The sequence below is a fragment of the Sminthopsis crassicaudata genome, chromosome 1 (genome assembly GCF_048593235.1).
Source record: "Sminthopsis crassicaudata isolate SCR6 chromosome 1, ASM4859323v1, whole genome shotgun sequence".
In the NCBI taxonomy this organism is placed as follows: Eukaryota; Metazoa; Chordata; class Mammalia; order Dasyuromorphia; family Dasyuridae; genus Sminthopsis; species Sminthopsis crassicaudata.
This window is the reverse complement of record NC_133617.1, coordinates 85038454-85304343: the sequence shown is the minus strand read 5'-3', so window position 1 is coordinate 85304343 and position 265890 is coordinate 85038454. Positions and strand designations below refer to the sequence as shown.

The 265890-nt window shown below is 35.3% G+C and overlaps 2 protein-coding genes across 3 annotated transcripts; one reads left to right on the top strand and one right to left on the bottom strand.

Moving 5' to 3' along the window:
- The first annotated feature begins 85605 nt into the window (after positions 1–85605).
- On the top strand, positions 85606–89907 carry CHRAC1 (chromatin accessibility complex subunit 1). Its single transcript, XM_074264735.1, has 3 exons — positions 85606–85850; positions 88498–88624; positions 89143–89907. The coding sequence occupies exons 1-3, from the start codon at positions 85704–85706 to the stop codon at positions 89289–89291; spliced, it is 423 nt and encodes a 140-aa protein (XP_074120836.1). The 5' UTR covers positions 85606–85703; the 3' UTR covers positions 89292–89907.
- Positions 89908–106038: 16131 nt separating this feature from the next.
- AGO2 (argonaute RISC catalytic component 2) lies at positions 106039–241002 on the bottom strand. 2 transcript variants are annotated; one of them, XM_074264727.1, is made up of 19 exons: positions 240703–241002; positions 179908–180106; positions 165004–165124; positions 148260–148441; positions 142163–142299; positions 140850–140984; positions 139337–139424; positions 137367–137514; positions 136088–136207; positions 135806–135928; positions 134887–135020; positions 130610–130794; positions 128406–128565; positions 120869–120959; positions 117064–117258; positions 114733–114867; positions 111987–112088; positions 108756–108955; positions 106039–107088 (listed from the first exon to the last, which is right to left on the bottom strand). In XM_074264727.1, the coding sequence occupies exons 1-19, from the start codon at positions 240722–240724 to the stop codon at positions 106980–106982; spliced, it is 2586 nt and encodes an 861-aa protein (XP_074120828.1). In that variant the 5' UTR covers positions 240725–241002; the 3' UTR covers positions 106039–106979. The 2 variants fall into 2 exon arrangements, with proteins under 2 accessions (XP_074120828.1, XP_074120823.1); XM_074264722.1 differs by having other exon boundaries at positions 148260–148444; positions 240703–240858.
- Positions 241003–265890: the final 24888 nt, after the last annotated feature.

Sequence of the window (265890 nt, the reverse complement as noted above, 5' to 3'; positions counted from 1 at the left end):
TATATCATCTGATTGCTCACATAAGAAACACACAGCTCAATTTGGTCATGGCAGTGCCAAGAGGGCCCAGTAGGCCCAGAACAAGAAGACACTGCAGAAGATGATGGCATCAGGATTGAAATAGAGGGTTGTTATAAGACACATTCACATATTGAGTAAAGGTCAGACATAGAAGTCATTTTTATATAAGCAAGGGCAGAGAAATATTGATAGCATGTCAGGTAAGTAACCTCTGACTTCAAGTTCCTACCAATGTAAAAAATGTAGGAAAAATTAAAAATGGAAGAAAGCCATTCCAGAGCTATAAAAGAACTTGGGGCTGATTCAAAGTCTATTATTGACCCAAGAAGACCAGTGCAAGACAAAATTGTTGGGTTTTTTTTTTTTTTCTATGTTTAAATACCAGGGGAACTGGGGAAGAAGGGCAAGAACATAAATATAAGGAGTGGTGTTGACATGACTGATCATTTTACACTCAAATGGAGGCCATTTTAAAAATGGAATCACTAATATTGGGAAAGAAAAGATATAGAGTCTCTTTCTTCTTGTCTCTGTACTACTCATGCTATATGCTACGTGCATAGTTATGATCATGAGAGAATAGATTTAGAGCTGGAATAGATCTCAAAGACCATTTAGTACAACACTGCCACCAATTACTTAGCTAACAAACTTTTAAAAGTGATTACTATATTCTGGGCATTATAATAAGTATTGATGGCATAAAGAAAGGAAAAAACTCTGTCATTCTTTCAAGGATTCCACATGTAAGAAAGGCAACATGTAAATGAATATTTATATATAATACAAATGTGTGTATATTCCTACATAAAATAATCTCAAAGAGAAAGTGCTAGTAATGGTGAGGATTAGTATAGTTTTACTGTAGAAGGTACAATTTCAGTTAAGTTTTCAAGGAAGGCAGGGAAACTAAAAAGCAGACAAGGTAGGAAGGTGTTCCAGGCATGGTGGATTGACTGTATAAGGTTATAGAGCAGGGGTTCTCAAACTATGGCCCACGGGCCAGATGCCCCCGCTGAGGACATTTATGCGGCCCACCAGGTTATGGCAAATGGACTGCAGGGCGGAGACAGAGTGTGAGTTTTTTGTTTTTACTATAGTCTGGCCCACAGTCTGAGGGAAAGTGAACTGGCCCCCTATTTAAAAAGTTTGAGGACCACTGGTATAGAGGAATCAGTAAATAGAATGCTATGTTCAAGAAACAATCAAAAGGCCAGTATAGATGGAGGAGAGTGAAGTATAATAATAGAAAAGTAGGAAATGCGAGTTTCACATGCCAGAGGGAAGACTTTATATTTAATCCTGGGGATAAGAGTAAGTCATTGGAATTTACTGAGGTGAGGAGGTGAGTGGGTACTGTGGTCAAACCTGTATTCTAAGAAAATCACCTTGACAACTTAGTGAAGGATGGGCTGAAGTAGGAAGAGAATTGAAGCTGATCAATGAAAAGGTTATAAGAGTCCAGGAGGAAGGTGATGGAGGCCTGTACAAGGTTCATGGCTATGTGAATTGAGAGAGGATCTATACAAAACATTTGTGAAGGTAGAAACAATAAGATTTGACAAATTGGTATGAATGAGAATGAAAAATCAAAAGTGACACTAAGGATAACAAGCCTAGGTGGATAGGAAGATGGTGGTACTCTTGGCAATGAAAGGAAAGTTAAGAAGGGAAAAGCTTTGGCAGAAAAGATTGTTATTCAGTCATTTCAGACTCTTTGTGACCTGACTTGAGATTTGCCTGGCAAAGATTCTGGAGTGATTTGCCATTCCCTTCCCTAGCTCATTTTACAATTGGAGAACCAAGGCAAACTTGGTTAAGTGACTTGCCCCTAGTCACATAGCTAATAAGTGTCTGAGATGAGTGTTTTTCATTCCAGGCCTGACACTTTATCCACTGCACTACCTAGCTGTCCCAGAGAATAGAGTTCTCTATTAGACATATTGCATTTTAGTTAAGTAGGGCATGTTTGGTTTGTGATGGCTATGTAAAACTGAAACTCAGGAGACAAACTAAACAAATCTGAGAATCACCTGTATAGATGTGATAACTGAATCCATGGAAACTGATGAAATAATCCATTGAAAGAATATAGATAGAAATAAAGGTCCAACATAGAACCTTGAAGAATACCTAAAATTGGTGGGTATAGCATGAATGAATGTCCAAAAAAAGAGACTTGAAAGGAGTAGTAAGACACTTAAGGAGAAGGAGAAGAAAAAAAAGTGTCACAAAAATTTAGGAGTGAGTATCTCGTAGGAAAATGTGATCAACAATATAAAAGGTGACAGGGGAAACAGACTCAAGATGCTGATGTTGTCCAAAGTCACAGGGCTAGTAACTGCTTAAAGGTGGGATCTAAATCCAGAAAGAAAACATGATATAATGGATAGATGTAATGTTCTTTTCTCTAAATTATAAAATCATTCTCTGGGGCAGATTTCTTTTTTTTTTTTTTCATCTTTAATTTTTATTTTATTTTATAATTATAACATTTTTTTGACAGTACATATGCATGGGTAATTTTTTACAACATTATCCCTTGCACTTACTTCTATTCAGATTTTTTCCCTTCCTCCCCCAACCCCCTCCCCCAGATGGCAAGCAGTCTTATATATGTTAAATATATTACAGTATATTCTAGATACAATATATGTATGTAGAACCGAATTTTTTGTTGCACAGGAAGAATTGGATTCAGAAGGTAAAAATAACAGTTTACATTCATTTCCCAGTGTTCCTTTTCTGGATGTAGCTGGTTCTGTCCATCATTAATCAATTGGAATTGGATTAGCTCTTCTCTATGTTGAAGAAATCCACTTCCATCAGCATACATCCTCGTACAGTATCATTGTTGAAGTGTATAATGATTTTCTGGTTCTGCTCATTTCACTCAGCATCAGCTGATGCAAGTCTCTCCAAGCCTCTCTGCATTTCTCCTGTTGGTCATTTCTTATAGAACAATAATATTCCATAACATTCATATACCATAGTTTACCCAAACATTCTCCAATTGATGGACATCTATTCATCTTCCAGCTTCTAGCCACTATGAAAAGGGCTGCCACAAACATTTTGGCACATACAGGACCCTTTCCCTTCTCCCGTAGTTCCTTGGGGTATAAGCCCAGTAGTAGTATGGCTGGGTCAAAGGGTATGCACATTTTGATAACTTTTTGGGCATAATTCCAGATTGCTCTCCAGAATGGTTGGATTCTTTCACAACTCCACCAACAATGCACCAGTGTCCCAGTTTTCCCACAGCCCCTCCAACATTCATCGTTATTTGTTCCTGTCATCTTAGCCAATCTGACAGGTGTGTAATGATACCTCAGAGTTGTCTTAATTTGCATTTCTCTGATCAATAGTGATTTGGAACACTCTTTCATATGAGTGGAAATAGTTTTAATTTCATCATCTGAAAATTGTCTGTTCATATCCTTTGACCATTTATCAATTGGAGAATGGCTTGATTTCTTATAAATTAGAGTCAATTCTCTGTATATTTTGGAGATGAGGCCTTTATCAGAACCTTTAACTGTAAAAATTTTTTCCCAATTCGTTATTTCCCTTCTAATCTTGTTTGCATTAGTTTTGTTTGTGCAGAAACTTTTTAATTTGGTGTAATCAAAATGTTCTATTTTGTGATCAATACTGGTCTCTAGTTCTCCCTTGGACACAAACTCCTTCCTCCTCCACAAGTCTGAGAGGTAAACCATTCTGGGGCAGATTTCTTGGGGAGCTTCTGGAGGCAGCTTTGGCTTCAGTTCAGTTCAATAATCCCAAATCCAGCCAGGAGTTAAAGTCCTTTAGTGTCTCTTTCCAAATCTTATCTCCTTCACTTGGGGCTCAGCTGGTTTTCTGGAGGCCTTCTGGATCTTGCTTCTAGTCCTTTATCTCTTCCAGCTTCAGCCTCTAGCTCCTTCTGAATCCAAAGCCTCCAGCCAGCACAAAGGTTGAAAATGGAATGAATATGACTCTGCCTCCAAGACTGTGGGATTGTGGGTTTTTGTGGGCTTTTGGGAGCTCCTTGCTTATATGCTATACACTGAGCATACACCAATCATTTCATCACTAGGAAACCATTATTTGTTGTAGGATTAAATCAATGCTAAATTAGATTTAAGCATTGTCTCCTCAATTCCACTCAGTACCTTGTTTCACGTTTTGGCCCATAAAATCTCCTTGTAGGATCAGATCAATCATACTGAATTAGATAATTATTGTCTCTCTTTATTCCAGTGATTTAGCACCTTGTAAGAATCCTAACAGATAGAGAACTAGTTTCAAAGCCAGGAGGACCTGACTTCAAGTCTTGATGAATAATAATTGGTTGTGAAATTGAAATAATGAGAATAGAATGCAGTGACCATGCTATATTGAATTTCATGATAGACTGTCGTAGAATATTTTTTTCACTTTAAAAATTTTTTAAATTATAGCTTTTTTAATTTACAAAACATATGCATGGGTGATTTTTCAACAGTGATCCTTGCAAAACCTTCTTTTCCAACTTTTCCCCTCCTTCCCCCAATCCCCTCCCTTAGATGGCAGGTAGTCCAATACATGTTAAATATGTTAAAGTATATGTTAAATCCAATATATATGTACATATTTATAAAGTTATCTTGATATACAAGAAAAACTGGATCTAGAAAGAAAGAAAAAAATCGGAGAAGGAAAACAAAAATGTAAGCAAACAACAAAAAGAATGGAAATGCTATGTTATGGTTCACACTCATTTCCCATAGTTCTCTCTCTGGGGGTAGCTGATTCTCTTTATTACTGAACAATTGGAACTGGTTTGAATCATCTCATTTTTGAAGAGAGCCACATCCATCAGAATTGATCATCATACAATCTTCTTGTTGCCTTGTATAATGATTTCCTGGTTCTGCTCATTTCACTTAACATCAATTCATGTAAGTCTCTCCAGGCCTCTCTGAAATCATCCTTCTGGTCATTTCTTACAGAACAATAATATTCTATAACATTCATATATCACAATTTATTCAGCCATTCTCCAATTGATGAACATCCACTCAATTTCCAGTTTCTAGCCACTACAAAAAGGGCTGCCACAAACATATTTGCAACGTGGGTCCCTTTCCCTTCTTTTAAGATCTCTTTGGAATATAATCTTTGAGAATAATTTCAGAAAAAATAGAGTCATTAGTTACAGAATTTCAGAATTGGAAGATATCTCATAAAAGTGATTTAGTTTAAGCCAGACATGAACATGTATCTATTTAATAAACAAATGGGATAAGTAGTTATTAAGTCTTTTCTGGAAAATTGCAGTGTGGTACAATAGTAAGAAAGCAAAGAAGAAAGAAAGGAGGAAAAGAGAGGAGGGAAGGAAGGACAGAGGGAAAAAGGAAGGAAGAAAGAAAGAAAGGAAGAGGGAGGGAAGAAGGGAGAAATAAAGAGGGAGGAAGGGAGAAAGGGACAGAAGGAAGGAAAGAGGCAGAAAAGATAGAAAAAAAAAGGAGAAGAGAGACAGAAGGAAGGTATAGGGCCTACCATGTAGTACCAGTAGTAACATTGCTGGATCAAAGAGTATGCACAGTTTGATAACTTTTTGAGCATAGTTCCAAATTGCTCTTCAGAATGGTTGGATTTGTTCACAACTCCACTAACAATGTGTTCCAGCCTTCCCACATCTCCTTCAACATTTGTCATTATCTTTTCCTGTCCTCTTAGCTAATCTGACAGGTATGTAGTGGTATCTCAGAGTTGTCTTAATTTGCATTTTTCTGATCAATAGTGATTTAGAGCACCTTTTCATGTGGCTATAAATAGTTTCAATTTCTTCACCTGAAAATTGTTTTCAACAGCTCTTTTTGTAGTGGCAAGGAATTTGAAATTGAGTGGATGCCCATAAGTTGGGGAATAGCTGAACAAGTTGTAGTATATTAATGTAATAGAATACTATTGCTCTATAAGAAATGATGAACAGGTTGATTTCAGAAAAGCCTGGAAAGTCTTACATGAGTTGATGCTGAGTGAATTGAGCAAAACCAGGAAAACATTATGTGCAATAATACCAAGATTATGTAATGATCAACCATGATAGATTTAGCTCTTCTTAGCAATACAGTGATGACAAGACAGTTCCAATAAACCTGGGATGGAAATTGCCATCTATATCTAGAGAGAAAATTATGGAGACTCAATGAAGATCAAAGCACACTATTTTCATCACTATTTTCAGAGGCAGATTGTCCTGCCTTTGACGTGAGCTCTTTATTCTTTACATAAGGCTATTCCTCTCATACCAGTTTAGTAACACTGTTAAAAAGGAAATGAGTCTCATCAGGAGGCATAGTATGAACTTTACCCTAGGTTTTAGGAGAATGGATTTTAGAGTTCAGAGGAACAATGTTAATGAATTTTCCTTGCAACAACCCTGTCTGGGAGGAAGTACAAGAATTATAATCCCATTTTGTAGATGAAAATATTGAACCATAGAGGACATAGTAAAATCGATAAGAGTTTTAGGTCTCAAACTTCGATTTCTAAAATTAAGACCTGTATTCTTTCTGATAAACCTGAGACTCTAATAGCCTGAGACTCTGTGAAAGGAAGTCATTGGAGCCATATGAGACTCTCAAAAATAAAATTCTGTTGACATAGTCACAAAAGATTTGGATGAGAAAGAAAGGAAAAAAGAGATGTACTTATAGAAACCACTGCATATTCTGGAAGACAGAAAGTATACAGAGGTAAGTTTGGGTGATATAAAACAAAATATAGCATCAAATTTTTTTCAAAAACACAAAATTATCTTATTGCCTAATTCAGATTTTACAAGGACATGCAAAAATGGAGCTTTATACAAAATAGTAGCAGTGTCCCATGAGGAGAATTTCAGAAAAAATAGAGTTCTTAGTTACAGAATTTCAGAATTGGAAGATATCTCATAAGTGATTTAATTTAAGCCAGACATGAACATGTATCTATTTAATAAACAAATGGGATAAGTAGTTATTAAGTCTTTTCTGGAAAATTGCAGTGTGATATACATCTGTCAGATTGGCTAAGATGACAGGAACAAATAATGATGAATGTTGGAGGGGATGTGGGAAAACTGGGACACTGATACATTGTTGGTGGAGTTGTGAAAGAATCCAGCCATTCTGGAGAGCAATTTGGAACTATGCTCAAAAAGTTATCAAACTGTGCATACCCTTTGACCCAGCATTGCTGCTATTGGGCTTATATCCCAAAGAAATACTAAAGAGCCAAAAGGGACCTGTATGTGCCAAAATGTTTGTGGCAGCTCTTTTTGCAGTAGCTAGAAACTGGAAGTTGAATGGATGCCCATCAATTGGAGAATGGTTGGGTAAATTATGGTATATGAAGGTTATGGAATATTATTACTCTGTAAGAAATGACCAGCAGGAGGAATACAGAGAGGCTTGGAGAGACTTACATCAACTGATGCTGAGTGAAACGAGCAGAACCAGAAGATCATTATACACTTCAATGCTGTATGAAGATATATTCTGATGGAAGTGGATATCTTCAACATAAAGAAGATCCAACTCACTTCCAGTTGATCAATGATGGACAGAAATAACTACACCCAGAGAAGGAACTGGGAAGTGAATGTAAACTGTTAGCACTACTGTCTATCTACCCAGGCTACTTATACCTTCGGAATCTAATACTTAATGTGCAACAAGAAAATGGTATTTACACACATATGTTGTATCTAGGTTTTATTGTAACACATGAAAAATGTATGGGATTACCTGTCATCGGGGGGAGGGAGTGGAGGGAAGGGGGGATAATTTGGAAAAATGAATACAAGGGATAATATTATAAAAAATTACTCATGCATATATACTGTGAAAAAAAATTCTAAATAAAAAAAATTGCAGTGTGGTACAATAGTAAGAAAGCAAAGAAGAAAGAAAGGAGGAAAAGAGAGGAGGGAAGGAAGGACAGAGGGAAGAAGGAAGGAAGAAAGAAAGAAAGGAAGAGGGAGGGAGGAAGGGAGAAAGGGACAGAAGGAAGGTATAGGGCCTACCATGTTCAAGGTACTGTGCTAAGCACTTTACAAATATTATCCTATTTGATCCTCACAATAATTCTGGGAAGTGAATTATAATAATCCCCAATTTACAATTGAGGAAATCAAAGCAGCAATTAAGAGACTAGCTCAAGGTCTCATAGTTTTTTGGAGGAAGAGGAGGGGGGTTGTAGTACCTGGGAAACTTTTAGCAAGTCAATTAATTAACTTCATGAGTTTCTTCATCTATGAAAATATGGGGGTTACAGATTTATTATAAAGCATGCTGAAATTACTGAGCCACCAAATGATCTCCCTTGTTCACATATGATTGAGGATACCCAGGAGTAGAAGAGCAAGAAACATGAAGTTGCCTTGAAATCTACAAAGCCACATAACCAAATGTTCAAAGATTTAAGTCAGTTGCTCTATACACATACCAGTGTGGTCTATAATCCAAGAAAGCCTTTTGTCCAGCATCCAGATGCTTGCCTGGAGGGCATAGGAGGTATTCTAAGGGACTGATGAGGGTCAGAAATAAAGTGCAATTGCCAGAAGTTTGACTGACAGATATTTTGTGCCCCACCCACATGTTGGAGTTATTGGCTTTGAAATAGGCTGTCCCTGAAAAGTTCAAAGCCTACCTGTGAGGAGAAAAATTCTGAGCATGGATAACAACAATCCATTGAAATATTGCTAAGCTAAGTATACCTTGCATATAATCTCACAATTATTGATGCACAGGTTACTTCTATGATTGTTATGCTTCCATGTTATTATTTTGTAGGCATGTTTATTTAGTTATGTACTTACATTATGCTTATAATATAAAATCTATTGCTAGCTAGACACTGTTTTCCTTGTTCATTTGCATATAAACAGACGATTATACTTTCATTTGTTCTTTACAGGCCTGTTGATAGTATTATACTTAGCAAACTTTGTTTTACCAATTATAATTACTTGCTTGTGGGCTATGAATAGGAATACACTCTTGAGGACATTTACAATGTATATATAATGTAATATAAATATTTAGACATTAGAGCACCCTGTCAAGTGATACTTTTGTAATACCATGTCTGTTGCAACTATTCTTAAGATACATTTCTTTTTAACAGTAATGTGAGATAATTACCTGAGACATAAGAATAGGCAACCTTGTTATTACAATGTCTTGATACTTATTTTTATACTTGTGCTGTGTAATTACATATTTTAAGTATACCCTGGTCAATTTTGTAAAGGACTGCAAAATTTCTGGCCCCAGGGAGGACTGTTAACACCTGCATTATGAATGCTGCTATGGAGAAAAGAGATTCAAACATATGCTATCCCAATGTTCACCAGGTGGTGCTATCTTTGAATTTAGACTTTTGGGACTATAGTTTGCATGGCTTTTGAGAGAAGAAAAAAAAAATGTTGGAAAGTGGAAAGAACAGCCATTTTTCCAATTACCCATTATAAAGAGGGGCACTCAACTTTTGAGTGTCAGCTTCCTCCCTGTCCCTTTCCTGCAAGAATCATGAAGCAAGCAATTAAGAAACAAAGGCCACTCTTTCCCTTTGTCCAGGAGCTGATCAGTATTATGAATGTAGAGCAAATGATAGAACTTTACATTGTTGGCCATTTGCCTATTAAAAAAGGACTACCTCAAAGTTCATATTCTATTAAGCTAATAGATGATATCCCCTTCCTTTGTGAGAGGGTAAACCGGAGGGGAGAAATTGATTCTACCTCAGTTGTTGTGGCTTCTTCTTATACAAATGAAGTGTCCCTTATTTTTTCATTATATGTCTTTTGGTTGCTATTTTTTTTTTTACTGTCTTCTTTATTTATTTATTTATTTATTTTCTGAGGCTGGGATTAAGTGACTTGCTCAGGGTCACACAGCCAGGAAGTGTTAAGTGTCTGAGACCAGATTTGAACTCCAGTCTTCCTGGTGCTCTATCCACTGCGCCACCTAGCTGCCCCCTACTGTCTTCTTTATATAAAAGAAAATCTGGTGACCACTTATTCTTATTTGTGTGGTTAATTTCAGAGCAATTAAAAATGTTAGGATTTGTATGGAGGAAGACACATCTCCAATTCAGTGTAGCTGAGGAATAGGTAAGGACAGGTTAGACACTGATACCTGTAGTGTTCAGGCTAGCTTTCTGGAGGTCCTTGGGATCAGTCTGAGTCCTTGGCTCTAGTAGAGAACTGATAAAGGTAGAACAGCCACCACAAGGCTGGTCAAAGATGGAATATCTCATTTCCAGTCCTTCTGAGCCCTTATATACTTTAGTATAATTACATCATTATGGCATACTGAATATGTGTGAACTAGAGAACCATTACATCACCATACTAAGTACTAAGTATATATGTGAACTAGAGAACCATCATCTCATCAGTTCCACTGAGTTAACACCTTGTTTCAAGTATACTTCTCCAGAGTTCTGGCCCTCTATAGACATCACTGAGAAATCATAAAAGCAATGGAGGATCACTGAACTAATACTTTAAAACAAAAACATATTTTCATAAACAGAAGAATCTATGAGCAGATTATATATACACATATATACACAAAGATTAATATAATAAATGTTAAGTCAATCATTCAACAATCACATATTAAATATTTACAATGGGCTTAGCACTATACTAAGTGCTAGGTATGCAAATATAAAATAGGCCTCTTTCCTTAAGGTACTAAAATCTTCTTGAGTGAAGGGACTGTCTTTTACCTTTTTTTTTTTTTTTTTTTTTTTTTTGTATATCTAGCACTTAGCACTTAGCCTGGCATATAATGGGTACTTAATAAAAACTTATGATTGACAACACACATATATCAATATATAGATACATAGATGCGAGATACAGAGTTGATAAACATTGATTTTAGAGGGAAAGGTTTTTACATCTAGGGATGGAGATAAGCCCTTTGGGTAAAGTGAGTCAAGATCAAAAAAGGAGATCTGTTTCCTATGGGATACATTCAGTGCTTATCCTTATAGACAAACCTGCCCCCAAATCTATTGTATGAGGGAGAAAAAACCTAACTGTAAAACCTATCTCCCCTTCAAAGATTACATGATGAAAGAATCATCATCCGGAAGAGGCCCATAATGGCTCCCTCTTTTTCTCTTCTCTGAACCATTGTAGACCATTGACATTATTTTTTTCTTTTTCTCTTAGGTCATGCATTTTCTCATGATTTTTTTTTTTTTTATTCATCATATATATATATATAATTCTTAGAAAGGCAGCTGGATGGAGTAATGAAGAAGCACAAGACTTGGATTCAAGAAGTCCTGAGTTCAAATATTGCTGCACTAACCTCAAAGCTTTGTTGTGAGTGTGTGTAAATATAGTAAAGCATTTTGCAAACATTAAGGCATTATAGAGGTGGTAGCTATTATTATTAGATAGCATTTTCTATAATTTTGACTGAAAAAAGGAGGGGAGAAAAGAATAAAAGCCTAAGGAGATAGATATTGGAATCTAGTAAAGGTTTTTGTTTTGTTTTTTAAGGAGGGAGCAAACTTAGAAGTTTTTAGGTAGTGATAAAAGATAGAAAAGATGCCTCAGAAAGGTTAAAGATTATTATTATTTATTTTTTGCTTTTTCCTGAGGCAATTGGGATTAAGTGATTTGCCCAAGGTCACACAGCTAGGAAGTGTAAAGTGTCTGAGACCAAAACTTGGGTCCTCCTGACTTCAGGGCTAGTGCTCTGTCCACTGCACTACCTAGTTGCCCCAAGGTTAAAGATTAAATGGAGATCTAGAGATGATTGAAGGGATAATGTGCTGAAAGAAAGGATCAAAGATATAAAGAGAGGGATTGGCCTTGGTGAAGAGGTCACTTCTTCATCAGAGACTGGGTTAAGAAGGAGGGAATGAGGAAGAGATAATGTGAAAGGTCTGTGATAACATGTATTCTGTCTCCTTCTGTCTCTTTTTTCTCTCATTCTGTGTCTTTCTCTGTCTCTCTCTATCTCTGTCTCTGTTTCTCTTCCCCTCACTTCCCCCCATCTTCTGTCTTTTTGTCTCTGTTTCTCAATTTTCATGATCAACACATTGCCTTAAACACATGGCACCTGTTTTTGCCTCTTCCTCTTTGTTCTTTCCTGCTCTTAAGTGAATGAATATAGAGAAGAAATGGACCAGTCTGGGACCAGCTTCAAAAGTGCAGAAAAGGCAGGAGAGGTCCAATGTTATCCTTAGAAAGGAGGCCAATCTGAGGTGCAACCTGGTTAACCCTCTTAGTCAGAAATTGACTCAGCAATTAAGATATTTCCCACAAGCATCCATGAGTGAACCCCGGGGGATTAGAAGACATTTTGAATTAGGCTCTTTAAATATGAGACTATTCTCCCTTAGGAACAATATTGATAGTTGTTAGGAAAGCAATTAGGTGAACACTACAATTGCCTTTGTGACATTTTACCCTTTGGTTCCAGACCAAACTCAATTTCCAAAGATACAATTCATACCTACAATTTAATCCAAATGGCTTTAAAAATGTTATTCTAAAGGAAGAAATGAAGGTGCAAAATGGGGAAGTGTCAACTAAACTAGGTGAAAAGGATGAATCAGATAACAATGAAGTTAAATACAATTCTGAGCAACAGGAGCACCTCCCATCTCCTCCCTCAATTAACCCTTCAGGGGTGGTGCAAGAAGGAGGAGGGGAAGAGGCAGAAACACAAACAGAAGCAGCCTAAGCCTATGACAAGATTAGAAAAAGCATTGGTTAAAGCTAAGAGAGAAGGACAGGATTTAAGTGATTTTATACATGCATATCCAGTGATTGAAGAGATTAACTCTGTAGGTCAAAAAAGGAGAAAATATGCATCTTTAGATTTGAATAAAATTAAAGATTTGAAAAAAGGTTGTACCCTTTATGAAGCTACATCAGCTTATGTTAAAATGTTACTAGATGGTTTGTCTTATGAAGTCCTAACCCTGAATGATTGGAAATCCATAGCAAGGACATGCCTGGAACCTGGAGAAAATTTATTATGGCTTACGGAGTTTCATGAATTATGTAAAATCCAAGTCAGATGCAATTTGGACATAAGAGTTAACACAAAATTCACTTTTGAGCACTTAGCTGGTGAAGGTCAGTATGGAGAGAATTTAGAACAGATTAATTATACCATGACAATATATGAGCAAATTGCTAAGGCTGCAATAAAAGCTTGGGGTGTCCTCCCTGGACAGAAAGATCAGGGAGAGGTTTTCATTAAAATAGAGCAAGGTCCCAATGAACCTTTTGCAGATTTTGTGGGACGTTTGCAAACTGCTGTCAAAAGAACTATTGGAGAAAATGCAGCTACAGAAATAATGACCAAACATCTGGCTAAGGAAAATGCCAATGAGATTTGCAAAAGAATTATATGGGGATTAAACAAAGATGCTCCTTTAGAGGAGATCATAAGACGCTGTGCTACAGTGGGAACAAATGCTTTTTTACCCAGACAATGATGAACATGGAAAGACAGGGTCCCTCCTGGCAAGGGACTTCTAAAGAAACTCGGCGATGTTTGCAATGTGGAAAAATTGGTCATCTAAGAGCTCAGTGTAGATATGGAGATACAGTGAGAAGACAGGGTGAAAGAAGACCTAAAACCCCATGTCCAAAATGCAACAGAGGACTCCATTGGGCATCAGAGTGTAGACTAATTCAGGGAAATGGGATGAGGGGCCCAGGTCCAGGGCCCCAGGCAAAAAAGACTTGGGGCATGATGGCAGCTGATGTTACACCCAAAGAACCTTTAGAAGGTCAGGACTCTGATTTGATCAACCAGCAGAAAAGCAATCACATGGCAGAAAGGGATTACCTGATAAATCAGCCAAAAGGGATTCAGATTGCAAAAATGGATTACACTTGGGGAGAATACAGGCCTTTTAAACCAACAGGGCTGTGTCCAGTGCAAACAACTCCAATGTAATTGCCAGATGATGAGAAGAGATTTAGAAAGTGGTAAATAGAAGGAAATTAGATAGGTTAACTGCCTGGGAGAGAGGGTTTCCTTGTATTTTAATAGACAGAAGAAAACAGATGAAGAAGAAAATAGATGGGTGGCAACAAGCACCTGGAGAGAGACAGAAAAAGAGAAAAACTTCAAAACAAAGGAGAAGATCTAAGAAACATCTCACACCAAAAGAGCATGGCTAATAAAAAGACTGTTAAAGAACTTTAAAACCAGCAGGAATCATTGGATTTCCTAACACAAGATGAGACTAATGGACAATGGACTTATGGACATTTATAAATTCTCAATTTATGATTATTTGATCATGTTATTTGTTACATACTTCTAGCATGTATTATGGTACTATGTTACTATGTGCTTATGTAATTTATGTAATTATGTGTAATACCTCCCATATTGATGGATTTATGTTTCAAGGTCATGACTACCCTATTTTCTAAATCAAAAGAAAGGGGAAGATGTTAGGATTACCAGGTGAGAACTCAGGTTGTCTGGACAGTGACATGGTGAGAATTCAGGTTGTCTGGACAATTACAAGGTGAGAACTCAGGTTGACTTGACAGTTCTCTGGCTCAGACATTTGGTTCAGGCCTTTAAAGGGAGTTTACACCTTAGGAATTCTAAGAGGAACAACTTCATTGGTTGTAAGTAATTCCCACAAGCCCCTGGGAGTACCCACAAGTCCATTCTCTGGGAGGATAAAAAGAGGCAACATTGAGCCTGGAGAGCAGTCTGGATTGGGAAAGGACAAGAGCTGGAGGAGATTCAGAGCCAGGATTCAGGAAGAAGAAGAGGCTGGCTGGAGGCTCCAGAAGCCTCCCAAGAAACCTGCTCATAGAGGAAAAGATTATACAGAAAAGAAATCTCCTCCCAGAGAAGGATTACAACTGAGAGACGACCAGACCCTCACAATTCAAGAACATTACAAATAGTGGGGAGAAATGTGCCCTTCATTCAGGATGAGAGGAAATGTTTGTTCTTCTGTTCAATAAATATCCCTTTATGAAAGTCAACTGATATTAATTGGATATCACTGATATTGAGGAAATATCAACTAGTTAAATTCATAGTATAGAACACTACTCTCATATCAATGATACTGAGTAGCATAGAGTGAAATGATATTTAAAAAAAAAAAAACTTGGATAGATGTTCAAACTGATATCACTAGAAGAACCCTAATGCCTCTCAAGCAAGTCTCTCAAGATAAGACATTTCCTATGATGTAATTTTTATATGTACTTCTTCTTAAGAAAGTTCAATACATGACTATCTAATCTCAGAACACATCCAAAGCAAGGATGTTTCCATAGTACCAAAAATTATTTCTAAAAAATTCACCATAAACTACGCATAAAGGACTATAAAAGTGTGCATACCCTTAGATTTAATATACAATTACTAGGTTTGTATCCCAAAGAGACTTAAAATAAGGATACAAATATGATGATTTAAAATTAGAAACCATAGGGCAGCTGGGTGGTGCAATGGATTGAGCATCAGCCCTGAATTCAGGAGGACCTGAGTTCAAGTTAATACTTCCTACTTGTGTGACTCTGGGCAAGTCACTTAACCCCAATTGCCTCAGCAAAAAAAAAACCAAAACCCCCCCCAAAAATTAGAAACCATGGGGATGACCATCAATTGGGGGAATGGCTAAAAAGTTGTGGCATATGATTGTGATGGAATATTATTGTTCTATAAGAAATTACAAACAAGATTATTAGAAAAAAACTAGAAATCTTATATGAACTGATGCAAAGTGAAGTGCGCAAAACCAGGACAACACTGTATACAGTAATAACAATATGTACAATGAAGGATTGTGAATAATTTAGCTAGTCTCAGCAATACAATGATGTAAGAAAATCTCAAAGGATTCATGATGAAACATGCAGAGAAAGGATGGTATTGTTTCAATATTATTTTTCAGTTTTCTCTCCTTTCCTATCTGCCTCTCTCCCTTTATCCATCTTTTTTCTTTCTTGCACAAAAAAACCTAATAAGATTGCACATATTTAACCTATATTAAATTGCTTACCATCTCAGGGAAGAGAGGAGAAGAGGGAGGGATAGAATCTGGAACTCAAAACTTTTTTTTTAAAAAAAAGTTAACAATTGTTTTAACATGTAATTGTGGAAAATCTTAAAAATTTTTTTGGAAAAATTTTGCCACAAAATTACCATAATTGTGAAGCTTTTTGAGATTTGCTTTTGAAGAATTTTATTTATATATAATTTTTCAGAGGATTATCTTACATGAGGCATTAGTTGTACCAATATATCTTATTTGGTACCTATAAGATCTGCCTATATGTAGGGTAGGCAGATGGTCCACCTAACCAAAATTCCCATTATTATGGAATTTAAATTTCTATCACAATAGCTTATATATATATATTCATATATATATATATATGTTTTAAGGTTTGAAAAAAATTTTCTTTCATTATTTAATTTAGGCTTCACAACAACTCTGAAATAAATTCTAAACATATTATTATCTCCAGTTTATAAAAAAGGAAACTGAGGCCTAGAGAAGTAAAGTGACCTGCTTTTGGTCAGAAAGGGAGTGTCAGGGAGAAAATTGAATTTAAGTCTTCTTGCTCCAGATTCAGCATTCTTTCCACTATGCCTTGCTATTTTTTAAAAGTCATTCTTTCCATACCTCCTGGAATATAGATATATGTTAGTCATTGCCAAAGCCAACCCTAATTCATTACCTTCTACTTGGACTACTATAATAGTCCATAACTGCTCTCCCTGGGCCTAGAGTTAGAAAAACCTGAATGTATTTCATTTGCATTCATATGAAGTTTCTATCTCATTTACTAGTGGACAAGTCATTTAACCTCTGTTAGTCTCAATTTTCTTAGCTATAAAATGGAGATAGTAATAACACCTACCTCCCAGAGTTATTGTGAAGATCAAATAAGATAACATTTTAAAATTGCTTAGCATAGGGCCTTTCACATAATAGGTTCTATGTATGTACTTGTCCCTCCTTTCTCTAAGCAATCTTTCACATACCTTCCTAAGTTATCTCCCTTCTGCACAAGTATGATCATGTTATTCCCTCTATGCAAAAACCTTTGATGGCTCTATATTTCCTGTATGATTAAACAAAAACTCAAATGGTATTTAAGGTCTTTCCTGATCTGGATTTAATGATTTTTTTAGCCTTATTTTATTCTATCCCCATTTATTCTACATTCTACTTATTCATTGTCTATTTATCTCTTCATCCTATTTTACCCTCTTATGCACTAATCATTTCTGTGCTCTGCATTATCTTCATAGTTGAAATGCTTGGCTTCCATATATCTGATTGTTGAAATCTTTTTTTTTTTCTTTCAATATCTGTCTCAGAATGAAAGGAGCATTATATTTCATGTTAGAGGTCCTAGGTTCAAATCTCTCCGCTATCTTCCACTTAAAAAAAGGGAATTAGATTGGATAACTTCTAAATTCTTTTTCAGCTCTAAATTTATGATCCTATCATCAAGTGCTATCTCCTCTATGGAGTCTTTATTTCCCTTCTCAAATTTTTTATAATATTTTGGACCTCTTCTTTGCCCTTGTCATATTTTACCTTGAAGCATCTTCACTCGTGTTCATACCCTTTCAGCTGCTGCCTTTCCTCAGTTTTTCACATTCATTCTATTCAATCCTATAACTGCCTGATTGCTTATCCCAGTCTATCCTTTTCAATGGTGCCCTCTGAAACATGGGTTCTATTGTGTAGTCCAATTAGGCTTTAGAGTTACCTGCTGTTTTATGTAATCCACATAAGTTGTGTACATCTACTTACCCTATTATCCTATTAATTACCCTATTAATTCTCACCTGCCCAAATTCCAAGGTAATCCAGGCATATGTTTGAATATATCCATATTAATTATGAAAATTTCTAATTAATCATTTATATTTGAGTGCACCCCTATCTATAAAACAATATTCCTTTAGATAAACTAGGGAGCATCCTCTCCTATAAGTAGTTGCTCATCTCTCTCATATCAAAACTTCTGATCTTCTTGACTTAGATAAACATCAAAATTATTGACCAGACAATTGATTAATGGAGTATCATAACAAAATAACATAAGTAATTATTTATAATGTTTTAAATGTGACAAAGATCATGGCTGGATTCACTTCTACCTATCAGTTGATTCTAGACTCCTCCATTTTGGAACATAGTCATATCAATTAGTTTTCAGGATATTAGTCAAAGTCTCTTTAAAATTCTCAAATATTTATAATATGAGGGTTATATTCAACTTTCTCAGAGGATAACTTCTTTCTTTTTATCTGCTCAGTCTTTTCTAGCTATGATAAGTAATTCTCCAGAACTACAGTTAAACAGTCTCTTTTCACAGATTTGACAAAGAATGACAATTAGACTCTTCACATATGACCATTAAAACTCACTCTTTTTATGAATGACAGATAAAACTCTCCATCTCCTTAAAGAAGAATAACCATCAAACTATTACTCTTCAAGATTCCACTGCCTTTTAAAAATATAATAGCAGTGTCTATAGTTTCTGTGGAAGAGGCTATTAAAGGTTGTATTATGATTGTTAATGAACTGTCCTTTCTATTAGAATTCTTCCTCTCATGCTCCTAGTCTTGTAGTCATGGAAACCAGCCTTCCTCAGAAGGCACTGAATCCATGGATACTCTCTCCAGTCAATTCCTACATACACTGGACCAGAAGGAGGAGTAAGCATACTGCTTGCTCTTCACTGACACTTCCAGACCCTCCCCCATTGCCATCACTTAGCAACCTTTTCTTCTGAGGTGCACTTTAATCTAAGATCTTTCTATCAAGATCTTTATGGTAATTTTGTTGGCCCCCAGGTTGTTCATTCTCCTTTTTCAAGGAGCTCAGTATCTGGCTCATAGTCCTCTTCTCCTTAATCCCTAATTTCATATATGGACACTCAATAAATATATTTATGTCCTTTCAACCAGCCTTATTTCTTAATTCACAAACCTCTTCAGTTTCGAAGACCTGTAGCTTCACTTCACCATAACTTCACAAAGAAATGGTTGATATGAAGTTGCAGGATACAAAATAAATCCACATAAATCATCAGCATTTTTATACATCACTAACAAAATCCAACAGCAAGAGATACAAAGAGAAATTCCATTTAAAATAACTGTTGAAAGTATAAAATATTTGGGAATCTGCCAAGGGAAAGTCAGGAACCATATAAGCAAAACTAAAAAACACTTTCCACACAAATAAAGTCAGATCTAAGCAATTAGGAAAATATCAAGTGCTCTTGGATAGGTCGAGCAAATAAAATAAAGATGACAATACTACCTAAATTAATCTATTTATTTGATGCTATGCCAATCAAATTCCCAAGAAACTATTTTACTGACCTAGAAAAAATAACAACAAAATTCATCTGGAAGAACAAAAGGTAAAAAATTTCAAAGAAATTAATAAAAACAAACAAACAAACAAAAAGCAAATGAAGGTGACCCAGCTGTACCAGATCTAAAACTATATTATAAAGCAGCAGTCATCAAAACCATTTGATACTGGCTAAGAAACAGAGTAGCTGATCAGTAGAATAGGTTAGGGTCACAGGACATTAGTCAATGACTATAATAATCTAGTGTTTAACAAACCCAAAGACCCCAGCTTTTGGAATAAGAATTCACTATTTGACAAAAACTGCTGGTAAATTGGAAACTAGTCTGGCAGAAATTAGTCATTGACCCACACTTAACACTATATATCAAGAAAAGATCAAAATGGGTTTATGATCTAGACATAAAGAATGATATTATAAATAAATTAGAAGAACATAGAATAGTTTATCTCTCAGACCTGTGGAGAAGGAATGAGTTTGTGACCAAAGAAGAACTAGAGATCATTAATAATCCCAAAATAGATAATTTTGATTATATTAAGTTAAACAATTTTTGTACAAACAAAACTAATGCAGACAAAATTAGAAGGGAAGAAATAAACAGGGAAAACATTTTTACATTCAAAGGTTCTGCTAAAGGCCTCATTTCCAAAATATGTAGAGAATTGACTCAAATTTTTTTTAAAAAATCAAGCCATTCTCCAATTGATAAATGGTCAAAGAATATGAACAGACATTTTCAGATGAAGAAATTGAAACTATTTGTAACCACATGAAAAGGTGCTCCAAATTGATCAGAGAAATGCAAATTAAGACAACTCTGAGATACCATTATGCATCTGTCAGATTGGCTAAGATGACAGGAAAAGATAATGACTAATGTTGGAGGGGATGTGGGAAAACTGAGACACTCATATATTGTTAGTGAAACTGTGAATGGATCCAAGCATTCTGGAGAGCAATTTGGAAGTATGCTCAAAAAGTTATCAAACTGTGCGTACCCTTTGATCCAGCAGTGTTTCTACTGGGATTATATCCCAAAGAGATCTTAACAGGGGGAAAGAGACCCACATGTGCAAAAATGTTTGTGGCAGTCCTTTTTGCAGTGCCTAGAAACTGGAAACTGAGTGGATGCCAATCATTGGAGAATGGCTGAATATTATGAATGTTATGGAATAATATTGTTCTGTAAGAAAAGACCAACAGGATGATTTCAGATAGACCTGGAGAGACTTACATGAAATGATGCTACGTGAAATGAGCAAAACCAGGAGATCATTATATATGACGACAAGACTATAAGATGATCAATTCTGATGGATGAGGCTCTCTTCAACAATTCCAATTGTTCAGTGATGAAGAAAACCATATACACCCAGCCTGTGGGAACTGAGTGTGGACTATAATATAGCATTTTCATGCTTTCTGTTGATGTTTACTTGCATTTTGTTTTCCTTCTCAGGTTTTTTATTTTTTCTAGATCTGATTTTTCTTGTGCAAGATAAGTATACAAATATGTATACATATGTTGCATTTAACATATATTTTAATATATTTAACATGTTTTGGACCACCTGCCATCTAGGGGAGGGGGTGAGGGAAAGGAGGGAAAAATTTGAAAGGGTCAATGTTGAAAAATTACCCATGCATAGTTTTGTAAATAAAAAGTTTTAAACACACACACACACACACACACACACACACACACACACACACACACACACACAAAAGAAAAGAAAAGAAATTGTTGCCATGACCTATAAGAGATTCATTGCTCTGAAATTGATGAGCTCTGAAATTCTCAAACTGCTCCAAATCTCCTAATCATCTATCTTTCCCTATTTCTCAACCCTCTAAACCCATTCTTCTGTCTCCCTAAAACCTATAATCTTATTCCACCTCTCCCAACTTTCCTAATCCAGTTCCCTTCTCTGGCCTTATCTTTCTCCTTTTAAAAGCTTGGAACAATAACTAATCTATTGATCAATAAACACTTATTGAGTACATTCTATATGCCAGGCACTGTGCTAAGTATTGGAGACACAAAAAGAGTCAAAAGACAGTTTCTGTCTTCAAGGAGGTCACGAACTAATGGGGGAGAAAACAAGTAAATAAGTATGTACAAACAAGCTACGTACAGGACAAATTGTTGTTTGTCCTTCATTTCATAGAAGATCAATGACATCACAGATTCATATTTTTACTTGTGCATGAATTGAATTTAAGTGAGGCAGATTTGCTTGCACAAAGTCATCAGCTTAAAGGAAAAACTTAGCTATCTTAAATGATTCATTACAATTCCAAAAAACTCATGATAGAAAGTGCTATTCAACTCCAGAGAGGACTGAGGGAGTCTGGGTATAGAAGGAAGTATATTTTTTCACTTTATTTTTCTTGTCTTTTTTTTTTTTTTCACAACTTGGTTAACATGGAAATGATTTTACATGTGTCATATTGCTTGCCTTCTCAGTGGATTAAGGAGGACTAGAGATGGGAGATAATATGGAACTGAAAAAAAAAAATCATCAGCCTCACTCTGTTTTCTAAAGTTATCAAAGTTCAATGGCAAGACAAAAGTCAAGATGAGTGACAATGGCCCAGGATGTAGTAGATGACCATCTTTTATGTCTCACCAAGATCTAAGTGCTCTATAGCATTTGCTTTATGACCAAATTGTTCAAATTATTCTTATATGCCCATTCTGCTGAGGAAGTCTTCACACTGACTGGTTTGAGACCCATTAGTTACCCTTAACATAGTTTAGCCCATCTGGGACAGTTTTACTAGGCTGTGGCTGAGGGTGCTGGACATAGTTATGGCTTCTTGGAGTCACAAGTGAGAGTTGGGTGAAGGTGTACACCAGAAGTGTTATTCCTCTATACCCCAGAGAGTTAAGAAGTTTCTTCTATATTGTTTCTCAGATTTCAGTTTTTGCTATTGGCTTGAATACATTTTTGAGTTAAATCCTCCTGGGGTACCCCTCCCAATATTTGAGATTCAAAGCATTGGATCTTTATGCATGAGATATGCTTTGATATCTCAGAACAATATTAAAGGACCTCAAAGCTTCTAGACCTGGGCCCTCTCTGTTTGGGACCTATACCACCTCAATGATCATTATTACACTGATCACTGCCTGTTGTTACTCCCTAGAACTTTCAAGATATTTACCCTGGATTTTCCAAGTACTTTAAAGATTTCTTAGGAGAATGCCCTGTTCTGGAAGTCTATATCCCAAAGAGTTCATAAAAGAGAGAAAAGGACCCACATCTGCAAAAATGTTTGTAGCAGCCTTTTTTTGAAATGGTAAGGAACTGGAAACAGAGTGGATGCCCATCAGATGAAGAATGGCTGAATAAGTTATGGCATATGAATGTCATGAATGTTCTATAAGAAACGATGAGCAGGCTGATTTCAGAAAAGCCCAGAAAGACTTACATAAATTGACGCTGAATGAAGGGAGGAGAACCAGGAAAACATTATACAAAGAAAGTAACAGCAAGATTATTTATCATCAACTATGATATGGTGCTTCAAGATAATTCCAATATACTTAGGATGGAATATGCCATCTGCATCCAAAGAGAAAACTATGGAGACTAAATGTGGGTCAAAGAATGTGATTTTCACCTTTTGTTGGTTTATTTCCTTTTCCTTTCTCATGGATTTTTTTTCCTTTTGTTTTTATTTTTCTTTCATAATATGACAAATGTGGAAATATTTTTAAAATGATAATATGTATATAAACCATATCAGATTGCTTGCTGTCTTAGGAAGGGGGTGGTAAGGGAGGAAAGGAGAAAAATCTGGAAAACAAAGTCTTACAAAATTAATGTTGAAAACTATCTTTACATGTAGGTAAAAAAAATACTATCAAGAAAAAGATGTCTTTATTTCCTTACAAATCACTGACTTTTCAGCTCCTTACTGACTGACTTCCCACTCAACTAAAACTCTTTTCTCCAAAGTTATCAACAATTTCTTAATTGCTAATCCATGACCTTTACACAGTCTTCATCCTTCTCAACATCTATGGATCTTTTAATACTATTGACACCTTACTTCATTTTGTTACTCTTTCCTACCTTGTTCTCCTTGTTCTCTACATACTTATTGAATTGCTCTCTCAGCTTTCTTTGCTGTATTATATATATATATATATATATGTGCATGTATGCAATACATATATATCACATTATATCATATATTATCTCTCTCTCCTTAGCCATTTTCCTAGACATCTTCACATGGTGATCCATTGATATCTCCAAATCAACATGTTTAAAAAGTAACTCATTATCTTTCCTCCCAAACTGATTCCTATTCCTTAAGTTCTTTATTTTGGTCAAAAATACCATCATTCTTCTATTCATCTAGATTTGTAACCTGATGACCTTTAATCTTCCTTTCCTCCTCACTTTCCAATCAATTACATTTCTTTTGACTCTACAACCCCAATAATTCATTTTTCTATAACACCTTACATTCAAGAAAATTGTCTTACTGGCTCTTTCTTATATAATATTTCATCCCTTACCTCAACCCAGTTACAAAAGATGTTCTGGAATGCTCTTTCTCCTCACTTCTGCCTCTTGGAATCCATGACTATTTTCTTTTTTTCAAAGCTTAGTCCATATTCTGCTACTCGAGGTTGTTCCTGATGTTCCTGGTTGTCTATATTATTTCTTATCTCAATATTACTTCTAATTTATTTTCTATATATTTTGTCATGACTTATTTTGGTACATATTGTTTCCCCCTAGTAAAATGTCAACAACTAGAAGATACTATTACTTTTGCATTTGTGTCCTAGCATCTACCCAGTATATCTGGAATATCTGGAACATAAGAAAGCACTTAACAGATATGGTTGTACTGACCTCAATGAAATGGAGCATAATCATAATTACAGGACCTGGGAGTTGTTCTGGTATGTTGTAATGCCCTTAAAAGAAAAATTGAAAGAAAAGGGAGAGGAATATAGTATCTGGGAAAAAAGGATAAGAAAAATTATCTCATATTTGAGATGTGTGTACATATACACACATACACACACACTCACAAACATACATATATGTCTATACAAATAACTAGGAAGGGATGGGGGTAATAGATGGCCTCACTCTCATTTGAACTGGTCATATGAAGGAATAATAAACATACATAATTATATACAAAATACATTTCACTAAAGAGGTAGACAGTATGGAAAGGGAAGAGGGAAAGAGGAAATGCAGGGAGGGCAGATTAAAGGAGAGATTAGTTTTATGCATTATAAACATTAGCTAAGGAATATGGATTTCAAAGGATAAGTTAAAAGAAAGAAAGAAAGGATAAGACTCTATTATTAAACTTTACATGAGAGAAGATGTAGAAGAGGAAAGCAGAAGTAAATTAAATAAAATTTAGAATATTGATGCTGAGCTCACTCCTTTCTTAAAACTCTTTTTTATAAAGAGTGACAAGAAAGCAAAAAGAAGGAAAAATAGAATAGGATGTAAGGAAATACACAATTATCAATCATAATTGAATGTGAATGGTATGAACTCATCTATAAAACAGAAGAGAAAAAGTAGAATATATTACCAAGAAGAATTAAACATAAGAAATATGTTTGACAGGATGATTTCAGAAAGGCCTGGAGAGACTTACATGAACTGATGCTTAGTGAAATGAGCAGGACCAGGAAATTGTTGTGTACTTCAACAATAATACTATATGATGACTAATTCTGATGAATGTGGCCATTTTCAACAATGAGATGAACCAAATCAGTTCCAATAGAGCAGTAATGAACTGAAACAGCTACACCCCACAAAAGAATTCTAGGAGATGATTATGAACCACTACATAGAATTCCCAATACCTCTAATTTTGTCCACCTGCATTTTGGATTTCCTTCACAGGCTATTTGTACACTATTCAAAGTCTGATTCTTTTTATACAGCAAAACAACTATTTGGACATGTATACATATATTGTATTTAATTTATACTCTAAAATATTTAACATGTATTGATTAATCTGCCATCTGGGGTGGGGGGAAGGTGGGGAAAAATGAGAACAAAAGGTTTGGCAATTGTCAAAGTTGTAAAATTACCCATGCATGTATCTGGTAAATAAACGCTATTAAAAAAAAAATATGTTTGATATTTAACATGTATTGGTCTACCTACCATCTTGGAGAGGGGTTGGGGGGAAGAAGGGGAAAAGTTGGAACAGAAGGTTTTGCAAGGGTCAATGCTGAAAATTATCCATGCATATATCTTGTAAATAAAAAGCCATAATAATGAAAAAAGAAATATGTTTGAAAAGGAAAGATACCTCCAGAGTTACAAAGGACTGGAGCAAAATCTATAATGCTTTAGCTGAAATAAACAAATAAAAAAAAGGCAGTGATAGCAATCATGATGTCAGATGAAGCTATAATAAAATTTACTTAATTAAAAGAGATAAACAGGGAAACTATATTTTGCTGAAAGGAAAAGCTAAATGAGAAAAAGAGATAGAGAAATAAGCATTAAAACTATATACCAGAGAAGCTGCATTTATCTCTCTCAGACTAGATAAATTTAACCAAAAAATAAACAAAAAAGAAGTAAAGATCTCTAGGCCTCTAGAAAAGATCTTCATCTCTAAGTGAATGGGTATAGAAGGAAGTACATATATTTCTCAATGTTTTAATACCTTTACAAAAATTGACCATGCATTATGTCAACCCCCCATATAAATGCATAAATATGAAATACACTTTTTTACAAATGATAAGGCACTAAAATTATATTTAACAAAGGACTATTGAAAAAATAATTAAAATTGATTAGAAATGAAAAACTTATTCTTAAATAATGGGTGGATTAAAGAATAAATAATGAAAACAACCTAATTTCAATAAAGATCATGACAACAAAAAGAAAACATATCAAAATATTTGAAATATAGTCAAAATAGTTCTTAGGGGAAATTTTATATCTCTAAACCCTTTTATAATAAAAGAGGGAAAAAAAGCAAATAAACAAATTGAATACGCAACTAAAAAAAAGAAAGAAAAATTAAAAATTAATCCCCCCAATTAAACACTAAAATATAAATCCTGAAAATAAAAGAAGAGATTAACAAAACTGAAATGAACTTCCCCAGTTGAATTAATAAATGAAATAAGAGAATAGCTATTGATATAAGGAGATAGATCACTGGGTCTAGAACACCTGAGTTCAAATTTGGATTTAGCCACTCACTATGTGGAAGATGTAACTTTATCTGTTTTTATAAATTTGCATAAATTAGAAAAAGAAGGGAACCTACCAAATTTTTTCTATGATATAAATCTGATATCTAAACCAGGGAGAGTCAAAACAGAGAAAGGAAACGATAGGCCAATATTCCTAATGAATAATGAAGCAAAAATGCCAAATAAAGTATTTGCAAGCAGACTATGTCAATATATCACAAAGATTATGTACTATAACTAGGATGAATTTATGTCAGGAATGGAGGACTGGCTCAATATTAGAAAAATTATCAACATAATTTACCACATTAATAACAATAATAAATATCATGTGATTATATAACAATAGTTATAGAAAACTTTTTGACAAAATAGAACCCATTACTGTTTAAAAAATAGAAATCATAAGAATAAATGATCTTTCCTTGATGTGATCATAAATATCTATCTAAAACCAAGTGCCAGTATTATCTATGATAAGGATAATAAACTAGAAACTTTTTCAGTAAGATCAGGAATAAAATAAAGATGTCCAATATCACTGTTACTATTCAATATGGTGCTATTAGTGCTAACTTTAAAGCAATGAGACAAGAAAAAGAAATTGGCAGAATAAACATAGGCAAAAAAAAAAAAAAAAGAAACAAAATTATCACTTTTAGCAGATGCTATGATGGTTTATTAGAGAACCTTATGTTATTGTTCAGTTGTGTCCAACTTTTCTCAACCCTATTTGGAGTTTTCTTGGCAGAGATACTAGAGTGGTTGCCATTTCCTTCTCCAATTCATTTTTACAGATGAGAAAGGTGAGACAAGGAGGGTTAAGTAACTTGTCTAGGGCAGTAAATTATCTAAATCCAGATTTGAACTCAGGAAAATGAGTCTTCCTAAATCTAATCATGGAGTTCCAATCTACTGTACCACCTAGCTGCCCCAGAGAACCTGATAGAATTGACTTAAAACTCATTTAAATAATTATTAATTTTAGGGTAGTTGCAAGATACAAAACAATCACTCATAACTCGTCAGTTTTTTTTTTTTTTTGTATATTAACAACAAAATCCAGCAGGAAGAGATAGGGAAATTCCATTTAAAAAGAATGTAGAAAGCATGGAACATTTAGCAATCTACCAATTCCGACACACTGAGGAACTTTATGACCATGTTTACATTCTTAACGCAAATAAAAGAAGATCTAAATAACTGAAGAAATGTTAATTGCTCTTGAGTAGGCTGAGCCATTATAATAAAAATGACAATTTAATGCTATACCAATCACACTACAAAGATGTCTATTATTACTGTTAATATTCAATATGGTACCAAATAATTATTTTAATAGAACTAAAAAGTAGTAATTATAAAATTAATCTGAAGCAAAGAGTTAAAAATCTCAAGGTAATTAATGCAAAAAAGTGTGGAAAAGGATACTAGATCTCAAACTATAATATAAAACAGCAAACATAAAAATAATATGCTGCTTAAGAAATAAAGAAGTTAAACAGTGAAACAGGTTAGTTTCACACCATAAAGAAGCAAAGGAACGCAATAGTCTAGTGTTTAATAATTCCAAAATCCCAGTTATTAGGGTTAAAACTTATTATTTGATTTTTAAAACTTTGGGAAAAGTAGAAATCTGATAAAATCCAGGTATAAATCAATATTTTATAATACAAAACAAGATAAGCTCTAAATGGGTATATGACTTAGCTATAAAGGGTGACATAATCAAATTAAAGAAGCCAGGAAGAAATTAACTTGTTGGATCTATAGATAAGGAGAGAGTTAGTGACAAAACAAGGGATCACAGAAAGTAGATAGACAAATTTAATTACATAAAATTTAAATGTTTTTGCACAAATTAAACCCAAATAGCTAAAATTAGAAGAAAAACAGGAAAGGGAGAGAAGGAGATATTCACAGCCAATTTCTCTGATGAAAGTCATATTTCTAAAATATAAAAGAAATTGGTTCAAATTCATAATAATAAAAGCCATTTCTCAATTCATAAATGGTCAATGTACATGAACAGGCAGTTTTCAAAGGAAGAAAATCCAAGTTATCAATAGCCATATTAAAAAATGCTCAAAATCATTAACAATTAGAAATATGCAAATTAAAAGAATTCTGAGGTTTGCCTCTCACACATTAGATTGCAAAATCTGATAATAAAAAAAAAACCTTTTTTAAAAGAAATGAGAAATGCAGGGGCAGCTAGATAGAACACAGGACCTGAAGCCAGGAGGACTTGAGTTCAAATTCGACCTCAGACACTTAGTACTTCCTAGCTGTGGGACCCTGGGCAAGTCACTAAACCCTAATTGCCAGAAAGAAAGAGAGAGAGAGAGAGAGAGAGAGAGAGAGAGAGAGAGAGAGAGAGAGAGAGAAGAGAGAGAGAGAGAGAGAGAGAGAGAGAGAGAGAAAGAGAGAAAGAAGGAAAGAAAGAAAGAAAGAAAGAGAAAGAGAAAAAGAAAAAGAAAAGAAAGAAAGGAAGGAAGAAAGGAAGAAAGGAAGAGAAAGAAAGAAATGAGAAAAGCTGGAGGAGCTGTGGGAAAACAGGTATATTAATGCACTATTGGTAGAATTGTGACCTGGTACAGTCATTCTGGAAATAGTTTGGAGCTATGCCTAAAAAGCTATTAAACTGTCCATACCCTTTGACTTAGCTATACCTCCATTAAATCTATACCCCAAAAAAGATCAGAGAAAGAGGAAAATGATCTATATGCACAGAAATATTTATAGTAATTCTTTTTTGTATGGGCAATGAATTGAAAAATAAGAAGGGCATCTATCAGTTGAACAAATTATATAAGAATATGATGGAATAGCATAGTTTCAGAGAAAATTTGGAGGACTTATATGAACTGATGTAGAGTGAGGTGATCAGAACCAAAAGAACTAATCATATAGTAACAACATTATAAGGAAAAATAACTTTGAAAGACTTAAGAATATTGATCAATATAATGCTCAGTTACAATTCCAGAGGATTTCATGATAAGAAATTGCTATGCATCTCTTAGATGCAGACTAAGATGTTTTTAAAAAATATGGACAGTTCAGGAATTTATTTTGCTTGAATATGCATATTTCAAACAGATATTTTGTTTTTCTTGTTTTTTCCACGATGCAGTAGGGTAAGTAGAAGGGAGAGCAGGAAGGTTTTTTCTTGAAAAAAAAATTTTTGTTAAATAAAGTAATTGATAATAAAATACAACTTGCATATAAATTATTGACAATGGTAATATAATTATAAGTAAAGATTATGTTAATGAGATGATGTGTGGGAATTAATAAAATCTTTTTTCTTTTTTGTTTATATTTATCACAGCAAACCAAATGTAATACATTTTCTACCTATAGATGGCAACACTTATACAACTTTGTGTTTTCTGTTTTAATCCTTGATTCTACTTGGGAATAAACATGTTGCTACAAAAGGAAGAAGAGATGGAATTTAGAAATAGAATCCTTTAATTTCAGAACTGAAAGAGACCTTTAATCATGTATTACTAGATTCACAGAATGAAAAAAGTTAGCAGTTAAAGGGATTTTAGGGATGATCTAGTCCAACTGGCATATTTATGGATATGAAATAAAAGAAACTTCAGAAATATTTTCACACAAATAAAACATGAAAGTGTTCACTTAAACTAGCTCCACCTCTTAAAAAATACCTTAGGAAGCTGACAAATCATTTCGTGTTAAATGTTATGTAAATAAGAACCTAGAAACATCAGAAGACTTGGGTCGAAGACAAGGGAAATACTGTATGGTTCTGTCATGTAACTTGCTTGGATTTGGGAATTATGGTTAATGCCATCCCACATCAGAAAAACATTCCAGAACCACAGATCATGATCCCATTCCTGCCTTTCTCCCTAGGCTGTTTTGAGCATGCACCCAGCACAAGCAAGAATATTTCAGACACTGACCACAGGTGGTAAGACGCTGAAGTCCTCTGTACTGAATTCATAGTAGATTAACAAGACTTTAGAGGTGGGGCCCGGGGAGGCTTGAGGAACATGAAAACATATCCCTGGGTATTTGGTTGCTGTGAAGTAATCACACTCCTTACTGAGGGTTGGCCTCTGGCTCTCACAGTTCATTACATGCCAGGGTTATGTGGTTATCTTTTTAAACTATGCCATATGGTATTCCTTTCTTGGCCTGCCAGGATTTATACAAAAAAGATGGAGAGTTGGGGGCAAGGCAGTTGTGATTTATTTACCCTTTGTTGATGATTATTGAGCTGTTCATATTTTGGGGAAATTTTAGCCTCTAAAACTCTAACTTCTTATATTTATTATACATGAGTTTTTGTGTGGGTTATTGGGTTAGAATTGTGTTTTTTTTTTTTTTTTTAATTTCAAATTTTTTTTTCTAACTCCTTTTAGATCACTTAAAATGAAATACAAACATCAGACCGTTAGATCCCTGGAACTTTGGTTCCTTTTGTTAAAAATTTCTGCTTCCAATTGAATTGGATGATGTCAGTTCTCAGAACAGTCTGTACTTGAAACAACTGTACCTCTAAAGGCTTCAGAGTCAAGTAATGTGAGTAATAAATTTCATGTACCACATCACTTCATTTAAAAAAAGTGCTCATTTAGAAAGGCTTTAGGCAAAAGAACAAAGCGAAGAAAACTTGTCATTCACTGCTTAAGCTTCTTGTACAAATTCAGGCAAAAGACATGATGAAAAGCTGAGCTTTTCACATTAATTCTAGTACAACATCTTTGGAACTTCAAAAGGAAAGTGAATGCAAAAAACAGGTTGTAGCAGAGTAAAGACGCTTTCCTTTTGGGAGAAAGAGTCTTGGGAGAGAAGGGGTTAATGGTGTCTTACCAGCAAGAGGAACACTATTTAAATCAGAGTCAAACACCCAGCCGGCTAGTGGCTCACAGCCCTCCTGAGCCTGACCAGAACCAGATTAAAATGCAATTGGGAATTATTTAACAACAAGAAAAAAAATACAATAAACATAGAAAATGTAATTTGTGTTTTTCTAAGTCAATATGTAGCCCCCTAGGGATTCTACTGACCAGGCTTAGTAGCCTTCCCCCCATTGTTATTTGAATTTGACACCATTTAGGGCATAGACTTGTGTTTGAATCCTATCTGGTCTACTTAATAACTGTGTGACCTTAGACACACTACAATCCATTTGGGCAAAGTTGGCTTATCAGTGTGCAATTATAGCTCATGCTTCGACCCTAGGATTTCCCTTGGAGCATCAGGATTTGGCTCATTCCTAGGATTCCCCCAAAAGGAAACCCTCATTTCACATAAAAGCACTCAAGTTAATAAGGCATCAAATACATAATAGATTTTATGTAATCTAATGAAAATTTTCATTTAATGAAATTTAATCTAATGGAAAAACAAGACAACTCTTCTTGGAATCCTCTTCTAAGGGGGGAATTTATATAATTGTCCATTTAACTATAATAATGTAGCTTGCATTTTAGCATTTTTAAATATAGCACTTTGTACTTTACAAAACACTTTGCAAATATCATTCACTTTATCCTCACAACTACCCTGGAAGGTTTTGTTATCTTCATTTTTATAGATGAGGAAACTGAGTCAGACACAGATTAAGTGACTTGTCCATAGTCACATAGCTACCAAGGGTCTGAAGCCAAATTTGAACTTGGTTCTTCCTGATTCCAGGACTAGCATCCTATCTGCTGTGTCACCTGGTTGTACCAGAGGAAGAATAGGTTTAATTTAGTTATCTTTCTGATCTTGACTCTTTGTCTTCTAAGGAACCACACAGAGGCTGTGATTCTTTAGAAAAGCCAATCTATCCAAATTCTGTGTCTCTGTTGCTGATCTATAACTCTCCCCCAATGTGGGTCTATAATTATTATTCTACAACACCCCCTCTCTTGGGAAGTGGCGTCATTATAAAAAAATGCAGCTCTGTGGCCATGTGTTTATCATCAGTATAATAACAACTCATTGGTCCTTATTGCTGATGCATCTCTATAGCTATGCATTTTAACTTATAACTAAAAAATGGTTTATATCAACAGGGCAATCAAGATTCTACATCTTATCAAAAAGTTGGACTAATCTAAGGAACTTCATACTTGGCCCCTTGTTCAGGAAACAGTAGAAGAGAGAAGGGCTTGCCTAATTCCTCTGGATTTTCTGGGCATACTCTAAAGGGAGATTGCACTACATAATCACTAAAACTCCTTTCCCACACTAAATCTTATAATTCACTCAAGATACGGTCACTAGCTTGATGAAAGTCAAATCAACAAGCATTTATTAAGCAAATGTTATGTCCTAAGCACTGTACTAAGCACTTGAAACAAAGTAAAAATAAATAAAACCAGAGTCCTCAAGGAACTCACAATCTAATTATGAGACAACATGCAAGCAAACAGCTTTGTACAGGCAACAGAACAGGATAAACTTGAAATAAGTTTCAGAGAGAAGTGATTAAGATTAAAGAGGACCAGGATATTGATGCAAAATTTTATTTATTTATTTTTAATTCATGGAATAAAACAAGCATTTCCATGATATTATATAACAAAAAAAATGATTGCACATGAAACTGCAAATCTATTATGTACAACTTGCTAAATCCTTTTAAATATGTATGTTATCATGTATTTGGTTTTTTCCCCCCATTCCTCCCCCTGCCTACTGTTCTACCATTAGACAAACAAGTGTGTATGTATATGCATATATATATGTAAATTTATTCCATACATACTTCTATTTACCAGTTATTTCTCTGGATGTAGTGTCTTTCTTCATATGTCCTTTATAGTTAATCTGAACTTCTTGAAGAAGGTGGGAATCTAGTTGAGATATAAAGAAAGTCACAGAAATCACAAGGCAAAGTGGATGAAGCCCACATACCTACTCATGTCAGCTTATTGGAAATTGGTATCCCACATTTATTCTGATAATGGACCCACGTGACTTTTATTTTCTTGCCATGTGACACCTTGCCTCTTACTGCTTTGAGTGAAGAACTTGGATCTTCCTGATTCCAGGACTAGCATCCTATCTGCTGTGTCATCTGGTTGTACCGAAGGAAGGATAGGTTTAATTTAATTATCCTTCTTATCTTGACTCTTTATCTTCTAAGGAACCTCTAACTTTAAAATTCTTTTCAATTCTGAGATTTTATGGTTCTGTGTATCACTATGATTAAAAAGGCAGGGCAAGATGGGGCAGGAAAGCAGTAGCTGTTGCCAATTGCCCTAAGCAGAGCAGCAGTTTCTTTTGCCCTATCAGTGGTTGTTAAAGATCTGAACAGTCTAGATCATTGAACTAATGTTTAGACTATTCCAATATACAGGGTGTCCCAATAGTCAGAGCAGTTTTAAGCTTTTAGAGCTATTAAATTATTGTGATTGTAATTCTTTTTCTTTCTTTCTTTTTTTGAAAGGAAGGAAGGAAGGAAGGAAGGAAGGAAGGAAGGAAGGAAGGAAGGAAGGAAGGAAGGAAGGAAGGAAGGAAGGAAGGAAGGAAGGAAGGAAGGAAGGAAGGAAGGAAGGAAGGAAGGAAGGAAGGAAGGAAGGAAGGAAGGAAGGAAGGAAGGAAGGAAGGAAGAAAGGAAGGAAGGAAGGAAGGAAGAAAGGAAGGAAGGAAGGAAGGAAAGGAGGGAGGGAGGGAGGGAGGGAGGAAGGAAGGAAGGAAGGAAGGAAGGAAGGAAGAAAGGAAGGAAGGAAGGAAGGAAGGAAGGAAGGAAAGGAGGGAAGAAAGGAAGGAAGGAAGGAAGGAAGGAAGGAAGGAAGGAAGGAAGGAAAGGAAGGAGGGAGGGAGGAAGGAAAGAAGGAAGGAAGGAAGGAAGGAAGGAAAGGAGGGAGGGAGGAAGGAAAGAAGGAAGGAAGGAAGGAAAGGAGGGAGGGAGGAAGGAAAGAAGGAAGGAAGGAAGGAAGGAAAGGAGGGAGGGAGGGAGGAAGGGAGGGAGGGAGGGAAGGAGGGAGGAAGGGAAGGAGGGGAGGGAGGGAGGGAGGGAAGGGAAGGGAGGGAGGAAGATAAAATCTCATGTCTAAGCAGTATAACTGGAGTCTGGTTACATGGATAGCTTTCTCTGTTCCCATTTGCTTTATGTCCCTGATGATTGATCATTGGACTCTGCTATGAACTGAGTTCTTAGCTAGGAAATATAACAGACTGAGTAGTTAATGAGTGACTCGGTGGCACAGATCAATTATAGCTGCATCCTTGAGAGTTATAAGTCTTTCTCTATTCTTTTGGGTACACCTAGTTGGAAGTCATGTTGTTGAATTGTTTTTCAGTTGTGTCTGACTCTTGATGATGTCATTTGGGGTTTTCTTGGCAAAGATACTGGAGTGGTATGCCATTTTCTTCTCTATCTTATTTTATAGATGAGGTAACTGAGGGAAACAGTTAAGTGACCTGCCCAGGATCACACAGCTAATAAGTGTCCAAGACTGGATTTGAATTCAGGAAGATGAATTTATCTACTTCACCACCTAGTTGCTCGACAAGTTATGGGACATTGATAAAAAAAAATCATCCAAAAATTGTGGCACTATGTTATAAAAATCTAGTTTATGAATGATGAAAAAAATAATAAAAATGAACCTTTGATTAAAATATATCCCAGACTTTCTTGTATGTATTCAGATAAAATTATATTTCTCTATAGAGTTGTTTGGGACATTTATTTTATTTAATGATAATGTTAACTGAAACCTGGATCTGCCATTCTGATGCCTTTATTCAAGTCCTTCCTTCCCATTCTGGACTTCCTTTCCACCTGCTATAAAATAAGAGAGTTAGATTCAATGAACTGTACTCTTCTTTTTCTAAGATGCTAGGATTTAATGACAGTGTAATCTTAAAAGCATAATTAAAATTCATAATCTCTTAGTTTTTGCTATCTACATCTAGCACTTTTATTTCACCTTGCACCTATGATGTGCCAGATTCTGTGCTAATTATTGAAGTATAATTGGTAAGAAAATAGTTTTCATTATTTTGGATCAATGAATGAGCATTTTTCACTTTACATTAATTTTGGGGGGCTATCTTTTGTTTTTATGTCACCTTTACTTCTGTCATGCCTTGCCAAAAAAATAAAATTAAGTGAAAAAAAAAAAAAGCAATTCAGCAAAACTAACCAAGTTTGCTATAATAAGTAGCCTGTTTTAAGGTTAACAGCAACATATCAGCCCTTCAGCTCCACATATTTCCTTCCTCTGCTGCCTTCAGGAATTTATATTAAGCAAAAAATTAGGATTATAAATCACAATCACTCAGAATCCTGAGTTAGGAAAATTCCTAACATTTAGGCCGAGGTTTGGCTCTCTGTTCTAATTTAAATTTATATTTATCTCTAGCTGATCTTTTTGTGGTTGAAGCACTATTTAGGTTACCAGAAATATGGTGGTAAAGAAATGAGCTGAGTATGTTTCAGTGTCTGTTAATAGACAAACACTGAGAGGGAGCATTGGGGAAAAATAGAGATATTTTCTTGGAATTTCCTTCAGATTGTGAGGAGGTGGGTATAATTGAGGGTTTCTGCTTTGATAGACCCTCTGAGTCAGTCTCTTTTCTGCCTCAGCTCAGTCATATCTTTTCTTTTTCCTTTGCCTGTTGTCTCTGTGCCACTAATTTTTTCTAGCTTAGCTCTTCAGATTCCCCTTTCCTTTATATCTCTGAGTTTTCAATTGGTCTTCCATTTTATACAAAACCCACAGGAACATGGCTGTGTCTCCCCACATAATAATAACACATTTTCTGCATGATATCATCAGTCAAAAACCTTTTTATACTTCATATAAGTCCTTGGATTGATTCCATAGAGATGCTTAGATCTTGTTAATAATAGTAACAATAATAGTAATATTAATAACTTTATTGTCAATGCTTTATATTAAGTTAGATCCTCATTACAACTCTGTGGGACAGGTGTTATTATTACCCCCATTTTACAGAAAAAGAAGCTTGACACAGAGATGTTTATTGACTTGCCTAGGGCAACACAGCTGGTAAGTGTATTAGACTAGATTCAACATAGATCTTTCTGACTCCAAGCCTATTTCCAGCCTACCTCTATGCCTAATTTATACCTCTGAATGAGTTATTCAATCAAAAAGTCCAAACATTCCATAATTGCCAAGTAGGAGTATATGAGACCCTTCTTATAATACATGAAGCATTAGTCTACAGAATTTTTCATCCCATGCACCATGAAGCATTAGTCTACAGAATTTTTCATCCAATAACCTCCCAAGAATCTCTTCTCAGGTTTTCTCTTTGGGTGTCAAAATAGCTTGAAACACTCATCATCATTTTCCACAAGTTATCAGGAAAAATCTAGGGAAGAGAATGCATGACTGGGATCTACCCTGAAGGTCAACTGTAAATAAAGAGGAAAAGAGAAAGGCAATGAGGTGGTCCTCTCTTCTATTTTATTAGAAATTCCAGAAATGATGTCTCTCTCCTACCATCCTAAGCTAGTCCCATTAATCAGTTATACCTCTAGTCCTGAAGGTGGCCTGGTTTCCCTTCAACAGTATTGGACTGGGTCTAACTGTGTGAATCCTGGAAGTCAATTGCTAGCATGTCTTCCTCTGATAGGAATCAAGCTCTCCTTTCTCTTGAATGGTAAAGAAGGAAGAGTTTGAAGTTCAAGGGTAACAAATGGAAAAGAAAGCTTCCAAGAAAGCCTAAATATTGGTTTTGTCTGCCTTCATTTTCCTGTCATGAGTGAACTTCTTAAACTTCTATTATCCCAGGCCCTGGGGCAAATAATAATTAGGGGGATAGAGGAGGACATAGCTTAAGCAGTAGTTACAACATAGTGTAAATGATAAATAGATGAAAGAGCTAGGAGCAAGCTACAAGAAGGGGAGATGATATTTCTCTCTATTAAATGACTGGCTGAACCTAAGCATGACCCCCCCTCCCTATCCCCAAGAAAAAAAAAAAAAAAAGGAGGTAGCACAGAGTAGCAAAAAATAAACTGAATAAAGTGGTGGAGTTTGCAAGATTAAGGGGAACAAACAATTGGACATAGAATCTTTATGAATACAAAGGCATATAATGAATTGTGGGAAAGCTAATAAAAAGGGGAACTGGAAGAGCCGTTTAGATTTTGTAAGTGGAATTCTCCAAGAAGGGGAATACTACAAACTGCCACCTTAGAATTTCTCATCTTTTTCATTCTCTGCTAATTTCCAGCCTATAGCACCAGCCATAGCAAGGCTCTGCCGTGTCACAGTAAATTTAGAAGCATTTGTAGTCCCTTCATGGCTTGAACGACATTTGGTTATGAAGAATATTTGGTTGGTTGGTTATTATCCTTCTCTTCATCTCTCTGTTTCTCTGTCTCTCTTTTTGGCATCTAAATTTTTATATATTTATTAAAGCTTTTTAATTTTCAAAACTTATGCATGGATAATTCTTCAACATTAACCCTTGCAAAATCTTGTGTTTCAATTTTTCCCCTTCTTTTTCCCATTCCCTCCCCTAGATATCAACTAATTCAACATATGTTAAACATGATAAAATATATGTTAAATCCAACATATGCATACATATTTAAACAATTATCATGCTGCACAAGAAAAATCAAATCAAAAAGGAAAAAAAAATTGGTTATTGTTCATTCTCAGAGAGGACCAAAATGACGTCACTTATGTTATAGTTGAATTATAGTGTGTTCAGCTACGGCTGATCAGATCAATATGAGCTTGGAATGTTCTGCCACAAGTTGGACACAAATAGTTCTGGGAATGTTTGGGGTGGATTCCCTAACTTTATGCATCTCGCATTTCTTCCGAGCAATTCAATTCTACTTTGTCCATGGAGCACAGCATCTACTCTGATGAAGGCATGCTATGCTGGGTATTTCTGGGCTAGTGTCTCCTATGTCATACAACCAATTCTAAAGCTCTTAAGAGAGACCTTGGGAGTGTCCTTGTGTCACTTTTTCTGATCACCTTGTGCGCTTTTGCCATATGTGAGTTCCCCAAAATAATCTTTTTGGCAAGCATACATTTGGCATTAGAAAAATATGGCCAATCCAATGGAGTTTGTGATCTCTGCAGTAGAATTGTAATGCTTGGCAGTTAAAATGAAGAATACTTAGATAAAATAGGAAGCTATGGCTTTTAGCAGTGTGATTTTAGGCAAATCACTTAACTTGTCTGAATTTCAATTACTCCATCTGTAAAATGAGAAAAATAATGACTTCACAGAATTGTGGTAAGACTCAAAGGAGATAATGTTGGCAGAATGTTTTGTAAACTTTAAAATACTCTATTTTATTTGGTCATTTCAATTCTGTCTGACTCTTTGTGACCCCATTTTGGGTTTTCTTGGTAAAGATACTTGGAGTAGTTTGCCATTTCCTTCTTCAGTTCATTTTACTGATGAGGAAACTAAGTCAAATAGGGTTAAATGACTTGCCCAGAGTCATAGTAAATGTATGAAACAGAGTTGAATCTTCTTGACTCCAGATTCAGTACTTTATTCACTTTGCCATGTAGCTGTTCTAAACCACTATTTAGGATTATAGATTTGGACCTGAAAAGGTCTTTATCAATCTCCTAATCAACCACACCTTGTAGATGAGGAAACTGAAGCCTAAAGAGGCTTTGCCCAGGTTACATAGATAATGAGTTGAAGAGCTGAGATTTGAACCTAGGACTTCAACTCCAGTTCTATTCCTATTCTACCATACAGCCTTTCAGCAAGCTATTGTTACTGTTAAATTCATGTTTTCCTCTTTCTTCTTACACTTGACTCTTGCAACCTGAAATTTCTTAATCCACCTTCTGCCTCTAGCTCTTCCTTTCTACTCACTGTTTTGTACCAAAAGATTGCTCTGTTCATCCAAGTTTCACTTTTGTGGTTACTATCCCATAACTCTTCACTCCCTGCTCCTAAAACAGGATCAGGTTTGACCTGAATCTATAAGCCCTGCCCAAACACTTCTCATTCAACCACATACCTACCCCTAGCCAGATGGGGCTCCTTATAGCTAGAATTCACATTATATCCTTTACTTGTAATCAACACCTTCTTCAAAGTATAATTTCCCAAAGGAGCTCCAAACAGGTGTTATTATTCCTTTTTTATTCCAATTAACTATTATAACAAGAGACTCAAAAACCTATTTCCATAAAATTTTCCTCATTGGTAAAGATTGGTTTTCCAATGCTTGGTCTTATGCTAATGAGTTTGAGTCCCTAATTACACTGTTTTTCCCTTTCATCTCAGCCTGCTTTGACACTAGAGACAATTACAATGTTTTTCAGTAGCATCAAATCAACATTTGTGGCCCCATCATCCAGGGTAAAGCTTCTTAAACTGTAAGTCACAATCTCATCTAGAGTAATGCGGGAGGTCATAAAAAAATTGGCAACAGTAAAAGCTATCAAATATTCAGTCAAGATTTAATTCTTTATATAAAAATAAATAAGTATATGCATCTTATTAGTAGGAAAATTTGCTTTTGTTGTTAATAAATAGAAAAATTATATGTATATCAAAGAATCTTTTAAAAATAAATTCATGATTTATTTTCAATTAAACTTTGATTTGTGCATATATATATATATACCTGGAATTGTATTAAAATTTCTCAGGTGAAAAAAGGGCATGAAGGGAAAAAGTTTAAGAAGTTCTGATGTAGGGGAATGAAGGTGGCTTAGAATCCCTAGGACCTGGGTTCAAGTATAGGCCCTGTACTTGAGACTTATTGATGCTGATATAATTATTAATAACTGTGTGACCTTGTAAACCCTGTCACAAAATCCATTGGGATTCTCTCCTAATTAGGAGAGCTGGTGAAAGTGAGAGAGTTTCAGTTCAGTTTCCAGTTTTCTTCAAGATTCTTTAAGTCACTTCAGGTACTTCTGATTTCCAACTTAGAGAAGAGATGGAAGAGCCAAAATCCCCTTGAAGTTATTGAAGGAAAAGATGCTGGGAAGGTAGATAACATATTTCTATCCCAGCTAGCTATTGTAAAGACTGGGAAATTTTCCCTTGGGTGAGATCTGGGACTCTACCCTTGGTTGAACTGAGTTACCTCACTCCCTATGGGAGAGCTCCTTCACTCAATATTGCAAGTATTTATTCTCCCTGCTTTCTGTATTGCTACAATTTGATAAACAGGTTTCTTTTCTGCTCATATAATGAGCATATAATGAGCTCATATAATTGCAGAAAAAGGGAAAAGGGTCAAGCCTTGGATGTAAAGCTTGGGGTCTTTCTTTTCCCATATAATGAAATTTAGTGATCAAAAGCCAGATCAAACCTGATCATGTCCCTTAGGCTGATAATACTTTAGGGAACTGATCCAACTCCAACCTAACATCCCTTCTCTCTGAGGAGAAAAGAGTGTTGACTTCTGGCCCCAACTTCCTCCTTCCCCTCATGGCAGGAATTACAATCTCTCTTGATCTCTCTTGAAGAAGTGAGGAGGGAAAGAGAAGGGACCTCCCTTTGAGTCACACAATGGCACTCCCATGCTATGTATGGATAGGCAATAGCTTTCATCTGATATGGGCCCTGTTTATAGAGGGAGTTCTGTCCATAGAAATATGATTTCTGGTCACTTATTTTTTAATAGGAATTGTGTTTTTGAAGAATTTTTTTTACTTATCAAAGAAATCCATTTATCCAAATTGTAGAAAATCCAATCAGAGAACCTATTACAAAAAAGAATATATATGCAATAGAGGGAAAAGGAGCTCTCCCATTAAGCTTGAGATAACTCGGTTCAACCAAGATAATCCTGGATCTCACCCAAAGGGAAACTCCCCAAAGTCTCCACTGTAGCTAGCTAGGATAGGAACATAATAAAAGTTGCTATCTCCTCTCATGTCTTCCCAGAGACATTCTTTCAGCAATGTGAAATGGGGCTGGCCTTTTTCATCTTCCTTCTCTAAGCTAGAAGCCAGAATTGCTTGAAGTAACTTAAAGCTTGAAGAATCCTAAAGAAGGCTGAATAAGAACTGAAGCTTTCTTTCTTGTCAGCTCTACCTGCCTCTCATGCAGGGCAGGACATTCATCTTCACTAATAAAAAGACATCCCATACTTTGGATCAGGGTCATACTTGGGTAAATCATTAACCTGAGTCTTCAATTTTTTGTCTGAATTATAAAGATAATAATCCTTGTACTACTTAACTGTTGAGATGAAAATGATTTATAAATGGTTCATGTTAACTATATAAATGTGAGCTATTATTATAGTTTTTTTTTTCAAAATCAAGTTATAGGAAAGTGGTGGGTTGTAGGATGTATATTATAGGGTCTTAAAGGGTTAGTCTAAATATTAAGGGGCTAAGTATATAGTCCCATAAAATAATCTGCTCAATTTTTTTTTTAAGTTAAGAGAGGATAGGAACTCAATATTTATTAAGCATCTCCTATATACCAGGAATTCTGCTAACCTTTACAAGTATTGTGTCACTTGATGCTCAGTAGAGGAAGTAGGTACTATTATTATCTCTATTATTATGTATTATTACAGTTAAGAAAACTGAGCTTGAAGATTGAGTGAGTTGCTTGGGATTATTCAGGTAGTAAGTATCTGAGACCAGATTTAAACTATTTTCCTGACTCTAGATCCAATGTTCATCTACTATGCCATCTAGATGCTTTTAAAAGAAGGTAGACAACCAATAACATTCCATTGCCCAGCTGAAGAGGCTTCTGTGTCAGAATGAGTCAAAGTGATCCTTTGATCATTTACTTGATTATGGTTTGGATAGCCAATGAATAAATGTAATGAGTCAATGAAATAGGACTGAAATCCAGCAGTACTGAGCTTAGTAGCTTTTGATCTCAATGAAATAAGTGTATAATGTGGAAACATGGGATCATAAGATTTGGTTCTTGTCCTTTATGTTCAAAGAGAATCAAAATTATACCACTATGTTGGGGCACAGGTACAGTGTGTCTGTGACTGATCAGACCAATACAGACTCAAAAGGTTCTATTGCAGATCAGGCACAAATAGATGATATGAGTTTTCAGAATGGAGATGTCTCTAAATTTATAAATCTCATGTTTATTTTGAGCTACACAATTCTGATTTGTTTGTAAAACACCTTCTTTGATGTAGGTGTCTCTTGCTGGGCAGTCCTGTGCTACTGTATCTCATGTCTCACAATGAATTCCAAAGTTCTTCAACAAGACCTTGAATCCTCCAGAGAGTCCTTGTATCACTTCTTCTGACCACCATGTTGAAGGGGGTGTGAAACTGTTCCCTTTTGATCTGTAAAATTAACACTCTAAAATTCTATACCTTTGATTTGTAAAGAAGGCAGATTTGACTCTTAGGCCCTTCTGGGAATCATATCTCCCCAGACAAGTTAAGTAGTGTCATCTGACTGGGCCATTTCTAAGGCAAATCACCCTATCCCCCCATTGGTAGCTGGATCCTCATTCAGGAAGCCTTTCCATTCAATTGGAGATCTGGGCTGGGGACATTGGCTTTCTTTTCAATCTGAAACCTGAGCCTCTGATTTTCTATTAAGGATATTTCTAAACTCACTTCTTTGCAGAATGTCCAAAGTAGCATGTCTTGCCTCTTTGGCATAGCTGCCAGGACCCTGCCCACTGAGAAGACATTCTTTTCTCAGTGCCAGCCTCCATTTCCCTAATAGGTCTTTGCTACTGAAGAAGTCTGTTTTTCTAACAAAGCTGACTTCTTATGCAACAATAAAGTTCCATTTTTGTCACCTGAAACTCTTCGGGTTTGTTAATTCTTTCACAAAGGACCTGGACCTCCAATCAAAAGGGGATTCTGACAACTTTCTGACTGCCACTAGAACCCCATCATTGTGAACTTGCCTTGTGTGAGTTCTCCTTAAAATAGGCAAATGTATATTTGGCATTGAAACACTGTGGTCAGCCTGCTGTAGTTGTGCTCTCTGCAGTAGAATTTGAATACTTGGCAGTTCATCTCAAGAAAGAACTTCAGAGTCTGGGACCTTATTTTATTAGGTGATTTTCAGAATCTTCCTAAGACAATTCAAATGGAAGCAATTTAGTTTCTTAGCATGATACTGGGAGCCTGTTCAGATTCCACAAACATACACCAATGAGGTCAGCATAATCTGTTGATATTAAGTCTTCTGGTAGCTTTCTTACCTTGTGGCTACTGCTTTTGTTGAATGTTTAATGTTTAGCTAGGAGATGATAAGTCTGTGATTGGTCCAGCATCCTGCACCACATCTCACTTTCATCATTCTCACATTCTGTCAGGCTCTTTTGCTTACAATGACAATCTGCTAATTGTTAATATTAGCTGTGATGATGCATTAATGAAGTTTTATTACATTTAGGTAAACAGAAAACAGCATTGGTGATGAGAAGATCATGAGACACAAATCTTCAGTAGTGCATGGCCATTGTTGCTCTTTCTGTTGCTTCATTTCTCCTAAGGACTTTCTGCTATGTCTGATAGTCTGATAGTGAAAGTCAGATAATCTATTCTAGCATTAAAGTTACCTAGAATTACAAGATTGTTCTTTTTTTTAATCAGTTAATAAGTAATTAAGTTTCTACTTTGTGCCAGGTACTGTGTTAAATACTTTGAACAAATATCTCATTTTATTCTCACAGCAAACCTGCAAGGGAGTTGCTGTTATCTTTATTTTACATTTGAGGAAACAGGCAAATAATTAGGCAATAATTTTTTTTATAATAATAAGTTTGCCCTTTTTTGGTAGATTGACAATGAGGGTTTCCAAAGTTTCATTATTTTTCTTTGACTTCATCAGGGTTCACCATGGTCATCATGGTAGGAGCTTATTCACAGATGTGGCATTTTCCTGTAAGTGGCAATCACATTGTCATGAATATGTCATTTACTTCTTTTTGGAGAGAGATATAAGCTTGTTAAGCAGATTAGTTTTGATCGCAAAACCTACATAGTTTCATGGAGCTCCTCATCACTGTAGTCACTCCAGAAAAACATCTATTAGTGAGCCTTCATTTACCATCCTTGCTTCATTCAGAATTACTGTTTGCATGCAATGCCTGCTAAGTTCTCTTAACAAGAGCTGTTCATGTTTCAAGTCTACTGGATTTCACACTGTCCATAAGCATGCACCCATTCATGTATTGAGGGTAAATGGAATTATCTTTACAAAAGTTTTTATAAGGGCAGCTAGATGGTGCAGTGGATAGAGCACTGACCCTGGAGTCAGAAGGACCAGAGTTCAAATGTGACCTCAGACATCTAACAATTGCCAGCTGTGTGAGCCTGGGCAAGGTACTTAACCCAGTTGCTTTATAAACAAAAAAGTTTTTATGCTTTTTTAGTGTTTTGAGATAAGCAAGCCACGTTTAGATGAGGTGAAATAGACTATTCTGAAGGCACATAATTTCTCCATATCTTCATAGCCTTGAGGTAGACACCCCATTAATTGACCAATGGATTTGAGGCCCCTTGGATATACTCAATTTGTTTTAATCGACTTACAGAATTGATTTATCAGGATATGGCTACTGTGTATGCTACTGCTTCTTGGAGCCACAGGTGAATATTGAGTGAATTAAGTGGAAAGTAGCCCTTACACTGGGGTTACTAGTCTTTCCTGAACATCTGTACTCCTCAAAATGAGATTTAGAGCTGATGAATTACTGAGAGCCCATCTAATCCTATCTTCTTAATTTTAGAAAAATGAGAAAATAGAGGCCCAAAGATATTTAATGAGTTACCTAAAATCAAATAGGTAGAAAGAATTGGTAATAGAACCCAGATACTTTAATTCAAAAGCATCCAATGTTTTTGCCACTGTGCCAAGTTGCCTCACATATTGCATAAAGTTTGCTGTATCCAAGGGATAGGCCCAATTTTATGAAAGACAAGATTGAGTAGCTGCAGAAATATCTTTGTGTGAATGGTTGGTCCATTCTGCTTGATGGTATATTTTATGAATGTTATGCAGATGACACTTTGACATGGAAGGTCCTGAAAAAATATATCAAAATCAGGGAATTGTCTAACATTATCTTAAACAGCGGCTTCAGGTCATCAGGCTGAATGTAGAAGCCCAAGTAGTACCTACTCTCCATTTTGAAAAAGCAATAAATGCTGGAAAAAAAAAATTCAACAACCTTTGGGAGACCCATCAAATTAGTCAACATATTTGAATCTGCATTCTTCATATCTCATATTTATTATTATTTTTTGTAATGTCTGACTAGCTCTCTGGAGGACCTCTGGAGTCTGAGACTCCCTTAAATACCTTAGCACAATTATATAACTACAGCCCACTGAGCATTATACCACCATATCACATTAAGTATAAGTTTAGAGAACCATTATCTCACATTAAGTAAGCATCTTGCTGTCCTTTATTCAAGGACACCATTTCAGAGTTCTGGCCCTCTACATCTCCTGTTTTCTTCTGTTTTAGAACACAGGTGGTCACACCCTCCCTGACTTCTCAGTGAGGTGAGAACCCCAAAAAGGAGGTGATCATGCCCTCCCTGATTTCTCAAGAAGGGAGATGAAAACACCAAAGGGAAATGGGGAGTCAAATTAGATATTGTAAGCAGGTTATCTCTGGGCTGAAATTGAAACAGGTATACATAAATCTATTAGGATGGGAAGTATTACACAAGCACATAGTAATATAACACAGTCTAGTAGTGATGTAACAAACAACAAGAATTAATATAGTGATATAAAAAACAATATGAATATACATGTCCCTAAGTCCTAGAAAGAGGGTATATAAATAACAATCAAACATCTGCCTCCTTCAGCAACCAAGAGATAGTCCAAAACCAATCTATTGTCCATTAATTCATGTGTCAGGGAATCCAATGATTCCTGCAGGTTTTGAAATCCTACAATAGTCTCATCATGTCTCAGGGAATGCAATTATTTCTTTTTTTCTTTTTTTTTTTAATTTTAAATTTTTATTTTTCTAATTTTATAATTATAAATTTTTTGACAGTATATATGCATGAGTAATTCCTTTTTAACATTATCCCTTGTATTCATTTTTCCTAATTTTTCCCTCCCTCCCTTTACTCCCTCCCCTAGATGACAGGCAATCCCATATATTTTACATGTGTTACAATATAACCTTAGACACAATATATGTGTGCAAATCCAATTTTCTTGTTGCACGTTAAGTATTAGATTCTGAAGGTATAAGTAACTTGGGTAGATAGATAGTAGTGCTAACAATTTACATTCACTTCCCAGTGTTCCTTCTCTGGGTGTAGTTGTAGTTGTAGTTGATGGTGTAGTCCATCATTGATCAACTGGAAGTGAGTTGGATCTTCTTTGTGTTGAAGATATCCACTTCCATCAGAATACATCTTCATACAGCACTGTTGTTGAAGCGTACAGCGATCTTCTGGTTCTGTTCATTTCACTCAGCATCAGTTCATGTAAGTCTCTCCAAACCTTTCTGAATTCATCCTGCTGGTCATTTCTTATAGAGCAATAATGTTCCATAATCTTCATATACCATAATTTACCCAACCATTCTCCAATTGATGGACATCCATTCATCTTCCAGTTTCTAGCCCCTACGAAAAGGGCTGTCACAAACATTTTGGCACAAACAGGTCCCTTTCCCCTCTTTGGGGGAAGTATTTCTTTGGGATATAAGCCCAATAGCAGCACTGCTGGATCAAAGGGTATGCACAGTTTGATAACTTTTCGGGCATAGTTCCAAATTGCTCTCCAGAATGGCTGGGGAATCCAATTATTTCTGTGGATTTTGAAGTCCTGCAACAGTCTTATAAAAAAATGTTGATGTTCATGAGTCAATTGGCACAACTGCCATACTCTTTCAGTGGTGGACACAGTCAGCAATAGAATCATTAGATGTTTCTTGGGTCTTCTCCTTCATTTCAAGGGTCTACATGCCCACCTATCTTCCATTCAGCACTTTCTGGATCTTTCCACATCACCTGGTGATTATCTAAAGATAGTGGAGCTGCCCTTCTGATGGGTTATAAAAGCTGTCTATCAGATCCTATGCATCTCCACCAAAAATCAAAAAATTAATAGTATAAAAAGCTAAATTTAGAAGTTCTGTAGGGTTACCTGTAGCCCCCCTTTTCTTTTGTTTTTGGAGGAGCTTCTTGATGATTCTATTTCTCCTCTCTACTATTGCCTATCCTTGAGGATTAAAAGGTATGTCAGTGGTGTGTAAAATCTGATACTATGCACAAAAGTGTGCAAAATGTTTAGAAGTATATGCAGGTTCATTATCTGTTTTATTGCTTGTGGCACTCCCATAATTGCAAAAACTTGTATAAGGAATTCAGTGACTACTGGGGCTGTCTCTTTTGCTGCTGGCATTGCAAAAATAAATCCTAAAAAGGTATCTATTACAACATGGATAAAAGACAGATGACCAAAAGATTTATAATGGGTCACATCCATTTGCCAAATTTCCCTGGGTCTCAAACCATGATGATTTTTCCCTGGAGGGAACGTAGGAGTGTGGAAAGGAAGACAAGCTATATAGCCTTTTACTATGCTCCTAGCTTCCTCTTTTGTTATCCCAAATTGTAAAAGTAAAGCTCAAGCAGCCTAATGATATTTAGAATGAGATTCTTGGGCTGCTTGAAATAAAGGAGTATTGGTTAACATGGTTAGAAGGCGATCTGCTTTTGAATTTCCATAAAAAATAGGACCTGGAAGTCCACTATGAGAGTGGACATGCAAGATATAAAGGTTACCTGGATGCTTTCTCACTTGCTCTTGAAATTCCTTAAAGAGCTGATATATATTGGAAGCCACAAATTTTATTTGGGCTGTGGCAATTCTTTGTACCATACCTACTGAATAGGCCTAATCAGATATTATATTTATATCTCCTGGATAATAAGTAAGAGCTAGAATGATTGCATACAATTCATTCTGCTGAGTGGATTGAAAAGGAGTTCTGACTACTCTCTTTATAGTTAAGTCATGAGAGTATACAGCACAAATGTTATGTTTGGATGCATCTGTAAAGATAGTTGGGCCCTTTAAGAGTAATCTTAGAAAACTTTTCTTCAAAAATCCATTGCCAATTATGTACTACCCGGGTTATCTTTAATGGGGACCTGTGTGTAAATTTGGAGCTATGGCCAATAAAATTTGCCACTCTGTGATAGTTTCATAACATACATTAATTTGTACATTGTGATAAAAGGTGTATATCTTCTCAGGTCTTATCCCAGATAATTGTACTGTTAGCTTAATGGCCTTTAATAAAATTCTAGCTACAAATAACACTTTAAGGAGAAAAGCTCTGTTCTGGTTGTACTGGAAGGTTCTATCTTAGTGTCCTTGATGAAGGACTGCTGGGGGTGCCTTTTTTGTAGCAAAAACTGATATTTCCAAGGGTTTTTGAGTGACTCAACCACATTGGATAAAGCCAGTTCAACCTCTCTCACAGACTCTTGAGCTTCTTTTATAAGCTGGCATAGTGAGTTTAAAGCACTGTCTCCTCTTAAAATGTCATTTAATGGTTGTAATTGATAGGTAGTTAAGTGTAACACTGGACATATCCATTGAATATCTCCTATCAATTTCTGAAAGTCATTTAAAGTGTTCAACTTCTCTGTGCTGTAAGCACCTTAGGGTATATTTCATATTTTAAATATTGAAAAGGAGCATGCCTTTGAATTTTTTCTGGAGCTATATGCAATTTGTAGTTCCTTAGTGTTTCTATGGTCTTTTGTAGACATGCTTCTAACCATCCATGTAATGTAATAACATAACTTTTGGAAATGCTTTTCTTACTGGAGTAAGAGCAGCAGCCACATACATTTGACACATAGTAGGGCTATTTTTCATTCCTTGTGGCAAAACTGTCCATTCATATCTTTTGTAAGGCTCAGCTAAATTAACACTGGGCACTGAAAAAGCAAATATTTTCTTTTCTTTTTTTTTTTATAATTTAATTTAATTTTTTTTAATTTTTAAATTAATTTTTATAATTATAACATTTTCTTTGACAGTACATATTCATAGGTAATTTTTTTTTACAACATTATCCCTTGTACTCCCTTCTGTTCTGAATTTTTCCCCTCCTTTCCTCCACCCCCTCCCCTAGATGTCAGGCATTCCCATACATATTAAATATGTTATAGTATATCCTAGGTACAATATATATGTGCAGAACCGAATTTGTTGTTGTTGTTGTTGCAAAGGAAGAATTGTATTCAGAAGCTAAAAATAATCTGGGAAGAAAAACAAAACAAAACAGTGCTCATAGTTTATACTCATTTCCCAGTGTTCCTTTTCTGGATGTAGCTGATTCTGTCCATCATTGATCAATTGGAATTGGATTAGCTCTTCTCTATGTTGAAGATATCCACTTCCATCAGAATAAAAGCAAATATTTTCATATCCTCCTTATCCAGAGGGATAGAATAGAAACAATCCTTAATGTCTATAACACAAAGAGGCCATTCTCTAGGCAATTGAGTAGGAGATGGAAATCTAGGCTGGAGAGTTCCCATAGTTTCCATCTGTTCATTTATTTTTCTTAAATCAGTCAACATCGGGATTTATTTATTTATTTATTTATTTATTTATTTTACAACAAATACAGGGGAATTCCAAGGACTTAGAGAAGGTTGTAAGTGTCCATGATCAAGTTACTCTTGTACTATATTTAATAAGGCCTGCATTTTATCACTTGTTAAGGGCCACTGTTCTATCCACACTGGTGTATCAGTTTTCCATTAAATGGGAAAAGGTGAGAATGCAGGCAGTCCTTCAACAGCAGCCCTGCCTAAAAAGCCAAAGTATTCAATTGTACTCCTAACTGCTGTAAAATGTCTCTTCCCTATAGATTGATGGGGATTTTTCAACTATAAAAGGAGTAAAAGCTCCTGTTTCTTTTTTTTAAATTAATTTTATAATTATAACATTTTTTGACAGTACATATGCATAAGTAATTTTTAATAACATTATCCCTTGTACTCCCTTCTGTTCTGAATTTTCCCCTCCTTTCCTCCACCCCCTCCTCTAGATGGCAAGCATTCCCATACATATTAAATATGTTATAGTATATCCTAGGTATAATATATATGTGCAGAATCAAATTTTGTTGTTGTTGTTGTTGTTGTTGCAAAGGAAGAATTGGATTCAGAAGGTAAAAAATAACCTGGGGAGAAAAACAAAAAATGCAAACAGTTTACACTCATTTCCTAGTGTTCCTTTTCTGGGTGTAGCTGATTCTGTCCATCAATGATCAATTGGAACTGGATTAGCTCTTCTCTATGTTGAAGATATCCACTTCCATCAGAATACATCCTCATATAGTATCATTGTTGAAGTGTATAATGATCTCCTAGTTCTGCTCATTTCACTCAGCATCAGTTGATGTAAGTCTCTCCAAGCCTCTCTGTATTCATCCTGGTGGTCATTTCTTACAGAACAATAATATTCCATAACATTCATATGCCATAATTTACCCAACCATTCTCAAATTGATGGGCATCTGTTAGGTTCTTACTAAGTGCTAATGAGACAATGAGATGATATGTTCTTACTAAGTGCTAAGTTGGCAATTAACAATTCTCTAGTTCTGGCCTTTACAGGGAGATTTATCCCTTCAAACTTCTGGGGAGGAGCTTATATGTTTAAGAGGAGCAAGTTCATTGGTTGAAGTATTTTTTCCCAGAAGCCCCTGAGTTATCGCCCATTCTCTGGGAGGATAAAATAAGCAACATTGAGCAAGGGAGGGAAGTCTCTACTCTAGGTCAGAGTTGGTGGTTCGCTATATGAAGAAGAATCTGGCCAAGAGATTGAGTTGAGACAGTAGATCTCCTCCCAGAGAGTGATTGGCAGTTTCTGGAGACAACAGGACTTTATGGGCATCCATTCATTTTCCAGTTTCTAGCCACTACAAAAAGGGCTGCCACAAACATTTTGGCACATACAGGTCCCTTTTCTTTCTTTAGTATTTCCTTGGGATATAACCCCAGTAGTAGCACTGCTGGATCAAAGGGTATTCACAGTTTGATAACTTTTTGGGCATAATTCCAGATTGCTCTCCAGAATGGTTGGATTCTTTCACAACTCCACCAACAATGCATCAGTGTCCCAGTTTTCCCACATCCCCTCCGACATTCATCATTAGCCATCATTAGTTCCTGTCATCTTAGCCAATCTGACAGGTGTGTAGTGGTATCTCAGAGTTGTCTTAATTTTCATTTCTCTGATCAATAGTGATTTGGAACACTCTTTCATATGAGTGGAAATAAAACTCCTGTTTCACCTTCAAATATCCATCTCAAAGGGATAGCAATAATTTCAACTGCTATTCATCCTCCTATGCCAGACATATAGGTGTCTGCCTTCATATTTGGCCAATGACTGGGCCAATTGGCACCTCTAATGACTGTACAATCTGCACCCGTGTTTACCAAGCCTTCTAGTGATATGCCATTTACATAGATAGTGAGCATAAGTCGATTATCTGTAACAGCTGCAATCTAGAATATTCCTGGATTATGTTGTTGGGAGTCAAAATCTGGGCAACTATCACCAGATTGCCTATTAGGAGTATATATCAGTAAACTGATGCTAGTACTACTCCTGGATTATAAGTCACACATTATCTACCTTTATTAGTGACTGGGATATTAGCTACACATTCCCCAGTTTCCCAAATCAGTGTGTGGATGTACACTGTTTTAGAAGCACTCCCAGGAGGTGAAATGGTCAAGCCTACTAGTGCTTGGAGGCAAAGGATCTATAGGCTGGACAAGAACTGATTTCATCTCTCAGTATCTTAGTAGTGCATACAACTCTATTCTCCTCAGTTGTAATTCCTTTCTCCCATCAGATTGCTTCTTGGTTGATTGATCATGTTGGAATACAGAGCTTTTAAAGACTCTCTGGGTGTAACATCAGCTTCCATCATGCCCCCAGTGTTTTTTGCCTGGGGTCCTGGAGCCAAGTCCTGCTTCCCATTTCTGTGAGTCAATCTACATTCTGATGCCCAATGGAAGCCTTTCTTGCATTTTGGACATGGGGTTTTGGGTCTTGTTCTCCCACTCTGTTTTTTCACTCTATCTTTATGCCAACATTGAGCTTTCAAACGCCCTACTTAACCACATTGAAAGCATTGATAAGTCTCTCTGGAAGTCTCTTGCCAAAAGGCACTCTGTCTTCCCATGTACAGATCTTGAAAAATCTGCATCATCAGCTGGGTATAAAAGGTATTTATGTGGCACAGCGTCTTATGATCTCATCTAAAGGAGCATCCTTGTGTAGTCCTATTATAATTCTTCTACAAACCTCATTAGCATTTTCCTTAGCAAGATGTCTTTTCATAATTTCTGTTGCTGCATTTTCATTAATAGGTCATATGACAGCTGTCTGCAGACATCCCATGAAATCAACAAAGGGTTCATTTGGACCTTGTACTGAAGGCTTTCCCTCTATCTTGGCTTCCTGGGAGGGTGCCCATGCTTTTATAGCAGCCACAGTTTGTTCAAATGATGCTATAGGGTAATTAATCTGCACTAAAGTGTCTGCATAAGGACCTTCACTTGTTAGTTGGTCAAAGGTGACTGGTATATTCACTCCAGGTTGCCTATGTTGTTGGGCTTTTATTCTACAGAGTTCACTATACTCAGAAAGGCACAACAAGTTTTGTCCAGGTTCTAAACATGTCCTTGCTATAGATTTACAATCATTAGGGGTTAAAATTTCAAAAGCCAAATTCTCTAATAACATCTTAACATAAGATGATGTACACCTATAAAAAGTAGAAGCATTTTTCAGATCTTTGATAATTTGCAGATTAAAAAGTTCATCTTCTTTTTTCTTGATCTGAAGAAACAAATTCTTCAATAACAGGATATGTTTCTATTCTCAAATCAGATATATTCTGTTCTTGCTCTTTAGCTTTACTTAGTTCCTTTTGTAATCATGTGATAGGGTGTGGACAAAGCTGCTGCATGGATAATGCTGATGGTGTTACTGCCATTCCCTCTCCTCCTCCCTCCACCCATGAAAGTGAAATTGAGTGAGGAAGGTCAGGAGATAGGAAATGTCCTAAGGGCCCCTGCTTGGATGTAACTGAGCTGTGAAAGTAAGAAGTAGCACTCTTTTTAAGCTTTATCTGCATAGTACTTAAGATATTTAACTTGGACTAACTGGCTATGTCCTCCAGCTGTGTAGTCAGTACCATCCCCCTCCTCCTGTTCTTTCTTCTCACACTTCCTTGTCTAGCTGTCCATTTTAAAACTTTTCCTCTTTTTTTTTTTAGAACTTGTGGGATTCTTCAAAGCCAATTGTATAATATTGTACATAAGGAATGTTTCCTTAGTAATTGAATAAGGACTATAGCTTTGTAATATTCAATTAGTTGCTCTCCCACTATTTCCCACATATCTGGCTCTAATTTTTCTTCCTTAGACAGCCAAGTTGACATGCACTTTAATATATTTAAGAGCCCAGTGATCTGCCTTTGAGTTAAGAACAAATCTTGCTTCTTTATTAATCTAACTATTCATTCTACATATTTCCCTTGGGGTAGGGAGGCTCTTTTCTTAGTATTTGCCTCATTTCAGCTGGAAAATGACAGTGATTAGTTTAGCCCTTACCAGCATTTCCTACTTGTCTATTTTAATACTCAATCTATTTCTGGGTCAAAGGGACTTCTCCATTGAGCTTACAATAGCAACAGTGGAACTACTGAGTGTAGGTCCTTATATCCAAAGCCTCAAAATATAATGTGCTTTTTTCAGTATCTCACATTTAGCTGCCAAAATGTAATGTCTGGACTAGCTTTCTGGAAGACCTCAGGATCAGCTCGAATCTTTGGTCTTAGTGGAGGAGTGAAGAAGACAGGAGACTCATGAGGATGGATGGTCAAAAATGAGTTGTCTTTGCATCTGTGGCTGTGAGAGTCCTTCTGTGTCTGTGGCTGAGAGTCTTTCTGTGTCTAAGACTCCCTTAAATACCTCAGTATGATTACATCACTACAGTACACTGAGCATATCACATTAAGTATATGTTTAGAGAACCATTATCTCACACTGAGTAGGTGCTTAACTATAAGCACTCTGTAGTCCTTGATTCAAGTACACCTTTTCAGAGTTCTGATCCTCTATAATTTTTCTTAGTCATTTATTATGAATTTTAGATTTATAGCTATTTGCATTTGGTAAATGCATTTGAATACATGACATGTCCATAATTGTTTGAGTATTAGTATCCATCAGTTTTTGAGGTTTGCCTGTTCAATTCTGCTCATTTGTCTTTTTTAGGTGATCTAACTTCACATGTTCTTCTGGCCCTACTTTTTTCCCCTTATATAATTTGATAATGGACATTCCAAATTTCTTTATATTTCTTCTCCTTGCCAATTTTAATAGCATCATAGTATGTAACCTAAGTGTGCCACAATTTATTTAACCATTCCTCACTGCTGGACATTTGAGTTTTCAGGGTTTCTTGCAATGACAAACAATGGTGCTATAAATACCTCTGAAAAATGTAGGGCTTTCTCTTTTTTTTCTTTTTCCATTTTGATCCATTTTCTTGGATTATACTTCCAACAATGGTCAAAAGCTATTATTTATTTTTAATCTTTTCTTTTTTTATGCCAATTTGCTTTCTCAAGTAGATCATACTACTCTAATTTATAAGAAATCAAGCCATTCTCCAATTGATAAATGATCAAAGGATATGAACAGTCAATTTTCAGATGATGAAATTGAAACTATTTCCACTCATATGAAAGTGTTCCAAATCACTATTGATCAGAGAAATGCAAATTAAGACAACTCTGAGATACCACTACACACCTGTCAGATTGGCTAAGATGACAGGAACTAATGATGGCTAATGATGAATGTTGGAGGGGATGTGGGAAAATTGGGACACTGATGCATTGTTGGTGGAGTTGTGAAAGTATACAATCATTCTGGAGAGCAATCTGGAATTATGTCCCAAAAGTTATCAAACTGTGTATACCTTTTGATCCAGCAGTGCTGCTATTGGGCTTATATCCCAAGGAAATACTAAAGAAGGTAAAGGGACCTGTATATGCCAAAATGTTTGTGGCAGCCCTTTTTGTAGTGGCTAGAAACTGGAAAATGAATGGATGCCCATCAATTGGAGAATGATTGGGTAAATTATGGTATATGAATGTTATGGAATATTATTGTTCTGTAAGAAATGACCACCAGGATGAATACAGAAAGGCTTGGAGAGACTTACATCTACTGATGCTGAGTGAAATGAGCAGAACTAGGAGATCATTATACACTTCAACAATGATACTATATGAGGATGTATTCTGATGGAAGTGGATATCTTCAACATAGAGAAGAGCTAATCCAGTTCCAATTGATCAATGATGGACAGAATCAGCTACACTCAGAAAAGGATCACTGGGAAATGAGTTAGCATTTTTAGCACTGGGAAACTGTTAGCATTTTTTGTTTTTCTCCCCAGGTTATTTTTTACCTTCTGAATCCAATTCTTCCTTTGCAACAACAACAACAACAACAACAACAAAATTCTGCACATATATATTGTACCTAGGACATACTATAACATATTTAATATGTATGGGAATGCCTGCCATCTAGAGGAGGGGGTGGAGGGAAGGAGGGGAAAAATTCGGAACAGAAGGGCGTATAAGGGATAATGTAAAAAATTACCTATGCATATGTACTGTCAAAAAAATGTTATAATTATAAAATTAATTTTAAAAAGTAGGTCATACTAGTATATGAGGGCCTGTTTTTCTATATATTACCAATATCATTATATTGCTTTTCCCTGTTTTTAAAATTATAAATAAAATTATATGATATATTCATTATATTAATTTTATGATTTGCAACTATTTTCACTTAAATAAATGAAACATTTTTGTTACTCCCTGGAGGTCTCCATCAGGATTCTTTATCCGTTCACTCCTAATAATTATTAATAATCAAATATTTGGAGAGATCCATAATTCTCCCCCTTTTTCTAAAATCTTTCTTTCAAAGCTCAGCCTCTGAAGAGCAGGACTGATGATAAAAAATAGGATTAATATTCTCCTCATTTTACCCTACCCAACCCTATAAGGAATATAATCTAAGTGAAATTCCTGGACCATTGTGTTCTGTTCAGGTTTGATTAGGGGATATAGATGCTTTATCTAGATTTCCCTGAACCTAATGGTGATTTGAAAGTAAATGGCATGATCAAAGTTGTATCTCCCCAGGCCCTCATTAAAATAGCTCCACCACTTATAATATTCATTCTCTCATTAATTGTTGACCAATCAGAGTTGATTGCCATTCTCAGGAAAATCCATTCTTCTAAGGGTATTTAATTATCAACCCACTGCTATGATTTGTCCTTGACATTCAAGAGTGTCACTAACCCATTTTTGTTGGTAATATGCTAGCATTATTAATAAAATGATTAATTACCCAGAAATTATTTTTCTCAAACTTTCACACTACTCACTTTTGGTCTTATATGGATACAGTCTATGTTCTGTTCTAGTTCTATTTTTTTTTCACTCCACATTATTTTATAAGAGACAGTTGAATGGGGCAATGGATAAAGTTCTGGGCTTGGAGTTAGGAAGATATGATTTCAACTTTAGCTTAAAAACTTGGTAGCTTGCTGTTCCTGGGTAAATTAGTTAGCCTTTGTCTGCCTCAGTTTCCTCTGCTATAAAATGGAGATAATAAGAGTACTTACCTACCAAGATTGTTGTAAGAGTCAAATCAGAACATTTGTAATGCTCCTGGCACATATCAGTTGCTTAATATATGTTTTTTTCCTTCCTTTACATATTTTTATATTCCTGGTACTAATTGATTTTAATTGCTTTCCAAATCAATTCATGGCTGTACCAATGATGGAGGTTGCTGTAATTGTCTATCCATGTTCTTTCCAACATTTAATTTTTTGTTGTGTCAATTTTAGTAATATACGTCTTTTATAGATATGTTTTCTTTAAGTTTTTCTATTTTTTAGAGTACAATTTTGTTAATTACTCCTTAATAATGATTTAAAGTTCCTTTCTGTTTATTTTTATCTTTTTTTATTTGTAATTTTGTGTTTGTGTTTTTTTCTCTTTTTAAAGTTTATTAAACATGCTGATTACTTCCATCCATAGCCCACTGACAATTTCTCTAAGAAAAAACCAATGTTTCCAGCCAGGCCTTTGAAGGCTGTATTTTGGCACTTCTCCTATAACAAAGAATGATGATCATCTTTAACTTCCCATAAACTCTTCATAAACAATCAGTGGGATGATTTCAGAGAGGCCTGAGAGACTTACATGAACAGATGCTAAGTGAAATGAGCAGAACCAGAAATGAGCATATTGTACATGACAACAGCAAGATTATATGATGATCAGTTCTGATCCACATGGCTCTTCTCAACATTGTGATGATTTAGGCCAGTTCCAATGATATGATGATGAGAGCCATCTATACCCAGAGAGAGGACTGTGGGAACTGAGTGTGGATCACAATATAGCATTTTCAATTATTTTGTTGTTTGCTTGAATTTAATTTTCTTTCTTATTTTTTCTTTTTTGATCTGATTTTTCTTGTGCAGCAAGATAATTGTATAAATATGTATGCTTATATTGAAGTTACATATATTTTTTCCATGTTTAACATATATTGGATTACTTGACATCTCAGGGAGGGGGTGGGGGGAAGGGGGAGGAAATTGGAACACAAGGCTTTGCAAGGTCAATGTTAAAAAATTGTCCTTGCATCTATTTTGAAAATAAAAAGCTTCAATTAAAAAAAATGGCAAAATAAAAAAATAAAAAAATAATTTGTAGATTATAATAGTTAGAATCAATTTATTATCATTATAATAATAGCTATCATTTCTAAAGTGCCATCATTTATAAAACATTTTCCTCACAACAATGTTAGAAAGTTGATCATGCATGGATTAATATCTTCATTTTATAGACAGGGTTAAATAATTTATTTGAAGCTCTGCTAATTCATAGTGACAGAATTGCAAGCTACCCTTTGTCTGGGATTCTTCTCCTGGTTATTCCTCTGAAGGCTTCAGACTAGACTGGAAGTTAGAACTGAAAACCTGCTCTGTTCCTATGATTTAAGCCAAATCACTGTCATGTTCTTCTGAATTTGTTCTATCAAGACACAGCTTAGAGTTTGTCACCACTCCTTACTCCAGAATGGCATCTCTGGACTCAGGGGCCTTCTTCAATCTCCTGAATCTGTGACCCAGAATTAGTGGTGAGCAATAAAGCTGCCAGTTGGCATCTGTTTCTGCAGCTTGCACAAGGTTGTAGTATCCCATTATGGGTTTTAGACTTCCACTTGATCTGGTACACAGCTGTCCTTGTGCTGGAGAATTCTGGAGGTTCAGTGTTCTGGCCAGATCTCATCTTCAGAGGGCACAGACCTCTTTATCTGTCTCTTATGCCAACCAGGACTAGAAAAATTACTCATGGTAACTTAGATTTCCTGATCAGGATTCAGTCTGATATATTTCCTAGATTTATATGGAGGCATTTTAGGGGGAAACCTCTCTGTACTTTTTCCATCTACCTGCCAACTTAACTCTGTCCTTCCCCCAGGATTTTTGTTCTCTAAGTTTGAGCCTACTTCTATAGGAAGCTTGTATCTATGTAAGAGGAAGAGTAGTTCTATTCCTGGGAAGTTACAGAGGATATTTTGTAGCAATCACATCAATCTTGAGCCCAGTCTTCCCCCAAAAGAGTGAAATGTTGCTTTGATTGAATGTTTTTGTGACTTTTGTCCTTGCTATATCTTCTTATTAAGTTATATATGTATGTGTGTATATGTGCCCAAGTGCAAGTTTGTATGCATGTGTGTGTGTGTGTGTATGTATATCTTACACTTTTGCAAAAGCTAAATTTATATATAATTCTATATTCATATAATTTAGTTGATATTGGAAGGAGCACATTGGATTGGGGCTTATGAGCAATAGTATTAGAAACCTCAATCATTCAAGTTTACCTGATGATGGAACACTTAGCAGAGCAGGCAATGACTGTTCCCTGGAGATGTAACCATTCAGTGCTAGTGAGAGAATGGGAGAATGAACCTAGAAGTCAAACCATGTTAAAAAATGAAAACAGTTTTCACTTGACCCCTTTATTCCACCCAACTACACATCAGTAACTCATTTTCTCTTCACTGGAAAACTTTTAGAGGAAGAGATGTACCTTATAACTCCAATTCTCCACCACTATGTTGCTTTTTTTTTTTTTTTTTTAACCCTTTGCAATATGGCTTCTGTTCAGCCTGTCCATTCTACCAAACTGCAATCTCAAAAAATATATCTTTAGCCTAATTGCAAAAACGCAATGGCCTTTTCTCAGTTCTTATTCTCCTTTACCCCCCAAGTGGATACTGTTAAAACCATGATTACTTTTAACCAGGCACAGATCCTGAACCTTGCAATTTTCTGCCTCTACCTTCCAACAGCCTCTCCTCACTTGAGATTACTCCTGTAGCTTCTTACAATTAGTGAATTCCACTTAGGAATTTTCAGTTGAGGAAGTAGCCACAATAGCCATATTCACCTCTAATCCTGCTATCCAGTTTATTTTTCTACGTCCATCCTATCATGGGGCAACTGATTATCTAGTTTCTGCTTTATAACCTCCAGTAAATCACTCCTTCTTGAGATAGGCTATTTTTACTTTGAGGCATCTCTAATTATGAGGACATTTCCTTTAAAATCAAGCATACATATGTCTCTCTACAATATCCACTCATGTCTCAATTTTGCACTGCATAAAACAAACTTATCCTCATCTCCTCAAAGACAATTATTCAAATATCTAAAGATAATTGTCATTTCACACAATCACTAAATTTCAGATTTTTCAAAGTTGGAAGAGCTCTTGAGAGCCATCTAATCTAAGGGTCCATAAACTTGCATGGGGAAAAATGTTGATATTTATTTTCACCAACATTCAACTAAAATTTAGTATTTTCTTCAATTCTAAATATAAGAAACAAAATATAATAGTTTATAGGCTTCATCAAATTGTAAATGGAGTCTATGATCCCAAAAAGTTTAAAAGCTTCTGATGTAGCCCAACCCAAAAATACCCATCTCATCCAATTACCATACTCAGTTTCTTCATTTGGATTCTTCATATCTTGTTTTTTAGACATTCTGAAGCTCATTGTTTCAAATATATGATTGTGGAATTTAATTCAATTGAACTAGCATTTGTCAAGTTCCTATTATGTGCCATTTAGTACTCTAGATTGGTCTGATCAGATGAGACTCTCACATCCTTCATTTTGTCCAATATATGTCTTTCAACAGCCTAAAATGGCATTAATTTTTTTGACTACCATTGTACTTTGCTAATTTACATTGAGCTCATCCTATGTCATTCAATATATTAATTATCTCTCCCAACTGTGTGCTATTCATAACCTTGACAAGCATGCCATCTATGCCTTCATTCAAATCATAAATACAAATATGGATAAGCACAGAACCAAGTACTGATTCCTGGGCCACTTTGCTAGAGACTTCCCTTCAAAATGACATTGATTCATTAATCACTACTCTTTGGCAATGCTTAATGCATTGCTCTTTAGTGGCTCCCTAAGGCCCAACCAATTAAGTTTGAATGACTTTGTGTGGCATCCCAAACCCTCCATAATCTGGCACTGTCCTAGCTTTATCACCTTTTCTCATACTATTTCCCTTCACGTAATCTACCTATTAAGTCATCTAAGATACCATCTGTCCTTGGAACAAGCCGTGCACATTCTTATCTCTATGACTTCATTTAGGCAAGGTACATCTTGTATCTAGAGTGTTCTCCTTCCTCAGACTTATTGGGAAAATTCTTATATTAGTTAAAATCCAGCTCAAAGGTCTCCTCTTTCATGGACATTTCTTTGAATCTTCCTGGTTAATAATGTCCGTTTTCCCCTTAGATCTCACAACATATTTTGTTTTGAACCTCTTTAATGCATTTGTATTATTCTGCATTATTGACTACTAAATTCTGAATACAATAAGGGCATTTACCATGCCTTATCTAAATATTGTATCTCTTCTGGCATCTAATTCTGCACTCAGTAGTGTTTAATATTTATTGGATCAGATGGTATTCCTGGAGTTCCTTCTCAATACTGTTCATTTGAGGAAATAGTCATATTAGCCATGTTTACTTGTAACTAGATTCAGTTGCTGGTTCTCCATCCCATTTTCCACCTGGGCTTCCAGTGGATACCTGGAGGTGGGTACCTTCCCACACCCCTTTTCTGCTCATTTTTCTAAGATGTCTTCCTCCATTAAAAGGTGGGCTCCTTGAGCTTGGGAACATCCTTTCTTTCCCAAGTCACTTCACATAGTGCATGGCACATAAGAAGTGTTTACTAAATAAATGCTTTCCCTATTCTCTTTGCTCCATTGAGGACCTGCTTCTCTAATCCCTGGTACATGGCTCTTGCCTTGGATTCTTATTTGTTTTGCAGTTCATGTTTATTATTCTAATAACTAACCCTTTGGATTCAATGACCCACCTCACTGCTTCTTGCAAGTGTCATGTTCTGAGATTTGATTACTACAGACTTCCCTGCTTAATTAGATCTACTAAACTGACCCTATACACCTTAGCATCACAGTTTAAATATCTATGATATTCTATTTATAGATGAGGATCATTTGAACTCACATTTTCTTGACTGCAGGATTAGTGTTTTACCACCTGCATACTACCTAACTGCAAGAAATAGAGAATCAAAGAATCAAAGCACCCATCACCTTGCTTAATAACCATTGTTCTATCTCCACATCTTTTTGTTTCTCCCTCCACATCCTCCCCTGACCTTTTTCTTCTAGGGCACTCTCTTTTTCTTTCCAGAATCTAATGAAGTCCCAGATCTGTGGTGTTTACATATAGTTTAAATACCACTGTCCCCTTCAAATGAAAATACAATAGGGGGTTGTGGTCCCTATTGCTTCTAGGCTCTGCAGTGGGGACTTGCTTTTTGTGCATTATGAAGCCTGTAGGTATTTTGGGGAAGCATGAAGAATACTTCTTGGAATACTGTTCAAAATGCATAAAATAAAAGATAGAGGATTACAAAGGAAACCAAATGTTAGTGAAAATAAAGATGCCTTTTTCCCCTATCCAAGTCCAAGGACCACCTAAAGTCTATCCATGGACTCTGTTTTAGATACTTTCTCTGGCTAATCTTTGCTGCCTGCCCCCACTGGAAAATTCTTATTCTTTTTTGAAGTCAGCTGTTGTTAATAAATCACTTAGAACACATCAGTAAGGACCTGAAACAATTTACTTAAAGTGGTAAGCACTGAGATCCAGGAAATCCATCAGTAGAAAGCATTTTCAATTTGCATGAGCCAGACAGGCTGTTTCACTCCAATGACTAGGTCCTGACCCCAAAGTTGGTCTAGAAAAAGATAGAAATGTTGGGGCAACAATTTGCTGCTGCTGCTGTTCTTCCTTTATTTTCAAAGAGGACCAATGGCATAATGGGATGGTATTATGATTTGCTTGTGAATTGAATTTAATCAAGGCAGAGTTGTACAAAGTTGTCAGTCTCACTCTCTCTTTCAAAGTGATCAAGTACAATGGCAAGACAGAAGTCCATAGCTTTTTTTCAACAATGAGGTGATTCAAGGTGATTCCAATAGGCTTGGAATGGAAGGAGCCATCCATATCCACAGAGAGAACTATGGAGATTGAATGTGAATCAAAGTATAGCATTTTTACCTTTTTGTTATTATTTGTTTGGGGTTTTTTTCTTATTTTTTTTTCTTTTCCCCTTTTGAGCTGAATTGTCTTATGCAGCATGATGAATATGGAAATATGTTTAGAAGAAATGCACGTTTAATTTATATTGCTGGATATGGGAGGGGGAGGGAAAAAAAATTGAAACAAGGTTTTGCCAAGGTGAATGCTGAAAACTATTTTTGCATGTATTTGGAAAAATAAAAAAAAACTATTAAAAATAAAATAATAAAATAAAATATTTTCTCACTAAAAAAACAAAACAAAAACAAAATCTATGATCCAGGATACAGTGGATGATCTTGGCATGTCTGATGTTTGACCCAGCTCTAAGTGTTCCATAGTGCCTGTTTCAGCCTCTGATCCTTGAAACAAATTGTTCTATTTGCCCATTCCTCTGAGGAATACCCCACATACCCCAAAGTAATCACTATAACAAGAATACAACATTAGACTAAGAAATTCTCTTCCAAACTTCCACCGCCCTATCCCTCATTAGGACTGTGACCTTACAGAACATAACAAGCTTTAGAAGTTTGACTTCTGACCTCATCATTTCAGTAAAACTACTTTCTCCAAAACATCTTTTGATTGACCAATCTAATGGCTTTTTCTCTCTCCTTACCTTTGTGAAGTCTCTGCAATCTCTGACAGGATTTTTATACTCTTAGATAGCCTCTCCTTTTTATAAATCCTCTCCAAGATTGGGCTCTCCTCTGGTTTTTGTCTTACTTGCCTGGCCATTCCATTTTACCTCATACTCACTAACTAAAGCTATCCCTTAAGTCTTTCCTTTGCTTTCTTATCTCATCCCTCTATACCATCACAATTGGGGATTTTATGCACTTCACAGTTTTAAGTATTACCTCTATATAGATAATTTCCAGATGTATATATCTCTCTATATATCTCCTACTCAGTCTCCTATCACCAACTTTTAGATATCTCAAATTGGATATCAAATTGTATTGAACATGTTATACTCAACATGTTCAAAAGACAACTCAATATTTTTTTCTCTTAAAATCCTCCCCACTTCTAAATGACCCTATTGGTCTGAGCACTATTAGGTAACACAGAGTGCTGGGATTGGAGTCAGGAAGACATCTTTCTGAATTCAAATCTGGCCTCAGACACTTCCTGGCTGTGTAACCATGAGAAAGCCAGATCACTGTTTGCCTCAGTTTCCTCATCTAAAAAATAAGCTGGAGATGGGAATGGCAAACCACTCCTATATCTTTGCCAAGAAAATCCCAAATGGGGACATGAAGAATCAGACACAATTTAACAATAAAATACTATCATCCTCCTACTTAGCCATTCTCAAAACCTGTGTTATCATTGAGTTCTAAGTCACACTAACTCCAAACATCTAAACCTTTGCCAAATCTTGTCTTTTCTGCTGTCATCACACTCCTCAGACAGTCCCCTTCTCTCTACTCACACAGATCTATAACTTCAAGTCCTCATTATCTCTGACCTACACTTTTGTACTAGCCTTTTTTTTTTTTTTTTTTTTTTAGAGGTATTTTTATTTACCTATTTAGAAACATAGTTCAGTACAAAAGGCATACACCAATAGAAAAGTGGTTTTTTTTAAATTTATTATATATATTTTTAATAATATTATCCCTTATATTCATTTTTCCAAATTATCCCCCCCCTCCCTTCACTCCCTCCCCCCGATGACAGGCAATCCCATACATTTTACCTGTGTTACAATATAACCAAGATACAATACATGTGTGTGAATATCATTTTCTTGTTGCACAATAAGCATTAGATTCCGAAGGTACATGTAACCTTGGCAGACAGGTATTAGTGCTAACAATTTACATTCACTTCCCAGTGTTCCTTCTCTGTGTGTAGCTTCCTCTGTCCATCATTGATCAATTGGGAGTGAGTTGGCTCTTCTTTATGTTGAAGGTTTCCACTTCCATCAGAATACATCCTCATACAGTATTGTTGTTGCAGTTGTACTAGCCTTCTAATTGGAATCCCTGCTTTAAGTTATTCTCCACTCTCATCCAGCCTCCTCTCAGCTACTAAAGTAATTTTCTTAAACCACAAGTCTAAACACGTTGCTCACTTTCCCCTGTCTACTTACCAAACTCCAGTGGTTTTCTTATACCTCCAGGATCAAATACAAAATCTTCTGTTTGAATTTAAAACATTTAATAATACAGTCCCTTCCTACTTTCCAAATTTATGTAGCTTTATTCCCCTCCATGCTTTGTATTCTAATAATGTATAGCCCTTACTATGTGCCAGGCTCTGTGCTAAACACTTTACAATTATTATCTCAGCTGTTCTTCACAACCACTCTGGGAAGTAGGTGCTATTAGTAAATCAATTTTCAACAGAGATAGAAACTGAGGCAAAGGGTAAATGACTTCCTCAGGGTCATACTGCTATTTAGCTTCTGAGGCTGCATTTGAATTCAAAACTTCCTAACTCCCGGTCTGGATGTTTAGCTGCTTCAACATCTACCATCATGAACCCACTCCATCTTCTAGCTCCTTTGCCTTCACATTGGTTGCCCCATATACCTATAATATTCTGTTCTTCACCTCTACCTCTCAGTTTCCCTGGCTTCCTTCAGAGCTCAGCAGATCCAATTTTCTGCAAAAGAATTTTCTTGTCCCCACCCCAACTCTGATTCTAGCATTTTCCCTTTGAGATGACTTATATACTCAGGTATATATTTTGTTCATATATAATTGTTGGCACGTTTTCTCTCTAATTAGAATGTGAATTCCTTGAAGGCAGGTACAACGGTTGTTTTTTCCCCTTTTTCTTTGCATGTTCAAAGCTTAGTACAGTGCAGACACATAGTAAGTAGTTACTTAATAAATGCTTGTTTACTGAATGAAAATAAAAATTTGGCTTTTGTCCTCTAAACAAGGTGTTAATGGACAAGTCCTATTTTGTAGAAGAAATATGAAAAGTTCTAAAGAAAGACTTACCTAAATGCATTTTAAAACATAATATTTTTCATGTTTGTGTGTGTGTGTGTGTGTGTGTGTGTGTGTGTGTGCATGTTTCCCCTTGGTCTGTGTCTTCTTTCACAACATGATTAATATGGAAATGTGTTTTGCATGATTGTGTATGTGTAACCTATATCAAACTGCTTACTGTTCAGGGAGGGAGAAGAAGAAGATGAATTTGGAACTCAAAATCTTAAAAAAAAAGTTGAAAATGTGTTCACATGTAATTGAGGGTAAATATTATTTAAAAACAAAACAAAACAAAACAAAAAAACCAAAGACTTACCTCCTAGTAAGGTCATCAAATTGATCAGGGAACTCCCTTTATCAACCAACCCAAATAAAAATAAATTCTTATCAGCCCTTGTTAGTTGTACTCAATCCTGGGTCAGGAGACTGGCATTCCCATATTTTTAGTTTTGACCTAGAAATCCACTTCCCATTCTCAGATCCTCTTTTCTTTTTTAAAATTCAATTTTATTTTATTTTTGGATTCACATTCTCTCTGTCCCACTTCCCCATTCCTCACCCCTAATTGAAAAAACATGGAAAATAAAACCCTTTGCAAGATACATAAAACAAATTCCCACATTGACCATTTACACACACACACACACACACACATACTACACACATGTACATACACACACATATACACTACATATCTCAATCTGCATTCTGAATCAATCACTTTTCTATCTAGAGGTAGATAGCATTATGAGTACTCTAGAATTTAGTCATTTTGTTGATTACAGTTCCTAAGACTTTTGAAATTGTTTATCTTCACAATATTGTTATCATATTAAACTGTTCTCTTGGTTCTACTGGCATCAGTTCATTTAAGTTAGATACCCTATTTTCTTAAATATACTTTTATCTTTTATATCCCTGGACAATATTAATGAAAACACCATCTGTGTCCTATAGTTTTCACCCTCTGGTTTAAGATTCACATCTCTGGCAATGTTTGAATTACCAGATCCAGGTAGTAATCAAATCTTTGAAAAATCCTGGGAATCAACAAATCAACAAACATTTATTAAACACTTATTATGCACCAAGCACTGTGCTAAGCACTGGGAATACAAATTGTTGCTTGTCCTTCATTTTGGAAGAGGACCACGACATCAGGAAGATGATGTCATGACTTGCAAGTAAATTGAATTTAAGTGAGGGAGGACTGTGCAAGGTCACCAGCATCACTCTCTCCTCTGGAGCCATCTGAGCTCAGTGGTAAGATATAGATCAGGATGACTGTTGATAGCCCTGGTTGGGGAATATAAATATAGAAGAAATAGAGGTTCTAATCTCCAGGAGTTTATTTTCTAGTAGGAGAAGTCAGCATATAAAGAGAACTGAAAAGAAGAATGATGGGGGATCCTGAGAATATTTAGTCTGGGTATTTCTTTTAAAATGAAGGAAGCAGGAGGAGCTAGGTGGTGTAGTAGATAGAGCCCTTTAGTCAGGAGGACCTGAGTTCAAATCTAGCTTCAGACACTTACTTCCTAGCTATATAACCCTGGGCAAGTCCCTTAACCCCAATTGCCTCAGCAAAGAAATAAATAACAAATAAACAAAACAAAATAAAATGAAGGAAGCATCTCAAAATGGGAAGATTCTCTATCACCTTAGATACTCACCCTGGGATATAATCAAGTTCACAAATAAATACTCTGGTTCCCCCTAACAGAGAATAAGCAATACTACTGCTCTTCCTTTTTCTGTCCATTACTTGATAATCCCTCACCTAAAAAATGCCTGTGGATCTATGACTCCTCCTCTGTAGCTTCCATTTCTTTCTTTTCTTTTCTTCATAAAATGAGAAGGTCAAAGTAGATTATCTTCTCTCTTTAACACTCTTCAATCCTGTAGGTCTTCAATGACTATATTTCTAAGCTTCTTTGGCTAATGCTTGGTTTCTTTTTTTCTTACATGATCACAGGAGCACTAAGATGGGAGTGCCACAAGTTGAAATTCAGTGCCCTACTGTAAAACTGTGCATACTCTTTGATCCATATCCCAAAGAGATTACAAAAGAGGGAAAAGGCTCACATGTGTAGAAATGTTTATAGCAGCTCTTTTTGTAGCTGCAAAAAATTGAGAATTGAATAGATAACTATCAATTGGGGAATGGCTAAATAAGTTATGGCATATGAATGTAATGGATTATTATTTTTCTATAAGAAATTATGAGAGGGATAATTTCAGAAAAGCCTGGGAAAAAACTTAAATGAATTGACGCTGAGTGAAGTGACCAGAACCAGGAATATATTGTACACAGTAACAGGATGATTATTTAATGATCTACTGAGATGGTTTTGACTCTTCTCAGCAATGCAGTGATTAAGAGCAAAACCAGGAGATTATTATACATGGCAACAGCAATATTATATAATGATCAATTCTGACAGACATGACTCTTTCCAACAATGAGATGACTCAGAACAGTTCCAATGATCTTGTGATGAAGAGAGCCATCTACACCCAGAACTGAGTATGGATCACAACATAACATTCTTACTCTTTTTGTTGTTGTTCACTTGCATTTTGTTTTCTTATTCATTTTCTTTCCTTTTTGAGGGGGAATGGAGAGATAAGGTGAAGAACTTCCAGGAATGTTTAAATTCTTTTTTTTTTTTTTTTTTTTTCCTGAGGCTGGGGTTAAGTGACTTGCCCAGGGTCACACAGCTAGGAAGTGTTAAGTGTCTGAGACCAGATTTGAACTCTGGTCCTCTTGAATTCAGGGCTGGTGTTCTATCCACTGCGCCACCTAGCTGCCCCTAAATTTTTTTTCTGTATTTTATTATTCATTATTTCTATGTCTCTGTGATCTGCATAAGTATGTTGTGTGTTAGCTAATATTTACTTAAACTTTAGATATATTTACTTAACCAGAGATGATGACAATTTATCACTATTCAATGTTATCAATATTTAGACTTATTAGTTGAATGCTGTTAGCTTAGTAATCTAAATTTTGAAGGTCTGTTGGCACCCATGTCTAACATTCAATTAAGGGGAAAGGGCACCTATTTCTCAATGCTCCCCAATTTATGATGTAATCTTTTGTAACAGAAACCTTCCATTCCAATCTCTCCAAATAGCAACAACCAATGTTGCCTCCCTCTCCCCTTCTCAATGCTCTCTTCCTTGTGATGTAATCTCTTGTATGAAAGGTATGTATCTTTATTACTTCTTTAGCCCTCCTACCACAAGCTTTCTTTTTCTTACAATAAACAACTTTTCTGCCTTCTACTGAGTGATCTCTGAGTAGTCATTTTGGATAAGGGTCTTCTACATCCCTCACATTTTTTATCTGATTTTTCTTATGCAGCAAGATAATTGTATAAATATGTTTACATATATTATATTTAACATATATATTAATATGTATAACATATATTGGATTGCTTGCCAACTAGGGGAGGGAGTGGGGGCAAGGAGGGGAAAATTTGGAACAAAAGGCTATGCAAGGGTCAATATTGAAAAATTTGGGCAGCTAGGTAGCACAGTAGCTAGAGCACCAGCCTTTAAGTCAGGAGGACCTGAGTTCAAATCTGATCTCAGACACTTAACACTTCCATACTGTGTGACCCTGGGCAAGTCACTTAACCCCAATTGCCTTAAAGATTAAAAAGTTGAAAAATTATCCATGTGCATATTTTGAAAATAAAAAGCTTAAAAAATGCCCCTACTATTTCCCCTTATGCCTTGAATTTCTATTTATCCTTTAAAATCTAATTCAAAACCACTGTCTCCAAGTAGACTAGCCTTAATTTGTCCAGGTGGTAATTTCTTTCCCTCCTACAGCATTTTGATTGTACTTTTCTTATATTGGTATCATGCAATGTTGTTATTCATATTTATGTCTTATCAACATCTTTTTCTTATTCAATGTCTTAGAGGAATAGGGTGTATTCAGTGAAATCTAGTCTTCTGGGGTGAGGGCTGCTGAGTCTTTTTCAGGGCTACTTTCCACCTTTGTTGTCTATCTGATCCAGCTAATTTTTATCTGTGGCTCCAAGAATCTGCAGCATGCACAGCAGCCACAGCCACATAAGCCATTTTGGCAGATTTCTAAACCAGGATGAGAGCAACTGAGGGTCTCAAATCTGTCAGGTGAATTAGGGGAGTTTCTACTCCAAGCATGTGAAGACTTCCCCTGATGTAATGGCATAATGTAGAAAGAACAACTCATTTCAATAGCCATGAGGGCAGCTGAAGGCTTGATTAAACACTGAAGATGTCAAGGTCATCCACTACATCTCAAGCCATCAGCAGTCATCTTGACTCTGCTTGGATCTTGATGACTGGAACAGAGAGTAAGGCTGACACCTTTGTGCAACTTTACTTTTAAATTAAATTTGTGCATGAATCAAAAGATATCATCCATGCCATTTTTCCATTTTTCTTATCTTAAAATTCTGTAGTGACAAGCAAGTGATAAAGTATCAGGTGCAGATACCCTAAGCAGCAATTAGTCACAATCCTCCACATAGGTGGCTTATACCATAGGGTGGTCTTCTCACTGGAAGTAACAATAGGATTTGGTGACTCCCTAGGTATCTGAGGACTGCTCTTCTCCTGATGTAAGGAAGGGGATAAAAAAGGTGCTTTCAAATTGTCTGATTACTCAAAGCTGGCTTGGTTACCATGATGGGCAAGGATCCCACCCTGTGGTCAAAACACAAAAAAGTATAAAACGTCACCAAAGAATATTTATATTTATAGACATCATAGTAGACCTGAAAGACAAAAAGCTCTTGATATTAAAAAAACTCATCAGATATTGCATTCAGGTAGTAGCCCTGAGTGAAACAAAGCTAGGAAAGGAAGACCGGCTTAGAGAACATCAGCTGGATACATGCTTTTCTGGAGTAGCCTCAATGAATGGGGAGTGCTGTGAACCTGATTTTGCAAATAAATCTAACCTAGTAAATAAGCTTTTATGCCAGATATAATCAGGATAACACAAGATCTAGCAGCTTTTATATCACACGACCAAAGGACTTGGTATATCATATGTCAAAGAGCAAAGGAGTTGGATTTGTAACCAAGAATAACTCAACAAAGCTAAGTATAATCCCAAATGGGGGAAAAATGGATATTTAATGAATTGAAAGACTTTCAAGTATTTATGACAAAGAACACATTTTGACATATAAAATATAGGAGAAACACAAGATAAACATTTAAAAACCAATTAAAAGGGACTCAATAAGATCAAACTGTTTACCTTTCATATGAGAAAATGTGTAATATTATCATTACCTGGATAATTTGGTTGTTGTCCTTCATTCTGGAAGAGGACCAAAATGACATCACTATGTTAAGAGTCAAATTAGTGTGTCTGACTGTGGTTGATCAGACCAATTGAGCTTAGAAAGTTCTGTCATAGGTCAAACATAAATATTGCATGTAAACAAAAGACAGTGTTGGTGATGACAAGGCCATGAGGTGCAGAAGTCTTCCGAAGTAAGCCATTGCTGTTCCTGTTTCTGATTCCTCCCAAGAACTGCTACCATGTCTGGTAGTCTGTGCTTACTCTAGCATTAAAGACTCAGAATTATAATGTCATCTTTTGGCACAAACATTTAGGGTAGATTCTCTAACTGTGCATCTTATATTTCTCCTGAACTAATTCAATTCTGCTTTGATGAGGGCCGCTCATCATGCCAAGTAGTCCGCTGCCAGTATCTCCCACGTCATACAATCAATTCAAAAGTTCTTAAAAGAGACCTTGAGAGTGTCCTTGTACGGCTTTTCTGATCACCTTGGAAGCACTTACCCTGTGTGAGTTCTCCATAAAATAATCTTTTTGACAAGCAAATTTGGCATTTGAATGATGTGGCCAGATCAACAGAGTTGTGCCAAGTGTGGATGCACAGAGAACTGACTGACCAAGTCAATTTCTTAAAAGTTATGAATATAAAATGAAATCAAGGGTAAATAATTGAAGATGAATTCAAAAGAGTAGCACAATACTATATAAGAAAAGAGTAGTGTCAGAAATACTAACGCCCAGAACTTGAAGGTGCACCTGAATGCTAAGGACAATGAAGGTTTGTTTGGGTGGGTTATTGTTGCTGTTGCTTTTAAACTATGATGGGATGAAAGGCAAATAAAGAAAGGATAACATGGGGGCAGCTAGGTGGCACAGTGGATAGAGCCCCAGCCCTGAAGTCAGGAAGACCTGAGTTCAAATTTGACCTCAGACACTTAACACTTCCTAGCTATATGACCCTGGACAAGTCACTTAACCCCAAATGCCTAAACAAAAACAAAACAAAGAAAGGAAATAGAATGGTTAGCTGGTGATTTGGGACTGGAAAGAACATAACAAAAAATGGTGAATTAGAAATTGGAAATACAATAAAAGTAAGAAGATAGTAAGATGATTGTTACCAGACTTGGAGATCTTAGGGTACTGAAAGACCTAGATGCTACTACTGCTTCATTTTTTAAAGTGATCTTTGAAAGATCTTAAAGAATATGATACATATCTTAAGACTAAAGATTTTCCGCCCCCCATGTTATCATATTTATTTTGCATAATTTTACTTTTATATTTTTATTGTTTCCCTTAGAACAAGAGATTGTAAAATCTTTGAAGACATCTACTCTTTTTGTCTTTGTGGCCTGTACATGGCATATAGTAGGTGTAAATGCAGAACTAGAAAATCATAGGCAAGTAAATACTAAATGAATTAACAATGTAGAAGTACTATAGGGGAAGAGAACTGACACAGGTTCACACCCAAAGTTTTTATCTTCTCTTGTGAAGGTAGATTTATTTTGGGGGGTGAGGTAGACTATCTTACTATTATTCAGGGGTTAATGTTTTCTATGAATATGGCATAAGAAGGTAGCAGTCTCAGATAGATTACTGAGTTCCTATCTCCTGAGTAATTCTCATATTTAAAAAAAAAAAAAAAAAAAAAGATTGGTCACAATAGTGAAAGACTCTTCTACTGAGTTAGAAATGTACCCTACATAGAACATTGCATATGTTGTGAGTTTTTTAATTGAATTGATCATTTTTTCTCATTTTTTTTTTTAAAAAGGTCATTGTCATATGGGATGACTTTTTGGGAGGAGAAAGGAGCTTTAATTCAAGGGAATATTTAAGTGATATAAAACCAAAAGCAATTATTAAAAATTCTTTTAAAAATAAACTGCATTATGGCAGAAACCAGACATTGACCCATAATTAACACTGTATACCAAGATAAGATCAAAATGGGTTCATGATCTAAGCATAAAGAATGAGATTATAAATAAATTAGAAGAACATAGGATCATTTACTTCTCAGACCTGTGGAGGAGGAAGGAATTTGTGACCAAAGAAGAACTAGAGGGCAATATTGATCACAAAATAGAAAATTTTGATTATATTAAGTTAAAAAACTTTTATACAAATAAAACTAATGAGGACAGGAGTGGAAGAGAAGAAATAAACTGGGAAAACATTTTTACAGCTAAAGGTTCTGATAAAGGCCTCATCTCCAAAATATATAGAGAATTGACTCTATTTTATAAGAAATCAAGCCATTCTCCAATTGATAAATGGTCAAAGGATATGAACAGACAATTTTTGGATGAAGAATTTGAAACTATTTCTAGTAATATAAAAGGTATTCCAAATCATTGTTGATCAGAGAAATGCAAATTAAGAAAACTCTGAGATACTACTACACACCTGTCAGATTGGCTAAGATGACAGGAAAAGATAATGGAGGGTGTTAAGATTCTTACAAGGTGCTAAGTCACTGAAATGGGGATGTGGGGAAACAGGGATACTAATAATGTATTGTTAGTGGAGTTGTGAATAGATCCAAACATTCTGGAGAGTAATTTAGAACTATACTCAAAAAGTTATCAAACTGTGATCCAGCAGTGTTACTACTGGGCTTGCATCCCAAAGAGATGAAGGGATCCATATGTGCAAAAATGAAAGAAGAGAAAGGGATCCATATGTGCAAAAATGTTTGTGGCAGCCCTTTTTGTAGTGGCTAAAAACTGGATATTGAAGGGATGCCCACCAATTGGAGAATGTCTGAATACATTGTGGTATATGAATGTTATGGAATATTATTGTTCTATAAGAAATGACTAGCAGAATGAATACAGAGAGGCCTGGAGAGACTTACATGAATTGATGTTAAGTGAAATAAGCAGAACCAGTAGATCATTATACACTTCAACAACAATACTACATGATGATCAGTTCTGATGGACATGGCTCTCTTCAACAATGAGAGGATCCAAATTAGTTCCAATTGATCTGTAATGAACAGAACCAGGTACACCCAAAGAAAGAACACTGGGAAATGAGTACGGACCACAACATAACATTTCCACTCTTTCTGTTATTGTTTGCTTGCATTTTTGTTTTTTCTTCTCAGGTTATTTTTACCTTCTTTCTAAATCCGATCTTCCTTGTGCAACAAGATAACTTTATAAATATGTGTATATATATATATATGAAAAAAATATATATATATACATATATATATATATATTTAATATATACTTTAACATATTTAACATGTAAGGGACTACCTGCCATCTAGGGAAGGGGGTGGAGGGAAGGAGGAGAAAAGTTGAAACAGAAGTTTTTGCAAGGGTCAGTGTTGAAAAATTACCCATGTGTATGTTTGTATATAAAAAGCTATAATAATAGTAAAAAAAAAAAAAAGTCAACAAAAAAATAAAAATAAATAAACTGCATTAAAAATGATGGACTGGCTCTTTTCAACACTGAAATGATTCAGGCCAGTTCTAATAATGGTCTTGTAATAAAGAGAGCCATCTGCACCCAGAGAGGACTGTGGGAAGTGAGTGTAGATAACAACATAGTATTTTCTCTCTTTTTGTTGTTGTTTGCTTGCATTTTCTTTTCTTTCTCACTTTTTTCCTTTTTGATCTGATTTTTCTTGTGAAACATGATAATTGTAGAAATATGTATAGAAGAATTGCACATGCTTAACATATATTGAATTATTTGCTTTCTAGGGGAGGGGGTTGGGGGGAAGGGAGGAAAAATTTAGAACACAAGATTTTGCAAAGGTGAATGTTGAAAATAATCCAAGCATATGTTTTTTATTTTTATTTTTATTAAAGCCTTTTATTTACAAAATATTTTTTAACATTGGCCCTTACAAAGCCTTCCGTTCCAAATTATCCCCCTCCTTCCTCTCACCCCCTCCCCTAAATGGCAGGTAATCCAATACATGTTAAATATATTAAAATATATGTTAAATCCAATATATGTATATATATTTATACAGTTATCTTGCTGCACAAGAAAAATAGGATCAAAAAGAAAGAAAAAAAAGCTGGGAAAGAAAACAAAATGCAAGCAAACAACAACAAAAAGAGTGAGAATGCTATGTTGTGCTCCATATTCAGTTCACAAGCATCTGTTTTGAAAATAAAAAGCTTTAATTAAAAAAAAAAAAGAATTGCACATGTTTAACATATATTGGATTACTTGCCATCTGGGGAGAGGTGGGGGAAGGGAAGGAAAAATTTGGAACACAAGGTTTTGTAAAGGTGAATGTTTAAAATTATTTATGCATGTTTTGAAAATAAAAAGTTTTAAAAATGATACACAATACAAGCAAAATAGTACCTACTGATTTTAAAAAATGGAATTATTCAAATAAACAAAGGCTCCCAAAACACAATTCTAGAAACAAGTTCAGAATTGGAAGAGACCTCTTATCCACCCATACTCAAAAATTTTCATTATAACATCCTTGACAAACTTGCTTGAAGTTCTCTAATGAAGGGAAATCCACTACCTTTTTGAGGCAGTTTTCTCATTTTTTTGTATAGCCTTAATTCTTTTTTTCAACTCTGTTAATACTTTTAGCATTACTTTTTTACATTACAGTCATTTTCCCTTGAATATAATTTCTTTATAATAACATTGAATTATTCCCATTTACACAGAACTGACTTTCAACATTTTAACCCATTTAAACAAAATTTACTCACAGAGTCACTGCAAAAACTTCATTCCATATCTGTAGGTTCTACTTCTCTACTTGAAGATATGTTTCCTTATCAATTTATAGGTCTAGCTCTTAGAAAATTTTTTTCCTTATCTTAAGCCTAAATTTATCCTCTTGTAGTTTCTATTCATTTTTGTTCCTAGTTCTTTTCTTTCGAGTCAATTTCCCTTGTCACATGACAATCCTTAAATGCTCAAAGACAGTTATATTTCCTCTTAGTATTCTATTTTTTTTTAAGACTAAACATGACCTGTTTCTTAAATCAAACTCCCTTAAGAGAGCCTTGGTATGTAGTACTAGGATATAATAATCCTATTGGACTTAATCTGCCATATTCAGACAATATTAATTTCTGAGTGCCACATTTTAAGGAGGACATTGATAAGTTAAGGATTATGCAGAAGTGAGCAAACAGGATAGGGAAAATTCTCAAGACCATTCCATGTGATGATTAATTGAAGAAATGGGGGAAGAAAAAAAAAGAAGAAACAGGATCAGTGCCTTCAAGTGTTATGCTATCATGTAACAGAGTTTTCTCTTGTTCTACAGGGGATAGAATGAAAAGGAATGTGTGGAAATTGCAGGAGAAAAAAGTTTAGATTTAATGGAAGAAAAAAATTCATAATATTGCTACACAAAAGTAAAATTGGCTCCCTTGAAGGGAATTTCTTGAGGATTTTAAGAAGCAGCTGGTTGACCACTTGTCATGCTGTAAAGATCATTTGTATCCAGAGCAGATGTTTTCTAAGGTCCCTTTCAACTCTCAGATTTTATGATTCTGTGAACTTGACTTATTCCTGGTGACATTCTAGAACTTATTGTTAAAGGCACGTTATATGATCTTTAGAAAAAGGAGAACACAATGGCTTCATTAAGAATAAATCAAATTAGTATAACCTCATTTTCTTTTTATCACAGGACCATTAAATGGAGATTGGGGAATGCTACAAATATAACATGTTTAAGATTCCAGAAAAGCATTTGACAAAATTTCTCATATTGTACTTGTAGAAATATATTTAATAGATGACTAGTATAGTTAGATGTATTTAGAACTGTTTGAAAGATCAGACTCCAATAGTCATTAAAACTAGATGTCACCTTGGAGGGAGATCTTTGGTAGAGTACCACTTCTCCTCGCTCCTCCTTCTCCCACTGATCTGTTTGATCTGTTCTTTCTCCTATACTGTCCAATGATTTTTTGTTTGTTTTTTTAATTGAATTAATTCTTCAATTAAAGATGAAACCATAGATAGTATGCTTATTAGATTTAAATATGACACAAATCTAGAAGGCTAGCTAATATATTAGGAAACAGAGTATGACTCAAAAAATATTGACAGTCTGGAATGATGGCTTATAATGAATAAGATGAAATGTAATAGGGTAGAATGAAAAGTTCTACTTGTAGTCTCAAAATTTTAATTTTATAAGTAGAGAAATGACTTGACAAACAGTTGTGCAAAAAAGATCTGAGGCTCTTAGTGGATTGAAAATTTAACATGAATCAACACTATAACATGTAATGAATGTTCTGGCTAACTTTCTGGAGGTACTTCAGATGGGCCTTGGTCTCAGCAGGAAAGACACAAGAATGGTCAAGAATAGAGTTTAGATTCTTTATTCTGACCCACTCTTGATCTTAGTATAGGAGGCATGCAAGCCACCACGAGGTTGGTCAAAGATAGAATGTCTATCTTCCAGTCTTTGTTAGTCCTTATATACCTTATTGTAATTACAACATTACAGCATACTGATTATGTGTGAACTTAGAGAACCATCATCTCATCAATTCCACTGAGTTAAGATCTTATTTCAAGTATACTTCTCCAGAGTTCCAGCTCTCTATAATAACATGGGAGTCAAAAAAAGTATTACAATACTAGGATACATTAAAAATATAGTATCCAGAATAGGGGGCTAACTCTCCCACCATATTCTGCTCTGGTTAGAATAGTATTTTGCTCTGGGAGCCACATTTTAGGAAGGATATATGTCCAAAAAAGGGAACTTATAATGGTTAGAGTACTAGGTCCCAAAATATAAGCTCAAGATTGACTGAAGACACTGGGAATATTTATTCATCAGATTTTCAACGTGGGCTCTCCTGTAGAATAGGAATCAGATTTTTTCCATTTCATCCAAGCAAACATAGCTAGCAGTAATGGGTTGAAATTTCAGCAAGGCAGATTTAGGTTTGATGAAGGGTCAACCTCCCAGCAATTAAAGCTGTTCAAAAGAGAATAGGCTGCCTCAGGAGGGAGCCTGTTATCCCTCTTTGAAGGTCATCTCTTAAACTAGATGGCCATTTGGGGTGGGGTGGGTGGTGGGTGGAGGAAAATATCACAGAAGGGATTCTTGATCCAATATGGTTTGGACTATATGGCCTCTGTGGTCTCTTCCAGTTTGTGATTCTGTAAATTATTTCTTGAAAATGTAGCCTGACAGGTCTGTGAAAGGTAGGAAAGAGAGTTCTTGATAGGCAGCCAAACCCATTCAGGCCTCCCCAAGTTGCCTTGGTGATGGGGTGGGAGGGGGAGGAGGCGGAGGAGGGAGCAGTGGAGAGAGAACAAGAGGGGTGTGATTAAATGAGAGCCTCAGGTCTTTTTAGCTTTCACTGAAGAGGCCACTTTTTTTCTTTTCTCTCTGGCTGCCTCTTTTAACTCTGCACTGTTCCAGCTGCCTACTCCCTGAAGCATCTTGGGGTCCCCCAAAACCTTTGGCACAGTTTGTAACATCTGCTCTGGCAAATATATTGCATGGAGGTTTTGAATAGATTACTATACAGTCTATGAACTGATTTCTGTAAAGTTTTAAAATATGTATGAAAAGCCCACTTAAGTTAGTATCACTTATGAACTACATTTTCAATTTTGAAAAAAATCATTAAAAAGTACTTTAAATAATGTTGGCCTTAAGACAGATTCTTTCAAGACTTGAAACCATAACATGTTAGAATTGATTTAATAGAGTAGTTAGATCCACATTTTAGGAAGATTTTGTTGGCAGTTCTGTAAAGGAGGAAGAGATAAAAGTTAAGAGAAATTCATTTTATTTTCAAATCAATTGGGACTAAGTGACTTATCCAATGTGACAAAACTAATAACTATTAGGTGGCTAAAGCTGAATTTGAATTCAAATCCTCCTGACTCCTGGGCTGGTACTCTATCCACTGCACCATCTAGTTGCTCTGAAATTTCTTTTAAAAAATGTGAGATAATATATTTCCTAATTTCCTAATTGATTTCCCTGCTTCTTGAACCAGAATAGGGACTGTGAGTGGAGAGAAGATGAACAAGACAGGAGGTATGGAATGTAAGGAGCCTGTCTTGAGTAGGCAAACTTCATGTTTTCTCCAGACTACAGCCCCCATAATGCTTTGGAACCAGAGAACTTTGCTGATTCTGAAAAGTTACTAAACTCGAAATACTAGGGGGTCTGAGTGTGGGAGGTTTTGAAAAGAGCTAGGAAGTAGAAACAGGAAGCACAGATTGTTTTAATAAGTCTAATTCTTGCCATGACTGGTTTCCTCTCCAGAAAGCTGTTCTTGAAATTGCAAGACCAGTGAGTATGTATATCTGGTAGAAGTAGCAGAGGGATACTTTGCTCCTCATTTGTGAAGCCTATCCAGAGAATTTTTTTTCTTTTTTTTTTTTGCTGAGGCAAATGGGGTTGTGACTTACTCAGATTACACAGCTAGGAAGTCTTAAGTGTCTGAGGTCACATTTGAACTCGGGTCCTCCTGATTTCAAGGCTGTGCTCTATTCATTGCACCAACTAGCTGCCTCCTCCTTCCCCCCCACCCCGAGAATTTCTTATGCCAGATCTAAAGCTTTTCCAATCCTGAGATTTCCAGAGTATACAGAGAACTGAAGAAAGCTTTCCTATAATCTTCCACGAATGACTGAGCTATTCCCATTCCCATAATGGGGAAGGAGAAGGAATCTTAGAATACTGACACAACTTGAAAATTGCCTAGGTGTCTTTTTCATAGTGCAAAGAGGCTAATGGGAGGTAATAAAGAATTGGGGAGATAACTTGGAGAAATCTGTGGAGGGGTTATATTTGGGTATATGTGAGAAATTTCATTTATCTGTTCTTTCATTTCATTAAATATCTTTTGCTTTTAACTAATATGTCTTCTAGTTGGCTTAAAAGTGGAGGCTCAAGGGGCAGCATGATGGCACAGTGGATACAACACCAGCCCTGAAGTCAGGAGGACCTGAGTTCAAATTTGACCTCAGATACTTAACACTTCCTAGCTGTGTGATCCTGGGCAAGTCACTTAACCCCAATTGCCTTAGCAAAAAGGAAAAAAAAAAAAGGTGGAGGTAAATGCTGAACTAAAGGGTACATAGGCAGGGTTCAGAAGGCTTAAAATTGAGAGATAGCTAAGCAGTGGCACTGGACTTGGAGTCAGGAAAAGCTTAAGTTCCAACTTGGGCTTAGACACCAGTAGTATGAGTCTAGGCAAGTTGCTTAGCTCCTATTTGCCTCACTGCCTCATCTGTAAAATGGGGACACACTGGTCAAGAAAATAGCAAATCAACATCTTGTCAAGGAAAAAACTGAAAAGCCCATGTGGTCACAAAGAGTCAGACATGACTGAACAACTTCATCCAAAGATACAGAATTTACAGGATTTGGCAACTACCTAGTTATGTCCTCCTACTTCTTTAAGCTCAAGCTCAAAACTTTTTTCTTCTGTAAACAAGGCAAGTGGGTGTCAAAGCTCATAGAACACTGGAATTGATATTAGGAAGATTTGAAATTGAATATTGTCCCAAACTCTTAGTAGCTGTGCCACTTTGAGCAAGTCATTTAAACTTCTCAGCTTGGGATACTTCATCTGTAAAAGGAGGATAACAACCGATTACCCAGGGTTGCTGTAAGGATCAAAAGAGATATAACCTATATAAAACCCTAAAGTATATGTTATTACCTTACATTTCTTTGTGTGAAATTTGATTTTTAATTTTTTTTTTTTGGTCGAGAGACTTCTATTTTGTACTTTTATTTTGGCTTTCCCATTATATTGTAAATTTATCAAGGGGAGGAATTATGTAATCAAATTCTTCTGAATCTCTGTACCTGGTGAGTACTATTTGCTGCTAGGAAAATTTTATGCTAAATAGATCTTTTGTTTCTTTTTGATATATAGGGGATTTTAGAGGAAAAAGCCAAGTAGAGACTGAATTATGACTCCTGGACTTTTTATGGTGGGGATTACCTATGGGTTTATGGATTTTTTTCACTTAATAGTATATCCTCCCAATTACATGTAAAGTTTTTTTAAAACATTCATTTTTGTACTATTTTGAGTTCCAAATTTTCCTCCTTCCCTCTCTCCTCTCCAAGACAGCAAGTAATTCAATATAGGCTATATATGTACAATCATGTTAAACATATTTCTATGTTATTCACATTATGAAAAAAGTCAGAACAAGGGGAAAATCATGAGAAAGGAAAAAAAAAATTAAGTGAAAATTGTTTTGATCTGCATTCACACTCCATAGTTTTTTCTCTGGAAGTGGATGGCATTATCTATCATAAGTCTTTTGGAGTTGTCTTGTATCACTATATTGCTAAGAAGAGCTAAGTATACTGTAGCTGATTATCACACAGGCTGTTAGCTGTGTACAATGACCTCCTGGTTCTGCTCACTTTACTCAGCATCAGTTCATGTAAGTCTTTTCAGGTTTTTCTGAAATCAGCCTGTTCATCATTTTTTATAGAATACTAGTATTCCATTACATTTGTAAATCACAACTTGTTTAAATATTGCCCAATTGATGCACATACACTCAATTTCCAATTTTTTTTGCCACCACAAAAAAACAAAACAAAACAAAAAAACTGCTATGTTTTTGTGTATGTCGGTCCTTTCCCTTTTTTTTATGACCTCTTTTATGCAACTCTTTATGATGCAACCATACTGGCTATAGACCCAGTAATAGTAGTAGTGCTGGATCAAAGGATATGCAGTTTTATACTTTTTTTGGGGAGGAGGGGCATATATTTAAACTGCTCTCCAGAATGGTTGGATCTTAAAGATAAGTCTCAAAAATAACTATTGACTTTAATAAAGACATCAATTTCTTATGTCTCCCTATTTATCATACTTTCTTCAATATATAATTGTCATTTTTTCCCGACAATGTAACCTAATGGAAAAATTGATGGAAATCTGCCGCAGAATTAGAAAATACGTTGTAAAAAGTGAAGCATTACTATGTGTGGGTTATTACTATGTATCTTTCAATTGCAACTTCTATAAACATTTGTGTTAAGATTGTTTGTTGTTGTATCTCTAAGGCCCTTTTGGTATGTTGGGAATTAGGCTTAAGTCTTCCAAGATTTGTAACCATGGGCAAATAGTCTAAATCTCAATTTTAAAAAATCTATGAACAGGGAATAATAACAATTACATTAATAAATGTTTGTTGAATTTGTTGTATGAAAAATTATATAAGTGATCATTAAGAGGCATAGTAGCTACAGATAGTGGCTTCTAAATTAACTTCTAATCACTTCATCAGCTCAAAGTATCAATTGATTTGGAGTAGGATGGGGGAAATTTGATCCCACCCGAAATTCTCTTATCTGTAAGCATATTCAATGGAGAATATTCCAAATCTGATTTTTCTGCTTTCTCATTTTGTCAGTCAAGAAACATTACATATCTACTATTTATTAGACATTGTGATAAGTACTGGAGATACAAAGAAAGGCAAAAGATAGTCCCCACTTCTAAGGAGCTCACAGTTTTAATGGGGCAACAACATGCAAACAACTATGTACAAACAATTTATCCCTTAGGATAAATTGAATCAACAGAAGAGAGGGGGAACTAAAGGGGATTGGGGGAAGACTTCTCTGGCTGGAGGACAGCCAAAATGCAGAAATAAGTGTCTATTTAGCTGAAAATAAGGAGGCTAGTGTTACTGGCAAGGGATATATGGAGGAAAAAGTTATCAAACTGTGCATACCCTTTGATCCAGCAGTACTACTACTGGGCTTATATCTCAAAAGAAATACTAAAGAAGGGAAAGAGACCTGTATGTGCCAAAATGTTTGTGGCTGCCCTTTTTGTAGTGGCTAGAAACTGGAAAATGAATGGATGTCCATCAATTGGAGAATAGTTGGGTAAATTATGGTATATGAAGGTTAAGGAATATTATTGTTCTGTAAGAAATGACCAGCAGGAGGAATACAGAGAGGCTTGGAGAGACTTACATGAACTGATGCTGAGTGAAATGAGCAGAACCAGGAGATGATTATACACTTCAACAACAATACTGTATGAGGATGTATTCTGATGGAAGTGGATATCTTCCACAAAGAGAAGATCTAATTCAGATTCAGTTGATCAATGATGGACAGAATCAGCTACACCCAGAAAAGGAACACTGGGAAATGAGTGTAAAGTGTTTGCATTTTTGTTTTACTTCCCAGGTTATTTTTTCCTTTTGAATCCAATTCTTCCTGTGCAACAAAAAAATTCGGTTCTGCACACATATATTGTATCTAGGACATACTATAAGATATTTAACATATATGGAAATGCCTGCCATCTAGGGGAGGGGATGGAGGGAAGGAGGGGAAAATTCAGAACAGAAGGGAGTGCAAGGGATAATGTTGTAAAAATTTACCCATGTTATAATTATAAAATTAATTAAAAAAAAACAAATTAAAAAATAATAATTTTTTTAAAAGGAATATATGGAGGGTGAAGGCCACAAACTGTTAAGAAAATTGGATGGTAGGAAAGCCTTGAATGCCAGAGTATTTTGTATTTGATCTTGGAGGTGATAGTTTACTGAAGTTTGTGTGTGTGTGTGTGTGTGTGTGTGTGTGTGTGTGTGTGTGTAGGCATGATGGGGAAGGGAAGGTGGTTGCATGGTCAGACTTCAGAAAAGTCACTTTGACAGCTGAGTGGAAGATGGACTTGAATGAAGAAATTTATGTTAGGGAGACCAACCTGCAGGCTAATGAAATACTCACTGTATTTCATATAATGAAATACAGGCATAAGATGATGAGGTGGACCCTGTGTGTGGAAAATGTGGCAAGAGTAAAATAAACGTTTTGGAATTATATTGAGTGTGTGTTGTTCAGAATGTCCAGTAAATAGTCGGAAATGAGATACTGAAGATAAGCAAAGGTTAGGATACATTGGATTTGAAAATTCTTAGCATAGGGATGATAATTGAGTACATGAAAGTTATTAAGATCACTAAATGAAACAGTATAAAGAGGGTCCAACGGTACATCTGTCAATAAATAGACTTTGGCTTGAATGAAAAGTCAGAATAAAGGAGAGAGGATGGATCAAGTAGTTGGGAGAACCATGACAGAGTAAGATTATGATAATCTAGACAGAAAATGAATCAAGATTTAAGGCTGAGGAGAGATCCACTAGGATGAGAAGCCATCAGATTTGGCAGTTTAAGATTATTAGTAATTTAGAGTTAGCAGTTTCTGTTGCATGTTGAGGCTGAAAAATGGAGGGGGTAAGTAGTGAAGGAATCATTTTTTAGACTGCTTTTTCCAAGGAGAGAAGGGATATGGGACTATTGCTATCGGGGTTGGATGGATGATGGGTTTTTTTTGTTTTTTTTTAAATGACATGTCATTTCTTTTCTTCAGGTCTCGTTTCTCCAGCTGCAAAACAATTGGATTGGACTAGATTTCCAAATGTTTTCAAGGCGCTAAATACGAAGAAATCCGTACAAAACCGGATGCTCTCGAAGAGAAAACGAAAACGAGGCTGGGGCTTTTGATTTTGTCCCCCCTCCCCCCCCCCTTTTTTTTTTTTTTAATTAATTGATGGCTCGCTTCTAGGTCCTTTCCCAGGCGTAAGTTTTATGATTTGATGAACTCAAGCACAGAGTTTGGGAAATCAAAGTCAAGATGATGAAAACGACGGCAATCCCCTCAGATTTGCAGATTTCTGACGTCCGGAGCTTACGCTTAGACGTGAATTCCGACCCCAGCTTTCCGGATCAAGAGAAAGATGGACCAGATATGGAACTAGCCACGCGATCTGAAGGGCTCCTTCCTTCACCCGAGCCACGAGAGCAGTGGCGCGGAGCATCATGGGTCCTGCGGTCGCCTCGCTGGGTCTTTCTTCTAGAGAACTACGCATCCCATAAGGCAGCGGGCCAAAACGGCTCCCTTTCAATGAACTTTATTTGTCAGAGTGCCCTGTGGACATTTCGGAAGGGGCGGGGGCCGCGGGGGCCGCGGCGGCAGCTGGAGTAGTGGCGGCCGCGCGGTTTCTGCCGCTGCTGCCGAGTCGGGGGCGGCAAGATGGCGGACGGGTTTGGCGGCAAAGAGAAATGCAGCGACCAGAGGCTGATTTCGCTGCCCTTGTCTCGCATTCGGGTGATCATGAAGAGCTCCCCAGAGGTATCCAGCATCAATCAGGAGGCACTGGTGCTCACGGCCAAAGCCACGGTGAGTAGGAGGAGGGAAAAGGGGAAGCGAGGAGGAAAGGGGAAGCGAGGAGGAAAGGGGAAAGGAGGCGGTGTCCGGGCTCCCTCCCCCCCCCCAACGGCCGCGCCTCGCGTGCTGCCCCCGCGCGCACGCACTGCCTGGCCTAGCGCGAGCACGAGCGCGAGCACTAGCCTAGCCCATGCTTCTGGCTCTCTGGCCTCTAGAGGTCTTTCGAAGAGTCCAGGAAGGACGTGCTTTAAAAAAAAAAAAAAAAAAAAAAAATTTAGGGGGAGGAAAAAAAAGTACCTCCACCGAGACTCGGCTCGGTCGGAGCCTTGGCGGGGCGTCCTAGCTCGTGGCGGTCCCCGCAGTTGTTAGTCATCTGTTGGCTCTGCTTGGGTGCCGGGGACCGGCGTGGAGCAGCCCCCGACCCCCGACCCCGGGAGGAAAAACGTAGGGGAATGAGCAGCTAGCCGGGACAGGGTCGGGCTCAGAATCTTTCCCAGCATGTCGGAGGGAAACCATTCAGTACAGAGTTAGGTTATCGGTTCTCTTTACACCGCCAAGTCAGAAGAGGGCCGATTACAGCCGGAGGGACGGAGAGTAAGGTCGTCGTGAGCATAAGGCCCTCAGGCAGACGGACACGAGTTAGCAAGGGGCATTGCGGAGGATGATGGGGTTTTCAGAACATTGACCCGGCATTAATCCACGAGTTACAGACCTCAAGTTTAAGGTCTCTTTGGAAGTGCCCTTGGCCAAATGCAGCGTGACCCATCGCAGCTGTGCAGTGTCTTCTCTAGAAATTCTATTCCAAAGCACTCGTCAGAACGGAAGGGATCTAGAGAAGCAATCTGAAATGTCGAGGAAAAGAATGCATTCCCATGATTTTGGGCATAGTGGGCCTTATGGATGGAATAGAGAGGCGCTATACAAATATTGTGTAATTTTATTCTCACGACCACTCAGGTAGTTATTCCCATTTTAGAAATGAGGGAACTAAGGTACATACGGGTACCCGGGGACTATTTATATTTGAAATCCACACTCTTACTGGCAATTCTATCCTTATATTTACTTGCAGAGATTTACCTCAGGCTTACCTTAAAAATCTCATTATAGGGGAGCAGCTAGGGGGCGCAGTGGGTAGAGCACCAGCGCTGAAGTCAGGAGGACCCGCGTTCGAATCAGACCTCCGACACAGCTAGGAAGTGTGACCCTGGGCAAGTCACTTAACCGCTATAGCTTCAGAAAAAAAAAATCTCATTATAGGGGAGGCAGCTAGGGGGCGCAGTGGATAGAGCACCAGCCCTGAACTCAGGAGGACCCCCGTTCAAATCTGGTCTCAGACACTTAACACTTCCTAGCTGTGTGACCCTGGGCAAGTCACTTAACCCCAGCCTCAAAAAAAAAATCTCATTTTACTCTGCAACATCCCATATTAACTTATGTCAGTGGCTAGCAATCAGTAGATTTAAGAGTCTCTCTCGCTGTAATTTTCTTTTCTGAGTTTACAAAGAGCAGAAACAATTGTAGGAACTTGGTATGAGTGGTTGCTTAATGCGTTTGGCTAATCACTATAAGCTTTACTCTCCCTTAAAATGTATCTCAGCTTTAATGATCACTTTTTCTACTCTGAACTCATTCCTTTTAGTGGGTTTGAAAACTCAACACTAAGTGCTGGACAGGTGTTGAATTAATGTAGGCTTCTCAATATTTTATGCTTGTTGACACAGTATCTTTTTTTTTTCTCCCTAAACTAAAGTATTTCCAAATGGATTCTTAGTCGACTTGTGGTATTCTCCGTTGGAGCTTGTTGGAGCCTGTCATTGCTAATGGTTCCTATTTAATTTTGTCCTTTTGCTGCCATTTCTCAAGACAGTCATAGAGTTTAATCACCTTATTCTTTAAGGCCTTACCAGGAAGGTTTGGGCTGGAGACTTTTTCCAGCTCTTTCACTAATAACTCCTCAATCCAGCAGCAACTGCAAGACAGGGGAGCTTTGAGGGTCCTTCCTATTATTAGGCTACTAGATCTTAAAGCACAAACCTCCTTAATTACCTCCTTGCCTGAGAAAGCATGGGCTAGACAAGCCACACTTTGGGGGCGTGCATGCAGCACAGTTCAGGCTGGTGCTTTGCATCAGTTTAAGAGATATTTTTGTCTATCCTCAGCATGGAGGAGTTGAGCTGGGAGAAAGAAGTCTGGCCAGCTTTACAACTCCCAACTCATTGGCTTCATTATCTGGTTTGCAGTGGTGTGAATTACCAGAACTTCAGATATACCCATTTTCAAATGGAAGGTAAAAAAAATTGCATTTCTAGAGCCAATTGTGACTTTTTGGGGATAACTTACATTACTTTTCTCCTCCATTACCATATGTAATTGATCATTGGCTGAATTCTATTCATTGTCCAATATTTGCTCAATCGTTGATAAGAATTGATAAAACTACTAAATCTAAAATAAATTTTTTGTGGAATGACCAATTGCTACACTTCTTAAAACATTAAACTGATAACTTGTATGTCTATGTACCTCTTGTAGTGATATTAAAGACTATAATATAATTTGAAATTGAAATTTTCTAAACTTAATGTAAATTTAAGATAAGCACTAATGGAAAGTACCAGAATGTTTACTGAATTTTTATCTTTTTCCCATCTTGTAGGAACTCTTTGTTCAGTATCTAGCCACCTATTCCTATAAACATGGCAGTGGAAAAGAGAAGAAAGCACTTATTTACAGTGACTTATCAAATACTGCAGAAGAATCGGAAACCTTTCAATTTCTTGCAGGTATTTAGCTTTTGAAGCAGACTATAAACATGTGTAGTAATTTACAGTTTGAGTTTCATATAGCAGTCATGAAAGTAGAACCTTCCCTGATTGAGATTGCCACAAGCATGTATGCAGGTAGATGAATACTCGGCAGGTTTGGCAAGCATAGCAGGTTATTTCATTAGATCAGGGAATTCAGTCCCTACACAACAAAGAGCAAAACTTGTCTTTGTAGCCCTAAAAAAAGCAAAAGTCTTGCCTTTTGTTATTGGATGGCATCATACGTTAAAAATGTTTTAATTTTGTTTCCACTGTTAGAGTTGTTTTAAAATTAGTGAAGAGTAGCTTGCTTAGGCATTCAGTATAGTCTGCCATCAATGATAGGTATATCTTTTAATATTTGTTTTTCTTATGTTTTCCAAATGCTTACACTAAATTCTTTCCCTCTTTATAAGATGATAGAAATGGGCATTTTTAGCAGGAGTTGATAGTCTTTGAAATTTGCATTTGTGCTGATATCACAATTTTTCTTTAAGATATATTACCAAAGAAGATTTTAGCCAGCAAATACCTGAAAATGCTTAAAGAAGAGAAAGGGGAAGGAGAGGAAGATGATGATGACGATGATAATGATGATGAGGAAGATGAAGATGATGACAGTGAGGATGAAGAAGCTGAATCTTAAAACAAAAATTAACACTTAATAATTAGCCTAAATTGTGCCACCAGCACTACTTCTGCACTTGGTTCCCTTTCTCCTAAACTAAATACAGAGCTATTAAATTTTATCCCTATAACTTTTCTGTGACTCCTACTAGATCATATTATTTTTAGGGTATTATATTTTATCCAATCCATCTATCCACTTTAGCCAGAAGAATAAGTAAAATGAAAGCCTCTAATATGCATTACTTTTCAGGGTATCACTAAGCTGTATATTTATTCTGATGTCTTGTTTATCTTATTTGATGTTGAACTACACTCTTCAGGGAAACAAACATGAAATGTTTTTCATTAATTGATGTAGATTTAAGTTCTAGCGATAGCAAATGTAAATTAATATATGTATATTATGAAATTATTTCTTTTGGGGACCATATTAATTTTCAATTGAATATGTAGTTTATTTTCAGTTAAATATGTAGTACATAGTATATTACATATTAATTTCTGTATAGCAAGCAATTTTTACTGTTTGATAAAAGAGTGCTTATTTTTTTTACCATAAAAGATTTTTTGATTCTGTATTTTAAAAAAAAAAAATTGTACATATTTCTTCCAATAAAATAGTCCAAAAATCAGATCAGCCCCGGACTACTGTTTTAACTTGCTTCATTTGATTTTTTATTTTTTTTTTAAGAAGGCTCACTTTTAGAGAATCCTAAATGTAGAATTGAGAAATAGCAAAAATTCCCAAACTCATGATTCCAGATGAACCATGCAAACTTTTTCCTGACAAAGAGAAATGATGGACTCATATATGCAGAATGAGAACTATCTTCAAGTATTTAAACACTTTTTACGTGCAAGAGAGATTAGATTTGGCATTCTTCTGTTTGACTTCAGATGAAAGAACCTGGAGCAGCACAGAAGTTGCACAGAGATAAGTAGGCTTAATATCAGGAAAAACTTGTTAATATTTCGAGCATTGGTTCACTTCAAGAGGTTATATAGATTTTCTCTCATGACAAGGCTTCAAGTAAAGGATGGATGTCCATTTGTCAGGATGTTTATAATGGGAAATCCTCTCAGCTATGCATTGTACTAGATGGCTGCTGATGTTTAAGAAAATGGGGGAAACATCAATGTGTTTGTAGTTGTCTTAAAAAGAACTAATCAAGAAAGTGAAGATAAGGAAAAAAGATGTTTCTGGGGACAATTTGCTGGAAAAAAATGGGGCAAAGGGGACAAAAAAGAAGGGTTGGCTCAAGCAAGAAGGGCTTCCTGGTTGCCCTCCTGACATATTTTATTAAAATGAAATTCAAGCAGAACCCTGCTTGAAACTGGTAAATCATTCTAAATATGATCTTCTGAATTCGGACCACAAGGAGACTATGTCAACTATATTGTAAATATTGATAGTAATGACATAAAAATCCTGGACTATCCCATGTTCATTTTTGCCTTTATATCCTCTGAACTCATATTGTTATGTGCTATTGACTCCATGTATTCAGCAAGTTATATACAAAATAAGTATTTGAGGGAAGACATTGGCATTAAGAGGGATTGGGAAAATCTTCCTGTAAAAGAAGGGGTTTTAATTGTGACTTAAAGGAAGCCACGGGAGGCCAACAATTGGAGCAGAGGAGGGAGAACATGCCTAAGATGGAGTATTTTGTTCATAGAACACCAAGAAGCCAGTGTCAGTGGGTTGAAGAGTTAATGGCGGGAAGTAAGATATAAAATAACTGGAAAGGTAGGAGGGGGCTAGGGCTTTGGATGCCAAACAGAACATTTTGTGTTGGGTTTTAGAAGTAGGGGGCAGCTAGGTGGCACAGTGGATAGAGCACCAGCCCTAAATTTAGGAGGACCTGAGTTCAAATTTGGTCTCAGACACTTAATACTTCCTAGCTGTGTGACCCTGGGCAAGTCACTTAACCCCAGCCTCAATAAATAAATTAATTAATTTTTAAAAAATAGAATAGGAAATCACTGGGGTTTACTGAATAGGGGGCTTGGACGTGTGTTTTGGGAAAATCACTTTAGTGTCTGAAAAGAACGTGGATTGAAATAGGTAGGCAGATTCACCAGTAGGTAATGTCACTAATCAATGTGTGAAGTGATTAGAACCAATTTCAGAGTGGTGACAAGTGTCAAAGGAGGAGGGGACATATTGGAGAGATGTTGCAAAGGTGAAATGGACAGGCTTTGGCAATAGATTGCATTTGGAGGAAGAGAAATAGTCCTTGGTTGGGAGTCTGAGGGACTAAGAGAATAGTGTTACTCTCTATAATAACGGGAGATACTGGGGGGGGGGGGCGCTAGGGGGAAAGACAAATGAATTCTGTTTTGTACATACTGAGTTAGTTTAAGCTATCTAATGGACATCCAATTTGAGATTTCTGAATGTCAGCAGGAGATTCCAGATTGTAGATCAAGAAGAGATTAGGGTAGGATAGGTGGATTCAAGAATCAGCAGCACTGAGATGGTAATTTAATCCATGGCAGGTAATGCAATTACCAAGTGAGGTAGTATGGAAGGCAGAAGAGAAGGGCCAGGACAGAATGCAGAGGAACACATTTAGAGTGTGATCAGGAAGATCTAGCAAAGCCTGAGGAGCAGTGAAAGAGGAGGAAAGAGTATATCAAGGAAGAGTGATTAGTGCACTCCAAGGACCCCTAAGTCTCTGTAGTAGAATCTCTATATATGTATGTAGAATGTGAGCTTCTTGAGAGCTTTTTCTTTGTACCTTTAACACTCAGCATAGGACTTGGCACATAGCAATAACTTGTTTGTACAGCACATACTATACTGTACCAAGCACTGTACAAACATCTCAATTCATCTGCACAATAATCTTAATAAGTAGATGCTATTTATTATCCCCATTAACTGAGGAAAACAGAGGTTAAATAACTGGCCCAACAAAATTGATAAAAAAGCACTTTTTCCCCATTCCATTGACCTTCACAGTATTGATACTACTGATGAAGTTTTCAGTCAGGAATATCCCCAAATCTTATGGGAACTACTATTAGCTACTTTTTTTTTTTTTAAACCTTGGATCTTACCTTCTGTTTCAGTGAATAGTTACTTCTTCCTCTTAAATTGTGCAGTGCTGTTTGTTTGAATCACATCACAGGCTATTTTTTTTTTTTTTTTGTGTGTATATATGTCTTAGCTTCACAACTGATGAAAATTACTAGTTGATGTGAAATTATATAGCAAACTAAATTTAAGTATCACAATGATCACCTATCAGCTTTAATTAGTTACATACTATATTATAAAAGATAACAATATGAACCTGTAATCAATAGGGAATGTTTTGAGTTATTTCCCTTGTGATGGTTTTTGTGGACTTTATCATTCCATGTGCTCAGATGCCAGACTGTTAAGACTGCACTTATCATCATAGTACCTGGCACATAATAGGCACTTTAGCCATACATCTAGTTAAATTCAGACTTAAAACCACTCTAGATGATGTCTTTATCAATGGATCTCCTCATTTTAATCGAAGTCAGAATAATCATACCTAGAGACAGCTCAAGAGCCCTGGGAATAGTTATAGCCCCCTGACTATGAACCTGGCTTCCACTGTATCCTCATTCTGTCCTCACCCTCTAGTCGTTAGCCAGGGATTCAAGCCTTGTGGATTGTGACTTGGCAACTGCTTCTGAAGGCCCAGAAAATTCTTGTCATCAAAATCCTTGATATTACCAAATGATTCAGTATTAGATTCAGCATATGATTTTTACCAGTGTAAAGAATACTTTAGATACATTATATCTCTTTGCTGCTACATCCTAAGGACTGCTTGGCCTTTCCTGCAACTTGCAACTGAAACCTAATTTCTCCTCTTAAAATGGAAATTCTTTGAAAGCAGGACCTTGTTTCCTGTTCTCATGCCTATTTTCATCCATAATGCTAGGACCAAAGTATGGACCTTACCAATGTCCTTTTTGCATCTACAAGACTCTAAATTGCAGCCTGTTCTATTAAGGCTTATCTATTCTGGCTTATACTAGAATTAAAACTTAATAAAATTGTACTCGTTGCCCCCCCCGCCCAATATTGGCCAATTTTATGGTAAAAAACAATTTTAGTTTGAGTAAAAGATTTAAGACATATCAACAAGTTTTAAGTGTGCAAAATATGAATTGGGAAATAGCAGACTAGTTAACTATACTGATAATCCATGGTTTTAAAACTTTAGATAGAAATTTAATATTTGAATAATTCAGGATCTTTCGAACAAATAGTCGTAAATATGAGGAGTTTTATTTTTTGCTGACGTACTATGAGGCAAAACAAAATTGACACCATACAAAATAACTTTATAAAATATCATTCACATCATATTTTTATCAGATTTACAGCATTCTGCGCATATTAAGAATTATGTACGGAGGTGGGAAAAAAAAACACTATGCTAACTTTTAGGATTAGTTTATATATACACACACACAGTAAGAAACAAAACAAAGTAACTGTTAGTTTTTCCAAGAATTTATTGCAAAAGTAGTGCAAACTATTTAACCTAGGAAGCAAAAAACAAGCTTGAAAGGACCCATCAAAGCTTAAACATGACAATAGATGCTCAATTTCACAGCCTTAGAGCTTTCTTCACCAGTTTCTCTTTTCTCAAACCAGACAATTCCCCATCTCTACTTATTTTGGATTCACTTTTTCTTGGGGTGAGTTTGGAGGCAAGGGACTAAGAAATGCAGGGGAAGTAAAGTGTAAGCTCCTTCAGGGCAGGAACTGGGGGTTTTGTTTTGTTTTTATATCCCCAGCGTCTAGCGCAATGCTTTGCACATGATAGACACTTAAAACATTGGTTGAATTCAATGGAACACAGTTGAAGGAGGACTACATAGGAAACTAGGTCTTTAGATTAACTAGGCTGATGAGGCAATCTAATGGCAGCATTGACCTTTGGGGCTACTTGCTCAAATTGGAGTTTTGCAAAGGCTCTTTTCAAACTTTGAGCTATATGATTCGTGTATGTTTGTGTGTGGTAGAGTGTATATGTATCAAAATAGTCATGATTTTTAATTTTTGAATTTAGAAACCAGCTACCAACCTCTTGATGATATTGAGAAAAGAATCAAGAAAGCAGCATGAGCAGAAGGGATTAGGAACATTATTGTCTGTTTATAAATGTAGTATCCTTTTGCTCAAGTCCTTTTATGTGAAACTTTTTTTTCTACACTATACAATGCAGGGTGACATCTTTGAACCAGCAACTGCATTTGAATAAAAAGGATACTACAACCTGCAAGATGAACTTTTAAAAAGCCTTGCAACATCCTCTGGGGATCCTAGAAGCAATACAGTTAGCAATTCATAGACTAAACAAGGTAATGAAAGCGAACACATTGCTACATGTAAAAGTGAAAGAAACAAAATGCAGCATATTCAGGCTCTTAATTTCTTGAGGTACCTATAAATTTTATCATCTGCCCCAAAGTACTACTGTTATGTTAAAAAACACACATACACACAGGCACACAACACACACACACACACACACACACACACAAACACACAAAACAAGTTAATTTTAAAGTCCTTGTCTAGGAGCCAATTGTAGGGCATACATTATTACTGAGAAAGTGCAACAATGCTGATCATTTACACGCAGCATATTAAAGGATGATTTACTCTTTACAAAATATAGCTTAAGTATAGACCTGATGGAGTTTTTTTTTTTTCTTTATAAAAACACTAACAGAGGAATTGACCCACTGAGTCTCTGCAGCAAAAAGCCTTATAGAACCTTATAAAGTTCTGCCACTAAGGAATGTCGGTTCTCTTACAACTCTGATGTAGACCTTTTAAAAACTGTAAAACTAACCACTACAGGAAAGTTTCCTACTATGGATTTGTTACTGGTATAAAGTCAAATTAGTAAAAGTGAAGATAGATTGTATAGTACAACTTAAAAGTTTTTCCCCAAAAGAATTAAGTAAAAAAGATATACCTTATAGAAAAAAAGTAGAGTTGTAGACTGCTGAATATAAAAATGTGGAAAATTATTCTCCCTTACATTTTATTCTCACCTTTCCTTACATATATACATATACACACATGCCAACTCTTAGATGTTGCTAGTTACCTAGAGCCAGTATACCCCATTTTTAATTAGGCCCCCTGCCTCTCAGACAAAAAGCACTGGATTAAGAATTAAGAAACTGGATTCAAATTTCAGGTTCCCCACTTTTCATCTGTATAATCTTGATCAAGTCATTTGAACTTCCCTGGGCCTAACTATTTATTAAAGCTTCCAGAGGGCAAGAATGGGAGAGAAAAAACTTCATCAGGCTATATATTACTCCTTAAATAAGGGCTCTTGTAAGGTCTACCAGAGTAAGAGGTTGACATTTGTATCTGGTCAGATGATCTCATTTTTTTTTTTTAAACCTCTACATTAATCAAAACCAAAAGTTTGCTTACACATATGCATAGAAGAGTTGGGGATTTTATTGTCTGAGAAATGCAAATTTTGCTTCTTGACCTTTTTTCTTTGTATAAAAAAATCTACTGTTTGGATAGGGAAAAAAATAGCTAAATGTTGCAGCCAGTTTGGCTTGTTTTCCCTCACTGGCAATAAGTTTATTTTTTATGTTGATTTTGAAAAAAGCATTGGGACTCAAACCAAAAGGCACAAAGAACAGAGAACTCAAACATGAGATAGTTATTAAACAGAAAGTCTGGCTTCCAGAGAACTGTCAAGATGTATATGCACAGTCATACCTTACTGTTTGGTCACTTTTTCCAATCTCATTGCCACACTTCTTAAATAGCACCCAACTGTTTAACTGAGGTAGATCCACATTGGAAAGAAAGCTGGGTCCCCTCCACTTAGTTTACCTCAAGTTGAAAATGTTTTATTTAAAAAAAAAAAAAAAAAATTCAGTGTAAAATTGTACGTAGAAGTGATGACAGATGGCACTACATGAAGAAAGCTTAGAACTTGAGCAGGTTTTCAGAAAGGGTTTATACATCAAAACTTTAGGCATAAATAAATCTTTGAATGGAAAAATTAAAGACTAAAGCAAAATAAGACCAAAAGGAAGAAAAACCCTGAAAAAATTCCAAGAATTTTCAGAACATGACATTCTATTTGACTGCCATAGAAATGCACAATGGCCCATTTTACACAGATCTAAGGACAACAATAGCTAGTAGCTAGCTAGGTCAGTCACAGTGTAGATAGAAAGCTCTAGGCCTACACATTTCCCTTTTTATCTCAGGTGAGAAGCCTCTCTGAATTACTGTGTATCTTCTTGGTTTGAACAGACTAATTCCCTCATTGTAGTATTTTTGCATACTCTGAAGCTTACAAACTTAACATCATATTAAGGCTTAATTTAAAGTGGGGTCACCACATAAGCATCATGCAAGCATTTAACATGTTTAGGATACATACAATGTATTCAACTACATGAAGTCTCAATTCTATTTAACATGTACTGTAATATGCTACACTTAACTTTTACAATCCATGTAGTAAATGAAAATTATACATGAAAGCAAACGCATATAAATAAAGCAATTTATATAAGAACTGTCAGTTTTACAAAACAGCACTGTATGGTCTCTATTGCAAGCACAAAACATCTTCATACAGATCTACAGAACAGGTAGAAACTAATCCATATATATTTAGTACCACTTGAAATGAGGCCTTTTAGCTGCTCTATTCTTAGAAAATAGTAAACCTTAAATGGTGAGAAAACATTTTGATTCAAAATGTTGTCTAAAATGTTTCCTGGGTGGTAGTAAGGTGTGGTGTGGGGGATGGGATATTAGAGCCACATATGAAAGAGTTTAATTTTTGGTTCTTTTTAGATTATTTTATAAAAATAAAATAAAACTAGAAAACCTGTTAAAACTAAGGGTTAAAACCCCTCAGTACATGTCAGTTAAATAACCTGAAGTGTACTAGAGGTAAGAAAAGTCTGGATTTTAAAATACTACATTCTCTTTTTTTTGCATGAGTAATTAACCACTTTGTTGCACAGAAACATAATTATTCTCTTAACTGTAAACTTAAATAATAGCTTTTCATAAAAACCCATTTTCCTCTTTAATTATAAAACACTATCCCTTTATACTTTCCTCAGCTATACTAAAATTCCCTAACAGACCCAGGACTCAAAACTCATATATACATATACTAACTCTTGCTATAAAGAGAGCTATGTATAGAGTCAATCAGCTGCCCTGTAAGCTTTTGGTCTTACTTGTACATTCTGCTTAGAAAGAAGGGTCACGAAATTAATTAACAAATGACTTCCTGTCTAGGAGCCAAAAGGCCTTTGGGGTTGAGGGGTTTAGGTGGGGGGGAGAGGCAAAAGATAGAAAAGAATAAACATCATTAGTCCTTTTTATAAGCAAACTAAACACTTTATTCCCTTAAAATGAACTAAGCCAGATTTAAGTTGGTCAATTCTGAATTTTAATCAGCTCTAGAGCCAAGGACTTGCTAATACTTGATTTTTAAAAGTAAACACAATTCCAATTTCAGAAGTGAAAAAACGGAGCTGTTTCTGAACTCCTCAGTTACCACTGCCACACTTAAAGTAAATAAGTAATTTAAAAAACATTCACCATTAGCAAGATAAACAATAACTAAGTTAAACCCCAAACAGTAAAGAATAATATTTAGTACATACTTAAATAGCACCTTACAGCTGAGGTCTTCAGAAGCATTTTACAAAGACAACAAGAGAGTGTGTTGATTCCTACATATATATCTATGTATATATACATAGATATACATATACACACACATATACATATATAAACAAGAATATCTATAGGATTTGTGATTTCCACTACCTCCACCAAAAGTTAAGTATATAAGTCCTAGAGAGTTGCCAGAAGCTCATACATAGTTTTAAGTAACTTGCTCAGTCATTTGGGTGCATAATAAGTGTAGAAGGCAGGATTTTAACTCCAGACTTATTGTTCTGTACTCAATGTAATGTACCTGCCCCTTCATGTAAAAATAATTGTTTCATTTGCTTCTTCTATGACTCATCTAGGTACCAGAACAAAACAACCATTAGTTGTTCGGCAGATGAATTCACTGATGATTACTGGTCAATACCTGGTTAAAAGATGGGTCATGCAATGTCCCAGAAACCTACTGAGCTTAGGCTTTGTCAGAAGGACTGAAAGAAGCAGGCACCTAGAACATCAGAGAATTACAATTGTGAAACAGCTAGCATTATTCCGAATTCACAGACCTGGGGCCTCTGTAGGACCATATTTTTATAAGGCTAGGAAGCAAGTAGTTTGAAATTTGAGCTGAACATTTTGTACCCTGACACATTATATCAATAGCTTCCCACTCTGTGTATAGCCCTCTTCCCCCCTAAATTTTTGTGGAAAGGAAATCAAGGGCCCAACTTTGAAAAGCATAGTAATTCAGGGTTTGAATCTTACTTTGAGGTTAGATCTCAGAACACAAAGTGGAAAAGAGGAGGAATGATAGTGGTACTCATCTAAGGCCTTGGGAGGAGGTGATCACCTTCCACCCCATTGAAGCAATGATTCTGATTAGCTGAACACAATATTCAAAATATTAACTCTGCCCCCCACCCAAAGCCCTTAAAACTCACCCCCATTTTCTTTTAAGGTGCAGTTACACTGATAGCCAAATAAATGAATCAGCATTCTTTACATACTGGACAAATAATTATAATCCCCAGTGCTGGGCACAAGGCCTTATGCAAAGGTCTTGGCACATAGTAAGTGCTTGGTAAAATGTTCAACTGATTAGGTGTCCTGTACATGCTGAATTAAATTGAAATCTAATATTTCACACATAAATAATGAGAAAGGCCAATTTCAGAGTTTCTGATAAATGGTCTTTCCACAGGCAGACCTTTGCAATAGGTTGACATCTGAATTTGGAAAAAAAATCCCTATTCAACAAGGAAAAGTATTTGTCTCCACAAATCATCAGCTAGACCTCTTTGGCCTTTTAAGCCATAGAGACAAGAGAACAGATGTTAACATGGATAACTCAAAAAAGGCCTTAAAGAGAAAAGCCCAGGGGTCCATGATAAAAAAGTCTAAATTCTTTACATCATAATCTATATATAATATAGTGCTACCACCATGTTCTAAGACAGATAAAAGATAAATATACTTTTATATTTAAAAAACACATACCCAAGACACATCTTTTTCAGGATTAAAATGTGTGCATGTGTGGCCAAAATGATCAATAAAAGCTTGAAAAAAGAATTGGTTTTATGAAAGTAATTTAAACTAAGAGTATACTTGGTACTCTTTTCCAAAATGTCAATAGAGAATTGAGCATTTAAACAAAAGAGCTTTCTCTATTCTTCCTTCATTAGATTAGAGCCATGCCATACAAACTTCTTTATGAAGAGATTGCTCAACAACAGGAACATTTAAATGATCATTCTCAATCCCAAAAATTAGGAGAAAATCATGAAATTCCACTTTATGCTTAGCTGATTATAAGAAGGAAGTCTTACTAAAATAACTAAGCTAGAATTCTATGCACACATAAAAGAGAATATTCCTGACAGCAAAAGAGTTTAAGCAAAAGGAAGCCTATTTAGATTTATTGTAAACAAAAGAATATATACTATTAGCACAGACTTTCTATAGTTTTGTTTCTGAGCATTCAAAGCACCTTTAGGGTACATTCATATTTCAAGATCTGAACTAAGGCCCTAAAGGCCTTTCCCTATATTGACTACCCATCATTCACCCTCATCCTTTTAAATAAAGAACCCTGTCTCTTAGCAGATCCAGGACAGAAAAATAAAAGATTTTTGCTGCTACAATTTTGATTTGTTTTGAGTAGGGAATAAGGTAAACTTTATCATGCAAAATCAATTTGTTTATCTTCTGTTTTTTTTTAAGTTATTAATTTTTTTTTTTTTTTAAAAAACACATCTGACTTGAAGGTATACCTATAGGTGGAGAGAAGTAGTGAGGGATGACTGAAGGTGGGAATAATTGTCAACCTACTCTTTAAGTGTGGAATAGAGAAAAAGTGCTTTTGTGTTTGAAACAGGAAAATGAACCCCAATCAGGAGAGTGCTGGCTGTTTCACAATATTGCCACATAGAAGCCTGAATCCAAACAAATGTGTCAGCCTTCTGAGGGCAGCTGCTCTGATTTCTGGGAAAACAGCTTGGACAGAAAAGGCTTCAACACTATTCATTCCTGTTTTCTGAGGCAGCTAGAGAGATGAGTGCTTACTGAAAGGTCACAGTATGGCACAGAAGTTTGCAAGTCAGGACTGAATGATCACAATTCAGTCTATTTAGGCAATAATTTGGCTGTTTTCAGTGTTGTTATATTTTTCATGAATTTATTTAAGAAGTCAGAGGTAGCCTTTATCTGCATCTGCTTTCTATCTAAGAGATATTTGGAAACCACCAACTGTAGTGATTTGGCCAAACCAATACATTCATTTATGACAATTAAATGGCAAAAACATACCCAAAGATGCAGAATTATAAAGAACATAACGGAGTCTATGTCACATCAATATATGCAAAAATAAAAAATTTAGAATTCAGAAACCATTTAGATTTCTGAGACATTCCAACACAACTACAAGCTTATCAATTAACCTCTTAAGAGCTAGAGTAGATATGTAACTATCAAATCATATGCCATATATGAGCAATACTGTAATTCTGGGATCTCAAGCACCTACAGATTAAATAAAAATCAATTTAAACAGAATGCCAAACCCATAGCTTTTGCTTCTGACTGACTCAAAATAGGTAAAAGAGAGCTGCCCAACTTTTTGTGAACGTTGCTTTCCTATAAAGTTTGACCAAGTGCTTGAAGTGGCTTAAAGAAAATAAGTTTTACAGCCACAAATAATACTAAAGAAAGTATCTTTTTAAAAAAATTTGAAAACTTATGGAGATGTATTAGAAACAAGACTGAAAAACATCTTTCTAAAGAAACAAGCTAAATCCATCCTTCATGAAATGTCATCAGACACAAATTAAAGAGAATAAAGGAATTTTAACCCACACGGTTCTAACATCTTAATACTGTAAATGTGGCAGTATCACAAAAACAAAGTACATCAATGATAGCATTTCTATTTCTGCAATTCATAACATTATATACAATCTTTTTCAAACAGCTACAGCAGATGACAAAGATCTGACACAAGTAAAAAGGAAGTTCTCAAAAAATCAGTGCAATTATTTTGAGTTGAAGGTTTGCTTATAAAACAGACAGCATGTGTGTATTTTGGGGCACATGGAGAAACACCCACAATATAAAAGTCAGACGCATACTGTTTAAATTGAAAAAAATAAGTTATGCCAGCCTAAACAGCCAGTGAAATTACTAGGGAGCAGTTTGCTTTGGGAAGTACCTAAATATAAATGCAAGTTGTGTTTTGAAAGGGAGTAGCCTGAAGAGAAGGAAATTTTCACTTGATGTACATTCCTTGTCTTGTGGGAGAAAGATATAGTTCAGAAGAGATCACATAAAAATTTCTTATGGCTTGTCTAGGCCACCAGAATGGCCCTCTGTATTAAGTCAGTAACCAAACTTTTCCACATATACTCACTAACTGAATTATACTAAATACAGGGAAATGCCCATTTAAATAATCCACTGCTACCATTAAAGAGATCTGAAACTATGACAAGAGTTGAGATCCTAGTCATTATAGCATGATATAATAGGAGAGAAGGAAGAAATTCTGGATTTTGAGATAAAACTTAGACTTGAATTTTGGCTCTGCTACTTGCTATTGCTGTGACCATGGAGAGAGGGGGGGGGGGGTTGGAGGGGGGGGGGAAATCACACATAACTCAAAGTCTTGATTTTTTTTTTTCATTGATAGAATTCTGGGCAGTGAGGAGAGACAGGAAGGCAATTGGACTAAATGATCTGTAAGTTTCCATCCAGCTCTAAATCCTATGATAACGTGAGAAATCAAATTACAAGTTATGTGATGCTTAACACCAGATAACATCTAACTGAGCCTCCTTAATATAATAGTAAAAACAAGGAACTAAAATCAGAAGACCTGGGTTCTTCTTCGGGTTCTGCCTCTCACTCACAGCATAACTTTGGTCATATCATTTCCCACTTTGAGGCCATTTTCTCATCTATCAAATAAAAAGATTGACCCAGGTTCTTTCCAATGCTACACATGACAAATGCTTAAAAAACTCAATGTAACACTGAATCTACTGGAAAAAGGGCTGGTGTAATTTAGCATTACTAAGATCAAGCACAGGCAAATATTTCAGAAGGAAAGTTTAAATTACTACAGATTGATGAAAAATTATACAACTCCATGTCTGTTTTGTACTCTATCCTAGCAAAATTACACTCAGGATTTCCCTTCTTAGAAGTTAAAAGGACCCATGCTAAGATAAAATATGGGATAAAAAATTTATATTATAAATAACTTAGGTGCTGTAAAATGGAGTAGATCCTTTAGTCAAATCAAACAGGTGTTATATTGAAATAAATAGCAATTTTTGCAATTAATTAAAAAAAAAGAAAAACAACAACAAAAACCTGGTAACAAAGTTCAACAGGTCTTTTGTTATGAATACTCAAAAGCTTGGGTAAACATTAGTAATTATTACTGGCCACAGTTGGGCTCAGATGGTCATAATTTTAAGCCATATTACCAAAGTGCACATTGAGGCAATGATATAAATGATACTAGCTCTGGGTGCCCTTGTGGGTCTGAGTGGGTGCAAAGTTGCTTTCCAAGGGGGATTTGAGTTTCCCCTCAAAAGTGAGTTTGGGAAAACTATAAAAAGGCAAGGTAATTTTTAATGGAAAAATGGAGACACCACATCCATGAAATGACAATTTCACATGCAAAACCATGCCTTTAGATAGAAAGAAACTCAAAATCCTGAAATGCCAAGTTAGTTTAACTTTATAAAATATAGTCAAGGGAAATCCAGACTTGCCAAAGACAAAAAAGGGATATTTTTGCATGACAAAAGAACTCATCCCTTCACTCCCAACTGGCTCCTTTATAGGTTTCCCAAGTCTACTTAAGTCTTGGTTTACAGATCATTAACTATAGGTGGTAGGCAGCATTAGGAAAGAACACATTCCTGTAAAGAGCACTACAGTCAGGAGATCTGGACCTGAAGTTTGGCTCTACTACCTACTAGCTGTGTGACCTTGGACAAGTCATTTAACACAGCTTTTTATAGATACAGATTTCTTCATATGTAATATGGATACAATAATACCTGTCCATATTGATCTCACTAGGTTGTATGAGGATCAAATGAGATGGTTGTGAAAGCACTTCTGTAAACTGTAAAGCACTATATAAGTGTGAGGTATCACCATCATTAATGTGTGTAAATAAGAATGTTTGTAAACCAAAACATTTCAAATGTTTAAAAGGAATCTTATTGTGAATATTAAAAACAATTCTATTATGAAATCTTTTTTAAAAGCAATCAAATAAACTTTATCTTTTGTGTGTGTGCGTGCATGTGTGCACTCACACACACATATACACATATACATGGGGGTTTTATATCACTGTTCACATACCCATTTTACTTAAAGTGAGGTACACCTATTTGAGACTGGTAGGGCAAAAAAGCAAAGACAGAATGGGGATATGGGGGTGGGAGAGATGCATCCTGCTAAGTGAAAAAAGAATCACAAATGATGGGAACAGGGGATATTCACTTTAAGGAAATTGATGGGTGTGCTCACTAGCAACACCACTTTGGGTAAAGCACAGTTCACCTATTCACAATATCTTGGGGTCATTTTATGTATAAACACTACCAGTAATAATTGTTAGGAAAGGAATACCTTTTGGCCACTATGTGAATAGAGTCTTTTGAATTTCATCTCCAAAAATTCTATATACAGTCATGAAATTCATTACTAGTTTAGAGAAATTTTTTTCTTAATGATTTATAGGAGAAATTATTTTAAAAATTTTATATCCCCTCCCTTATCCTGAAAAAACCCCTAACTGGTGAACTTTTACAAAACAAACTATTACCTGAGAGACTGTACTAGTTAGAGCCATTCTAATTTGTAAAACCAAAGGATTACAAACATACTGGAGATATTTTGGTCTATTAATGCTTTGAATATTAAAAATCTTACAAAAGCAGTTATATAGCACAGACCTATAGAGTAATTCTCAAAGTCCTTTAGGCCCACTTTTAAGAAAATATTATCCCCTTTGAAATATTGACAGGAATATCCTAGAAGAAGTCTCTATGAGTCTGCACTTGATTAGTAATTACAAATGTACTTCTAGCTTAGAAAGGTATTCCCCCATGCCCTTTTTGTTGTCCATTTCCCTCAAAATTTCCTTGTGGTTCAATGCGAAAAGCAGGTTTCTTCCTAAACCTAATAAACTTCAATAGAGCCCACAGGTACTTTCAGAAAAGGATGGAACTAATTTGATTTTGGTTCCTATCAGTTTGTTACAAGAAAGGATTTTCTCTTTAGGCTCTAACTCAGATTAAAACTTGAGCCAAGAATGAATTTTTAGCCCTCTGAAAATAGGTAAAGTGCCACACACCATTAAAAGGGAAGGAGAATGGCAACATTTCCTGTAGAATCTTCTACAACATTTTTTTTTATAAAATGAAAATGATACAGCGAATGACTTAAACAGCAAGATAAGACTAATGCCATTAGAAGATAAGCACACACGTACTACATACACACGTACATACATAGATATGTAAATAACACTCATCCATTTGTTATTTCAGCCAAAATAACATGGGCAAGGTGTTCATTATAACTTGAAGTGTGGTTAAATCCCCCAAACTCATAGCCATTAAAAAAAAAAAAAAAATAGAGAACTTAGGAGCCTACACCACAGTCCAGTCCATAGCTCCAAATAAGCTGGTTGCCTGCCATGTTGGCTGGAGGTAAATGTGGTTCAATGATAGAACAAAATGAGAAAGCTTAATGGGTGAAGAAGCAAAGATTACTTTTCTCCTACGTCTACACATTTAACATAGATCAGTTGCTTTAAAATATAGCATAGGAAAAAAAAAAGCAAATCAGCACAAAACAGTGTTCTTGTTTGTATCCCCTCAAAATTGTCCATGATATATTATTAGTGCAATGGTTTATACATGTAATAGATGCAAGTGACCCCAGTGTGCAAACCCTGACAGAAATATAAATGCCTCGTACTTATCAATTTTAATGCTTCTCTTCAGAGAATGGCCAAATCTCTCTTACTATTGACTTAATGCATAACAGAGAGATTAATCTTTCTCCGCAAGTAAACGGCAATGATTTCCTAGATATTTTACTGCATAGATTCCATGACACTTCCATAATAAAACCAGAAAACCAAACTGCTTTCCTGAACATCAACATCTTTTGGCTTCCCAATAATCAAAAGAATAAATAAATTCCATTTTGTGCTTAAACCCATGGAGAAGGGAGGGCACGTGCCCATCAGAACTGTTCATGGAAAAACACCGCTTGCTGTGTTATGGGCACACTTGTTATTTCTGGAACTGCAGGTTAAACTACCCACCTAATTATATGCCTCTCTGAGCTCTGTCACATTAAAGTCAATTGCATATTCCTGTACTCAAACATTAATATCCACACGATGTGGTGGTTTTCATTTCTAGAATCCAAAATGCTCTTGATATGTATGTTAAACAGAAAATATGAGGAGCACCCCTTGGCAAATAAAATAACAGCGCCTAACCTATCACATTAATACTGCTAACCATATATAATCTTTTTTTTTTTTTTTTTTACATTAAAGACTTAACAGTGAAAAAGGATTGTACTGTATTTATCACCACAGACCCGTATTCTTTAGAGACTTTGGAAAGTAAGTATCACAGTCCTAGAGGACAAATCCTATGACTAGCTGTCGGTACTTTTTTTCTTTTTTTCTTTTTTCCTATAAAATTTTATTAAAATGGCACTTATCTGCCAATTGTTCGGACCTCTTAAAAGTTTTCAACATGTCCTATTTCCGGCAAGAGTTTTGTGTTTTAATCTAATAAAAATATCAATAACGCAGGAGAAAAGGAGACATTGGAGAACAAAGCTCAGAAAATAAATCTGCCATTTGCTTAGTAGAAAGTTGGTTATAAGTTACAATGGGAGCAAACTAGTTTGCCTTTGAAAATAAAATTAGTGGATGCATACGGAATAGCCAAGGCTTTAAAACCAGAATAGTGTTCTGTGTTTTTGTTCCTTTGTACTCTTTAAGGAAAGTCACAGCTTTTGAATTCCATCAATTTTGTGGTGCATTAGATTGTTCACAAGTAAATTGAATGACAGGTAAAATAAAGTCTGTTTGTGTGTGGTTTTTTTTTTTTTGTTTGTTTGTTTTTAAAGCCCTGAGATAATAGCTCTTGAATTAATTTTAGGAAACTTGGGTCTGTTTTCTGAAAAAGCAGCCTATAGATTTTGGCAAACCACATTCCCAACAGTGGCAGGGGTGGGAGTGAAAGATGAGGGCAGGGGGAGGGGAGTTTTACAGGTCTGCAGCTCAAAATCCAAGTCTTAATGCAGGGACGGTTTTCTTTCTTGCACATGGAAAAGAACCTAGATGCATCCTGCTCCTTGCTGGCTGTCATGGGAGGGCTGGGCAACAGTTGGTCTGAGTGTAGCTGGTCTCATGTGAATCCAACTCTGTACTAAATCGCTAAACACTAAAACATGTTAAGCAAAGTACATGGTACGCAGCGTGTCCTGATGAACCTGTACTGCTTTCGCAAGTGCTTGGTGATCTCTGCCATTACTCTGACCAGACGTGTGGCTTCCTTCGGCACTAAAGGGGAGGAAACAGATGAACAAACATTCAATCTACTTGGAAAGTGAATTTTCCATAGTGGTAACAAAAACAAATAACAGATGACTTAGCCTAGGGTCTAGGTCTAGTCTTTACTTTGCCACAAATTAAATTTGTTTCTTGAATTAAGTCGGCTAACCTTGCTAAGCTTCAAGTCCTTTATTTGAAAACTGAAGCAGGGTTAGATTAGATGCCCTCTGAGATACTTTTCTGCTCTTCTATTATATGATTTTGAATTCTCTACTCCAAGGCCAGAGTGGCTAAGAAAATGAAATTCCTAAAATTGGGCTGTCAAACTCAAAATAGAAAAAGATTCCTAGTGGACGGCATATTAACTTAGAAAACCATAAATTAACACTATCTATTTTATTTTTAATGATTTTGTCAAACATTTCCCCAATTTTAAGTTTGGTCATTAAGTAGGCTTCTGAGTTTGACATTCACCACTACCTCACACTATAAACAAAACAAAAAACCCAATAACAATAGCTAAAAAACCAAATCCCTCCAAAATCCATAGCTAGAAACACCCCCCCCAATCTAGTTGTACGGTAGCCAAGAAAATTAATACAGATATAAGGGTATCAAATTAGAAAAATCTAGCTAAAACTAAGGCTTAAGAAAAACTTAAAATTATGACATACTGAATATCAAAAGATTTGAATTGAATTTGCTAAGTCTGGAGATTGTTTTTTGCTCAAGATACTTAAAGTTATTTTAAAGTTTATTATGAGTATATAAGTGGTACAGTGAATAGAGTGCCAAACCTAGAATTAAAAGACTTGTCTTCCTGAGTTCAAATCTGGTCTCAGATAACGTAACCCTGAGTAAGTCACTTAATCCCATTTGCCTAAGTTTCCTCTGTAAAATGAGGTGGAAAAAAAAGGCAAACAACTCCAATATCTTTGCTGTCACAAAGAGTTTGGACATGACTGAACAACAACAAATGAGAATAATTCTAATAAGTCAGAACTAAAAGATCATCCAGTCCTGCCACTTTATTTATACAACATGGGAACCATAAGTGCTGGGATGTGAATTTGAGTCTCTTTGATTCCTAATGCTCTTCCCACTGCACTGCAATTTAATTTTTCAAAAACCCAATTATTCTATTAGATCATATCCTTCAGATTGTTGATAAGGGGGCAGCTAGGTGGAGCAATGGATAGAACACAAGCCCTGAAGTCAGGAGGACCTGAGTTCAAATCTGACCTCAGACACTTAACACTTCCTAGTTGTGTGACTCTGGGCAAGTCACTTAACCCCAAATTGTTGATATGAACAAAAAATTGTCAAGCCAAGGAAAAAAAATCCCAGTTTTTAAAAAAGCATTTCTTTTAACAAGATTTTCAGGACATTTTCAAATTAGTTGAATTATTTCTCCTAATTTTGTAGGGGTGTGTGTGTGTGTGAGAGAGAGAGAGAGAGAGAGAGAAAGATTGTGTGTTAGGAGGTGATTAACAGCCAATCCAAAGAGGAGATGGCAAATCATGGTTTTAAAATAATGCCATTTTTATGAAGAAAAGTCAGTTTTCACCTAGAACTTCTTACTTCACTGTATAGCTTAACCAGTGGTTCTGACAACAACCATATAGCTTATAGCCCTGGAATACTGCTAACTGAATGAGGAGGAGAATGCTACTTACCTGTCATGTTCTTTATCCACCAAATGATATCTGGCCCTGAAGGCCACCAGGTGCGCATAGTAGGCTGGTGCAGGGATGGACACAGAGCGTGTACAGCGCACATAGGTATGACACAGTTGATAAGTCAAAATTTGTAGTTCATCTGAAGAAAAACGATTGTCATCCCAAAGGACATGATAGTGTGAAGGCCTGCTTGTTCCCTAAAGATAAAAATAGATAAAGTCAAACTCCAGTTTAAAAATAAACAAAGCAATTGTCTAGGTAAGAAATAATTACCTTAGTGTTATCATATAGTAGGCCAAGAAAACAAATGGGCAGATTCTTTCTTCCTTCACTGTTATTTCCTCCTTTTTGGGGGGAGGCTGAATGGGTGGTGGAAATTGGAGGGGAAAGCCACTTAAGCATTCATCTGATTCATACAATCTATATTAGCCAGTCTTTATCACCTGATTCAAATCTTTGAGGCAATGATCCATTGGATTCTAGATAATTGTTTCCTTCCTTATTCACCAAAAAATTCAGCACCTGATTAGGTCTTCCTTTCTTCCCCAATTCCAGCTTCATGTATAGGGACGCAATATAAAAGTTAATTTTTCATCTTCAATTACCCTCCCTGGCTTCATTAACGGTTTCAATTCCCAGATTATACACCCTCACTCTACAGATTCCTGAGTGCACTAAAAAAAAAATTAAATGTAAATGGGAAATATTTAACAAAATAAATAAAAGTACAATGTAGATAATATTAGTGTTTTGTTTTGTTTTTATTTTTTAAGTCAATAGGAGGTGGCAGGAATCCATTTCCATTTGAGTTTGACACTAATGCTTTATTATCAGGGCTCCTTAAACATTTCATATTTGCAACCCCTTTTTACGTGAAACCCCTACATATAGACATATAGAATAGGTACAAATCAAATATTTACTGATAAATCATGATTTCATGAACTCTGCATTCAATTCAGTTATGAGATCGTATATGGAGTTAGGACCCACAGTTTAAGAAGCTGGGTCCTATACTACTCACCCATAAAGGTGGACATGTTCCTTGATTTCACTATCATGCAATATTGGACCGTGTATGTATAATGTGCAATTCTGAAATTCCTCTATCAAGATCTCTAATTTAATTTGTCCAACCTCATCCATCCATCGATCTAATCTACCAACCTTTTGCTTTACAAGTTATAAAGAAATTCTATGCTTTTACTGTGAACATCATTCCATGTTTGTTTTTTTAACCTGGGGTCCAGCAACTTATTTTTATATTTTAATAATGGAAAGTTAACTTAATTTGCTATTTTTGCAATTCTATGTATTTTATTTCAGACATTTTTTGAGGGCGGCAATAGTTTTAAGTCCAGAGTCACACAGGTGTTTAAGTGTCTGAGGCTAACTCAATTCCTCCTGAATCCAGGACCAATGGAGTCCTACAATTCTATAATTTCTATTATTTATAAGTCCCTTGTCCTTTTGTCAATCATACTGCTTAATACCATTCTTCTTCCAACCTCCCTACCCCACCTTATTCTATCTTCTCTGCTCCTTCCTCCCAAAGTACATTAGAGAACAGCTGGAAAAACTGAGATGTTATCTCATTTTAATTGTGGCACAGTAATCCTTGTATTCTTCCTTAATTACCTTTTCTACAGGAGCAATTCCATACTTTTAACTTTTGCTCTTAACCCACTTATACCATCTTTGAGTTCCTAAACAGATCTTGACTCCTACTTTATTGGGGGGGAAAATAAAATTTATTAAATGCCAACTCTGTGAAGACACTATTTTAGGTACTGATGAAGCAAAGCCAAAAAAGAAACTCTCCCTGACCTCAGAGTTTATTTACATTGTGTTCAGTGGGAAAGAGGAGACTATAATTTGTACACAGATAAATACAAACATATATACAAAGTATTTTCAAGAGCAGGAGGGTATTAACACCTGGTTTGACATAGATATGTAGGAAAGTCCTCATTTAAGAGGTGGTCCATGAACTATAATTTGAAGGAGGCTGGGAATTCTATGAGGAAGAAGGGAAGAGAGATTACATCCCAGACATAGAGAATTACTTATGTAAAAGTAGGAGGTGGGAAATGGAACATCCTCTATGAGGAGCAATTAGCAGGCTAGTTAGATTAATATAGTATAAGTAAAGGTGAGTAATATGAAGAAAGACTAGAAAAGGCATATGGGCAACAGACTGTGAAAGGCTTTAAATGCCAAACTGAGAAATTTATATTTTCCTAGTGGCAATAAGGAGACATCCATCTATCCATTCATGTATTTATCTATTTACACAAAAGGCTGGATCTGTGTTTTGGTAATATCAGCTTGGAAGGATTCGATGACAAATGCTTAAAGAACTCTTAGCATAACACTGAATCTATCATTGTATTGGAATTATGTAGCAGATGGAGAAGAGAGGAGAGACACAGGAACTAACAATTCCGTATCATAATATCCAAACAAGAGGTAATGAGCATCTAGAGAAAACTTAGCAATTAGTTTGATCAGGTTATTAAGTGGTTAAAACCCTGGGTCTGGAATCAAGAAAACCTAAATTCAAAGATGGAATCGACACTAACTGTGAGAGCCTAGACAAGTCACTAAATCCTGTTTGCCTCAATTTTTTTCATCTGTAAAATGAGCTGGAGAAGGCAATGGCAAATTACATCAGTATTTTTCTCAAGAAAATCCCAGGAATAGTACCAGCATGCTAGGATCCACAGGGGAAAGCTGGACACAACTGATTGAACAAAAAACAAGATCCTTCAGTAGCATTGGACTCTTTGGGGTTTTCTTGGAAAAAAGAACTGGAGTGGTTTGCCATTTACTTCTCTTTCATTTTACAGACAAGGAAACTGAGGCAAACAGGGTCAAGGGTCACACAGCTAGTGAAGTATCTGAAGTCATATATGAACTTCGGTTTTCCTGACTTCAGACCCAGCATTCTACCCACTGAACCATCTACCTGTCCCAAACATTAATTACCTAATGTATGCCAGACAATGTGCTAAATGCTGAGGATATAAAGATAGCACCTACCTCCAATGAAGGAACTCACAATCTAATGAAGAAAAAATATGTAAATAACATCTGTAACCATTTCTCTTATGGTGTAGACATTCAACAATCATTTGGCTAGGAAATTCTACAATTAATCCAGAGTTGCCATATATAAGTGATCATGATTAAACTGTCTTCAGGTCACACTGAAATGTTTGGCCCTACCTGAATACCAGCGTGGCTGCACAGGTAAAAGTCAAATTCAGATGGGTGGGTAATTTTGGTGTCTACTGTTGTCCCTGCTGGAATATTTCCGCTCTTTCCAACCTATAGTAAAAGAGGAGTAAGTAATATGAAATAATACAAATGGACATAGTTAAATCATACATTAAAAAACAACTTCTAGAACATACTAAATTATAATGAATTCTGATATCAAATACTTTACTTTTAAAAACTTCCAAACAAAAACCAAGCAGACTCTGATTACAGTTATTTTTTTTTTAGGATTTCTTAGAAAAGCTCAGTACACTATTGTATGCTACAATTTATACTTAAGCAATCCACAGCAGCAATCCTATTATTAGGGTAATTTTTAATTTGATATGCTGGATTACAAAATCTTACCTTAAGATGGAAAACTATGTAAAAATATCAAACTTGTTTGGTCTCTCAATGCCTAATAACCTTTTTTTTTTTTTTGCTGAGGCAATTGGGTTTACTCGAGTTGCCCAGGGTCACACAGACAGGAAGTGTTAAGTGACTGAGGCCAAATTTGAACTCAGGTCTTCCTGACTTCAGGGCTGGTGCTCTATCCACTACACTTATTAACTACCCCCTAATATCTTTTTAAGATAAATAATGACACAAGAACAGATTTCTTTCAAGATCTTACAACACTATTGATGTAGTAACAATAATAATGGGCAAGCAAGCCTATTTAAGCAGAGAAAAATGAAAAAAAAAAAAAAAAGTTAAATACAAGGAGAGGAATTAAAAGAAACTTTAATTTAGATTCAAATTTTAAAATTTTCAACTTGAGGTACAGAGAGTGGTACAAAATGTTGTTATCACCTCAGAACCTTCCTATTTCTCCCCACTGAGATAGTAAAAATGTTGTGTTCTGGGGGCAGCCAGGTGGCGCAGTGGAGAGAGCACCAGCACTGAATTCAGGAGGACCTGAGTTCAAATCTGCCCTCCGACACTTAACACTTCCTAGCTGTGTGACCCTGGGCAAGTCACTTAACCCCAGCCTCAGAAAGAAAAAAAAAAAAAATGTTGCGTTCAATTATTCCTTCAAAATATGCCTATCCCTGAAATATTTCAATAGCTTTATGATTTGGGCATCTTCCTCAAAATATTTTACTACTCAAATCCATATATTACATCATTATTAGATTGTGCCTTCCTAAAATATTGTTCTGCACAAAACCTCCAACTGCTGTATATTGTACAGATTAAGCTACAAAGTATTCTTTAAAGAAATAACCAACTTAAATAACTAGAGGAATATACAGTGTTCATGGTTAGATTTTGACAATATAATAAAAATGACAATGCTAACACATTAAATTTTCATTTTTAATATTAATAACATGAGGTATTAAATACAAAGTATGCCAGCTATCCAAATGGAAAGGGATTCCCTAAAGATGGCAAGGTTCTTCAGATGTTCCTCTTTAAGTCTGACAATGTGCAGTGCTAGGAACATTGCATAAGCCACTAAATGAGAATCCAAGTCACTTGGGAGTTTGGCCTAGAAATCCATACAAGAACAAATCAAGTAAATGAAGAACTCCTATTGTTTAGACTGCAATATCTAGTTGGAAAGACAGCTGTATAAACTGGTCTAGAACTCTGGACCGAATGTGAATAGATAATGAGTTGGGCCCAGACTTAAAATAGGAAGAAGTGAATAGTTTGGATTCTACATAGGTAACTGAATAATACTTTCAAAGATCACAAGCTTCTCCAAAAATCTGAAATTAAAGTTCATATCAGCAATATTTTATGTGAAATAGTACATTCATGTTTGCAATTAAAGCTGACAAAGGACTTGACTCATATAAAGGCAGAAGAAACCGAGGCACAGAGATGAAGTGGCTTGTTTCCTTAATCAAACAGCCAAGTTTCAAAGCTAGTCCTTTTAACTTAAAATTTGATTGTTCTAACCACTATACCATTAGAATAGTAAATATCATAACTATGAAACTTTTCCTCCTAAATACCTAAATTTCCTCCTTTCTGCCTAAATGCCAAGTTTTGTTAAGTCAATCAACTGCTTTTAGCTGATTTATAGGCACTTGTGAAATGATCTATACTGCAAACATTATAAAAGAGCAAAAGAGCATTTTAATAGAAATGTCAGTACATAGCACTTATTAAGTAATTAACAACAGGCTTACCCAGGAGTTCCCATATAGTGAGCCATAAGAGTGATGATATGGAACACAATTGGCATCAGTATTTAAATTATATCATTTAACAGTCCTGTGAAACAGTAGGCCTAGTTGATCCTTGAAAGCTTTCAGACATACGTAAAAATCCAACACAAATTAGCATTAGCCTTCTACTTCAACAGGTATTCAAAAACTGATGAATCCTAACCCATCCCAATTCTCTCTAATTATTAAAGGTGAGATTTTTGGCAAGTACTCATGACAGAACTCATTTAGTAATAACCTATGATAATAGTTGTGCTTCAGTGATAAGGGAGGAAAAAAAAAAAGAGTCCATTCTGTGCAGAAGTGGTATACAGACTAAGGGTAGAGCAGAGTTAAAAGTGTTGTGTGCCATTAATTTTAAGACTGAAGATAAGGGAAGGATAGATATTAAAAAAATCTGGAAACTATATGAAATTATGGATGATTCACATTTCCTAAGTTTTACACTTTTGGAAAATCTGATCTATCCTTATATGGTAAGCTCAGGAGTGATACCAATTCTTCACTTATGGACTGCGGTAACTTACCCGTTCATTTTTGTCGGTACAGAAAAGCCTGGTGTGGTGCCTTTTCTGAACAACGATAAATGTAATTCCAGGCTGGTAATCTTTTTCTAGTTTAATACATGCCTCTCGGATGGCCAACAGCTCATGATGAAGAACCTAAGTAAAATAGAAAAAAATAGGAATTACTGAGCTTTTAAAGTGACTTAGAACCTATATTAAATCCTTTAATAATGTTAATTTGAACTTAAAAAACAAAACAAAACTATGCTGTACAGCTGAAGTCAATTTTGAATTAAAGAACTGACAATGAAAAATGGGAAAAGCATAATAGAAATAATATCAATACAAATTATAATAATTTCATATTGAAGTTTTAAAATAAATCCATTGCCACCAGAAAGTGCCTTGTCAGCAAATAGAAACACATGGCTTACTTGCCAGACAGAAAGTATAGCCAAAAGCAACAATGGCTTACAATACAAACTGCTGTCAGATAGTGAAGATTATGAGGAACATTATCTTATGAAGCAGAGAAGCAATGAAGGATAAACCAACTTAAAAATAAAAAAAGCTTGATAAGATTTTCAATGAAAGTCATTACTAGACATTTGTGAGCAAAAAAATAGGAGGACAACAAACAGAAGAAAAATGGCAAAGAGCTACAAAGACTAGTAAAGCATTTTTCATTATTCAGGACAATGGGACTACCTGACTGGGAATTTCTAATAGCATAGTTCAAGTTATATTTACAGGGGAGATATAACTGGTAATAGAGGGAGAACAAAGACAGAAAAGGCATTTTGATTGGACAAAGTACATATGAGAATATCTGGGCTGGACTGATTATTCAAAACATGGGAATTCCCTCTCTAAGGTTACCAATGCTATTTAAATAATTAAATCCAATGGCCTTGTCTCAGTCCTCATCCTACTCGAACCTTCTGATACTATTTCCTCCTAGATATTTTCTCTTTCCCTGGTTTCTACTTTCTTCTTGATATTCTCTTTCTTGGTGACTTCATTTGCTTCTATGGAGTCAAAAATACAAACTTTATGCAAATGGATTTCAAATTTTTTTCAGCTCTAATTCTGCCAGAGCAACAGTTCAATATTGTCATATAGACATCTCTATTTGGATCTCAAACCAGGAATTTTCTAAAATTAATCATCCAATAGTGCTTTAAAACAAGTGAAGCAATGAGGCAACAAAGAATATGGAAAGGGCCTTGAACTAATGCAATTCTTAATATTCACCAATCTTATCATTTTTAGGAGAGATCTTAAAATTAAGATTGCATCTGACTCTCATTAGATCAGATTCTGTTACCCCAATTTTAGAGACAGCATGTTAATGCAATCTCAAATCCCAAATATCCAAAACTGAAATCATTATATAGCATATTGGAAGAGATGCCTTACTTGTTTGGCTCCAGGGTGATGACTTTTCAACAACTATTTAAACCTATAAGCTTAGAAAGAGGTAGTGATCAACATTAATGGTCTGAGTTATGTTCTAAAGATTAGATTTTAGGAAGGATACGGATTCATTGGACAGCATCTAGAAGAGCAGCCATAATGGTGAAGAAACTCTTTACTTCAGTTTTTTCATTTAGAATATTTTTATGATATCTCCCTCATGGGGGGAAGAAGAGAAAACTTATAAAACTTTAATTCGTATAAGAATGAGAACAATCATCAATGAGAAGGGGTGAAGGCCATTGGCTTATCTGTACTCTCAGGAGCAGTAGTCCCAAATAACAGATAAAGTTGAATATTATGAAGGATGAAGAAACCTTAAAGTAAGCAGGCTTGGTTTGCCTGGATTCCAAAGAAAAGAGTCTAAAAGAGTAAATGAGAAATGAAATATTACTATCTATGATTTCCAGTTCTATGATTTACTAAGCCTTGTGATCACAGGGAAATCATGTAACTTCTGCATCTCTAAGCAAGAATGAATGGGGACAACAATACCTATAATAAAAACTTAACAGCATGATGAGAAAAGCATTTTACAAACATTCAAATGCTAGGAGGGATTCTTAACCCAGTGTCCATAAACTTTGTTTAAAAATATTTTGATGACTATATTTCAAAATAATTGCTTTCCTTTGTAATCTAGCTGATTTTATTTTATGCACTTTAGGACATTATTCTGAGAAGGAGTATAGTCTTTAACAGACTGCCAAAGGGGTTTATGATACAAAAAAGAATAAGAATCCTTGTGACAGAGAAATGTGTAATAATGATAAAAATAAGACAAACATAAACTACACTAATTATTATCAAATCAGTCATGAAAATCAATGGAAAAAAATGAAGATTGGAAGAGAGCAGAAGAAAAATTATCCCAACCTGCTGAAATTGTCCCTCAGAAACACCATCCCTATAGAAGATGATGCGAGTTGGTTTGAAGCGTGTTGATTTATAGAACTGAATAAGTAGTTCTCGGACCATTGCAGCCAAATCTTGGATGATCTCTTGCCGATGTTGCTGAACACGCACTGTTGCACAATAACGATTGGGGTGGGCATCCATGCTCCCTACAACCTATTGAAAAATAAGAATTCAGATTTCTTTAAACTGTCTTGCCATTAAAAAAAAAAATCCCAATAAAGGAGACTAACTTTATGATTTTAAGATTATCATCACATATTTTACAAGAAATCATTAGATCATAATTTTGGAAAGGGGCTTGGATATCATCTATGCCAGCTTCCCCACCAATGGAAAAACTTAACCTTTGCTTTTGAACTCCATATTTCATTGTGCACATGATTATTGTCATTGCACATTGAATTTTAAATTAAAAGGAAAATTCCAAAACAGAGAGATTTCTCTAAGTAATAAATTATGACCCCCAAGCAGGGCTCCCGTGCCCTACCCTCCAAGAATGATAGATTGTTGCAAGGGAAAGAAATTTTTTTAGGTATTTGAGCACATCTGTATAAACTACTTCAGAAAGATGAGAGCTTTATTTGCTATTAAGCACAGGCAGAGGGAAAGGATAAAGAATATTTGAGGGTCAGAATCTAATCTCATAGTCTTATAAAGTGACCATTTACTTTTTCTTCCATGCTGACTACATTTAGGCAGTAATGAATGAGGTGAGGGGAGGGGAGGTGTTTGTGATTTCATTAGTAAACTCCCTCTGATGATGGAAACCAGCAATTTATTGATAATTTCAAGCAGAAAAGTTGCCTAGTCTTAAATTTCCTAAGAGCACCATTTAGGTCACATATTCAGCAAATATAACAGAGGCTGTCCTTGAATCGAGGTCTTCCTGACCCCAAAGCTTACATGCTACCTTTCTATTTATTAATTTTTAAGAGCTGTTCAGGAAAAAGAAAATCTTATTATATAATACAAAGTAATAACCAACAAATACAGAGAAATAGAACAACTTTTAGATATGCCTTTTGCTTTTCACCTAAAACTTCCCCAACAAAATTTGGGTTTTAATTACATCTTTTCAGAAAAATCTTCCAAAGTCAGTTTGAATCAGTTTTTGTTTTTTTTTTTGGCTTATTTCCAGGTGATAATGAGACAATCTACAGGACTCATTTATCAGATTCTCCAAATTCAAACTTGAAAAAGAAAATCTGTTAATGTTAACTCATTAGCGCCTATTAAAAAGCAATTAGTCAAGGTTAAAAAATAAAAGTTTGAGGCTCAAATTGCTCATGTTGAGATGAATATAATGCCAATAGATTTAAAAAACCCATTTCGAATAACTGAATCAGGAAGGAGGCTAAAATCATATTTTTCCCATTTTATCAAAAATCTGAATTTAACTATAATGCCCCAAAACATAACAACAATAATTTTTGAGCCATATATCTTCAAAATTTCTGCCTATCAAAAAATAAAATAAAATGAGGACTCAGTCAGAGAATCAGCATTGTATAATGAAACCAGAAGCATTTTTAAGATTAAGGTGCTAGTTCTAGTTCTGCTCTCAAAACTGAATGGCTAACCCATGGCCAAATTACTGTTTCTAAGCTTTGTCCTATTGTTGTTCAGTTGTTTTCAACTGTGTCCAACTCTTTGTGACTCCATTTGGGGTTTTCCTGGCAAAAACATTGCAGTGATTTGTCAGTCTTCTCCAGCTCATTTTATAGATAAGAAAACTAAGCCAAATAGGAAAGTTAAGTCACTTAACTTGTCCAGGACCATAAAACTAGTACACATCTACAACTAGATTTGAACTTCTACTTCACTACCTAGTTATCTATCCTATCTTGCCATCACTTCAGGTCTTCAAATAGAGGTTAGATGATATTTGTGATAGAGGCAGGTTGCAGAAATTACTAAGATACGAATTAGAGAAACTGACTTCTGAGGGATCTTCCAACTTTGAGATTTTTATGGTTAGATGATAAAACTTTAGGCTTGGTAGAATACTCTGAAGTATCTGTCCTATGAGCTTTGTGTTACGTGTTAATTTTAAAATATATATAATTCACACTCATATTATAGTCTAATAAATTGGATACTACCATTGTCCTAAAGATAATGCTGAATGTTGGAGGGGATGTGGGCAAACTGGAATAGTAATTCATTGTTGGTGGAATTGTTAAGTTGATGTAGCCATTTTGGAGAACAATTTGGAACTATGCCCAAAGGGCTATAACATTAGGCATACTCTGATCCATCATTCTCACTACTAGGGCTACATCCCAAAGAAGTCATATAAGAGGGTAAAGAACCCATATGTGCAACAATGTAGTAGCAAAAAATTGGAAATCAAGTAGTTGTCCATCAATTGGGGAATGACCGAATAAATTATGATAAATGAATGTAATGGAATATTATTGTTCCATAAGAAATGGTGAACAGGCTGATTTCAGAAAAGCCTGGAAAGACTTACGAGAAATGATGCTAAGTGAAGTAAGCAAAATAAAAAACAGACTGTATATGGTAATAGCACGATTGTGTGATGACCAACTAGGTTAGACTTAGCTCTTCTCAGCAATTCAGTGATCTAACATAATTCCAATAAATTTTGCATGGAAACTGCCATCCTCATCAAAAGAGAATTATGTAGACTGAATGCAGATTGAAGCATAGTATTTTAACCATTTTTGTTTGTTTGCTTTCTCTCTCATGGTTTTCCACTTTTGATGTGATTTTTCTTTCACAACATGACTAATATGAAAAAGTTTTAAATAATTGTATATGTATAACCTTACTGTTTTGGGGAGGTGGGAAATAAGGCAGGGAAGAAGAAAAGAAAATTTGGAACTCAAAATCTTATAAAAATGAAATGTTGAAAGCTGCCTTTAAATGTAATTGGAAAATACAATACTACTGAATTTTTGAAAAAAAATAACATTTTTTTAAAAATCCAAAGAAATCAAACAAAAGGGCACCAAGAGGGCACAATAAATAGAGCAATAACCTTAGAGTCAGGAGGGCCTGAGTTTAAATCCAGCTTCAGATACTAAATACTTATGAGCTGTGTGACCCTGGGCAAGTCACTTAACCCTCAGGGAAAGGAGTAAAGAAGGGAGGGAAGGAGGAAGAAAAGGAAAAAAAGGGAGAAAAAAGAGGCAGGCAGGGTAGAGTCAAAACTCATACTAGAAATCTTCCATGTTTGGGGAAACAATTCACGTTTCTAAATACATAAATTGAGTCAGTTTCAAAGTAACATAGTGTGTTTGTGATTTTTGATCAGTAAAAGTATAAAAACAGAGAATCTGGGTACTGGAAGGATATTTAGTGGACAGCTAATCCAATCCACTGGCACATCCATTTCTTATTGGTCATTACTGAGAAACTTTTGACACTTCGGTAATTTAATAATGATCCACTTTATGAATAAATATAATTTCTTAGTCCCCACTGCAAAGAAATTATGAAACTACAAAAACTATGTTGGTCTAAATAGCAGTCACATCATTAAAAAGTGTCCTTTCTGAAAGGAAAGTAAAATTATACAGAAGTATTGATCCATGCATATGCTAATAAAGAAAAATATGTATTGATAGTGTTTAAAAATAATTTTCAAAAATTAAAATAAAGTTTTCTCATCATAGATGTTTCTATTTTTTCTGATCTTTCAGAGAGCAATGTAATAGACACAATAAAAGTAGTACAAGGATTTTAAAGGAAATTTCTTTAACTGAGAGGTGAAAAGAAAAAAATATAAGTGACTTACTGCGGCAATAGAAGGCTTTTTTCCATCTCCTGCTGGGGGGTGAGTGACATCTGCACCCAAAAAGATGACAGGCTGCTGAAATACTGGAGGCCTAACGAAAAGAATATTATATTCTTAAAATAAACTGTAAAATACACATCTGCATTGTCTGACCATATCTACTGTTATTACGGTACTGGAAGACTGCTTTTTTGCATCTACAAAATTTACCTAGAGAGATTCCTTAGGACTAAGAAGAATCTGTACTATAGTACATCTGTTCTTTGGCATATTCAAGACTCCTCAGGAATTCCTGCTCCAGCCATGGATCAATACATTTTCCTCTCTCAACTAAAGCAAGATATGAAAGAAACATCTGGTTTTCAAAGACAAAACCAATGAACCAATACCTCATTTATAGGTACTTCACAGTTGCCAAGAGTTTTATAACTGTCACTTTGTTTTGAGTATCACTAGGAAGTGAAGATTACAAATGCTTCTCCCCATTTTAAAGATCAGGAAACTGAAGTTCAAAGAATGTTACTTCTTTGAAAAGAATAAAAAGATCATATATAGTCAAAAGTGAAATGTAGCCTTGACCCCTGATTTTTTGACCCACAGTTTATTTTCTTACCATCGGACCATAGTTGGACCCTATTTCAAAAGTTTTAGTAACTTTTGTCTACATTCAGCCTAGGGACCTGGTATAAATCCTTAGTCACAGATGAAGCTATTTGTGTCTCGGCTAAAACTCAATTCAATATACATCATACTTAATGACTGCACCATTTCAGATCTTGGGGCCTATCCTTCCTGTATTGGTGAAATAGTTATTCTTCAAGACCACCCCCAATAAAACATAGTAAGGCTTGTATAAAATGATGCAAAGCAAAGAGTATAGAACCATGAAAACAATGTACACAATAACTAATAATATAAATGAAAACAATAATACTTGTAATGGCTATCTTTATTCTAAAGAACAGACAATAAAACATAGTTCCCTACTCTCAGCAGAGATGGAGAATTGTAGAAACAGAAACAGATGTTTTATTAGCCAACTTTGAGGCAGTAATTGTAAAGTACAATATCTGGCATATACTAGATGATTAATAAATGCTTGTCCCTGTTCCTCCTGAATAATAGTTTTCTTTGACACAAGAAAGGACTCACTGAGAAATTACTATGATGTATAAAAGAAGAGACATCAATGAAACATGGAGGGGAAAGATAAATAGAAATTGTAACGATCCTAGAAAATGTAATGTTATACAAGGGAAAGAGAGCTAGATTTGGTTCCAATTCAGGCTCTGATCCATAACCAGTTAGGTTAATCTGGGCAAATAATTTAAATTCTTTAAAGCTCAGTTACCTCACGGTTAAAATTAGGACAATGATCACACTTATAACGTGATTATGGAAAAAAAATGATTTATAAAACCTTAAAGCACTATAGAAAATAAGTTATTATGGTACAATATTATGATTATTCCATAATAAACAGTATTAGCTGAATTAGAATGTCAATTAAAATTGAACTGAATGCAGTACTATGAAATGATTGTTTAGGGCAGTTTTGCTACTTGCATTTAAGGAGAATTAAAAAAAAACTTTAATAGAATTTCAGATAATAGTACGGCAGAAAGTAAAGCCTAATCTCTGTTAATTAAAATGGACCAATACTACTTGTTCTAAACTCTAGGAAATAATGTGTCTAACACAATAGTGTCAAAGCTTTACTCAACAGCTATAGCTTTATGAAGAATCTGAATCATTCTTTCCATTAAAGAATTTCATTACATTCTTAGTAATGATTGCTTTTTAAAGCTGAGTCTTCTGAAGTTGTTATTGTTTATTTTTAGTCATTCAGTCCTGTCTTTCTTTTCTTGATTCTGTATGGGGTTTTCTTGGCAAAGTTACCAGAGTAGTTTGCCATTTCCTTCTCCAATGAATTAAGACAAACAAAGGTTAAGTGACTTACTATGTCACACAGCCATTAAGTGTCTGAGGTCACTTTCCTGACTTTAAGCTCAGCATTCTATTCACTGAACCACCTGGCAGCCTGACATCCCCTGATCATTGCAGAGCAAAGCTTTCTTATCCTTTTTTGTATCACAGACCTCCTTGGCTGTCTGGTGAAATCTATGAACACCTTCTCAGAATAATGATTTTAAGCGCATAAAATAAAACACCTACAATTCAAAAGGCTATCAAAACTTGTAAAAAGTTCAAACATGCCAGGCTAAGAATATCTTGTTTAAAAATTGGTAAAGAGAAAGGATTATCACTAGCAAACCATCAGGCATTAATTAGTTAGTACTTGTACTGACCATGAAATGGACCCCATTAGAGAATGTGAGGTCCTCCCCATCATAGACAATTATTTCACCAACTTTCCCATAGTTATGGGACTCTGACAATACAAAACAATCTACAGAGCCCATTAAAAAGACATTTCCAAACCTTATTGGTCATTATTCTTGTTATGAGTCATGGCCACTTAAAAGGTATTTTACTTAACACTATTCATCTAAGGAATACATGGTATATGAAAACAAGAAGCTTTCCTTTTTCTTATATTCCTATATTAATTCCATAAAATGATGCCCCCAAGTTTGAAAAAACAGTTCATTCAGTCACAATGATTATATTCTGCACAGCATAGCAGGAAGAAGAGGAAAATGAGTTCTATGTCTATGCAACACGTTTCCCACACATTAATCATGTGTCCTGACAACTGCTCTTGGTTCAGCTGAAATTCAGTCAAGTAAAAACTGCTTATCTGCGTAAGATAGGAAGCTGGCTCAGTTTGGAAGTAGAGTGATGACTGCAGATACAGTCAGCAGATTAATTCAAATGAAGAGCCATCATAGGTTTTTATATTTAATAGACTCCATGGATTAATTTGAAACCATCTTGGAATACAATCTGAATGCAACCAAAAGTGAGACTTCTTTTTTGCCGGAGTTGGGGGAGGAAAAGATTATGAGCTTTGACTAGTTGTAAATATGAAAATTAAAATTATTTTTCTCTATGTGTATGTGAGTTATTTTTGTGAAAGAGAGAAAGGAGAGATAAACACAAAGAAAGGGAAGAATAGAGGGAAGAGGAGGAATCATACAGAGACATCATAACCATCAACATCATAATTTTTCAGTTGCAAAAATCAGGTTCTTTTAACAGATTAGCTGACATTATGGAAGATGAATTCTATTTCCTTTCTAGAACATTTAATAAACCTTCAAACTATTTAATTCCATTAACTTTCTTCAACCTGGTGGGGTTACTATTTTACAGGAGCATAAGGAGATGAAAGGCTGAAAGGACCTCTCACAGTGCAATCCTCTTATAAGACAGAGACAGTAACTAAAACCCCAAGAGGCTGTTGTTTGCCTGCAGTCCTATGACTCCAAAGGCACTGAGCACTCTTTCTACTACCCAGGTATATCAGAGAAGAAAATTTAGTCCAGTCTTGACTGCAAAATGATCAACTTGTACACAGAACTCTTAGGAACGAAGTATTATGGTCCAGTTTGCTAACAAAGATTCATCAGTTTTTTTATGATTTAAATCACTATCCAACTCAAGACTTTGATTTCCTCCTTTGGAAAATAATGTGTTAATAATGAGAGAAAAGCAAAGTAAAACAACTCTGAGATATCATACCCATCAGATTGGTTAACATGATAGAAAAAAGAATATGATATATGCTGGAGGAGATGTGGAAAAATAGGAACACAAATAAACTGTTGATTAGTACTATGAACTGGTCCAACCATTCTGGAGTACAATTTGGAACTATGCTCAAAAGTCTCTAAAACTGACCCAACAATATCATTATTAGGATTGTATCTCAAAGAGACAAAGAAAAAGGACGTGTGTGTGTGTGTGTGTGTGTGTATGTGTGTGTGTATACACACAAACACACAAATTTTTAGCAGCTCTTTTTATGATAACAAAGAATTGGAACTCAAGGGGAATGGTTAAACAATTTGTGATATATGATTATGAAAGAATACTACTGTACCATAAGAAAAAAAAAAAGGGATGGTTTCAGAAAAACCAGGGAACTTACATTATTGCAAAATGAAAAGAGTAGAACTAGGAGAACATTTTACATAGTAACAACAATATTGTTAAGCAAAATCAACTACAAAAGACAACTATTCTGATCAATATAATAAGCCACAACAATTCCAAAGGACATGATTTAAAAAAAAAAAAATCCAGCTACAGAGAGAGAAAATTGCTAGAGTCTAAGTAAAGACTGAAGTATTTTTTTCTTTCTTTTTTTTTTTTTTTTTGGGGGGGGGATGTGGCTAATGTGGAAATGTGTGCATGACTTCATATGTATAATAGGTATTGTATTTCTTGTCATCTCATGGGGTAAAAGGGAGGGTCTGGAGAAAGAATCTGGAGTTCATAAAAAGATATACACTGAATTTTTTAAAAAGAAAATGAAACAACAGGATGGTATCATGTCTAAAGTCTCTTTCAACTCTAAAATTCTATGATTCTGTCTCCTTAAAAAGATCTTTGAATATTAAGGCTTCTTGTCCTTGGTTATTCAAGGGTTAGCAACTTTTAAGGCAAGTATTAAATCATTCTAAACCATAATAGTCTGGTCAAGCCTTGCCCTCAAACATCTAGGCTTTATACCAAAGCCCAGGAAGAATGGGAGAGAGGAATGCCGTAGCTCATCTTTTTTCCCCAGTTAAAATGTTGAACAACCATCTTAGTAATGAGACAGAAGTTTGCCTGTGTTCTTACATTAAATTATTTCCACCTGGTACATTAAAGAATCAGTATTTTAAAGATGGAAAGGACCTTAGAGATCATCTGCTGTAATATCCTTCCTTAACAGATAAGAAAATTTGAGCAAGAGTTTTAAATAACTTACTAGCTAGTAATAGGGCTGAGTTTAGAGCTTAGTTCTCCCAATTCTCCTTTCTTGCGTTTTCCTCTCCTCTAAATCACATTTGACCCTCAAAATCACATTTGTTCTCAGCAACCAGATGGCAAAGTAGATAGTAAGGGGCATGGAATCAGGAAGATCTGAGTTAAAATCAAGCCCCAGACACTTCCTAGCTGTGTGACTTTGGCTATGTTATTTAACTTCTGATTACTTAGTTTTTTTCAACTGTAAAATGAATAAGACAGTATTTGCAAAGCACTAAGCAGAGTGCCTGGCACTGGACATTATAAAATAAATGTCAGTAATTATTATAATTCTGTGCAGATTTTAATCAAGATAGATTAAAATGTGCACTGCTGAAGGGAATGATCACATTGATGGGATCACAGAACTATTGAATTGTAAAAAGTAAATATTCAATGGATTTCAACAAATGGGAATGGAGGAGACAGAATATATTATGTTCCATTGCCACAAAACTGGCCCAGGAAAAAAATCTTTTCATTCTAGCATTCACTTCAACATATTGCATTAGTAAATAGAAGTAATGGGCCAAAAGTTGAAACTGAGGAGAAATTAAATAATTTGAAGTTCTCTTTGGAACTTCAGAATCCACCATTGTGTTTCTATGTAGCCACAAAAAAAAAAAAAAAAAAAAAAAAAAAAAAAAATTGAAGGGAAAGAGGTTGTATCTTCCTTATAATTAGTCACTGAAACCCAGGAATACAGAAGAGAAAAACTGATTTGGAAAGTAAAAAACTGATTTATAAGTCAATGTCTGAGAATGAAATTTACTTCTGCACCATGACATCACATCCCTGGAGTACACCTAACAAAGGCTGCTTTGAGCATTTTTGCCTGGATTTTCCATATCTAATCAAAAAAGTGTATCTACCAAGCAAGATACTAGAATAGCTACAATGAAGAACAGCAGTTCAGACACCAATCACAAGAGACAGAAGCAAAAACAGTAACCAGCAGTAAAACCTATGGCCATTTATGTCAGTAGAGAAATGCCTAAAGTTTAGGCAATAAACAAAAAGAACAAGGAAGAAATTTAATTTTTTATTTTTCGTTCCCACATCTCCCTTACTCACCTCACCCAAGAAATATGCTATTCATTATACAAATGAAGTCATGCAATACATATTTCTACATTAGCCACATTATGGAAAGACCAAAAAAAAAAAAAAAAAAAAAAAAAAAAAAAAAAAAAAAAAAAAAAAAAGCCAAGAAAATTAAAAAGAAAAAATAAACTTCAATCTGCAAACTGAGTCCATCAGTTCTCTACTTATAGATGGATGGTAATTTAATTTTTAAAAAGCATATGATAAAATACCTCATATTACTGGTGTGAGGAAAAAAAAAAGGATTAGAAGATAATACAATTAGATAATTCAGAAATTGATTGAACAGAAAAAGTTAAGGCTTGTGGTTCCAAATCAGTTTGGTAGATGATGTCCAGTGAAGAGCCCTAGGGATTTATGCTTGGATGTTAACATTTTTTTCAGTGGTTGGACAAATGCATGCATGACAATTCTTTTCAAGTGTACTGAAAATACAAAGACATATGATAGTAACACATTGATAGCAGTTGCTATCCAAAAAAGATCTTATAGGGCAAAGCATTGGATTCTCATAAGAAAACATTTAAGTAGTTACAAGGTGGTCAAGCCCTGGTGAAACAATAGTTTGTCCTTTAATGAACTGAATGAGTTAACATGAATTAGCAGTATAATATGGTGGCAAAAAACCAGCTAACTGGATTAGGGGATGCATTAAAAAAAAAACAAAAAAAAAAAAACAGCAGCTTCTGGGAATAAGAGAGTGAATAGTCTCATACTCTATGCAAACAAGAACGCATTTAGAGTAGCGTGTTCAATTGTGACACTGTTAGAAAACATAGAGAAGAGAGAAATGAAGATGTCGAACAGACTTGGAATCCATTACAGTTAGGTTCAACCAAGAGATGAGAGCAGTCCCATATAATGGCTGTTTTCAAGCATATGAAGGACTGTCATGTGGAAGAAATATGATACTTCTTTGATTCATCCACAGTAGAACCAGAAGCCATAGGTAGAAGTTACCAAGAAGAAAATGTAGGCATGATATTCAGAAAAAAATTTCCTATCATAGCTAGGTAAAAGTGAAGAATTGGATACTTCTACATCCTTTCTCCTTGAAGAAAAGGTTGGATAGCTTCTGTAAAATATGTTGTGGGAATTTCCTCTGGAGAATGAGTTAAGACTAGATCTAACTCCAAAACTCTATGATTAATTTTGAGTTATTATGTCCTAGGAGGTTATTTCAGTATTGACAATATCAAATAAGACTGATGGTAGGTGGAAAAGGGTAGGCAAAATTAAAACAAGGATGTCAAAATAACAACTCAAAATTAATGGGAATGATCCTTCCACTAGTGTAGAAGTTCCTTAATGCATTAGTAAACAATTTTTAAAAAATGGCTTTGCCAAAAAATATTCCTTACAAAGTAGCCAATGATACTAATAAGCTTTAAAGTCCCTGAAGATTTTCCAATTGGCAGGTAGGAAATGCTGGAATTACTGCTATTAGAGCTTTGTCTACATCCTGGGAAATTAGGATATTCATACGTAGCAACATTTAAAAAAAATTTTACTTTACCTTCCCTGAGGAAGTAAGATGTTGTTTACGCCTCCTAGCTTGACATTGATCTTTAAGCAAAGATTTGACAGAGTCTGGGGTGTGGTTCTCTGCACATTTTTCATCTGAACACACTGTGTGGCCATGCCAAGCACGGTGTCCCCAACACGTTTCACTTCCGCTATTAAAAGTGAAAAGTTAAAACACATACAATTAGTTATCTTTATAGGTCACTTCATTAGCTTTACATACTATGACTCATTTACAATGAATATAAAATAGACTCAGAAAGTTATAGCTGGAAAAAAATCTCTAATAGAATACTAAATCTAGCACTCTTTTTTATGGCTTAGTAAATGGAAGCCCATAGAGTAAGTTGAAGTAAGTTGGTAACCATTACAAGGCTGATGAAAGCAGGACTGGGACTTAAATCCACATTGTCTGATTTTAATTTCAGGGATCTTTTCTGCTCGAGGCCACATTTAATAACTGTGGTCCAAGAACATCATTATCACACACACCCCTCTAAATCTTATCTAATTATAAAATTAAAAATAGGGGTTACTTTATATCTCTGAAGTATAATTACAATCAAATATTAAATATCAAGAAAAAAATACTATCACCCTTAAAATAAGAGCATAACACTAACAACACTAGACAAGACTTAAAAAGAGCTATCTATGAACTATTCATCCCCCAGTGAACAACTTCTGCCTTTCCCCATGAAACATCTGGCAAACAAGTTCTTTGAGGATGGTAACAAATAGCAAAGAGAACCTAAACAAGGCATATTTGCTTCTTGCCCTAAAGGAATTCATTCACCTGCTGCTCAATTCCCACTTTCCTTCAGCACAATCATGATAATTAAAGTTTATGTTTATGTAATGTTCTCACATACATCATTCTCATTTTTCTCCTCAGAACAATATTGTAAGAAAGAGTATGTGTATTACTATATCAGGAACCTGAGATACAAGTAAGTTAATACAGCTGGTCAATGGCAGAACAATTTAACTCCTTAACTTCTGACTTTTGGCACTCATTTCTTTTCATATCACCATGTCTTGAGAGTTAGAATACCTGCTTATAAGTCCTGTCTCTGGCATATAGTAGCAGCACTAGTTTTTGCTATGCTGTTGTCAAGAAAAGGCTTTGTGAATCTCATGAACTGTTACAATCACACTCTTCTGCTTATCGGGCTTCTTCTTGACTGGGTTTTTTAATACAAGTTCCCTAAAACAAGAAAACTTAGCTTTCTTAAGGCTCCCAAAAGAGAGCAACTTTTCCCCTCCTTTAGACTATCAATTCTTTGAGAATAATTTCATAGTATTTTGTTTTGTTTTGAGGTAAATAGAGGCTCCCAAAAGAGAGCAACTTTTCCCCTCCTTTAGACTATCAATTCTTTGAGAATAATTTCATAGTATTTTGTTTTGTTTTGAGGTAAATAGCTAAGTGACTTGTCCAGGGTCACACAACTAGTAAATGTCTGAGGCCAGATTTAAATTCAGGTGTTATTGACTGAAGAGCTGGTGTTCTATCCACGATGTCACATAGCTGCCTCCATATAGTATCATTTACTATTCTTTTGAAAAATTTGTTTACATTCTCCAGTAAATTCATCATGACAGGGAGATTTTTTTTTTTTTTTTTGTTAACTTCCTTTATAATTAGTTAATTTTCTTTTCTGAGACAATTATTCAAGATCTTTATTTGGAACTGTTGGTTTGAATATCTTATATTTTAAAAGCCAATGCTCCTTTTGTGAGCATATACTTGTCCATGTAGGAGGCTTTTTATTGCTTCTTGTTTTGATATGATTTTTTTTTACCTTGTTCACTTTTTACTCTATTGATATGATTTTTGACTTTCTTCTTTTTAGTCAGGTTGTCATAAAGTTTATTAATTTTATTAGACTTTTCAAAGAAACAGCTCTTATTTATCATTTTTTTTGCTTTTTTAAATCCAACTTATTTATAAGTTTCAAGGTTTCTTCTTTTGAATGTTTGTTGAGTTCCTAAAAATTCATATTCATTTTATTAATCTTCTTTTCCATTATAACTTATTGTCCCCTTAGAATCTAAATCTAAAATTGGATTGTGAGCCATTCCTTTAACACCATCCTTTTTAGAAATATATACAACAAAAAAAGATTATTGCTTCAATAAACAGTAAAAACAAATATATATATAAAATAAAAGGCTGAAGGATCCCTAAATACCCACCATAGACAGGAGTTTTCCCAGGCAGAATGACCACTACTAATTGCAGTCCAGCATATGTGTTCTTTAAGTGCCTAAACATAGGCTCAACACTATCTGCTCCTTGGGCATATTTGCAGAAACATGGCTGACCCTGGATTGGCATTCCTGCATCTCTTGAAATCTTTCTGAGTTGTTCTGTGAAGGACCTAAGGAGAAGAATGAATATTATAAAAAATTGAATCAAAATCTACATATAGATATATAAATTAGTAATAATTTAATGCATAAATGTAGCGTGTGTGTATGTATGTCTATCTCAAGGATCTTCTACTTGATATTTCATTAAACAGATAGCAATTTATTTTTTAGAAAGTCCTACTTGGGAGAGTAATAAGACAGAAGAGCCCACCCAAGCAGTGCCCACCTGAAGGTCCTCAAGTCTCAGCCAAAGGCTAGTTAGATGACAAAAATATATTACACTTGCTCATATCACAGAAGCAAAAGTCCAGCTCCGTTCAAATTAGAAATTCAATTTTATAGCCTCAACAAATCCAGATTCTACATGAAGACTATACTACTCTGCCATTAAACTTATAAAGAGACTGTTTTAGATGAAAAGTGTTTGTTAATCTATACAAAGCGAATACAATGGAAGAATAATTTTATGACAACAATAATTTTATAGACAAAAATTTTGAAAGTCTTTAAGAACTGTGATTAACACAATTATAAATCATGAGTTGATTACTTCCATCACCTAAGATATGACCAATATAGAGATTTGTTTTATTGGAGTACTCAACATATGAAGAGAGAGCTTTGTTTTTTATATTTAATTTGCTCAATGGGAAGCAAAGTGGGTAGGAAAGAATAAAAGGGGGAAAAAAAAGGTAGTTTTACTATGTTTCTGGATAAAAATAGCAAGAAGATTTTCCTTATGTTGAACAAAAATATGCCAAAGGATGTCATCAGAAAGAAGTATGATTGGAAAAGGAACTGAGTAATTAATATAACTTATTCTTTTGGCATCCATCCATTGTCAAAAGATGGTAGAAGAAACTCCCAAATGTTGGAACAGTTAAAAGAATGGCTTTTAGATGAGAAGGTATGGATGGGCTGTGAGTAGAGATTAGTATTTGGTGAGATCACAGAGCCATAAAAATATTACACAGCAATTAAGCATACTGCCTTACACATTTGTATATGTATATACTGGGGATGGGGAGGGGAAAGGGAAAGGACCTGGGACGCACATTGTATCCTTCATGCAATTAGTAACTGTTCTAAACAGCTTCTAGTGAAAGAGGAGATGACTGGGTACATCGAGTCCAACACTGATATTAACTACTGTATACTACCTCTCACTTTGCATACTGTACAGTACTTTGCATACATCAATGTCCACTGAGTTACTCCCTGTTAAAAAGTTTCGTTTTCAAAAAATTTGATTTGTTGGGGCATAAGGAAGGTCAATAAAAATTATGTTTTCCTCATAACAACAATAAAATAGCTAACACACACAGAGCGCTGCAAAGTGTTTCTTTAATATGTTAAATAATAAAATAATGTTTCACAGATTATAAACAAATGTTTATCAAATTTGTTCCTTACAAGAATGATTCTTGTGAGTTGCTATTGCTATTTCAACTAAGCTTTTATTGAGTTGTCTTGTTTTTTACATATAACAGTTTTTCCCAGTGTCCCTCCTCCTCCAACTTCCCTCTCAGAGAGGCATTCCATATAAAAAATAGTATTTTTAAAAGAAAAAAAAGAATCAAGGTGTTATTATTATTCCCATTTTACAGATGAGGAAACTAAAGCTAAGAGGTCTAGTTACTTGCCCAGCATTACACAGCTAGTATCTAAGGTAGAATTTGAAGCCAAATCTTCCTGATTCTAAGTTCAATGCTCTTCCTATCATGCCAAGCCAAGCTTTATGTTCTCACAAAGCATACCTAAGAAAACAATGAACCATTAAAAAAAAACAAGCTCCATATGAATTTGAAGTATAGTTATTACTCAAAGATCCTTAAGTTTTCCAGTGACCTTGATTTTTGGAAATGATTCGAGCAAGTTTGAATTCTGTTGATATGATCACTACAGAAATCAACTAAAGATATTTGTTTGAATTGTGTACATCACTCCAAATATATAAAAGGAGATAGTACTGGCCTTTTGGAGATAAGGCTGGATATGCAGGGGGGGAAACCAATTTTTAGCTTTGGGAAGAAAAAAGCATTTTTCATTGTCAAATAAAAACTTAAAATCCAAGTCTATCCTGATAGTTATTTGACTTTAGTCTCTCCAATATATTAAAGGAATATTGTTAAACAATATTCAACAAAATCCCTCTCTGTGATTTTTTTTTTTTTCCAGAAAGGTACGGGAGAACAGGCTCCAAGGCAATGAAAACAAGATGATGGTATCAAAGATGAGCTTTGGAACATAGTCCAGAACTGACACCTTATCAATGTTAAATATTTCAACATACTTACTTGCCATTTCTCACATTATAGTTAAATATAAGACCTTTTTTTCCTTTCCAAATGTTTGTTAATTTGAATTCCTATCTCTACTTTCAAACTGCAGCTTTAAGCAAAGATACTAGATATATATATATATTCAACCAGTTACAAAATTCAGAAGCAATTTAAGATGTATATTTCTAACACAGCCTTTCAAAAATCAAATTACTTTAAGGAGTACTTTCTAATGTCCATTATTCTTCAAAAATTATCTTCCATTTCTAATTAGTTATGCTTAAAGGAATCATGAACAATGAATTAATATCAGCACTGAATACATATATAAACAAAATGGCATAGCCTCTAAAGTAACAATAGTGAAATTAAATGAATTATGAAAAGACTTTAAGAGTAATACATTTGTATTATAAGATTTGTTCCACAATATTCTTCTACAATGTTCTTCTCTCAGAACTGAACAAATCTAACAAATATTAAACAAATGGAAATATATATAACTAAAGTTTTGTAGAATATAAAGCTAAAGACTCATGATGTTTTCAGAATAGGAATATTAAAGTATATACATTTTTCACAATCAAATGATATCTTTATAAAAACAGATTATATGTTAGGGCACAAGGAAATTCAGAAAAAAATGAAATATTTAATACATCCTTTAAAGGATACACAAACAAGATGATTTAATTGTATCCTGAATAGTAGAGTAATAAATGCAACAAAGAAAAAAAAAAAATCCCAGAAACAATAAGCAGAGAGAATAACAATGAAAATATATCAAAATTTCTGATACAGCTTAATCAGTACTTAGAGGAAAAATTGTCTCTGAAAATATTGCTAATCAGATGTAATTTTTGGAATACTTGTCAGACTTTTGAATATTGGAATTCTACAAAGGTTAGAGTTAAGATTTTAAGTTTTCCTTTAAAATGTATCCTACCTGGCAAAAAATCATTTAAAGCAACAAAATCTGTATCTTTATCAGACTCTTTTGAATCTCTGACTATCATTAGTCACTAATCAGTGGATGAGAGAAAAACTAGTTTGGGATGATAAAATGCTTTATGAAAAAATAATTACTGTAGTGCTTAAAATATACCATTAAGAGCAGCAAATTTAATTGTGTACACCTAAGAGAATCAAGTAAGAGATTTGAGTCTTTCTCCTACACAGAGGTGTCCTGGGAAGTTACATTATGGGAGAATTACATTATCTGGGTAGTATTCCAATGATTGTTTTTCTATAGGTGGTTTTATCAGAATAGGGTGAGGTCAGAAGAGGCCTTATCCAGTTGGTATGGGGATAATAAGAACTGTGAAATCAGGCCAGACATGGATGAAAGAGAAAATTCAGGCTAGTTAGTGGCAGGGTAGTGTCTTTCTCTGACGCTTTATCTTTCTTGCTTTTCCTCTAGTTTCCATGAACATTTTTTCTTTTACTCTCTGTGTAAGGAATATTTTTTTTTTCCTTCTTAATTATTTGTAACTTATTTTCCATTTGCTCTTTAGGTTGCTTAAAGAAAAAGCCCATTCCAAACCTAAATGCTAACTATATAAAATTGGTGACTTCAGTGAAAATTGCTCCTTATTTAAATGGCCCACACATGCTTTCTACTCCCCTCTGTGATAACAACTCTTGAAAGAAAAGACTCTCTCCCTGTCTATACAAAGTGGTTTAACGTGCCTCTTTGACCCACCTCTGACCACCCTTGATAAAGACCAAGAAACACACAGCGAAAATTAGCCAAGTTACCACTGCATCCCTTAAGCAAGAATAATGAGGGATCATTTTAGTTCTGTCAAGGGGACTTACTTAAGATGGACTTCAGTACACTGCCGTTGAGGTGCAAAGCAAGCAATCGCCCAGACCTTGATTTCAATTCCAGTGTGGAACTGTTTATTCCTCATATCCCAAACCCCCTGGACAGGTGTAGCAATTGCTTTATTCTGTAAAGGAAAAGGTGGGAGGAAGTTTGTAAAAGAGAAAGAAAAAGGACCCCCATGAATGCTTTTCTTAGTTACAAGGTTTTATAAAGCTTTGTAAAATTTTAATGAGTTAAAGTATAATTTAACGTGAGGTACATTATTAAAGCAAGAAAATGCTACTGTTCCTAAACCTTCTATTTTAGCATAATGAAACAGAAATCTCATAATTTATACTTTGTTAAGGATTTTCACAGGCATCACCTCATAGCATTGCTTATAACAACACTGTAAGGACAGAGTTATTTTTATATATGGAGAAACTGAGACTTAGACATATCCATGGTCACATGGCTTATTAAGTACTAGTCAAAGAATTTGGACCCATCTTCTGAAGTGACAGAAATGAGTTACTAGAGAATTTAATGAAAGATAACATCAAACTGATTAGTTATTTTGCACATGTCCAATACAGAATAAAGTGGTTTTAAAATAATGAATTATCCTGACTCCTACATAAGCCTTTCCTGAAATTTAACACAGCAAGGAAAATTCCCTTTTTTGTGATGTTCCATATTGACAATTCCAATTTTAAACTTCATAGACTGACTCAAAAATTGGAAGGATTATGTTAACTTTGAGAAAAGATAGTAATCATCATCGATGGTTATTAGTTTCATTTCTTTGCCAGGAGAGAGAGAATTGTATTAGAGGTCAAACTATGCTATCATCACCTCCACAAGCCCTGGAGCATGTACGTAAAATACGAATGAGACCAGACAATGCACAAGTTATGTTCTGTCACATACCCTGCCTCCATAGAGGATTGATGGTGGCTGCAAGACCCGGCCAGTGACATCTGTCATTTCATCTTTAACCATTATGCCAAACTCACGAACATAAGGGTCTGTATTGAAACTCGCACTTCGCATCTTAAAAAGAAAACAATACACAAAAGGTCAGACACAGGCTTAAATTTCTTCTTGAGAGCATGTCCATGCATAACTGTACAAAGAATTTTGTTGCAGTAGACTAGACAGAGATGACAGGGCTCTAGTCTGGGCCCATGTAGGAAGCGAATAATCACTCACCAATTTGCTGATCTCTTCTTGCCGATCAGGTGCTGATCTTGCAGTTGCCCGTATCATAGTAGAGGTTTGATTGTCAGTCAGTTTCTTTATACATCTCTGTCCTGCCACTATGTTGCATACCTATGAAAGTTAAAAAAAAAAAAAAAAAAGTACAACTATTCAATCTACTACTGGAACTTATGGGCAATATCAAATTCAAGAAATCTCAATATAAAGAAGAATATAACAATTAGCATTTTCCTCAAAATTAAATAGGATGCTTTAAAACCCAGTGAATTTTCTCCCACAGGAGGCCTTCCAGCAGAGGCCAAATGACCATCAGTCAGGAATATATCAGAAGGGTTTCACATTGAGATTCATATCTGAATTGGATATGTTGGATATGAATTGGATATGGAATACTTAAATCTAGGAAATGGATGGGATTACCCAAAAATTACTTGTATTCTTTTTTGTTTATCTTTAAAACAAGGGACAGGTCTAGAAATTCTTAATCTAGAATGTGTAAACCCAGATTTAATTACTTCATTTCAATGGAATGAATTTCCTTTGTTGTTCTATATAATTAATGAATTTTAGAATATATTTCGAAGAAGTTGAACAGTGTCAGAGTGGTCCATGACACATTCCAGAACTGAGATTTTATTATTCTAAGTTAATTGTACTCAGTAAGCACTGGCAAGTGCACAAATATAAAACTACAGATTTGTTCTTAAGATGCTTTAAATTACAACAATTTTCATAGTGCAGTTTAAAAAATGAGTTGATCTATAAAATTTCCAACTCACATTTCTCTGAAATATAAAGCCTGTTTATAGCAACTCATGCAAGGTTTCTTCATGTTACCTCTGTTGGATTTGAGGTCTAACTCTTTTAAGATTAAATCTCTCTTCTTCTCTAGACCCTTTCTTGATACCTAGTACAATAGTGAATACAATGAAGCAAATAGTTGCTATCTCAATAAATATTTATGCCCTTTCTGTGGACCATCATCTCCAAAAATCCCAGGCTATTCAAATCCAGGGACTTGGAGCTTCTGCTCAATCCTAAAAAACCAAAAAATAACCACTCAAATATATAAAACAATGCAAAAACCCTTTGTTTTTCATTTTCAGTATTATTATGTCTTAAGTCAAGGATTTTGATTAAGTAAAAAGTGCAATCATACACTGAAACAAAAAAAAAATGAACAGACCTGTATTTTTGGTAGCTAAAAGAGCACATAGTCATGTAAATTCTTTATAGACCAATACATCAAAGAAATCTGAAGACTACTTGCCTCAAGAGGAAGGTATGTATGCTTTTGCTCCTGTCCAACTTGTAAACATGGAAGGTGAGGATAACGTAGAACCAACTTATGTCTGTCTTTAAAATACTGTGCCACCGTACATTCAACAGTCTGGCCACTCTCTTGCTGAAGTGGGAATCTAGTGAATAAAGTGATTCATATTGTAAGCTTACCATGATTCTGTAGATGAATTCAAATTGGTTTATGGAAAAATAAAAGCTTACTATTAAGAGTATTATATGTTCCAAGCACTGATAAGTTCCTTGTAGAGAGAATGGGGCAAGAGAGTGTTGGGGAAGTCACAAATGGATTTAAAATGTTTAAAGCAGAACATTCAAGAATCCAGTTTTTCAATTATACAACAGAACACAGGTCTTATGAGGCAGGAAAAAAATCATACACATACACATAATGATGCAGGGCAGCCAGACTGTATAACGAAACCACATTGGAAACATCATTAATCTTTCCAATAGGAAATACTTTGTAGTCTTATAAATCATTTATTGGGCAAATATTTTTATATAAGACCTCTGATTGCAGCAACAAGAAATAATTTAAATAACTAAAATGGTTTCTTGTGAAAAGAGATCTAACATGACTAGGGGGAAAAAGGAACTCGTGACCCCAACATGTGAATTTATAACAGCAGACAAGTGCAGCATTTCCCAGGATCCATCACTTTCCAGCCAAATGAAAGATTATCATTTAATACACAAAAGGTTTCCCAGTGCTATGGTGTGACTGTGTCCTATTCAGGAGTATGAGTAAGAAGAGCCAAGAAAGGAAGCAGATTATAATGTGGTTGCAACAAAGTTGTGCTGCTGTTACTTCTTAGAGCAACAGTTATTATTGCTGAGTAAAGATTACTTTTTTTTTGAACAATTCCCACATTGCACCCCCATTCCTAGGAATTTCTTTGCATTTGATTCTTGGATGGAAAGGGAGAATAATAAAGGGTAAAAGGAATACAAGGATTATAGCATCTCCTTGTAGGAAAGGCACAATGCAGAGCACAATGCAAAGAATACTGGCTCTGAAATCAGAGGTGGTTAATGGTGTTCTATTAATTTTGATAGTGTGTGATTCTTTATGACCCCATTTGGGTTTTCCTTTAACAAAGAAACTGGAGTGATTTGTCACTTCCTTCTCCAAATCATTTTATAGATGAGGAAACTGAGGCAAACAAGGTTAAGTGACATCCCTGGGGTCACCAAGCTAGTAAGTATCTGAGACCAATTTGAACTTAGGAAGATGAGTCTTCCTTGACTCTGGGATAAGATTTATTCTGCTTAGCTCAGAGGACAGCAGGGAGATAAATACCAGTTTAATGTACGGAAGAAATTCTTAACTGGAGCTTTTAAACAATGAACTGGACAGTCTCAAAATGAAGCTAAGTTCTTCCCAGTATTAGAGATATTTAATCAAAAGAAAGAATAAGTCTTATCATGAATACTGTGGAGTGGTCAGAATTTTGAATTGGTAAGGATTAGAAAACCCTTTGGTCATTTCTACAATGCAATAATGGTTATAGGTAAAATTCATAAGATAAATAAAACTCAAAACAATGTTTGGTTTTTAATTGCAATAACAATGTTATTAAAGGGTTCTAAAAATTGTTTCTTTTCATTCTGCCACTGAAGAAAATTCCCCAAATCTATAAAATTCACAAAGAGAAGGAGATAAATATACCTGTGAATTCCTTATATACAAATATATAGATTATGTCTACTATTTGGGGGGGGGGTGAATTTCTTAAGGTTTAGGAAAATTTTAAAATATGTATGTGTATATTTCACTAACTTCACATTGATTTATTATGCAAAATTTGGCATCTATGATGAATATAGGCATGAAAAATATATAGAGATTTTATTGCAGCACCCCTTATGAAACCCACAAAATAATAACCTACATTTTTTTTTTTAAAGTTCTAGATGGGTAAAAGGAAGAAGTCTTACGTTTGGTGACTTGCTGGTCGTCTGGTGACATTACACACACGGTACTTTCTCTTCATTTGCCCACAGTGTGTTATCTCAACCTTTAGACCTAATAAATTAATAAAACAGAAATTCCATACTTCTAGGACCATCAAAACTCTTCCCAGTTTACAAGGCAAATTTATGTATCTTTCTGCTGCCATATTTATGGTCTTTCCACCAACAGAGAAAACAACCATTCCTCTTTATAACTGAGAAAACAGTTACTGTGGTGGAAAAGTTAAATATAACAAGAACAGGAATATATATACCATCTATCACTGTTATTGTTCAATCACTTTTCAATAGTGTTTAATTCTTCATGAGTGCATTTGGGGCTTTCTTGAGAAAACTACTACAATGGATTACCATTTCTTTCTCCAGATCATTTTATGATGAGGAAACTTGAGGTCAAAGGGTTAAGTGACTTACACAGGGTAACACAATCACTAGGTGTCTGAGAGATGATTTGAACTCAGGAAAATGAATTTTCCCAACTTTAGGGTAAATACTCTGTCCAGCATTCCACTTAGCAGCTTTTGATGGCATGCCACTATATCTCTACTCAAAACCTTTCCAGCATGATAGGAACATACTGAAGACTATGCTCCAGAAACACAAACCCACTCAAAACTTACAATCACCTTTAAACCATAATGGAAATTGGAACAGAAATTTAGTTGTACTGACATTAGAAACAAATAAAAACATTTTCATGAATTGAATGAGTTGCTTTCGCACTGTAAAAAAATAGGATAAATTCTTAATGATGGGCTGAAATTGGGTAATGTCAATTTATTGTCCAGTCTTAACATATAACTTAACTTTAATTTTTTCTCATACTCAACAGATGATCTAATAAAAATAAAAACTCAAAGAAAAATCTATTGCAAAAGATTTTGGGAGTAAAGAAAGTTTGCTTACATTACCTGATCTATAATCGCAGTACTGATGTCTCACATTCTTTATTGTGTAGATATAAAAAACAAATTGCTAAAATCACAAGAATGCCATGATTTTATATTAAAAAGGTTACCAGAAAGGGACCTGGTTCTGAAACGATAACCTATTAACTTACATAGGAACATGACACCTACTGCCCCATACCCCTGGATGACTGGATTCTAGGTAATTGTCAAAAAAAAAAAAAAAAAAAAAAAAAAAAATTACCAAATCAATAAGCAAAGACTTGATTATTTAGAAAATGACTGGGTATATAACTCTCATGCCCTGTGAAATGCATTCCATTTAATCTTCAGAGGAACGTAATTAATTCCTACTGCCACCCCCAATTCCCTATAAAAACACATAAATGAATAATAGCTCACAAAAAGTGGTGAGAAGCAGAGCCTGTCAAGTTTGGCAGAATCAGAACATTTTAACCTCCACAGAATGAAGAGCATGCCTAATATTCTAATTCAGTAGAATAATACCAAAATCCCAGGAAAAGATAACATTTCTCAGAAGCATGTACTTTCTATATATGAACACTTACCTTTGATTTCTTTGGTAAACTTTACCCTTTGGGAATCTGTCAGAGGTTTCTGTTGCTCTTCAATACTTTTGAAATCCAAAACTTCACAAACAAACTCAATTACTGGCTGTGCCTTGTAAAAGGCTGTTGCTGAAACTATAGAGAGAAAAGGAAATGTGAAAGACATGGCTTAGGTTGCAGTGTTAACTGGGCATTTATAAAAATCTATTTATTGAAGGTAATAGTTGTACCATTATCTAAATAATGGGTTGTTCTAGACCACGGATTTGTAACATTTTTTAATGTCATAAGTTCTGTGGTATTTTAGTGATTTCTAAGGGTCCTTTCTCATAATGAAGTGTTTTTTTTTTTTTTTAAATAATAGAAATAAATGGTAAATTTCAGTTAGTGAAGATAAAAATGTAACATTTTAAAATTAAAGTTTATAGATCCCCTGAAATTTATAGGTTCTATGGAAACAATACCAGGTCTAGAAGATCTCTAGGATCTTAATATTTTATAATAATGACATGACTATATATTCAGAGTGTTGTTGTTGTTGTTTATGGTAGCACATAACTAATATTAAAAGAGAAAATTGTTTACTCTCCACCTAAATTGTAATAAGCTCCTTATATTTTAAAGCAGGAATCTTTTATTGATTTCTGTACTCTCACAATGTATGTACTAGATGTATTAGGCACTATAGAAATATTTGCTCAATTCAGTCATGAGTAGGACAACCCATTTGTAAGTAAAAAAAAAAAAAAATAAGGACCCGAGTTCAAATCTGATCTCAGACGCTTAACATTGCTAGCTGTGTGACCCTGGGCACGTCACTTAACCCCAGCCTCAAAAAAAAAAAAAAAAAAAAATATAATATACTATGGAGATCAAACTCATAACTAGTCTATAATCTTGATCTCATTTATGACAATGATAATACTGATGATGATGATATAGCATTCATATGGCGCTTTAAGATTTCCAATTTACTGTATATAATAGTATCTCATACCTTCATAACCTTGAGAGGTAGGTGTTATCTTTATCCTTCTTTTATAGATGAGGAAACAGGCAATTAAATGACTTTCTCAGGGTCAAAAGCTAGTGAAAAGTCTGAACTTGTCTATAAATTCAAGTCCAGTGCTTTTATGCACTGCTCCACTTATTATAATATAAAATTTAGGCCTAGAAGGGAACCTGGACTACAGGACCAGGACTAGAAACTAAGTGATCCAGTTCTAACTATGATGCTCTTTGCACCCACAATGCCATATACTATTAGCTCTTTAGGAATAAACACTCAATGAGAACAGAAAATAAATTCTTACCATCAATGTTCAACATCATTTTCCAAAGTGAGGGTCGAACTGATTGATGGAATCCAAACCAAACTTCCCTTCCTCCACCAAGAGGGTTTGAGCATCCCTCGGATGCAGTAAAAAATGATCGCCCCACAGGTGTATATCTGGAATCAAGAATTAGTCACTATTTAGTTCAAATTACTTTTCAAATGAGATGAGTTAATTTTAGAGCATACAGGGAAAGTATACATTTACTGAAGACCTTCTAAGAAGCCAGTCTACAGGATTTTATTTTAAACATTGATAAGATATGAATTAATCTCCCACCTCAATAAAGTTCTTATGGTAAATGAAAGGATAATACAGTATAGTGCTATAATTATTTTCTTTTAACATACCAGGAATAAGAAGCACTGCTAGTCTTTTGTACCAAGTTGTGATTTACTAAATTATAGAATCAGAAGGACAAAGTAGCCTGCAAAAATAACAAAAGACATGTGGCATGCAAGAACAGATTTGGCATCAGAAGAATGAGGTTCAAAGACATTATTCTAATTAGTAGTTACCTGACCAAGGAAGTTTTAACTGTATTTCTCTGACCCCTATGTCTACTCAACAAAGCAATTTTGATGGAGTGGAAAGTTATGAATAGGAACCCTAGTTACATGACATCATGAAGATACCAAGAAATCAGTTTTAACTTTCCAAGTGTTTGGGTGAAGCTGACACAACAAGCTATTATCAGCATTCATCTCAGTGGAATTGATATTAGCTTAAGGAACAGTTAATGACCAAGAAACTGTGAATCTAGAGTAGGAAATGGACGCACTTTCTCTAGTGGCCACACTCACTGGAAAGAAAGGATTGTGAGGAAGTGGAAAAGTGGACAAAAATAGTAGATTTAACACATTTTTCAAGAAACCAATTGAACTACAACCTTCAAAGATACTACAGGAGAGGATCATTAAGAATCATTAAGAATCTCCAAGCATGAAGAGCTAAAAGGACTTAACCTTCACAATTCCTCTGTGATACAGGAATCCAGTATCAGGCATATGTGGTCATCTAACCTCTCCTTGAGGTTCTCCAAGAGGTAGTAACTCCTTCCATTTCTGGAAAGCTTTAACTGGCCTTTGTTTTATTGAGCTAAAATCAGTCTCTCTGAAACTACCTTCAACCTAAATCCACACTCTAGAATTAAGCAGATCAAGCCTAATCCTTCTTCCACATGGCACTCCCCTCTGGCACTCAAAGTCCATGCGCAATGTACATTTGGATATTTTCTTGTATTATTTTCTAGTTGCTTCAAATGTAGAATCAGTCATGAGCAATTTTAAATGTAGTATACTTTGAGGAATCTTTGACTGTCAAAGCAGAATTTAATAGTCAATAGCATATATTTATATATTATTTTAGGATCTGCAAAGCACTTCATATATTGTCTCATTTGAGTATCATAACAACTGTGTGAGGTAAGTATTATTATTATTATTATTATTATTATTATTATTTCTACTTTAATGAGGAGGTACATAGGGCTTAGAGTTAGTGACTTACCCAGGCTCACAAAACTAGTAAGTGAGAAGGGATTTAAATGCAGGATTTTACTTCTAAGTCCTATAATTTTATCCACTAAGGCATAGTATATCCTCAAGAAGTTATTTTTATTATTATATTTTTAGGCAGGATGTATAAAATCCTAGAGAGTAAGACTCTCACTACTTGATGGGAACAGAGTAGTAAATATCTCTTCATTTGTTAAGAAATATTGTAGAGGAGACTATAGCTAGAAGATACTAGTAAATGTTTAACAATCAGATCTCAAAGGTCAAGAATTTAAAAGGAATTAATGAAGAATAAAGCAAATGAAGGTGGCCTAACTGTACCAGAACTAAAACTATATTATAAAGCAGCAGTCATCCACTGATACATTGTTGGTGGAGTTGTGAAAGAATCCAGCCATTCTGGAGAGCAATTTGGAACTATGCCCAAAAAGTTATCAAACTGTGCATACTCTTTGACTCAGCATTGCTGTTATTGGGATTATATCCCAAAGAAATACTAAAGAGCCGAAAGGGACCTGTATGTGCCAAAATGTTTGTGGCAGCTCTTTTTGTTGTAGCTAGAAACTGGAAGTTGAATGGATGTCCATCAATTGGAGAATGGTTGGGTAAATTATGGTATATGAAGGTTATGGAATATTATTGCTCTGTAAGAAATGACCAGCAGGAGGAATACAGAGAGGCTTGGAGAGACTTACATCAACTGATGCTGAGTGAAAAGAACAGAACCAGAAGATCGCTGTACACTTCAATGCTGTATGAAGAGGTATTCTAATGGAAGTGGATAACTTCAACATAAAGAAGATCCAACTCACTTCCAGTTGATCAATGATGGACAGAAATAACTATACCCAGAGAAGGAACACTGGGAAGTGAATGTAAATTGTTAGCACTACTGTCTATCTACCCAAGTTACTTATACCTTCGGAAGCTAATACTTAATGTGCAACAAGAAAATGGTATTTACACACATATATTGTATCTAGGTTATATTGTAACATATGTAAAATGTATGGGATTGCCTGTCATCGGGGGGAGGGAACGGAAAGAGGGAGGGGATAATTTGGAAAAATGAATAAAATAAAATAAAATAAAGCAGCAGTCATCAAAACCATTTGACTCTGGCTAAAAAATAAGACTAATTGATCAGTGATAGGTTCATAGAACAAAATAGCCAATGACTATAGCAATCTAGTATTTGACAAACCTTAAGGCCCCACCTTTTGGGATAAGAATTCACTACTTGACAAAAGCTGCTGGGAAAATTGGAAACTAGTATGGCAGAAACTAGGCATAGACCCACAAATGATACTATATATGAAGATAAGATCAAAATGGGTTCATGATCTAGACATAAAGAATGATATTATAAACAAATTAAAAGAACACAGGATAGTTTACCTCTCAGATTTGTGGAGGAAGAAGAAATTTGTGACCAAAGAAGAACTAGAGATCATTATTGAACATAAAATAGATTATTTTGATTATATTAAATTAAAAAGGTTTTGTACAAACAAAACTAATGCAGACAAGATTAGAAGGGAAGCAATAAATTTGGGAAAACATTTTTACATCCAAAGGATCTGATAAAGGTTCATTTCTAAAATATATAGAGAATTGACTCAAATTTATAAGAATTCAAGCATTTTCCAATTGATAAATGGTCAAAGGATATAAACAGAAAATTTTCAGATAAAGAAATTAAAACCATTTGTCATCACATGAAAAGGTGCTCTATATCACTATTGATCAGAGAAATTCAAATTAAGACAAATCTGAGGTACCATTACATACATCTCTGATTGTCTAAGATGACAGGAAAAGATAATGATAAATATTAGAGGGGAAGTGGGAAAACTGGGACACTGACACATTGTTGGTAGAACTGTAAATGGATCCAAATCATTCTGGAGAGTACTTTGGAACATGCTCAAAAAGTTATCAAACTATGCATACCCTTTAATCTAACAGTGTTTCTGGGTTTATATCCAAAAGTGATCTTAAAGGAGGGAGAGCCGCATGTGCCAAAATGTTTGTGGCAGCCTTCTTTGTTGTGGCAAGAAACTGGAAAATGAGTGGATGCCCATCAATTGGAGAATGGCTGAATAAATTATGGTATATGAATGCTATGGAATACTATTGCTCTGTAAGAAATGACCAGCAGGATGATTTCAGACAGGTTTGGAGAGACCTACATGAACTGATATAAAGTGAAATGAGCAGAACCAGGAGATCATTATACATGGCAATAACAAGATTATATGAGGATCAATTCTGACAGACATGGCTCTCTTCAACAATGAGATGATTCAAACCAGTTCCACTTGTGCAGTGATGAAGAGAACCATCTAAACCCAGAAAGAGAACCATGGGAACAGTGTGTGGAACAAAACAGCATTCTTACTCTGTTATAATTTGTTTACATTTTTTCCACCCCAGGTTTTTCTTTTTCTTCCTTCTTGATCTGATTTTTCATGTGCAACAAGAAAACTGTATAAATTTGTATAACCATATTGGATCTTACATGTATTTCAACATGTTTAACATGTATTGGACTACCTACCAGATGGGGAGGGGGTAGGGGGAAGAGGAAAATTTACAACAAAAGTTTATGCAAGGGTCAATGTTGGAAAAATCACCCATGCATATGCTTTGTAAATTAAAAAAAATCTTTAATTAAAAATTTAAAAAAAAAATTGCAACACACTTTCAAGTTTAATCTGCATTATTATCATTTTCTCATTACTTTTTTACTCCTAGAAATTAACAAAACAATGAATCAATAAAACTCTGATTTGTAACCATTTGTGAATTCCAAATTATAACAAATTGTCTCTTCTGAGCCAGTTTCTACATAGCACTGTCTAAATCATTGAATAGTGAAAAGTGCTGGAGATCAGAGATCAACTCAAAGCCAAGAATGGCTCCCCTCTTAAATCTCCCTTTATTTAGAGACCTCCAATCATTGAGGACTTTACTGGGGCAGCTCACTCTAACTTAACACACTTGTACTGCATACAAGCCACTAAAACTTAGATCCCACACCATTAAGCATTTGTATATATGCTTTGTATATATATTTGTATAAATATAATAGAAGACAATGGAGAAGGAGAAAAAGGGAAGGATGAATTAGAGTCCAAATTCAATTAAGGAAGAAAAGAAGTAAGATTTATGGAAAAAAGGGATTTTAGTCCCTTATACTGTTCATCTCCCTTTTTTGATTGATAAAGAAAATAAGGAACTAAAGGTATTATGTATTATGTCCATCACAAAGATATTAAGTATTAAAGTTGGGAAATAGGCCAAGAATTTCTGACTCCAAAATTCAGGGTTGTTTTTTTTTTTTTTTTTTGCTACTTTGCCACTCTACTGACCTAAAAAAAACCCAAAACTAAAACCAAAAACCAAACAAAAACAGATAACCCAAATAAGGCTATCCACATGTAGTTTCAGGTTTTTATTATCTGTTGAAGAATGAGTATAGCATAGGCTTTGAATAAGGAAGACCTGTTTGAATTCTTTCTCTGATACTCTTTTAACCTCTGTGTCTTCATCAATAAAATGGGGATAATATCTGTAGTACCTATCCCAGTGAATTGCAAATGAAATCATGAAAAGTGCTGTGAAAGTGTTTAAAAGTGCAATGAAGCCCCAAAGAGTGAGATATATGACTAGAATTCATATTAATGGAAATGTCATATAAATTTGATCACTTTATTCACTGATTCATTGTTTGCACTAATCAGGACCAGGCTGCATTTGAACTTAAATCCTTCAATTTATCATTTTTTGGGGTAGAAAAGTTTTATGTAAAGCAGTCTTGTATTTTAAGATTATGTCAGGCCTTCATGACAGTATCAGTCCTAATCATGACTTATACTGCTGTGTGGTGACAGTCACTTTCATATGAAAATTTTTCACAGCATAATAAAAAGCTTAAAGCTTTTGATATCAGCTTTGAATGTGTGTCTTAGATGCATCATACTTGTCAAAATCATGGTTACCCTTCCTGAAGCAAAGACACCAAGACCATCTGCCAACAATCTATTAAACCAAAAGAAGAACAGAATATAGAGGGGGAAAAAAAAATCAGAAAAAAACCACCATCCTTTATACATGCAGAAGTGTCAGATTGTTTATCATCTTGAGTCACATCCAGGGCTATCTATTGTCACTTACTTGCATTTCAGTATTTGCTCTATATGCATGCACATGCACATGCAAAAGGAGGGTGTCACAATGACAATTATTTTTCTATGTTTGTAGATGTCTGTATGAAAGAGTAATCCCTGAATTCCTAAAAAGTACCTTTTTGAATATTCAAAGAGGTATAAGAAAACAAGAATTTTCACATGGTAGAGCTCTCTGATTTTAATTGTTGGAATGAATTAAGGTATCCTGAGTAGTTAAATTAGATAAGTGAAAATTTGATGTAATTTATAATTCCATTCAGTTTTGTTTTGTTTTTTTAATTCTTGAGCAATAATGTAGTTTGGAAATGAATTTCTTCAGGTGCTGAAAAACTAGTTAATATACAAAGTCACACTAAGTCTTCTTACCTCATGGATGGCAAATGTCTCATCACTACGTCCAATGCCTGAATGGTTTCAAAAGGGACACTAGGCAGGCGACCGGAGAGGGCATCATGCAAAGCCTGGAGACTGACACATGACATCCATTTTATGGCCACCTTAAATATCCGGTCTTTTCCTTCTCCAGGCAATGTGACCTCCAACTCCACCTGCAACAATAATAAAAACAAACAAGATGATTCTTTCCATTTCAAAATAGGGGTGGTAGTTGCAGATGTACTATAAGAAGCACTCTGGGTCTGAATCCAGAATTAAGGTAATTGAGTTCAACTGAATAAATCTTTCCCAAGTGATCATGAAAGGTCTTCTTGACACTGTACTGAGCTTTTGGGACATAATTTTTTAAAAATGACCAGGATCGTGGGAAAACAGCCTATACACAAACACCTGGAGATAATGATCATATACCAAAATGGAGATCTGAACAGCATTTATTATGATATAAGACACTACTTTCTTCTGAAACCTTAAGGGGAGAAAATAAAACTTTCCACCTCTAACTTCCAAGGAAGGAAGAGACAAATGTGACTTACACATATCAGGAAAGGTCAACAAGCATTTATTAAGTGTCTACGAAGTGTCAGGGACTATGCTTAAAGAAGTTTAATAATCACAATAGCACAATCATCTATCACCAAGATATAAAATACAGAGCCCATATATGCTACCTGAGTGAGCAAGAACTAGCTTAAAATATGATTGAGATATATTTAACAAAAAATCAAAAGTACAATAAAAAACATTAATTTGAGGTTTTCTAAGTTAATATATGAATTTGAAAATGCTTATCTGGGGGCAGCTAGGTGGTGCAGTGGATAGAGCACCAGCCTTGAATTCAGGAGTTCAAATCTGCCCTCCGACACTTAACACTTTCTAGCTGTGTGACCCTGGGCAAGTCACTTAACCCCAGCCTCAGGAAAAAAAAAAAAAAAGAAAAAAGAAAATGCTTATATATAGTGCTTTACAATTCACAAAATATATTATGCACCTAATCTCATTCATATACAATTCTGAGGTTTGCAAAATGAGATATATATATATATCATTGGTCCTCAAAGAAGCTATAACTATCCTTATTTAAAGATCAAGAAATCAAGAAAATGAGGCTAAGAGCTAAGTGGTTCAGACATTTGGATATTATCTGAAGAAGGATTTGAACTCAAGTCATGCCAATTCCAATACTTAATTCACTGCTATCCACTGTATTGCTTAATTGTTCAATATAAACTATAATCCGACAGTCATTCAGAGAGGCATGTTGTAGAAGTGTTAACACCTTATTTGAAAATGAGAAAAGCAAAGTTCTGAGAACATAAGAGTTTAGTCATTCAAACAAAACTGTTTTCAAATTGTTTTAGTCATTCAAAACAAAACTTAACCATTATGAATTGCTACCTTAATCCTGTCAACAGACTGAGGTTTAGATGATTTGTTAAATAAATGTATAACACATTTCTAGTATTTCCATGATCTACCCAACCAGTGTCCATATTACAAATACATTACTCTTTCTTCCATATCCCATTGCCTTAGATACAGGCTAGATAAGGTTCAGATATGCAGAGAAAACAATTGAGGAAATTCCAAGTTCAAGGTAATATATTTTTAACAAAATGTAAAAGGGAATTGTCAGAATGTGACAAGAAAATTTGAGCCTAGTAGCCATGGAATTATCTGAGGCTTATAAGGAGGTTGTTAAACAGAGTCCATGGATAGTATTTCCCTTAAAGGGATTTCTGAGTCCCTTCAAGAGTATGCTGATGAATAAAAAGGCACCCAAAAAAAAAAAAAAAAAAAAAAAGCAAACAAACAACAACAAAAAAGATGAAAATATTATGTTATAATCTACATTCAGTCCCCACAGTCCTCTCTGGATGCAGATGGCTCTCTCTATTATGAGTCTAATGAAATTGGCCTGAATCATCTCATAGTTGGAAAGAGCCTCCATCAGAGATAATCATCACATAATCTTGTTGTTCCTATTTAACATTCATTTTTTAAAAAATTATTTCCAATTTTTTTCTCTCCCTCCATCACCTCCTCCTCCCTGAGACAGTAGGCAATGTAGCATAGATTATACATGTTCAATCATGCAGAATATATTACCATATTAGTCATGTTGTGAAATAAAACACAGACCCAAAGATAAAAGTAAATAAAAGCCACACAAAAATCCACAAAAAAAGTTCTCTGGAGGCTATTACCATTTTTCATCATGAATTTTTTGGAACTGTATTGGATCATTGCATTACTAAGATTAGCTAAGTTATTCACAGTTAATCACTGTGTAGTACTGCTGTTACTTATATATAAAATGTTCTTCTCATCCAACTTCACTTTGAATTGATTCATAAGTCCTTGAAGGCTTTTTCTGAAATCATCCTGCTCATCTTTTCTCATAGCACAGTAATGTTCCTTTACAACCAACTTGTTCACAGTCATCCCAAATGGGCATCCCTTCAATTTTCAATTAACTGCCACTACAAAATGATCTGCTCTAAATATTTTTATACAAATAGGACCTTTCCTCCTTTGCTTTCCTTTTCTTCCCTCCCTCTCTGCCTTCTTTCTTTCTTTCTTTTATCTCTTTGGGATACAGGCCTAGTAGTAGAACTGCTAGATTCCTGCATCTCTTTAAAGGTGGACTAAGGGGAAGCTTTTGAAAAATACACTGACTCATTTTTTATTTAAACTTTTCCAGGAACAACTGGCACACTCTTTATCTAAATAGTGCTGTTTTAAGCCCTCTGGAACACGAAAATGCAGGGCAGAGTTAATTCTGTGGTTGATTTTTAATTAATTTAGGATTTCCTGTTTGGGAAGATTTTATAAACCTCAAATCTGCAAATGAAATGTAACAACCAACAAACAGGAAGCTTTTGCCTGATTTTGATATCTGAAGCGATCTTCCTTTTGCTAGGATAGATATCCAAAAGAAAATAAGTCCCAAATATTTTAGATTTAAGAGGACATAGATATCTTCAAATTGTGTTCTGTGATCCCTATCCAGTTGTATGGACAGTGATTGAAAAATTAACTCAGTAAATCTAACTTATAAGCCTCACATAGGAAAAATTCAAGGATAATAATTTCTTTTTTTTTTTTTTTTTTTTTATATTTTAAATTTTTTATTTTATAATTATAACATTTTTTGATAGTACATATGCATGGGTAATTTTTTACAACATTATCCCTTGCACTTACTTCTATTCAGATTTTTTCCCTTCCTCCCCCAACCCCCTCCCCCAGATGGCAAGCAGTCTTATATATGTTAAATATATTACAGTATAATTTAGATACAATATATGTGTGTAGAACCGAATTTTTTGTTGCACAGGTAGAATTGGATTCAGAAGGTAAAAATAACAGTTTACATTCATTTCCCAGTGTTCCTTTTCTGGATGTAGCTGGTTCTGTCCATCATTAATCAATTGGAATTGGATTAGCTCTTCTCTATGTTGAAGAAATCCACTTCCATCAGCATACATCCTCGTACAGTATCATTGTTGAAGTGTATAATGATCTTCTGGTTCTGCTCGTTTCACTCAGCATCAGTTGATGTAAGTCTCTCCAAGCCTCTCTGTATTTCTCCTGTTGGTCATTTCTTATAGAACAATAATATTCCATAACATTCATATACCATAGTTTACCCAACCATTCTCCAATTGATGGACATCCATTCATCTTCCAGCTTCTAGCCACTATGAAAAGGGCTGCCACAAACATTTTGGCACATACAGGACCCTTTCCCTTCTCTAGTAGTTCCTTGGGGTATAAGCCCAGTAGTAGTATGGCTGGGTCAAAGGGTATGCACATTTTGATAACTTTTTGGGCATAATTCCAGATTGCTCGCCAGAATGGTTGGATTCTTTCACAACTCCACCAACAATGCATCAGTGTCCCAGTTTTCCCACAGCCCCTCCAACATTCATCGTTATTTGTTCCTGTCATCTTAGCCAATCTGACAGGTGTGTAATGATACCTCAGAGTTGTCTTAATTTGCATTTCTCTGATCAATAGTGATTTGGAACACTCTTTCATATGAGTGGAAATAGTTTTAATTTCATCATCTGAAAATTGTCTGTTCATATCCTTTGACCATTTATCAATTGGAGAATGGCTTGATTTCTTATAAATTAAAGTCAATTCTCTGTATATTTTGGAGATGAGACCTTTATCAGAACCTTTAACTGTAAAAATTTTTTCCCAATTTGTTACTTCCCTTCTAATCTTGTTTGCATTAGTTTTGTTTGTGCAGAAACTTTTTAATTTGGTGTAATCAAAATGTTCTATTTTGTGATCAATAATGGTCTCTAGTTCTCCCTTGGACACAAACTCCTTCCTCCTCCACAAGTCTGAGAGGTAAACCATCCCCTGTTCCTCCAATTTATTTATGATTTCGTTCTTTATGCCTAAATCTTGGACCCATTTTGATCTAATCTTAGTATGTGGTGTTAAATGTGGGTCCATGCCTAGTTTCTGCCATACTAATTTCCAGTTTTCCCAGCAGTTTTTGTCAAATAATGAATTCTTATCCCAAAATTTGGGATCTTTGGGTTTGTCAAAGATTAGATTGCTATTTTTATTCACTATCTTGTCCTGGGAACCTAACCTATGCCACTGATCAACTAGTCTATTTCTTAGCCAATACCAAATGGTTTTGGTGACGGTTGCTTTATAATATAGCTTTAAATCAGGTACACTTAGACCACCTTCCTCTGACTTTTTTTTCATTAGTTCCCTTGCAATTCTCGACCTTTTATTCTTCCATATGAATTTTGTTGTTATTTTTTCTAGGTCATTAAAATAGTTTCTTGGGAGTCTGATTGGTATAGCACTAAATAAATAGATTAGTTTGGGGAGTATTGTCATCTTTATTATATTCGCTCGGCCTATCCAAGAACATTGAATGTCTTTCCAATGATTTAAATCTGACTTTATTTTTGTGGCAAGTGTTTTGTAATTTTGCTCATATAATTCCTGACTCTCCTTTGGTAGATATATTCCCAAATATTTGATACTATCGACTGTTATTTTGAATGGAATTTCTCTTTGTATCTCTTGCTGTTGGATTGTGTTGTTAATGTATAAAAATGCTGAGGATTTATGTGGATTTATTTTGTATCCTGCGACTTTGCTAAAATTCTGAATTATTTCTAATAGCTTTTTAGCAGAGTCTTTGGGGTTCTCTAAGTATACCATCATGTCATCAAGGATAATAATTTCAAGAGTTAATGTGGTACCATTGAATGACCATTGGATTTATAGTCAAGAGTACCTTGATTCAAAACTCAGTTTTGCTACTTATTATTTGTATGACCTTGAAACAAATAAATCATGAGCCTCGGTTTCCTCAAATAAAGTGGATTGCATAACCTTAGAAGTCCTTTCATTTCTAAATCTATGATTATAAGAATTAATTTAGTTTAATTGAGAAAAAAATGAAATATAATGAAATTCACAAGTGAATCCTGCTTATCTTAAACTATTTCCAAATGAGGGAAGACATTAATGAAATTCTTTTGCCTAACAATTCAAAGTCCTTCATAATTTGTCTTCAACTTAACCTACCTATGCAACTTTCATTTACCTAATATTCTCCAATATAATGTATACACACTTCAGAGTAGAAAAGAAATCAATGAAGGAGCAAGAAAAAAATATTAAAAGTATAACTAATTTATCTAAAAATCATAAGTTAAAATATATAAATATTTACTATGCAGACTGACAATGAAACTTTCACATAGTATATTATATGTATGTAACTTATGATATACAAAATATCCTGGGAAAAAAAGTGAGATTTCCATACCAACAGAGAAGGGATGATAGCTCTCTCATTCAATTTTCTTTTTGGATATTTTGATATATTGTAGCTCACATTTGAAGAATTTAATGGATTATGAGTTGCATTATATAATTTTAACTAAAATAACTCTTATAAAAGACAAGAGGCCTAAAAACATTCTTGCAAAGAAATCATAAATTAAGAATATTGTTAATAATACAGGCACAGGTGAATAACAAGAAAATGGCCGAGTTGACAATTGACCCATGAGCTCTTTTGTCAGCTTTATGTAAAAAGGAAAAAAAAAAAAGAAAAAAAGTTTTGATCAGATAATAAGCTAGCAAAAAACTCACAATTATTTACAGCCACAACTGTTAACAATGAACCTTGCTCTGAGAATATTATTGGTCTTGACACATTAACTAATGATAATATGAAGCCATTATGAGTAGAATAACATTAAGAAACTGAGCTTTTGTTATCATAAATGAAGTGACATATAAAGCCCATAGAATTTAATAATCATAAATCTGAGAGGTAGGTGCTATTATGACCCTCATTTTACAGATGAGGAAAATGACTTGCTCAGAGTCACATAGATATCAAGGGCTTAATAGATAACATATCTCATAAACTTTATAATTTTCTAACCCATGTAAAAATCTTCCAAATTGTGTTAAATTTATATATTTTAAAAAATACCTAAAATGCTCTTACTATTAGCTTTACAAAAGCAAAATTTTCTAAATCTATGTATTTTGTAAAATATATAAAGTTTAAAACTGCGTAAATTCTTATTATGTAATAGGGCGTATAATAAACATGCATATATTGACAATGAATTCTCAAAAGTATTTAATAAAGATTAGTCAAAGTATGGTCAGAAGAGATCTTGAGACTTCTTGCCTGTGTTTTTTTTTTTCCCCTTCCTTCTAGTTATGTTTGTTTAATTCCTTACCTAACTCAAATGTCATACAGTAGATGAATCAACTGATATGTATTTATATAGGGGCTTGAGAAACAATAGGTTACAATGGGATATTTGGAGACAAGAAAGCTGAGTTCAAATCCCAGCTCTGCCACATACTATTCATATAGAATTTGGATAAGAGAAATAAATACTTGAATTAAATGTGACGGTATTAATAATAATAATAACAATAGCTACTAGCATTTATTTAGTGCTTTAAGATTTGTAAAGAACTTAAAATATATATTCTCATTTAATCCTCATAAATGTCCTTTAAGGTGAGTGCTGTTATTATCCTCACTGCTTTATGATAAAGAAACTGAAGCTGAAAGATGTGAAATGATTTGCCCAAAGTCAGTATCTGAATTAAGATGGTAACTCAGATTCCTTTTGACTTCAGGTTTTGAAATCTATGCACAGTACTATCTAGCTACCCAAATGAAATGAAAGGCAGCATGGTAAAAAACAAAAGTACCACATTTGGAATCATAAAAATTAGTTGCAAATTTTGACATTGCCACTCGTTGTCTGTATGATCTTAGCCAAATCACTTAACCCTTCTGGATGTGAAAATGAGAGGGTAATTTTCATAGTCCTTTCCAGCTCTAGATTTAAGATCTTTTGCTAATTTAGAGTTATTGACTTTAAGCTGCAGAATTTGAATAAAACAGTTTTATCAGATTTCATTCCATATAACAAAACACCTGGCAATGAATAACTATAAAAATTTCACTGTATTTTAAAAAATAAATTATTCATAAAATGTTTTTCTTTTAAGTAAAAGGCATCTTTGTTTTCTTTTCCTTGGGAAATATTTTTATTTTATTCTTTAACACATGTACACATACACACACAATTACTTCTGATTATATAAAAACAAAATTTGATATGAAATTTTCTCCCCTTAATAACTATTACTTTCTTTAGAAGTATATAATTCTGCAAGTTACTTTCAAAACTTTCCTGTTTCTCTTTCCTTTTCAACTTCCTTTCTGTTCTCTTTGATATATTTTAGACTTTATTTTCAGAAACCAGAGAGAAGGTTCAGGTCAGTGATAGGATAATGAACCACAGATAACTTTTTCTAGGAATTTAGTAACTAAAACAAAGAGTATTATTGTTCAGTCATTTCAGCTGTGTCAGCCTCTTATAAGCCCATTTGGAGTTTTCTCGGCAAAGATACTAGAGATTTGCAATTTTATAGATGCAGAATCGAGGCAAACAGGATTAAATGATCACCCAACAGGATCACCCAGCAAGTAACTGTCTTGAGCCAGATTTGAACTCAGGAAGAGGACTTAAGTCTTCTCCAATGGAAACAATCTGAAGTAAATAGAGGCTGAATTATACACAGAAAAACATCTGGTCTGTGACAGAGGAAATAATTTTCTTTTAAGTCTGTCTGGGCCTCAGTTCCCTCTTTACTAAATGAGAAGGTTGAATTAAAAGATCACTAAGGTCTCTTCCAGTTTTGTTTAAGTCAAATCAACAAAAATTGAGGTCTCAAGGGAGATTAGAATCTCTCTGATGTGAGGGTTGTTGAAGGGGTTTCCAATCCTCACCTATGGCTCCAAGAAGCCATAGCATGCACAGTGGCCACAGCTCAGTAAACTGTTTCAGCAGGTTAAGGATAACTGATGGATCTGAAAAATCAGTGAGTTGGGAGTGATGAAGAGATGTCTACCCCAAGCAAGTGAAAATAATTTTTTCCACAAATCATGAAGGTAGAAGAAGCACTCTGAAATGTTTAGAGCTCGGTTAAACATTGAAGATTCCAAGATTATCTACTGCATTGCAAGCCATTACCAGTTGCCTTGACTTCCTGTTGCCATTGGACTTTAAAGACTGCAGGAGAAAGAGTAAAGCTGATGATGTCATGCAACTTTGCCTCAATTAAATACAATTTAGGTTTGAGTCAAACATTCATTCATACTATTTTACCACTTGTACCAATTTCAAAATCTTGTCACAAAACAGCAGGTATGAATGCATTGGGAACTGTAATCACAAATCCTTCCAAGGCAGCCTAAGTCTAAGGTCAGGTCACTGGACTGAAGTAGCAGTGGATTTGGCAACCCTATGGATACCTTTTTTAAAGACTGCACTGCTCATCTTCCACTGATGCAAAGAAGGGGCTAGAAAAATGAACCCTAAAAAGTGTCTTCTCCATCCAATCCAGTTCTGCTTAACATAGCAGGCAAATAAGGATGATATCCTATGTTGAAAGAAACACACACACACGTACAAAAACTTTTGCAAAGTTGGTTCAAATCATCATTGGTACATGGAATGTGCTCACACTTACAGACAATAAGGAATTCAGTAGACCTGAGAGATAAACAGCTCTTGTTTGAGAGAACTCAGCAGCTACTACATCTAAATAGCAGCCCTGAATGAAACAAGGCTGGCAAATGAAGGCCAATATATCATAACTGGAGCTGGATACACAATTTTCAGCAATGGCTACAGTGTTGGGGAGCACTGTGAAGCTAGTATAAATTTTGCAAACAAATCTAATTTAGTCAACAAGCTTGTAGAAAGAGGAATAACAACATGTCCCCAAATGAATGAATGACAGTTTCATGATGTGATTGTTACTTGCAGGGAAATTAAACACCACCATTATCAAAGTATATGCTCCCATTGTAACAAATCCTGATAAGATTAAATAAAAATTTTATGAAGAAAAAAGAAGGGTTTAGAGACCCTTATCTTCAGTGTGCAAAAAGAGGACAAGTTTTTAATTCCAGGTGACTTTATGCTTGAGTAGCCCAGCCATGGCGGGCAGTCCTTGAGAGGAATGGAGTCAGAAATAGCAACTTCCTGCTGAAGACTTGTGCATCTCATGATCTTCTCACTACCAACATTATCTTCTATTTACCTAAACACAATAAAACTATGTGGATGTCCTTCACAAAAAAATGTAAGCATTTACAAGTCTATGTTATTTTAAGAAGAAACTGACAAGGGTAGAAAAATGACAAAGGCAATGTGTAGTACAGAGTGTGTTGGACCAATCATAGACTTATCCTCTGCAAGCTAAATATTCACATTCAAGAAAAATAGGGGCCCCAAGGCAAGATGACCACTAGAAGATTTAATGTCAGGTCAGAGTGAGGCTTGTGAACATTTTCTTGCTAACTTGGAGGGAAAACTGAACAGTTGTTAACAGTGGAGCTTAAAAGAACTAGGCAGCCCTCAGAGATTTGGTATACAGTATCACATTTACTCATCTGAACCAGAACACTTACAAACATCAAGATTGGTTTGATGAAAATGATGGAGAAATTCAGAAGCTGATGACCTATGGTTCATTTCCATTACTCAATGCTGATAGAGCCACATTGATTACTGATAAGGACATAATCCTGGAGAGACAGGTTGACATTCTCACACTGTTTTCAACTGACTGTCACCAATCGATGCTGAAGCCAATGAAAATATACCACAGGTTAAAGTCAATTGCTCTATAGCCAGACTTCCTAAGGAAGAATTTTTGCATATCATTAGGCTTCTCTTATATGGCAAAGTGCTTGCAGTTGATTCTATTCTAGCTGAGAGTTACAAGGAAAGGGATTCCTTGCTCATACAAAAGTTGACTGAAGTCTTACAGGTTAAATGACAAGAGAAGGCTTTCCCCAGAATTTCAAGGAAGCTTCCATTATCTCATCTCTATAAAGAAAAGGGAAATAGGTTGTCCTGTGATAATCACAGGAGGGATTATCTCTCTTAGTCATTCTGGCAAGAGTCTTGCCAGAATTCTCTTTAATAGACTGATCTTCCACTTCAAAGATGTTCATCTACCTGAGAATCAGCATGACTCAGAAAGATCTGAAAAGCAATTCATATCATGTTTGCTGCCCAAAAACTCCAGGAGAAAGGCCAGGAGCAGAACAGAGATCTGCACAAAACTTTCCTTGGCCTTTGATAATGTCAATCATGAGAGCTTATGGCCGAGAGCAAGGTAGAATTTGATTGTCCAGAGAAGTTCATTTGTATTACATGCCAGTTCCATGATGACATGTTTGCATGGGTTTTGGATAAATGATGATGTTCTCTCACTTTCCCAGTCACTGATGGATAAAGCAGGATTGTATGTATTTGCTCACATTTTTTTTTTTATTAAGCATGATGGTTTCATCAATATTGTCAGATGCCTTCAACGAGGATGAAAATGGCATAAAGGTCAGCTACCCCACTGAAAATAAATTATTTAACTTGAAAAGGCTATAAGCCAAGACTAAAGTGGAGGGAGAGCTGGTAGATGATTTTTTTTTTTTGGTTCCCAGATGATAGTATACATGATTGTGTACTCATTGAAGCCTCTGAGACTGAGATGCAAAAGAAAATAGATGATTTCTCTGCTTCTCATGACCTTATGCATTGTACTAATTGTAATAAAATGCTAATTTTAGTCTCACATCAACAACAAGAAAACAGAGGTTTTCCACCAGCTACCACATCATCCATAGGTGGTACCATTAGCTACAGCAAATGGAGAAATGTTGAATACCATGGATTAAGTTCACTTACCTTGTCAGTACGCTTTTCAGGGATGTATATGTACATGATGAAGTTGACACATACATTGCCAGAGCTACCTCAGTGTTTGGGAGGCTTCAAAGGAAAGTGTGGAAAGAAATATCAGACTGCCTATGAAACTGAAGGTCCACAGAGCCATTGTGCTGACCTCTTTGTTCTAGGTTTGTGAAACCCAGACAGTATACTAGCATCATTCCAGGAAACTAAATTGCTTCCATTTGAATTGTTTAGGAAGATTCTAAAAATCACTTGAAAAGATAAGATACTATACACTGAGGTCCTTTCTTGAGCTGAACTTCCAAGCCTTCAAACTCTATTGCAGAGAACACAACACTAATGGGCTGGTCATGCTGCTCAATTGCCAAATACATGTTTGCCTATAAGACTATTTTTATGGAAAACTTACAAGGCAAGAGTTCACATGGAAGTCAGAAGAAATGGTACAAGAACACTGTCAGAATATTTCTGAAGGCCTTTAGTACTGACTGTGACACTATCACAGGATTGCCCAATATACTGTGCCAGCCTCATAGAAGGTGCTATGCTTTAGAAGTAAAGCAGAATTGCAGTAGCTCTAAAGAAATGTGAGATGTGCAAATTTAGAGCCATCTCCATTTTGAAAGTTCATATGGACTATTTGTGTCCAATATGTGGTAGACAGAGCTTTGAGTTTGTATTAGTCATAGCTGGACACAATGTATCTGGACCCTAATATAATTATGTCATTTTGGTCCTTTTTGATCACTATATGCCAAAACACAAGGAACTTTGCTAAGTAGTGGGGATACAAAGAAAGGTTAAAAAAAAAAAAAAAAAAACACCAGCCTCTGCAATTTAATTAAAATTTGTTTTAAAAAAATTTATCCCCCCAAAAAAATCTATATAATGAAAATGGAAAGAAATTTAAAGGAAAGGCCTCAAAAGCAGGGACGCTTTGAGCCAAAGAAAGGGAAGTCAGCAGGAAGATTTCAAACAAGGAAGATAGCTATGAAGATCCCAGAATAAAGATTTTTTTAAAAATTGAATATTGAATTTGTATATGCATATCATATATATATATAAGAGAGGGCAGCTGGATGGCACAGTAGATAGAGCACCAGCTGGAAGCCAGGAAGGCCTTAGTTCAAATATGATCTCAGATACCTAACACTTTCTAGCTGTGTGACCCTGGGCAAGTCACTTAACCCCAATTGCCTCAGCCAAAAAACAAAACAAAAACAAAACATATGAGTACAAAGGAAACCACTTATTCTAAAATGTAGAGGCATCTAAGTCCTCAAAACTCCCTCCTCAAATCTAATTCAGCATCCCTTTAGGGTAAATTTACAAGGTTACAAGCTTCAGATCTGAGATGGCTAGAATTAAAACTTTGGATCTTTAAAATGGGATCATCTTAGGAGTGATATACATCTGAGAGCAAACATAGGTACTGCTCAAAGACATAAAGATGATACATACTTTTACATTATGTATTAGAAGCAATCAAATATTATTTTCTTATAAATTTGGATAACAGTTCCTTAAATGGCCCAAAATAAAAGGCCCTTTATAAGAGATGATATACACTCCTTTAAATTTGTTGCTAAGCAAGGACAGGACAGACTGATTTAACAGAAATGTACTCAGGGGGTAAAGGAGCTGGCAGACACAAACACAGACTCAGACTGAGTCACTTAACTGATTTGAAACCTGTATCAGTAAACACACTAAGGCTGCAGAAGGCAGAGTAATTCATGGTAGAGAATTTTTAATAGTTTAATTTCCTCTAACTTGGGAAATACTACGTAATGCTTCCATAGTTTTGAGAGACTAGTCTGTATCTATTGCAATCAGATCTTTGACAAGCTTTTAAATAATAAAAAAGCTTAATTTATTATTTGTTCAAATCCAATTGTTTATATCACACCAACTGAAAAGGAACAACAACCATAATCCACACAGGCCCTTGGTGAATCTCTCTGTGGGTTACAAGTAAAGGCTGATAAGATACTCCCACAACTGCTGTCAATTAGTTCAACCAGAATTATGTCAGAGAAGCAGAGAGAAACAGAGTTGAGCAGACAAAACTTGGTAGGGGAGGAAATTGAAATGGGCTAGATATTCTCTTGGGGGAGGCTCTTCTTGTTTCCTTCTGATACTCTAGCAGGATGATGCTATGATCAAGGCATCTTAAAAATTTTCCCAATATATCAGGAGAAACTCTGATCCAAGCACAGAAATTTTATGGAAGTGAGTGTCATATTATAAATGAAAGGAGTACTATATATTTGCTTGTAAATCAGTACTATGAAACAGATTTCCTTTTTGTGTAGCATAAATATTCATTAGGAATTTTAACTAATTATGCTAACATATTTTCTTCAAACTAAATCTTCAATCCTACCATCTAAACTCATATAACCTATTTGAGAAAAGTCAATCTAAGATATATTTGGCTTGATTTCTATGCATATGAATCATTTGGTCTCTCCTATATCTAGCTCACCATGTCCATTCTTCAGTGTAAACTCCAGAAAAAAAAGCAACTCCCATTTCTGTAGCCATTTAAAGATTAGAAAATGTTCATCTTAAGAGGTAATGGAAGTAAATACAGTAAGAGTGATACCAACAGTCATAGAGATAGCACTTATCAATGTTACTTGGAATTAATTGGAAGTCAAATACATTATTACTACTCTCACCAATATACCAACTCTATGGTTCCTAGTTGTCCTGTGCCCTAGTAACCACATGTCTGTGGATACTAGAAACCAATTATAGTCCCCAGCCTCGACTGTCTATACTGTCTCTCCCCTCCTAAAAGAATATTAACAAATATATTACATTTAAATTGTTCTGTATGAATGAGATTATAAATAAATTGGAAGAGCATAGCATAGTTTACCTCTCAGACCTGTGGAAAAGGAAGGAATTTATGATCAAAGAACAATTAGAGGTCATTATTGATCACAAAATAGAAAAATTTGATTATATCAAATTAAAAAGATTTTGTACAAACAAAATTAGAAGGGAAGTAATAAACTGGGAAAACATTTTTATACTCAAAGGTTCTGATAAAGGCTTCATTTCTAAAATATACAGAGAATTGACTCTAATTTATAAGAAATCAAACCATTCTCCAGTTGATAAATGGTCAAAGGATATGAACAGACAATTCTCAGATGAAGAAATTGAAACTATTTCCGCTCATATGAAAAGATGCTTCAAGTCATTATTAGTCAGAGAAATGCAAATTAAGACAACTCTGAGATACTACTACACACCTGTCAGATTGGCTAGGACGACAGGGAAAGATAATGCAGAAAGTTGAAGGGGATGTGGGAAAATTGGGACACTGATGCATTGTTGGTGGAATTGTGAATACATGCAGCCATTCTGGAGAGCAATTTGGAACTATGCTCAAAGACTTATCAAACTGTGAATACCCTTTGATCCAGCAGCATTACTATTGGGCTTATATCCCAAAGAGATCTTAAAGAAGGGAAAGAGACCTATATGTGCAAGAATGTTTGTGGCAGTCCTCTTTGTAGGGGCCAGAAACTGGAAACTGAGTGGATGCCCATCAATTAGAGAATGGCTGAATAAATTGTGATACACGAATATTATGGAATATTATTATTCTGTAGGAAATGACCAACAGGATGATTAAGAAAGACCTGGAGAGACTTACATGAACTGATGCTGAGTGAAATGAGCAGGACCAGGAGATCATTATATACTTCAACAACGATACTGTATGATGATCAATTCTTATGGATGTGACCCTCTCCAACAATGAGATGAACCAAATCAGTTCCAATAGAGCAGTAATGAACTGAACCAGCTATACCCAGTGAAAGAACTCTGGGAGATGACTATGAACCACTACATGGAATTCCCAATCCCTCTATTTTTGTCGGCCTACATTTATGATTTCCTTCACAGGCTAATTGTACACTGTTTCAAAGTCCGATTCTTTTTGTATAGCAAAATAACTGTATGGACATGTATACATATATTGTATTTAACTTATACTTTAACATATTTAACATGTATTGGTCAACCTGCTATCTTGGGAGAAGGGTTGGGGGGAAGGAGGGGAAAAGTTGAAACAAAAGGTCTTGTAACTGTCAATGCTGGAAAATTACCTATGCATAAAACTTTTGTAAAAATTAATTTAATTAAAAAATTAAATTATTCTTTATAAGTGTTTTCCATATAGCCTAGAAATATATTGTGGGTCACTTGGTTCCTCCTCTGGAATTTTTATCTATTCTTTCAAGATAGTACCAGCCTATAAATAACAACTCATATTTTATATAGGGTCAGATTGTGAGTTTCCTAAAAGTAGGACTGTTTTTGCCTTTTTATTGATATTCTAGCATTTACCACAGTGCTTGGTGAATAGTAGGTGCTGAATAAATGCTTGTTGATTTGATAGCAGTTTACAATTTTTAAAAGCTTCTCTCATGATAACATGATGAGGTAGAGTCAATCAGAGCCAGTCAACAAACACTTTTTAAACACCTGTCAGTGCCAGACACTGTGCTGAACATTAATGATACAAAGAAAAAAATAAGTTGATCACTGCCCTCAAATAGTTTATAATCAATCTGATGGGGGAAGACAACACTTAATAAAAAGCTGAAAATGGAGCGGGAAAGGATAACTGGTACATAGTATGAAGAACTCCTGGAAAAATGATTTAAAAAGGTGTAAATTATGGAGTCTAGGAAAGAACAGCTGATTGAAAAATCATTATTAGGTGGCTGCTCTCTTCAAATGGGGAGATCTGGGAGGAGCTCCTAGATGTCATCCTAAACCATACTTTCATCTTCTCTCTACCTATAAATGCACATCAATGCAACACATCACATCACAATCAATCACATCAATCTCAATGCAATTCAAGTGAGCTCACTGGCTGATAATTAAGAAAAACATATGAAAAACTCTGCAAATAAGACCAAGCCCTACCTTAAAGAAGCTAACTCAAATATAAAGGAGAACCTGTAGTGTTGATCCCTACAGCTGAAACATCTCATGTGTTTAATCAAGAATGGGATAAGGAATAATATATAGCATAATATAAATTTATGAGATCAAGAATGGAGGAATTTTTATGAAAATTTATCAACATCACTAGCAAAGAACACAGAGCTAAAAATCATACATTCTACTGAGAATATTAACAATTAATCCACTCCTTCTTCAAAATATATTTTCATTTCATGATCTCCTTACAGACAAGGAAGTCTTTTGCCTCTTTTTGCATTCCCAGTGCTTAATACAGTGCCAGCACATAGGAGAAACTTAATAAATGCCTATTGATTGATTGATTTCATAATGTCATTTTATGACATTTTATCTACATATTCATCTACAACTTTATGACAATTTATCTAAAACTCACTTTTAAGAAAACTTACTTTATCCCTCCCAATGGGAAGAGGCATTGCTGTATAGAGGTTTTTTCTTCCATCAAATACTGGTTTACGATCCCCAAAGATCTGTGTTTTAAAGTGCTGGACCATATGCTCCACTATTTCTCTGAAACAAAAAGAAAATTTAGGTAAAATGTCAATAAGAATATGAGCACCATGTATCTCAATTCCAAAAGCAAAATAAAGTAACAGTTTCTTGTAGGAACAATTTTAAACTATTAATTTTTTTTTAATTCAACAACTTTGATAAATTCAGCTATACTGTTTTAATGCCAGTCAGTCAACAAATATTTAGTCAGCATCAATCATGCACCATGTATTGTGCTAAGCACTGTGGATACATAAAAAGGCAGATACATGATTCCTACTTTCAAAAAGCTCACAGTTTAGTGGAGAAGTCAATATGCAATAACTATGTATAAGCAAGAAATATATAGAAAAAACTGGCATTAATCCAAGAGGGAAGGAACTTAGACTATGGAGGATTGAGGAAAAGGCTACTTGTAGAAGATGAGACTTTAGCTGAGTATTGAAAATATTCAGAGAGCCCAGGAAGTAAAAATGCAAGGAACTGCATTCCATGCAAGGAAAATGCCTAGGGTTGGATGATGGAGTATCTTCTTGGGGGAAATAACAAAAAGATTAATTTCACTGGTTTGTAGTATAGAGAGGTTATAAAAAGACTGGGGGTTTATGAAGATTATGAAAGCATTAAAAACAAAACAGAGAATTTCATATCTGATCCTAGAGCTAACTGAAAGGCAGTGGAGTTGAATGAGGAAGGGAGTGGTGTGGTGAAAAATACATTTTAGGAAGATCAATTTGATAGCTGAGTAAAGAATGGACTGTAATGAGGGACAAATCTGTGGAAGGCATACTAACAGCAGGCTATTTCAATAGTCCAGGCAGATGATGAGAGATTATACCAGGGTGATGGCATTGTTAGAACAGAGAAGGCAGAAAGATTGTGACAGACATATTATGAAAGTAAAATCAATACTAGTTAGCAGCAAATTGTAAATATGTGATTTAGGATAACCCCTAGGTTGCTAGTCTAGGTTACTGGGAAGATGATGGTACCCTTGAAAATAAAACAAGGAAAGAGGAGTTGGGGGAGGGAGAGCGGAGAAATGAGTTCAATTTTAGACATAATGATTTTAAGATGTCTATGGATTATCCAGTTCATGATGGATAAACAGAAGGAGATGCAAGATTGCAGGTCAACAGAGAGGGTAAATAAAGTTGGAAAATTAGATCTAAAAATCATTTGCCTAGAGATGATTATCAAGTTTATGCAAACTAATGAAATTTTAGTAATTTCATTAAAATTAAATTTTCATTTTAAATAATCATTAAGTTAAAATTTAGTAATTTTAGTAATTTAGTAATGAAATAGTAGAGAGGGAGAAGAGTATCCAAGACAGAGCCTTGATGGACATCAAAAGACAATGGTGGGTGTCCCTGATTATCACAAGTGGATCTTTGATTCAACAATTGGTGAAGGAGACTAAGAAAGAGTAATCAGAAAACTAGGAGAAAGGAGCAGATGATAAGGTCTCATAAAGAACATTAAGGAGAAAAGGATGATGAATATTGCCAAAAGATACAGAGAGGTTAAGAAAGATGGGGACTGAGGCAACTAAGAGATTACTGCTAACTCTGGGGAAATCAATTTCATTTGAATGAATGATGAATTTAGAAATAAGACCACAAAGAGTTCAGGAAAAGGAAGTAGAAGCACCTTTTATACACAGACTTCTTAAGGTTAGCTTAAGGAAAAGAGTATTAGGATGACATTAAAGGTAATCATTTCCTGAGGGGAAAGGAATCATGGACTTGTTTGTAGGCTGCAGGGAAGGAGACAGTAGATGGGAGACTGAAGATAAGGAGAGAATGGGGGCAGATGATAAGGTCAAACTTCTGAAGAACACAAGAGATATAGAATGATAATGGGGGGAGCAGTGGAGGGATCAAATGAAGGTTTTTTCAGGATGTTTAGTAGTAGTAGGAAACAGCTACGAGAAAGGAAGAGACTAAAAATTAATAAGAGATGAAAGAGGGGTCAATGTACTGGAAACGACAGAACCAAATGGGATCACAGTAGAGTGGATTGCCTTGGCAAGAAGGGCCAACTCATTATGTGAGATGGGTGAAAGAAAAGATAATAGTGAAAGGCTTCTGTGTGATATGAGATAAGGAGGAAAGAAGATGGAGTTCTTGGCAAATGATCTCAATTTTTTTTCAAGGAAATAAGTTGCATGATTTTCAGCTAAAAGGATAGGGGAGGCAGGGAAAGGCATGAAGAGGGCTAAAAAGATTTAGAAAAGCTTCTGTGGTGAGTGGAATAGTGAATCATTTAAGGAAATATAAAAGCATTGCCACAGTTCAGTGAGAGCCCAAGTGAAGCTATTTAACATAAACTTACATGGTTTCATGGTTTTCTCCAGCTTCATTCAATAGCACATCAATAGGAATGAAAAACAAGGATGGTTAAAATAATCTAAGGCTAAAGACTGGCAGGACAAGATTGCCAAAAGGATAAAAGGGCAAAGGATTAAAGAGAAGAGTACAAAAGAGTAAGTTTGGAAGAAAGGGAAGAGTATAGTTAGTGTAGCATGTTAACTTAAGAAAAAATTAAGATGTTAAAGGATAAGAAGATCATGGTGAGGATAATGAACTAAGTTTGGGGTTGCAAGGCAGGAAATTATAACAGACTGTGATCAGATAAGGGACTTTTGAAGTTCATAAACATTGGAAGTGAAGCATTTGTGGGTGGTGAAACGATTAAAGGTATGACCATTCTGTGTAACTAAGGTAAGGTAGAGGAATAGGTCATGAGAAATGAGTGAGCTGAAAAACTGGGAGCTTAGGGTATCTTCTTTCCCTATCTTATGGATTTGTGGATTTGAATAATGCAATCCTTGTATGAGGGCAAGAGTTGAGGAGAAAAGAAAGACAGTAAACCAAAAACGGAGCTTGTTAAAGAAGGAAAAAGGTGGTTATTAGACAATAGTCACTAAAAATCTGATTGGGAGAAAAGAGGTAGGGGGAGGAAATAAGCAGTTATATAGCACCTTCTGTGTCAGTCAATATGCTAAGTATTTGACAAATTATCTCATTTGATCAATATGCACTAAAGGAACTTCAAAGGAGGTTAGATTATAAAATGATAGTGGTAAAGGGAGAACTTGGAATGGGAACGGGGAGGAAAAAGCTCCTATCTCTGCCACCATATCCAATGATTATAGGAAATGTAAGTAAAACCACAATCGTTTCTAGAAAATGTGGCTGCAGAAACTGTTATCAGAGGGCAAGAAGGTACAGGGAGCAACAAAGGAAAAGATGGAAGTTAGTTTGTTACTTAAGGAACAAACAGTCTAGAGAGCATAGTAAGTATTGGGCATCTTTAAAGTTGCTACACTAGCTGAGTTCAGTTGTTTGGGGTGAGAATTAGGGAGTGGAGGATGATGTTTGAAGAGTGACAGCCAGTTTAGGGCTATTTACAATTGATCTCTTTTTAAGCTTTGAGAGACACTGGTTTTATAAATGTATATTATCAAAGGAATGAAAATCAAGTATTTTACCCCAAAGACTATACATATTGTAAGACTCAGGGAATAGATTGGTTGTTTTTGTTGAATTACTGCCTCTCTGTTCTACTTCATTACAAATGATGACCGCCTGGGTAATGGTGATGGCGGGGAACATACTTTGAAAAGAATAGGACAGAAGAAAAAAACCCACTAATGTTAATAATAGTGAGACAGGGACAGTTAGTTAGTTGCACCAACTCTGAAGTCAGAACACTTACACTTGTGTGATGCTGGGTAAGACACTTAACCCTAATTGCCTCATCAAAATAACAAAAATATTAATATTATATATATATTTCTCCCCCCTCCCCCCCAGGCTGGGGTTAAGTGACTTGCCCAGGCTCACACAGCTAGGAAGTATTAAGTGTCTGAGACCAGATTTGAACTCGGGTCCTCCTGACTTCAGGGCTGATGCTCTACCCACTGAGCCACCTAGCTGCCCCAATAATAAAAATATTAATAAAATAATAGTGAGACAATAATTTCTTTACAGATTCACAGTTATCCTGTGATATTTTGAGTTGAACTTCAGGAAAGATTCAAATCACTTTCTTCTGTCTTCCATGCCTATGACCATCCCACTTCTATTCAATTCAGAGTAGCTTATATGGTAGTTTACCTTCATTTCTTTTCAATATACATGACACTTTAAAAGGCAAGTGTTATTTAAAGTTTCCCTGTATACTGCCCAGCTGCCCTATATACTTACAATGGGATGAAGGCTGAATGATTTTGACCAGTTATGCTGTATAGTGCAAAGATGGCCTCTTGAGATTTTGTGAACATTGAGATCTTTGCAACCATTAGAAGTGTGGGAATAATTAAAATATTGAAGTCATATGTGTTTGGAAAACACATATTTACACATACTTGTCAGGTCCCAAATAGTTTCCTTGGTGCCAAGACTGCAGGCAGTAAAGACCTTATGAAAGCAAATAGCCATTGCTTTCAATTAATTCTTTGAGTTCTGACTTGATTCTTTGATTTGATTTCTAACCTTGACTCTTGTTGTCTTAACTTTTCATTCTTCCCCAGGCACACTAAATATAAAAACAATAATAAAAATGTACATTTACAGTATTATAAAATAAACATAACTGATTTGGAAAATCTCCCAACAACAACAAAAACCATAACATTTATGAAACATAAAATCCAACATTCTATAGTAGCTGTAAAAAGATTACTACTTTCTTATCCCCCCAAAAGAGTATAAATGGACATTCAGAGAGCATATAACAGATTAAAAAATCCTACAGAAATATTTATACAACAAACAGATATGATCACTTCACTGAGCAAGAATAAAAGCAGCTACCAGGTATACAACATTGATTTGTCAAACACAACTGGAAGTGGTTTACCATGTGTTAACCGCACAGGAAGGAGTCTATGAAATAGCTAAGATCTAAGAGTGTAATCAAAAGACCCTCCATGAGTGATATACACATAAACTCAGCCAACAAAATGCTAACAGAGAAATATCAAACAAACGGTCGAGCCAAGCAGATTTGTTGACAGAACCAGGAGTATCTATACTAATACAAGACATACATCACCAACTTCCAAAATTAAAGAAAGGATAACCTTAAGAGTATCATACATCTATTTTGAAAGGCAGTTGGTGATATAGGATAAGAGCTGAGGAAAGAGACTGGGAAAATAGATAAATCTGGGAGTCATTTGCACAAAGTTGATCTTAAAATTTGTGGAAATAGATAGTCACCAGGTAAGAACACAGTAAAAGATGAAGGGGAAGAGAGACAGAAAACAGAGAGAGAACATAACAGGTCAAGATGGCAGAATAAAGCTAAGAAGCTACTCAAGCTTTGCCAGTTTCCCTCAAAAACTATGTGAAATGAAGCTTCTGTAACAGACTCTGGGACTACAGAAGTTACAAAGAAATGGGATGAAACAATTTTCCAGCTCAAGATTGACTGGAAAATCAGTCTCACTTGGGTCAAAGTAATGTTCAGCTCAGTTCAGACTGTGTCCGGGAAAGCCAGTGATGGGGTCACAGCAGATGAACAACAGAGACCCTCAGTCCTGGCTCAAAAGCACAGCAGACCATTGAAGCAACCTCTAGCTCCAGTGCAGAAGGCAATAGGTGAGACAGGGTTGGGCTACTCTCAGTGCTGTGAGCAAGACGTAAAGTACAAGAGGCTTATGTGCTCAAAGTCAAAGCTCAAAGCTGCACAAGAAGCTTGGAACAGAAATCTCTATACTCCAGGAGCAGAGCTCATTTAAAAAATCACAAAATGGTGGAAGTGGGGGGGGGGAGGGGGGAGGTGTTAAGGAGAGGAGATTGTGAAGGAGGAAGAGAGAAAGAAAATGAACAAGAAACAGAAAAAGAACCTTGATCACAAAAAGCTACTATAGTGAAAGGGAAGACCAAAACACCAACTCAAAAGACAAAATGCCTACATGCTAAATCTCAAAGGAGAAATATTAATTGGTCTCAAGCCCAAAGAGCTTTCTTAGAAGAGCTCATATATTTTAAAAGTCAAGAGAAGTAGAAGAAAAAATAGGGGGAAAATGAGGGGTCAACTTGGAAAAAGGACAAAAAGTGACTGAAAAAAAAAATCCTTAAAAAATACAATTTATCAAATTTTTTAAAAATCCTCTGAAGAAAACATCTTTAAAAGCAGACTTAATATGGGGCAACTATATGGTGAAGTAGATAGAACACTGACCCTGGAGTCAGAGGACCTAAAGTCAAACCGGACCTCAGACACAACACTTATTAGCTGTGTGATCCTGGGCTTAACCCCAACTGTCTTTTAAAAAACAAAAATAAACAACAACAAAAAAAGACTTTAATCAAAAGGAAAAGAAGATACAAAAGCTAACTAAAGAAAACCATATATTAAAAATAAAACTGAGCAAGGGGAAGCTAAAGACTCTATAAGACATCAAGAATCAGTCAAACTAAAAAACATAAAAGGGAAATACTTCATTGGAAAAGCAGTTGACTTGGAAAAGACAATTTAAAAATTATTGGACTACCTGAAGTCCATAATCAAAAAAAAGTCTTCATAGCATTCTACAAGAGATTAAGGAAAAACTGCTGTGACATACTAAAACCAGAGATCAAAATAGTCATTGAAAAAATCATCCAGATCCCATAAGGATCGACATCATTGAAAAATTTCAGAACTATAATGTAGGAGGAAACACATTACAGGCAATCAAAAACAAAACAACCCAAACAATTCAATTATCAAGAAGTCACAGTCAAGATTACCAGGATTTGGCAGTATTTACAATAAAGTATCTGAGGGCTACATTATATTCCAGAAGGTAAAGGCCCTTGGATTACAACCAAGAATCAACTACGCAGTGAGACTAAGTATCATCTTTCAGGTGAGAAGATGAATCTTCAATGAAATGGAGGACTTTTAGTTATTTCTATTGAACTAATACTAGAAGTAAATAGAAAATTTGATATATAAAACACAGAACTCAGGAAAACCATAAAAAAGTAAACAGGAAAGAATAAAATAAAATATATTCTAGAAAGGCCAAAGTTTTATATCACTACATTGGAAAATGATATTGTAACTCTTGAGAATTTTATGTTTTATTAGGGCAATTAGAGGGGGCATACATAGACAGCAGGTATAGTTATAAATTGACTCTGATGTGATATTAAATAAAAAGACATTATGGAGTGGGAAAAGGATTGTACTGGAAGAAGAAAAAAAGAGGAGATAAAATGGGGTAAACTAAATTACATGAAGAGGCACAAAAGACCAGTTATGGTAGAGGGAAAGAAGAGAAAGGGATGAGCATTACCCAAAGGTATCATATCATAGCCACTAGGATTAGTAAAAATGACAGAAAACAAAAAGAAAAAATGATGGAGGGGTTATAGGAAAATAGGCACATTAATATACTGTTGATAAAGCTGTGGACTGGTTCAGCCATTCTGGAAAACAATAAGGAATTGTGTCTCCAAAGCTATTAAATTAGCCAAGACAATACTACTAGGGTCCCAACGCAGAGATCAAAAAAAAAAAAAAAAGAAAGAAAAGAAGAAAAAGGACCCTTATGTACAAAAAAATATATTTTTTTCTTTTTTGTGGTAGCAAAAAATTAGAAGCTGAAAAGTTGCGGAATGACTAAATAATTATGACCATCAAATGTAATGAAATATTTTTGTGCTGAAAGTGCAGTTTCAGAGAAACTTTGGAAAACTTATATGAACTGATGCAGAATGAAGTGAGCAGAACAAGGAGAACAATTTATAGACTAACATTTTAAAAACAAATCACTTTGAAAGGCTTAGGAACCTGATGACTATGATTCCAGAAGATCCATATTGAAGTATGTTAAAACTTCCTAAGAGAGAAAGGATAGATTGAAGATGCAGATTGAGACATATATTCCTTATACCTATCTAAGGTGGAAATATGTTTTATTTGACTATGGATACTTTGCTAAAAGGGCTATAGCTGGGTTTTTTTCCCTTTTGTGGAAGGGAGAAGGTAGGAGGAAGAAAAGGTGAGTTCTTGTTTGAAAATGAAAGGAAAGGGGGCAGCTAGGTGGTGCAGTGGATAGAGCACTAGCCCTGAATTCAGGAGGACTTGAGTTCAAATCTGGTCTCAGACACTTAACACATCCTAGCTGTGTGACCCTGGGCAAGTCACTTAACCCAAGCTGGGGGGGGGGGAGGGGAAGAAAATGAAAGGAAAAACTGAATAACTAGGACAATAAAGAGTAGAAGGTAAGATTTACAAAGTGTGAGGTGTTTTTTTAAGGGATGGGGGAGACAGTCAATCCCTTCCTCAATTTGACCTCTATATGCCTTCTATCGCCTCATTTTCTTCCTTTATAAATTTTGATCTTATATTTAGCCAGTTCTGGTTTACTTATAGCTCTTATTTGAGATTAAGTTCCACATTTGTCCCATGCTTTCTTAATTGCCCCTATAGTAAAAAAGAATGGATGGTTGATACTATCTGTCAAGCATTGTACTCAACAATAAGAGATACAAATATATGTAACCAGAACAAAACATTGCTTCCAAGAGTTTTTTGGTTTCATCTTAATGATGACTATGAGAATGGCAACAAAAGGGGAGCTCGGAGAAGGGGAAGGATTTGCAGGGTAAGCATATGGTTTGAAAATACCATTCTGGTATGATCAGGACAAAATGAAAGTTCATCTATCCCAGCCCAGTACTCCAAGGATAAAGTCCAAAGATTTGGTGGTATGGCAACAGGTATTTGTTTCTAAACAGTTATAGTTTAGCTCCACCATACATTTCTTTTCTCTAATCCCAACTAAGCCTTCACTGCCATAAAGCAATCTTTTTTACTCTTCCCTAATTGACCATTCCTCCTCTCAATCTCCCTGAATAATCCCCTCTGCCCACTCTCAACACAGGACCTTCCTTTATGAATCATTGTGAAAACAGACTATTTGCTATGCTTCTTCTGTTTCATTCTATGTATAAGAACCCTTCATCATTTCCCATCTATTGGGAAGGAAGGTAATAGACATTTAAAAGGGACTACCATGTGCCAAGCCCTATAAATAAGTGCAGATCCCATATTATTTCTATTAGCCTTCACAACAACCTTATGAGATAAGTGCAATTATGATCACCATTTTAGAGTTGAGGAAACTGCCACCTAGCTGCCCCTTGTTTTTTTTTTTTATTTTAAAATATTTTAAAATAAATGTTAAACTATATGTATAAAAAGAATCATTTAAAAATATGCTGCTTTATGATTTATAATAAGGAAATGTTTGATTTTTGTACTTTATATACCTGGGGTTACATAAAAATTTCTTGGACAAAAAGGGTTTGCAAAAGTTTAAGAAGCCCTGGTTTAATACACTAGTCTAAATCTAGACTTCCACCCAACTCAGCTGTTCCTGGCCCACCACTCCATTAGCTGCTTCATGCTTAGATTAAAAGATTTCTCTCCTTGTCCCCAAGGCCCAATATCCTTTATTCCAGTATTTAATCCCATTTTCTCCCACCTACTCTGCATCTCCACTCCTCTCCACAAACTCTTAGAACATTCCTTGATTCTAACTCTCAATTCCTTGCCTTCTGAGTTCTTACATTAATCCTGTCAGGTAAGTGCTATTCAAAAAGAAGTTAAATGATTTACCCAGGATTATACCTCTAGTAAAAGATGGAGATGAATTCAAACTCAAATCCTATTGATTCCATTAATTGTGTAATCTAGCTTCCCCAGTACCCCATAGTGACCTGGATTCATATGAATTTTTTATACAACATAAAGGAATAAAATAAGACAGAATCCTGATGAGTCACACTCTGTTCACTATTCAAAGAAGTTAAGTTAGTGGTTCTAGTCTAAACTCTAAAGCCTAAATTTATTTCATTTACACTCCTACCCTTGGCCCTCCTCCCAGACTCACACCTACTCTAGTCAGTCATTATTTTTTGAAAAACTATTGCATTAAAAGCCCTGAATGGCTTTGGACCTAACTCTGCTCTCTTTAATTTCAAACTTTAAGGTGATGGAATAGAATTAAGCAGACACTTCCACTGACTCCTCCCCTTTTTAATTTCTGAGAGAAACACACTTTTAATGACTTTTATTCCTGCAACTTGCCAACTGTAAACATCATTTCCTGGAAACTATTGCCCTAAAAATATATTGACTCTCCTAGTAGAAAGTAAGCGCTTTAAGGGCAAAATCTCTTGGCAGCTCTTACATTCCTTTTTTCTTCTATTAAAAGAAAAAATTCTATTATCTTCATTGAACTTTTTGAGACACTATGCACTAAAAGGATGAATTTTAATGTACACTAAGATACTAATTTGAAATTTACATTAAACAAAATCTCACTCTACTATGTAGTCATTCCAATATCTTTCTCTCTGTCACAGAACAATAAACATAAAGGAAATCTCATTAAAGGCAACTTAGGAGGCACAATGTATAGAATGTTGGGTCATGAGGCATGAAGACCTGTGTGAATGTTGGGTAAGTTACTTAACCTCTCTCAGCCTCGATTTCTTCATCTATAAGACAGAGATGATAATAATACTTACCTCCCAGTTATGTTATGAGAACAAAATGAAATATATGTAAATTGCTCTATACTAATTATATATAGTCTATATATCACCTTTATCACATCAGAAACTCTAAGAGAGATCAGGGACCATGCTCTATCCCCTGCATCTAGCATGTTAAATTACACAGAGTAAGCATTTAGGAACTTAAAACTCAATTGAATTAGGGCTCAGATACAGATATATTACAGTAAGGGTCAACCTGTCATTATTATTAACAATAATAGCAGACATTTGAGGTTTACAAGGCACATTACCAATATTATCTCATTTTGTCCTCCCAAGAACACTAAGAGGTAAGTGCTTATTACTATTATCTCTGTTTTAATATGAGGAAACTGAGACAGAGCAGGATTATGTAATTTATTCAAGGTCACACAGGCAGTATCTTATTCTACATGTAAGATCTATAAGGACAAGAAACGTCATATGTAAATTCTACAACCACCACAATGCGTATCATGGGAAATACTGAATAAAATTTTTAACTGAAGTTCAGTAAGGGATATGATTTATCAAAAAAGTCTGAATAGATTTATAGAAACTGAGAATTAAATGAACCTTAGATTTATTTATTCTAAGTTTCTCAGTTTAAGAGAGCCACATAGAGGTACATACAGGACTAGCATGAGAATATACTGCGGTGAACTTTTATCCCATTGTCGTCTTTAAAAAAAGATTACTCCTGGATATTGTATTCTAAACCCTTCTAATAGGCTTCCTAACAAAAAGGTTACATTACATACAGAAATAAATATTAATAGATGATACTGAAAAACATTATTATTTTTAACTATGGAGGGCATTGTCATACTTTTAAATCACCCAATTTTGCAACTTGGGTGTCATCTCCAGACACATTATCTTTCCTAGGAAGGAAAACAGTAAGATTTTCCCATATGCATAATATTTGGATACTATTTTCTTGTTCGATTTGGCAGAGGAAAATGAAAGCACTTTAAAGATATTATTTTTATTTTATCCTTCATTAAAGTCCCACTGTAGGACTTTCAAATAGTCAACAATCATTTATTATATCATACATTTTCTCACTAGACATGGTGATGACCTGGGTTTTTCAAAGACTAAGTCAAAGACATATGAACTCTTGTACATGAACTATCTACCCACATGAAAAGGCTTTTAGTGTAGGCTCACTTACAAAATATTTAATATCTTAACATTACTAAATATTGAGAACCTTTTGACCAAAATATTTGCTACTTTATAAACTTGTAAAGTAGAAAGTTAGAGTTAGAGACAGAGACAAAGACAGAGACAGAGAAAGAAGGAAGAAAAGGAAGGAGGATTAAGAAAAGGAGAGAATGGGCATGGAAAAGGAGGAAATGGAAGAGTAGAGGAATGGAAGGAGTAGAAAAGAAAAGGGAAAAAGTGTAAGAAAGACAGAGAAACTCATACTCAGGTATGATATGAAACAATTTCAATCTATTTCCACCACCAACTATCCCCAAGGATGACTGAAATAAGAAATATCAATTGTGAAATGAGTGTGCTAAGAAAGCTGATATTAATTGATGTTCTTCATCTTTATGTTGCCAGCTTTTTGGACCTAGGGAGGCATTAACATTAGATCCATAAAAGATTTGCAGGTCTAGAATCTTAATGATCAGGGCTAAAAAATTGGAAAAGTAGCTTAAGATATCTAAATGGGACAGGAAATGTACACCAAAGAGTCAATTTGAAAATCTATTATCAAACAAGAGAACTAAAGAGCAGTCAGTTTCAGCATAGTCTCTGACTTTGAGCTGCATATTTGGAAAAAGAAATTAGGAACAAAAAGTAATTTGATTAATATGTAAGATTAATACAGAAAGATATAGTTGGCTATCAGTTATTCCTTTTCAAGGTACCCTGTTTCTTATTCAATGTGACAAAGATAACATTCAAGTATCCTTTTTGCAGAACTCTTAAGATGCTCAACTAAGTTCTTGTTCGATCAGAATTCACATCCTAATGTTACAGAACAAAAACTTCTTTTAAAAATATTGATAACTCACATTTATATAGACCATTTTATGGTTTGTAAGCTCTTTTCCTTACTGCAGATAGATGGTGGATGTTTGTAACCTGAAGCATGCACGCAATGATGGCTCGTAGGTTAGACATGGCACAAAAAATGATATCAAAGACATATATGACAAGAGAAAGGAGACAGACTGGTCATCCATCCGGATAAGTGACAGCCAAATCTAATAGCACACACAAAATGTTAGGGGCACAATAGGAAGACAATCATGGAGAGTCACAGGTGCTAGAGATTGAGAAAGTATGGTAGGATTTTGTTTTGCAATGATGATGATGATGATGATGATGACGACAGCAGCTAGAATTCATTTAACACTTTAATGGTTTAATTTTATTTCATTTAGTCCTTTATTGTACACAATACTGTCATTATCATTTTCATACTAAATTTGAGGAAACTGAGACAAAGATAAATACATAATTTTTTCTAAAGGCACACAGCAAGTGTCCAAGGCAATAGAACTCAGATCTTTCTGATTTCCAAAGACAGCACTCTAATCATCTTTCTAATTCAAGATCAATTGTTCTTTTCATTACCTGAAGTTTCATCTATTTTTAATTCAGAAAGATATGCCTCTACATCTTATTCTCTTCTAAACAACCCAAGATTAGGCTTTCAACTTCATCAGTCAAGTAAAATTATACTCTCTGAAGTTACCAATGATCAATCCTTAATGCCTGTTCTCTATCATCATCTTTCTTGACCTCTCATAGCACTTGCAAAACTGTTGATTCCCATTTCTTCTTGGATACTTTCTTCTCTGATTGTTGACACTATTGTTTCTCAGATCTCCTTCTACCTGATCACTTGTGTCCCTTTTATTAGGTCACACCTTATACCTCCATCTTATGCCCACTAATCTTGATATCCCTTCTGTCCTATGTCCTTTTCTTTTCTCCCTTTATGTTGGTAATTTCATCAGTTTCCATAGCTTCAACAATCAATAAAATGCAAATAATTCCCAGATTTATATATTCAGTCCTAGCTTCTTATCTGAACTATAGTCCTGCATCTATAACTGCCTTTTGGTCATCTCAGATTGAACATCCTATAATCATATCAAACTCAACATGTCTAAAACAGATTTCCTACCTTTCCCTCCAAATGTTTACCTCTTCCAAATTTCACCCTTATTGTCAATGGGATTACCATCCCCTCAGTCACCTAGGCTTATATCCTTATTGTCATCTTTAACTGATTCATCCTTTATTTACTGTCCAATCTTACCATTTCTAATATCTTTTGTCCCCTTCTCTCCAGTCACACAGGCATCAGACTCTCACTACTATTTTTACCTAGATTATTACAATGACTTTCTCAAGTCTTTCCTCCAATCTAATTCATTCTCCCCTCAAGCTGCCAAAGTGATTTTTCTAAAGCATATCATCCTCCTAATCAATTAGCTTCAGTGTTTTGCTATAATGTCTAGGAATAAGTACAAAACCCTCTGTTTGGCTTATAAGACTCTTCATAATTTGGCTTTCTCCTGTCTTTTAAGTCTTCTTATATTTTACTGTTCTCTACAACCTCTTCAATCCAGCTACATTGTTTTACTTATAGCTTGAACGGAGTACCCCATTCCTGTTTCTAACTTTGGATATGCTCTCCTGCCATGTCTAACCCATTCATTTCCATACTTTATTATATTTCAATACCCAGCTCAAATTCCACTTTCTACAGGTGAACATTCCTAGTTTCCCCAATATTAATGCCTTTCTCTGAGATTACCTTCTATCTCCAATGAATACATAAGATATATATATATATGTATATACATACATATATATATCTATCTTTTTCATTTTATTTTCATCTCCTCTTGCCTTGTACAGTAAATAACAGTCGACTAACTGTTGAATTGCTCTGATTTTAAGTGCCATACACAAACAACAATTTGGCTAGGTCGGTCTTGTTCATCTTATCAGGAAGATCCCTTCAAAACAAATGACAGCTTTTATAAAATACTTTACCACTGGGGGAAAAAAAATAATCATAGGTGAGGACATTGAATTGAAAAGGGATCTCCACAAGTGAGAAAACATTTTGGAGTTATCAGAATAACTATTAAACTTCTGGATAAAGGAGCAGAAGGGTCTTCTGAAGAATTCCTGCTATTACATGAAATGAAATAATTAAAAATACACTTATTTTCTACAGCACTTGCTTAAAACTAATAATGGTATTACCTGTTAACTCTTCTAGGGCATTTCTCTGGCTTGATATCTAATTCATAATGATAGATGTCAATTTTTGGAATGTCCATTTCAAAGAAATTAGCCTGTAGCTTGATTGTTCTCCCAGAAGTCCCAAAGTCTGGTCTAGGTGGAGGCTTAAAGGTATATGTTGCCTGCATTGGTGAGGGTGGTGTTGGAGGAGCCGTAAGTGCTGAAAACAGAAAAACAAAAACAATTACATAGGGAAAAGTTTTGCAAAGATTATTATGTTTTAAAACCACAATTAGATCTAGAGCAACTGTACTTTTTATAGAGGAAAAAAGTAATTTTCTTGATTTCACAGAATCCTACCTTCTCAAGTGTTAGAAGAGTTATTTATTATCTAATACCATTCCTATTTGATTAAAAGAAACCTCAGACTTGGAGTCCAAAGATGTTTTAAGAAAAGGAAGCAGTTACACACATATATTGTATCTAGGTTATACTGTAATACATGTAAAATGTATGGGATTGCCTGTCATCTAGGGGAGGGAGTAGAGGGAGGGAGGGGAAAATTTGGAAAAATGAATATAAGGGATAATGTTAGAAAAAAATTACTCATGCATATACACTGTAAAAAAAATTATAATTATAAAATTAATAAAAAAAAAAAAAGAAAAGAAAAGAGAAGAAAAGGAAGCAGTCTGGCCAAAGTTACAATTTAATGATTGCCATAAATATAACATATTATTTTTTAATCCTCATTTCATTGGCATTTCATAAATGAGAAAGAAAGGTAGAGTCAGAGATTGAGAAAGTGTAGCATTTTTCAAAGGACCACTGAAAGCAGGGAAGTAAATTTATTATAAATGTAAAATCTAAAAAATCCAGCTTTCCTAGTCTACTATATTCTTACCCTTTGGGTATGCCTCCATTCTACTGACCCCTTTTAGAACAAACAAAGCACCACATGTCAATGTGGCAGGTACAGATACCAGATTCTTGTTATCATTATCATCCCTATTACATAGAGATTAATGTGGGTAACACTATAAATATGAATCTTAATGACCATAAGGTGACTTCTAATAGCTGTATCAGTCCTCTTCATAAATGTAAACCAAGGGCTTCAAGAAAAGAAAATGATTTGCCTAAGATCGCAAAAAAAAAACAAAAAAACAAAAAACAAAACACACTACGTCTCAGAGCTGAAATTAAACCACAGGCCCATTGACTCTAGATGTGATTACCTGTCCCTGTCCATGTAATTTTTGACAAGTCATTCATTATATAGTCTCCATGTTAACTCATCAGCATGCAAAGAAGCAGATTCCACTATTAATAATCCTCAAATTCGTTTCCTTTTACTAAGTTAGTCTTTTTGTAACTTCTACTTCTTTTAGTCCTCTACAGCATTAGTTTTCCACATACAAACTGAAGTTTGATCCTCTAAGATTTGAATAATCAACCAACAAAAAAAAAAATGAGGAGATAAGAAGATAGGCCATGGCCTCTCTCCTATGTAATTTATCTTTAAGAAAACCATACCACTTCTTGAACTATTCTCTAACTCTGATTTCTCATATCATTGACCTAAAAGACTGTTCAGGGTTTGAACCTGAAACCTCACAGCAGTGAGAATGTTCAACCCAAAGAAGCTGCTGCATGCAAAATACTTCATGCATCTTCTCCCAGAACCTCTATATATAACCCATCACCACAGTAGTATCATATAAACAAAGTATTTTAAGTTTTTCACTGTTCATTTTGACTTTTTAAAAGAATCAACACTTGAGCAAGATAATTTTCACTAAATTCCACTTACTCAGGCAAATCTTGGAAGGGTTGACATGAACTGATGGAAAGATGGTGTTTTGAAATGTTATATATACATGAAACTAATAAAACAAGGGATAGCAGAAATATTGTTAAGTGGAGAGCTGCTGACTTTGCATCAGTACACAGTAACATCCTATTTAAAATCATCATCACACTTTATAGTATAAACAACATACTACACTCTTTCAAAATTTTATTATATAAGTTCAACATGTGTTCTATAATCTTATACTATTAGTTTGCATAGTAAAACTATTCTATATGAAAAGTACACATGTTAACTAAGGCCCAGACCATTTTTTTTTAAAAATATAGATTAGTGAACCTCAATTTGATTTGTATTTCACTATATTCTAAAGAACAAGAAAGTAAATTAATTAACAAGTTATTAAGTAAAACTTACCTAAATAAATGTTTCAAAATAAAAATAACTTTAAAAAAAATAGAAAAGTCCAAGTTCATACATTTGCATTTTCAACCTTCTTCACAGGAAACAAAAGTTAGGTACTAAAAATAATACATGATGTTCTCACGGTATTTCTGACCCAAGAACATGCAGGACATCCGGAAATTACAATTCATGAACAAACTTGACATAAAAGAATCACTGATTGAACAACATCTGTAAATGTCTTAATGAAGCTCAGAGCCCTTCAACCCTTTAGTGTGATGTAAAATAAAATTGCCTCAAAATAATGTTTGCAAAATAAAGATGCAAAACTAGGTAAAATCTGTCCCTCTCCTTTTAGAACTTTAGCATGGAAAAATTATTCAGTCTTACTGATGGTCACAACATCTATGTAACACTGCACTGGGTTGGTTAAGTATTTAGATGATACTGAACATCTAAACTAACAGATTAATTCATTCATTCATGTCTTTTAATATTTTATATGTACCTATGTAGATTATTGTTGTCAGCCAATTCCCATGTGAAAATTTAATAGAAAGAACAAGATTCTGAGCTCTGCTTCTGCCAATAACTACCAATAACATGATCATCCATGGTAACAGGTATAGTAACTATACTGGGTTTGTAACATCTAAAAAGGTATATGTTCTGATCATTTATGTATTTAAAATATGTAAATGTCACAAGGTTTTTAGGACTCCGTTTGCACATGTAAAAGAAGGAGATTGGTATCCTTAACATTTCTTCCAGGTCTAAAACTTCTATAACTCTAAACCCCTTCTCTATTAACATTTATTGGAGATAAGGGGGGAAAATGAAAAGTTAAATAATGCCCTCCCAAAATGGTATAAGTAATAGGAACTATCTGAATTCTGAATAGGATTTGCTGTGGTCTTTTGGGAGACTGTAGAAGCTTACAGACCTGCTTTTAGAACAGAAGATCTTAACCTGGAGTATTTTCTTTAAAAGAAATTTTGATAACCATGTTTCAGTACGATTGACTTCTTATATCCTATGCATTTTATTTTATATATTTACCAGTATTCTGAGCAGTGATCCATAATTTCACAATGCCAAAGAGTACATAAAACAAAAAGTAGAATGATGCTTTATTCTCTAAAGATCTTATGTTTATATATAAACATAGCATACATCTGACAAAAGTGTGCATTTTAATGTGGCAGAAAAAACTAAACTGAGCAAACAACTTGATCCAAATGTTTTATAAAACCACCTTTGTATTTCCAATATTCGCATTTCATCCAGTATTAATTTTTTTTGCCATGTTCTTTCAGTTTAATGTAAAGATGGTACCTATACCATGTAAAGATGTCATTAAAAGACATCGAAGACATGAGATCACTGTAGATATCAAAGGTAGAAGATGGGAACTTTCTGTATACAACTGTGGGAATTCTAAAACTCGAATTGGTCCGTGGAACCAATGAAGTGTTCTATTTTTATAACTCATAAGAAAAGTCCCCAGAGTAAAGTTCAGAACAAACAGGAAGACTGAAAAACAAAATACTAGATTGGATCACAGTACAGAAATGAATAGACCTCATTTGAGATGCAAATAACAGTGAAGTATCATATAAAAAAAATCTAGCAGATATTTTACAGGATAACAGGGAGGATTGGTACACAAAAATGGAGGCAAGACTAGGATAGTGTGAATAGCAACACATTAAATATGGATTCAAATCCCAAGTATACAACAACAAGCTATATCTTTAGCTTAGTCATTTCATGCCTTTGGACTTCAGTTTCTGCAGCTGTAAAAGCTGATATGGACCAGAAGTGCTTAACCTGGAGTCTAAAAGTCCATGGAAAGATGTCATAGGTTCTGTGAACTTGGATAAGAAAAAAATTTATTACACCTTCATTCCTATTCAACAGATAGATTATAGAAACAAGAAACTACTTCTTAGCCTTTTATGACTTCATGTAATATGACATTCTATTATAGATAGGTCAGTCACCATATCCCCTAATTTCTATGTCTTTGAAGATGCTGCTCTCTTCCAATCAGGGATACCTTCCTATTACTCCTCCATTTAAACAACTCCTAGTCAGCATCCACAGCCAAATTTCATATTGTTATGTGAGATAATTCACATTTGCTAGCACCTGACAGTTTCAAAAAAATATTTCATTGAATCAACTAAAAGTTGGAATGAAACTCAGAAACTTTCTAGTACTACTAATACCTGAACAAAAATCTCCTCTATGACATATTGGACTAGCAGTTAACTAAATATACATATTCTACAAGGAGAAACCACTACCTCCAAAAAATTATTTAGAATTACCCTCAGCATTAGGAAGTTGCTCCTAATGTCTAAATTTGCATCTTTACAGCTTTTATACTCTGCTGCAAGTATTGATTGCCAAAATGGATAATTTTGACTATATTACATTAAAAAGGTTTTGTACCAACAAAAAATTGCAAAATGCAATCAAGATTAGAAGAGAAACAAAGCTGACATCCAGTTTCTGATAAAGACCGCATTCTTTATGAGATTTATTATATGTATAAAATAATAAGCTTCGTTATTCCATGTAGCAATAATTCAATTTTGCCATAGATTGTGCTATCATCACTTCCATATTACAGATAGTGAAACAGATTTAAAATTAAGTAGTTAAAAATCAAGTAAAATTAAGTCATTATGTTTTATAAATTTATAATTACACAGCTTTAAAAGTATGAAAGCTAGCACTCTTTAAAAGTATGAAAACTAGCACTTACACCTATACCTGCTTTAAGAATTTGTGCTTCCTACTAAAGTATGTTATTTCAAACATTCATACGTCACTCATACATCTATACCCTTCACCCACCCACACCAATACCCTCTACACCCCCCCCACACATACATAGGCTTCCTTATCACAAAAAGATTCTTAGAAAAGGGGATTAAAACAGATTAAAGGATCATAGAATAAGAACTGGAGAAAATCTCATAACTTCTTAAAACTTTTCCCACTTAGGATCCCTTTTCTCTGTGACTGGGGGTCTATACATATATAAAACAGGTATAAATCAAGCATTTACTGATAACAAATCATGATGTCACAACCCCCACATTGATTTACTAGAGCTCCATATGGGAGTCATGCAGCATAATTAAAGAAGTTGGGATCTAACCCAACCTTATTTATTTATTTATTTTTAAATAGATGAGTAAACTGAGGGCCTGGGGAATTTGAGTTACTTAAGGTCATCCAGACAATAAGTATGATAGACTGAATCTGAACCTAGACCCTGATTGCCAATCTCATTTTCATCTACATGTAGGTGGCCCACTGACATCTCAAATTCAATATGTCTAGCACTAAGCTATTTCTCCCAACTTTGCTTTTCTATTAGTGGTAGTACTTCTCTTAATTATTCATGCTGGAAAACTTGTGTCATTGTAAATTGCTTTCCTCCTTTCTGTCCAACCCAGAGTCCTGATTTCAGAATTTCAATAAATGTTGGTTTAACTGGGGAAAAAAATGCATACCTTAAAACATGTATGGAGAGAGTATGTCTATTCTACATGTGATTCACTAGAAAAAAGGATAAAAGGATATCAATATAAATATAACTATAACTGATTTAACAAGAGTTGTTAGAGTTTCACAGAATGTTACAGCACTTGACATGATCATGGATTTGTATTAGGAAAGCAAGGGTCGTAGAGAGTGTTCCTCACATACAGAGAGCATGATAATCAAGTAGGGAACAATAACCTCAGGGAGAATTAATTAATGAAAATTACAGAGAGCTTGAGCCAAGATAGAACAGTCCTAATAGAAAGAAGAGAGCTAGCTGTCGATTTCACAGCATTTCTCTCCCTTAGGGAGAAATCAACATTCTTTGAGGTTAAGAATGACTTTTTAAACCTGACCATCACTCATCAAAATGTGATGAATAATCTAGATAAAAGGATTCTAGACTTTTTTTTTTTTTAATGGAGATATGATCATAAAGAGTCTGATATTCATGTGTGGCTCAAACTAAGGTAATCATTTTTAAAGAATTTGCAAAAATATTCTTAAACAATAGTAGAACCATATCAAGGGAACTAATGGAAAAAAAAAAAAAAGAAAAAAAGGAGGCCTAGCCATACCAAACCTAAAAAATATATATATTATAAAGTGGTGGTGATCAAAACCATTTGGTAGTGGCTAAGAAACAGAGTAGTAGTCTAGTGGAATAAATTAGGTTCACAAGACACAATAATCAATGACTATAGTCATGTAGTGCTTGATAAACCCAAAGACTCAAGGTTCTGGGATAAGAACTCACTATTTAACAAAAATTGCTGGGAAAACTGGAAAATACTAAATACTAAACATTTGCCAAAACCTTACACCCTCTACCAAGATAAGATCAAAATGAGTTAATGATGTCAAATTAGGAGTACAAGGGATAGTCTAACACTCAGATCTGTGGAGAAGGGAGAATTTATGGCCAAAGAACATTATGAGATGCAAAAGGGATAATTTTGACTATCTTACAAAACCAATGCAATCAAGACTAGAAGAGAAACAAAGCTGAGAAAAAAAATTTGACATCCAATTTCTGATAAAGACCTCATTCTTTGAGATTTATTATATGTATAAAAAAAAAAAAATAGAGAACTGACTCAAATTTATAAGAATAAAAGCCATTCCCCAGTTGAAAAATGGTCAAAAGAAATGAACAGCCAATATTCAGATGAAGAAAGTAACTCCATTTCTAGTCATATAATAAAATGCTCTAAATCACTATTGATTAGATAAATACAAATTAAGACAACTCTGAGGCACTACTTCACACCTTGACTAAGATGACAAGTAATGCTAGGGTATGGAACCCTGCCAAGAAGGAGTACAGAGACCACCTCAACCTTTGGTGCACAATGCATATTGCAGAAACACCCTTGTTGAGCAAGGAGCAGTGATTTGTAACCATGGGAACAGTTCAGTCTGAGGGTCACAGCATAGTTGCTCATCAGCAAGGATGCCTTAACAGAGGCTCTCGACTGTGATGGAGTTGCTAGAATTGCTGGATTGGCTTTCCTCCCATTGTCAGATAGCATAAACAGGCAAAAGCCTACCAGCTGTTTCTCTGAATGGCGATTGGGGATTGCCTAATGTTCCTGTGCTGATTACACTTGCAAAAATGAGCAACAAGGCTGTGCTGGATAATAAACTGGAGCTCTTTTCACACTCTATGAGTCTTCCTGCCTCATTCATCTCACCTCTGAGACTTAAGACAAAGAAAGATGATAAATATTGGAGGGCATGTGAGAAAACTGGGATACTAATACATGTTAGTGAAATTGTGAATTAATCCAACCATTCTGGAGAACAATTTGGAATTATGGCTAAAGGGATATAAAACTACATAACTTTTGACCTAGCAATCTTACTACTTGGTCTTTATCCCAAGGAGAAAAAGAAAAGGACATATGTGCTGAAGTTTGTAGAGTAGCTGCTTCTCAGTTAGGAGTGGCTGAATAAGTTATGTTATATGAAGATAATGGAATAGTTTTCTTCTATAAGATATGATGAGCCAGCTAATTTCAGATGGGGGAGTCAGTATATAGAGCAATCAGCCAGGAAGTCAGGTGGACCTGCGATCAAAATAGGCCTCAGACACTTAACACTTCCTAACTGTATGACCCTAGGAAGTCATTTAACTCCAATGAATTCTCCAAATAAAGAAAAGCCTGGAAAAGTCCCCATTAACTGATGCTAAGTGAGCAGAACAAAGAGAACACCATACACAGTTACAAGATTATGTTATTATCAATTGTGATGGAAAATGCCTTCTGCAGCCAGAGAGAACTATGGAGTGTGATTGTGGATTGAAGGATAGTATTTTCATCCTTTTGCTTGTTTACTTTTTTCTTTCTCCTAGATTTTTTTTCTTCTGGTCTCACTTCTTCTTGCATAGTATGATAAATATGGAAATATGTTTAAAAGGATTGCACATCTTTAACCGTTATCATATTGCTTGCTATCTTGGAGAGGGGGAAATTTAGGGAGGGAGGAACATTTAGAACACAAAATTTTACAAAAATGAATGTTGAAACCTATTTGGAGAAAAATAAAATATTATTTTAAAAACCAATAGAACATTAGAACAAGTTCATACTTTGCTCATTTTTAAAGTGGCTCAGTGGATAGGGTGGCAGCCCAGGGGTCAAGAAGACTCAAATTTCCTGAATTCAAATTGAATATCAGAAACTTCCTATAGCTGGGTGACACTGGGCAAATCACTTAATCACTTAATTTGTCTCAGTTTCTTGATCTATAAAATGAAATAGCAAACCATTCCAATATCTGGGTCAAGAAAAAGCCAAATGAGGGTAATGAAGAGTAGACTATAACTGAAAAATAACCAACAACTCAAAAAGATGACTATTTGCATTATTTCAATTTGAATATATGAATACCTGTATATTTGATGGGGGAAGGGGAGAAAATACTTATTACTTTATATTCATAAATTGTAGAGTAAAAGGTGAAGCCTAAGAAATTCACAAGTTGGCCAGCTTAGTGGCGCAGTGGATAGACAACCAACCCTGAAGTCAAGGACCTGAGTTCAAATCCCACCTCAGACAATACTTCCTAGCTGTGTGACTCTGAACAAATCACTTTATCCCAATTGCCTCAGCAAAAAAAATAAAAAATAAATTCCCAAGTCACAACTGAAGAGGCTTTCAGCACTTTTAAACATATATAAAGTAGTGATTTATCATTACAATTATGAGTCTTCTGAAAAATAATCTATTACAATAATATTCTGAAAAATAATCCCCAATCCATTTAAAATAGGTGGAAATTACCAATATTTCTAAAGAAAAGGAAACAAAAGACTCAGCATTCAAATAAAAATAATTAAATTAGTAGAGCTAGAAACTATTTACTAACTCCTCCCTCTAGATTAGGAGAGAAGGAAGAAACAAAGAGACAGAATCTCACAAAGAACAGGAAAGTAATGATAAACAGAATAAGGAGTACTCAAAAGTTTTTCTATAACCCACTACAATAGGGGTTTCTGACTAGAACAAGAAGATTGATGCAAATCAATGAGATACTAGACAACCCGCCCTACCCCCAAATATCTCCCCAACCTATCTGAAATAACACTAAGAAGTTAAATCTAAATAAGCTAGTAAATAACAGGGTCTAAATAAGCTAGTAATTTGAATTTATTAAAGAAAAACCATTATATAATTATTTTTTTTAATTCACAAAACCAATATTCACCTAAGAATTGGAAACCAAGGAAATGCCTATCAATTGAGGAATAGTTAAAAAAAAAAAAAAGCCTTGGTGGGAGGAGGAAATGTAATGTTATTGTGCAAGAAAAAACGAGGAATTCAGAAAAGTATGAGAAATTTGTATAAGTGGGTATAGATTAAATCTGTAGAATCAAGAACATGCACAATGGAAAATTTGTTGTTGTTGTTTTAAATCCTAGCAATTGAAAAACCAATGAAGTGAGGTTCTGGAGAAAAAAAATAATGGAACACTATCCATACACTCTTACAGCACAAATGGGAAAGTACAACCAAAAAATTGTTTACTTTATCAGATGATAGCAATGTGGCACAATGGGATAGAGCCTCTCAGAGAATTCAAATTATCAGTGAGACCCTAGGCAAGTCAGCCCTATTTGTATCAGTTTCCTCTTCAGTAAAATGAGTTGAGGAAGAAAATGATAAATTGATGAGGTCTTGTATGTTAGGTGTAGTTAGTAGAGGAACTGATCCCTGTGGCAAGCAGGCAGAATGCTCTAGATAGAGATCAGTTTAGCTAGGAGGATGGTCCAATCTGAAAGCCAAATTATATCAAACGATAGAGACCCACCCTCGGTAAAAGTCTCCAGCAATCTCATTTTGCCATGCCCAGTCAGGAATCCCAATCATGTCCCTGAGGTTAAATTTTCCCTATAAAATCTACTTATCTCTCATGGCTTCTGCCTTCCTTTGGATCAGCTGCCATGACACTTAGTGTCTTTCTCCTTATCCCTCCCATGCCAGGTGTTATCTCCCCTATCTTCACTATGCTTCTCTCCCCACTTCTCTTCCTTACAAAGATCTAATTCTTTTAGGGTAATAGGTCCTTTTCATGATTAGCCTGCCATCTAAAGGCATGTCAACCTCATGGAATATTTCTTTTCCACTGGGTAATTGAGAGTTCCATTGAGGAATGTTTTTGGTATATTCTCCCACTCTATTTTATATTTACCATTCTATTGTACATCTTCATTTTGTCTGAACAGACAAAAATTCCCCTTATTGCCAAAGAGAATCATCCCATCATTTGGTGACAAGCTCCACATCATAGATCACGTCAAAACCACTTCATTATATATGCCAAGAAAATCCCAAATGACAATGTCCAAAGGGCTATAAAATTATGAACACCCCTTTGATCCGTTGGTATCACAACTGGATTGGTTTCTCAAAGAGATCATAAAACAGGGGAAAGGATTCATATGTGCAAAAATGTTTGAAACAGTTCTTTTTGTGATGGCAAGGAATTGGAACTCATCACCTGGGAAATGGTAAGAATGGTTATGATATGTGAGTATAATGGAATGTTATTGTTCTATAAAAAATGATGAGCAGATTATTTCAGAAAAGCCTGAAAAGACTTGAATGAACTGATACTGAGTGAAATGAGCAGAACCAGGAGAACATTGGACATAGTAATGTGTGGTACGGAAATGGTGAGGGAACACCATTTAATAAAAAAAGCTGGAGAGAGCTCTAGAGAAAAGCAAAGTTTATTGTACATTCTCGAGAGAAGGGCGTCCCACTCTTCGAGTAGACTATCGAAGAGAGGAAGCGCCTCCTGTGGGCAGGACAGCACCTGTAATCCCTAACGCAAAACGCCCCCTCCCACCACTGACCCTCATCCTCATTGGCTGAGAGTCTTGAGATCTACCCATGAAATTGAACTTGACCAATAAATACATAGTTGCCCATATTTGGATGAAATAGGGAGATGTCAAAGGAGGGGAAGGCAATGCCCTTCAGAGTCCTTCAGGCCCACTCGAACTCTGAAGTAGATGAAGCCTTACTCGATTTTCACAACTGTCTTGAAAGATCTCACCTCATCTCATTCAGTAACAAGATTATATGATGATCAATTATGATAGACTGAGCTCTTCTCGGCAATATAATGAGCCAAAACAATTCCAATAGACTTGGGATGGAAAATATCAATCATATCCAGATTAAAAACTATGGAAACTAATTGTGGATACAAGCAATACTATTTTCACCTTTTGTTTGTTGGTTTACTTTTTCTTGTGTTTTTTGTTCTGATTTCCTCAAAACCTTAAAAATATGTTGAAAACTATCTTTATATGTAATTGAAAAAATAAATTACTGAGGGGGAGGAAAGAAAATAGAAATATTTTGAAATAGAAGGAAAATAGAGTCATGAAGAATCAGTCACCACTGAAATGATTGAACTACATCAAATACAATCATTATAATTTTGCTTTTGTCAAATGAGAAGATTCAATATGGAATATGTGCAAAATTATTAATGTAAAAGCAATATATCATTAAAACTTTCATTTGATCTGGTGATCCCAATGAAGATAGTCCAGGAAACCTCAATTCACTTGGATGCAAAGTAAGTTCCTATAAGTGCTGAAATATTCAGAGCAGCTCATTTGTTTTACAGTAGCAAAATAAACAAAACAAAGAAAAAGAAAGCAAAGAAAAGGCCTAGAAATAAACTTTTTATGTGTTGGCTTCCTTACTTAGAAAATAACTCCTAGAAGGCAAGCACTGTCTTTTTTCTACTTACATTTCCATTCCCAATGTTTTGCACAGTAAGTATCTGTTTGTTGATTCAACTAATGGAATATTTTTGTGTTATAAGTATGTTGCAAACACTATCAAGCAATGCAGTTTTTCTTTCTTATATGAGAGGGTTCCACTGTTATTAGGAAATAAGTGGGCTTTTTTTTTTTAAAGCATCAATAAATTTAGCAATGATAATTTTTTTTAAATAAGAAAAATAAACAATGTCTATTTAAGAGAGATGAGGGGTAAAAAGTTAGCTACAGAACTTAAGGAGTAGTGTGAAGATTTTTTAAAAGGCAAAAACAACCTCACCTCCTGGTTGCAGGGGAACCTGGGTATGGCAAACAATCTACAGGAGACAGAACTAAGAGTGAGAGCAGAAACATTGGCCAATTCGTAATCATGTGATCACCCCATAGATAGCAGTTCCTTAGGTCCAGGAAATAAAAAACCAATTTCAAACCAAAACAGTGTGAACTCAATGGAATTAAAGACTTTTAAAAAATTATATTTAGTATTTGTATTCTCGTTGAGCAAAAGTAGAAATGGTGGAGAATAACACAAACTGGACACAATTAACAATCTTAAATCCCAAAGACAGAAGATGAAAAGTATTTCCCTCCTCAGGATAGAGATTTAATTGTGGTTTTTTTTCTTTTATTTTTTTCCTAATAGTTTGGGTGGAGAAGGAAGCAATCATTGTTGTGTAGATTGAAAACAAATCCAAAGGGAGGGCTCCACTGCAAGTAAACTAGGACTTGCTAATATTAGGAAATGACTGTGGCAAAATAAACAAAAGGCATCTCAAGCTCCCCTAAGGCATGAATTATGCTATATTCATTTTTGCATCACCAAGAACCTTTGGATAAGAGATTTCATGTACTACACTTCAGTACCTATTAGCTCAGGAGCTGCTGCCAAGGAAAAAAAATTCACCACCTGGTGGCCAACATCCTAGAGATAATAAAATTTCAAATTTGAATCTTATCTCAGAATTATTTTAAGCAAATTTAATAGCTGATAAAAACTCCCAAAAAAGCTTCCATCTGATTTGCAATTTTGAACATCTACTTACTATTCACTATGTGTTGTGCTGGGCAACAGAAAGATAATCTATGTTCATAAATAAATAATAATTAGAACATGATATTAGAAGAACACAAATTTGTGTAAGAACAGGTGAGGAAGAAATCAATGATTTCATTAGAAAGATTTCATGAATGCCGGTCCTATTTAAGCAAAATCTTCAAGGTTGGGTAATATGATATTACCAGAAAATTAGAATAATAAAAAGAAAGCATAACAGAGTTAGGGAATAACGTGAGCAAAGAGTAAGTGGGAAGTGGTTAGCAAATGAGGAGGTCATGTGTTAAGGCTGGAAAAATAAAATTTGTAGTCTTTGAATGCTGGGCCAAAGAGTCTATACTCTTATTTCTTTAGGTAACAAGAAGTCAGGGGTGGCTAGATGGCACAGGGGATAAGAGTAATAAGGCTGGAGTCAAGATGGCTCATCTTCCTGAGTTGAAATCTAGTCTTGAATACTTATTAGCTGTGTGATGCTGGGCAAGTTAGTTAACCCTATTTGCATCAGTTTCCTCATCTGTAAAATGAACTGGAGAGGAAAATGGCAAACTATTCCATTATCTTTGCCAAGAAAATCCCAAAAGGGGTCATGAAGGGTTGGACACAATCCTTCATCACTCAGCACAATGCCTTGCACATTAATAAATGTTTGATCATTTGGGTTGCAAGGTTTTGATCTGGGGTGTGATATAAAGTACGGATTAAAGGGAACAGACTGAATGGAAGCAAGTAACTTAGTTGTCAGGTCACTGTTATTGTCCAGATGAGAGTCATGATAAGCTCATGCTTTAGGGGGCTGCCACTAGGAATGATAAAGATAGATTCATGAGATACTATGATGATCAAATTTAATTCAGCCTGCCTGGAGAAAAACTGGAGGGCTGAGGAAGTAAACATCATAAAACTATTCAAGTATTTGAAGAGCTATCATGTAGAAGAATGATTAGACTGGTTATGTTTGAAACCAGAAGGCTAAACCAGGTAGACTTTTCAGTGACAAAGAAGAAAAAAGGTCTCAAGGAAAAACTTCCTAAAAAGTTCATATCCAAAAGTAGAATAGCTTGCTTCATCCTAACGGATTCCAATAGAGAAAGGAATTTCCTCTGGAAAACGAACTGTTTAGATACAACTGAATTTGACAATTTTGATGAAAAAGCTTAACTACTGATTAAAGGTTATAGTGTGCCCTCATTTCTTTGTTCCACAAAAGTAAGTAAAGTCAAACCAAACAAATTCCACAAGAGTTTTTTTTAAAGTTTCATTATGCATTTTAGACCTTTATCTCTGTATTAAGATTTATGTTCAATAATTGATCAGCAAATGATTTTAGCACTGATCAGAATTCTTAAGTCTTTCAGAATTCTTTTTGTAATGTTATAGATTGCTCACATGGTTCTATAAACTTTATTCTGAATCAATTCATACATGCCTTTTTAGGCTTCTCTAAAACTATTCCCTCTCATCATTTCTTAATGATAATTTCCTATGTACTCTTGGGACTTCTCCAATCATACCTCCTAGGTACCCTCAATCACTGGTTCATCTTGAAAGATCTCATCTCTTAGAACAAATACTTTACCAAGATCCCCTGGGGGCCCTTTCTGATTGAAGTCATCACCTCCAAAGTCTTCATTTAAGGAAGGAGGTAGGGCTAATCAAATTCTTCATTTCCCACTGGCTACATTTTTTTTTTTTTTTTACTTCTCACTTTCTCCATCAATCCCTGGGTACCTTCTTTGCTTCTTAAAGTATGCTGGTTTTGTGTATTAGATTATAAACTCCTTGAAGTGAGGAACTGTCTTTTTCATATTTGTATGCTCATTGCTTAGCATAATACCTGGTATAATAAATGTTTTATTGACTGATTATGAGCACAATCAACAATCGGATCCAGGTGAAAGAAATAACTTTGGCAAGGTACACAACTTTATTTTTTTTTTTAAGAGGGCAGGATTCTAGCTTTTTAAACTGTAGGTGGAGAACCCATAGAGTCATAACAATGTGGGGATTGTGAAATTGTTATTTATTATCAGTAAATGTCTGGCTTGTATACTTATTGTACATGCCTATATACCTGGGGTCATAAAAATTTCTTGGGTGAAAAGGGGTCACAAGTGGAAAAAGCTTAAGTAGCCCTGGGTTTAGGTGAAATCTAGTTTCTTGGGACTATAACAATCTTGAAGTATCTACGGAAATGCAAGCACAAAGAAGATAGAAAAGTCAAAACAAGACTCTTAGTCTTTGAGGGAGGATGAAAGAGAGAGGGAAGCAAGAAAGGAAGAAATTAAGTAGCACTAATGGATTGTGAGGAAGAACTGAAGTATAAAACCTCACCCACTTCTGCAAATGGAAGTAATTCTCCAATCCAGGAGATTTCCGGAACTATTCCCTACCCTTCTTCATTCTCCCACTTGCTAACTCATTCCCTGTCACCTACAATCATTCCCATGACTTCCTCAAACAAACCCAGCACTAATTATTGTTCTGACAAACTCCTATATATCTATATATCATATAGAAGGCATCTATGCAGTGCCTTCACTTTTTTAGTTCTTTTCAAAGACTTCTGGATTCAGGCTTCCAATTCAACTAGCCTGCTCCCTCTGAAATTACCAGTGATCTCTTAATTAGCAAATCTGTGGGTATTTTCTCCATCTTTATTCTTCTTAGACTCTTCACAACAGCACAGAGCTCACCATTGCCCCCAATACTTCTCTAGATTTTGGTGACAATGTTCTTTCCTCATTCTCCTCCTATCTGATCTTCAGTTTCCTTTTGCTTCATCCATATTACCTCAAGTAACTATAGTTTCCCCAAGGTTCTGTGGTAGGTCCCTTTCTCTTTTCATTCTATATTATCTCAGTGATCTTTCCAGCTCTCATGTGTTCAATTACTATCTATATGCAGCTAATTCCCAGATCTATATGTCCAGCTGTGTGGATTCTCTAATGAAGTACAATACACACCATCAACTGCTTTTTTTTAGCATCTTGAACAGAATGTTCTGTAGCCACCTCAAACTTATTATATCCAAAACAGAATTCAGTTTCTTCCCCTCTCTCCTTAACTCTCCCTCTTCCAAACTTCTTTATTATTTTATTTGTCAAGAAAAACATCCTCCTCTTAGTCCCTCAATACCCTCCATTCCCTCTTGTCAGATCTATTGCAATTGCCTTTTAAGTGGTCCCTCCTTTTTACAATACAGCTCTTCTAAGCTGCCAAGGTTAATTTTTTCCAAGGCAGGGGTTTGACCTTGTTCCCCCTGTCCCCAATGCCTCTCCTGTTCATTAAACTATAGTGGCTTCCTATTACCACTAGAATTAAATATTAGTTCTTCTGCCATTTAAAGCTCTTCATAACCTAGGTTCTTTTTACCTTTCCAGTCTACTCCCTTTCCTATCTGTTGCATATCACTAGCCAAGTTGCTGGTTTTCAATTAAAGCAATCTATCTCTCATTTCAGCACCATTGTGCTGTCCCTCCATGTCTGAAACAATTCCACCTTTTAGTTTCCCTTTTAAAAGATTCTGTTCACATTCCACTTTCTATAGATGGATAGTCCTGGGTTTTTCAGGTTTCTCCTTTCCCCCTTCTGCCTTTCAAAAACATACTACCCATATGTAAATCCACCAACACCTAATTGTGTGTGTGTGTGTGTGTGTGTGTATAAAATGTTGTCTCTCTTCCATTACAACTCTAACTTCCCTAAACTGTGCTTGTAAATCAACATTAATCCCTCAAGAATTCCTGGAATTGAAGTTCCTTAAGGACAATATGACCCAGTATTGAGTCCCTTTACTATACTAGAGATCTTAGAAGCATTCCATATCAGAATACATCCTTGAGGACCAAATTAACAAAATGGCTCTGCTCCTCGAGTTTTAGGATAAGAAAAAGAGATTCCTAATGACTCAAGTTTGTCAAAACAGGAGGAAACAGGAGTACAAAGATGAAAAAAAAAGAGGAAATTGGATTGCTGGGTCAGTAGTTAGCAGAATCTTCAGGAAGGAGCAGCAGAATGATATCTGTACCAAGACTCAACCAGGGAGACTGAGATTGGAGTGACCTGAACGAAATCTGAAGAGACAGTTGTCAGAGAAAAGCCAAAGCAAAGTTAAGATCAACTGACATACCCAGGATGATCTATTAAGTAGAGGTATGATTAGACAATTAGACTTTAGTAAAAGACAAGCTGTTCACCTTTATGCACCCACCCTTGTGCTCTGGCCAGATTCTCAAAAGTGTTCATGGTACTACAGAGTTCTGACATAGTGGGGAATCATAATAGCATACACAGCCAGCCCTGTGATTTTTGTGCTTTATATGAAGAACAGTGAGTCAGCCCTTGAAAAACAAACAAAAAAATAGAAACTAATTATTTCACTGTTATATTTCAATAAAGAAGCAGGGAGATATAGTAGATAACAGAATAGAACTCAAAGGCAGGACTGGGTTCAGGTTCTTTCATCTCTGATACATGCAGGTTGTGTGTCCCAAAGCAAGTCACTAATTCCCAAAAACTATGCTCATCTACAGATGTGCATTGATAGGAATCTCCTTCGGCAAATAAAAGTATAGGTTCAGTCCAAACCAGGAAAATGAAAAAAATATACACACACAACAGATTTTAGATTTATCAGGAGACAAAAGGAAAAAAAAATATATGCACAATGCCCAAATGTGTCCATATCCTATACAAGTCCCTAGATAAGAGGAAATAATAGTTAAGGGCTATATGCCCCTCATACTATATGTGACAAGGCTATTTGTCCAGATACTTCTTCAAATTTCTCTTCTGGGTAGCTTCCAATTTCAATGTGGATTCTAGCTTTGAGGAAGCAGTTCAGCATTTACTGTTGCCTTGACAACCAGGGGCCTGTTTCCTGATTTCTGACTCATCACATAAGCAGGCTTACAATGGACCTGGTTTGAGTCTGGAATCAGAAATAGGACACTCATAATAACACTCTGTACAAACGTTGTAGTATACTCCTTTTTCTGAAAGCGTGAAATTCAAAGATATGATTGGTGCCTGCATCAAACCAATACAACTTACCTAAGTCTATGCTGCTCTGGTTCTCAAACACTATCAGCTCAGCACTTATATAGGCAGCACCTATAAATATGTTAATGGCCCCCTCCTGGACTGTTATTTTAGACTGTACACATTTAAAGACAACATATTAACTTCTACAATTCACAGTTCATAATATATCTACTCACATTGAGATATCAGAATTGCAGAGTTGGAAGGAAGTGACCATCCAAGACAAATTTATATTTGGGAGGAGGAGGCAACTCCCTTCTGCAAGAAAACTAAGCATCAGTCAATGCTCAAAAACTTCAACCAAGCAGTGAGGACTATTTCCTGAGATAGGCCATTCTACTCTGGGAGAAGGGTAATTTTTTCTTTATATTCCACAGCATAAAGAAATTTTAATTTACAATTCAAAACTACCTTAAGTTAAATGGAGGCAAGTAGGATAATCTCCATGGTTACAATTCAGAGAATGGGAGTGTCTTTTTCATAATAACCCAACAAATCTACCAACACCAGGACAGAAACCCAGGTCTGGTGCTCTTTCTACTACTATAATCCAATGTTTTACTTAATTGCCTTATTAAGATACCAAGTCTCAATTTCTAGACCAGTTTTTTTTTTTTTTTTTTTTAAGTTAAGCCATATAAAAAAGGGGAGGGAGGCCATATTAACAGTCATTTCACAAAAATATATAATAATCATTAGACTAATAGTTATTGAAACAAAAAACTTTTAAAGTCTGCATACATTGTATTCATTCTCTTCCCTATCCCTCTTCCCACTACTCTCCTGACATTCAGAACAGATCTGCTAGTGCTAAAAGGTATAGACCTACTTTCCTCCCTTCACTTTCTTCCCCATTCAATTCTCCCAGTTTATTCCCACATCAAACAGCAAATGTTTACCAATCTGTTATTCTACAAGACACTAAAGTAAAGCTTATGGTAGAGACCAAAAAGGATAAGAATGAAGACAATAAGCATTTATTAAGAACTTACTATGTTCCAAACATTGTGCTAAGCACTTCACAAATAATCTTATTTGATCCTTACAATAATCCTGGAAGCAGCAAGATGTAGCTGGATCTTAATGCAGGTTTTCCTAACTTCAGGTCCAGCACTATATTGGCTGCTACCCCACATGAAAAGATGTCTAGCCATTTTATATTTAGTTATGAGTACCACAGCTTTGCTCAAGTCTTCCTCTAATCTCTCATCAGAGTGTTCCTCAAACTCTGCCACCAGATTTGAAGGGCATGTGTTGCGTAGCAGTAGCTATCAACTTAATTTGCTCTGTTCTTGAAGATATCTTACTACACAAGCTGACTGCATTTTCATGAACACCCCATTTGGGACTTTTTATGGTATTAGGAAGTACCCTTGTCCCAGGTACTGGCCCACACAAGATGACTAAGTCATGACTTTTGAGGGTATGACTACTTAGCTATGGCATTTGAGATGACTAAGTGATGGTTAAACTGCACCCTTGGATTTGTCTGCCCTTTAAAAAGGAAAAGAAAAGTTTACAAAGATGAGAGAATAAGAATTGAGAGAGCTCAGACCAAAGACAAGGACTACAAAAGAAGAGTAAATTTAGGTCTCTAAGGAAGGTAATTTGTATACTGCCACAATTCTCCACCAATGGTAGTAACAGAGATTAAGGTAGGAGAATAATTCCTGGAGGACAAAGGCATCAGGGGGAGAAGAGAAGCAAATATATACTCAAGAAGGTAAAGAACAGCAGAGAAATAAACCCAATATAAAGGAGCAAATAAATATATGCCTCCACTAATAAAATCCCAATTTTATTGATAAGCAACTGAGGCTGCTTAAATGAATCTAAACACACTCACACAATTAGGGTTAATTTAAAGTCAGAATTGGAAACCAGATGCCTCACTAAATCGCACAGTTCTTAATGTATACCCAAGTTTTTACACATTAATTTTATAATAATTATTTTTTAAAAAGGAAATCTTTCCCATTAAAGTCCTGTTCAAATATTGTACTTTCCAAGAAGTTTTCTCTTAATCCTCAAACAAAAAGTAATCTCTCTTTCCTATAAATCTAGAACACTTTCCATTCTCTTAACATTTAGCAACATACTATGTATTTGTGTACATGTCCACACAACTGTTAAGTTTCTTTAGGGCAAAGATGTCTTATGCTTTTTTTGTACTCTCCTATAGCAGAATCTTATAGAACAGGATCTCAATACATGTTTGTTGAATTTAATTATAATATTATTGAAAATCAAAAAAGACAGAGATAGCTCATTGTGACCTAAGGGAAAGTAAATCAAAGAATAAATAATTCAGACAATTAACATTTATTGTAGAAAATTTGTGTAGTATGATGAAAACAGCTAAGCCAGTAACATAAGAAAATAATGAAAGTAATATGAAGAGTACTTGAATGGAGATTCATATGAATAGTGTTTTGGGCCAAGGGTGGAGGAAACACCTGGTAGAGTCAGATATACAGCTACTCCAAAATAGTTTTTACAGTTTAAGATAAAGTGTCTCAGTATATTACAAACTTAATTTGTATTCTTTAAAAAACAAAAATACATGCAAGGGGGAGGTGAAAAAGGAAGAAAAGAAACATGCCATGTTGACATTTTTTTTTAAATAAAACTTTTTATTTTCAAAACCTATGCATGGATAATGACTACACTGACTCTTGCATAGCCTTGTGTTTCAGATTTTCTCCTCCTTCCCCCCACTTCCTCCCCTAGATAGCAAACAATTCAATATGTTAAATTCAATATGTATAAACATATTTATACAATTCTCTTGCTGCCATGTTCACATTTTAAAAAGTACTGCCAAGAAGCACAAAGCAAAAGAACTTGGAAATATCAACTTTAACTTACCTGTGGCACAGAATTAGAATCATTAAATACCTCAGAAAAACAGGCTATTTAAGTGCAATGCCTCTAATTATGAAACAAAGCTTTCTAACAATATATTCTTTGCTGGAAGGTTGTACGATTAAAATTGGATGATGTCCAGTAGGTACTATAAACTCCAACAAGTCAAAAAACAAAAGCTCTGTATTTTCCCGGACTTTTCTTTTGAGAGGCATCGAGTGATTCTCTCTATTCTCTCCACTATCTAAGTCACTTCTTAAGCCTTGTTGATGGCACTTTCCCACTATCTTTACATCCAATCCCTTCTTTCCAATTAAATCACAGACCCACCTTCGGATCCTGATTACCTCTTATTTAGACCACTTCCAAAAGCCTTCACTGATTGGCTGAGGACTTGAATGGGACTTCCTGACTACAAGCTCTCCCATTTTCAATCCATCTTTCACAAAACTGTCAATCTGACTTTTCAAAAACATTAACATTAATAGTCCATTAACTGGACTGATCATGTCTTTCCCATGCCTATGGAACTTCAGAGTCAGCCTATTACCCCTAACATGAAATACAAATTTCTTAATCATTGAAAGGCTTTCACAGACAGGCTTTAGTAAACCCATTCTACACTTCAGATAAGTTAGCCTAAAATTCCTAATGGTACCAGGCAATCCTTTGACTACCATTCTTTTGGTATTTCATGCCTGTAATGCATTCCTTCTTCCCCTCAAAAAAGCCTGAAAAACCAAGGCTCCATTTTACATGGTGCCTAAAATACTGCCTACTTTGCTCATACACTTCTAATTGAAGTTTAAAAATAATATTTGGAAATCTTAATAATTTTAAAATCTTAATAATCTTAATAATAAAGAAAAAGTGATTAAAAGGATGATTGAAAATCATAAAGTTGGTAATTTATACCTCTTGATATTTATCTGCCTCATAGAAGTCATGAGTCTACTCAAATTGAACTAATTCATTCAATATTTATCAAGTAACTATATTTTACAAAATTATACGTATAAAGATGAATAACCATTAACTTCCAATAAACTTATACTACAGTACCATGTGTGTTCAGCTATTTCACACAGATCACAAATAATTTAAGAACTAAAAAGGACTTTACCCCAATGGAGAAATAGGAACCTATTCATCTAATACATGTGAATTCTTCTTACTCCTCAGCCTCCCATTATAGCACAAGCCCTACTCTATATAACATATAATCACAGCAAGCTGTTTAGTGAAATAATTAACAAGAATATTCTCAGTATGTATCTAAAAGAACACTTACAGGAACATCTGCCTTTGTCAGCTGGAAATACCATTAAGAGAATTCAACAGCATCTATAGAACAACCTGTAGATGGTAAAATCTACCAAGTCAAGTGAAGGAAAAACAAACTAAAGATTGAAATCACAGATAACTTTTAGACAAGCTATTTTCCAATGATTTTCAAATAAAAATTGCTATGCAAATTTTCATCATTAGCCTAAATTATGTAATGTAATCCAAAACAATAATAATTTCACAGGAAGTTCTCAGAACTTACAGGCTGTCTCTCAAATTTGAATTAAAATTTTTTTTAAAATATTCAAAAAGGTTAGATTTGACAAAGTTAGAAGAGATATAGAAAGATGAGTCAAATTCCTTTAATTATTCTGTTTCAATCTCCATCTAAAGTATATTCAATTTTAAACTTACTGCTTTTATAGCTTTGCTTTTCAAAGAAGCAAGGCAGAAAAATTAATACAAGGTCACAAGCCAACTCCAATTTTGGTTTTGATACTATTAAGCTGTACACATTAAGTGTTATGTTATCATTTATACTATCTACTAAATCACCTAGATGTCCCTACACAATATTACTTTTCATTTTTTAGCTCTTATCTATTTGCATTGTTTGCAAATTACTGTTTTCCTGGCTCTGATGCTTATTCATGTCTTCTAATGCTTTTCTGTATTCTTCATAGCTATTATTTCTTATGACTCAGTGATATTACATATATACATGTACCATCATTTGTTTAGCTACTCTCTAACCAATGTTTCCAGCTTTTTCTTGTCATTAAAAACGCTGCAGTTAAAATTAGAAAACATCCTTCCGTATTTTGATGAGGTAAATTAGATGGGAACAGAGAAAGCCTTAAGTACAGATAAGATTATAATACTTGCAGAGGCAAACAGGGAAGAGTACAGAAAGGGTTCATCTCAACCTTAAAATTTTATGCCAGAAGTCTTGGGAAACCCCACCTTACTATATTCAATCAGAAAGCCAGATATGTCAAACTCTCAAAGTTAAATCCCGCCTATAAATTTGCCCATGGTTTACCCTTTTGGGATTAGGCCACCCCAAACACTTCATGGTATCTTTTTTCTCACCTCCTAACCACCCCCACCTTCATGGTGTCTTTCTCCTTGTTATAGCTCTTTAACTCTTTAAGATACTAAATTGCTTTATGGATTTAGTCTGCTAGTCAAAGGTTTACTCCCACCTCTTGGCATATTCCTTTTCTCCTGGTTAATTGTGAGTTCCTCCAGGAAGCTTGTCTTTCCCTTTGTTAATTGTTAAAATCCCTTTTCTGACTACCTATATGCTTTCCTGAATTTATTTAATGATTACTACACCTGGTGTCTATTTCACCTCTTCATTTTTGTCCATAACCTCTTCTCATAAATAAAGGTACCTTTTGGCAAACAGAACACCATCGTGAATTCTTTACATGTTCCTTGTGCCTTACACCTTGTATTGTAAATTAGGAATTACTACTCCAACTCATTACTCTAACATTTGGGATCCCTGTGTCAGAGTATATATATGAATGGGCCTTTTTTTTTGTTTTTTGTTTTTTTTTTAACCACAATTCTAAATCGCTTTGCAGAATGGTTGAAGCAGTTAAAATTTGTCTTTTCATAGTTCCTTTGACATTAACTAATCCCATCTGTTGTCATATTTGCCAATTTGCTGGGGGAAAAGTAAACCCTAAGAGATGCTTGGAATTGCATTTTTCTTATTACTAATTGATTTGGAGCAACTGCTTATAGAGTTAATAATTTGTAATTCTCATTTTGAGAAATGTTCATAAACCCACTAATGCATTGTGTAATGGCTCTTAGGTTTTTTGTTTGTTTGTTTGTTTGTTTGTTTTTAAGCTTGTGGGTTTTTTTGTTTGTTTGTTTGTTTCTTTGTTTTTTGCCGAGGCAATTGTGCTTAAGTGACTTGGCTAAGCTCACACAGCTAGGAAATATTAAGTGTCAGAAACCACATTTGAACTCAGGCTGGTGCTTTATCCACTATGCTATCTAGCTACCCCTTTTTTATGTATTTTAATTCCCTTTATCTTATACATACTAGCACATCAGAGTTAATTGATTCAAAGATTCCCTTCCTTGTCACTCCCATCAAGGCTTTGATATTTTTGCCTTTAAAAATTGGTTAGTAATTATATTCACTAAATACTATGAAAGGAAATAAGAAAAAACATTTATTAAATCTTTATTATGTAAACTGTGATTAAGGATACAAATTCATGCAAAAAGAAATAGTTCTTTCCTTTAAAGAGCTTACTTTCTAAAGGGGGAAAATACCTAAAAAGGAGCTAAGAGTATAGAGGTTCATAGTTTTGTAGTTTGGTAACTAGGAGCAAAACCACCAAAGAAAAGAAGACTAGTTACCTGAGGCCTTCCACAAAATGATCCAGAAGGAAGGGACCAATTTTTAATCATTAATATAATCACTTCTCTCCTGTTAAGAATATCCAACTTTCAAAGACTTTAGCAAACAGCCATTGGCAAGCAAGATCCAAAGACAGCAAACATGCTTAAGTGAATCAGTGATTAAACCTGCTGATTAAGTTAGGTAGCTGTTAGATAGCTAACTGCTTTCTTTCCTTCCTTCTCTAGGAGAAAATATACTTTACAAATATATTTAATACCAACTCATTATATCCGTTCAAACTCTGACCCAATTACCTTAATAACAGCCTTCCCCCTTACAAAGAACCATCTTAATCATGGCCAGTAAATATGATAGTAGAACAGTAACAGAACAGAATATGGAAATCATTGATGTGAAATTAGACCAAAGACTTGGTGCTCTCATCCTCTAAAGCCCATGAAAGTGCCCTTCAAACTTTCCATGTGTCTCCATCTACTTCACCTAATTAAACCTATTTAAGTACCAGCATCCAAAAGAAAGGGGAAAAAATTCCCAATTCAAATTTTTTTTTAAATTAGGAATGCCATAATTTTATTGTTTCTCTTATTCTTCATTGTAGTTGCTTGCTGTGGACTTGAGGATAGGTCTAAGTCCCAATCATCCCACTGGTGAGACTTTCTGTTGGAAAATACATTCCAAATTCTAAACAATCCAAAGAAACATTTGGAAAGTGGCCCTCAGTTATTTTTTTCATTTGTAAAGATATTAATAATATTCCTCATTTAACAGAACTGACATAAAAATTACCATATTGCTAATATGGTAACTGAAGAAAATCAGTGATTTTATATTAGAGTCAATTAATATATAAGAAATGTGTATGTGGGTGGGTGGGGATTAAATTATCTCAAGCTACATGATTAATTTATCTGCATCCAAACAGTGTAGTCTGTTTTGGCTAAGAGTCATGATATTTGGATTATATTCTCTTTCTGCTACTTTAAATAAGTCACAAATTTTCAAATCTTCAGTTTGCTCATCTGAAAAAATGACCATTATTTTATTTGCTCTACTTAGTCTACAAGGGTTCTGTTATGATAAAATAAGTAAATAAAGGGAAATTCACATAAACACTAAAATTGTGAATAAAGTAAAGTAATTATTTGTTATTAAAATTTCCAATTAAATTATACCCTGGTGCTTTAGCCATGGTGTAGAGTATGAGTTCTCAAAGAGTCTATCAAGATGGAAAGGTTTCAAATAGAGGTCTAGCAAACTGCCATCAATATTAAGTCAGGCTAAATGTGCAATATCATCAACAGAACTTGGTCACTGGGTGCCAAGTACCACAAAGACCACCTGCTCAGGTAGGTAGAAAATACAATTATCACTAGTGAAAACTGAGTGCCTTCACACTGTTAAAGTCCTCTTGGATCTTGAAATTCTGTAGAATTAAAGTATGATTTATGTTGCACATGGGACTCTCTCCTGCCATATTAAAATAGCTGATTCACAATGACATTTTTCTCTCCCCAGAGAATACACGGTTGAATCATTTTGTGAGACATTAAAACCATTCCATTTACTTACACCACCTCAATCTCTTGATAGCACTGGGGAAATGATTCAATTTGAAAGAGCCCACACTTTCTGAAACAGCTTATATTCAGAGTATTTTATAGTTGCAAAGTGCTTTCCCGTACATTATCTCCTCACAAAAACCCAAGGAGTTAGTATGGTTCAAATAGTAATAATCTATTTCTACAAATCAGGAAACTGAGACTTTAAAGTCACACCTAGTCCAAGCTGAGGTCCAGAGAGGCAGTGATCTGCTCAAGGTTATACTCTCGAGTAAGTGGCAGAACTGGGGGTTCTTTTGATTACAAATTCAGTATTCTTTCTCTCCTAGCCATTTCTTGGTTAGACTGGTATTTACATAAACATAAAACTAATGCATAAAAATCACAGTGTAGGAGGGGAAAGGGGGTTTCAGAGTCATCCAATTCAACCCCCTCATTTTTTAGATAGAAACTGATTGAGAACCAAGGAGCTAAAAAGTATCACCTATCTACTGAGGGTAAGTGACTAAACACAATATAACTAATTAATAACCAAAGCAAAACTAAAAGCCAGACTACCTGGTTTCTGGTTCAATGAGCATTTATCCCAGATAATGACACTCTACAAAACTATATTCATGTTCACATTATTATTTTATAGGTCATGATATTATATAGGACATTATTTAGTTTATGTAGTACCAACCCTTTAATTATTCAATGAGGACTATAGGGTAGAAGTGACTTGTTCAAGCTCACACAGGCAGGATTTAAAATCAGGTCCTCCAATTCTCAAAATAGAAGTCTCTCTACTGCTGTGTACTTACTCACGTAGCATATGGTTCAACATAAAAAAATCTTACAACTTTGACCAGAGCATTTTTCCATAATTTTACTTACTGAACTTAACAATAGTTAACAAAGCATTTGCCCCTTGAAGTAACTCTATGAGAGTGTGTATAGTGATGGGGGGAGAGTAGAGAGGGGAATTGTAGAGGCTATGACTCTTACAGAAATTTAGCAGTCTCTCCTCTTAGGATGATTTTCTTTGCTAAATCATGCCCTCAAGTTCTTTCCTTACAGGGCAAGTTTTCCTTTCTTTTCCACACCAGGCTAAAGGGAAACAAAGGAATGCAAATGACCCAGATAGAGATTGTTCTCTACTCCACCCTCCAGACTAAATGGATGACTCATTCATAGCTAAAGAGAGGTTCTAAAACAAGTGTTTCCCTCAATCTAGGAAAATTAAAAAATGAAATCAACGATTCTCTTTTTGATGTGTCTAAGCCCAAATTCGGGCAACTACCAAATCAAAATATCACAGTTGTACTGTTTACCTCCTAGGTGCTACTTTAAATCCACGCATTTGAATAAGGATATTCATAGCTCTGGAGTGCAACGATTAATGATATTTAATATACTAAACAAGCCAAAATAAACCAGAGACGCAAGAGAAAAGGGATAAAATAAGAGAATCCTGCCTAGGAGGTCGGTAGTCCAGCAGTGGAAAAAGAAGGATTTAAATGACACAGTATCTATAAAGATAAACCTTGTGCACAATCAACATACACACAGCTCTTGGTCCTAGTTTTAGAGTCAAAGGCTAAGGATTTCATGGATGGCCTGCATTTTTCATGATCTTCCTCTCTTCCAGTATCTATAGCCACAGCCTGCTGCTTCTAGGTAACTTCCCTTTTCAGGGCAATACTTGGCCTTCAGTTCTAGAAGTGAAGCCATCTATAATTTCATAGCAGAAGGCAGTTTTGTGCTTTCCAGTAAATTCCTTTCCCATCATTGCTCCAGCTTAGGAGAAATTTGTATAGGGTAGAAACACTGGGAGATCTCTGCTCCTAAACCATAGTTTAGCAGGTGCAAATGACCAAATTTTAACTTTTTAAAGACAGAGGAAAGGGAGGAAGTATAAAACTTCAACCTAGTTAAAAAGATATGCAAACTTGGCCCTGGATCAGAAAACTAGAAACAAAGCATCTATTTTAAATATTCACGATCTCTAGAAAGGGAGATGATAGAATACTTCATGGAAGAGAGAGCATTTGAACTTGTGGAATTTCAACAGGTTAAAGAACAGGATTTCAACAAGTGGAAACTGAAGGTCAAAGTGTGTATGTGTGTGTGTGGGGGGGAAATTCCAGACATAGGCCATTACTTCATATTTTTAAGGAGTTACTACACAAAATTCCACAATGACCAAACTCCAGAATATAGGGGCCCTTTCTTAGAATACTTGAATCCACAATTACTCATATGTAGCCATTTAACCACACCAAACTCTTCAAAGTCTAAAGATTAATGGTGTATGCTCCCTTTCATTCTATGTGGATATACATATGCTATACACATGCTTTACAATTCTTAATATCTCTGAGAAGGCACAAGCTAGTCTCAATTTAAACTTCAATAGATAGTAATAGTTCCTTAGCCAGGTCAGGAATCATTTACTGAAGGTTTGGTGAGATCCAAGATAAGATCACTCACAAAAAATGATAACCCCATTACTTTACAGACTCTGAATTCAAAGGGATTTCAGGGGCTATCTAATCCAATCTACAGTGGAACAAAAATCCCTTTTACTACGTTCCCAACAAAAGATCATTCAATCATTTCGTAGATTTTTTTTTCACTTGAGAGCCTGTACTTTTACTTTCCTATCTGCTGTAAGACTAAACTTTGTTTTTAACATTTCCTTTTCTTCACTTTCACTATATCCAATTTGCATTATTTTTGTTGTTCCCACTCTGACTTAAAAAATAAAGAACTAATGAATATACTCTATAACACTCTCTGGGAACCATCGCCTAATCTCTGCACAAGTGACTGGAAGGTCGCCATCCCAGGAAGCAATATTTTCCACTTGTAAAGAGCTCTAAATTTTTTTTTTTTTTTTTTTTTTTTTTGATACTGAATCAAATGTGCTTCACTATACCTGGTAGCCATTTGTTTCCTTCCTGGAGACGGATCAATAAGTCTAATGCTACTCCACATGAGAGTTCTTCACATGTTAATACTTGAAAGCACTGTTGCATTTTCATCTCAGTTATCTCTGTTCTCAGAACATGCAAACTCCTTAATGTCTTTCCTAAATGATGGCACCCAGAAACAGCATTTCACAATTGATCAGTGCACAATTCTGTGTTTCATTTTATTATATTAAAAAGACAATAATGGGGGCAGACAGGTGGCTCAGTGGATAGAGCACTAGCCCTGAAGTTCATTATTACCTTTTTTTTTTTTTTCCTTTTGTACTACAAAGCCATAGCTCTGGGCAGCAATATGAAAAGTCTATTGATATAGGGAAGAAAAATATTTCAATTTACTTGTACCATGTCTGCATTAAATTCTTATCTACATCATATTCATCTAAATGCTCTACTAACTAGAATTTTGAAAATATAATGGTGATATATTATAACGATCTTATTTCGTAGGGCCTTCTAAAAATTTTTTTCTTTGGCAAAGTAACAGATGTTAAGTGTATTTTTCTATATCCCAGTTCTTTTAAAAAATAGTAATCAATTGAGAGAATAAAAACACACTGGCCTGAATTATATCATAAAATGAGATCAATTTGAATAATATTGTTTATAGGTCATACTCAGGCTCTATAATCGCCACTTTAAGGGGAACATACATACATACCCACACCCAGAGAATTAGCTGTTGTTTGTCCTTTGTTCTCCAAGAGGATACTATTCAAATGAACTGGATTTAAGTGAGGGAGGGATGTATAAGGTCAGTCACCTGCCTCATTTCCCCCTCCAGAACCATCTGGATCCAGTGACCAAATATAAATCAGGGTAACAGGAGATGGTCTAGGATGAAATGGGAGATCTTAGCCTTTTTAAGCTAAAGTCTTCAATAGGCAGGATCGTCCCCTCAGGGTTTCTGGCTAAAGCAGTTTCTGGTCCTCAAGAAGGAAATCTAGCCAGTAACCCCCTAGATATCTTGGGAGGGTTCAGAGATACAAAAGAGAAAAAAAAAAAAGAGCACCTATAGATAAGGACATGATACACTAGCTGGACAGAGGGAAGAAGGAAAGAAGTAAAAGAAGGAAGTAAGGGAGGGAGGAAGGGAGGGAAGAAAGCAAAAAAGGGAAGGAGGAAGGGAAGAAGGGAAGAAAAGCAAGGGTTACCTGGGATACTGAGAAGTGTCTTGTCCAAGATGCGTATTTGTGTAGAATTCTGATTTCACAGCTATTTCATCCTCTAAGACCTCATTATTATTGTTACAATTTCAAAAAATTAGAAGATTTGCTTTAATGAAAAGGTCCTTAACTATCTAAAAATCATTATGCTGCCTTTTTTATTTCTAAAGTTTATACCTAGTGTCAAGTCTTTTTAAAAGGCAAGACATGCTGATGTATTATGTTGAAAAATGAAACTAAAATGTTAAATAGTACACAGTTAATAACTCATTATACATAATAACAAATAACCTACACTTATGATGTATTTTATAGTTACAAAGTGTTTACATATCTTATTTGATTTTCAACAATAACCATGTGACTGATTCTAGAGCTCTTCACTGCTAAAGATACAGTGGAGTTAAAGACTAGTTACTATGTTTCTTTTAAGTACTTGAAACCTAAATACAATAATGAGCAGCTTTTGAAAGTTTAAAAAAAAAAAGGATAATTTCTCTAACATGTCTGGGCATACATAGGAATCCAAAGAAATTTTCCTATTAAAATAGATGAATATGCAATTTAAGTTGCATATGAATTCCACTTTAATTTATGTTTTCTTTAAATGGGTTTACGTTCCTGAGGGAACACTTAACAGAAAAGTTTCACCAGTGTATCTGACTGGGTATTAAAAGATGTCATTACTAGTTTTTTTACAGATAAGTATTTTTAAACAATCAGGAAAACTAATTACAAAGTTGCTTTAAAAAATTGTTCAAGGGATCTCAATTGTTTCAAAGAGACATGAGTTTAATAAATTCAGAAAGCATGTGGAATTTGAATCTCTAGAGCAGAGTTTTTCAGCCACAAGTTTGTATTTCTTTCAAAACAATCTTACTCTTTCTATCTTTCCTTGCTACATCCCTTTGATCTCAATAATAATGAATAGTTAAGCACCAAAGATAGTTTAAATGCTACTTACTACATGAAGCCTTAACAGATCCCCTTATACCAACCCAAATAGAAAAGAACACTGTTCTCTTCAGTACTTATATTCTATAATACCATATTTTGCCTAATTATCTCTATGAAAAACTGTAAACTCCTTTTAGATAGTGATTGTGAATTCTTTACATCTCTCCAAGTATTTAGGAAATACTGAACATAATGAATATTTAACAAATGTCTGCTGAAGAAATTATTATGCATATGTATGTATTTAATATAATACTGGCAAATTGTACCATGGTAGTCTAGTACTGTGTGGGACCTATTCCATAGCAGCAAAATTTTGTATTGCTTTATTTAATTAAATGTTAACATGCCCCACTCCAAATACACACACAATTCAAGATTTCCACATAGTTTTGTTAGAGATAGTGTGATATTGTAACAAAGAACTACTGGGTTTCATTCAAATTTGCCATATAAATGCATGCCCTTGGTTACCAGGCAACAAAACCAATGGGCTTGAACTAGAGTCTCTACTATAACAGTAATAATGCTTGTGACCTCAGGATGTTGAATAATATTGAACTTCAATCCTCCCTCATCCAGAAAATTAAGAGAATTCATCTTGCTTACCTATAAAGATTGTTTCAAGGATCAAATTTTAAAAATAATAAACATAAAACACATTATGGAATTATAAATATTTTTGAAGATCTCATAAACTTTAACTTAGGGAATGCTGACTTGGGAAGCTGAGATCTTTCAGAATTTGGATTTCTGGACCATATTTTAAAATACAGAAATGGCAAGTTCCAAGCCAGAAAGAGACTACACCTAAGAAACACAAGTAACAAGGCATTTCCCTGGAGTTTCACAATATAATTAAAATAAAAATATAATTAAAAGACCTTAAATAAAAATAAAAAAATAAAGAGAGGAGAAAAAAAAACTGCCTGCAGACCAAACTAGTTACCATTTGTATAGTTATAATAGAAGGAAAATAGCAAGTTAAGATATATAGCAAAAAAAAAAAAAAAAAAAAAAAAAAAAATCAAACATAAATGACCAGTAGCACATCTTAACAGATGGACAGGAATTTTAAAATACTTCAAAGGATCAAGCTACAACAACTAATAACTTTTAAAAAATATTTATAAAGGAAAAATAACAAATAAGGATAAAAATTTCTTCCAACATAAAGTAGTTGCATCAACTAATCCTTCTATGGGCAGATAGGTGGCACAGTTGAGAAAGAACAGGAGAGAGCTAATACTTAAGCTTTTAAAAACCATTCCCCATTCCTCCTTTTACTTAGTATGTGTTAAAAAAGTGAAACCTCTCCAACTTATAACTTTGATTCCATATTCTCCATACTCTTATTCCAGCTGGTCCACCCTTCTCCTCTCTGTCAATCTCTCCCTATCTACCTACTAGCTTCTTCCCAGATGCCTACAACCATATCAATCTCACACCAAAAACTATCAATAATCATTGTCTCTACTTTCTTCCCACTCACTTGCAATATGACATCCAACATCAACTGCTCTCCCAAATTACCAAACCCTTCATTCTCAAATCTGACGGCATTTTCTCAAACCACTTAGTAAAAGAAAACTATCTCTGCATTTTCAAGACTGTTTTTCTTCGCTCTCCTTGCCTGATTGTTTTTTTTTTTTCAAATCTGTACACCCTCTTCCTATTTAACTTTCCCACTGACCTTCAGTGATTTAATAATCTTCTATGCAGATAAAAATCTTTTTTCTTGAGTCTCATTCCCATATTACCTTGCAACCTGCCTGTTGGACTTTTCCACCTGAATGTCCAAAAGGCATCTTAAGCTAAATTTATCCCAAAGAAAACTCAAACTTTTCCCCTGAATCCTCTCCATAGCTCCCTTATTTTCTATGGAGAGGGCCCAACCAACTTTCAGTCACTGAGGTTCAACTTCAGAATAATCCCTAACATCTCACTCTTCCTCACTCCACATATCCAATCAGTATCAGGTTTTGTTCATTGCTTCTTCCACAAATCTCCTCCCCCTTCTCTGTATAAACCACACTAATTAAAGTCTCTCTCTTCTGATCTAAAACTATTGTATCAGGTTCTTTAGTTGGTTCCCTCCCACACTCCATTTACAGTATTGTGCTCAGAAGTGAACACATAGTTTAAGGAAGGCTGGAAAAACTGGAGCACATCCAGAATGACAATGATGATGGTGAAAAGAGCCTTGAGTCCCATCAAATGGAAATCCATTATAGAAGCTAAGTATGTTAACCTAGGAAAAAAGGACTTAATGAGGGAGGAGTAAGACAAAGATGTAGTCAAGTATTAGAATGGAAGTCATGCAACCTTTTCAAATAGAATATCAATCTCACATCAGAGGACATCACAGGACAGAACCCAGGAGCAATGGTTGGAAATTATCAATCAGGTAATTAAATCAGGAAATTTAAGATATTTTAAAACTACTTAAATTGGCTAAAAGTAACATGTTTTATCCCCAAAAGTAGTGGATTCCCCCTTTTTGGGTTTTCAAGCAGAAGTTGGATGACTAGTAGACTACCAAAAAAAAACATTGTAGGAAGTCCTCTGGGTCACAGGATTGATTAGCTAGCCACTGAGGACTTCCAATTCTCCTAATTTTACAATTTCTTATCTCTCTCCAACCCATCTTCCTCAGAGATACCAGAGTAACATTCTTAAAGCTCCAATTTGTCTGATCAAGAAGCTCTAATGCCCCACTATGAACTCTGTGATCAAATTAAAATTACCAAATTTCGTTTGACATTTAAATTTAGACTTAGCAAAACTGACCTTGGTATTTCCTTACACATAACACTGCATCAAAATTTTGTTGATTGAGTTCGCTTCCTCTTCTTCCATTCTGCCCAAGTTGAACCCTTAGCTACTCTCTTCAAAGGACATCTCTTACAAGTAACCTTCTTGTTCCTCACTTAGTTATTAATTATCTTCCAAACTTCTTTAACCACCACAAAATTATGCAAATACTTTAATAGTTTTGTATTATCCACATAATTGTTCCTTCCAATGAAGTCTAAGTTCCTAAATGGTAAGGACTGTTTGGATTTTTAATGCTGAATAAATACCTGATGGTTTGAATTTTCAATAAAACTATCAATAGGAGGGCAGCTAGATGACACAGTGGATTCTTAGAGCACTGACCTCTGGAGTAAGGAGGACCTGGATTTAAATCCAAACTCAGACACTTAATACTTACTAGCTATGTGACTCTGGACAAATACCTTGCAAAAAAAAAAAAAAAAACCCAAAATATTATTTCTATTATGGATAGTTAATTAAATCTAACAAAATGAAGTGAATTAACCACCCATAATAATGTGGTGACCCAACAATTCATCTACTCTCAGACTAAGTTTCCTAATCTGTAAAATGGGGGCAACAACAGTACTTATTTTTCAGCATTGTTGTGACTACAAAATGAAATAATAATTATAAATTACTTTGTAAATCTTTAAGGTACTAAATAGTACTAGCTATTATTATCCGATGATCACATTTCTTCCTTTCCACCTCTACATCTGTGATGCTATGATACTATGTAAATACATGCTTTTGCCCAAGGGAAGAGACAGTGGAAGATGGAATACAATCTACATGTTTTAAAAAAGTAAATGTTTTGTTTATACTTGTGTGTACATTCTACAACAACAGGGGTTCCTAACTTGGGGTCCATAAAAGTTTTAATTGAATAACTGTTTTAATATAATTTGATTTCCCATATAATCCCATGTACTTTATTTTATGCACCTAAAAATATTATTCAGAAGGGATTCATAGGTTTCAGAAGCTCTCAAAAGAATCAGACACACCAAAAAAAAAAAAAAAAAGTTAAGAACATCTGCACTGTTTTTTCTTCTTCAAACCATTCATAAATGTTCATATTTGCGTTGAATTCACATTTTACAAGTACAAAAATGAATATTAAAAAATATAGCCACAATGATTATTTATCTGAAGAAAAGCACCAGGAAAGATTGGAGATATATATATATATATTTAAATTTTATTTTGTTCTATCAAGCAGACAAAACATTTTGTTCCAGCATATGATCCCAACAACTGTGTCTGCTTTTTGAGGATCAACTTAGAAAAGTATAAAAAGGTTCCTCATCCATAAGCTGGACATTTGGTGAATTCTTTGGGGACAACAACCCATGAAAGAAAGAAAAATATAAAATGGCCTTAGGAAGCAATACTGGTATAGCCCCATCTGCAGTAAAGATAGCTGGAAAGAAATGGGGCAATGAGTGCTAAAATTAAAAAAACAACAACACTATTTTGAGATTGTCTACAAATTTTAACCTAGCTATTGGTATTCTATATGTGAGATCCTTGTCTCCATTATTGTATGAAATCTTGTATCCATTATTAACAGATACAATTAATGGAAAAATAAGGAAAGAAAAATAGAAGGATGGTGCATGAGTTCAAATGGTTTGGGGGAGAATTTAAAAGTAATGAATAATATTTCATGGGACTTTCAGTCCCATGAATTATAGTGTTCAAGATAAATATTGAAGAAAACAAACAAATAACAACAACAACAATAACAACAACAAAAAAAACAACAACAAAAAAACAAAAACATAAACAAAAAACAAAAAACATCCAGCAGGGGTCCCTTCTTCAGTTTTCCTAATATCCAGAAGGTATGGATAGAGCATTCATTCCAGCTATCAGTTATTTTCTTACTCTTACTATATATTATTGGCTCGTCAAATTTCTTTTTTGTCTTTTACTCTTGCATTAGTTAATAAGTTGTTGTTTATAATGTATTTCTCTGTTTATTCATTAGGCATCTTTCCACTGCATTTTGGAAATGCTTATTTTTAATTTTTTAGAAAACTATAGTATTTCATTATATGCAGTCCCATATTACTGGAGGAATTCTGGTGTTAAAAAGATGGGAGAAGCTTTAGGGAAGATAGGTAGCACAGTGGATGGAGCACTAAGTCTGAAGTTAGGAAAATCCAAATTGACAAATTGCATTATTTATAATAAATGGTAAAGGCAAAATTAGGGCCCTTGTTCTCAGTTCAATAGTCCATCCAACACAAAATTTCTTCCCTCAATAAGAAGCAAAAAATAAATTATTAGGACTATCCTATCAGTGTGAACTTTAAAGAACATGTTTATTTGACAGCATCTTTGAAGAAATATTTTCACTGGATTAATAGATTCTACTTTCATAAATAAGGGAAGAGAAAACATTATGTATCAAACCTAATTTTTTTTAATCAAAAATTTTGCATTGGCATCATCAAAAAAAAATGTATTTCATTCTGTTTATCAGTCCATCACTTTCAGTACATGTAAGTCTTAAGGTTTCTTCAAAACTATCCCCCTCACCATTTCTTAGCTAGCCTTCATATAGAACTGTTTGCAAAATACTTTACATTTGATCTCACAAACCTGCAAGAGAGATAGGATTATCACTCTTGTTCTACAGAAGGTTGAAAGAAATGTCCTCCAAAATCCTTTTAATTCTTTTTTTTAAAATTTTTTTATTTTTTTATTCATTTTTCCAAATTATCCCCTCCCTCTCCCCGATGGCAGGTAATCCCATACATTTTACATGTGTTACAATATAACCTAGATACAATATATGTGTATAAATACCATTTTCTTGTTGCACATTAATTATTAGCTTCCAAAGGTATAAGTAACCTGGGTAGATAGACAGTAGTGCTAATATTTTACAATCACTTCCCAGTGTTCCTTCTCTGGGTATAGTTATTTCTGTCCATCATTGATCAACTGGAAGTGAGTTGGATCTTCTTTATGTTGAAGATTTCCACTTCCATCAGAATACATCCTCATACAGTATTGTTGTTGAAGTGTACAGTGATCTTCTGGTTCTGCTCATTTCACTCAGCAACAGTTGATTTAAGTCTCTCCAAGCCTCTCTGTATTCCTCCTGCTGGTCATTTCTTACAGAGCAATAATATTCCATAACCTTCATATACCACAATTTACCCAAACATTCTCCAATTGATGGACATCCATTCAACTTCCAGTTTCTAGCTACAACAAAAAGAGCTGCCACAAACATTTTGGCACATACAGGTCCCTTTCTGCTCTTTAGTATTTCTTTGGGATATAATCCCAATAACAGCAATGCTGGGTCAAAGGGTATGCACAGGTTGACAACTTTTTGGGCATAGTTCCAAATTGCTCTCCAGAATGGCTGGATTCTTTCACAACTTCACCAACAATGTATCAGTGTCCCAGTTTTCCCACATCCCCTCCAACATTCATCATTATTTGTTCCTGTCATCTTAGCCAATCTGACAGGTGTGTAGTGGTATCTCAGAGTTGTCTTAATTTGCATTTCTCTGATCAGTAGTGAAAATCCTTTTAATTCTAACAATAATCAATTCCTTATGAGTTAAATCAGTTATGTTTGTGGTTCTTTAACTGGGATCATTGAAATTTACTTAATATTTTTATAATTGTGTTTCATCTGTAATCCTATCTGTTTTATATATTTAAAAACATTATTCTGAGGACTTTACAAAAAAAGGGTCTATGACAAAAAGGTTAAAAACCCATGCTTTATACAAAACAAAGAAAATTTTGGAAAAGAAGGCCAAGGCATGGGGGAAAAACTGCCTCAAATGAGCTCTCAAAGTCTTTTCTTGCCAGGCCATTTCCAGAACATAAAGCAACCCTCCCTATTCCAATACAGGAAGAGGAGTTAAGTGGTAAAAGGGTAGCCAATAACATAAGAGGAGCCATTATTTTCTTTCTTCTCAGTCTGAACAATTTTTTATCATTATCCTTCAGCATGAAGATATTCTCTAAGGCATCAGTAGTAAGCACAATTCTCTTAAGAAAATGTAAGACTTGAGAGCAAAGGTATTGTTAATGGCAATTCCCACAGTGGGTTAAAACTCCTTCAGTGTCTGTTCAGTAATACACACCAGACTTGCAGCCTGAGATGGACTCTGTAATACAGAATATAAAATCTTAAACCAATATAGGTTTTGTTCAAAATAGCATATAATTCAAATAAACTTTTCCCCAACTGACTATTGTCCTTTAATTAAAATATTGGATAATACAAAGCCAAGTTAATTCTATTATTTTTTTCCCAGCTCTGTAATACATCTTTCCTATACTTCAAAGAATTACTCTAAAAGGCTTCTGGATTTAGTAATTAAGGAAAAATATTTGAAAAGCAATCTCCTATCCTATCAGAAGTGGATTTTTGAGGGTTTTTTCTTTTTCTTTTTTTCTTTTTAGTAGCCAAGAAAGTTTATCTACTTGACTAACCTAGGAACCTTAAGGCCCTAAAATTATGAATGACAGCAATCCATCAATCATCCAAATCATTTATTTCAGCCCTTGGCATTTCATCCTTAGACTAACTAATGTGACAGTTATTTCAGCCTCTCTTCAATTCAAAACATTTGTCACACTGCAACTTATTTTCCATAACCTATGACTCCAGCCATGTCACTCCCTTTTATCACAGCCCTCTGGAAAATTCATAAGGTTCCTAGATTTGGAAGAGACTTTAAAAGCCTTTCATAAACCTCTATCTGAAGCATTAACTAACCCATTTATGTCATCTTTACAAAGAATCATCCAGCCTCTGCCCCCCCACAGTAATACAAAAATCACTATATACCGATGGAGCCTATTTGTTTACCTTATAAAATCTGACTCCATTGCTTCTACCATTAATACTAGTTTAGCACAGGACTTCTTAAACCTTTTCCACTTGTGACTACTTTCATCCAATAAATTTTATTTTAGGCATGTAAAATAGGTATATAAATCAAACATTTGCTGATACTAAATCATAACTTTGCAACTTCCACATTCATTTACAAGACCCCCTATAAGGTTATCATGCACAATTTAGAGGGTAATCAATTCATAGATGGAAGAGATCAGAACTTGGAGGTAGTCACGTAGTCCAAACCCCAAATTTTATAAATATAGACACTGAGACACCATTTAAATGACCTAACCAATGCCACATGAGTAGGAAGTAGCAGCTACAGTTCAAATCCAATTTCCTAAATTCAAATTTGGTATTTTTACTCTCTTGGATTCAAGCAAAACAAAAAAAAAATTATTTTTGAATTTGAAAACAGTGACATAGTATTTTCCTGTTTAGACTATTTGTAACCGTTCTTTCTGCACTCCAAACCATTTTCCCATAAAACTATCAAGTTGACAATCTTAAAACACAGGTCCAACCATGTTCTTTGATCTATTGACCCTAGGATAAATTATAAATTCTTCTGATTCTCATTTAAAGCTCTTAACAATCTGGTTCTAGCCTATCTTTATAGGCCAAATGCAAGATACTATTCTCCTTTACCTGTTCTAAATTCCAGTAAAACTAGCTTCTCTGCTATTTCTTCATACACACCATTAAGTCTCATTTCTTTCTCTTGTCTTACATTTCTTCAACTCTATCAAATAACAACGAGGATTCTTGCTTCATTCTTATAGAGTCCCACATCATTAAGTCTAAAAGTCCTTGCACAGGTTGTCCTGTAGGATGCCCTCCTTCCCCAGTTCAAATTTAGACTTCTCTTAAGGTTCAACTCAATTACCATCCTTTTCATTAGGTTCTATTTCATCACAACCAACAGCCCAACTTGTGCCCTTTCCTTAAGAAATTACTGTGATTTTAATTAATGTGTTTACATTGTTCCATTCTTTTCACTGCCACCTGCCACTACCCCATTGAATTCTGGAGTAACTATTACATTTATTTTTGTATCTCCAAAGAGACATCATAAAGTGCTATTGAAGAGAAAACTGGCCTTGAAGCCTGGAAAATAGATGTACAAATTCCACACTGGCCTTATGATCCTGGGCAATTTATCCAATTTCTCACTGCTCTGGGCAACCAAGATTATAAAATTGCAGAGAAGGTAAAGAAGGCATAGAAGCCCACATAGTTCTATAGAGGTAGAGAAGAATCTCCTCATCTGGGAATTTCCTATAGAACAAAGTAAATTACAGGTCTAGTTCATATCCAAGAGCTTAATACATGCCTATCATATACATGACATTTAATAAATGTTCACTTAATGAATGGTCCTAGCCCCTATCTTCCCAGATATCCCTAGTTTCTGGTACTGGAATGCCCTTAGTTCCTCGGAGGTCCAGGTAATCTGACCTGATTACAGATCAATTCTGTCTTAATACCTCCATTGCCTAATCTCCATCTCTCCCTTTCTACAGGTTCCTTCCCTGCTGCCTTCCTTCACAGCATCTTCATCTCTTCAGCTAATAAAGCTTAGAATTACAGAACCAGTGGAACTGCCAAACTGGAAAGAACTTCAGGGATGATCTAATCCACAGGCTCTTCACCTTTTCTGCATTAGTCAATAGAGGTGAAGCCTTTTCAAAATAATATTTTCAAATATTCAACGGAAATGCTAAATTTGGTTAAATATTAGTAAAAATGATGATATAATACTCCCCCCCCCAATTCCAATCATCAGATTCTCTAAGAAGTCCTTTAATTCAGTTTCTTCTCCAACACCGAAAAATCAGGAATCCAAAACATTATTTCCTAAAATAAATATAAACCTGTGATCATTATCTTCAAACCACTCCTATCAGAAGAGTCTTGTTATGTCTACTATCATAGCATAATTTATGCCTAATTCTACACAAACTAGCCTAGTGTTGCCAAGAAATCTTGTCTAATCCAGAGCTAGATAAACTTCACAAAAGAAACTATAGATAAATTAATGAATGAAACATTTTTAAGTACTGTGTTAAAAACAGAAAAGACAGTTTCTGAATTAACGAATAAATAAATGAATGGAAAAAATAAGTAGAACCAAGAGGATATTATACAAAACAACAAGATTAGTATATATGATGATCAATTCTGATGGCTCTTCAACAGCAAAGTGTTCAGGCCAATTCCAGTGGTCTTGTGGAGACAGTCAATTGCACCCAGAGAGAGAGGACTGTGGGGACTGAGTGTGGATCACAACATAGTATTTTCACTTCTTTTGTTGTTTACTTGCATTGTTTTCTTTCTTATTTTTTTCCCTTTTTGATCTGATTTTTCTTATTCAGCATGATAATTTTTGAAATATGTATAAAAAATTACCCATTTTTAACACATATTGGATTATTTACCATTTGGTGAGGGGATGGGGGAAAAGAGAGAGAAAAAAATTGGAACACAAGATTTTGCAGGGTGACTGTTGAAAACTTATCTATGCATGTTTTGAAAATAAAAAGCTCTTTAAAGAAAGAACTTTCTTTTCTGGGGCTGCTGAGAGAACAGAGGAACTGCAGTTCCTGAAGAGGTAATTGTTAAAGCTATTAGGCTTACTTAACCATCAATGATAGTAGATTGGCAGTTGATGGTGGTAGTGGCAGGGATGACAAGACACCTTTCTCTTTATGAAAGTGAATGATTAGAATCAGTGGTCAAAGAAGCACTACTATTCTCAGGGCTCTTGGGCTTAAAGTCTTGAAATCTACTCAAGTCTTAGAGGAGATAGTGGTTGAAATGATGAAAGTTTAATTAATCTGCCTCCAGTATACCAACAACCCCTTTTCTCACCCTCAGGATATCATGCTGAGAGAGAGAGAAATGAAAATTTAAGAATGCCTTAAGGGTATACTCAAAGTCTAAAGAGGGTATAAAATATGGGTGATTACACCGTGCAAGAGTAAACCAATAAATAGGAGGAAAATCAAGTGAGAACAGTGTTCTAGAGAGGAGAATATGCAAGACTCAAGGTGGTTAGGAGCATGGAATGCTACAGAAGTCAAAAAGGACCAAGAAAAAGCCATTGAATTTGGGAATTAAAAGATCATTAGTATTTAGTTTTAAATAATTAAAAAAAAAATAAAAATATCACTGGTAACAAAACAATTTAAATTGAATAGTAAGGTCAAAACTAAAGTGCAAAAGGTTTAGAAGAGAGTGAGACATACAAAAAATGTAGCAGCTCTTTTTGTAGAGGCAAGGAAATGGAAATTGAGTGAATGCCCATCACTTGAGGAATGGCTGAATAAGTTATAATATTTGAATGTAATGGAATATTATTTTTCTATAAGAAATGATGAGCAGGTTAATTTAAAAAAAGCCTGGAAAGACTTACATGAACTGATGCTAAGTGAAATGAGAAGAACCAAGAGAACATTGTATACAGTAACAAGATAATGTGATCAACTGTGGTAGGCTGAACTCTTTTCAACAATGAAGTGATTCAAGGTAATTCCAATAGACCTATTTTAGAAAATGCCATCCACACCCAGAGAGAGAACTACAAAGCCTGAATATGGATCACAGCATAGTATTTTCACCTTTTTGTTGGTTATTGTTTGTTTGCTTGCTTGTTGTTTTTTTCTCATCTTCCCCCCCCTCCTTTGAACTGATTTTTCTCGTACAACAATGATGAATATGGAATTGCATGTTTAACCTATATCGGATTGCTTGCCATTTGGGGAAAACAGGAAAAGAAGAAAAATTTGAAACACAAAAGTTTTGCAAAGGTGAATGTTGAAAACTATTTTTGCATATATCTGAAAAAATGAAATACTATTAAAAAAAAAAAAAGCCAAAAGTGAAAGCAATGTTGACAATCAGAGAGAGAATAAGTAGATACAAAATAACCTATAAAGACACACTAAAGGAATAATAGGATCAAATGAAAAGTTTTGTTTTAGGATGTACACAGCAGGGAAGCAGCCAGTAAATCGGGAGAGATGAAATATTAAGGGATGGAGGTAACAGGACAAAATTGATCTGTTGTCAGGGCAGATTATTTGGACCTTTGGGGAACTGATTGATTGGGGCAAGGATAGAAAATAGCCAGATGGTTTCTATATAGTTCAGACCATTCTGTTTGGTCCAATAATTCAGGGTATATACAGCTAGTGTCTTTCCCCCTGCTTCTCTGGACTTCTCCTGGGTAAGGGCCAAGGATTGGATCAGAAATTCCATCATGCTCATATTCTTCCTCCTCAGTCATGTTGGGAGGCACAGTGAGGAAAAGTTGAACCAGATGGCTCAAATACATTTTCTTTGAATTAGCCATGGAGTTAACTTATGTGAAATTATGAAGGGACATACTTCCCCATTTGGGGCCTTAGTTTTCACAAGAAGGGAGGGGAGTTAGAGTAGGAAAAAGAGCAGTTTTCAACAAAACATTGGGAAAGTATTAGAACCAGAAGATCTGGCTTCAATCAAAGTTGTGCCACTTACTATTTGTGACTTTGGACAATTAATTTAACCTGTACTCAAATAGTAAAATAAGAGAGTTGGGGAGTGGATTGGATGACCTCTAGCATTGTTTGAAACTTAAATTGCATTTCCCATAAAAATCGAAACTGTAAATACTAGTTAGGTTGCTTCAGAGGGGTCAGATTATTGTTTTTGAGCTTTTTTTGTTTTGTTTTGCAAATGTAGAAAAAGCTAAACAATGTAGTTAAGAGTATAGATTCTAACTCTTATAAACGCAGTTCCAACTTAAAATAATATGTTATTATATATATATATTATATTATCACTCAGTAAAGCAAGAACTAACAGAGTCATACAGTTCTAACAATGGACCTCCCAAAGTTCTACCTGTAACAGGGAGAACAGTGAAAGGGGAAAGGGCTTAACTACACATTTCAGGCTGGGAGTGGGCATCACCTGAATGATTTTTCAGCACTGAAGGGAATAATATGGGATCCTAATCTTGCCCAATACATATCAGCAGGGAAATGGTAATGCAGCAAATCTAGAGGGAAGCCCCATAAGAGAAAATGTAAAATCAGCAATTAATGTTTATCTCTGACTCCTTTGAACTATAGCAAAAAGTCTTCTCTCCAAAAATCCTTCCCTAATAATGATATCTCCCCCCCCCCCTAGTTTAATCACTCCAAGATCTCAAAAGGGCTTATGTGTTTATACTTATAGACCTGGACTTGCTATTGGAAAATGTAAGTCTGAATCATCCCAGCTCCACTTATTAGATATGTAGCCCTGGGCAAGTAATTGTCCAGCCTCAGATTCCTCTTCAGAAAAACAAATAATAATTGCTACCTGCCCTGCTTAGGATTGTTTGAAAAGCTCAGATTAGCATGTAAAAGCCTTGTATATAAAAACTGTAATGATTAAATGGAAATATATGTCTATATTGCTTTCCCTATTATATTATAATGTTCTTGCCCATTGCCACCATGTCTTTCAGACAATCAAGAAGTCAACTATGAACTCCACATCATTTCACAAATGGAAGGCAGAGAACTTAAGAGACTTGGGCAGGGTTATGGACCCCTAATTAATGGCATCCCTAAGAACTAAGGCCACCCTGTTCTTCCTTCTCTATCAGACATGTTAAACATATAATTTATAGGCTACAAGTAGTCCACAACACTGACTGCAGTTGAACTAGATTAAAATGTAGTTTTTATCTGATTTCAAAATGATGGCATAATAATAATAATAATTCTAAAAGAATATATAAGCTGTGAGGTCAATTTTCAGTCCATGGGGAGGGATCCCTATGTGCGATTTAGTGGCCCCTCTTCTCTGTTTCAGCTTGACATAATTGATCCACACTCTGCTTACTCCCAATTTTTTACCCTGTATTTCTACTACCCGGAAAGTAGAAAGTAGAAATCTTGGTTCAGATAGTGCAGAACAGAAAACTCGATCCTTCCTATATCCCATTCTCCAACTGGCTACTGATTTCATGAGTGCTGCCAAAGAAAAAATAGGGGAAAAAAATTCTCAATTCCCCAACAAGTAGTCTAGATTATCATGTGACTTCTTGCCTCCATTATTTCTCTAATAACTCCATTAGTTAAGCTAGAATAAGGTGAGGTTTTACATTGCTTTTTTTAAATTATTAAATGGGAGGGAAGAGATTACAATAACTCCAAAGGCAATGGCATAGAGGAAAGTTAAGTCAATTTACCTGAGGCCATTTTAAGTGTCACTATTTAGATATTTATGATTCATGACCACACATATGTATATCTATATATATATATATATATATCTTCATATATATGTAGATATATATGTGTGTGTAGGTACATGAATATACATATGTCAAATACACGTATATAAACATACTTGTTGCATTCTTTATCTCTGTATTCCCAATGCTTTGCACAAAGTAGGTGCTTAATAAATATTTGAATTCTAATGCAAAATTTAATAATCAGAAAGTTTGGCTCACTTGCACTTCAGTTCACCAGATACATAAGATAATACCACTTTCAGCATAATTAAAACAATACATATTTAAATACAGTAGTCTTATTAATACAAAAAGCTTTGGATTAGATGTTTTGTAAGGTCCCTTTTCTAACTCTATTAGATGGATTTTGAATTATCTGACTTGGACCAATAAGATTTTAAAAGAGCAATGGGGTACACAGTCAGATGAAGAAATAGTGGTTACTACAAACTATTTATTGCAAACCAGAGTGTCAGTGGGGCACCCTGAGGGAGAAAAGAGGAAGCAGTGTGTGAAAAGTGAGGTCAAGTACCACCAACTCTCCTTGGAGCCCAAAAGGAACAGGCCAGTAGTTTTATGCTCAAGATTCCTGTGAATTTTAGCAACCTGCAAATCACTGGCCCTGTTTCTAAACCAGTGCTAGAGCCCTCCTTAACAGTCATAGCTTTTGAAGACCCTTTAAAGAATATCTCCCACCAAAGTCCTTGGCACTGGCAAGGAGTTCAACATCTGAAATAAATGTATTTATAAATAAAAATGACATAAAAGAAGATGTATTGTTATCTGCTTTGCCATTACAGCCTTGGGACTAGAACTATAGGGTCTTTCCATCTGACATAAAATTTTAACAATTCTCCTATATTCAAAGCTTTTCCCACTATACTCAGCAACTTCTCTTGTGCATGTCTAGCTATGGGAGTTTTCTCTTGTCTGGTGCTATGAATCTCATCCATACATTATCATCTGTTTTGAATTAACATTTAATATTGAATTTACAATATGATGGTGCCTGATGTCTGCTTTGTTTCTCTAAGCTAATTGTTTAATATTTGAGTTGACTATAATAATGCCCCAATTTGAGTTATAACTCAGACCTTCAAAAAAAAAAATACCCCACCAGAAGTCATTTATAAGATCTACTGATATTTTATTAAGAATACTTTCTCATACAAGTACAACTACTTATTTTTTAGTCTGAGCCATAAATATTTTTTTAAGTTGAGACAATTTTAATTTAATCTCTAAATTAGTTAAGACTTCAGGCTCACGTGTATTTAAAACCCAACTTATTATATTACATGCTATCCTGGTATTTGAGTTAATACTTTGGAAGATGGATCCACCTTTTACTCAATTATGTTAATAGTATTACACAGAAGCTGAGACAAAAGAGCTTCACTAGATAGAAAAAAGGCATATCAAAGCCTATTATATCACCACCTCTATTTACCCCCCAAAAGATTAAAGGGCTGCATGATACTTGCAGATTCCAGTTAGGAAACCCTGGATCCAAGGAACATCTCTGACTCATATTGGCTAGGTGACCTTGGGCAAGTAACTGAATTATTGTATTCAAAGCAACTTAAGACTTTAAAATTACAGAATAGGGCAGAACTACATTAACACAAGGAGATTCCTATAACAGAAATCAGAGGCCCAGAACGAAAAACAAAACTGCACTAAACTTTTGAGGTGTGTGTGTGTGGTGTGTGACAGAGACAGAGAGACACAGAGATGCTCAGTGCAACAATTCCATTCAATGTACAGATGTACATAGTAGATACTAATAAGACTTTGATGTGACTAAAAATGTACATGGCACTGTGTTAAAGAGTGCTGGGGATATATATTTTTAAGTAAAACATGTTTATTGACGAACAGTACATATGTTTATGTACTGTATGTATATGTGTGAAGAACAATGTTCAGAATTGTCCACTCCAAAGTATGTAATACATCATAGGAGGCCAAAGATCCGTAAGACAAGCTTAGCTGTCAATAATCCTTATTGCTCTGAGTTTAGTATTATTCCCTGTATTTTATGGCCAAGAGATCTAAATAGCAGGAAAATTCAGTGACTTTATCAAGATTATACAGGGACAAATTATGAAAGGTGGTTTTCTTTGCCTTCATGAAGCTTATAGTAAGTATGATACAAGTAAAAATACTGAAGTGTAGCAGAGGCATAGCATACTAAAATAATTCAAAGAAGGGAGGATTTAATCAAATAGGTATACTTTTTGTATTACATTTCAATTATTTTTATGACTTTATTAAATTTCTGGGCTTTTAACCATGCTTTTACTGTTGGTTTTTTTTCTGTAAAGCATAGAAAGCATATGCATATAACTTTTGATGGAAAAGAAAGTTTTAGATGAAAAACTTTTTTCCTGAAAGCTACATGGACTAAAAATAACCTTCCTTGCCTTGAAGAATAACAATTCCTGTTATCCCACAAAGTGGCCATGACCAGTTAAAGTGTAGGACTCATTTTAAAAGAAGTTTCAACATATACTAGGTGAATATAGCAAAAGTAACAGAAAGAATCCCAAAAGGCAAAACTACATAAATGTTATTATGACTTTACATGTAGCAAAATCAGAAATTTTAATTTCATATCTATTGGAATATGAAATTTTAATTTCATATCTATTTAATTTCATATCTATTCTCTTTTGTTTTTAGTATTCTTTTTATTTAATACCAACTTCCCCATTTGCTCATCTTCCCATTCATCTTTTCTTCCATAAAAACCTGATATGGGAGTGCTCAAAAACTTGAGATATTGGTACTGAATCCTAACTGTAAGAATCTATACTCTCCCTAGCCACCAACAAAATAAAATACTAACTCTTCATCATTTTTGCTACTTCTCATGAAAAAAATTTCTCAAATAACATCTCTCTTTCATACCTTCTAGTCATTGCTGGTGGTCCCCAATATCACCTTTGCAGGTACAAATAATAAACTACCTTGGCCAAAGAGGGAGGGGAATGATGTGGAAGAATCATTCTCAAAGTTTATAGCTATCAGCTAAAGACTTTTCTTTCCCCTTCAACAAGGACTCTGTTTTCCTTTCTTCATATTATGTGTTTAGCACACTGCCTGGGACATAGTAGGCAATTAATAAATCTTTGCTGACTAACTAACAGACTGTAAAATAAGGGAAATTTGGGTTGACCTCTAAGATCCTAAGATCTGATGAACCCTAACCAAAATCCCAAATTCTGACAGAACATAACCTGAGATCTCCTCAGAATTATCAATGGAGCCAGTGAATTGGTTCTGAAACACTCTAAATCAATGAAATTCAATCTAAATATGGTTCCTGAATGTATAAGTATGGATGAACCCTAGACAATGAAAATATAATTTTCACATTTAACCAACATATTTATTAAGTATCTACAACATGGAAAACACGGATGGGAGTGAGAAAATTTAAAGACAAAAAAGGAAACAATCTTCAATTCAATAGGGAATTACTGGGAGTTTACTGCATGCAAACCTCTAACTTTAAGAAAATTACTTTGACAGTAAGTGGAGGATGGACTAGAGTTTGGAAACTTGGACCAGAGATTAGCCAGAAGGTTTTTGTAATATTTCAGGTGTGGGATGGTGAGGGTCTGCACCCTAGTAGCATTCATGTTAGTAGAGAGGAAGGAATGGAAGGAAGGAAGGAAGGAAGGAAGGAAGGAAGGAAGGAAGGAAGGAAGGAAGGAAGGAAGGAAGGAAGGAAGGAAGGAAGGAAGGAAGGAAGGAAGGAAGGAGGGAAGGAAGGAAGGAAGAAAGAGAAAGGAAGAAAGAAAGAGAAAGAAAGGAAGAGAAAGAAAGAAAGAAAGACATCATAAAGGTAGAAATGACAGATTGGATATGGGGTGAGAGGTTAAAGATGACTTCTAGGCTGGATTCAGGCAAACATTCTAGCCAAACAAGATCTTTTGGTTCCTTATTTAACAGACTGTCTCTCATAGCTTTGTGTCATATGTAAAGTGGTGAAAGTCTTCTCCATGTCTTTGTCCAAGTCTTTTAAATTTTAAACAATACAAAACCAAATAGACTTCCTCTAAACTGACATGAAAGCATTAGTGACTATGTTTAGAATTCACTCTGAAACCACATAACTAGTACTTAACCTTTCCTTCCACTTCTCGATTTACATGAACAATAAAAAAGTTGTGACATTTAACCTAATTTGCTTGCTGTTTTAGGGAGGAGGGGAGAGAGAAAAATCTGGAACTCATTTTAAAAAAATTATTATAGCTTTTTATTGACAAAACATATGCATGGGTAATTTTTCAACATTGACCCTTGCAAAAACTTCTGTGGAATGAGTGTTTAAAAGGAAATGAGATTAGTCTGCATTACCTATTCTTGATGAAGCAATATGACCTTTTTGAATGCCACTTCCTTTTCTACTTTTTACATCAACAATTAGTTTCAAAATATATTATATAATTTTGCCAGAAATCAAAGTTATTTTCACTGGCTTCTAGTTTTGCAAATTCTATTCTCTTTGCTTTTTCTTTGTCCAACAGTTTTTAAAAGATAATTGATATGAATCACTATTCATCAGTTAGACCTACAGATTATTTCAGCATGCTGAGATAGAGTTTGAACATGGTGATTTGGGATTGCTATATATAATCTACTTGCCTTAGTATCAACTATATATTAACCATTTTTGCCTTTTTTCCCCATGTTGAAAAAGAAATTATGAGCCAAAATAATAATTAACATCTTTGCCTTTTCTCACCACATTCAGTTATCATCCCATCAACCTAAGATAAACTTTATTCTTTATTTGATCTTATTTTCACCAATATTGCTTGTTTTTCTGTTTAACAGTCTTACCTTATTTTAAGCTTTAGTATTTTTTTTTATTATTATTATTTTTGCTGAGGCAACTAGAGTTAAGTGACTTGCCCACTACTTAGCTGCTTCTGAGCTTTAGTACTCTTACAGAGCCATGCCATGATTGAAGGATAGTCTACAAGAAGACTTTCCAGTTCCCCATAATCTTAGTGTCTTTTCTCCAATTTATCATGTATATTTTCTTTGTACACAGCTGTTTACATATTGTCTCCACAGACTATGAGGGCCTAGAAAACCAAGTCTGTATGTGGGGTTTTTTTTTTTGGGGGGGGGGGTTGTTTGTTTGTTTTTATCTTTGATCTGTTTATTTCTCTGACCTTTGTATCTACAACATTTAGCAAAGTGACAGGTACAAAAAAAGTGATCAATAATGCTTACTGACTTCATTTGACTCTCCTCAAAAACATCTAAAGCTATAGAAGAAATCCTAATAAAAACCTTAGCCTATTATAACTGAAACACAATCTTCTTGCCTCCAGTTAGATCAGCCCACAGGACTTAGAATTGGAATGACTCTTAGAAATCAACTATTCTAACTTCCTCATTTCCACAAAAGAGGAAATAGTTATGAAGTTAAGTGACTCATTTAAGGTCACATATGTAACTGAACCCAGTGCTCTTTCCACTCTATGAAAGGTATGTCTACCACTGCCTAATCATAATAGACAATAAGAAATCTCTACTTCCCAATATTTAATACCCCAAACTCTAAAGTTATTAAAACTTAATATATATTACCTTTTTCTGAAAGACCAGAGAATCATAGATAATGATCTCTGTTAAAAAAGGCGAATTTGTTCACCTAATTCCAAGAGTTGGTATTAGTGGCTGTAATTTGCTGTTATTCCAACATTGTGACTATTATGGTAATAAAAGTGAGTAAAAAATCAAATAAGAGTGAGTTAGAACCACGAATATGGTTAGATTAATATCTATACATTGCACTGAATTATATTTGTCATCATTCATGTAATCTTCCATAGAAAAAAAGGGAACTGGGGGCAGCTAGGTGGCGCAGTGGATAGAGCACCAGCCTTGAATTCAGGAGGACCAGAGTTCAAATCTGGTCTCAGACACTTAAGACTTCCTAGCTGTGTGACCCTGGGCACGTCACTTCACCCCAGCCTCAGAAAAAAAAAAAAAAAAAAAAAAAAAAAAAAAGAAAAAGAAAAAAAGGGAACTGGCAAGACTCATTTGCTTGATATTACTCCTCACATAAGCTTTGTGCTTACAAATAAGTACATAAATATTATTTCGTATTGATGAGGTAACAATTTTTTCTTCCCATATCCATCAACACCTCCTAACTAAAATATGTGGATTTATGGTCTGTACAAAGAATTCGCATAAAGAGAACTAATCATTAGGACCTGGCTAGAATAGCTTGACTCTAAGATTGCCTGACAGAATGCCAGGAAACAGGGCTCTAAGCTTATGGGGAGAGCAGCTAAATAGAAAAAGGAGGTGTAATTATGTTCATATTACAAATATTTTCCATTCTGCCACATCCATAATTCTTATGTTTTCATGCCTCCCCTCTCCTAGAAACAAGAACTACACCAGTTTTGCTTTTGATCATTCAAAATCACACTCTTTAGCGTTGAACCTGTATTCTTATTCTTGCCCTTCTTGTCACTTAGTCAACCTATTAAATTCAAAATGTGAAGCATGACCACTAACTGAAGTGCAGTTAGCTTCTATGAAATAAACATCTTTCTTCTCCTCAGGCTCTTACTAGAAAAGGAATCACAAGTCTTCAGTTTGAATAATGTGAGTTCCTCTATCAGATCATAAGTCATCATTCTTTCTCACCTAAATTTCATTAACCCAACTCTGTTTATCATTCTTCCCACCCAACACACACACACACAATAAGAAAATTATCACACTTGAGCCACCAAAGTGCAAAGTATCAAAAGTATCATTGCTCCCCACCCATCCTTCGCCATACCTTAATACAGCCAACTTCTCCATTCTAAATTTAGTGTCTTTGAATATTACTTTCCTTTCACCTGGAAAGTTCCTGTATTTCCCTTTCATTTAGACTCAAAGTTCAAAATCTTAACCCCATGCCACTTATTCCAAAACAAATAGATCCTATACTTAATTTGTACCTCTTGTATTAACTGATATAATTCCATTTATATAGTATTTTAAAGTTTGCAAAGAGCTTTACAAATTTTATCTTGTTTTATCCTTATAATAACAATTATAGACTGGTAGTGTTATTATCACCATTTTTACACATGAGGAAACTGAAGCATATCAAGGACAAGTGATTTGCCCAAATTTGCACAGATAATGCCAGACAGTATTTGACCTCAGGTCTTCCCAATTCTCTGTGCAAAGCTCTAGGTATTTCACTAGTTTCTCCAACTAAATTAAGCTTCTTCAAAGTCAGCATCAAATGTTCAAAATTTTTTTTAATCTACCTAAAACATTCAATTTAATGCTCAGTAAACAGTACTTGCACAATTAGAAAATTGAACAAAATTATATTTAATAAAATTGTTCAAATTAAAAACTCATTTTTGTCTCTTTTTCATTTCACATAAGCTTCATGAGGATAGGGACTAATTTTTTATTTAGTTTTTGCTCTTTATCTGGCCTTTTGCACAATACTTGGCACATAGTAAATAGTTATGTGTATTGATTTTTATTTCTCATTTATGTATCTCAATAGAATATCAGGTTTCTGTTATAGCAGTTTTTAATTTGAACAATCTTCAAGGAAAAAGCATTATCACCTGTGGGATTGAGAAAGGAACCTTGAACTGAAACTTGAAGTCAGAGATTCTAAGAAGCAGAAGTCAAGCTCTAAGACATTTCAGCATGAGGAGCATAGAATGCAAAAGTATGGAAAAGGGAGATTTTATGTGAGAAAACAATAGCAAGTAGGCAATTATATTCAGACCATAATGTAGAAAGGAGTAATATACAAAAAGAACCTTATTTTACTAAGATGTGGGGATGAAATTATAAAAATTAAACAGTTCCTGCCTTCAAATAGTCTACATTCTGTTGGGGAGGCACTAAGTACTTAAGAATATACAAGGCAAATAGAAAAAATTGTAGACACACTGCATTGTTAATGGCAATCAAGGCAAGTTAAATATCCAGAACAGTATTAGTCTTTTTTGATCCTCACAAGTCTATTCATTTTACAGATAAGAACCAGCTAAGTCCAGAGTTAGTACAAAGGGATTTAATCGCCTCATTTTGCAGGGGAGGGTTAGCAGTGAAAAATAGGTATTACAGAAAAGACAAAATGCCTAGAATGGCTCCTAAAATCTAGTCCCTACTCTATTAGATATGTGACTTAAGACAAGTCATTTTCATTCTCTGTATCTGTTTCTTCATCTATAAACTGGAAGTTGGATGAAATAATCCTTTAAAAATCCCCTCTAACTCTAACTTTCTCAACTCAATGATTTGTCCAAGGTTACAAAAATGATTCAGTAGCAAAGCAAGGAAACATGCATTTATTAAGTGCCAAATAGTAGCAAACCACAATGCTAAAGGCTTTATAAACACTTTGCTTTTTCATACCATACCTCACTAACTCTGAAATAGCTAAGAACAATTTAATTGAAATCAACCAACACTTGCAAACATGCAAGAAAAAGCAACTATGAAGCTCTAAATTGATCAATAAGCATTTAATAATCACCTACTGTGTGTAGGAAGTGTGCTAAGCACTAGAGATACAAAATAAAATTTAAAAAGGCAATGCCTACTCAAGTTTACAATCAAATGGGGGAGACAACATGAAAATTTCTATGAAGCAAGCAACATAGAGGATAAATAGGAAATCATTAACAAGAAAATTAAACGGGGTTGAGAAAGGCTTCCTATAAAGAATAGAATTTTAGTCAGGAAGCCAGAGGAGTCAGAAGTTGGAGGAGATGAGGGAGAGCGTTCCAGACATGGCAGACAGCCAGAAAAAATGCTGTGAGCCAGAGACAGAATGTCTTGTTCATGGAACAGTCTGGAGGCCAGTGTTACTAGATCCTCGAGTATATATTCATGAGTAGGGTATAAGAAGATTGGAAAGGTAGGAGGGGGCTTTGAATGCCAAAAAGCATTTTGTATTTACTCCTAGAGGACATAGGGAGTCAGTGGAGTTTATCACCAAGTAAGGGTAGCTTGATTAGATCTGGTTTTTACTTTAATGACTAAATATAGCACAGTCAGGGAGCAGGAAGAGACTTGAGGCAGGCTGATCTACTAGTAAGTTATTACAATAACCCAGACATAAGGTGATGAGGACCTACATTGATATGACAGCAGTGTCAGAGGAGACAAGGGGTATATTGGAGATATGTAAAAATGAAATCAACAGGCTTTGCCAACAGCTTGGATATGGAGGAAGAAAGGTAGTGAGGAATTCAGGATGACTCCTGATTTTAGAGTGTGAGGGACAGGAAAGATGGAGTTTTTCTCTATAGCAATAGGATAGAAAAGGAGTTTGAAGAGAAAGATAATCAGTACTGTTTTGGAAATGCTGAGTTTAAGATGTCTACTGAATATTCAGTTTAGGATATCTGAAAGGCAGCTGAAGATGCAAGATTAGAAAAATCAGCAGAGAAATTGGGGCAGGAAAGGTAAATCTGGGAATCATCAACATAGAGATGGAAATTAAATCTATAGGAGCTGATGAGATCACTAAGTAATATAGAGGCAAAAGAGATGAGGGCAAAAGAGAACAGACCCCAAGGTTACAATCTATGTCTCAAGTTCCATTACATGGGTACTCCATCTCCCAAAAATCACACACTAAGAAAAGAGACTACAAAGAATGTTTACACTCTCTTCATCGGAATAAATCACAGTATGAAACTGATGGATTTCCCAGAGATATTCCAAAGGAGAAAAGATTTGCAAATATTGACCAGCAGTCAATTTCATTAATCAAAAGATGTACTGTGAATGGATAAAGAAAAGATCTTAGAGCCAGTAAAACTTGGATTCAAATGCCACCTTTGACCAATTCTAATATGTGCACTAAGACTATAACAATTGAAGAGAAAGTTATGATTTTCATTGGTAAAGGGAGTTCCAATATAATATTAAAATCACAGATCCATTCTATATCCCTACCTAACAAAAAAGAAATCAAACAAATCTTTTAAAAATTATAATTTTTATACTTATTTATTTAATGCATTTACTATATCTACTACAATGACAATGCCTGGCTTTAAGGAACTTAGAATCAAGTAGAGAGAGACAGCTTGAATGAAGTAAAATAGAAAGCAGATCTCAAAGCCAAGAAGACCTGGATTCAAGTACCACCTGGGGCATATGCTGGATGTATGTCCCAACATATGGCACTTAACCAATCATCACTGAGAGGAGGAATTTCTTTTCCAACAAGTCCCCTATGCCAAGGAAATCAGAGGTCCAGATCCCATTCTTGAAAAAGCCATGGAAACTAGTGTGACAGAATTCAATGACAAGACCCCACCACCGGGAAATCTTATTCTGCTATTTGAATAAGCCTTGGTACTCACACTGAATTAGTACCATCTGCCCCACAGAGAGGCAGCTAGATAGGTATAACGGATAGAGTGCTGGGCCTAGAATCAGGGAAAAATAAGTTCAAATTCACCCTCAAAAGTTTGCAAGCACTGTGATCCTTTGCAAGTCAACCTCTGCCTCAGTTTCTTCAATTGTAGAACAAGGATAATAACAGCATCTACCTCCAAAGAGTTGTGAGATCAAATGAGATCATAGCACTTAATATAGTGTTCAGCATATGGTTGGCTCTAAATAAATATTTAATGGACTAAAAAAAAACCCCTCAATTTAAGAAGGGGACCCAGGTCTGAGATCTTCATTTCCTGGACAGCTGCACTTTCCCTTCTATTTTCAGGTCCTTATTAGATGGGTAAGCTCCTTGAGGACAGCTATTCTTGCATGTCCTTAGCACTTAGCACATTGCCTGACACACATAGTAGACTTGTTATTTGAAAAGAAGATCAACTCCTAAAAGGAGCTTCCTCTTTAGGTCTAACTCAACACCAAGCTAGAAGAAGTACTTAAAGAATAAAACAAGTCTGAAAAGTCACCAAGACAGAAAGCAGTTTTGGTGAGACAGACATGAGTAATATAATAGAAATATTATAAATAGATATAATATAATAGAAAAAAATCAATTAATTGTATTTTAATCATCTATTTTCACAAGATTTATAAATATTAAAATATTTATTCCTCAATCAAATTTATCTTTTAAGTCTAACATTTTAACTGATAAGAATAGTAATTAAAAGTGGTATTCTTCAGAATCAGAAAATTGAAGTAAATAAGACCCTAGTTTAAATTCAACTTCAGATAATAATTGAGTTATCTTGGACTAATCCCTTAATTTTTTTGCCTCAATTTCCTCAACCTTTTCTGCCTAGCAGGGTTGTTCCAAGTGTCAAATGAAATACTATTTGTAAGCACTTAGCGCAGTGTCAGGTACACATTAGATACTACATAGTGCTAGCTATATATATTATCATACCCCAAAGTCCATAAAAATTATCAGTTAATATCATGCCAAGAAAAAAATCAAATTAAATGATCAAAAAAACCACTATTGAATAAGCAATGATAATGAGATAATGGTTGTAAGCTTTACACTATGTTTTAACACAGGGCCAGGCACAAATTAGAAAATGGGTATTAAATATTTGCTCCTTTCTGTATTTTAATTGAGAAGCAAAGACAAGAAGTTTCAGAATGAATACTACTTCTAATACAAATTAAAACATCAAAGCAAAACAAATATAAAATCTGAGATAAAGCAAATAAATAATGTTACATTAGGAGAATTCATAACACTAGATTCAATAACAAAATGTTACCATGCTGATACAATGGATTACAATGTCATTTAACCCATTTATAAGCAATATAATCAATGAAACTTAGTAACTTCTTTTTACTGCATGGCACACACCCAGTAACCAGCAAGGGAAAAATTTGCTTTCTATGACTAAAAATTGAGAAACACAAAAATTACTCTCTTTAAGTTTTTTATGTTAACATTTTCTCCTCAAATTTATATCTGAACCAAAGAAGCAAAATAATTATTAGCTAAAGGAAAAATTTACTATGGCAATTGAAACTAGAAGTGCTTTCTCAAACTAGCTTCACTGTAACCAAGACTAGATACAATTTCACTCTGAAAATCTGTAACACTAAAGACCTATTCCTGCTTTTATAGACACTAACTTAAAGGAATGGGTATTTTATAGACTGGGTCAAAAAGGAAGGATTTAAATTACATTTTCATACCTATGATGTTTCAATATTCTCAACAGCAACAAAAAATATAATTCTGAAATCTAAAGATTGCTTCCAAGCATAAGTGATTATTTGTAGCAAAAATGCAAATAGCCATGCAATATTTAAAGTCTAATAAAATTTCTATAACACTTGGCTGATTTATAAAAATGAAAAAAAAATGTGATTAAGCAAAAACAAATTATTTTTCCAATTTTTTTTCTCATTTTACATTTTGTCTTTGATGAGGATTAAGGAAATCCCTACCTCCCCCCTTCATTTTTATAAATCAAGAATGAGAGCACATACTGAATAGATTTTTTCTTCAGTGTCCAACAATTGATTTTTATATTCCACAAGGCTTCACTATAATGTTATGAAGGAAATATTTTTAATGTTTTTCATTAATTAACTTCTAGTTTTATAATTGAATATTTACAATACTATTCTATCATGTTAAACAAATCTTTTTAAAAAATTTTTTTATTTTCAATACCCTTCATAGTTTTATCCTTATTTCTCAGTTATTTGACAAGAGCTTGTTGAATTAAACTATATCTGTAGTCTGTGTGGAAGAAATAAAATTAAAGTTAAATTATTCCATAAATCATCTTTTTACAATTCAAATTTTTAAGTTTGGTATATTATCAAGAAAAGAAAAACCTACTTTATTTACATATATCTTAAATAATTTAAATTAGTTATCTGATCAATATATGCAGGCTGAATTCTGTGAGTTTCTGCCCAAGAGTATTATTGACCAAGGCAGCATCATATAGCACTTTTAATTTTTTTACTGGACAAAGACTGAATTTTACTATTTCATACAACATTACAATCATTTGCAAATCAATGTTATTGGTTGTCAAGACTATCTTTGGAGAATTGCAGTATTTAGAATTTTATATTCCAAGAGCCTTCAAATTTTAAAGTTTAGATCATAGTTAATTCATGGCATAATCTAATATACCTTTTAAAAATGCCAGTGAATCAAAACCAAAATAATCATTATTCCTTTAATAATAAATTACTAAGTATCAGAAAGTTATTTTTCCCTAAAGGTTAGTATGGGGCCTTAAGACACAGGTTAAGAAAAAGAAATTCATCATCCACATATAATAAATGCAGAGATAAATATATGTAAAAATATGACATGCTATGAATGTTGAGATGGGGTTTTGAAGATAGAAGAAGCATCTTTTGTCAAGGATGAAATACAGCTAGAAAGCAAAGACTTTGAGGTCAAAAGCCAAGGAATAGCAAGAAAATCTACCGGTAGTGTATAAGATGTTAGATGAAGCACATTTAAGGTGGAAGCAGGTAGTGGAAGATTTAGAACCAATCCAACATCTCTGAGAAGACAAAGTGGATATGTCTGATGAATCCACTTGGCAGAACTGGACATTAAGACATTTAAAACTAGATGTTGAAGGCAAGAAAATATTAATATCTTGACAATCAAATCAAGAGTTTTAACCCCCCCCTCCCATTCCTACATCCCTTTTAAGCAGCCTGTGATGGCTTCAAGCTTCTGAGAACTTGTCTACAAAATAAAAGGGGCTAGCGAAGTAGGAAAAGGAGGCGCTAAAGAAAAACATCAGGCCTTGCAAGTTTCGTCAAGTAAATTCTAAAAGGAAAAGTAACACATTAATGGAAGGAGGCAAGATAATTTAGAACTATGATAACATAAATAAAAGACAGACAAATGTTTTAAGGGTTTCAAATCCCCTTTGGGAGAGTTTGAATATCCACCAACAGGAACTGGCCACAATTCAGCCTTTCCAGACATGCTTCACAGGGAAAGCTGAAAGGAGGTTGGGAGAAAAAAGACATGAAACTGAGTTCACTCAAGAGGGTTTCGGACTAGATCACGACTCACAAAATGTTCGGTGTCCTTCGAGCAAGGTATTGGGAATCTAGCATTATGCCCCCACCCACCCAAACAGGAACTTGAACCAACATAGTAATGAGGCGACGGGAAGGAAACCCTGAGTAAAGCTAGAAAAGGAATTTCCACCCTCCCACTCTTTCCCTCCCCCGATCCCAGCCAAAAGCCCCCAGAAAGAGAACCCATGGATTTAATCTGATCCTTGGCGGGAGACCGGGGGTGGGGGTGGGGGGAAGAGAAGTTCGGGCATCTGGAAGAAGGGAAAATATATTAAGCGTTTGTTTGTTTTGAGGGGAAATCAGAGTAGAATGCAGCTCTCCTCAAGTCCCCCTCAGGCTCCTCGTGGGGCCTAGGCGCGGTCCCAGAAGCCACGGGGGCAGCAAACCCCCTACGGCCAGACGTCTGGCGAGGAAAGCGGGAGGGCGGGTGGCGGTGTGCTCCGTCTTCACTGTGGGGCGGAGAGAAACAACTAGGTCCTTTTCTCGAGTAAGAGAAAGGGATATTTCGGTTTTGTCTTTGTATCCCCAGCGCCTGTCACATAAAAAGCGCTTAATAAATACTGGCTCAATTTCTTGTAGTTTTCTCCCCAGCTACAGAGCACTTTAAAAAGGAGGGAGTCTAAGCAACTCGGAAGGGGAGGAGAAGACGGCCTAGTGGAAGGAGGTGTATGAGTGACTGTGGGTTTAAGTGGTAGTGGTGGCGGCGGCGGCGGCGACCTGGAGACTGGAAAAGGGATGTGGGACTTAAGAGTCGCGCCGCTGCTTCCCACCTCCCCTACCCCAGGTAGGAAGACGACCCTCAGCCAAGGACCCAATAGAACTGAGCATGGTCCCCCGCACCCTAGGGATTAGCGCGAGGACCCGAGACCCGGGCCTGAGGCGTGCGAGAAGGAAAGTCGGGGGTGCGCTTGGCTCCCGGGGTGTGTGAGTGCGCGCGCCCCGCACTCAGCCCCAGCAACAGCAGCCGCCCAGCGCCTCGCGCTCCCTGCATGTGTGTATGTGTGTGGGTGTGTGTGTGTCTAAGTGCGCGCTCCCCGCTCTCAGACCCCAGCAACAACCACCCCAGCCGCCGCCTCCGAGCGACTCGCGCCCTCCGCTTTGCTCCCGGGGTGTGCGCGAGCGATGGAAGGAGTGAGGAGCGCGCGCTCAGACTCAGCCCCTGCTCCAGCCGCCCCGCCAGCGCCTGGAGCCCCCACTTCTCCCCAGAGGTGTGAGTGTGAGTGTGTGTGTGTGTGTGTGTGTGTGTGTGCGCGCACGTCCCGCTCTCAGCCCCCAAGCTTCATCCTCCAACAGCCCCACACGTCTCAAAAGGAGGTGAAAAAAAGAAAAGCAGTATGTAGACGGCCTTCTCCTTGCCCCCACAGACCCTCCCCCCCATCCGTAACCACGCTAAGAACCTGAGTAAATAGTCCGAGTACTCACCGGGTCCTGCTCCCGAATACATGTCTGTTCCTGGGCAGGGGGGCTCCCGGGAGCCAAGGAGTGAGAATCGGGCCCCCCCAACGCAGCAGCCGGGAGCGCGGTCCGACCCTGCGCCTTCAGGCGGGCGCCTCACCAAACAGGTTTACGCGACACTGTGCCGGCAGAGGAGTGGAGGGGAAGGGAAGGAAGGAAGGAGGGAGGGAAGGAAGGGGGGAGAGAGAGAGGGAGGGAAGGGAAGAGGGAAGGAAGGAGGGAGGGAGGGCCGGCCAGCCGCCGGGAGCCGGGGAGCCGTTGTAGTGCAGAAGAGGGGAAAAAAGAGGGGGGGGGGGAAGGAAAGCTACTTGCGACCAAGAAGGGAGGGGGGAAAACCCAGCCCTGACTAAATGAGCATGCCCAGTTGTGACGGCTGACGAGAAAGGGGAGCTTGCAACGTGCGGTGCGGGTTGTACTGTACAGACCGCCGGGTTTTTACTGAGGCCATACGGGGGTGGAGACGGCGGGAGGCGGGGGGGGGGGGGGGGAAATGGACTGTATACGGGGGGGTCAAGGGGGAGTGGGGCCTGGGTGGGGGAAGCAGAGAGGAGGGACTGGGGTAGTGACGAGAGTGTTAGGCGGGGCCGGCGTCAGGTTCAACGCTGGGTCTAAACTGGGAGGCGGGGGAGCCCAGAGCCCAAAGCAGCTGGGGGCGGGAGGGGTGGAATTGGGGGGGACCGGCTGTGTGCTGGAGAGAAAGGGCAGAGGGGGAAAAAGGATCTCTACAGCCAGCAGATGTTTAAACTTAGCCACTCTTGATGGAAGCTCAGGTTTACGTTAGCGCGCCGAGAGCTGACAAATGTTAGCTGACAGGCTTGGTATTTTTTTTCTGTTTTGGCGGGGAAGATTGGTTGGGGGCGGGGAAATACTTCGGCGGGTTATGAGATAGGAAGGTGAAAGGGTAACCTCTTTTCCCGTGTCCTTGAAGAAAGAGGGAGAAAGAAAAGCTAGGGAAAATATAGGGTTGGGTTGGTCCGTAAAGCAAAGAGAATTGGGGTCTTCCGGCAACCTGTAGAGCCTCTTTCATAGAGGCTACATTTCTGCCAGGATTCCCTGGAGAGCTGGGGTGATGACTGAGAAAGTGGGCACAACAGCTCCGGGACAACATAGACCAGCCAACTACCTGAAGACTTGGGATATTCTGTATTATTTTAAATTACTATTGTAGGCAACGCTAAAATTCCAAGTAAGCGCGAATTTCCTGCTCATCACTCAGACTTGGAAAATGCACTGAGCTGATTGATGTCAGAAAGCTTTATAACTGTCTTGTATTTGAACTTATACATACACCCTGCTCAACCAAACACATGACCAATACGCCACCTCCTGGCCCAGCCCAAATCCACTCTTGAAGACCCAAAAGCTAAAATTAGCACCTAGATTCTCAGAAGCAGAGTCCAAGCCAGATCTGCAGTGGCTTATATAGGCCTAACTGATAAGGATCTCCCATAGCACCAACTTCAGATGACTTTTAAAAACTTAACCCTGTTGCAAAGGCCAAAAATGTCCATTTTCAAAAAAAAAAAATTCCAATTTGGTGAGTAGAAGTGAACCTCAGTAGCTTTCATATAAATTTCTCTAATTGTTAATGATTTGGAATTTTTTTTTTAACATAGCTCTTGATAACTTGGATTCCTTCCCTAAGAACTATCTGTTCATATCCTTTGAAGATGTTTGTAGCAGCCTGTTTTGTAGTAGCAAGGAACTGAGAATTGAGTGGATGTCCACCAGTTGGAAAATGGTATATGAATGCTAGGGAATATTATTGTTCTATAAGAAACAATCAACAAGATGATTTCAGAAAGACCTAGAAAGACTTAAGGGAACTGATACTAAGTGAAGTGAGTAGAACCAAGAGAACATTGTAGATAGCAACAAGATTATATAATGATCAATTCTGATAGGCATGGCTCTTTTCATCAGTGAGTTGATTCAGCTCATTTTCAATGGTCTTGGGATGGAGAGAGCTATCTACACCCAGAAAGAGTTTAGTGGGGACTCAATGTGGATCACAACATAATATTTTTACTCTTTTTGTTATTGTTTGCTTGCATTTTGTTTTCTCATTTTTTTTTTTTTTACCTTTTTGATCTGATTTTTCTTGTGCAGCATGATAATTGTGGAAATATGTGTAGAAGAATTATACATGTTTCACATATATTATATTACTTGCCATCTAGGGACAGGGGTGAGGGGAATGGAAGGAGAAAAAAAATTGGGAACATAAGGTTTTGCAAGGGCAAATGTTGAAAACTATGCATATATTTTGAAATAAAAAGCTTTAAAAAATTTGTTTAACTATGCATGTTGTTATAAAGATTTTCTTTTTCTTTGAGTTGGAGTTTGAAAGATGGAAAAAAGAAGAATGCTTATTAATTAAAAATATGTTTATTAAAAAATAGCCTCTCTCTACTTACTGTTTCACTTCCTTAAGATCTATCCTGCCTACCATCTTCAATATAATCTTTCCATATCAATTTCCAAACTATTTTGCAACCTACAACCTACTCCTTCAAGAACCCACTGTGGTTGCTTAGCACCTTTTCAATAGAATCCAAACTCTTAGTCCTTTATAGCACTGAAGTTCTAGGATCCTATTTCCCTAGTTTGACATTCAAGTCTTTTTATCAGCCAGGTCCCTCAAGCTAATGTTCTTAGTTTTCTCCTTACATGTTATGTATAACCCTGCTTTGGCAATTTCCTCCTGGAAATGTTTCTTCCTTGACAGTCCTGATAGTATCATATCTAAATCCTATCATTTTCAAGTTTCATCTCAAGACACTTTCTCCATGAAGTCTTTCCCAATAACTTCTACCAGCATTGACCTCCCTCTCTTTGACCATTTCCAGAATTTATTATCCATTCCATACTTGGTACATATGTTTATTTACCATCTATACTGTTCTGTAATGATTTTATTTGTTGTTTTCTTAGCCATAGTGTTTGTTATTTGAAGACAAGACTTATCACATGTTTTTGTGATTTACACATCAAATACTATATTGGCAATCAGTAAACATTTGTTGTATTGAGTGAAAAGTCATCTATCAATTAGCATTTTAAAGTAATTATTGTGCCTGCTACTGTGCTAAACCTGGGAACACATATATAAGCAGAAACACAGTCCCTGTTTCCAAGGAGCTTACATTCTCCCAAAACTGAAAAGATGGAGAATAAGGGAATATTATGGTCATAAATGGTTTTGGAATAGCAGTTTTGCAGCTAGATAGAGGAGAGATTGAAGGTGTATGGAGTGTTCACAGATGAACACTATGTGTGGTGAGGGAAAGGACTTGCCTGAGCCCTTTTCAAAAGGGTTGCTAATCCAGCTTTGATGTCTACCTGATTCACTCAACTCTCATCTGTAGCTCCAAGAAGTTGTAGCATGAAGTAGTCACACCTGGTAAGCCATTATGGCAGACTTTAAAACCATCAACAAGTTAGGGAATGTGCATCCCAAGCATATGAAGACTGCCCAGTGGAATGGGCAGATGAGAACAATTTGTTTCTCATGAATGGTCATGAAGGTGGCTGAAGCAGACATCCTCGAATGCTTAGAGTTTGGTTGGACATTCAAACACCAAGGCAGTCTCAGTCATAGCCAGTTATCTTGACTTTTTTCTTGCCACTGGACTTCTATGACTCTGGAAGAGAGATTGAGGCTGATGACTACAATTCTGCCTCACTTAAATCCAATTCACTCATGACTTAAGACATCATTCCAAGAGACTGGAGAGGGAAGAAGCCAAAGATAGGAAAACCAGTTAGGAATCTACCAGGGAACAGAAATGGTAAAGTCTTAAAGTAGAGTAGAGGTTGTGTGAAGGAAGAAAAGGGAATGGATGTGGGACAAGATCAACAGGACTCAATAGTTAACTAAAAATGGGAGTTGAGGGAGAGGAAATAATTAAGGATGACTTTAGGATTGTCATACTGGAAAATGGGAAGGATGGTCACCAAGAATTTGTTCAACTGAAGAAATATACAGACAGTTTACTAAGTGCTAATACAAAGGCAAAAAAAAATAAATAAATAAATCATTGCCTTCATTGAGATTACATTGTAACAAGAAAGACAACATAAGACACATGAAGATGTATACAAAATATATATAAAGTAGATACAAGGTAATCTTGAAGGGGATGATGCTAGTATCTGGAAGAGGCAGAGAAGATTTTATGAAAAAGATGGATCATTAGTTGAATTTTTAAGGAACCCAGGAATTCCAGGAGATTGAGGAGAAAAAAGAACATTTTTTTTGGCCTTGGAGTCAGTTGGAGAAAAGACTTAGACAGTGAAAAGAACAAAAGAAATGAGCATTTATTAGTCACCTGCTGTGTGGGAGGCATTGTGCTAAGCACTTTACCAATACCTTATTTGATCCTCCTGACAACTGTTAGGAAGTAGGTACAATTATCTGTAGAGGGCTGAAACTCTAAAAACTACTTGAATCTGAGACAGCAGAGCACTTAAGACTAATTACCTATTCCATGTGAGATAATGCTTCTATATGCATATGTTTAGATGAGATGATGATGTGATGGCTCTTTTCACCATTGGTGCTTACTGAATGTGTGGAGGTGAGGTGAAGGACTGTAGGGCTGAGGGAGAGAAGTTAGAGTCTGTCTGCTGCAAAACACAGGATGAAGAAGGAGAGACTTCAGGCTCCGGACTGCAGAGTCCAGGATCCATCTTTGGCAAGCTGTGTGACAGTTTACCTGCCTCCTTCACTTCTCCCCCTAAAGACCAAGGACTTTGATTGATCCTGATTCTGACTGATCCTGAGAGCTTCCAGAGAGCTAGCCTGGATATTATAATTATCATCTCTATTTTACAACTGAGGAAACCAAGACAAATAAATTAAGTAATTTGCCTAGTCACACAATTAATGTCTGAAGCCATCTTTAAACTCCAGGCTTCCTAATTCCATGTCCAGTTCTTATCTACTGTGTTACCTAATTGGAGCACTATGTACAAGAAACAGAAAATAGTCCAATAGGATTGGACACCAGAATGTTTGGTAGAGAGGAATGTGTAAAAATACTAAAAAGGCAGGAGAATGCCAGGTTGTAAAGAATTTTAAATGACAAAGGGGTTTGTATTTCATCCTACAAGTAATAGGTAGTTGATGAAGTTTGCTGAGACATGGGTGAGTGGGGAGGAAGTAACATGGTCAGATTTATGGTTTACATCGAATCTCTTTGGTAGCTTGTGGAAGATGGATTAGAATGAGAAGAAGAAAAGAAGAACAATTAATAGGCTATTGGAAATGGTCCAGGCAAAGACTTATAAAAAACTGATGTTTAGTGAAGTGAACAGAACCAAGAGAACATTGTACACAGTAACAGAAAGACTGTGTGATGATCAACTTAGCTCTTCTCAGCAATACAGTGATTTAAGACAATTCCAATAGATTGAGATGGAAAATGCCATCCACATCCAGAGAGAGAGAACTATGAAGACAGAATGCAGATTAAAGCACACTGTTTTCACCTTTTTTTCCCCTTCTGTTTTTTTCTCATGGTTTTTCCCCTTTGTTCTGATTTTTCCCCATAGCATGACTAATATGGAATATGTTTTAAATGATTGTACATGTAACCTATATCAGATTTTTTTTTTTCTTTCTCTCTCTCTCGGGGAGGAGGGAGGGAAGAGAGGGAAGGAGAAAAAATTTAGAACTCAAAATCTTAAAAAAAATTAATATTGAAAACTATCTTTACATGTAATTGGAAAATAAAATACTATAGGGGTGGGTGGGGAGGAGGCAATAGTTCAGACAAGAAGGAAGGCAGGCCTCATTTATGCTCATGGCTCTATAAGGGAAAAAGAGCATATATGAATTACTAACCACTTGTAATTCTGTTATTCAAGAGCCCAGGAGAGTAATTAATATACATATGGCTGTGTTATATACATAAGGATTATTGAACCTATAGGAGCTGAAGAAGTGAAAAAAAAAAAAAAACAGAGAAGAAAGGAGAAAAGAAGATCCAAAAAGAGACCTGGGGGTCTACCAAGGTTAAAGGGGTAGATGCAGATAGTGATCAAAAGAAACAGAAGGAATGGTTAGAGACAACCAAGAGAAAACTGTGTCATAAAAATCTTGAAAAGAGAAAGTGTTCAGGAAGAGAAGATGATCAACAGTAGCAAATTCTATTGAGAGTTAACAATAATAAGAATTGAAAAAAAGCTCTTATATTTTAAATAAAGAAATAATTTATAACTTTGAGGCAGAAATTTTCCTTTTTTTAAACTAAATATTATTTTATTTTTCCAATTACATGTAAAGATAAGTTTTCAACATTCATTTTTTTGTAAGATTTTGAGTTCCAAAAATTTTTCTCTGTTCTTCTCTCCCCAAGACAGCAAAAAATCTGATATAGGTTACATGTACATCATTTTAAACACATTTCCACTAGTTATATTATGAAAGAAAAATCAGAACAAAAGGAAGAAACCATGAGGAAAAAAAATGGAAGAGAAAAAAAAAGTGAAAATAGTATGCTTCATTTGGAACTATGCCCAAAGGGCTATCAAACTATATATACCCTATGATCCAGCAGTGTCTCTACTGGGTCTGTATCCTAAAGAAATCATAAAGGAGGTAAAAAGACCCACATGTGCAAAAATGTTTGCAGCAGCCCTTTTTGTAGTGGCAAGGAACTGGAAATTGAGTGGATACACATCAGTTGGGGAATGGCTGAATAAGTTATGATATATGAATGTAATTTAATATTTATTGTTTTATAAGAAAAAACCAGCAGGATGATTTCAGAAAGGCCTGAAGAGACTTACATACACTGATGTTAAGTGAATTGAGCAGAACCATGAGATCATTGTACATGGCAACAGCAAGATTATACGATGATCAATTCTGATGGACATGTCTTTTTTCAACAGTGAGATGTTTCAGGCCAGTTTCAATGGTCTTATGATGAAGAGAGCCATCTGCACTCAGAGAGAAGACTGAGGGATTGTGTGTGGATCACAACATAGCATTTTCACTCTTTTTATTGTTGCATTTTGTTTTCTTTCTCATTTGTTCTTTTTAATCTGATTTTTTCTTGTACAGCATTATAATTATGGAACTAAATATAGAAGAATTGCACATGTTTAACATATATATATAAGTACTTGCTATCTAGAGGAGAGGGTAAGAGGGAAGGAGGGAGAAAAATTTGGAACACAAGGTTTTCAAAGGTGAATTTTGAAAACTGTCATTGCATGTATTTTGAAAATAAAAAGCTATTTTTAAAAACTGAAAAATATAATATCAATAACATCTTGATTAAACACTATCTTTCAACAAAAACAACAAAAAATGTTTGTAGCAGCCCTTTTTGTAGTTGCAAGGAACTGGAAACTGAATGAATGCATATTGAAAACTATCTTTACATGTAATTGGGGGAATGGCTGAATAAGTTATGGTATATGAATATAATGGAATAGTATTGTTCTATAAGAAATGATCAGGAAGATGATTCAGAAAGACCTGGAGAGACTTACATATACTGATGCTAAGTGAAATGAGTAGAAACAAAAGAGCACCAACATTATGTGATGATCAACTGTGATGGACTTGGCTCTTTTCAACAATGAGGTGAGTCAGGCCAATTCCAATAGACTTGTAATGCCATTTTGGTGCCCTCTGCACCAAAGAGAAAACTATGGGTACTAAATGTGGATCACCATATAGTATTTTCATCTTTTTTGTTGTTGCTTTCTTGCTTTTTTCTTTCTTTCTCATTTTTTCCCCTTTTTGATCTGACATTTCCTGTGCAGCATGATAAATGTGGAAATGTGTTTACAAGAATTGTATATATTTAACATATATTGAATTATTTGCTGTCTAGGGGAGGGAGGTGAGGGGAAGAGAGGAAGAAAAATTTGGAAAACAGAGTTTTGCAAGAGTGAATATTGAAAACTATCTTTGCATGGCATTTTGAAAATAAAAAGCTATAAATATATATATATATATACTTAAATCTTCATTCAGTCTCCATAGTTTGCTCTCTGGATGCATGTGGTATTTTCCATCCCAAGTCTATTGGAATTGTCTTGGGTCAGTATATTACTGAGAAAAACTAAGTCTATCATAATTGATCATCACACAGTCTGTAACTGTGTACAATGTCCTCCTGGTGGCTCACTTCACTTAGCCTCAGCTCATGAAAGTCTTTCCAGGCTTTTCTGAAATCAGCCTGATCATTATTTCTTATAGAATATCTATGTTACATTACATTCATATGCTATAATTTATTCAACCATTGCCAAATTGATGGGCATCTATTTAATTTCCAATTTCTTGCCACCACAAAAAGAGCTGCTACAAACATTTTTGCACATGTAAGTCTTTTTCTCACTTTTATCATGTATTAAGAAGACAATTTCAATTGAATGATGAAATCATAAGCCAGATTAGATTGTAAGCAATTTCAAAAAGAGTCAGAGGAGATGGTATGGACATAAAAAAGATAAATGGCATTTTCCTAGGAGTTTGACTAAAAGGATGAGGAGAGATTTAACAAGAGCTAATAAAGATAGTGGAGTTTTGTTATTGTTTTGTTGTTTTTAAATATAGGGTAGATCTAATACCTTGTTAGGAAAGAAACCAATAGATTTTGAGACACTGAAAATTAAAGAGGGAGGGAAGCTAAAAGTGGAAGTAAAAGGGAATATGCTGTGTTTTGTGTTTTACTCATGTAGGATATATTTGTTTACATGTGTCTGTGAAGAAGTTGATCAAAGGGAGGCCCAAAGAGAGTTTTCTCTGCCCACTGTCTCCAAAGCAAATTTTGATTCCAACCAGGAAGGGAAGTAGGAGATATCAGTCAGAAGTTGGTTATTCTGCTCTCCTCAAGCAAACATGATCAATGCATTGATGCACATATGATCCTACCCCATCCCATCTACTCTGGCATATTATCCATTCCCACTCCCATTAATTTTTAATCTATCCCTGTCGACTAGTTATCTTTCTTCTATCTAGAGACAAGTCTATATTGCCTTCATCCTCAAAAAACCTTTATTTGATCCTTCTTTCCCCCTGGCCTTTGTTCCATATTTTCCTTTCCTTTTATATCTACATTCCTCTAGTAAGCTTTTTATAATCTGTGCCTCCACTTTCTTTCCTTTCACTCTCTTCTTAACTCCCTGTAATCTGGATTTAGAATTCATTCCACTGAAATTACTTTCTCCAAAGTTACTAAATCTTTTACTTTTAGATCTAATGTCCTTTTTCTCAATTCTTAATCTTCCTGACCTCCCTGTAGCCCTTGACATTGCCAATCACCTTCTCACATTCATATTAATTCGAGTTTTTGTACTACTTCTCTGATTGCTCCTTCGAAATCTCATTTGCTGTATCTCCATCTAGTTTCATCCTGCTGTCTGTGGGTGTTCCCTAAGGCTCTGTCCTGTACCTTCTTTTCTCCCTCTATACTATATCACTTGGAGATCACATGAGATCTTAAGATTTAACTATGATGTCTACACTGATAGTTCTCAGATATAATTACCCAATTCTTATCTCTCTTCTGATATCCAGTTTGGAATTTCCAACCTCCTGTTAAGCATTTCTCATAATCATTCCTCTAAAACCCTGGCTACCATCATCCTCTGGGGACTTGCAATCTAGGTATTATCCTTGACTCCTCTATTTCACATATTTCATCATGTCCAATAATTTTTCAAGTCCCATCCATTTTACCTTTTATGTTGTCTCATGTAGATGCTCTCTTCTGTCTTCTAATATTTCTACCATCATAATGCAGGCCCTTATTACTTTACACCTACACTATTTCAATGGCAGCTGGTTCAATGGTCTGCCTCCAGTCTTTTCCTACTATCTGCCATCTTTTAAATTCATTTGCTAAATTGATCTCCCTAAAGTACAGGTCTCATCATGTCATTCTCCTGCCCTTTTTAATAAATACTATTGTTTCCCTATTAACTCTAGCTTCGAATATAAAATCTTCAACTATATAATTTAAAGCTCTTCATAACATGGTCTTTACCTGCCTTCCCAGTATTCTTCCACCTTATTTTCCTACAAATATTCTACATTCCAGTGATACTGACCACTTTGCTGCTCCATGCATAAACATTCTGTCTTCTGACTCTGAATATTTTCACTGACTGTCCCCTGTACCTGTCATTTTCATCTTCTCTTCTGGCTTGAGACAGGCAGATTATTTAGAAGATGGTGAAGTAAACTAGGTTTGAAGTGATGAGGTCCTGTACTAAAGCTGTGTTTCTCTGAATGGGAGTAAAGAGGTAAAAGATGTTATGAAAGTAAAGAGATTAAGATCTGACAACAGATTGGACATGTAGGATATGTGGTGATTAAAAATATCTGAGAGACATAATTTCTGGGTAATGTAATAATTTCATTAATAAGGATATTATTATTATATTAACTTATTAATTATTTTATTAATTTATTTATTAGGTTTTCATTTCCTCACAATAACCGTATATAGCTCTGTTTTATAGCTATTGGAAACTGAGGCTCAGGAAGTAACTTGTCCAATATCACTCATTCATTAAATAATAGCATCAGGATTAAAACCAAGGTTTCTTGTTGTAAACTCTGGGCTAGCTCCCTGAAGGGCTCAGAATCAGTCAGAGTCAGGATGGTCCTGTGGTCATCTCTCTCAGATCAAAGACAATCAAGATGGAAGGCTCATAGCTTATATACCCATTAGAGAGTAGGTGTTCCCTAAGTGGGAATCAACTCTGATTGACAATGTGAAAGTGAATATTACAATGAGGGGCTGACAGTGACATTATGTGACTCGGACAGAAAAATTTATCTCTTGAAAATGGAGAAAAAGAAAACTCTGACTCTCCCCAAATCATTAGTTATTAATAAGTGCAAGAAAGAACTCAAGGGTGGTATTAATGATATATGCTTAAAGATATCTTCAACATTAATAGAAAAGTTGGAAAGAGGGGAGATTTTAGTGGTAAAGATAATGAGTTATATTTTAAACATGTTGAGTATAGGCATCTGCCTATAAATGTCCAGTTCAAAATATCTAAGCAGACAGGGTATGGTTTCACAACCCTGTAGTATCAGATAACTGAGAGGCTGAGGAACCCTTGACCTCAGAAGTTCTGAAATGTAATGGGCAAAGCTAATCAGTACTAAGTCCAATAAAAATGTGTTGAGGCCTTGGATGGGAGACAACCAGATTGCCTCAGATATAATGAAGTGATATAGGTTGATAAATGGATAGATGCGATCAAGCCCAGGAATATCCCCTAAACATCCAGCCTAGGTGAAGAAGGGAGACTTTACCTTAAAAAAAGCCCCACAGATTAAAAATAAAATTAATTTAAAAAAACCCCAACCAAATGAAATATCCAATAGGCAGTTGTAGATATGAGAAGAGAATTCAGGAAGGAGTTTAGGCCTGGATATTAGATGAGATGTTAGTTGAGCCCATGGATTGATGAAATCACCTAGTGAGATCATCTAAAGCAAGGCTTCTTAAATTTTTTCCACTCATGACCCCTTTCTACCTGAGAAATTTTTCTATGATCCTGGTTATATAGGTATATAAAATAAATATACACATCAAACACTTACTGATAACAAATCATAATTTTGCAATCCTCCACATTCAGTCAAGAGAAGCTGGAATTTGAAGGGTGTAAGAATCTTAAAGAATACCTCCAGTTAGTGGGTATGACTTGGATGAAGATTCAACAAAGAAAACTGTCACTAGTTAGAAACAAATGATACCATGCAATAAATATTTGTTATTGGCTGAAAGAAAGGAGCATACCTTTAGTCCTACAAGTCCACTACAGTAGTGAGCAGTTGAGTTTCAGGAGTTTCTAGGATCAGGAGTACTTTGAGGAAGCAGAATCTTGTTTATCTCTCTCCCCCTCATCCTGCATCTTCCACTCTTCATTGACCATGTTATCAGAGACTGAATCAATAGTATATAACACATATAACTGGGAACAGAACAAAAGAAATATACTGAAGGCAACTCAGCAATCTATAAAGGTACTTACTCTCAGAGTCCAGAAGGCTATCTAAAGGGAACTTAATGAGGATTCAGAGAAAAAAGAAAAACAAAAAAACAAAAACAAACTTCTAGTAACTAGAAACTGTGAATTACTTCATATGCATCAACATGCATCCCTCACTATTATTGTACTCTAAGTTTGAGCTCATTCTTCCAATGAACCTGTGTATATATATATATGAGAGAATATACCCCTGAATTTAAAGAGATATCTCTGTATCAACACATGGCTTTACTTGATGCCCTTTCTAAAAGCTAATTAACTGACTGATAATTAATGAGAATCATGCTGGATGGAGTTACATAAGTTATAGTACTAAAAACTAATCCCTGATAGCAGAGATGGACATTTTCTGGTGTTCTGTTCTGATCTGCTAGTATGCTTGCAATTTGGGAAGTAGCCTTGGATGGAGTGCTGTAATTTGTTACTAGAAAAGGATCAGTATGCATAGTGGTAGTATATTTTAAATTGATTCTAATGTTAATAGTAATAATAATAAATGTCAATAAAGCATTTAAAGTCTATATATAAATTTAGTTTAACTATTTCTATGGCATCTCCTATCTCCTGGCCTAATGATCTTTTCAAAAAAAGGAAGTGAGGTTAGTTTGGCATAGCCTGTTTTAAAGAATGTTCATTCTGGAACATTTTGTTCAACACCTCCTTTTCAATCCTTTTCATCATATGTTCTGAAATTTTGTTCAGCATTGACATCACTTAGAGTTATCAGCTCTCTTCCCTTCTCTGAAAATTGGACAACACTTTTCCTTCCTCTAGTCCCTTGGTACCTAGCCCCAGTCTTTCAGATATCACTGACAGTGGTTCACTAATCACATTTGCAATTTATTTTAAGCACCTTGGTATTCAGTGATTCTGGGCCTGCTGATTGGAACTCATCAAGGACAGTGAGGTGCTCTCTTAATACCTCCTTCATTATTTCAAATTTCATGATGCCATTAGCCATATGTGTTCCAGCCTTTCTTTTTCTTGGAATAGAAAATAGAAACAAAGTAGAAACTGAATGGTTTTGCCTCATCTCTGTCATTTGTTATCATCATTTCAAACATCCATTTTTTGATATGCTTCTTGTTATATATATGTGTATTTATATTTTGCTGAGACAATTGGGATTAAGTGACTTGCCCAGGGTCACACAGCTAGGAAGTATTAAGTATCTGAGACCAGATTTTAACTCAGGTTCTCCTGACTTCAGGATTGGTGTTCTATCCACTGCACCATCTAGCTGCCCCTACAATATAATTTTTGAAAAGTTTCTATCTTGGGAGCTGTTCTGATTGGTGACTCTCCAGTTTTTTTCCTGACATGAATTTTCCCACTTCTGCTCCCCAGAACTCCCTTGTGCTTGTAGTCTTTAATTGTAGGGGTTGTTTTTTTTGCTTGTATCCCTAGCATTTAGTACTTATTACATGTTAAAGACATAATCAATGCTATCTACTTATTTTTCCATCTATTTATGATTTTTTAAAAAAAATTATGGATTTTGTTGTTAACTTTACTAAACAGTATCAGCTTATTCTGTGAGTTGGCTCTTATTATACTTACTATACTTATTTTTAGACCATCATCCTTTTTTTTTCTTCATTTTTCATTACTCATACTTGTGTCTGTTATTATACAACTTTTAAAAATCAAAGATGACATGGAAGATTTGATTACTTTGATCAAGATAATGATCCAAGATAATTCCAAAGGACCCAAGATGAAAAATGCTATTTACTTTCAGAGAAAGAACTGATGAACTCTGAGTACAGCATATTTTTTTCCTTTTCTTGATTTTTCTTGGGTTTTTTCCCCTGTGCTTTCTTTTGCAATGCAGATAATATGGAGATATATTTTGCATAACTTCACATATGTAATCAATATCATATTGCTTACCTTCTCAAAGGGTAGAAAAGAGGTGGGATGGAAGGAGAGAATTTGAAACTCAAAATAATTTTAAATAAATGTTAACTTTTTAAAAAATGTGATTGTGAAGTTAATTGTTCACTATTTCAAAGTCTGATCCCTTTTGTACAGCAAAATAACTATATGGACATGTATACATACATTGTATTTTACTTATACTTTAACATATTTAACATGTATTGGTCAACCTGCCATCTGGGGGAAGGGGGGGGGAAGGAAGGGAAAAATTGGAACAAATGGTTTGACAATTGTCAATGTTGCAAAATTACCCATGCAAATATCTGGTAAATAAAAACTATTTAAAAAAAAACATGCAAGGATAATTTTTCACCATTGATCCTTGCAAAACCTTGTGTTCTGGTTTTCCTCCTTCCCTCCACCTCCTCCCCTAGACGGCAAGTAATCCAATATATGTTAAACATGGTAAAAATATATGTAATTCCAATATAGGCATATGTATTTCTGCAATTATCTTGCTGTATGAAAAAAATCAGATCAAAAAGAAAAAAAAACCAGAAAATAAAATTCAAGCAAACACTAACAAAAGAAGTGAAAATGCTATGTTGTGATCCACACTCAGTTCCCTGAGTTCCCAGTCCTCACTCTGGGTGTAGATGGCTCTCATCATCACAAGATCTTTGGAACTGGCTTGAATCGTCTCATTGTTGAGTACAGCCCTATCCATCAGAATTGATCATTGCATAATCTTGCTGTTGCCATGTACAATGATCTCCTGGTTCTGCTCATTTCACTTAGCATCAGTTCATGTAAGTCTCTTCAGACCTCTCTGAAATCATCCTGCTGATTAGAACTCTAAAGGACTCATGATGTAAAATACTATCCTTGTCTGAATAGAAAACTGATGGCTTCAATATTCAGCTTAAAGTATGTATTTTTCCTTTTTTTTTTTTTATCTTCCTTGACTTTTTCTTTTCCAGAGCATGGTTAATGTGGAAATGCTTTGCATGACTTCATATATATAATGGGTATTATATTTCTTGCCTTCCCAATGTGTGAAGAAGGGTTGAGAAAGAACTTAAAACTGAAAATAAAAATAAAATAAATTTAAGAACTCTATCTCTCATATGTTGTTTTTTTGTATAATTTTGTTCCATGATATCATACCTATACTATGTCTTAACCCTTTGAAACCAGTTCACCTGAAATCTAGAGTACTTGTTCAAATATGTCTGACTTTCCCTTCCTCTATCACAAATTCTAAACTGGAATGGTCATTTCTCTACAAAGGTTCCCATCACTTCTTTGGAAGAAAGTATCTCCAACCTCATTTAGTCCAACCCGAATTTTTATATTTGAGCAAAAATCTCTATAAGCATCTAACAATTTTCTTCTGGTTTTTATGGAAGAAGTCAGTGATATGGGAACTAAGTAGTTAATTATATTTTTGGTTAGCTCTCATTGCTAGGAAGTTTCCCCCATCTGATGTACTCTCTAACTTCCACCCCTCATCCAAGTTCTACCCTCTAATTAAATAAAACTTGTACTAGTTAGCTTTTAAAATTTCAGAATAGGCATGTAATGGGGATTTTTAAAACTAAGGGAATTCTTTATACAGACTCATTTGATATTGAGCCACTTTGATTAAAGTTGTCAATGATTATCAAAAGTGAGAAATTTCTTAATAGTTCAGGTATTTAGGGGGCAGCTAGGTGGTGCTGTGGATGGAGCACCAGCCCTGAATTCAGGAGGACCCGAGTTCAAATCTGGTCTCAGACACTTAACACTTCCTAGCTGTGTGACCCTGGGCAAGTCACATAACCCCAGCCTCAGGGGGAAAAAAATAGTTCAGGTATTTAGTGGCAATGAGGTAGGGATCTTTTGAAAGTCAATGGCAGAAAATTCTTATGCAAACAAACAAAAAAAAAACAAACCCTGCATGCTAAGGAGAAAAAATATTTATTACTATTTTTTGCAATGTAATTAGAATTTTAATATATCAAAAATGGTAATTAAACTACATAGAATTTCCAATCCCTCTAATTTTGTCCACTTGCATTTTGAATTTCCTTCACAGGCTAATTGTACACTATTTGTACAGCAAAACAACTATTTGGTCATGTATACAAATATTGTATTTAATTTATACTCTAACATATTTAATATGTATTGTTCGACGTGCCAAGGGGGGGGGGGAGGAAGGGGAAAAATTGGAACAAAAGGCTTGGCAATTGTCAATATTGTAAAATTGCCCATGCATATATCTGGTAAATAAAAACTATTTTTAAAAAATGGCAATTAAGAGTGCTGGACTGATTATAGACTTATCCTCTCCAAGCTAATATTTGCAGGTGCCCCAAAGCAAAAAGACTACCAGAAAAATTAATGCCAACAGATGAGAGCACTTCTCTAAGAGGGAACAGGTTGTTGCTATCTTGGAGGGTAAGTTAAGTCAACACATAGTTGAACAGAAAAGAAGTGCTTAGCTTTCAGAGATTTGATGTACTGTATTGCATTTGCTCATTTGGGTCAGAACACTAGCAAACATCAAGACTGATTTGATGAAAGTGATGGGAAAATTCAGGAGCTGTTAAATGAAAATGAGAACTCTACAGGGTGAACCAGCAGAATAATCCATTCATCTCTAAGAAGGTAGCATTCAATCCCATCAAAACTAAAATACTTAGATGTACAATTCCTGGCTCAATAAGAGAGAAGATGAAATTTAATTTTATTTTGATAGTAACAATTCAAAGCACTTTTTTGATGTACTGAAAGCTATTTATGGGCCAAAGACCTATAGTGCATTTCAACTACTCAATGCTGATAGAGCAACCTTGATTAATGATAAGGACATGATCCTAGAGAGATGGACTGAATACTTTCATAGTTTTCTCAACAGACCATCAACAATCAATCAAAGCTATTGACCCCTTACCTCAAGTTGAAATCAATCCCTCCCCAACTAAAGTTCCAACTTATAGAAGATATTTTAAAATGCCATTATGCTCCTTTTTTTGTGGCAAAACACCTGATGCTGATTCTATACAATCTGAGATTTACAAGGTAGGGGGTCCATTGTTCATACAAAATCTGACTGAAATTTTCTGGGTTATATAGCTAAAGGAGGTTATGCCCCCTAAGTTCAAGGATGACTCCATTGTCCATCATTATAAAGGTAAAGGAATAGATTGTCCTGTGACAATTACAAGGGGCCAGTGAGAGAAGAGGTTGTCTCTTAGTCATTGCTTGCTTGTTAAGGACCAGGCTTAAGTGCAAAACCCAGAAAAACCTATAAAGAATTGAAGGCGACTGTACATTTAAAGATGGATCACTTCTCCAAACCCCCCCACAGCTGTGAATCATAATACACTGGAAGGAATTGTAAATCAGCTATTACTGACACCAACAATGCTTGTGAATTGAGAATGAAATAAATCAGAGGCAAGAGGGAAGAGGACAGAGGTCAGAGAATGAAATTGCTTCAGTCTCCTTGTATTGCTATCATCCTCTCACATGAAGAGATCTATTCTGCTGGTCAGAATTGGATCCCCAGCAGCCACTAGAAAATAACAAGAATCAACATGAGGAAGTATATATGTCCATAAGTCCTAGAAATAGTCCAAAAGGAATCTGTTGTTCATTATTTCATGTGTGTAGGGAATCCAATGATTCCTGCAAGTTTTGAAGTCCTGCAATAGTCTCATCATGTATTAAAGAATCCAATGATTCCTGCAGATTTTGAAGTCCTGAACCAGTCTTATGTTTCAGAGAATCCAATGATTCCTGCTGGTTCTGAAGTTCTGCAACAGTCTTATCAACAATTTTTCATCTCAGGGAATCCAATGAGTCCTGCTGGTTTTGAAGTTCTGCAACGGTCTTCATTATAAGCCATGCTCTTTCAGTGTCAGATGTTTCTTAGGTCTTCTCCTTTGTTTCAAGGTTTTTTCTCTTTTTCTGTCTCTCTCCAGGTGTTCATTGGCACCCATCTGATTCCTTCTCCATCTGTAGAAATACAAGCAAACCCTTTCTCCAAAGCAGTTAACCTATCTAATCCCTTCCATTTACCACTTTCTTAACCTCTTCTCATCATCTGGCAATTACACTGGAGCTTGCATTGGAAACTGTCCTTCTGTTGGGTTAAAAAGCCTATATTCTCATGCAAATTAAGACAACTCTGAGATACTACTACACACCTATCAGATTGGCTAAGATGACAGGAACAAATAATGATGAATGTTGGAGGGGATGTGGGAAAACTGGGACACTAATACATTGTTGGTGGAGTTGTGAAAGAATCCAACCATTCTGGAGAGCAATTTGGAACTATGCCCAAAAAGTTATCAAACTGTGCATACCCTTTGATCCAGCATTGCTGCTATTGGGCTTATATCCCAAAGAAATACTAAAGAGTGGAAAGGGACCTGTATGTGCCAAAATGTTTGTGGCAGCTCTTTTCGTAGTGGCTAGAAATTGGAAGATAAATGGATGTCCATCAATTGGAGAATGATTGGGTAAATTATGGTATATGAAGGTTATGGAATAGTACTGCTCTGTAAGAAATGACCAGCAGGACGAATACAGAGAGGTTTGGAAAGACTTACATCAACTGATGCTGAGTGAAATGAATAGAATCAGAAGATCACTGTATACTTCAATGATGTATGAAGATGTATTCTGATGGAAATGGATATCTTCAACATAAAGAAGATCCAACTCACTTCCAGTTGATCAATGATGGACAGAAACAACTACACCCAGAGAAGGAACACTGGGAAGTGAATGTAAATTATTAGCACTACTGTCTATCTACCCAGGTTACTTATACCTTTGGAATCTAATACTTAACGTGCAACAAGAAAATTGGATTTACACACATACATTGTATCTAGGTTATACTGTAACACATATAAAATGTATGGGGGGAGGGAGTAGAGGGAGGGAGGGGATAATTTGGAAAAATGATTACAAGGGATAATGTTATTTAAAAAATTACTCATGCATATATACTGTCAAAAAATTTATAATAAAGTGACTTTTCAAAAAAAAAAAAAGCCTATATTCTGTATATGATGATCAATTCTGATGGATGTGGCTCTCTTCAACAATAAGATGAACCAAATCAGTTCCATTTGTTCAATAATGAATAGAACCAACTATACCCAGAGAAAAAGCTCTGTAAAATGAGTGTGAACCACTATATAGCATTTCCAATCCCTTTGTTTTTGTCCGCCTGCATTTTTTATTTCCTTCACAGGTTAATTGTACATTATTTCAAAGTCTGATTCTTCTTGTGCAGCAAAATAATTGTATGGATATGTATACATATATTGTATTTAACATTGTACTTTAACATATTTAACATGTATTGATCTACCTGCCATCTTGGGGAGGGAGTAAGGGGAAGGAAGGGAAAAATTGGAACAAAAGGTTTTGCAATTGTCAATGCTGAAAAATTACCCATGCAAATAACTTGTAAATAAAAATCTATTAAAAAAAAAAAAGCCTGTATTCTCTCCAATTGAAAAACCTTTCTCCCATCTGATTGCTTCTCTGCTGATTGATCATATCAGAGTCCTGAACTTCTAAAGACTCTTTGGGTGTAAACTCGGTTGCCATCATGCCCCACCTGTTTTTTGTTTGAGGTTTTAGAGCTGTGCCCTACCTCTCATTTCCCTGGGTCAAACTATATTCTGAGGCCCAGTGGAAGCCTCAGTTGCATTTTGGACATAGGGTTTTAAGTTTTCTCTCACCCTGTCTTCTCACTCTATCTCTTTGACTACATTGAGCTCTTAGATGTCCTACTTTCCCACATTGAAAGCATTGATGAGTTTCTCTGGAAGTCCCTTGCCACAAGGGACCCTGTTTTCCTATGTTCATAGTCTGGGTGTAATAAGCATTTGTGCCCACTGTGGCACAGCACCTTGTGATCTCCTCTAAAGGGGCATCTTTGTGTAGTCCCCATATATTACTTCTACAAACCTCATTAGCATTTTCCTTAGCCAGTTGTCTTATCATACTTCTTGTAGCTGCATTTTCTCCAATGGTTCTTGTGACAGCTGTTTGAAAACATTCCACAAAATCAGCAAAGGGTTCATTGGGACCTTGCTCTATTTTTGTGAAGGCTTCACTTCCATCTTTTCCTGGGAGGGAGCCCCATGCTTTTATAGCAGCAGCAGCAATTTGCTCATATGCTGCTATAGGATAATTAATCTGAGCTAAAGTGCCTGTATACTGACCTTTACCTGCTAGTTGGTCAAAAGTGATTTGTATATTAACTCCAGTTTGCTTATTGTGTTGGACTTGTATCCTGCATAGTTCACTATGCTCCAAAAGCCACAATAAGTTTTGTCCAGGTTCTAAACATGTCCTTGCTATAAATTTCCAATCACTAGGAGTTAGAATTTCATAAGCCAAATTATCTAATATCATCTTAACATAAGATGATGTAGCCCCATAAAGAGTGCAACCCTTTTGCAAATCCTTAATTTTTTCCAGATCAAAAGGTATCTTTTCCTGACTTGACCTGAAGAATAAAATTCTTCAATCACAGGGTATGCATTTATTTTTAAATTAGATATATCCTGTCCTTCTCTTTTAGCTTTAATTAAAGACTTTTGTAATTTTGTCATAGACTGCTTCATAGGTGGTACTTATTGTGTCACTGCCCCTCCCCCTCCTCCTCCCTCTACCCATGAAGGGTTAATTGAGGGAGGTAGGTCATGAGATGGGGAATGCCCTAATGGCTCCTACTGTGAAGCACCACACTCCTTAATTTCATCAACTTTGTACTTAACTCCATTCTAGTCTAATTCTTCATGCTTTTCACCTAGTTTGTCTATATCCCCTTCTGATCTTTTATTTTTATTTTTATTTTTATAGCTTTTTATTTATAAGATATATGAATATATAGCACTGACAATTGCCAAGCCCTTTGTTCCAATTTTTCCCCTCCTTCCTCCCACCCCCCTCTCCCAGATGGCAGGTTGACTAATACATGTTAAATATGTTAAAGTATAAATTAAATACAATATGTGTATACATATCCAAACAGTTATTTTTCTGTACAAAAAGAATCGGACTTTGAAATAGTGTACAATTAGCCTATGAAGGAAATAAAAAATGCAGGTGGACAAAAATAGGAGTATTGGGAATTCTATGTAGTTATTCATAGTCATCTCCCAGAGTTCTTTTGCTGGGTGTAACTAGTTCAGTTCATTATTGCTCTATTGGAACTTATTTGGTTCATCTTGTTTTTGAAGATAGCCATGTCCATAAGAATTGATAATCATATAGTATAGTTGTTGAAGTATATAATGATCTCCTGGTCCTGCTCATTTCACTCAGCATCAGTTCATGTAAGTCTCTTTAGGCCTTTCTGAAATCATCCTGTTGATCATTTCTTATAGAACAATAATATTCCATAACATTCACATACCACAATTTATTCAGCCATTCTCCAATTGATGGGCATCCACTCAGTTTTCAGTTTCTGGCTACTACAAAGAGGGCTGCCACAAACATTCTTGCACATACAGGTCTCTTTCCCTTCTTTAAGATCTCTTTGGGACATAAGCCCAGTAGTAACACTGCTGAGTCAAGAGTATGCACAGTTTGATAACTTTTTGAGCATAGCTCCAAATTGTTCTCCTGAATGGCTGGATATATTCACAATTCCACCAACAATGTATCAGTGTCCCTGTTTTTCCCACATCCCCTCCAACATTCTGCATTATCTTTCCCTATCATTCTAGCCAATCTGACAGGTGTGTAGTGGTATCTCAAAGTTGTCTTAATTTGCATTTTTCTGATTAATAATGACTTGGAGCATCTTTTCATATGGCTAGAAATAGTTTCGATTTCTTCATCTGAGATTGTTTGTTTATACCCTTTGACCATTTATCAATTGGAGAATGGCTTGGTTTCTTATAAATTAGAATCAATTCTCTATATATTTTGGAAATGAGGCCCTTATCAGAACCTTTAACTGTAAAAATGTTTCCCCACTTTATGGATTCCCTTCTAATCTTGTCTGCATTAGTTTTAGTTTTGTTCAAAACAAAAGCTTTTTAACTAGATATAAACAAAATTTTCTATTTTGTGATCAATAATGACCTCCATTTTTTCTTTAGTCACAAATTCCTTCTTCCTCCACAGGTCTGAGAGGTAAACTATCCTATGTTCTTCTAACATATTTATAATCTCATTCTTTATGCCTAGATCATGAACCCATTTTGACCTTATCTTGGTGTACGGTGTTAAGTGTGGGTCAATGCCTAGTTTCTCCCATACTAATATCCAATTTTCCCAGCAATTTTTGTCAAACATTGAGTTCTTATCCCAAAAGCTGGGGTCTTTGGGTTTGTCAAACACTAGATTATTAAAGTTATTGACATTCTGTCCTTTGAACCTAACCTATTCCACTGATCAACTAGTCTATTTCTCTTCTTTTTTTCTTATTCTAATACTTATACAATTTCTTAAAGCCAGTTGTATTAAGTTATATGCATAAAGTGTTTCTTTAGAAATTGAGTCAGGTTTATTATCATTGTAATATTCACCTAGTTGCTCTCCTACTAATTTCCACGCATCTGGATCTAATTCTTTTTTCTTAGAGAATTAAGGATATGTGTATTGTAATGTTTTTAAAAGTTCAATGATCTGCTCCCAAGTTACAATCAAATCTTGGTTTTTTATAAGGTTAACCAAGCTTTTAACACATTTTTCTTGAATTGGAAAAGAAGGCTGTTTTCTAAACATCTGTCCCAATTCAACTGAAGCACTAGTTTAGCCCTTTACAAAGTTTCCTTCTTGTACACACCCTCATTTCTGGATCACAGATGTAGGTCCTTGGTCCCATGTTCAGGCATTAAAATGTAATGTTTTCTGGTTCCATTTTCCTGGGTCTCTGGGAGCAGCCTTCGTTTCAGTTCAGTAATCACCAGGAGAACAGCCAGGAGTTAAAGTCCAAATCCTTTATTGTTTCCTTGCTTTGGGCTGGGCATCTTTCTTAGAGGCCTTCTAGAGCCTTGGTTTCAGTGGAGAAAATGCAGGAGGAGAGCCTGCTACCAGGAGTCTGACCAAAGATCAAATGAATCTCTCTTCTTGGTCCTGAGAGCTTGATCCCCCCACCACCCCCACTCCCATTCTCTTGTCTTCTCTGCCTCTGAATCTGAGTCTAGCTGAGGCTCCTAGCTTATATGCTCTACACTGAGTATAAACCAATCATTATATCACTAGAAAGCCATTATTTGTTGTAAGATTAAATTAATTATACCGAACCATGCTAAACCACATAACCATTGTCTCTTCATTTCCACTTAGTACCTTGTAAGGATCCTTGTTTCAAGTTCAGAGTTCTGGTCCATAAGAACTGCCTCTCAGTCTCCTTGTGTCATTATCATCCTCTCACATGAAGAGATCTATTCTGCTGGTCAGAATTAGATATCCAGCAGCTACTAGCAGGTGGTTCCCATAATTCTTGCCAGAGTTGTCCTTAATAGGCTGACCCTACACCTGGAAGAAGGTCTTCTACCTGAGAGCCAGTGTATCTTCAGATACACTGAGAAAGGGCTGAGGGGCAGTTGATATAGTGTTTGCTGCCAAACAATTCCAGGAGAAATGCAGGAGCAAAACAGAACTTTTTTTGTTCTGTACACAACTATGCATAACATATGCCCAAGACCTTTGATGCTATCAGTCATGAGGGCTTATGGAAAATTTTGTTAAAATTTGGTTGCCCAGAGAAGTTCAATAGTATTGTACATCATTTTCATGATGGTATATTTGCCTGGGTTCCGGACAATGAATGATACTCTCATACTTCCCCAGTCATCAATGGAGCAAAACAAGGGTATATGCTTGCCTCCACACTTTTTAGTATGATGTTTTTAGTCAGGTTGTCAAATAGCTTCAATGATAAAGAATATGGCATCAAGGTCAGATACTGCACTGATAGCAAATTGTTTAACTTGAAAATGCTGTAAGCCAAGACTAAAGTGGAGGAAGTATTGGTGCATTTTTTTATTTGCAGATGATTGTGCACTTAATGCAACCTCCAAAGCTGAGATGCAACAAAGATTGAATTCTCTGCTTGTGCTAATTTTGGCCTAACAACATTAAGAAAACACAGGTACTCCATCAGCCAGTATCATATCATCTGTATGTGAAACCATTGGTTACAGAAAATGGAGAAGTGTTGAATGCTGAGGATAAGTTCACTTACTTTGGCAATATACTTTTCGGAGATGTCCACATTGATAGAGATTGACACATTCATTGTCAGAGTCAGTTCATTTCTGGGGAGACTCTGAACAAAAGTACAGGAGAGGAGAAGTATTAAACCAACTACCAAACTGAAGGTCTACAGAGCCATAGTGCTGACCTCATTGTTGTATGCCTATGAGAGCTGGACAGTATGTCAGCATGCTAGGAAACTGAATCATTTCCACTTTAATTGTCTTAAGAAGATTCTGAAGATCACGTGGCAGGATCAGATACTAGACACCAGGATCCTTTCTTAAAATACATTGCCAAGCATTAAAACTCTCCTGCAGAGAGTGCAACTCCATTGGGCCAGCCATGCTGTTTGAATTTCAAATGTATGCTTGCCAAAAAGAATATTTTATGGTGAATGCACAAGGACATTCTCAAGATCTCTTTTAAGAACGTTAGAATTGGGGCAGCTAGGTGGCGCAGTGGATAGAGCACCAGCCCTGAATTCAGGAGGACCCGAGCTCAAATGTGGTCTCAGACACTTAACACTTCCTAGCTGTGTGACCCTAGGCAAGTCACTTAACCCCAGCCTAAAAAAAAAAAAAAAAAAAAAAAAAGAACATTAGAATTGATTGCATGTTGCACATCTTACGAGTCACTAGAAAGAGGAAACTGAAATGTAAAGGAAAAGACAAGGTTGAAGAAAAAATTTTTTAAATCAAATACATAGAGGTAGTAGTTGAAGTGATGGTTGTAGATGAGCTCAATAAAGGAGTGAATGTAGCTATATATAAAACATCAAAAGAATGAAGATAGGACCTTGGGAGATACCACAGTTTGGAAGCAAGTAGGCAGTTTTGGTGCCAGGAGAAAGTGAAAGATTAATTAGAAGAGTAAGTGGAGAACCCAGAGAGAGCCATGTTACTTTAGCCAAAGGAGAATATTTGAGAACATTGTTTATTATGTACCTATGTGCTCGATAAGATACTGTTCCTCGAAAGACTTACTTAGCCT

Excerpts from the sequence above, each read along its gene's own strand:
- CHRAC1 (XM_074264735.1), top strand. The coding sequence starts at position 85,704 with ATGGCGGACGGGTTTGGCGGCAAAGAGAAATGCAGCGACCAGAGGCTG. Across the intron at positions 85,851-88,497 it reads TGCTCACGGCCAAAGCCACG|GAACTCTTTGTTCAGTATCT; the intron begins GTGAGTAGGAGG and ends CCCATCTTGTAG. Across the intron at positions 88,625-89,142 it reads AACCTTTCAATTTCTTGCAG|ATATATTACCAAAGAAGATT; the intron begins GTATTTAGCTTT and ends TTTTTCTTTAAG.
- AGO2 (XM_074264722.1), bottom strand. The coding sequence starts at position 240,724 with ATGTATTCGGGAGCAGGACCCG. Across the intron at positions 130,795-134,886 it reads TGTACTGAAGTCCATCTTAA|GTCCTTCACAGAACAACTCA; the intron begins GTAAGTCCCCTT and ends TCTTCTCCTTAG. Across the intron at positions 120,960-128,405 it reads ATCTTACTTCCTCAGGGAAG|GCCTCCAGTATTTCAGCAGC; the intron begins GTAAAGTAAAAT and ends TCTTTTCGTTAG.